Raw genomic sequence first — 269,148 nt, 5'->3', positions numbered from 1 at the left:
AAAAAAAAAAACACCTACATTTATGGTAAATTGGTTTTGAGAAGGGTGGCAAGTCACTTAAATGGGGAAAGAATAGTCTTCTTCAACAAATGATGCTGAGTCAACTGGACAACCAGATGGAAAAGAATGAAGTTAAACATCTGTCTCAGATCATGTACAAAAAAGAAAAAAAACCTCAAAATAGAGCTAAAACTATAAAACTCTTAGAAAAAAAACATAGGCCTAAATCTCTGTGACTTTACATTAGGCAACGATATCTAAGGTATGACACCCAAAGCACAAGCAACAGTAGAAAAAATAGACAAATTATACTTTATCAAAAGTACTTGTATTGAAAATATATAAAGAACTCTTAATTCAACAATAAAAAGATAAAAACCCCAATTTTAAAGTGGGCTAAGAATTTGGATAGACATTTCTCCAAAGACCTAATAGCCAATAGCACATGAAAAGATGCTCAATGTCATCAGTCATTATGGAAATGCTAATCAAAACCACAATGAGAGGGACTTCCCTAGTGGCACAGTGATAAAGAATCTGCCTGACAATTCAGGGGACATGGGTTCAAGTCCTGGTCCAGGAAGATTCCACATGCCACGGAGCAACTAAGCCTGTGCGCTGCAACTACTGAGCAAGCGCTCTAGAGCCCGTGAGTCACAACTACTGAGCCTGTGTGCCACAACTACTGAAGCCCGCACGCCTAGAGCCTGTGCTCTGCAACAAGAGAAGCGACATCAATGAGAAGCCCACGCACTGCAATGAAGAGTAGCCCACGCACTGCAATGAAGAGTAGCCCCTGCTCACCACAACTAGAGAAAGCCCGCGTGCAGCAACGAAGACCCAACACAGCCAAAAATAAATAAAATAAAATAAATTAATTAAAAAGAAAAAACCACAGTGAGATACTATTTCACACCCACTAGGGTAGCTATAATAAAAAAGACAAATAGTAAGTGTTGGCGAGGATGCAGAGAAATTAGAACCCTCCTATATTGTTGGTAGGGAGGTAAAATGGTGTAGCCCCCTTGGAAAACACTTTGGCAGTTTCTCAAAAAGTTAAACAGAGTTACCATACGCATGCTCATATTCCTTGGGGTGTCTCTGAGGCCTAGGTTTAAAGTGCATTTTTCCAGAGAGTATTTGAATTTGCTCTGCAAGGTACTTCTGCCAGGTGGAGAAGTAGCAATCCAAGCCCACTTTAAACTACATTTTTAGTTGGAATCTTTTGTTTATTTTGTTTTTTGCATAGCTCAGAAATTTCGCCAAAGTCATGTTTTTTCTCCAACAAAACTTAAGTTGAGACAGACAAGAGTCACTGATAAATCCTTCTGTTCGGTATTTTTTTCCTTGTTTATAAGCTGAAGTAAAGTACTGTATCTCCTTGGGGTTCTTAGATCCGTGTAGGGATTTCCATCCAATCTTCCACCATAAGGGGACAAGTCTTTAGTTTTCTCTCCTGCTCACTGCACCTGTTAGAAGTCAAGCTTTAGGCCATCCATGTAGACAGATGCCTCCAGAGCAAACACCAACATTTGATTATATATATATGTATATATATACATTTTTAGGTGTTCTCTACCAGGAGAGTTTCTCTAGACACCTAATCCTCCATAATGCCCGAAATGAAAAATCTGACAAAGCATATTTGTGCAGAAGTTCACATTCCCCATCCACCCCCATCTCTAAGAAAAAGTCTTTAAGTAAATACTAGTCTCTGGGAAAATGTACCATGTTCATTCTGTGACTTTTTACCCTCTGGACATTCTCACATCAACCATGGTTTCAGGAACACAGTGGAGAAGGGAAAGATTAGATTGAGAAGTTAAGTTGCAGTCACATTAAAACAGTCTTAAATGCAATGATAGGAATATTCGGATTTCCAAATTATCACTTTTTGATTCAATAGGTTGAAATTCCATGACAGACATACTTCCACTGACAATATATATATTTTTTTCAAATAGATTCTTTCATTCAAACTATTGATGGAAGAGATTTTTACATACTAAGGTATGGGGAAATCTTTCTAGCTTATACACAAATTAACTTGAATTTTATGCTAACTAAAACAGCCTGTTTGTGGCCTATCAAACATACATTGTACATCTGCTTTAATTATTAAAGAAAAGGGTGCATTGACCATAAGTAAAGAATGCGCATGTTAAAAATAAAAATTAAATGCCTCCCTTCCTGGGACACCGATGCTGGTATTCTTTCAATGATAAAGACTCCCTTCCTAGGTGCCAAGGCCACACTGACTCACTGTGTACATGGTGATCTGGTTTTTTTGAAACTTTGAAAGAATGTATCCCTTGTTTGATGTTCTTTGTTCTTATAAGATATAATACTGCTGAAAACCATGCTTCTCTGGAACAATTCCTCAGAGTTATCTGAGAGTCTGTCTCCTTGGCTATAGTCCTCAGTTTGGCTCAAATAAAACTCTTTTCTATTCCTATTACAGATTGTTTATTGATTATTTCCATCAACATTGCTTGGCATAGTTGGCAGGATATCAGAAAAACCCATCTGAGGTTACCTGGAGTCCATGCTGGACCAGCGCCTTGGTACCAAGCACAGCCCCTTGAGTCCCCCTGGCTTCACAGAACCCTTCAGGTGCTTTGGTGAGTTTTTCCTGATATCTAGATCTCCTTGTATTAAGTGACAGTCTATGACTTTTATTTGAGCTGTTATCTTAAGACTTGGAGTCTTAAAGGGGTACTGTTACATTTCCTAGGTGAACAGGACCTAGGGAAAGATCCTAGGCAGAGGGTCTAGAGTATAAACTTTAAAAATTGTGAATCACTATACTGTACACCCGTAACATATAATGTTGTATATCAACTATACTTCAATTTTAAAAAAAGAATGATTATATTTTATGGTCTGTCTACCTAAAAATAGTTTCTCCAATTTTTGGTAACTTGAAACTTCAGAGTTTTGCTAAGTTAAATTGAATGATGAGAATTCATTGAATATCCAGATCATTTCTCATTATGATAAAATACTGAAACATTAATTGCTAAGCAAGTCTAAGTTTACCTACTTTTCTTACTAAAGAAAAACTAAAGATGTTTGGATTTATTAGACCTATGTCTTATACCACATTGAGGGAAGAATGTTATAAGAAAATGTACGTTTCTAGAGGTTATAAAATGTGTTCACAGATTTACCAATCAGGAAGTGCTGATATGACAGTTTACAATAGCCTGCTTCTCAAGAGATTAAGGTTTTTTAAGGGTTAAAAATTATAACATAGGTGTAATTAAAGCTACTAGAAGTAATAAGGGAAGCATTTCAGTATACAAGGAAAATAAGATGTGTGTTTTCAGTAAAAGGAGATAAGAAGAATGGAAATGTATTTTGTTAAGGGAAAAGAAAGTGATTTTGTCCTGAAGCACCTCAAAGAGAGATATTAAACTAATTAGGCTTATTTTGTATATTAAATTACATGGGAAGCATTGTCAAATAAAAGGTAACATTAAGGGCTTCCCTGGTGGCGCAGTGGTTGAGAATCTGCCTGCCAATGCAGGGGACACGGGTTCGAGCCCTGGTCTGGGAAGATCCCACATGCCGCGGAGCAACTAGGCCCGTGAGCCACAACTACTGAGCCTGCGTGTCTGGAGCCTGTGCTCCGCAACAAGAGAGGCCGCAATAGTGAGAGGCCCGCGCACCGCGATGAAGAGTGGCCCCACTTGCCGCAACTAGAGAAAGCCCTCGCACAGAAATGAAGACCCAACACAGCCAAAAATAAATAAATAAATAAATAAATAAATAAATAATAAAAATAAAGTAATTCCTTAAAAAAAAAAAAGGTAACATTAAGCCTTCTTTATGTTGTGTTTATATATAAGTATTTGAGAAATTATATGAAATTCATAGAAATCTTATATGTCCTAACATAAAATGTTATTTGTCATCAAAATTTAGGCTCACATGAAAGGGACTGAACCTGAGTATCAGGGAAATGCCCTAGTTGACTTTCATACAAAGACAACAGCAACAGGGACTTCCCTGGTGGTCCAGTGGTTAAGATTCCACGCTCCCAATGCAGGGGGCCCCGGGTTAGGGAACTAGATCCCACGTGCCGCAACGAAGATCCCACAGGCAACAATGAAGATACTGCATGCCACAACTAAGACCTGGTGCAGCCAAATAAATAAATAAATACTAAAAAAAAAAAACAAAGACAACACCAACAGAATCTGTAAAGATTATGGCACGTGTAGATAAAGTCCATTCTGTTTTTGCAAAAATTTACCCCTCATTGTCAGACTTTTGCCATCCTGATGTCCTGGTAACATGGCAAGAGTCTGCTCCTAGATCAGAGAAATTAAGATGGGTAAACAATATCTGTGAATTAAACAGTCAGGGCTATGGGAAACCCAAAACAGCTTGGCTCTTTTTGGCTCCCTGGCCAACCCCATCTTTTTGTTTGAAGGTTAAAGCCTCCGCTTGCTGCAAGCTGATGCCCTCACAATGAAAAAGAAACTTAGAAAATGTGTTTTCCACTTGGGGTATAGTTCTACAGTCTCCAGTGATCAAGGCACCCACTTACTGGGCAAATCAACAAAAACCTCACAAACTTCTTGAAATTATCACTGTCAATACTATCACCCTCAGTCATCAGGCAATGTGGACAGAACTAATGGAAAAAACTGGACTCAAGTAGAACAAAAATTAATTACATGGCTTTGAATGAACTGATAAATATGATTATAATTTTACAACTTTTTGTCTGAAATATTACTAGCTTTTAATCTTTGTTGTCCAGATGCAAGGGAAATTTTCGCCTTAAGCTAATTATGACTTACAGCAATTTAGTAAATTATACCCTTGTTAAGAGAATTGAAGCATTTATCTTTTCTCTCTACCTGATCCCTCCAGAATTTGGAAACTCTTAGGTTCCCAACAGGAGCTTTCCAGGAAGGAAGGAAGGCCACTTCCTGGCAGGTGCAGGAACCTCAAGATATTTTGGACCTCAAGAAGAGAGATATCCACCTAAATCTGTAGCTATTGCAGATGGGATCTGATGACAAGTCCTTGGCATGGCTCTCCTGGCCTTGAGAGGTCTTTTAAAAGTTCAGTTTGAGATTCCTTATGAAAAGTTCCAGCAAAGCAAAATTTAAAAGAGCCTATACGATCAATTATACTTATGTAAATAATCAGGCCAAATTTATTGAAACCAGACTTATTTAGCAAACAAACTGGTTTTAATTTAACTATATTTGATAGAAATAGGATAATTTTTTTTTAAAAGGTCATCTTTTTTTTTTTTAATTAATTAATTTATTTATTTAATTTATTTATTTATGGCTGTGTTGGGTCTTCGCTTCTGTGCGAGGGCTCTCCCCAGCTGCGGCAAGTGGGGGCCACTCCTCATCACAGTGCGCGGGCCTCTCACTATTGCGGCCTCTCTTGTTGCGGAGCACAGGCTCCAGATGCGCAGGCTCAGTAGTTGTGGCTCATGGGCCTAGTTGCTCCGCGGCATGTGGGATCCTCCCAGACCAGGGCTCGAACCCGTGCCCCCTGCATTGGCAGGCAGATTCTCAACCACTGCGCCACCAGGGAAGCCCAGAAATAGGATAATTTTAAAGATAAAAAATTATATTTCAACAATATACCTTTATGGATATTAAGTTTTACGTGTTACTGTCTTTGAGGTTTGGTATTTTTTGCCTTCGACTCACTTCCTAGTTGGCTTCTTGTTACTATGTTACATTATAATAAAATTTAATTGAATTATTAAAAGGATACTCTAAGCTTGTTTCTGAAGCTAATCACAGTAATCTATCTTTGGATGAAGATCAGATGCCCCATGACCCACAACCAGGGGATTATACATACTGGAGAAAGACATCAGTTAAAGGACTCTCTCTCCAACCTAGATGAAAGTGCCCTTATCAGGTAGCATATGCACAATAAAACTGAAGGGCGTTGACTCTTGAATTTATATTTTCCACTTAAGAAGGGCCTCTGTACTGGACTGGTCTATGGAAAGAACTGCTGACCTCAAACAACACTCACACCAGGATAAGAAAAAGATGACAACAGTAGTAAACAGCTTACCCAAGAACTCAGACCAGGACTGTGAGACCCATTCTACTAGTTCAATTGAAAGCTTACCAAATGTTTGTCACCCTATCAAAATCTAAAGTTACTGTTTTACTTCTAGCTATACTTTTGACCCTGTATTCAGGATGGCAAAAAAAATTCTTAGTAAATTTATCACAAAGTATACTTCTGGGGCAATGTAACCAATTGTTGGATCTATCATCAAATTCCTCAGTCAACATAAGACCAATATAGGCCCCTCTTAATACCTATCACTGACTTTCAGATGTACTTAATATTGCCATCCCTCTAGACCAATCCCCCTCTGGCCTAACCTTTCACGTTCAAATTCTTCAACATACTAGATGGACACATTAGTATGTGTCCATCTAGTATCCTCAGATACTATTCTCAGTCCTCAGAGACTGAGCACAACTTACCCCAGGATCCCTTCACTCTGTCTCTTACTCTATTGAAAAATGTCTTAAAGAGAAAAATGCAAATAAATTATGCCAGCAACTCCCATATGTTAAATACCATGCAAATGACTTTTGGAAAGCCTGCAAGAGAAATGACCCATAGTTTAATATTGTGTTGACAAAACTTCCAGTTAATAAGGCAATCAATGAGAGCACTCTGGGAGGGATCACTTGTGCTCCCCCAGGTTTTGTCTTCGTATGTGGTACTGGAACTGATCCACTTTCCCAAGGATGGGCATATAAACGTCTTAATAGCTGGTAAATAGAAAGTTTATATTTATAAGGACATTATGTTACCCCATTTTCTGTACATAAGGAAACAGATGAACTTCCTTCCTTTCTTCATTACAGAGTCAAAAGATTCATGTTAGCAAGAAACCAAGATACCTGGTGGCAAAATCTTTTGGGAATCCTGGTTCCTAATGCAAGAGTACATGTAAACAAAGAGATGATCAGAAATCTATCAGCCACTATTGGTCAAATAGCCAAAAGACTGTAAAAAGCATTTTAGCACAATAGACACCCCTAAATTCCTTAGCCCAAGTAATATTAGATAACAAGGTTGCCTTAGATTTTCTTTCTTTTTTTTAAAAGATTAATTAATTTAGCCCAAGTAATATTAGATAACAGGGTTGCCTTAGATTTTCTTTCTTTTTCTTTTTAAATTAATTAATTTATTTTTGGCTGTGTTGGGTCTTCGTTGTTGCGTGTGGGCTTTTTCTAGCTGCGGCGAGTGGGGGCTACTCTTCGTAGCTGTGTGCGGACTTCTCATTGTTGTGGCTTCTCTTGTTGTGGAGCACAGGCTCTAAGCGTGCGGGCTTCAGTAGTTGTGGTGCGCGGGCTCAGTAGTTGTGGCACGTGGGCTTAGTTGCTCCGCAGCATGTGGGATCTTCCTGGACCAGGGCTTGAACCCGTGTCCGCTGCATTGGCAGGTGGATTCTTAACCACTGCGCTACCAGGGAAGTCCCTGCCTTAGATTTTCTACGGGCTAAACAAGGAGGTATTTGTGCTATTACTCATACTACTTGTTACACTTATATCAATACCTCTGGAGAAGTTGACACACCCAGAAAAAACTTCCCCAAAAGCAAAATGGTTACAAGATGTAAGAAAAACTAACCCTTTAAATGATCTGTTCAGTAGACTTCCCTCAGGAATAGACATTTTTTTTCTGTTTTGCTTTACAGATGATTATCATTGTCATAGAGTGTATTATTATTCTTTTCCTAGTTATAAATCTATGCATGACATGTATCACTGCTTGCTTTAAGCCTACTGCTAAAAGCATGTGTACAATGTTTGTGTGACAATTCAATGCAATTGCTAAAGTGTACAGTCTCTAAAATATTTTCCCATTCGCATACCTGTGTGCTTGTTCACTATATCTGATTAGTTTACCCTCAATGTGGATAACTAGGCAAATCTCTATACACATATAAACAACAAAAAAAAGAGGCCTAGCCCTGAGGGACATGATGGACCCAGGGCAAGCAGCAATCTCTGGCATCAAGGGACAAATATTTTGATCATCAATGCTTTCTGTTGAAAGATTTACAATCTAAAGGCGGGAAGTGATGAAAGAAATTTTCACATACTGAGGTATGGGGAAGTCATTCTGGCTTAAATGTGAGTTAACTTTGAATTTTGTACTAACTAAAACAGCCTGGTTTTAGCTTACCAAACATACATTATGCATCTGCTTTATTTTATTTTATTTTTTTATTGAAGTGTAGTTGATTTACAATGTTGTGTTAATATATCTGCTTAAATTATTAAAGAAAAGTATGCACTGACCAGAAGTAAAGAATGTCCATGTTAAAAATAAAGATTAGGGAATTCCCTGGTGGTCCAGTGGTTAGTACTCCATGCTGTCACTGCTGAGGGCCTGGGTTCAATCCCTGACCGGGGAACTAAGATCCCACAAGACACGCGGCGTGGCCATAAAATAAAATAAAATAAAATAAGATTAAATGGCTCCCCTCCTTGAATGCCAATGCTGGTATTCCTTCAATGGTAATACTCCCATCCCAGACACCAAGGTGATACAACTCATTGGGAACAGGGTGATCTCTTTTTTTTGAAACGTTGCAGGAATGTATCCCTGACTTGTTTGATGTTCTTTGTTCCAACAATATATAAAACCATGCTGACAACCGTGCTTCTCCAAAGCAGTTCCTCACAGTTATCTGAGAGGCTGTCTCTGGGGCTATAGTCTTCAATTTGGCTCAAATAAAACTCTTTTCTATTCCTATTATAGATTGTTTATTGATTATTTCCATCAACACAGCTAACTGGTTCATGTGTGCCTGACACTGGTTTCATGCTGTATGGAGTAAAAGAAATCATTAAAGACAAGTTCTGTCCTTAAGTAGTTTATAAGGAAATGTTTATCTGGGAAACATTTCTTGTATACAAATAATTACCACATAAAGCAAAAGAAGCGCTAAATTAATGGTGAGAGTTCAGACAGCTAAAGAAGTTCAAAGTAGGGAGTAGTACTTCCAATGTGGACTTGGGGGAGGGTGACCAATGATCCTGGTTTGCTGGGGACTGAAGGGCTTCCTGGGACACAGAACCTTCAGAGAGAAATGCAAGATAGTCCTGGGCAAATAGGCCAGTTTAGTACCTTAATAAAGGCAGTGTTGTAGGCAGAGTCAGAGAAGGCCTTGTGGAGGACAGGAGATGGAAATTGAAAAGAACCCTGTAGAATTAGTTGGATTGGATTGGCTACCTTCATTAATACCTTTGACATATATACAAACTAACGCCCTTCACCACTCTTACCAATAGCAGTCCTAGCAATTGTGCAGTGATTCCATTTTCGTGAGTGCTTTCTTTTGATTGTCATGTGGGTTGAAATCTTTTATCAGCCATTGGCTTCTGCTTTCACTATTGTACCAGTGTATCCTACATAGTTTTCTAATTTACAGTTGCTCTACTTCCCTTCAATACTGTGTTAAATGAGAGCTTTTTGTAATGCCTCCTCCTCTCCAAATGTATTAAATTACAATGGAGTCTGTATTGGTGGGTCAAAAATTAGAAGGAAGGCTGCTTAGAAGCAAAAATGGGTCTTCATTTGAATACAGATTCTCATAAGCAAGAGTTAGCTGACCTTAAACCAGAGAGGGGAAGTGTCCACCTATGTGAAATACTGTAAACCAAAGCTTCTCAAACTTTAATGTGTAAAGAAACTACCATCTCCTCCTCCTATCTTGTAAAAATTGCAGATTTTGACTAGTAGGGCTGGGAGGGCCTAGGATTCTGAATTTCTAATAAGCCCCCAGGTGATTCCATTGCTACTGGTCCTAGTACCATACTTGGGGTAACAAGGCTGTAAAGCAGAAAGGCCCTTTCTGGCACTTGTACTTGCCCAAATTTCCTTCCACTCCCTAAAATTCTTTTACTTTGCTGCTGAGTATGAAAGTCCACCAATTATACTTTCTGAAACAAGGTGCAGATATATTCACTACTTAACATTAACTTGTTTAATCAGATAATTTTCCTCATTATACCCACTGAATTAGGAACTTTAAGAATGGACATTGATTGTTGTGGGTAAGTAATAAAGAATTTAGTAATGAGGCACTGTATTAAAGAGTGAACATAGAGGTGGAACATGAAAAGGTTAGTAAGAAAGGTGGGTATTGGGCACCTGCAGAGTTCTGTGAAAGCAGGGGCACTTGGGGTTCTGCCAAAGGCCATATTAGCAAATAGGAGGAAGTGAAGAGGTGAGAGGCTACTTATAATGAACCTCATAGTTTCATAGCCTTGCCTTGGGCCAGTCTGAGGAAACCTGATCCTAATAAAAATAGCAAGTCTAGTCCTTGTTTTTTATAGAAAGATAATATGACGCCTGTATATATCAGTAAAGATTCACTGTTTTTTCTCAATTTGCTTATGCAGTTGTGAAATTCAAGAAGTTAGTTTGGTAAATGCACATGCTAGTTGAAACTGTAGGAAATGTCTTCTAATAAATATGTGAGATTTCAAGATAGGATTTAGAGCTAAAATTATGACCAGTGACTGACAATACAGAATGATAGCACTTAAATGAGTCAGAGATCACCGAGCCTTTTTATCCTATGGATGCAGAAACTGAAAACAAGCAGGTTTAAATGGATTTCTCAACTTCATTCAGGTAGTTAATGTAATAGTGTGGACTTGACTACCATGACTGTTGACTTTTAACCAAGGGCTTTCTATAATACTATGTACAAGTTAAAAAACCCAGGTTAACATTTCCCAAAAGGTTTCACATTTTAATGTCAGTAAGTTTTTTTTTTTGTTTTTTTTTTTAATGTATAGAAGTTTTTTTTTAAAATTTTTGGCCACAAAGCATGTGGGAATCTTAGTTCCCCAAGCAGGGATCAAACCCATGCCCCCTGCATTAGGAGCACAGAGTCTTAACCACTAGACCACCAGGGAGGTCCTATATAGAAGCATTTTTGTGCTTAGTGATCTTGTACTTAATGGTTCAATTACTTTTGACAAATTTCCAATATTTTGAAACTTTTCTTTTCTTTCTTTCATTCTTTCTTTCTTATAAATCCTTGTGTCACGAGCTCCATTTTTAAAAAATTTCTAGGAGACCTATGCAATTTATTATAAATGAGATCAACACCAAGATAAACCCATTTATTTTCTGAACATATTCCAGGTGTCACCAAGAACCCTCCGTTTTTTTTTTTAACATCTTTATTGGACTATAATTGCTTTATGATGTTGTGTTAGTTTCTGCTTTATAACAAAGTGAATCAGCTATACATATACATATATCCCCATATCCCTTCCCTCTTGCATCTCCCTCCCACCCTCCCTATCCCACCCCTCTAGGTGGTCACAAAGCACCGAGCTGATCTCCCTGTGCTATGCAGCTGCTTCCCACTAACTATCTATTTTACATTTGGTAGTGTATATATGTCAATGCTACTCTCTCACTTCGTCCCAGCTTACCCTTCCCGCTCCCCGTGTCAAGAGCCCTCCTTTTGATAAAACAGTAAAATCTACTCTCTTATCCTGAAAGTAAGCCTGGTTTTCTTCTGAAATTCCTCCACCTACTATACACATATTTCCATGTCTGAATTTGGATAGCTAAAGGCAGATGCGAAGTAGAAGTTAGAGTCAAATGAGATATATATGTAGTCCTGACCTCTGATGTTACCCCACCTGTCAGCTTAGCCTGCTTGGTCAGGACACACCTTGAAGCAGTTGGAAGGTAAATATTAAACAAATAAAGGTTAGTATGTACTACTTCACAATGGAGATTGTAAAGCAGTGAAATTTCTCACCAGGAAGGTCACAGACTAATATGTTACTTTCCCAGGCTCCACCTTCCCCCTTATCAAAAATGTATTATGATATCAGACTTTCATACTCTAATGTGAGTTTTAACTCAACTTATTGCATTTTCTAAAACAATTTGGATCTTATACCTCTGTGCTACTCTAAGTAAGAGTGACAAAAATGTGAGGTCTCCAATCTTATCTGTTACTGACATTGGTAGAGGACAAGAAAGCATTGTTTTAGTGGAGAAGGTTTTCAGAACCCCTGAAATCTCACTCAGTAGAGAACAGACTATTCTGGCATTATTGTTCTGGCGCCTGCAGGTTAATTCATTAGGTTATAAAGCACAGAATTCACTATAGTTAGCCTAAAAGGTGAATGCAAAATTTTGGATTCAATGTCTCTGAAAACAAAAACACACCTTTTTAGAGGAGTTCTTCAAATACAAGAGAACTGAATTTATGTTATGCCAGCAGGACTTTCTTTTTAGTGCCCCATTCAGTGGAATTTTATTTGGAATACTTATGGATGTTAATTTATAATGTCTTCAGGATTTATGTTTAAACAACATGTTTTTAAATAGATTACTTTAGAGGCTGATGAATCAGAATAATAAAAATAAGAAATATGTACATTCATTTCTCAGAGGAAAGGCATTAGATAAACCCAGAGTAATGTTGTTATTGTCTTAAGATTGCTCTTTCTTTTCCTAGCTCAAGAAAATGTACTTAATAATTTTCTGAATGTCTCTAAAAGTCTGGATGTCATTTCTCTATGTTGAAATTTTGTCTGTTTTAATGAGATTTAACTTATATACAGCAAAACTCACCTGTCAGAGATATTTAATTGTCCTGTAAATCGATCTGATGAACTAATCACTGCTAATGTTTTAACAGGTATGGACTTATCAGTGTGTTCTCTAATAGAATTACACTCTGGGAACTTTTTGAAATAGAATCTTACCCAAAGTCGAGATTCTTCTGGAATGATTCCAAGGATACTTGCAAATCTGTGGTCAGAGTATTTTGGAACAGACAGTTCTCAAAACAATCTCACCACATAGACCCTTAACTAGCAGCCCAATCCTTTATACCAGTATGACTGGACTGCCCCTATAAAAATTTTCCCTATAATTACAGAGCTAAATGAGAATTCCCCTTTCTGATGTGTAAAACCTTTTTACAGGTCAAGGATGAGATAGTATAAAGTAAATCCCTTCAGTATGAGAGACAGAACATAGCATGTAGAAATCTGTGCTTTCCTTTTTAAAAAAAAGTAAATAAATAACTAGCACACATCCCTCTAATACCTTTTTTACCAGAATACCTTCAAATACAATCATATGGCAAATGAATAAATATTTACTGAGCACCTACTATGTGTCAGACGCTATGCTGTGTGGTTTTAAACGTGCACATTTCATTATTCTTACTATACCCATTCCTCCCTTTTATAAAGCAAATCCAGTGTTTACAATGCTTACAATCAAGGCTCTAAATTTCACATATGTAAATATAAATAAAATGGTTGTATGATTTATATATCCATTAGACCATATTCCTTGAGGTGAAAGACTACCTGTTCACTTTTCTACCTCTGAGCCTGAGCCTAGTCCAATGCCTGACACTTAGTACATAGGATCTCATTAGATCTTTTTTGAATAATTCTTTTTTTAGGGGGGGCTGGTCCTGTGGCTTGCTGGATCTTAGTTCCCTGATCAGGGATCAAACCCAGGCCATAGCAGTGAAAGAGCCAAGTCCTAACCACTGGACAGCCAGGGAATTCCCTGGAATAATTCTTAAAGAAATTGTGGAATGGTTTGTTGGACAGATCATTGTGATTAGTTCTTCATAAGTGTATTACTGATATAAATGGTGTTTCAAGTTACTAGGTAAAGGGGAGTAATATGTGAACTTGACCTTCCTCAACAGTGCTTTGTACGTAATGAGTACTCAATAAAGATTTAATTAAATGGGGAATTTTAAAAAGCATTGTGAGGGGTACAAAGCTCTATATGACATGGTTTTATAAAAATATATGTAATCAGAGACTCCACTTCCGTAGTCCCCAGGCTCGGGGTTTACTCATGCCCTAGTTTTTCCTCAGAGTGTGAATACTGGATCCTTGTAGTCTAGTATGCTTGGAGAATCCAGGGTAACCAGTGCACAGAATTTCTTGCTGCTATCATGAAATGGAATGCTGATAGCAAATGGCAGCTGGCCTCTACAGAGTGCTGGCTGGTCCTCTGTTCTGACTGCTGCCAAGGCACTGGCAGGATACTTGTTCATAACAATATCCTCTATCCACATGCACTGCTGCCTTATGGGCCATAATCTGGTCCTGGACCCAGAATCAGGATGTGCTCAAGTATTTGCTACTTTATGGACCCAAGACTCTGGCTAATTTTTCTCTTTTCCTCTTTGGAAGCCGGGTAAATTACTGCTAAATTTAGCTCCAAACAGAAAGATACATTGTTTTTCTAGCCTGAAGTTCCAGCCAAGCCTTCATCCTCAGAGTTATGACCACCTTCTAAGTCCCTGGGCCCCACAGAAGAGAAGAAATAGCTCTTTATTTGTACTTATGGGCCCTCCTTCCTGTACGTTCCTTGGTTCCTGCCATGGGATTCAAAGAATGGACAGTAACTACCTTTTAGGCAGCCAAGTAGGAGGTGGTCTTGCTTGGATGCGGCCAGCCCCCGTACTGCCTATTTTCTGTTGTTTTGTGAGCATTCCAGCCTCTTCTCTCCATCTTGGATCCTTTGCTACCTATGAAAGGAGAAAGCGCTTCTATCAGCCTTGGGATCCTCTTTTCTCTGGGTTCACCTTTGTTTCTTGAAAACTCCAAAACATGCCTTAGCTTTTATGGTTCTCCTTTGTGCAGCCTTCTATACATACCCATCTTTTCCAGAGCAAATAAAAGCAAGGACATAGCTGGGCAGTTCCTTCTGGCCTTAAGAGTCTTTGATGATTACTCCCAAACAAAGCTCAGAGCTGCTAACATTCCCAATTGACTGTAGGGACCTTAGAGTGGGTCTTGATGGCTCTTTCAAAAGGATTACGTCTTCTTTTCCTCTTTCAGAATTAACCTCCTTAATTCTAGAAATCTTGGAGGCAGTTTCACAGCTTTAGCCTACGTCTCTGCCCTTCATTAAAAGCAGTGTCTCTGATAACTTGATTTCTCTATGGCATCCATTGGAGATAAGTTTTTGGAGCAAAGCCCCTAAATGTGTATGATGTCTTAATAGTTTTGAATTTGGAGCTTCCCCTTTCTCTGAGTCTAGTCTTAAAACTTGTGACCAGAGAGATCCAACGATTCTCTATATTCTCAAAAAAAATTTTTGTTTAAGTCTTTTTTTTTTTTAATTAATTGATTAATTTATTTATTTATGGCTGTGTTGGGTCTTTGTTTCTGTGCGAGGGCTTTCTCTAGTTGCGGCAAGTGGGGACCACTCTTCATCGCGGTGCGCGGGCCTCTCACTATCGCGGTCCTCTCACTATCGCGGCCTCTCTTGTTGCGGAGCACAGGCTCCAGACGCGCAGGCTCAGTAATTGTGGCTCACGGGCCTAGGTGCTCCGCGGCATGTGGGATCCTCCCAGACCAGGGCTCGAACCCATGTCCCCTGCACTGGCAGGCAGATTCTCAACCACTGCGCCACCAGGGAAGCCCTTGTTTAAGTCTTAAGGTCCTAAATCCTAATACATGCAACAACATGGATGGATCTCAAAAGCATTATCCTAAGTGAAACAAGACAGACTCACAAAGTTACATACTATATGATTCCATTTATATTATATTCTAGAAAAAGCAGAGGTCATAGGGACAGAAGACACATCAGTGGATGCCAGGGACTGGCAGGGTTTGGGGGAGGGGTTGATTACAAAGAGGGCAGTTTTTTAGAAGATAGAAGAACTGTTCCATATCTTGATTTTGGTGGTAGTTAAATGACTCAAAACTCACAGAAATGTACTAGGGTACAGTGTTAGTAAAGAGTGAGTTTTACCATATATAATCATAATTTTTAAAAATGGAAAAAACTGTTTCACCCAGATACTTTTTTTTTTTTTTTTTTTCACCCAGATACTTTTAAGAACCTACAAACACTTGGGGGTGGGGTGGGTGATGGTGGTGGGATGACTTGGGAGATTGGGATTGACATGTATACACTAATATGTATAAAATAGATAACTAATAAGAACCTGCTGTATAAAATAAAATAAAATTAAATTAAAAAAAAAAAGAACCTACAACCACTTAACCACATTTATAAAGATATTTTCTACACGGGGTCATCAATAACTTTTAGGGCACCATCATTGGAACACTATATTGATATCTAGTCCCCTTCTAATATCTGCTTCTTTTGTAGGACTTCAGCAATTTGTCCTAAAATTTTATTTCTTTCTTTCCCAGGGGTGGAAAGGTCATTCCAGATAATACCCTCAGATTCTGGAAATCATTACTTCTATCACAGGCTGAATGCCCTTTCCCACAGACTATTGCAACATAACGCGTTGGGCATGTCTCTGATGGCTTATCTAGGCTTGGGGTAATTTGCGTTTTCTTGAACACCAAGACTTGCCACAGTCCTTGCTTCAAGAAGAGTGCTGTTATTTTTTAGAAATTTTTGGAGTCTGAGTTAGAAGCTTTAGAAACTACCTTCTATATGTCTACATTACACAAAACTCTCCAGGGATGGGGATCACAAAGAAGAAATTAATATCATCATGTCCTCTCTCCTGCATATTCTGCCAACCACTCTATATCTGCCTGGTTTTGAAGCATAGTTTAGAATCCTTTCAAGCTCAGACTCACCACAGACTCTAGTCTCTGTCTACCACATTAGCAGGGACTTTAAGTATCTCATCCATCCATGTGCCCTAGCCTGTCTGTAGCATCATAGCCATTGTCTAAAAAATATTCAATACTTCCCACTTTGGGAGTTTCAATTAGTCCATACTATAAGTATGTGCTAGATGGGAATTCATAAATATCCTGGATAAGGCCCCTGGTAATGTAACTTATTGTCTCCATGAACACATGATACAAATATTGTCCCACCTTTTCATCTTCCCAAATAAATTGCACTAGTCCCAAATCCACTTATCAGGAAGTCTAGAATTGCTGTCTCTTCAGGCTCCTTCCTCCCACTGAATTTTCAATTAACTCAAGGCCTTAAGCAGTTCAAAAGTTCAGTCTGACATCCTGCCTGTGACGAAGACTGTCAGCTGATCACCAAAGCTAGGATTGTTAGATTTAGCATGTAAACATACAAGATGCCCAAATATTATATGGAATATAACTTATACTAAAAAAATTATTTGTTATTTATCTGAAATTTAAATTTATCTAGGTGTCGTATATTTTATCTGGCCCCTACACCAACCATTTCTTCTCTCTGGACATACAGCTCTACTATATTTCCCAGCTTCTCTTGCAGTTAGGTGGGGTCATGTCACTGAGTTCTAGCCCTTAACCTCTCAAGCACAATCCTCCTTTCTCTCTTTCTTTCTAGCTGGATGGGGAATCCATCTGGTAAAGATGATGGGGCCACAAGATGGAGGGATTCTGGGTACCTACATCATCTCTTGAGTGGGAGCTGCCCAGGAGAATCACCCAGGACAGTCATGTGCTGTGACCCATGAACACTGCATTAAATGTTATTTTTATTGTTAAGCCACTGAGATTGAGCATTTATTTATTATAGCAGATAGTTTTACCTTAACCAATACAGGACATTAGTATCTTGAAGTGGACGGAGTGCTGTTATCTTAGTCTGTTCAGCTGCTGTAACAGAATACCATACACTGAGTGGCTTATAAACAACAGAAATTTATTTCTCACAGCTCTGGAGGCTGGGAAGTCCAAGATCAAGGTGCTGCCAGATTCTGTGCCTGGTGAGGCCCTGCTTCCTTGTTCATAGATGGCCATCTTTTCGCTGTGTCTTCACATAGCAGAAAGGAGAATGGATTTCTCTGTGGTCTCTTTTAAAAGGGCAAAATCTCATTCATAGAGCTCTGCAGCTAACATATACAAAACCCTAAAATCTGTGACATCAGCTTAGTGGATCAGCAGTGGGAAGTAAGGAAACAGATATCCAAACTTAGAAAAATGGTGACGCATATTATGCGCTAAAAAAAGATTTGATAAGACGTCACTTGAAATAACTTAGAAGGATGACTGTGTGCCTAAATGCATTTGTAATTCTAGGGCAGAGAGGTTAATCTTTTCATCTCTTCTCTTTCTTTTTTCCCTTCCTTCCTTCCTTTCCTTTTTTCGTTTTGGTGCCATGTACCCCTATGGCAGTTTGGTGAAGCTGACAGACCCCATTTCAAAGTAATATTTTTAAATGTATGAAATAAAATGTGTACCAGAAAACCAACTGTATTGACAAATGCTTAGGAAAATACTTTTAAAAAGCAAAGATGTGATACAGTAACATATCTGCATCTTTATTAATCCATTAAATAACAAGATCTAGGAATGTGTGATGGTTAATTTTATGTGTTAACTTGACTGGGCACTGGGTGCCCAAGTATTTGGTCAAACGTTCCTGGTGTGTCTGTGAGTGTGTTTCTGGATGAGATTAGTATTTGAATTAGTAGACAAGCAAAGCAGATTGCCCACCCCAATGTAGGTGGGCCTCATCCAATCCATTGCAGGCCTGAATAGAATAAAAATGCTGAGTAAGGGAGAATTCATTCACTCTTTGCCTGACTGTCTTCAAGCTGGGACACTGGTATTCTGTCTTGAGACTCAGACTTGGACTAGAACTTACATCATTGGCTCTTCTGGGTCTCAGGCCTCCAGACTCAGACTAGAACTATACCGTCAGCTCTCCTGGGTCTCCAGCCTGCCAACTGCAAATCTTGGGACTATCATAATTTCAAAGTAGCAATGAGTATATGAGTGTAAACAATATCTTGAGGTATGTTACAACATGTATGCAACAACTATAATATTATATGAATATACCTGGGACATAATTCACAGGAGCTGCTAATACTACTGTGATTTGTTGCCTACATTCATAACTGAATAAAGGAAATGTTAACTTTCAGTTGGGGTTAGTGAAAATAAAGATGTAATTTGTTTCCCATGTTGGTGGACACTGTTGGTTCTCTGCCTGATCTCCTCAGATCCTTTGTAGGGGTTCCATCTGCTAATCCCACAGTTTCTATTACATTTGCTTTACCAGCTTTCACCTGAGACATTTCAGAGCACTGTCCTTGGGCTATGGGAGCCCTTTGTCTACAGATGTAGAAATTTGGAAATGCATGGGTGTTTAAGTCCAGAGGGCAGCCATGGCCAGTAAGTGACTGGTGAGGATGTATGACAACCCAGCTTCTTTGCTCTGAGGTATAACATATGCTCCAGAGTTCCCCTGTTGGATCAAGCTGAGGTTGGAACTTTGCCTAAAATTGCATCCTATCGTTATTCTGTTTTTCCCTCATTCCTGGTTAATCCTTAATAAATCACTTGCACATGAATCCTCATTTCAGTGTCTGCTTCCAGAGAACTTGACTTAATGTACCATCCAAGTTACAAATCCTTAGGTCTAGAATCCCTGCTCTAGGGAAGTGGTTGGAAAGAGTTTGAATGCTAGTGTATTTGAATTTTAACTTTCTGCTCTCAGCAAGTTATTCTTGAAAGAGATGAGTGTAGGCTAGAATTGAGCTGGACTCAATTCAGGCAGAGATCAAAGAGGATGAGGAAAATCCAGAGATCATGAGCTTTATAGGGCTGGGAAATCCTATGGCTTCTAGATTCCAAATATTAAAGGATAAGATAAAAAAAGCCTTGAGAGAAAAAGGCTCAGCAAGACTACTGAGTAAACAAAATGACAGCTGTGTGGCAATTAGGCAATTAGGGATGTTCTCTTCTCTGCCAACCCTTAAGGTAACCACTTTTTAGGTGAAAGAGCAAATCATGAGGTAAAGAAGCAAAGAATTAAGATGACCCTGAGAAATGGATCTAGATATGGTTGCCAAATTTAGCAAATAAAAATACAGGATACCCAATATTTTATCTGGCAACCCTAGGTCTAGTAAATAACTTCGGGAGTAGTTACTGGCACCTGAGTCTCAAAGCAAATAGATCAGAATAGCCAAGTTCTGGAACTTGGAATTGTATTGATAAAGAACCCACAAGCCTAGTCTATAAAGCTTTTGCCTATCCAGGAAATTTTAAAACAGCTCTCAAGCCTCCACATTTGCGTGGGCAGGGAACACACTGTGAAAGTCCCCAAAGATGACGCACTCTCTGACATTGGCTTCAGATGTGGCCATGAAGGATAACGGAAAAGGAAGAGCCTCTTAGAAGATGGAGCCAGGGACTGCAGAGAAAATTGGGAAGAGGAATTCTTCCCAAAGAGCAGGACCATGGTCTAATCAAGGAAATTCTTCCACCCCAAGACAGAGGTCTTCACAGTGCCTGCGCAGCTGGTTTTCACAATTGCAAAGGACTGGCAACTGTGTGTTACCTCCTCTTCTTCTTTTTCCTGAATGGGGGTTTGTTTGTTTGTTTGTTTGTTTTACTGTGGATAGTATGTCCTAGCTCTGCCATTGAATGTAGGGGAGGGGAGAGGACAATTTACAGAAAACTTGTTTCCCTAATTCTAAAGTCATCAGACCATGAGGAGCTATTTCCAGACCTAGAAAATACTGACACAGAAAATACTGTGTCACCCAGAGATCCTGGATTTTGAGCTTGATGTAATGACTGGAAGAGATTTTGAGTTGTTTCCCTTGGTGGAGAAAGAGGATTGTGTTCTGTATATGATAAAAAGGGATGAAATGGATATTTGATGGCCAGGAGAGAAGACTGTGGCAGAGACCAAACCCATGTTCTCTTCTTCCTGGGCACATAGTTTGACAACAGTTCCTAGTCTTTCTTGCAGTTAGGTGTTGGCCATTTGTCTGAAAAGTATAGTAACTTCTAGGCCGGATCCATAAAAACTTCCCAGGATTGGGGAATTCCCTGGCGGTCCAGTGGCTAGGGCTGGGTGCTTTCACTGCCAGGGCCCAGGTTCAATCCCTGGTCAGGGAACTAAGATCCCGCCAGCCGTGCAGCATGGCCAAAAACAAACAAAAAACAAACAAACAAAAAGCTTCCCAGGAGTGATCCTTCATGCTTGTCCCTTATCCCCACGTTTGATCCCTGGAAGGTAATGATCCCCAGAGCAACCTTGGGAACACAATATTGAAGTTGGCAGAACCACACGGAGGAACTTGGGTACTTGAGTCACCATTCAGAGGAGAGCTGCCTAAGAGAACCACCTAAACAGAAACACACACTTTGGACTGTTGGGTGAATGAAGATTATGCTAAACTACTGAGATTTTTGCCAACTCATCTAATATTAAGATTAAGCGGCTCTCAAAATATGGCCCCAGACCAGCAGCGTCAGTATCACCTGGCAACTTGTTAGAAATCCAAATTTTCAGTCTCTTATCCAGATCAGAACTCCGGAGATGGGGCCCAGCAAGTCTCCTGTTGATCCTGATGCACACTGAAGTTTGAGAACGACTGACTAAGGAAACAACTGATGTTATTAACTAATACAGTATCCAAGTGGGCAGTCCCTAAAGTGGACCAGTCTATTGTTCCTATTGTTTCACAGTGATGCTACTGACCACTGGTCTAACTCTACTGACAGAAGATACTGGTACCCTTCTGACCCTGATCGCAGCACAGGCCATGATAGAACCTTGAGGGAGGATGGTCCTTTTCATTCAGTGATAAGCTCATCTAAGGTTGATTTTCAAAGGGGTTTCATTGGTGCTCGTTTTTCTCAGACCCATCACCTCATAGACCAGGCACCACAAGAGCACTGTGTCAGTTAGGATGATCGACTTGTCCTGGTTTGCCTGGGACTTTCCTGGTTTTAACAATGAAAGTTTCTTGTCCTAGGAAACGATCCCCTGTCTCAGACCATCTGGGACTGTAATAGGGAAGAACCTTTGTATTCTATTACAAGTTAATCACTAAAGGCATGCTGCCTATAAGCTTAAATTATACAAAATGGCCCATCTCTGGGAACCCTGCCTTCCAGGTAATAAGCATTAAGCTAAAATACCTTTGTTTAGCTCACAGGAATCATCCTGACCAGGCCCACCTGTGAATGACTGCAAGCAGGAAGAAATGAACACATCCCCTCTGGAGGCTGACCAGAACCAGAAAATGTTTGACTTTACTCCCTTCCCTTTTAGTATAAAAGAACCCTGAATTCTGACTCAGGCAAGATGGTTCTTTGGAACACGGGTCCACCATCTTCTCGGTCTGCCAGCTTTCCAAATAAAGTCTCTAATCCTTGCTCCAACGACTGTCTCTTGATCTGTGGGCCTGTCACGCAGCAAGCAGTGTGAGCTTGGACTTGGTAACAGGATGTTTGGTCACCTTAGTCAATGTGGGTTGAAATGTTCACCATTTGTGACCCAGAGCCTGTTCTCTCACAAGGGTGATCCATAACTCAACGAGTCAGGAAACTTTTTACTTTCAACTCCCAAACACAAAAGTCCTAATTACACTATCTTTCCCAGATAATTGACCTACTCATCTTTGAAGCCAGATATGCTGACTGTCTTATAGTTCTCTGCACACCTGCTTTTGTGGATGTGTGATTGCCGGGGTGGGGGTGGAGGGTCTCTTTCATGGTCAGTGGATAAAAGTGACCAAGGTAACTTTCGAGTGCTTACCTCACTAAAGGGAGGGAGGAGGGGTAGGTACATTGATGTGTACCCCAACTTTATTTTTTATTAAAAAAATTTTTTTTGCATTTTATTTTATTTTATTTTTTTTTGAGGTATAGTTGATTTACAATATTATGTAAGTTTCAGGTGTACAACATAGTGAGTTACAATTTTTAAAGATTACACTCCATTTATAGTTATTAAAAAATATTGGCTGTATTTCCTTTGCTGTACAATACATCCTGTAGCTTATTTATTTTATACTGTATCCCAACTTTATAATGCAAGGTAGGATGTTAACTTTGCTGTGAATAATACACAAGATAAGGATTTCTTGGGGTTTCCCTGGTGGCACAGTGGTTAAGAATCTGCCTGCCAATACAGGGGACAACGGGTTCAATCCCTGGCCCGGGAGTACCCCACATGCTGCGGAATAACTAAGCCCGTGCGCCACAACTATTGAGCCTGCGCTCTAGAGCCCACGAGCCACAACTACTGAGCCCGCGTGCCACAACTACTTAAGCCTGCACGCCTAGAGCTCGTGCTCCGCAACAAGAGAAGCCTCTGCAGTGAGAAGACCATGCACTGCATTGAAGAGTAGCCTCCACTCACCGCAACTAGAGAAAGCCTGCGCGCAGCAATGAAGACCCAACCCAGCCAAAAATAAAAATAAAGAAATAAAGAAATGCACATCCTCTATTAAAAAAAAAAAGATAAGGATTTCTTCTTTCCTTAATTTCTTTAGGACTCGTTCAGAGCACTGGTTTTCAATGGTGGGTGTGGGGTTCATATCTAAATTAAGTGGGGGAGATATTTTTTGAAGTACAAATCCTCCACTGATATGGAGTGCTGACTGGCCCTTAAATCCTGCCTGCTTCAAACTCATTAAAAACCTGGGGTTGGTTCCAGGACCATCTTCGGATTTGGGGTCCAATTCCATTTTAAATAAGAACCTTAATGTTCAGGCTTATGTACAATTACATGAAGTTTTAGCAACTTAGGAAGGGAAATTCTAAAATGCATTCAAATGGTTTGGACTGATCCAGCACATGAAGATTAAGTGACCTCTCACACTGTTTTAATCCTACCTTATGACCTTGTGGCAGTAACTATCTATGAAGAAAAAGAATGATGACACATGAAGACGAACTCATTATTTTGTAATGGCTTGATAGCATCATTACAGGACGAAGTCCATGGACTTTGGAGCCAAACTACCTAAGTTTGAATCATAGCTCTGCTACTTATTAGGTATGTGACCTTTGGGCAAGTAATTTCATCTCTGTGTCTCAATGTCCTCATCTGCCCATTTAACTGAGCAGTTATAACAAAGGCACAATATTGAGCAATAAAAAAATCCTTTTAGAAAGGGATGGAAGTGGGGGAAACAAGTCTGAATACTTAACGCTGGTTTATTTTTGTCCTGTGACTTTATTATCCTCACATCTCCCAGTTTGCAACCTAGTTCATGTGTGCCAAATGTTTGTAGAATCATATAAATTGAGCTTATTTATGTTCTGTTTAGAATTCTGAGGCATTATTAGACTCTTTGATGTATGCTGACCAAAGAAAAATGTATGTCTTCAAATAATGACTGCTCTGGAAAAGTCCTCGGTAGCAAATAGCTACAGATTTCTTCTATCCAAGGAGGACACCTAGAGGTCACTTTTGTAATGTGGCTGCCTATCCTGAAATGCTTTCCAAATTGTGTTCTTCACAGATCCAATCATAAATCATTCATCACAGATCCAATAAGTCCAAGTAGAATAAATGTTAATGTGTAGCTAATCTTTAAGGAGAGGAAATAGACCAAAAGAGGTTACATTTGTTTTCCAGGCACAGCAGAAGTACATTACAAGGTACAGAAGAGCTTTCAAATGTGATAGGTGGGGGGAACAGTTATGAAGGAATGTTTGGGGGACATTTGGGGAAATTTGAGTATTGACTGAATGTTGGGTGACGTTACTGAGTTCATGATGATATTCTTAGGTGTAGTTAGGGCATTGTGCTCTTGTAGGAGAATGTTTCTGTTCTAGGAGATGCAGGCTGACATATTCAAGGGTAATGTACAGATGTCTGAAACCTAGTTTCAGATGTTTTGGCAAAAGGGAAGTGTCCACATATGGAGAGAGATGAAGCAGGTGTAACAAGATGTCAACAGTTGGTGAATCTAGGTGGGGAGGAATATGAAGCTTCATTATACTGTTCTTCCAGCTTTTCTGCACATTCAATTTTTTTTCAAAAGTTTCAAATTATAATGTAAAAGCATTGAGCTAAATCACTTAAAATGTTAACTGAATTTGTATCTTAACTTGTGACATCTCTTGTGCTGTTTTGTTCCTGTGTTGATATTTAACTTTTTAAGTCTTATATTCCCACTGTATTGTAATCACTCACATGATTATCCACTGTTCTTTGTATCTCTCATAGGAGACACAGCAAACACTCACAAATATTTGCTGATGCTTGAAAAAAACCTGATAGAAAACTTCATAGCTCCCCACTTGTGCCCTGCTCTCACTGACCTTATTTAGGGCCCAGAGGATGCTTCTTTCTGCCCTTTCTCCAACCCCCAGCTTCCCCTGGCTGACTCATGTTCATCTTCCAGATTCCCACTCTAGTGGAAGCCTTCCTTGCCCTGCCTCTGTGCTCTTAGGTCATTTCCTCTCTCTTAGCACTTCAATATATTATAGTGTCTGTTATCTCAGCTGAATACCCCATTAGACTATAGTTTTCTTGAGAAGGGATTTTTTTTTTTTTTTTTTTTTTTTTTTTGCCTTTTTACAGCTGTAACCTTAGACCCTGACACAGTATCTGGCACATAGTAAGAACTTAATAAATAATTAGTGACTGAATGGCCAATGCTAGAGTGGCCAACTTTTTAGAGAGCCAGACTGGAATACTGCCCTACCAGACTGCCCCCCTTCCCAAATATATGTGTGTGTGTGTAAACTATACACATATGTGTTATTAATTTCATATAAAACATTTTAAAATAAGTGTTTATTTTATATCAAAGTGTTTAGGAAAAGATACAATAATGCATGTTAATCCATGTTAACTTGTTTGGTATGGCCTAACTAATTCAGTTCAGTCTATTTTAGACAGTATTGATGTCTTTGGGGGAGAGGAGAAAACTTTTGATTGATTTAGAAGTACTTGCCTTTCTCACTCTGGATTTGTGAGATTCTCAGAGTCAGAGCTTTCACTTCCCCTTCACAATGTTCAATTCCAAATTCTTTTCTGCAAATTGCGTAGTATGCTCTGTTTTGGTTATTTACTTTCTTAATCATGCTGTATGGCTCCTTCCATCTACCTCTCATTAAAATAACACAGTTGTCTAACTTTCTTTTTCATGTTTAGATCATGCGGGTGTAGGTGTTGTAATTGTTCTTTTTCATTACCTGAGTTCTTAGAAAATTCACAGTATTCCCAGTGTTAAAAGTTAAACTAGTACTATCTGGATACAAAGCATAATAGTTAATCCACAGGCAAAGCCAAAAATGGATTGTTACAAGGCATTTAAATTGCCCACTTAAATTGTATCACTCCTAGCAAGGCAACAATGGATGATTCATTATTGTGAACTGGTAATTAAGGTTGCCAACATCAGCTTCAGGAGTAAAAACAGCAACCAGTTACTACACAGGTGGGGTAGTTTGTGTTGGAGCCATTTGACCCTAAAAACAGTGTTGCTTTCAGACTCTATTTTTGTGGGCTGCCACAAGGCTTCTGCAGGTTTCCCCCAAGCTGTTGCACCAGTGTGGAAACTTTGTGTCCTGTGGAGGGGTTTCCCATTAAGTGGGACTTTTCAGTGCTACAACCCTGGCAAACTAGGACCATTGATCACACTAGTACTGGCAGCAATCCCTAAAATGTCAGAAAGACACAAGCAAAGAGAATGTCAATAATCAATTTTCAGAAATATGTTCCTTTGAGACTGTAAAATCAATTCTTAACCAAAAGCTAATTAATAGATACCTTGTCAGCATATATCAAAAAAAGCAGTAACCACTGAAGACAGCCATTGTTCATTAAGAACAATTCTAATGTACTGTTGTTCATTTTAAAGTACCCTTGTTTCAGGACCTACTGTATAGCACAGGGAACTCTACTCAATATTCTGTGCTAACCTATATGAGAGGAGAATCTAAAAAAGAATGAATATATGTGTATGTATAACTGAATCACTTTGCTGTACACCTGAAACTAACACAACATTGTAAACCAACTATATGCAATAAAATTAAAATACGAAAAAAATAAAGTACCATTGTTTCTTTTCTCGATAAGGTTATTAGATTAGTCAATGAGGGTAAATTCATAGACCCATATATGTTGATTTTTTTTTTTTTTTTTTTTTGGTAAGGCATTTAAACTGTCAACTGAAAAAAAATGCACAGCCTAAAAGTTGAGAATTATGTTTTATTCGAGGACATTACCGAGGACTATAGCCCGGGAAGATGCCTCTCAGACAGCTCTGACGACTGTTCCAAAGAGGTAAGGGAGGAGCCAGGATACATAGAAATTTTTGCTGAAAAAAAAATGTAGTCGAACATCAAAAGATTACTGCTAATCACACACGAAAAACAAACATCTCAAGTTAATGACTTTAGTGTTTTTCTATGTATGGGAAGATGCAAGAGTCTGGGCTTGTTAAATGTATTCCCTTGATATGCATCTTAACTATCTAGGGCCAGTATCCTGTTTTTCTGCATCCCAAATTCCCCTCAGGGTGCACATCGGGGGTGGCTGCAGCAGTGGCTGATGGCTTTATGGCCACAATATGCTTTGCTTACTGAAAAGGCAGGTGACATTCTTTGTCTACAGAACTATTTGAGAGTACGTTGCTGATGCGATGTGCCATTATTCCTTAGTACATTAGTGTGTATTTCCTATAAGCATTCTCTTGTATAATCACAATACAACTATCAAAATCAGAAAATTAACATGCATACATAGGTACCTTGTACTTCAGACCCTATTCAAGTTTTGCGAAATGTTTCTTAGAATAAACAGACCAATCCAGGATGATGTTGTCTTTAGATTGTGGTGCCTCTTTAGTCTCTCTCATTCTGAAATAGTTCCCCAGTCTTCCCTTGACTTTCATGATGCACTTTTGCAGATTACAGAATGTAGAATATCTCTCATTTTGGGGTTTCAGTATTTCCTGATGATTAGATCCAGACTCATTTTTGGTAGGAATATCCATGTTCTCTCCTTGCAACCTATCAGCGGGAGCATGATTTTGATTAGTCATGGTGATGTTATTTATTTTGATCACTTAATTAAGATGGTATCTGCCAGTCTTCTCCATTGTAGTGTCTCTTGATTAATAATTACTTATTAATAAGTATTTTGTAGGGAGGTTCTTGAAACATGTACATAACTCGTGACTTATCAAACTTTCAAATTATTTATATATTAATTTATATAAGTATGGACTCATGGCTTCCTATTTTATTCAATAGTTTTCTCCCTTTCCATATCTCTAACATCCTTCTCAAATAGTGAGAAAACTGGATTCCATTATCCTGACTATATTTACTTTTTTCCTAATTATTTATTTTGATGCTCGTATTTTCCAGATTTGTAAATGAGAGCCCATTCAAGCTAGCCTTTGCATTCTTTTGACATGCCCCACCTTCTCTGAGCATTGCCTTCTGGCATAGCTCTAGAGTCAGCTATTTTCCTGCCCCAGACCTGTTTCAGACCATTTCTCTAAGATGTTCTGGTTCCTTTTAGTAGAGAATTGTATCTAGAAGCCAAGATCTAGGCACTAGATGTGCTATTGCTATTGGGGTGTTTCTGATCTCAAATCTTTTCGTGGATAGAGTAGGGAATATTATATATTTTAAATTCCATATCATATTTCATAATTAGTAATAAAAACAGATGTACATTTCCATCTATGTACATGAATACACCCAGGGCTGGCATCGTGGGCGTGAGACCTGTGTGGTTGCACAGGGTCCCCCACTTAGAAAGACAGCTGCACTTGGTTTAATGCTCTGCTCTCACCATCTTGAAATTCTTAATTTTGAACAATGGACCCCACATTTCCATTTTGCACAGAGCTCTATAAGTTAAATAGTCAGTTCTGAATACACCGTAGGGTTCCTTTTAGTTTTTTCTCTTTTTATATCTGTAACTCCTTTCTCTGATAGTGAGAAACCTGGCTGACATTATGAATAAATTTACTTATTTGATTATGCCCCTTGTAGGTAACGAATCTCCCATAACTACTGCTTCCTCCCTGATGTGGATACTCTCCTCATGGCATCTAGGCTCTGACACTCCATGCTGAGCCACCACTTCCACATGGTGGCACTTCCCACAATATTCAGGTTCTGACAGTTCATGCAAGACTGCTTCTCCATGGAGATGCCCTGCTCACCCCACTTGGACTCTGACACTCTCTCTCCCCACTGGCTGGCTGTCCTCCCCACACGAATTCTCCTTTACCTTGCTGGGGCTCTGACAACCCATTCCAACCTGCCCCTCCGTAGGTATAGTGTTTATACAAACGAGGAAACAAATGGATATAGACTAGCCTAGAATAGAGAATATGAGTATATCACAAGAGTAAGCACTGTTTCCTGAAACTTTAAAGTTCAGTCATATATCAATGTATGTGTGTGTATGTGTGCGAACATATATGCATGTATGTGTGTGTATAACTGAACTGTAATGTAAAATATACTTTTTTACTATGGAGCAGGGTAAAATAAAATTCAAAAACCACTGGTACATACAGTATGATCCCAATTTTGCTTGAAAAAAGCGGACCCCGCCTCTATACACAAAGTAACAATATGAGGTGATGGATGTGTTAACTAACCTTATTGTGGTAATCATTTCACATTGTATACCTTAACCTTATACGATGCTATATGTCGATTATACCTCAATAAAGCTGCAGAAAAAAAGTGAACCAACTTTTAACAACTGAGGGGAGGCTTAAAGGACAACTTTCATTTCTTAATCTATGTTCTCTATTACTTTAATTCTTAGGACAGAGGAAGTTGTGTATTATTTATTTTAAAGATAAAATTAACAAAAATGTGTATGTGTGTGTATATATATACACAAACAAAAGAAAAAAACTGAAAGGAAAAACACCAAAAATATTTATATCTGAATGGTGGTATTATAGACAACATTTGCATTCTTCTTTATAATTTTATACATTTTCTAAGTCTCCTGAAATGAGAATTTATTACTCTGGTAGTTTTCCATTTATGTTTTCAAAAGAAATATATCTGACAAATTATTTGTAGAAAAGATAGAAAGTAGAGATTTCTAATGTTCTATTAATAAATACTTAATGGCCACTTTGTGTATACCAGGCACTGTACTAAGTTGTTGGGAATACACTGGTAAATGAGATCAACCCACTTCCTGCCCTCTTGGACTTAGAATCTAGTGAGGAAGACAGCTCTTAAACAGGTAATTACAATAATGTGGGATAAGTGTTGGTAGCAGGTAATGAATTGCTTTGAAAGTGCGTAGCAGCGTTAAGGTGAGGTAATCCAACCTAGACTAGGGTTTGGGAAGTCTTCCTAGGGGAAGACTTAGGCTAAGAGCTAAGAGATAAGTAGGAGTTAGCCAGGCAACCTGAAAAAAGGACTGCATTTTAGGCAGAGGGAACATTGAGAAGTAAGTTCAGCTTGCTTCTTTTGCTGAAAGCAGACTCACAAGAGATATAGTTGTGGAGCTGGAGAGGAAACAAGGAAGCTGAGGAAGGTCTGGCAAACTCTCTTAAGGGAAACATGCGAAAATGTCTTTGCAGCTTCTTCCATCTGCACTTGCAGCTTTTCTAGATAGCTCAACGGAAAATATAGTAGTTCTTGAAGCCACTAAACTAGTCACTTATTCACTAAAGGAAGACACTTGTGTGTACAATAAAGGACGGCACTTCTATGAGATTTTCAGCTTTTTTTTGGTCTTCATTTATTGCTAAAGGTTTCTCTTCAATTGTGAGAAAGTTTATTACTGATCACTTCAAAACATTAACATGCTGGGAAAGATCCTAATGGAGTAGCACAACTTACGTGCTCTACAGATATCATTCCCCAATTTACCATTTATGGATGAGTAATATGCATTAAATAAACATGGTATTTTATGGCATTTGTATTCACTGTATTGGTTGTATTGATTAGGATTATAACAGAAAAACAGCTCAAACTAGCTTAAGAAAAAAAATGGATTATAAATATAAATGCTTGCTTTTTCTCCCTGCATATCAATTCCCTCCTCTTCTCTGCTCCAAATGAGAGGAAACATGGCTGCCAAAATATCTTGCACTTTACATCTCACAGTCCGAGTTCTCAAAGAGGGTCTGGCCTCTCTCAATTCCAATTCCAAAATGTCCAGGGGAGGACTGTAATTGGCCAAGCTTGGGTCAGCTGACCATCCCTAGACCAATCACTATGGCTGGGGGTTTGAGAGTGAGGCAATTTTGTGTTGTTCTGAGAGCTTCACATATATTAACTCCTCATAAAACCCTTGAAGGTATACATTATTATTAACCTCATATTATAGGTAAGGAAATTCAGAGAGGAGTTTTCAGAAGGAAGGCATAAACATTGTAGCAAATGCTGAAGTTTGCCCAAACAAAATGGTAGCACTTCTGGTATTCCCCGTCCCCCCTTTTCTGGTAACTCTTCCCCATTACCCCATCCAGAGAAGTTTTCATGTTCTTCTGTGACTTGCTATTTTTTTTTTTTCAGTAAACTTTGGAGATCTTTTTAAGCCCTATATACCTATTTCATTCTTTTTTTTTCAACCAGTGCTTAGTATTACATTAACTATTCCTATGTTGATGAACAGTTACTTTGGGTTCAATTTTTCACTATTAGAAACAATACTGTGGGATGAATTGGGAGATTGGGATTGACAGATATACACTAAAATGTATAAAATAGATAACTAGTAAGAACCTGCTGTATAAAAAAATAAATAAAATAAAATTCAAAAATTCAAAAAAAAAGTAGAATTAGGAATAAAAAAATAAAAAAAAAAAGAAACAATACTGTGTGGGACTTCCCTGGTGGTCCAGTGGTAAGGAATCCACCTTACAATGCAGGGGACGTGGGTTAGATCCCTGGTCAGGGAACTAGGATCCCACACGGTGCGGGGCAATTAAGCCCGTGCACCACAACTACTGAGCTGGTGTGCCTCAACTAGAGAGCCTGTGTGCTGCAAACTACAGAGCCCACCCGCCCTGGAGCCTGTGCGCCACACCTAGAGAAGAGAAAACCTGCACACTGCAACTAGAGAGAAGCCTGCGTGCTGCAACAAAACATCCCTCATGCCTCAACAAAGATCCTGCATGCCGCAACTAAGACCTGACACAGCCAAAAATAAATAAAATAAATATGTCTTAAAAAACAAACAAACAAAGAAAACAATACTGTGGGAATTCCCTGGCAGTCCAGTGGCTAGGACTCCAGGCTTCCACTGCAGGGGGGCACGGGTTAGATCCCTGGTTGGGGAACTAAGATCCTGCAAGCCATGTGGTGCAGCCAAAACAAAACAAAAAACAAACCAAAACAAACAAAACCAATACTGTGACCATACTTGAACATGTATCTTTGTGTAAATGTAAAAGTAATTTTTAGGAATTACTAGGTAAAAGAATATATGAATTGTACACATAGTGTGTATATTGTGTTTATGAACTGAGTATATGTATTGATAGATACTGCTACAAAGACCGGTTTCAATTTACACATGGGCCAGTTTGTCCTTCATACTAACCTCAACAACTCTAAACAGGTAACTTCTAAAGCCTGGGGCACAGATACAGGTTAATGTGGGCCCAGAGAAGGGACATCTAATCCAGCATGTCAGTTAAGCCTTCTTGGAGGAGGTGACTCCTAAGCTGAGTCTTAAAAAGACAAATAGGAGTTAGACAGTAAAAGAAGTGTGAAATGGATTAAAAAGTTAAAGGATGGAAAATATCTAGTGTTAGTGAGGATTTAGAGCAACCAAAACTCTCCTACATTACTTGTGAGAGTAAAATTGGTGAAGCCACTTTGGAAAACCATTAGATAGTATCTACTAAAGCTAAACATCACATATTCTTTGTTCCAGAAAAATACCTAACAAAATGCATATCTATGGTCACCAGAAGACATGTACTAGGATATTCATATGAAAACTATGCTCATCAGCAATAGAATGGATAAGTAAAGTAGACTATAATGTCATACAATGAAATACTATACAGCAATGAAAAATAAATGATCTGCAACTATAAATGAAAATATGAATGAATCTCAAACACATAATATTGGGTGAAAGAAGTCAGACACAATGATTACATACTGTCTGATTCCATTATATAAAGTACAAAAATATGCAAAAATCAATGTATGCTATTAAAGTCAGTATAGTGTTACCTTTGTGGAGTTGGGCGGAAATGCATAGAGACTGAAAGGGAGCATGGAGAAGGCTTCTAAGGTATTGGTAACGTTCTGCTTTTGGACCGAGATGCTGATGACATGGGTGCGTTTAGTTTGTGAAATTCATCAAGCAGTACACACACACATGCTTTTCTATATGAACATTATGCTTCAATAAAAAGATGGAAATAAAAGAAAGGGGTATTTGCTTTCAAGACAGAGGAAACAGCATAAGTACAGACACAGAGGCTTGATGAGTTCACCTAGGAGCAGCCCTTAGAATGGAAAGAGAAGGAGACCTTGGGAGTGGGAAGGAGGCAGAGGAAATTTATTCAGTAGTGAGAGTAAGATTGGCCTGGGTCCCTTCTGATTCTAAGAATCTAAGCTTTTATGATTAGCCCAAGGCCATATAGCTAGTTAATTGTCAAAAAGGATAAGACCCTATGGAAGACTGAAAACATGACCATAATATTTTGCTGGTCCTCTTATTAAGAGGTGGAGCCTATTTCCCCATCCTTTAAAACTGGGCTGGCCTGTGACTTGCTTTCATTAATAGAATGTGGTGGGAGTGATGTTGTGAGAGTTTTGGAGACTAGGACTCGAGAGATGTTACACCTTCCGCTCTTGCTCTCTTAGAATACTGAGACCACCATGCTTTAAGGAAGCTCAGTGTTATGGCTTGAATTTGTTCCCCGAAATTCATATGTTGAAATCTTAGCTCTTTTTTTTTTTAACATCTTTATCAGAGTATAGTTGCTTTACAATGAAATCTTAACTCTTAGTACCTCACCATATGACATTAAGAAATAGGGTCTTTACAGTACACACACACACACACACACACACACACACACACACACACACACGGAGAATGCCATGTGAAGATGAAGGCAGAGATGGGGTGATGCTATGCACCAAGGAACACCAAAGATTACCAGGAAACCACCCGAAGCCAGGAGGGAGGCAGAGAACAGATTCTCCCTCACAGCCCTCAGAACGAACCAACCCTGCTGACACCTTGATCTTGGACTTCTAGCCTCCAGAACTATGAGAAAATAAATTTCTGTTGTTTAAGTCACCCTGTGGTACTTTGTTACAGCAGTCCTAGCAAACTAATATACCTCTTGTTCTCCAGTAGGTTAGACTGTTTACATTAGCTTGCTAGGGCTGCCATAACAAAGTACCACAGATTGGGTGAGTTAACAGAAATTTATTTTCTCAATGTTCTGGAGACTGTAAATCTGAGATCAAGGTGTCAGCAGGGTTGGTTTCTTCTGAGACATCTCCTTGGTTTGTAGATGGCTGTCTTCTCCCTTTGTCTTCACATGGTCGTCCATCTGTGTGTCTGTGTCCAAACTTCCACTTCTTATAAGGACATCAGTCATACTGTATTAGGACCCACCCTTAGGGCCTCATTTTAACTTATTTACCTCTTTAAAGACCCTATCCTCAAATATAGTCACTTTGTGAGGTACTGGGGGTTAGGGCTTTAACATATGAATAGGGAGGTGGGTATAATTCAGCCCACAAGAGGCCAATGGAGGAGAACTGAGTCAGCAGCACCAAATGCCAGATATGTGAATTGCCAACCTTCCATCTCAGCTGAGCCTCCAGCTGAAAGCTGTTACATGAGTGAGCCTAGGTGAAATCAGCAGAAGAACTATTCAGACAATCCACACAATTGCAAGAAGTGATAAATCGCTGTTGTTTTAAGCCACTAGGTTTTGGAATTGTTTCTTATTCAGCAATAAATAACTGAAAGAAAAACCCATTTCACATAAATTCTAAAGCAGGCTCAGTTCCACTACACTAATTAGTGGTAGGCTACATGTTAAATGGATTGTTTAGTCAGCTATTTCATTATTACCATAGAAAAGGAGTGGTACTAATTTATTAATTTAAAATGAATAGATATTATTGCTACTAGTAACATTTATATAGCACTTTGCCAATTGTTTGAAATAGTCTCTTAATAATTTATAAAGTTTTTTAGTCAAAGAAGTATCGAATCATAGACCCTTGGGGCTAAAGGGAACAACAAGAGGTCATTTAATCCATCTCCTTATCTTCAAAGATAATGACTTATTCTATGCCAGCCAGATAAGAATCCTCCTCCTCACTGTCATCCAAAAAACCTTTAAAAATGTCGATCTGTAAATGGAACTGTATTTGGCACTCTATAGGCCTTTAAAGATTTAATGCAACAACAATGCAGAGACAAACCATACATAAAACCCAAAGTACTGCATGTGCAAACAGCTTAAAAAGAATGGATAAAAAGGATATGGTATGTACAGGCAATACTTGCACATACTATGGCTTCATTTCCATACCATTGCAATAAAGCAAATATTACAATAAAGTGAGCCAAACAAATATTTTGGTTTCCCAGTTTACGTGAAAAGTTATGTTTACACTCTACTGGAGTCTATTAACCGTGCAATAGCATTGCATCTAAAAAAACACCACAATATACAGACTTCAATTAAAAAATACTTTATTACTAAAAATGCTACTCATCATCTAAGCTTTCAGTGAGTCAGAGTAGTAACATCAAGGATCACTAACCACAGTGGCACAGTGGTTAAGAATCCGCCTGCAGGGGACACAGGTTCAAGCCCCGGTCAGGAAAGATCCCACATGCCGCGGAGCGACTAGGCCTGAGCGCCACAACTACTGAGCCCACGCGCCACAACTTCTGAAGCCTGTGCATCTAGAGCCTGTGCTCTGCAACAAGAGAAGCCACCACAGAGAAGCCCGTGCACTGCAACAAAGAGTAGCCCCTGCTCGCCACAACTAGAGAAAGCCCGCATGCAGCAGCGAAGACCCAAAGCAGCCAAAAATAATAAAATAAATAAATTTATTAAAAAAAGATCACTAACCAGAGATCACCATAACAAATATAATAATGATGAAAATAATAATGAAAAAGATTGAAATGTTGCCAGAATTACCAAAATGTGCTACAGAGACATAAAGTGAGCAAACGCTGTTGGAAAAATTGTGCCAACAGACTTGTGTGATGTAGGGTTGCCACAAACCTTCGATTTGTTAAAAAATGCAAAATCTGTGAAGCTCAATAAAGCAAAGTGCAATAAAATGAGGTTTGCCTGTATATACAACAGAATTTTATTCATGAGAAAGAAGGGAATCTTGCCATTTGTAACAACATTTGTGTTAAGTGAAATAAATCAGACAGAGAAAGAAGACTACTTGTATGATATCGTTTATATGTGGAATCTTAAAAAGCCGAACTCATAAAAACGTAGACTAGGGCTTCCCTGGTGGTGCAGTGGTTGAGGGTCTGCCTGCCAATGCAGGGGACACGGGTTCGAGCCCTGGTCTGGGAAGATCCCACATGCCGCGGAGCAACTGGGCCCGTGAGCCACAACTACTGAGCCTGCGCGTCTGGAGCCTGTGCTCCGCAACGAGAGAGGCCGCGATGGTGAGAGGCCCGCGCACCGTGATGAGGACTGGCCCCCGCTTGCCACAGCTAGAGAAAGCCCTCGCAGAGAAACGAAGACCCAACACAGTCAAAAATAAATAAATAAATAAATTAATTAAAAAAAAAAGAAAAAAACGTAGACTAGAAAGATGGTTAGTAGGGGCTGGGGGGAGCAGGGAGGGGGAGGAGGATTGGTATTGGTCAAATGGTACAAACTTCCAGTTACAAGATGAATAAATTCTGGGGCTCTCATGTACAGCATAGTGATTATAGTTAATAATACTGTATTACATACTTGAAAGCTGCTAAGAGAGTAGATCTTAAATGTTCTTACCATAAAAAGAAATGGTAATTATGCGCCTGCTAGAGGTATTCGCTAACTCTATGGCAGTAATAATTTTGCAGTATATAAGTGTATCAAATCAAGGCACTGTACACCTTAAACAATGTTATATGTCAGTTAAATCTCAATAAAGCTAGAAAAAGGGTTGGTTGGCCTGGGGTGACCCAGTACTGGAGCCGACGGGCCCTTTGGTGGGGTTGATGGCAGACTCTGGGAGGGCTCACGCCAGGGAGTGCCTCCCAGGGCTTCTGCTGCCAGTGTCCTTGTCCCTGCAGTGAGCCACGGCCACCCCCGCTTCTGCGGGAGACCCTCCAACACTGGCAGAATAGCACAAATGATTGCAAAATGTGGTAAGCTTCATGTCATTGGTCTTGGCAATGATTTCATGGATATGACGCCCAAAGCACAGGCAACAAGAACAAAAATAAACAAGTGCAACTACATCAAACTAAAAAGCTTCCGCACAGCAAAGGAAACAATCATCACAGTGAAAAGGGAATGAGTGTCGCTATACTGGGACCCACGTTTCAAGATTTGGCAACAAATGTGAATCGCAATATCAGCAGTCTTTCTCTGATTTTTGTGGGCCGTGCCTTTGGATATCTGGGTGGCTCTGTGATTGGTGGAGTTCTTTCTGACAATATGAATCATTTTCTTCTTTTGGGGGTGTCAATGTTCGCTACCACAATTGGTCTTTATCTTGTTTGATTTTGTGAGACTGCGGTGTTACTGATTGTCATGATGTCCATCTTTGGTGTTTCAATTGGCATTCTGGATACAGGTAATCCTATTGCTGGGAATAAACCTAACAAGGAGAAGACAAGCATACAAAGCCCAGGGACATTACTGGATATGTGCTGGCCCATAAAATGGTATAAGTTGTGTGAAAATTGTGAAACCACAAAGCAGTCTCAATAACTGATGACTAGTTTAAAAGTTTCTCTGTTTTATATAAATATTTAAAATGGAAAGGATAATAAGGACAAAATAAAGATTAACAGGTATAGAATTCAATGCATTCCTCCCTCAGTAAAAAATTTCTGTACTTGTACCATAGAATAAAATGTTGAGTTAAAAATAAATAAATAAATAAAAATAAAGCTAAAAAAAGAAGAAAAATGCTACATATGAAAATACATTTTTCTTCCAATTTATCTACACAAATATTTTGAGCCCATGTAGATAATATAGACAGAGATTAACATAACTATACAAGCATATGTATTTTACAGGTAAAAGAAAAGATTTTGAGAAACATGACAGCTCCCAAATATTTGAAGGGCTGTTGTGTAGAAGAAAAGTGAAATTTATTCTATGTAGCTACTGGGTAGAACTAGGACCAAGGGTGAAACAGATGGAAGTTTCAGGGTGGCATGTGTCAGTTTACCTCTAGGAAGAACTTTTTGACAATTAGAACTCTTCAAAATAAATGGGCTCCCTCATTGGAGTTATTGTACAGGGAATTCCAGAAGATTATCCTAGATGACCTCTAAGGTTCTTTCTAACCCTATGACATTGAGCCATATGTCAAAAATTAAACACATTTGGGGATGTAGAGGGAGGTAATTGAATTTTATAGGCAAATAATTGTTAACCAGCTGTGGTTGTTTTAGGTATGGATCAAGTAGAGTACAGGGAAACTATTATGTCTCTATGGATAAGTCTGAGATTTTCCTAAGAAGGAGGCAGGATCTGAGTAGAACCCTGAATACTGTAAAGGGAGTCATTTGGGCACCATATTGGGGAGAATCTGAGTATTGCAAAAGTCAGAGTTAAAAGGAAGACATCCTAGAAATAGGCCTATTGGATAAAACATATATGCCTGCTATAGAAGGGGTGGGGATTTGAGGAACAGGAGCTGATGAACATTAGGCAATTATAATCCAGTGTATCCTGGAAAATAATTTTGAAACATCAGGTGAAAAATTTAGACATTGTACATGATGAAGGGGAGGGGAAGCACAGTCAAAGCAATGAGAGGAAGAAGTATTTTTGTTTTAGTGAATTGCTTGGTGAGGAACCTAGAAAGAAAAGGCTAGCAGCAGGAGAATCCAGCAGAGAGATGATCTGAGTCTAAATGAACACTGTATCCATATAGACATAGAGAAAGAAATATTGACTAATATGGGAGAAAGTGTAAGGATGTGGCAATAACCTGGAAATCCAGATGGGTAAAGACAGGGATCAGTGAAGCATTGCTTACCAGTTCCCTGCTTCTGGAAATAGTGGTATTACTCCGATTATAGGGAAGGTAAAGATGATGAGCATCTATGTCTTCATTGTGCCTTGTTGGTGTTGATGATGGGTTTGATTTTTGGGGCCATCCCCCGGCCACTGCTCAGGTGAGGCTGTCCCTGTGCTACTGTGCACCATCCCTGCTCCTTTTTTTCATCTGGTTTCTGCATCTGCCTGGAGTTCACAGCTGCCCTCATTTCAGCTTGAGCTAGTACTACTTGGGATTGTTTTAAATGTTTTAATCGTTTTAAATGTTTAATTGTAATTCTCAGGTGAGTCACTTGGGCTTGGTTATATTGAGATGAAATAGTGTCCCACACCTAAGTAAGTAGGTTCTCCCTGGTCTATCAACCACCGCCCCCCCCATTCTGAAAATTCCCATTTCACTTTGAAAAACATCTTCACTTACAAGATATTTGCTTTAGTCTAGGCAGGATCTTAAGACTCTATGGTAGAGGAATCTTCATATGCTAAGCAAAGGTAATATTTCACATGCAATAGTTCACATGTGCAGGTAACTGGTGATGACCAGGTGGGAATGACTAACAAAGTGATATATGATTCCACCTGTTTTTATTGGTTGATTGGTGTTTTTGTTTTTAGTTAAATAAAGGTGGCAGGTGGTGGATGGGGGCTCACATGAATAAATACCGTAGAATTTGTTCTATTATCTAAGTATATACCACTTGAAAAAATTAGCCTGGAAAAGTTGATGGATTTCTGAAAACATTACATTTTTTGTACTAATAGTGAGTGCTTGTATGATGCTTTTTATATGCCAAATACTGTTTTAAGTGCTTTATGTATATTACCCAATTTAATTCTCACAACAGCCCTGTGAGGTAGGTACTGTTGCTATCATCATCAGTTCACAGATGAGGAACTGATGCACAAAGAGGTTAAATATTTGTCTAAGAGCAAACAAATATTGAGCCCAGTTTTGACCTCAAGCACTTAAGTGCCTCCCTTAACCACTGCACTATACTACACTTACCCATTACATACTATGAAAGAAGTAGAGAAGCCAGACCATTATCCCCCAGATTAAATTCTCTCAGATAATAAAAATCAACAACAAACCAAATCATGGCTCTATGACCACCTTTATCCCTTGTCAATGATTTTTTTTTCCAGTAGTTGCAACACTTCAGGAATTAAAAGAAAAAAACAAAGTATTTTAAACACAGGAAAACTTTGATCCAAATGGAAAATTCATATTGTATCCAGTGCTAAAGCATAGTGTCTCTGTTCCCATTTGCTGGGCAATTTCAGTTATTTCTGGTCATACCCTGGATGGCAACGGAATAATTTCAGAGCACTTTTATAGTAGTGAGTATTAATGGTTCATCTAAGGTCAGCCCAGTTCTATGAAAGACATGTAAAGGAGAGCTGTATCCACCTTTTTCCCTGAAAATTATCTTCCGAATGGTTGTTTTGTTGCTTCTTTGCAATGGCTCCCACATCCTCTGCTTTAAAGCAAATTTTCAGTGTGGTACCTCCAATAGTTGATACTTTTTATAAAGGAAATAGGGAAGCTAAATGAATAGCTAAAGAACAATTATCAAGTTCTTTGAGAATGTAAAAAACTGGATCAATATTAACATGCAAGAATGATCAGTAGGGGGGAGATGATAAATGAATATTTATACATATATATGTATGTGTGCGCGCATTAAAAACATTTCTCTTCTGCCTGAGTCACTGTCTTTAGATAACATAAGTTAAAGATAAGTTCTCACTCAGAAACAGGGTCAAAGGTAGTTTTATTTTTCTCCTTTGTCATCAAAGGAGACCTGACCACGTGCACTATATATAAAGCATGCCGGTAGGAAGATTAGCTTTACTGTCAAGCAATGTAAGGGTAACCGAAACACACGTGGTTACACGGTAAAGGAGTTAAAGAGGAATTCATGGTAATATAATATGAGGAACCGGATCATAACTGCTTCTCCAATGAGACTGTAGAGTGCAGGCAACCGAGGCGAGTACAACTTAACATTATGAAATAGTTTCAAAAAATTACAGTGAAATAATGTACCTTTTTATTATCTTCATGTAAATTTGATATCATTTACTTTTGACTGTAGGTCGGCTTGGTGACGAGGGTATTTAAAGGAATTCTCCGGGGCATTTTAGGGAGCCTCACCTGGATGGCAAGCACCAAACGCCTTGTGCTTTTCTGTCCCAACTGTGCCTGCTAAAGAGCGAGCTGTGCACCTGGGGCGCTCAGCGCGACTGATTGATTTGACAGGTGGAGGTGGGACAGGGAAGGCTTTAGACCGACCAACCCTAAAAAAGGCGGTAGCATGTAGAACCGAACGTGGGAGGGGTTGGGTAAGGCGGATTCGGATGTGGGAGGCTGAGGTGCTGCGAACGAACCGAAGGGCCGAAAGACTTGAAGCAGCGTTAGACGTGCCAGTGAGGTACGTACGGGGGATGCGGGGGGCGGGGACGAACCCACCCTCGGAAGAGAAGGGGGCGCACGGTCGGGCCGGGGCCGGGGCGGGGCGGGGCGGGGCGGGGCCGCCGGGAAGCCCTCCCTCCGAGTAGCGGAGGTGACTGGTCGGGTGGGGGGCGGGAGACGCTCTGTCCCACGCTCTGCCAGTGCTCGGTGGTTTAAAGATGGCGGCGGCGGCGGCGGCAGCGTTGAGGGCGCGGAGCCGCGGGATGGGGAGGGAAAAGGAGAATCTGTGAGGCGTCGAGAGGCAGCGCGGCGGCTGCTGTGAGGAGTCGGGTGCGGAGACGCCGGTGGCCGGACCGCTCAGGGCCGGGGCCTCGACTGGGAAGGAGAGGCCGGAGCAAGCGCCTGGAGCCCGAGGCCGGAGCCGAGGAGGAATGTGACCAGGGGTCGGCGGGGGCGCGGGAGTACGCAAGTGCAGGGATGGGGCAGCAGGTGGGCCGCGTCGGGGAGGCTCCGGGGCTTCAGCAGTCGCAACCCCGCGGGATCCGGGGCAGCAGCGCAGCCAGGCCCTCCAGCCGCAGGCGGGACCTGGCGGGGCGCACCGCAGAGGCCGGCTTCAATATCTTCACCCAGCATGGTGAGTGTGTCCGGGAGCCGGCGTGAGGGCGTGGGGGAGGCCGGAGGTGGGGTTGGGGCGGGGTGGGAGGCAGACAGGCAGCCCTAGGGGCTCGAGGGGTGGAGGGGTGCCCAAGAGTGGGGGCGGAATCTGCTGCCATCTGGGCCAGTCACGGGAGGCGAGTCACACCCCTCCCCCCCTCCCGTCTCCAGCCTGGCTGGCAGCTCCCGGGGGCGGAGGAGGAAAGAGAAGTGGTCTTAGGGATCTTGGATGGACAGTCTTCTGCACTGGGTGGGACACGACTGTGCGGCTCGGGGAAGACGGTGGATAGTGTCCTCAGGGGAGAGAAGGATGAAGGGAGGTGTGAGCTCAGTCCAGGTGTTAGTATAAATTGGTTGTTAGCGAAGGGAGCATGAGTTGTGCCTCGAGGGATTGGGAAATAGGAACTGAATCTCAGCAGGTAGTGGCCTAGGAAGTATCTACGTATAACTCAGGCATTGAGCAGTGTCAGGATAGTGAACAGTGCCCTGAAGTACCCTTCTATGGGAAAGATAAGGGTAGTATCTTAGCACTTTGAATTTTTTTTTTTTTTCAAACTGGAAATGAAGGACTTTGCCAAACCATCCTCTGTTCTGCTCTTTTGAGTAGGACACATTTCTGAGATGGCTGGCAGGGGTTAGAGGTTGGTGGGCATCGTTAGGACTTTGGATACGAACAAGAGTTTTTCTTCCTACCAGGTGTGCATATATATATATATATATATATATATATATATATATATATATATACACACACACACATACATACTTACATTCTCTACATGGTCTGGAACCTATTACTTTGGCCTCATTATCAGGGTGTTTTTAAAACAGTTGTCTCCAGACTCGTGATCACGTACCCCAAGAATTTATGTATCTTTATTACTGTATTAATGTGTAACTTAGAAATGTACACAGAAACAGAATTTAAGAAAGGATGAGATGAAAAAATAAATACAACAAGAGTTCTAATAAATTTTTTCCTGGAGCCCAGTGGATCCTTTTGCACTTCCTCTGAGCTGCACCCACACCACTTTTGAGGCCACTTGTCTAGAGGAAGGAGGAATGGAGAAGGGGGGAAAAAACCAAAATTAACCTTCATGGAGTTGAGAATACCCTAAGACCTGAGAGAGGCTGAAGAGATAGATGTGACTTCTGTATAAAGGACTGGATAGTTGAGGTTGGATGAGAGGTAGCAAACTGGACTTTAACTGAAGAGGCATGTGGAAAATAATAAAAGATAAAAGAGGGTATTCTGTACTGCATAGTGTAGGGAAGACAAGGAAGGAAAAGAAGTGTGAACTATTCCTTAGAAATGGAGTTCTGGAGGAAGTTAAGACAAATGATAGTATGCAGAGAAAGAGATGAACCTTAGAAGCTGTGGCTGCTAGGTGAGTTGTATCAGAGTTCTGGGTTTGGACTTTGTGAACAACCTGAGTTTCGTAATGGAAGAGATATAGGTGATTTGGGCCATTCAGGAGTTACGTGTCTACTCTTAAAGATGTGAGTGAGATTCTCTTCCAGGTATATAAACATTTTATGAAGGTGCCATATAAGTTAGTCTGTATCGAAATCACTTCCTGAAACATAGGAGCAAAGAATGGGTAGTTTTCAGGGAAGAAATGATCCAAGTAGCTTTGCTTTGTGGGAAGTGTTAGTTATGTATTAAACTTGGCCCAGTAGGTAATAGTGATCCTCTTCCTCTAGCATCTATTCAGGACGTAAGATTTTCTGAGAAGGAGGAGGTCATGAAGAATGGAATAGGAGGAGATTTTGAAGGATGAATAGGATTTGGATCTATGGAGCAAGAAAAAGAGGGCAGGCTGTGCAGGAGAAACAACTTAAGTGTGAACAATTGAAATGAACGTAATTTGTTGATGGAATAGTGAGGAGAGACATCTGTCATGAGTGAAGCAAATCCTCTAGGAGTGAATCCTAGAGCAAAAATTGCAAGAATCAAGTTCTGGTCTTGGCTCCACCTGGCTGGGTGATCTAGTCACTTACCATCTTTGGGTTTCTTTATCTGTTAAATGTTGGATTGGATGATCTCTAAGGTACCATCTGACTCTAAGATGTTATGATTCTACTGATAATTGAGAAGCAGTGGGAAGAAAACTTTGAATACGTTGGGTTATGGGCTGGGTTATTGAAAATATGGCAGAGGAGTTTATATCCATTTACCTGATTGGTTAGTTTATAGGCTATGTAAAGAAACCCAGGTGTGAGGTGCTGAAAGACTTGGCCTTGAGTGGAGGCAGTGGAAACAGGTGGGGTGAGTTTGAGGGATATTTCATGCATTCAACAAAGAAAAGTTTTTTGAGCACCTATTATGTACTGGGCCCTGGGGATGTTGCTGTGAGTATAACAAGGCCCCTGTCCTTGTGGAACTTAAGGATTTTATGATTTGGTTTAGAGGATGAAAGAAGAGAGGATGACTTTGGAATACTTAGGAGCCATTCTGCCTGGATTTGAAACCTGGCTTGACTGCTTATTATCTTTGTGACCCTGGATAAGTTATTTAACCTTTTTGTGCCTTGGATTCTTCATTTGTAAAATGGGGATAATAAGAATACCTGGTAATAATAGTACCTAGATTAATGAGTTAATATGTACAAGGCACTTAGAATAGTGCCTGGCATGTAGTAAGGGCTAAATATGTGTTGGCCCTGGCCATTACTACTACTACCACTACTACTACTATTATCAAAAATAGAGATGAGTCAAAGATAATAAGTTTTGAAATTGGCTGTGTTGACAAGTTTGGAAGTTAGAAGCTGATTGAAAGGATGGGAATAGGGTAAGTTTGTTGCCAAAGACTAGTATGTAAAGAATAGAATTGGCAAATAATATAGGAAACAAAGGTTAAGTGAGTACTGTTTTTAGACAGATGGGTGTTTATAAACTTCTATAGCTCAGATTTTCTCAACCTTGGCAGTTATTGACATTTTGGGGTGAGTCGTTCTTTGTTGTGGGGGTCTGTCCTATACTTTTTAAGATGTTTAGCAGCATCCTTGGCCTCTGCTCACTAGATGCCAGTAGCACCCCTTTCTGGCAAACTACCCCCCCCCCCAGTTGTAACAACCAGAAATATTTTCAGACATTGCTAGATTGCCCCTAGGTGAGAACCACTGCTTAGAAACACATGATAAATTCTGGTTTGAATGAATAAATTCAGTTAGGTTCAGAAGCTTCTCAGTGGACCTGTTGTTTGACATTTACACAAAAAACCTGGCAACTAGTGTACAAGTCACTGTCTTGAGTTTCAGTATTGAGGTATTAGCACATAATTTCATATACGAAAGTTAGGTTTGACTGTTGAGTTTACATGTAAGTTTATTTTTTTTAATATTTATTTATTTATTTATTTATTTTTAAATTTTTATTTATTTTTTAATATTTATTTATTTTTTAAAATATTTCTTTATTTCTTTATTTATTTATGGCTGTGTTGGGTCTTCGTTTCTGTGCCAGGGCTTTCTCCAGTTGCGGCAAGTGGGGGCCACTCTTCATCGCGGTGCGCGGGCCTCTCACTATCGCGGCCTCTCTTGTTGCGGAGCACAGGCTCCAGACGCGCAGGCTCAGTAGTTGTGGCTCACGGGCCTAGTTGCTCCGCGGCATGTGGGATCTTCCCAGACCAGGGCTCGAACCCGTGTCCCCTGCATTAGCAGGCAGATTCTCAACCACTGCGCCACCAGGGAAGCCCTACATGTAGGTTTAAATATAGATTAAATATTGTACGTAGTCAGTAAAAATGTATGTACGTTACAGAAATGGGTTTATCAGAGTCCATGATTTTTCTTCTGTAGATAAAAGAAATGGTGTTTTCTCATTGAAAATGAGAATTTTTTTTATTAATATGTAAGTTGTTATAATAATTTGCTTTGCCAAAAATGCCTTTTGTGAATGTAATTTAGAAGGAATAAAAATAATTGGGCTGTGTTTTGGTATGAAAAAGGTGAGTGCTGTGTGATTTTTCTGAAATCTGCTATTGAACCTTTTTGGTGAGCTGATGTTTTGTGACTAGTAATCTAGGGTTGAATACCTCGTCTTTTTAATATCTGACATACATTACAACAGTTGAGTGATTTCACTTCAACTTTATTTCATTCTCTCACTTATTTGCTGTAAATGCTATTAAAAATTAACCTTAAATTGTGAAGTTTTGAGTAATAAAACTTTTCCCTTAAACTCATCAGTTTAAGTGGTCTGATTTCTTTATTTAGGATTTGTAGTTCGTGTTTTAGTCTTTGCAGAATGAAAGATGTCGGCACCACAGGTTGAAAATGATACTGTAGAAAAGAACAGGAAGGCTGTTGCAAGGGAATTTTAATTATGGTGACCTAGTATAGTGGCTACTGATTCTTATGAGAACCAGACTTTTAAAAAGAAATCAGCTGTTAGGTTTTTGTTAACCTCCAAATCTGCATGAGTTACAGGTATCTGGGTGTGTCTGTATTTTTAGAAAAGTGACAAAATAATTTGTGGTACAGATTCTTTTATCACAGCCCAATTGACAGTAAGATCCCAGGTAAGTTTTGAAGTCTGAAGTTTCTCCTTAAGGGTCTTGAGCTTGCTTTAAAAAGAAAAACCAGCATCTTTCCCCCTTGCAATTACTATACTATATCTTTTTTTTTTTTCTCTTCACTCCCTCTGTCAAAATCAGTAATGATGATGGTAATACTAATTTATATTTGTGTAGTTTTTTTTGAGTTTATGAACACCTTTTATGTCCTTTATCTTATTTGATCTTTACAGTTACAGTTGGCCCTTGAACAACATGGGTTTGAACTTTCAGGGTCCACTTACAGGCAGATTTTTTTCAATAAATATGTACTATAGTTTTATCGCGGTTGGTTGAATCCACAGATGCCAAACCCGGATATGGAGGACCACCTGTAAAGTTATAAGAGGATTTTTGACTTCGTGGAGCGTCGGTGCCCCAACCTCCGAGTTGTTCAAGGGTCAGCTGTACTCTGAAATAGGTGGGGACAGATATTAATCTTCCCATCTTATAGATGAAGAGTTGAGAATTAAGTGACTTCCCAAGGGCAGATGGCTGTTAAGTTACGGGACTGAAACTCAAGCCTTTGTCTCCAAATCTTGCCATAGTGTAGAGATTTAGAGAACATGGGTTTTATTTTATTTTTTTAAATGCATTTTAAAAAAATATTTTTATTTGGTTGCATTGGGTCTTAGTTGTGGCAGGTGGGCTCCTTAGTTGTGGCATGTGAACTCTCAGTTGTGGCATGCACGTGGGATCTAGTTCTCTGACCAAGGCTCGAACCCAGGGCCCCTGCACTGGGAGCGTGGAGTCTTAACCACTGTGCCACCAGGGAAGTCCCAAGAAGATGAGTTTTAAAATGAGATAGAATTGGGTTCAGATCCTGCCTTGTGTCTGACATTGGTAAGTGGTTTACACCTCCAACCTCAGCAGGTTGTTGAATTAAATGATAAAATTTTGTAAGGCTCTAAGTGCTCAATAAATAGTAGTTTTGTTGTTGTCATTGTTATTTACCTCAAGATGGTTGTGAAGATTACATGAGTCTTATGTGAAAATGTTTTGTAAACTATCTCAAACGCTGCTATTGTCTTCACGATAGCATGCTAAAGTGTAGAATTGTCTTAGCATTTATATTTTAAGTCTCTGTTTTGTCTAAGTCTCTATTTTTCTCTGAAGTGACTCTTGATTATTAAAGGACTTTCAGAAAGCAGCAAAAAGATAGGGAAATTTTGGGGATCTGAAATCACCTTAGACCTGCCTTCCTTGAGGGTAAATGTTATCTTCTTAGGATTATTTGTCTTATGGGTCTTTCTTACTCTTTTCATACTGGTGTTTTTCTTCCTTCAGAGAAGTTGAACAAGAAACACAGGCCAAGGCATATGTAAAGTTTAGGTTGAGACCTCATTCTAAGCTGGCACATTTGTTTGCTAGTTAATATTTAATGATTTTTTATATTGTAATCTCCTTCATCTGACATCCTTTAAGAACTTTTTGTGCCTTCTTATATTATTTTTACCTCTGGTTATAAAGTTTCTTGTTAAAAGCATGTTTTAGTAGAACTTTTATATTCTTAATTTTGTGAGTCAAATTGGGCTTTTTCTCATATACTATGCGTATAAGATTTCAAAATACATAATGTTAACCTCATCAATCTTAACAGATTTCTTCTGGAATAGATAAATTTGGAGTGTCACTGTTGATACTTCACCAGATCATATAGAACCATTCTCAAACTTTAGTGTGGAAACCCAGATTGCTGGGTCCCACCCCCAGAGTTTCTTATTTAGGTCTGAGGTGGGATTAGGGAATTTGCATTTTTGACAAATTTTCAGGTGTTGCTGAATGCTGCTGGTTGGGGCCACACTTTGAGAACTGTTGGTAATGTGAGATTAAGAAGAGTGGTGGATCAAAAGTAATTCAAAGATTGTCAGTTGTCAGAAAACATAGTGTATTGACTCTTCTACTTAAAACTGGTTCAAAAGTCCATTTGTTGCAAGTCTAGTGTCCACATGCAGGTGTCCACTGTCTTATGCCACTTTTTTTGTGGCAGGAAGAGATGCTTTGGCCTCAACTTTTTTTTTTTTTTTTTTTTTTATCTCTAAAAGTTCATATGTTGAAGGTGTGTTGAGAGGTGCGCTTTTGAAAGAATCTTGTGTCAGGGAAAAGGGAGGTAAGACACACAGAGTTCTGCTGACAGACTTAGAGTGGGCCTTAGTCACTGGAAGAAGCTGTGAAGAAATAATTGCCACTTATTGAGTGCTGTGTGCCAGGAATGTTCTAAGTACTTAATTGCAGGGTTTTTTTCACTTAAACCCCATAAAACCTTGCTTGCTCAAATTGAAAAAGATAAGAGACCAAAGAAATTGGGATACCTATTTGTGATTCTGTAGTTATGTGGGATGATGCCTAGCTACCTTTTGGGGTTTGTGTATATGTACATATGTATATGTATGTGTGTGTATATAGGAAGATTTTTAGTCTTTTTTTACCCTATCTCTCTTGAGACCAATGATGAGGGTTTCAGAATGGTAGACCAGGGTTAGATCTATATACTTACTCTGTGGCTATGGATTGAGACTTAGATATTATGGCCTAACAAACGGAGCAGTAGGCGCTCACAGTGCAATTTGAAATCTCATGGTAATGTTGAACTATTGGCTTAACCTCTAGACTTAGTATTACTAATATTTCTTATTTAAAGACTTTTATATCCCCCACTCCCTGTTGATAGATTACAACTCTCCTTTTCTCCTTGTATTGGAATCTATGTAGCCACTTAAAGTGATCTATTTAGTTTATTATTGTAATATGCAACTTATAAAGACATTTCTTTTTCCTTTTTAGGTAATATGATAGAATTAAAAAAAAAACTAGCATAACACTCTAGAGTATTTCCTATGTTTCTTTATTCAGTTATTTTACAGTAATTGCCTATGTTAATATCTCAGAGAGTTTTTAGGTATAATTTAGACAGAATTGCTGTCCAAAAGAATGATGCTGCTTAAGTAGATATTGATGAACACTCTCATGAAACAGTTAATAAACTAGTCTTGTTTTGTGTGTCTGTGTGGGAAGTGTGATATTTTGTATAATAACTGTTGGTTACTAATCTCTGCCTTTTTGGGTTGAGGGCATAATTTCAGTATGTAAATTTGTGGTCATTGTACTAATTAGAATGATTTCTCAGTTCAATTCTTTTCTTTTTTTTAAATAAATAAATTTATCTATCTATTTATTTATTTATTTTTGGCTGCATTGCGTCTTTGTTGCTGTGCACGGGCTTTCTGTAGTTGCGGCGAGCGGGGGCTACTCTTTGTTGCTGTGCGCGGGCTTCTCATTGCGGTGGCTTCTCTTGTTGTGGAGCACGGGCTCTAGGCGCACGGGCTTCAGTAGCTGTGGCTCGCGGGTTGTAGGGCACAGGCTCGGTAGTTGTGGTGCACGGGCTTTGTTGCTCCGCGGCATGTGGGATCTTCCCGGACCAGGGATCAAACCGTGTCTCCTGCGCTGGCAGGCGGATTCTTAACCACTGCGCCACCAAGGAAGTCCCAGGTCAATTATTTTCCATTGAACTTTCACTCATATAAATGCACAGATTAATGCACATTAAATATAATACTGTGACAAATTTAATTTTGGTTGCTTAAAAAAATGAGACCTATATTGAGCTTCTTCTCTGTCTTTGCTTTGTGCTGTAAATGTGCAGAGTCTATGGTGATGGTACTGCGGGCTCCTCTGTAGTGAACTCTGCCAGTATTGGCTTTTGATCCAGCAGAACACAAAGCTCAGCAGGCCCAGGCAATTTATATTCCCTGGTTTGCTTTTCCAAGGAGAGGGAGGGTTTAGAAAACCTTTCACTTGATGTGGTCAAGGTCAAAGAAAATGTTCTGTGGCTTAATATAATATACAATATGTACATATACAATTTTGTTAACATGTTTCTTTCTCTATGCTAATTCCAGCAAATTAAAATAACAATACTGAGTTAGTATTAAAGATTGCCACTTAGCATTTTGTGGTTCCAGATAATTACTAAGAAAACTTGGTAATTTTCTTAGGAAAACTTAAAAATTTTCCTAAGACTAGCAGTACTAACAGGCATAATTCGTATCACCGATCTGTTTCTTACAGGAAAGAAAGGTTGACACTTGAAAGTTTTTGTTATAGTAGCTTTCTTTTATTAATGTTGAAATTTGCATTTTTTAATTGTGTAAAAATATATAAAGAGGTATCTCGATGTAAAAAAAAAAAAAATCAGTACAGAAGCATGTAGATTAGACATGAAAGTTCTCTTTGATATTCCGACCCATGATCCATATTCCCTTGTTAGAGGAAACTACTGTTCATGGTTTGATATGTTATCTTCCCAGAACTTTTAATGTATTTACATTTATGTGAGTGCACATATTAGTACTTCTCTTGCCATTTCATAAATGCAAGTAAATGCATTATACTGTATGAATTTTTTCCTCCCAGATTTGTTTTTTTGCATTTAATATGTCTGGAAGACCTTTCTATGCCAGGATGTGTACATTTCTCATTCTTTTCAATAGCTTTATAGTGTTCTGTGCTCTTGATATATATTTTAACCATTTTGTTTAGATTTTAACCATTTTCTTATTGACGAATATTTGTTTACAAGATTATTAAAGATCTCCTGTTTTCCTCATATTTTTTCTTGTTACCAGTTTGAACCTTTCTGAAATTTATATATACATGTTTGAGGTTGGAACCAACTTAATGTTTTTCCATTGTACTAATAATTGAATAGTTCATCAATTTCCACTGCTTTGAAGAGCTGTATTTCTTATATATTTAATTTTCAAATGTCCACGGATCTTTTTAAAACTCTTTCCATTGTTCCATTCATCTTTATTTCTTCCTGCATGTTGTTAACATATTTTAATTATGATAACTGTATTATAAGCTTAAAGTGTGTATGTTTACCTGGGTAGCTCCCTATTATTGTGTTATTTTTCAAAGTTTATTTGGATGTTATTGCATATTATATCTTCTAAAGATTCTTAGGACCAGATTGTTAAGATTTAGAAATCTTGATGGGATTTTGTTTTTTGTTTTTTTTTTTTTTTTTAATTTTCTATTTTTTTAATGCTATTCTTGTCTGCTTACATTCTTTTTATGTATGTATGTATGTATGTATGTATGGCTTTGTTGGGTCTTCGTTTCTGTGCGAGGGCTTTCTCTAGTTGCGGCAAGCGGGGGCCACTCTTCATCGCGGTGCGCGGGCCTCTCACTGTCGCGGCCTCTCGTTGCTGAGCACAGGCTCCAGACGCGCAGGCTCAGTTATTGTGGCTCACGGGCCGAGTTGCTCCGCGGCATGTGGGATCTTCCCAGACCAGGGCTCGAACCCGCGTCCCCTGAATTGGCAGGCAGATTCTCAACCACTGCGCCACCAGGGAAGCCCCTGGATGGGATTTTGATAGTGATTGTATTGAATTATAGGTTAATTTGAGGGTGAATTGACATTGTTGCATTATTGTGTCCTTACATCTAAGAATATGGTGTCCCTTTGCCAGTCTAGGTCATCTTTGTGTCCTTAAGTAGAAGATTTTCCATTGCTTTCCCATTGTTTTTGGACATTTCTTGTTAAGCTTATTGGTGGGCTTCTTAAAATTTTTGTTGTGATCATAAGTGTAATTCTTCTGCATTACATTTCCTAATTGCTTATTGCTAGTATGTGAGTAGTGATTTTTGTTTGTCAGTCTTGGGTCTGGTTGCCTTACTGTATTCGTATTGCATCTAATCATTTTCCCTTTAATTCTCTTTCTAGGAAGGCAACCAGATTTTCTGTAGTAGTAACTTTCTACCAACATTTTTATTTTCTTAAAACTGATATTCCTAGAGGCCCTTTTTTAAAAATAAGGATTATTTTGGAAGAGTTTTAAGCTGTTATTACTATTCATTCTTTATCACACTTCTGTACTGTAAGGTGTTTGGTTGGAGGAGGCATGGTGGAAGTAGGAGTGGGTTGCAGGGAGAGAGAGACCGTCTATCCTTTTTCTTAATGAATTCTGGATACTATTATTGGTGGTAACAATACATGTTTTGTCCATTTATTTTCTACAAAATAGCTACGGTATATATAGTACATATATCTAAAGTATATATATAATAAATGTGTATATATACACATAAATATCATATATATGTTATTAAGTGTACCTTCAGAGAAATTGCCTGGTATATAATACGGCAACTAGAGAAATTGTTTCTCTACATTTTGCATTAAGAAGTGTCATTATTGGTGACTAGCATCTAGAATAAAGCATGCAATTTATGTTTTTGCACTGAGGGGAATATTAAGTTTGGTAAATACATTCCTAATGTTGACAATTCATAGTCACAGTGCTACATCAGTAGTTGAGACCTGTGAACACTGATTTTTGGTAAACGTAAACCTTTTAGCTATGAAAAAAGATGTATTCTGTGGATACTATAGAGGAGTTCCGGATTCTCTCCAGATAGCATCTGGACTTGTGTTTAGCTTCTGAATCAATATATATATTTTTAACTATGCTGATAATCCATTAGCTAACTCTAAGACCAGATTCAGTGCGGAATGATTAATTCTGTGAAACTGAGAATTAACTTTAAGGAGGTATGAAGAAAGAATATTTTCTTTTATAAAAATGTATATTTATCAGAAGTTAAGTTCCTGATACCAGTAAACTCTGGTCTATTCTTCAGAAATAGAAATAAAATGTGAAGAAAGCATTTTTTTAAAAAAGGAAGTATTTCAAACTTACAGAAAAGTAGAGCACATAACAGAATGTCCAGGTACCCGCCACCCAGATTTAACAAATGTTCATGTTATGTCACATTTTTAAAAAAAGAAAGAAAACACTATAGAGACAGTTGAATACCCTTTGCAGACCTTCTCAAACCCATTCTTCTCCCTTCCTATCCTGAGTATAACGCTACCCTGATGGTGTTTATCCTTCCCTTCTGCGTAGTTGCATTTTATTCCACTTGTAATTATCTGTAGAGGGTGTGTGTGGGGCAGGCGCCAGTTTGTAGCTTTGTATGTTTGAAAGATTTACATAAATTCTATGCCAGATGTATCATCTTGCAACTTTCTCTTTCTATTCTGTGTGTTTCTGAGATATATCCATTTGAAATAATATAGTTCAGTATTCCACTGTGTAACTATACCACAGTTTATTCAGAATTTTTCATATTGATGGTGGGTTGTTTCCAGTTTTTCATAAAATAGGTGCTTGGAGTTGCTATTTGTTCTGACCAGAAAACTCTTTATAGTTATTTTTATCAGAGATATATGTGGAGAGTTTATAAATAGTCAAAGAATATGACAAGATTTGAAATGGGAAAAAAAAGAAAGCAGCCCTGTCCCTCTTCCTAGGTTGGCACTGTCCAGTATGGCACCTTCTAGCCACATGTGACTATTCAGCAAATGTCCTTTGTCCTCATTGAGAAGAGCTGTGTTAAAATACACACTACATTTCAAAAACCCAGTATGAAAAAAGAATGTAAAATGTCACATTCATGTTTTTATGTTGATTACATGTTGACACGATAATGTTTTAGATATGTCAGATTAAATAGATTAAAAAAAAAATAAATGTATGTATTTATTTATTTATTTTTGGCTGTGTTGGGTCTTTGCTGCGCATGGGCTTTCTCTAGTTGCTGCGAGCGGGGGCTACTTTTTGTTGCTGTGCGTGGGCTTCTCACTGCGGTGGCTTCTCTTGTTGCGGAGCACGGGCTCTAGACCTGCGGGCTTCAGTAGTTGTGGCTCGCAGGCTCTAGAGCGCAGGCTCAGTAGTTGTGGCTCACGGGGTTAGTTGCCCCATGGCATGTGAGATCTTCCCGGACCAGGGATCGAACCCGTGTCCCTTGCATTGGCAGGTGATTCTTAACCACTGCGCCACCAGGGAAGTCCCTAGAATAGATTGTTAAAATTAATTTTACGGATTAAAAAATTTAACCTAGCATCCAGAATATGTAAAATGACATATTTTTGCTCATATTTGTGGCTTGCATTTCTGTTGGACAGTTCTGCTTTAAATGGTATGGTAAGCTCTATGAGAGCAGGAACTTGATCTTGTTCACCACCGGAGTCCCTGTACCTTTAACAGTGACAGGCACAAAGTTGACCCTCAATAAATTTAAATTAATTGATACATTCAACAAGAGAAGGTATTTTTTGCATTGTTCACTTAGGAATATTATACCTGGCATGTTACAGAGCAGAGTTTATTCCATAGAGGTGCTTTGAGTTTTCTTTGCAGTTACTGATTGGAAAAAAGTTACTTTAAATTTGGCTTTATTATCCACTGTATGTTTTTCCTTTTACTACCCTATTTTTAGCTTAACTGCACTTTTAAGTCTTAGGATTTCATAATGTTTTCATTCTGTCTTTATCATTATATTTTTCATTTTCTATTTTATTCTGTTATTAATGCTGCTGTTTGGGAAAATTCTAATGGATTTGTAAGTTCTTTGATCTAATTATTTCAAGTTATCTGTTTCTTGAAATTACTAGCTGTCTTCAAAGAGAAAAGTCATCTTGGCCATGGGCTGTGTCAAGATGGCTTTAGCTCTGGCAAATTTTCTACCATACTCTTACTTTTTCAAGTCTGAGGTCATGCTTATCCTTTTATGTTTACCTGTTTATTCTTTTTTCTTGGCATCATATAAAATCTTTTTATTTTAAAAGTTCTTCCTCTTTTTTTGTCTTCCAGTTTATTGGGATATAATTAACATATAACCTTATATAAGTTTAAGGTATACAACTGTTGATTTGACACATTTATGTATTGCAGTGTGATTACCATCATAGCAATTAACTGACACTTCCATCAAGTCACATAATTACCATTTCTTTTTTGTGGTGAAAACATGTAATATCTACTCTTTTAGCAACTTTCAAATACACAGTATTGGTATTATTAGTTATAATCACCATGCACTATATTAGATCTTCAAAACTTGTTAATCTTATAACTGGAAGTTTGTACCCTTTGACCAGTGTCTCCCCATTTCCGCCACTTCTTAGGCCCTGTTAACCACCACTCTCCTCTCTTGCTTCTCTGAGTTTAGCTTTTTTAGATTCTACATATAAGTGATATCATACAGTATTTGCCTTTTTTCTGTCAGACTTATTTCACTTAGCATAATGCTCTCCAGGTTCATCCAAGTTGTTGCAAATGGCAGGATTTCTTCTTTCTCATGGCTGAATAATATTCCAGTGTGTGTGTGTGTGTGTGTGTGTGTGTGTGTATGTGTATCTCTCCCATCTTCTTTATCCATTCATCTCTTGATGGACACTTAGGTTGTGTCCTATCTTGGCTATTGTGAATAATGCTTAGTGAACGTGGGAATGCAGATATTCCTTCAAGATGCTGTTTTCATTTCCTTTGGGTATAAACCCAGAAGTCGGATCACTGTTCATATGGTAGTTCTATTTTTAGGTTTTTGAGGAACGTTCATACTGTTTTCTGTGGTGGCTGCACCAGTTTACATTCCCACCAACAGTGCAGGAGGGTTCCCTTCTCTCCACACCCTTGCCTGCCAACCCTATCTCTTTTTTAAAAAATGATAGCCATTCTAACCAGCATGGGGTGATATCTCTTCGTAGTTTTGATTTGCATTTCCCTTGTGGTTAGTGATGTTGAGCACCTTTTCATGTACCTGTTGGTCATTTGTGTGTCTTCTTTGGAAAAATGTCTATTCAGATTCTCTGCCCATTTTTAACTTATTTATTTTTCTTTTTGTCTTTCTTAAATTTTTGGCCACACCGCGCGGCTTGCGGGATCTTAGTTCCCCGACCAGGGATTGAACTGGAGTCCTCAGCGGTGAAAGCGCGAAGTTCTAACCAGTGGACCGCCAGGGAATTCCCTGCCCATTTTTTAACTGAATTGTTTTTGTGTTATTGAGTTGTATAAAATTCTTCCTCTTAAAGCTTAAGAGCTTGGTAGGTAGATGTTTGAGGAGGAGTCTGTCTTAAGTGATTATTTCTCAGTCTTTATATCATATACCAACTGTCTTTGGTTTTTGCTTTTCCTTCTAGTTCAGGAAATTTTGACTATTTTCCTGGTTTCCACATTATTTACCTTTTCTATTTCCTCTGTTGTCCTTATATTTATAGATTAATTCTCATTGATCTTTTTTCTATAGCTCACCATTGGTTTCTTACTATTATAAAGTTTCATCACATTTATTTTTGATTTACTTGTGTTGAACTATTACTCTGCTGTAGTCGATTCTTCTGTCTTAGCAGTTTTCTGTGGGTAATATGTGTGAGTAGGGCTCTTGGTTACAAGTAGGAGAGACCAACTCCAGATTATTTAATACCTAGAAAATTTATATGGAGATAGTGGAGGCTCAAGAACAGGAATGCAGCTAGGCTGGCCCAGAAACAGGATGTGGAAGGCTGCTAAAAACTCAGGCAATATTTATCTTCTGTCTCTTGTTTTGGCTTCTGTTTGCTCACTTTATTCTTCTCTCTTAGACATTCAAACCATACTTTACTTTTTTTTTTTTTTGGTAATCTCTTCTCTGACCAAAAGGATGGTCTATATTAAACTTTAATTTCTTAGTCTCAGTTCCAGATTCCCAGGAGAGTAGCTGTGATTGGTGGTCAGATCACCTCCGTAATATTGACATTTTGGGTTGAATGGCTCTTTGTGTGAGTTGTCCTGTGCATTGTAGGGTGTTTAGCAGGATTGTTGGCCCCTGTCAACTAAATGCCAGTAGCGCTCACCTTCTAACTGTAACAACCAAAAAATGTCTCTAGATATTGCTAAAATCCCCTTGGAGATAAAATCACCCCTGGTTGAGAACCACTGATCTAGAATGTATTTAGCTGCTCTGGGCCTACCACTGTGTGAAACTGATGTTTCAGGAGAGTCTTTGCGAGCTAGGCAGGTACTCAAAATGCTTTAAGTATTTTCAGTTTTTTGTAGCAACTATAAGTTAACACTGTTTTTCATTATTTTTAGGTGTTCCTTTTTAAAATAATTTTTTCTTATTTAAAGTATTTGACATTAACATGTTTCTTATTAAAATATTCAACTGGAGGGACTTCCCTGGTGGCACAATGGTTAAGAATCTGCCTGTCAGTGCAGGGGACACGGGTTCAATCCCTGGTCCGGGACGATCCCACATGCTGCGGAGCAACTAAGCCCGCGAGCCACAACTACAGAGCCTGCGCTCTAGAGCCCGAGAACCACAACTACTGAGCCCATGCTCCACAACTACTGAAGCCCGTGCACCTAGAGCCCATGCTCTGCAGCAAGAGAAGCCACCACAATGAGAAGCCCGTGCACCGCAACGAAGATTAGCCCCCGCTCGACGCAACTAGAGAAAGCCTGTGTGCAGCAACAAAGACCCAATGCAGCCAAAAATAAATAAATTTTAAAAATAAATAAATAAAAAAATAAAATCTTCAACTGGAGTTGTAGTGCTTACCATTTTTGGCCATCTCCCTGAATCTCTAAATTTTTCAATCTGCTACAGGTTTATATTTTTTTTCCTTGAGGGTGAGTGTATGTATATGTGACGGTATTGGTTGTTTTAAGATAAAATTTATGACTTCGGTAGGCAGACAGACAGAGGTATAAAAATTTAGAACTGGAAGAGACCTTAGAAATTATGTATTCTGGGACTTCACTGGTGGGCCACTGGTTAAGACTTCACCTTCCAATGCAGGGCGTGCTGGTTGCATCCCTGGTCGGGGAGCTGAGATCCCACATGCCTCGTGGCCAAAAAACCAAAACGTGAAACAGAAGCAATATTATAACAAATTCAATAAAGACTTTAAAAATGGTCCACATCAAAAAAACTCTTAAAAAAGAAATTATGTATTCTGATACACTTTTTTTTTTGTTTTTTTTGGCTGTGCTGCACGGCTTGCCGGATCTTAGTTCCCTGACCAGGGATTGAACCCCAGGTGCTTGGCAGTGAAAGCGCGGAGTCCTAAGCACTGGACTGCCAGGGAATTCCCAGTATTCTGGTACCCTTGATTTACAGATGAATAAACTAATGCTTAGGCAGATGAAACAAGTTGATCACGGACACATAGCTTAGTAGTAGAGCACAGAAAGATTAGAGTCTAACTTTTATTATTTTTCTAGGTTTAGTTTCTAGTTACCTTTGGTGCCCAATTTTTGCTTTTGGTAGTATTACTTATGTAGTAATACTTATTCAGCATTTATATGTTAAAGTCTACTTCAGGTGTTATCTCATTTAGTCCTTGGCAAATAAATGATGAAAACGGTCTCACGATAAGACATGTCTAACTCTAAACATTTTGCTCTTAACCATTGTGCTTTAGCAGTATAATAGCATTGGGAAAGGATTGGATGCTGTGTCCTGGACACTTTATTCTACCCTATCACTTAATCCTCAACACAACCCCAGAAGCTATATATATTTCCTGGTTTTACAGATGAAGATGTTTAGCTAAGAGAGAGTAAGTCTCCTACCTTAAGGCCACATAACTAGTAGGAAGCAGAGCTTGACTTAAGTTTTGTGGTTTTCCCATTTGTGCTGCACCTAGGGGGAGATGTTCTGCAGTGATGCTCCACTGTCTTCCCAAAGCTTTCATGGTAATAAAATAGAAGGAAAAATACAATATAACATATACAATTCACTTAAGGATTAATAAATATTACCATTTTATTTTGAGACTAGCCTTCATGTACTTGTTTTGTGCCTTCTTAGATATTTGTTATTTTATTTATTCTTTGGCCACGCCGTGCGGCATGTGAGATCTTAGTTCCCTGACCAGGGATCAAACCCCCACCCCCTGCATTGGGAGTATGGGGTCTTAGTCAGTGGACCACCAGGGAAGTCCCCTTAGATATTTTTTAGAATTGAATTTAAAAGAAATACTAATAAAAGATAGCTAGATAATTACTATTAACAGGAAAATATTTCTTTAAAAAAATATATTTAAGAGATTACTGATCTACCAGGAATGACTTTGTGTTTGTTCCCTAATCTTGATGTAAACAGATTTTTCACACTTGCAATTCTTGAAGCTTTTGGGTTTTCTTTGAGTGCTTTTAATTATAACATCAGTCAGTGCCATTTATAAGCATGCTGTTAATAGCTATGGACTCTGGTGTTAGACTGTGTGGATTTAGATCCTGGATTAAATTTATGATTTAGTATATCAATATCTTGACATAGGTAGAAAATAAATAATTTGCATGGGAATACATAATTTCTAAGGTCTCTTAGGGTTCTGAATTTTTTATATGTGTCTGTTTCCTCATCTGTAAAATAGTCATGCTAATAGTACCTGCCTCATAGAGCTGTGAGAATTAAATAAATATTACATGTAAAATTCCCAGAGGGTGCGTGGTGAATGGTAAGTACTCAAAAAGTGATAGCTATTAATGTTTTTTTAAAGTTGCCTTTCTAACATTTTTATTGGTTAATGTACTTAACAATTACGGTAGCATTAAGGCTGAGATAATTTTGAGACCTTAATACAAGATAGTATATTGTATTTAGGCTTCTTCTGTCCCTTGGTTTAATTGCCAGATTTCAGTGCTTCTGGATATATAGGTAAGTATAATGTATAGTTTTATTTTATTTTGGTACAGTTATCAGCATTTTGATTGGATATTTCTAGCACTTCACTTAGGTAGATCAAAGTCTTTCTTTTCCCTCTCACAAAGGGCACTTTGAAATCATCCTGAAATACCTTGCCATTCATATGAATAGAAAAGTTAGTTGTAGGGGCCTTAAGAAAAAAAAGGAGGGGGCGGGGAATGGTGAACCAGTGGAGCTAACTCCAGTGGAAGCGTGTGTTGTATGTGTGTACACTGGAGATCATGACACTCTGTCGGTAGGAGTCATGGTATGTCTGGGCCTCATGGAAACTGGAGCTAGTAAGCCATTAGAAATTAAGACTGCATGCTCCATCTTTCTCTTTTAGGGGCTGCAAGGTTTTGGCATCGTTTTTTGCTCTGTATATCTGTTCAGTTTTCCTTTCTTCCAGCTGGCTTTCTCGGTTTCAGCTTGTAGTACATGGAGTGTAATGGCTGCTCAGTTTCTTTATCATGATAACTCTCAGTGTATTCTTTTGGCATTTATCTCTGCTGCTAAATGGCTCAGTCTTTTTCTCTTGTAAAATTTAAATCATTTATTTATTTATTGAATGCTCAGTACCTTTGAATAGTTCAAAAATCAAATGGTATAGGGACTTCCCTGGTGGCACAGTGGTTAAGAATCCGCCTGCTGATGCAGGGGACACAGGTCCGATCCCTGGTCCAGGAAGATCCCACATACTGTGGAGCAGCAAAGCCCGTGCACCACAACTACTGAGCCTGCGCTCTAGAGCCCGCAAGCCACAACTACTGAGCCCGCGTGCCACAACTACTGAAGCCTGCACGCCTAGAGCCCGTGCTCTGCAACAAGAGAAGCCACCACAGTGAGAAGCCCGCGCACCGCAACGAACAGTAGCCCCCACTCGCCACAACTAGAGAAAGCCCGCGCACAGCAACGAAGACCCAATGCAGCCAAAAATAAATAAATTAAAAAAGAAAAATTTCTTAAAAAAAAAAAAATCAATGGTACAGAAGTGTTTCTGCCATCCCCTTTCCCTGGCCACTCAAATTTTGGCAATCCAAATCACCAGTGTCTTATGTATACTTCCAGATAAGTGTGTGTGTGTGTATATGTACACATATATATATACATATATATATATACACATACATACATATATGCATGTGTATCCCCCCAGTCTTTTTTTTTTTTGGAGAACAGTGGAAGCATATATACTGTTCTGCACCTCGCTTTTTTTTTTTTTTCCACTTAATTTATCTTGGAGATTCTTCCATGTTAGTAAGTAAAGAACTTGCTTTTCTTTTTTTTAATGCATGACATTTCATTGTATGGATGAATTATATAATTAGGTTGTTTCAAACAGTGCTGTAGTGAAAAATCTTATGTATCATTTGAAACATGTGCTAGGTATAGCTGTAGAATAAATGCCTTGAATTGGAATTGCTGACAGAAAGGATATAAGGATTTCAAAATAGCCATTTATTGAATAAACTATGTTTATTCACCTTTTTGTATAGTAAAATCCTGTGTGCATTTGATTCTGTTTCTGGATTTTCTGTTCTTTCTGTTGATTTGCCTAATTATGTGGCAGTATCACACTGTTTTAATGTATTTTTATAATGTGTGGTATAAATAAGAATATATAGACTTCTGTGCTAAAGAATGGTGGTTAAGAATATATAGGCTTTGTGCTAAACTGCCTTGCTTCAAATCTTCACTTCCTTAGCTGTGTGATCTTGGGCAAGTTACTTAACATCCCTATAATTCAGTGTCCTTATTTGTAAAATGGAGATGATAATACCTATCTAATAAGGTTGTTATTAGGAGTAAATGAATAAATTTATATAAAGTGCTTAGAAATAGTGTTTGACGTGTAATTAGTGCTTTATAGATATTAGCTCTTTGTTGTTGCTGCCATCCAGTAGGACTAGTTCATTTCCATTTATTTTCAGAATATTCCTGGCTATGCCTGCTTGCTTATTTTTTTATATTAACTTTAGAATCAGTTGGTTTGTCTAGTTAGGTTATAGGTTGATAACAACAGCTCCCCACCCCAATCTTAGTGGATTAACACATCAAAAGTTTGTCACTCACACTACCTGTTCAGTGTAGATCAGTGTGTGTTGGAGGAGGGGGTTTTGGCAGAGGTGGGAGAGGGATTCTGCCTATCTTTTGTCACCCAGAGACCCAGGCTGTTAGTCTTACACCGTCATTCTAGAATGCTGGCGGTTGCGTTGCAGAGGGAAAGAGAGAATGGTGAATCAAGTACTAGTGGAAACTTTAAAAACCAGAAGAGATGTTTGGCATCACATCATGTCAAGGGGATGGGGAAGGTGCAGTTTTGCTATGAGCCTGGGAGGGCAGCTAGAAATATTTGATGGAGAGCAGTAATGACTACCTTAAGTTTGCTCTGCTGGTTGCTAAATATTGGGTCATTCTTTGTGTTGTATGCAACACACTAACCCCCTCCCTTAGAGAGAAGACCCAAATTTCTATCTAGTAACTATGTTGAGCTCAAACTCTAGAATCTCTGAATCTGTCAGATTCAGAGGAGGTTCCTTTAGGCCCAGAGAGCTGTGAATGAAACAGATGTTATCAGCTGGACTATTAGAAGAACATCCTATTAGTATCTTCTCAGGCTTCTTGGTGGTTGTGGGAGTAGAGATATGAAAGGAACTTCCACTTTCAACTCTACATATGTCTATATTATTTGAAAAAAAATTTTTTTTTACAGTTAGCAGGTGTTGTGTAAAGAGAAATATCTTAAGACAACCTACCACAAAAGAATCCTCTTATCTCCTATTTACACTAAATTAAATAATGTATAATAAGTGGCACAGCCAGAGCTGGACTGTAATGTAAGACTTACTTTAGCCCACTGTGCTTTCCAGTATACCAAGCTGCCTCTCTTAATTCATGAGCTTCTGTGTTATAGCTTTCTTTTTTTAAAGACTATTTTAATACTTTATTTATTTATTTATTTTCTTATATTTTTTTGGCTGCATCGGGTCTTAGTTGCAGCATGCGGGATCTTCGTTGAGGCGTGTGGGATCTTTCGTTGCGTGCGCGTTTCTCTCTAGTTGTGGCCTGCGGGTTTTCTCTCTTTAGTTGTGGCGCGTGGGCTCCAGGGCGTGTGGACTCTGTAGTTTTACGGCACGCGGGCTCTCTCGTTGAGGCGCGGGAGCTCAGTAGTTGTGGTGCGGCATGTGGGATCTTAGTTCCCCAACTAGGGATCGAACCCGTGTCCTCTGCATTGGAAGGCAGATTCTTTACCACTGGACCACCAGAGAAGTCCCTAGCTTTCTAACAATAATATAAATGTAGGGTTTTTTGTTACTTGCAATGAATATAGAAAGAGAAAAAGCAGTTTACTTTGAGGAGGATAATTTTTGAGAAAATAATGGAAGTGAAGAATGATCTAAGGTCTAAGGAGGACCTCAGTGAGAGGACAGTCTGTACTAATATGGAGGGTGATGGTGCATGTTAACTGGCTTCTAACTTGAAGATCTTTCCTGGAGTATTTTGTTTTATTTTATTTATTTTTGATCACTGAGTTTTGAGGGGACAGCTTGCAAAGCTAACAGAAGAATGGCCGGCCAAGTGTGAAATGTTTGTTTTTTGTATTATTTGTACAAGTATAAAATGTTTATTACAAAGATCTTGCTTCATCTTTAAACTAGAAAAAGGGGGAAAAAAGCCGTATATTTACTACTCGTTTCTTTCATTTCTTTAAGGGGAAAGGGAAAGAATTAATTTTTTCTTATTACAAAAGTGGTATATTTCATCATAGAAAAAAAAGAACATAAGCAAAAAGTAAAACAAACCCCAAACCCATCTTCCTGTTTGGGGACAACAATCATTAAAGTTCTCGTGTGTAACCTTTTAAACCCTCTTTTCATAGTTTGTGTTGTTAATCAAAAAGTATATAAAACATACATGCAATTTTCGTTAACTATCTTTTTTTCACTTCATATATTTTGAAACTTTGTAAATCTTAAAGGAGAAAGGGGTTTTTTTTTTTGGTCCTCTTAGAACTTCTTTTGCATTTATTCCTCCTCACATTATTTAACACCCATACTTTTGTCTTACACTTTTGTTATTCCTGTTTCCTCAGTTAGATAAGTTCTTCATTGAAGGCTTCTGTAGTCTTCATTCTTCTGAGCTCATTATTAAGTTTATTTAAGGACAGGATACATTAATGGGAGAGATTGTAGGGAAGAAAGCAGAAGACATTTCAGCAATTATTTCAGGGTACAGATCAGTCACTAATTCAGTCCAGCATTGCTTAATTTGCTGATATAACCCAAAAACTAAGAAAGTACAACCTTGTATATGTATATATAAAAACCTTTCCTTTTTTTAAGCTAAAGTAAAGTATTCCTATGATGTTAATTTTTTAATATGACCCTTTGAGCAGAGCATACTTAGTCTGAGGCATTAACTCAGAAATAAAAATGTGGAGGAGGACAGCAAGGTTGTGGTCTATTCCTTTTAAAATGTCATGAGTTGTTTAACTTCTTTCAAGAAGAAGGAAGCGTGGGTTTACTGTCTAGTGTTTTTTTTTTTTTTAAATAAATTTATTTATTTATTTTTGGCTGCATTGGGTCTTCGTTGCTGTGCGCAGGCTTTCTCTAGTTGTGGCGAGCGGGGCCTACTCTTCGTTGCGGTGCACGGGCTTCTCATTGCAGTGGCCTCTCGTGTTGTGGGGCACGGGCTCTAGGTGCGTGGGTTTCTGTAGTTGTGGCACGCAGGCTCAGTAGTTGTGGCTCACGGGCTGTAGAGCGCAGGCTCAGTAGTTGTGGCGTACAGGCTTAGTTGCTCCGCGGCATGTGGGATCTTCCTGGACCAGGGTTTGAACCCATGTCCCCTGCATTGGTAGGCGGATTCTTAATCACTGCGCCACCAGGGAAGTCCTACTGTCTAGTTTTTAGGTGGCGATTTATAAAAGGATAGCACTCCAACAATGTTAACAGCTAATTTGTGAATGTACATATTAACTAGAAATGTGTAGAAATGTAATGGAAGTGAGGCCCCCTTTTTTCCTTTTCCTTCTTAAAAGAAGCATTATAGTTATTGAGTCTGTTGCAGTATAAATGATCAATAATATCTATTAAATTGCATCAAATGATTTTATCCCAGTGTGCTAAGATTTTTTACTGTCTTTAAATCTTAAAAGGATTTTTTTCTCACAGGTATTCTTCTTAAGGTTAGATACAGAATTTAATCATAAAATTGTGTATGTAGTGTATTTGTGGCTTGTAAAAGAGTTTTAAAAGTTGGGCATAAGCAGCTGATAAGTTATAAAAGACATATAAATCTCAGGAAAGGAAACTTTAGTTAAAATGATAGGAAATGGAGACACTTTTTTTTTTTTTTTTAATGTTTGGCTGCGTTGGGCCTTCATTGCTGCGTGCGGGCTTTCTCTAGTTGTGGCGAGTGGGGGCTACTCTTTGTTGTGGTGTGTGGGTTTCTCATTGCGGTGGCCTCTCTTGTCGCGGAGCATGGGCTCTAGGTGCACGGGCTTCAGTAGTTGTGGCATGCGGGCTCAGTAGTTGTGGCTCTCTGGCTCTAGAGCGCAGGCTCAGTAGTTGTGGCGCACGGGCTTAGTTGCTCCGCGGCATGTGGGATCTTCCTGGACCAGGGCTTGAACCCATATCCCCTGCATTGGCAGGCGGATTCTTAACCACTGCGCCACCAGTGAAGTCCCTGGAGACACATTTTGGATAGAAAACAGGGATCACCAAAAACAAAACAGCAGCAGTACGTTGTTTCCAAAGAGACCATCTCAGCGGTGCAGAAAAGACTGAACATAGCAGGCTTGAGACCGATAATCCTTAGAACCCACTGCTTACAAGGTTGGCCCTTGGCTGGTGTCTAGGGACTTGGATTTTGGGAGGGTTTCCACCATTCCCAGAACTGTGAAGAGTGGCTCACTGTGTCTAAACTGTTAGTACAAACAATGTGGTTTATGCTCAACACCTACTTTCCTTCTGGGAGTCTGGAATTTTGCTACGTGGTAGGTAGAGGGTGCCTACGTGACCAGCCCCTAAGAAAAACCTTGGGTACTGAACCTCTAAGGAGCTTACCCTGTAGACAGCATTTTACACATGTTGCTAAAACTCATTGCTGGAGGAGTTGTGTCTTTTGTGACTCCCCTGGGAGAAGTCTCTTGGAAGCTTGTACCTGATTTCCTGCAGACTTTACCCCATCTGACTTTTCCCTTTGCTGATTCTGCTTTGTATCCTTTAGCTTCAATAAATCATTACTATAAGTACAACTGTGTGCTAAGTCGTCGTAGTGAATCATTGAACCTGGGAGTGACCTTGGGGAAGCCCCCCAACACAACAGTGGATCAGATAAAATTATAACTGGAATCTACCATGCTCATGGAAAAAGCCTCTACATGGAAGTATCCAATAGGTAGATGTCATTTTTTTGGTTTAAGTTATGTCTAGGATAGTAGATAGAATAAATGAAACTAAAAGTAATTTTGGGGTCTATAGGAGAGGGAAGAAAGCTCTTAATCTGTGACTGAGAAACTTCTGTTCAAGGTTCCATTTTTGTGAAGCTGGATCTTGGTGTCAGGCTATCTGCTAAGGTTCTGTACTTTATAAAAATGTTATTCTAAGAGGAGAACTTAAAGTGAGACAACAAATGTGACTCAAAGCACTAAGATGTAGAAAGTACAGGGGTTTTGGAGCTAGACAGATTTGGGTTAGAATTGTGGTTTATTAACTATGTGAATTGTTTGAACTTATTTCCTCATTATAAAATGAGGATAATACCTGCTGTATGGCTGGCTTGATTATTAAACAAGATAATGTATACAAAGCTTCTCCCACTGTCTTGCACATAATTGTCTTAAAAACTGTTAGTATACTTTTTCTGCTCTTCAAGATATAGAGAGATTGGAGAAATTTAAAGGGGAAAAAGGAGAGAACGTGAAGCGTGTGTTTCTCTTCTCCTTATTGGTTTGATGTGAGGTTGGGTATGAAGGTTAGTGAGGAGAGAAGAATCATTAAGTTTTAGAAAATGGAATTTTAAATTTATCTCCAAAATCACCCAGGGGAACTTTTCATAGTTTAAGAACTAAGAATATCATTAAGTACAAAGTCAAGAAGGGGCTAGGGGAAGCATAGAAACTTGATGAATGTTTTTCTGTACCTTTATGGTGAGGTTGTCATGAATTAGTTGACACCTGTGTGTTATCAAGTTTCAGTAACTGATTAAATACATCCAACTTCTATTCTCTCATGATGCATGCTCCCAGGTAATAATGGGACAATTTGGACTAATTTATAGGCATGATTTCCTATTAGAATTTTTAGAATCAGTGTTTAGAAATAGTGGCATCTTAAAACAGAATTGTATAATTCTGATGTATGTATGTGTTTTTATTCTTTTTATAACTTTATTTTGAAAGTTAACATTATAGAATAGGTGCAAGAAAAAATTAAGAACTCTTTTACTATTTGCCCTGTTTTCCCAGTTGTTAATATTTTGTTTTGTTTATTATGTTCCCTCCCTCCCTTTCTACCTTTTCCTCCTTTGCCTACTCTGCTTAACCAGGAGTATGTATCAAAATCACCTGTAGAATATTAAAAAGAAAAAAAGTGCGTTTCTACTGAACCAAGCAGGTGCATTTACTAGGCTAAATCCCACAGCCTTGAAGTATATCTGCTTTAGTGTTCACTTTTCTCAGTATATTATTTTATTATCCCCTGGGTTCCATTATTGCTGTTGAGAAGTTACTTGTCATTATAATTATCCTTCCTGGAGTCAGTCTATCATTTCTTTTTGGTGGTTTTGTAAATCTTTTTGTCTTTAGTATTTAGCATTTTCACTACAAAGTAACTACTAGGTATAGATTTCTTATTATTTATCCTGCTGGTAATCCTTTGTGCTTTTTTTTTTTTTTGGCCATGCTGCATAGGTTGCAGGATCTTAGTGCCCCAACCAGGGATTGAACCCTGGAGCCCTTGGCAGTCAAAGCGCCGAGTCCCAACCATCGGACGGCCAGGGAATTCCCTCTCTACTTTTTTCTTTTTGAACATTGTTTAGACATATGTTGGACCTTTTGTTCTATTCTCATGTTGCTTAACCTCTGTTCCGTATTTTCAGTTGTTGTATCACTGTGCTACATTTTGTGTATTTCTTCAGAGTGCTCTTTACCTGATCTAATCAGCTATTTAATCCATCGAACTTCTAATTTCAGTAATTATATTTTCCATTTCTGCAAGTTCTATATGATCCTCTTTAAACTGTCTTTTTAAAAACTGTGGTAAAATACACATAATATAAAATTTACCATTTTAACAGTTTAAGTGTACAGTTCAGTGGCATTAAGTACATTCGCATTGTGTAACCATCACCATATCCATCTTCAGAGATCTTTTCATCCTGCGAAACTGAAACTCTGTACCTATTAAACAATAACTCCTCATTTACCCTTCCTCCAGTCCCTGGCAACCACCATTCTACATTTTCTCTATGACTTTGGCTACTCTAAGTACCTCATATAAGTGGAATCATACAGTATTTGTCCTTTTGTGATTAGCTTATTTCATTTAACATAATGTCCTTAAGGTTCATCCATGTTGTAGCATGTGTCAGATGATATTTCATTGTATGCATGTTCCACATTTTGTTTATCTATTCATCTGTTGATGGACCACTTGGGTTGCCTCCACCTTTTGACTACTGTGAGTAATACTGCTATGAACATCGGTGTACAAATATGTCTTTGAGACTGCTTTAATTTCTTTGGGGTGTATATCCAGAAGTGGAATTGTTGGATTATATGGTAAATCTATATTTAATTTTTTGAGGAAGTGCCATACTGTTTTCCCTAGCGGCTGCACCACTTTATGTTTCCCCCAGTGGTACACAGGGGTTCCAATATTACCACATAGTCATCAACATTTATTATTATTATTATTATTTTTTTTTTGGTGGTAACTATCCTAATGGGTGTGAGGTGGTATATCATTGTGGTTTCAGTTTGTACTTAACTAGTGATTAGTGATGTTGAGCATCTTTGCATGTGCTTATTGGTCATTTATATATCTTCTTTGGAGAAATGTCTATTCAAGTCTTTTGCCCAAAAATAAATCAGGTTTATTTATTTTTTTGTTGAGTTGTTGGTCTTCTTTGACGGTGTCTTTTGTTTCTTCATTTACTATCATCATCCTCTTTTTCTTTAAACATATACAGTACTTTATATATATTGCTGAGTAACCAGTTATTCCAGAGTTTAGCAGTTTAAAACTACCAATATTGATGATCTCATGATTCTCAGTGTCAGATATCCAGAAGTTTCTTAGCTTGGTGGTTCTGGCTCAGGGTGTCTTGTGAAGTTTCAGTCAAGCTGCCGGCTGGAGCTGCAATTATCTGAAGGCTTTTCTGGGGCTGGAGGATCTGTTTCCAAGATGGCTTATGCATGTGGCTGCTGGTGGGAGGCTTCAGTTCCTTGCCCCATGGGCCCCTCTGCATGGCTGTCTGAATGTCCTCCTAGTATGGCAGCTGGCTTTCCCCAGAGCAAGTAATCTTAAAGAGAGAGAACAGAATGTCATAATTCCTTTTATGGCCTAGTCCCCAAGTCACACAACTTTACATCCATCTTACTCTATTTGTTAGAAGCGAGTCCCTAATTCAACTCAAAGGGTAGGGAATTAAGCTCTGCCTCTTGAGGAGAGGAGTATCAAACACTTTGACAAGGAATAGATGAGAACAACTCTAGTACTGTGTTAATGCTAGTAATGAAGTAGTTTTTAACAACAAACTAAAACTCTAGAGAATAATCTTAGATGACAGAAGCAAAGTTTACCTCTTACAGGTTTAATGGGGCCAATACTAATAGTATTTACATGTGACTGGCATTGTTCTAGGTGGTTTACACATGTATCGCTTAATTTTCACAGCAACCTAATAATAGAACTAATAATAGAACTCTCTAAGTAACCTAATAAAATGAGCAGCCATTATTTAAATAAGTCAGTAAAAGGTGAGATACATAGTGCTATGAGAAGCAATAATAGTGAAATTTTACCTAGTCAGGGAGGTTAGTGCTGATTTCGTTGAGATTTGAAGGATGGGCAGTTATTAAATATATTAGTAGATAGGAGTGGGGAAGAGTGTTTCAGATAGCGGGAACAATGTATAAAGACCATGTGGATGGAGAAAGCATGGTAGCATTATTTTCAATGTGTTAAGTATAATTGAAAAGGCTTTGTATACTTGTATTCTTCATTAGATTTTGCTCGATTACTTGCAAAAATATGAAATAGTCATTGTTTAGTTTTATGTATATAGAGTGTCTTAAAATTTTGTTTTTAAGTCGTTCTTCTTATTCTACATATTATCAGAAATTATGTGGTATGTAAAAACATTATTTTCAAGCCTTTGTCAGTAGTTTCTCAAATTCATTTTTTGTAACCATTAGCTCTTTAAAAGTATTCTGCTTAATATTCATAGTTCGATTGTTCACATTTAGATCAGTGAGGTAATTTGAGTAATTTTCTTTTAATATTCTCCCTTTATCTTTTAATTTTTGTCATATTGATTGTAGTGTGTCTTGGTGTGTTCCTCTGTGGGTTAATCCTGTATGGGACTCTCTGTGCTTCCTGGACTTGTGACTGTTTCCTTTCCCAGGTTAGGGATATTTTCAGCTATTATCTCTTCACATATTTTCTCAGGCCCTTTCTCTCTCTCTCTTCTCCTTCTGGGACCCCTATAATGAGAATATTAGTTCACTTGATGTTGTCGCAGAGGTCTCTTAAACTGTCCTCATTTCTTTTCATTCTTTTTTTTGCGGCAGTGATTTCCACTCTGTCTTCTAGTTCACTGATCCATCTTGGCTGCTCTCCTTTTTATGGTATTTTGAGTTACATTTGTCATATGTTGAAATGCCCCAGGAACACTTTGGCCATATCCTGGGTTACTCCCATGGAATCACTGCAACACCTGCAGACACACAAAGCCTGAGGCTTCGGACACCCCTGCCTGGCCACACGGGCTTGGCAATCTCCTTCTTCCAAGTAATTTTCCTAGTAAACTTCTTTTGCTTTAAATTATATTATTAGGAAACTGTTAAAGAAGATTGATTTTACATTTCTAAATTCATGCTCAGTTTATATAACAATTCTTGGAAGAGATTATATTCGTAACATTGGAAACAGTATTTTTTCAAGAAACAGATTTGGTTCTGTCTTGCAGGGCCCCTACTGACTTCAAAATTATGAAATTAAAAAAAAAATGTTAACATTGCTTTGGCCATGGAAAAAATCTGCTTTTCAGGTAAGATTTTTAGTGAATTTGTCATACTCAAATACTTAAAAGTTCAATTTAATAACCAAAAAAACTGTTCCTCACCAGTCCACTAGGGGAGACTCCAGTACTTAGGAAGAAAATTCTTAGGAAGAAAATACAGTTGCTACTATAGTTTAAAAATTATCTCTTGCTTAATAAAATTATTACTTTTCTGCTTGCTTACATTAAAAAAAAAGTATACTTTTTAGGACTGGTTTGGGTTATTAATTTGACAATATTCATCTGTGGAAGAATTTACAGCATTTTTTTCAGCTTTATTAAGGTATAATTGACAAATGGTAATTGTGCATATTTAATTAAGGCATCAAGTTGTATGTTTGTTCTGTTTTGATATATGTTGATGATACAACAGGCATGATGTTTTGATGTGTATACATTGTGAAATGAACACCACAGTCAAGCGAATTAACATATCCATCACCTCACAAAGTTATCATTTTCTTTTTTTTAATGGTGAGAACATTTAAGACCTACTGTCTCAGCAAATTTCAAGTATACAAATACATTATTATTATTATTATTTTTTTTTTTAGCTTTGAGGCATTTTATTATAAAAAGCTGGCACTCATATACATAAATGAGTAAGAACTTAAAATTCATCATACATTTACTTCATTTTTTAGCTTGACCTTCTAGTAAATCTTTAGCTTCTTTGATTTTGGCTGCTATATAAGGAGATCCTCCCTTGTCTGGGTGATTTAAAAGCATAATTCGTTGATGAGCAGTAAGGCTCACATCTAGTATTTTTTCCCCTTATTGGCAGTAAGGCTTACATCTAGTATTAATGCTGCTTCCCATTTTGTCATTTTGGGCTCAAACCCACCTCTGTAATAGCCACCACTGAAGGCAGATTTCAGTAGACTTTGAAAAACTTGTTTTACTTGAGGCTCCATATGCTTCATCCTTGCAAAGTGTAACGGCCTGCAAATCCTGCAGCAGCAATGGTCAGTCCAACTGCTACCACTATACTGGCCATGGTTCCTGCTCGGCTCCTCTGCTTCCACCGGGAGCACGGTTCATCCCACCCCACCAACTCTATGCCTCTACCACAAAGCGACGCGGCCACCACCAGCACGTACAAAACCCCAGATACATTATTTTTAACTCCAGTCACCATGCTGTACATTAGACCTCCAGAATTTATTCACCTTGCATAACTGAAACTTTGTACCCTTTGACCAACATCTCCCAGATTCAAGAAAGCAGTTTAGGCTCTTGTGCTTACTAGGAAAAGGTTATCACACTTAATGTTTCAGAAAATACTTCAGTTAGCCAAAAATTTATTCTTTATTTATTTTTCCTAAGCCCTTTTTTGATTTTGTCTATGATATGATTGTATGAGTTTTCTACATATCCATATCATGGATTTCATTCCTGTATGCCTTGAACATAGATTCTTAGTGACTTTGTCAGATTTAACTCATCAATTCATCTGATTTCTGCTATTTGTAAGTACAACAGGTGGGTGAAATCATGTACCATCATGATAGCATGCTTTGAAAAATGTTTCCATTTTTCAGACAGTCTGGGATAAGAGCAAGTATATATATTTGTCCATTGAAAATAAAGGTGGTATAGGAATTACTGAGAGTTTGTTTTAATTTGAGCTTGGGTGATGATTTTATAGGATATTATGGTGATAACAGTGTTGGGTAGAAGGACTGTGTTTGACTTTCTCATATTGTGTGTGTGTGTTTTTTTTTTTTAATCTCTATTTCCCTAGCAAAATGGGGAAAGAGCTATAGAGAGTGTTGGGATAATCAGGCCTTTTAGTTATGCATCTGGTTAGGTTGACTAGCATGACCTAGATACCAGCTGTGTATACCTATGGTAGAATGAGAGCCAGAGTATTCTTATGAACCATTTTTCATAACTAGTTCTGTAACTGCTGAGTATGGTTAAGTTCCCTGCTATGTACAATGATTAATCAATAAATGAAATGTGACTGGTTCATGTTTTGTTGTATTTGGACTAGAGGAAAGGCAAAATGTCACAGTGTCACTGTTAGACTCTCTTGCTTTTAATACTTTTTTGTTTGTTTGCAATGTGTGTTTTTTTTTAAAGTAAACAAAAGAAAGACCATTGATAGTGTTTTTGCTTAGGTCCAAACTTAATTTTTATATGACAGGTTCCAACTGATTGTCATTTTTTTCTCTGACTTCAATTGAGGGAGTAATTAATTGTTCCATCTTTCATATAACACTATATAAACTGTTTCTTAGTAGTTTTGGGAAAACTCTTGGGTTTTTAAAAACATTTTATTAAGTAGAGATTACTTAAATGATGTGGGAATATGTGTATATAGTTAAAATGATTTCATACAGGAAGATTGTCATATCATGTAACACCTAATATTTTAATATACAAGAGTTGGAAAAGTATTCAGCATTATCTGAATCTGAAAATTAAGTGCAGTGGTCTCTTATGTTATAGCTGGCAGAAATCAGTGTTTATTCTTTCAAGTTATGGTTTTATAATTCTGATCCTTCATGATATAATACAAGTATAAAGTCCTGGGAAGGTCCTTAGGTCTAGTGTTGATCTGTGAAAGATTTCATTACTATCGTCATGCTGGGTTTTCTCTTCTGAAGATGACCTTCACATGGCCTTCATGTCAGTTGAGAGGAGCAATGTTTTCAAGAGAACTGGGAGTAACTTCCTGTCTAATTTGGGGATTAGCTGTGGTTAGAGTAGATAACAGGAAGTGACTGAACAGCTGCTTCCACTTTTCCCTTCCCAAGCTTCTCACCAACCCCATTACCAGGGCTAGGACTTTAAATTCTGGCTATACTGGAGCATATCTTAGACTATTCTTTGTAATTGCTGTCTTTGGTGACAAAATTTCTGATAACAATGTCCTTGGCAAACAACCTCATAATTAGTTAGTAAAGGTATTACCACACTTGGCTGTTTGATGGCTGTTTTACCCTACCTGAGTGAACTAGTGAATGTAGCTAACAACTTGCTAGTGATACAGGAGTAAGAGAACTAGTTAATATGATTCAACAGTAAGGGAACATTTAGGAAGGGAACATAAAAGTTCTTGTGCGTTGAGAAATTCCTGAAAAACCTTATTAAACTATCCCAGGACATGAATAATGTCGTATTTTTACCACTAGTGTTCCACATCTTGAAAATGCAGAATTGAACTGGGAAGTTTATGTAATTCCAGCATCAATATTACTATCAAATTTTAAAGTGTTATTAAAATTAATAGAAAGTTAACAGATTAATATAATTCAAGATTGAAGTTAACACATTAATATAATAAATGAAAAGTTAACACACTAATATAGTGTTAACACATCAAATAGTTCAAGATTTAAGAGGTATACATTTAATTGTCCCCTATTTCTCTCCCTTTAGCCATCTGGTTCTCTTCTCCAGAGGCAATATTTCCAGTTTAAATACACTTTGAACATTTATTATTTAAAGGACTTCTTTGGTATGTGTGAATAATTAAAGTTGATAGCATGGATTTTAGAGTCAGGTGTTTAAATTTTTCATTTACAGTTGTCCCTCAGTATCTGCAGCATACTGATTCTAGGGCCCTCTGCGGATGCCAAAATCTGAGGATGTTCAAGTCTCATATAAAATGGTGTAATATTTGCGTATAACCTACGCATGTCCTCTGTATACTTTTAATCATCTTGTGATTACTTACAATGCCTAATACAATGTAGATGCTATGTAAATAGTTGTAAATACTGTGTACAGTATTTTCGCCCTAAGAATCTGTGCTGCAAAAAATTATGCTGGAAGCAGTTTCACTGCACAACTACTTGACCATAAGACAATTTTGCCTTAAAAGATAAAATAACAAAAGTAAAAGAGAGACATTAAAAAGGACCTAATGAAACATGAAAAATTGAAAACAAAAATTTAAAAAGACGCTATTATGAAAAATGAAAATACAAAAAATACTTGAATGTATTTAAAGTGTTTGGAGATTCATGGTTATAGTTGTATTCGGCTGTATTGGGAATAAAGCGATACTCCTTTCTCAAAGTCGAACGTTGAGGATTCAGGATCTAATGCTGGATGTCAGTTCTTTACAGTATAAAAAAATTTGCTGTTAAGTGTCTTCAGCTCTCCCTAGAAGTAAAATGGAAAAGGGATGCTGCTATTTCTTATCAATATATGTAATGTATATAACTGGTAGTACACATCTGGACTACATTTAAGTGTTCCATCACATGCCCAGCCCTTATATTTCATCATATCATCTACACCAGATTCAGTGCTAAATACCAAAATTCTGTCTACATCACGTTCTTCACTATTGAATAGCAAAAAATTTTCACCATTTTCAAGAACTTATACTCATCAAGAATCACGTGGACTTCCCTGGTGGCGCAGTGGTTAAGAATCCACCTGCCGGGGGGGATTAACCAAGATGGCGGAGTAGAAGGACGTGCTCTCACTCCCTCTTGCGAGAGCACCAGAATCACAACTGGCTGCTGGACAATCATTGACAGGAAGACCCTGGACTTCACCAAGGAGGATACCCCACGTCCAAGGACAGAGGAGAAGCCACAGTGAGACGGTAGGAGGGGCGCAATCAGAGCAAAATCAAATCCCATAACTGCTAGGTGGGTGGCTCACAGACTGGCGAACACTTATACCACAGAAGTCCACCCACTGGAGTGAAGGTTCTGAGCCCCACGTCAGGCTTCCCAACCTGGGGGTCCGGCTACGGGAGGAGGAATTCCTAGAGGATCAGACTTTGAAGCCTAGTGGGAATTGATTGCAGGACTTTGACAGGACTGGGGGAAACAGAGACCCCACTCTTGGAGGGCACACACAAAGTAATGTGTGCATCGGGACCCAGGGGAAGGAGCAGTGACCCTGGGGGAGACTGAACCAGACCTACCTGCTGGTGTTGGGGGGTCCCCTGCAGAGGCGAGTGGTGGCTCTGTTTCACCGTGGGGATAAGGACACTGGCAGCAGAGGTTCTGGGAAGTTCTCCTTGGCCTGAGCCCTCCCAGAGTCTGCCATTAACCCCACCAAAGAGCACAGGTAGGCTCCAGTGTTGGGTTGCCTCAGGCAAAACAACCAACAGGGAGGGAACCCAGCCCCACCCATCAACAGTCAAGTGGATTAAGGTTTTACTGAGCTCTGACCGCCACAGCAACAGTCAGCTCTACCCACCACCAGAGCCTCCCATCAAGCCTCTTAAATAGCCTCAACCACCAGAGGGCAGACAACAGAAGCAAGAAAAACTACAATCCTGCAGCCTGTGGACCAAAAACCACAGTTACAGAAAGATAGAGAAGATGAAAAGGCAGAGAGGGCTATGTACCAGATGAAGGAACAAGAAAAAACCCCAGAAAAACAACTAAATGAAGTGGAGATAGGCAACCTTCCAGAAAAAGAATTCAGAATAATGATAGTGAAGATGATCCAGGACCTCGGAATAAGAATGAAGGCAAAGATTGAGAAGATGCAAGAAATGATTAACAAAGACCTAGAAGAATTAAAGAACAAACAAACAGAGATGACCAATACAATAACTGAAATGAAAACTACACTAGAAGGAATCAATAGCAGAATAACTGAGGCAGAAGAACGGATAAGTGACCTGGAAGACAGAATGGTGGAATTCACTGCTGCGGAACAGAATAAAGAAAAAAGAATGAAAAGAAATGAAGCCAGCCTAAGAGACCTCTGGGACAACATTAAACGCAACAACATTCGCATTATAGGGGTCCCAGAAGGAGAAGAGAGAGAGAAAGGACCAGAGAAAATATTTGAAGAGATTATAGTCGAAAACTTCCCTAACATGGGAAAGGAAATAGCCACCCAAGTCCAGGAAGCGCAGAGAGTCCCATACAGAATAAACCCAAGGAGAAACACGCTGAGACACATAGTAATCAAAGTGGCAAAAATTAAAGACAAAGAAAAATTATTGAAAGCAGCAAGGGAAAAACGACAAATAACATACAAGGGAACTCCCATAAGGTTAACAGCTGATTTCTCAGCAGAAACTCTGCAAGCCAGAAGGGAGTGGCATGATATACTTAAAGTGATGAAAGGGAAGAACCTACAGCCAAGATTACTCTACCCGGCAAGGATCTCATTTAGATTTGATGGAGAAATCAAAAGCTTTACAGACAAGCAAAAGCTACGAGAATTCAGCACCACCAAACCAGCTCTACAACAAATGCTAAAGGAACTTCTCTAAGTGGGAAACACAAGAGAAGAAAAGGACCTACAAAAACAAACCCAAAACAATTAAGAAAATGGTCATAGGAACATCCATATCGATAATTACCTTAAACGTGAATGGATTAAATGCCCCAACCAAAAGACATAGACTGGCTGAATGGATACAACAACAAGACCCATATATATGCTGTCTACAAGAGACCCACTTTAGACCTAGGGACACATACAGACTGAAAGTGAGGGGATGGAAAAAGATATTCCATGCAAATGGAAATCAAAAGAAAGCTGGAGTAGCTATACTCATATCAGATAAAATAGACTTTAAAATAAAGAATGTTACCAGAGACAAGGAAGGACACTACATAATGATCAAGGGATCAATCCAAGAAGAAGATATAACAATTATAAATATATATGCACCCAACATAGGAGCACCTCAATACATAAGGCAACTGCTAACAGCTATAAAAGAGGAAATCGACAGTAACACAGTAATAGTGGGGGACTTTAACACTTCACTTACACCAATGGACAGATCATCCAAAATGAAAATAAATAAGGAAACAGAAGCTTTAAATGACACAATAGACCAGATAGATTTAATTGATATATATAGGACATTCCATCCAAAAACAGCAGATTACACGTTCTTCTCAAGTGCGCACGGAACATTCTCCAGGATAGATCACATCTTGGGTCACAAATCAAGCTTCAGTAAATTTAAGAAAATTGAAATCATATCAAGCATCTTTTCTGACCACAACGCTATGAGATTAGAAATGAATTACAGGGAAAAAAACGTAAAAAAGACAAACACATGGAGGCTAAACAGTACGTTACTAAATAACCAAGAGATCACTGAAGAAATCAAACAGGAAATAAAAAAATACCTAGAGACAAATGACAGTGAAAACATGACGACCCAAAACCTATGGGATGCAGCAAAAGCGGTTCTAAGAGGGAAGTTTATAGCTATACAAGCCTACCTAAAGAAACAAGAAAAAGCTCAAGTAAACAATCTAACCTTACACCTAAAGAAACTAGAGAAAGAAGAACAAACAAAACCCAAAGTTAGCAGAAGGAAAGAAATCATAAAGATCAGAGCAGAAATAAATGAAATAGAAACAAAGAAAACAATAGCAAAGATCAATAAAACTAAAAGTTGGTTCTTTGAGAAGATAAACAAAATTGATAAGCCATTAGCCAGACTCATCAAGAAAAAGAGGGAGAGGACTCAAATCAATAAAATCAGAAATGAAAAAGGAGAAGTTACAACAGACACCGCAGAAATACAAAGCATCCTAAGAGACTACTACAAGCAACTTTATGCCAATAAAATGGACAACCTGGAAGAAATGGACAAATTCTTAGAAAGGTATAACCTTCCAAGACTGAATCAGGAAGAAACAGAAAATATGAACAGACCAATCACAAGTAATGAAATTGAAACTGTGATTAAAAATCTTCCAACAAACAAAAGTCCAGGACCAGATGGCGTCACAGGTGAATTCTATCAAACATTTAGAGAAGAGCTAACACCCATCCTTCTCAAACGCTTCCAAAAAATTGCAGAGGAAGGAACACTCCCAAACTCATTCTATGAGGCCACCATCACCCTGATACCAAAACCAGACAAAGACACTACAAAAAAAGAAAATTACAGACCAATATCACTGATGAATATAGATGCAAAAATCCTCAACAAAATACTAGCAAACAGAATCCAACAACACATTAAAAGGATCATACACCACGATCAAGTGGGATTTATCCCAGGGATGCAAGGATTCTTCAATATACGCAAATCAATCAATGTGATACACCATATTAACAAATTGAAGAATAAAAACCATATGATCATCTCAATAGATGCAGAAAAAGCTTTTGACAAAATTCAACACCCATTTCTGATAAAAACTCTCCAGAAAGTGGGCATAGAGGGAACCTACCTCAACATAATAAAGGCCATATATGACAAACCCACAGCAAACATCATTCTCAATGGTGAAAAACTGAAAGCATTTCCTCTAAGATCAGGAACGAGACAAGGATGTCCACTCTCACCACTATTATTCAACATAGTTCTGGAAGTCCTAGCCACGGCAATCAGAGAAGAAAAAGAAATAAAAGGAATACAAATTGGAAAAGAAGAAGTAAAACTGTCACTGTTTGCGGATGACATGATACTATACATAGAGAATCCTAAAACTGCCACCAGAAAACTGCTAGAGCTAATTAATGAATATGGTAAAGTTGCAGGATACAAAATTAATGCACAGAAATCTCTTGCATTCCTATACACTAATGATGAAAAATCTGAAAGAGAAATTTTGGAAACACTCCCATTTACCGTTGCAACAAAAAGAATAAAATACCTAGGAATAAACCTACCTAGGGAGACAAAAGACCTGTATGCAGAAAACTATAAGACACTGATGAAAGAAATTAAAGATGATACCAACAGATGGAGAGATATACCATGTTCTTGGATTGGAAGAATCAACATTGTGAAAATGACTATACTACCCAAAGCAATCTACAGATTCAATGCAATCCCTATCAAATTACCAATGGCATTTTTTATGGAGCTAGAACAAATCATCTTAAAATTTGTATGGAGACAGAAAAGACCCCGAATAGCCAAAGCAGTCTTGAGGCAAAAAAATGGAGCTGGAGGAATCAGACTCCCTGACTTCAGACTATACTACAAAGCTACAGTAATCAAGACAATATGGTACTGGCACAAAAACAGAAACATAGATCAATGGAACAAGATAGAAAGCCCAGAGATTAACCCACGCACCTATGGTCAACTAATCTATGACAAAGGAGGCAAAGATATACAATGGAGAAAAAACAGTCTCTTCAATAAGTGGTGCTGGGAAAACTGGACAGCTACATGTAAAAGAATGAAATTAGAATACTCCCTAACACCACACACAAAAATAAACTCAAAATGGATTCGAGACCTAAATATAAGACTGGACACTATAAAACTCTTAGAGGAAAACATAGGAAGAACACTCTTTGACATAAATCACAGCAAGATCTTTTTTGATCCACCTCCTAGAGTAATGGAAATAAAAACAAAAATAAACAAGTGGGACCTAATGAAACTTCAAAGCTTTTGCACAGCAAAGGAAACCATAAACAAGACGAATAGACAACCCTCAGAATGGGAGAAAATATTTGCAAATGAATCAACGGACAAAGGATTAATCTCCAAAATATATAAACAGCTCATTCAGCTCAATATCAAAGAAACAAACACCCCAATCCAAAAATGGGCAGAAGACCTAAATAGACATTTCTCCAAAGAAGACATACAGACGGCCATGAAGCACATGAAAAGATGCTCAACATCACTAATTATTAGAGAAATACAAATCAAAACTACAATGAGGTATCACCTCACTCCTGTTAGAATGGGCATCATCAGAAAATCTACAAACAACAAATGCTGGAGAGGGTGTGGAGAAAAGGGAACCCTCTTGCACTGTTGGTGGGAATGTAAATTGATACAGCCACTATGGAGAACAATATGGAGGTTCCTTAAAAAACTAAAAATAGAATTACCATATGACCCAGCAATCCCACTACTGGGCATATACCCAGAGAAAACCGTAATTCAAAAAGACACATGCACCCGAATGTTCATTGCAGCACTATTTACAATAGCCAGGTCATGGAAGCAACCTAAATGCCCATCAACAGACGAATGGATAAAGAAGTTGTGGTACATATATACAATGGAATATTACTCAGCCATAAAAAGGAACGAAATTGAGTCATTTGTTGAGACGTGGATGGATCTAGAGAATGTCATACAGAATGAAGTAAGTCAGAAAGAGAGAAACAAATATCGTATATTAATGCATGTATGTGGAACCTAAAAAAATGGTACAGATGAGCCAGTTTGCAGGGCAGAAGTTGAGACACAGATGTAGAGAATGGACATATGGACACCAAGGGGGGAAAACTGCGGTGAGGTGGGGATGGTGGTGTGCTGAATTGGGCGATTGGGATTGACATGTATACACTGATGTGTATAAAATTGATGCCTAATAAGAACCTGCAGTATAAAAAAACAAACAAAACAACTAATACTAAACTTTCATTGGGTTATTTGTATGGAAATATGTTAATATAAATGTTTCAGACATAAAAAAAAAAAAAAAGAATCCGCCTGCCAATGCAGGGGACATGGGTTCGATCCCTGGTCCGGGAAGATCCCACATGCTGCGGAGCAACTAAGCCCATGCGCCACAACTACTGAGCTTGCGTGCCTAGAGCCCTTGCTCCACAACAAGAGAGGCCACTGCAAAGAGAAGCCTGTGCACTGCAAGGAAGAGTAGCCCACGCACTGCAAGGAAGAGTAGCCCCTGCTCGCTGCACATAATTGGTAAAGATGGCATTAGAGAACAAGGTGTTGAATCTAAATTAGCTAAAGAATCAATAATTAATGCTCTTGAAGGCTTGTGAATTATTAACTGCCTCTTTTGTATTTTCTATAGCTTGGTAAACTTTTGGTTTTGTTGGGTAGGAAGGATGACTGTGCCCCCCAAAAGATTTGCAAAAACTGATTATCATTTTCTAGTGTAATGAAACCTAAACTGTTGATCAGTTATTTTATCTTTTATGCAAAATGGTCTTATGGCCAATTAGTTGTTTGGCAAAACTTTTTATGGCTAAGTGTCTCATGGTGAAAATACCTAGATCCTGTAAATACAGTATAAATGCTATGTAGATAGATGCTGGTGTGCTGCAAATTCAAGTTTTGCTTTTTTGGAACTGTCTGGGTTTTTTTTTTCTTCCCCTGATTATTTTCCGTCTGTGGTTGGTTGAATCTGCCAGTGTGGAACCCATGGATATGGTGGGCCAACTACATTTAATAGTTGCACTTTCTTGGTACTGGGAATATAGCATTGAACAAATGAAACCACCTGCCTTCATGGAGATTATATTGTAGTGGGTAGAGACAGGCTCTATTTTTAAATTTACTATATCATGTGGTGATGAGTTCTGAGAGTAATATAAAGCTGGGTAAATTAGAGTGATAGGGGAAATGCTGTTTTGGATTGGGTGGTCAGAGAAAGCCTCTGGTAGGGTGACATTTCAATAGAGAATTGAATGATCTGAAGGAGTGAGACTTAAGACTTTCAGGAGAAAAATATTCCAGGAAGAGAACCATCAAAGGCAAAATTCTGGAGAATATTTGTAAAGCAGAGGTTTTTATCCTTCCAGAATGGTGGAGGAGGCTGGACTGGATAGAGAGGACTGGCTCAGGCGGAGAATGCTAGGAGATAATACATAGAGGGAGAAAGAAGGTAAAAGTTGTGTGTAGGATGGGGATCTATTGGTGTAGGGGGGTTATATTTTAAAAGGTTCAGTCTGTGCACTTTGTGGAAAATAAACTCTTGGGGGCAGAGGTGAAAGCAGAGAAACTAGTTATGAGTCTAAAATAGCCATAGAATATGCAGCAGTGTACTGGATACAAAGAGCTTTATCAAATTTAGTTTGGTGTCACTTCTCTCTAGGATTTGACTTTTACTGTTGAATAATGGGGTAAGAAATGACAGTGAATTCATAATGAATATTCATTTTTAAATGGTAACTTTAGAAATTATAGTTAAACTCTGTAATGATTTAAATTTGTTTGTATAGATCCCCCAAGCATTACTTGCATCTTAAAGAAATATGGTAAGATTCCCCAAAGAACTTCCAATACCTTTTATAGTTATATTACAGTATGTAGTAAATTTTTTTCTTAGGCCTTCCAAAAAAAGGCTATGTTGCAGATTTTTGACAAATATTGGGTGCTATGTTTTCCTCTCCAGTTTGACTAGGTGACTTTTCGAATTTGAAATGCTTTGGTTTCTCCAGCGTGTATCGATATGCTAAAAAGTATTTAAAAGTCAAAATTCTTAGACTTCAAGCAAGTAGGTTGCTAGTGGTGAAAATAAATGGAATATAAAAATGTCAACATGTAAAATTTAAACTTTTGAGTCACTGAGTAATATATCTGAATTTGCTAGCAAACTTCCTATGTTTGATATTGTGGAAAAGAATTGCATCAAAGGAAATAAATCTCAGGACTCTTAATATCTAAATGGGTGAATAAAGGCATTTTGAATCAAAGATGAAATCATGGATAAGGGAGACATAAAGATCAGACATGGTAAAGATGTAGGAAATAGAAAAGCGAAACAGACACTGTGAAGCATACTTAAATATAGTTAGTGTTGGAAGGAGAAGAGGAATAGAAAATGAAAGTTAAAGGGAAAGCCTAGTATATTGAGAGTTTATGAAATCTTTTAAATAAGGAATTGCTGGATCCAGTCAAGTTTAGGGACTACATTGAAATGACTAGCATAGTCATACACCCACTCAAGAAAGAACTCTGAAAGTGAATTCCAAAAATATTATATTACACATTATGTAGTTATAGCCTACAAGGGCATTGATAATTTTCTCTATTCTTAATTTCTATTAATTTCATCTGCTTGTATAATGTTCCTGTGACTTATAAAGTAGCTATTAAAAGTTTCACATTGATGGTATAGAAGATAACTTCAGATTTTTTCAAATGTTTACAGAAGGAACTTTATCCAGAGAGGTAGTATGTATTTTTTTTTTTAATAAATTTTATTTATTTGTTTATTTATTTTTGGCTGCGTTGGGTCTTCGTTGCTGCACGCAGGCCCTCTCCAGTTGCGGCGAGCGGGGGCCACTCTTCCTTGTGGTGGGCGTGCTTCTCATTGTGGTGGCTTCTCCCGTTGCAGAGCATGGGCTCTAGGTGCGTGGGCTTCAGTAGTTGTGGCACAAGGGCTCAGCAGCTGTGGCTCGCAGGCTTTAGAGCGCAGGCTCAGCAGTTGTGGTGCACAGGCTTAGCTGCTCTGCGGCATGTGGGATCTTCCCGGACCAGGGCTTGAACCTGTGTCCCCTGCATTGGCAGGCAGATTCCTAACCACTGCACCACCAGGGAAGTCCAGTATGTATTTTTATTAATATATTTTCATACCTTTTCTTGGATTTTTATTTTTGCCATAGTCTTTATCTACAACAATCTTTTAGATAGTATAAGGCTACCTTTAACCCCAATTATGTAATAATTTATTTTTATTTCTATTTAAGATAAGAAAATAAGATATAACCTCAGTTTGGTTCATGGAATCATAAGATTTGAGCTGCAAATAACCTTAGGATGATCTCTTCCCCTGCCCCTTAATTCTGTAGATGGGGAAATGGAAATACAGTAAATTTTCATATCTCTGAGGGAGAAAAGATTATAACTTAGGTCTTCTGATTTCCGATTCAGTGCTCTTCTATAACATTTTGCCTTACGTTTGTTTTGTATTATGATTTTTTGACTGTTTCAGTTGTACACTAATAAAGACAGGAGTTATCCTTTTTTGTTGTTTAATTGCTGCTTTATGATTATCTTGAGTGCTTTGTGCATACATATAAAGATGCTCTCTTTATATTGAGAAGATGACAGCCTTGATTATCTTCCTCCAAGTGAAAGTCAACTTGGAATTTCTAGGAATACAGTATCTAAACCTTTTAATCTTAATTGCCAGCTTTCTGGTTGTGTTTATTGCTTTCTTATTTATTTTGATTTGAATTAAGTTTTGCATAGTTAATTTTATTTAGAAGAGTTAAGTATGCAAAGTATAAGTGGAAATTTTTCTGTTAAAAGCTTAAAGGCCTTACTAATTTTAATAAGAAGAACCAGTTTGGCTTTATAGGTTGTCTGATTTATGGAATATTTTAGGACATTCATTATTTTTTTGAGGTATAAGTAACTGCAAGTAGATTGAATGGTTTTGCTTATAAGAATCATTGGGGCACTTGATTTAACAAATAGCTAAGGATGTTAGTAGCATTTTAACATGCTTAATAGTTTAAAAAATTAAACAGAGAAAGTATCTTTAATTAATTTTTAAATTTTAAATAATGTTATCCTTAAATTTTTATTGACATTATTATTTAGCAAGCCAAATATTTACAGATATATAGAAACAAACTTTGTTAACTCCTAACAAAATAGTTACAGTTTCCAAAACTTTGAGGTAATGAGGCTGTTACAACACCCATAAATATTGAACTCTGAAGCACCCTGTTGGCATGTAAATTGGTATATCTAGTGATTCTAGCCAAAGTAGAGGAAAAAATGAAAGCTGCTTATAACTGAAATGTGCTCTTTGTGGAAGAGTTGTGAAAGAAATTGCTTTCTTGAGCAATGTTTGATACTAATCACAGGCAGACATAGCCAGCTATACTGACAATTGGTTATAAAAATAATAATTGGCAGGAAAAGTCACAACTATCAGTGGCAAAGGAAATAACACCTCACTCCTTAATCACCCAGCATCTGTCTTGAAGGTGATGCACACACAGTGTTTTCCTTGATTGTGAATTTTAACCAGTAGCATTCTATGCAGTATAAATTGTGTTCCTTTAGTCATATCCAATTTGAGTTTTGAAAACTTACTGCAGGAGGAACACCTGTGCCTACCCCATTTACTTGAAAGATTTTAACTGGAAAGCACACTACAAAAATAAGTTGCAGTTATTAATAGATACAGTAAAATACTGCCCTGTAGATAGTTTCCAGTAAAAATAACACAAAACAAATATGCAGTCAAAAAATTTCTCAAACTAAAAACAGGGTTGTTCGTTATACAGTAAAATTTAGTGGAAGAGTGGTTATATTTAGCATTAGTGTGTATTATTAGACTCAAGTCAGTAGTTTTAATGGTTTAAGAATATAGTCATTCTTGGGACTTCCCTGGTGGCTCAGTGGTTAAGAATCTGCCTGCCAATGCAGGGGACACGGGTTCGACCTCTGGTCTGGGGAAGATCCCACATGCTGTGGAGCAACTAAGCCTGTGCACCACAACTACTGAGCCTGTGCTCTACAGCCTGCAGGCTACAACTACTGAAGCCTGCGTGCCCTAGAGCCCACGAGCCGCAACTATTGAGCCCGCATGCTACAGCTACTGAAGTGTGCACGCCTAGAGCCCATGCTCTGCAACAAGACAAGCCATTGCAATGAGAAGCCCACGCACCGCAACGAAGAGTAGCCCCCACTCTAAAAACAGGGTTGTTCGTTATACAGTAAAATTTAGTGGAAGAGTGGTTATATTTAGCATTAGTGTGTATTATTAGACTCAAGTCAGTAGTTTTAATGGTTTAAGAATATAGTCATTCTTGGGACTTCCCTGGTGGCTCAGTGGTTAAGAATCTGCCTGCCAATGCAGGGGACACGGGTTCGACCTCTGGTCTGGGGAAGATCCCACATGCTGTGGAGCAACTAAGCCTGTGCACCACAACTACTGAGCCTGTGCTCTACAGCCTGCAGGCTACAACTACTGAAGCCTGCGTGCCCTAGAGCCCACGAGCCGCAACTATTGAGCCCGCATGCTACAGCTACTGAAGTGTGCACGCCTAGAGCCCATGCTCTGCAACAAGACAAGCCATTGCAATGAGAAGCCCACGCACCGCAACGAAGAGTAGCCCCCACTCGCCACAACTAGGGAAAGCCTGTGCGCAGCAACAAAGACCCAATACAGCCAAAAATAAATAAAATTAAAAAAAAAGAATATAGTCATTTTATTATTTTTGAGACATCTTTCTTGTCCCTTACTTAAACATTTCGATGCAGTAATTTTCTTGTAAGAGAATACTTTGGAAACTGACTGTTAAATGTAATACATATCTTGTTTATCTTTTTGGTTTGTAAGTTTTATCTCAATTCTGAATATAATGTAGATGTTTAAAAAGTAGTTTTTTTGGAAAATGTGTTTTAAGTTACTGAATCTAGCTAAGCTTCGGTTTCTGCATTTTTAAAATGGGGATAATTTTAGCACTTTTCTACTCATAGGGTTGTAAAGATTTAATGAGATGTCCACTCTCGCCACTCTTATTCAACATAGTTTTGGAAGTCCTAGCTACGACAGTCAGAGAAGAAAAAGAAATAAAAAGAATCCAAATTGAAAAAGAAGTTAAACTGTCACTGTTTGCAGATGACATGATACTATACATAGAAAATCCTAAGGACACTACCAGAAAACTGCTAGAGCTCATCAATGAATTTGGTAAAGTTGCAGGTTACAAAATTAATACACTAATCTGTTGCATTTCTATACACTGACAATGAAACATCAGAAAGAGAAATTAAAGAAACAATCCCATTTACCATTGCATCAAAAAGGATAAAATACCTAGGAATAAACCTACCTAAAGAGACGAGACCTGTACTCCGAAAATTATAAGATGCTGATGAAAGAAATGGAAGACAACACAAACAGATGGAAAGATGTGCCATGTTCTTGTATTAGAAGAATCAATATTGTCAAAGTGACTGTACTACCCAAGGAAATCTACGGATTCAATGCAATCCCTATCAAATTACCAGTGGTATTTTCCACAAAACTAGAACAAAACATTTTAAAATTTGTGTGGAGACACAAAGGACCCCCAATAGCCAAAGCAATCTTGAGAAAGAAAAATGGAGCTGGAGGAATCAGGCTCCCTGACTTCAGACTATACTACAAAGGTATAGTCATCAAAACTGTATGGTACTGGCACAAAAATAGAAATATAGATCAACGGAACAGGATAGAATGCCCAGAAATAAACCCATACATCCATGGCCAATTAATCTATGACAAAGGAGGCAAGACTGTACAATGGTGGAAAGACAGTCTCTTCAACAAATGATGCTGGGAAAACTGTACAGCTACATGTAAAAAAATGAAATTAGAATATTCTTTAACACCAGACACAAAAATAACTCAAAATGGATTAAAGACCTAAGTGTGAGACTGGACACTCTAAAACTCTTAGAGGAAAACATAGGCAGAACACTCTGACGTAAATTGCAGCAAGATCTTTTTCGATCCATCTCCCAGAGTAATGGAAATAAAAAGAAAAATAAAATGCGACCTAATTAAATTCAAAAGCTTTTGCACAGCAAAGGAAACCGTAAACAAAGCGAAAAGACAACCCACAGAATGGGAGAAAATATTTGCAAATGATGTGACCGACGAGGGATTAGTCTCCAAAATTTACAAACAGCTCATGCAGCTTAATATCATCAAAACAAACAACCCAGTCAAAAAATGGGCAGAACTAAATAGACATTTCTCCAAAGAAGACATACAGATAGCCAAGAGGCACATGAAAAGATTCTCAGCATCGCTAATGATTGGAGAAATGCACATCAAAACTACAATGAGGTAGCACTTCACGCCAGTCAGAATGGCTATCATCAAAAAATCCATAGCCAATAAATGCTGGAGAGGGTGTGGAGAGAAGGAAACCCTCCTACACTGTTGGTGGGAATGTAAACTGGTACAGCCACTGTGGAGAGCAGTATGGAGGTTCCTTAAAAAATTAAAAATAGAACTACCATACGACCGTGCAATCCCACTACTGGGCATATACCCAGAGAAAACCATAATTCAAAAGGACACATGCATCCCAATGTTCATAGCAGCACTATTTACAATAGCCAGGACATGGAAGCAACCTAAATGTCCATCAACAGAGGAATGGGTAAAGAAGATGTGGTATATATATACAATGTAATTTTACTCAGCCATAAAAACGACCGAAATTGGGTCATTTGTAGAGACGTGGATGGACCTAGAGAGTGTCATACAGAGTGAAGTAAGTCAGAAAGAGAAAAACAAATATTGTATATTAATGCATGTATATGGAATCTAGAAAAATGGTATAGATGATCTTATTTGCAAAGCAGAAATAGACACACAGACATAGAGAACAAATATATGGATACCAAGGGGGAAAGGGGTGGGTTGGGAGGAACTGGGAGATTGGGATGACACATATACATTATTGATACTATGTATAAAATAGACAACTGAGGGGAAAACACTCTATAGCACAGGGAACTCTACATAATGCATTGTGGTGTCCTAAATGGGAGGGAAATCCAAAAGGGAGGGGATATATGTATATGTATGGCTGTTGCATTTTCCTGTGCAGTAGAAGCTAACACAACATTGTAAAGCAGCTGTACTCCAATAAAAATTAATTAAAAAAAGCAAACAAACTAAAAACAGAGCTACTATATGATCCTGCAATCCCACTCCTGGGCATATATCTGGATAAAAACATGGTCAGAAAGGATACATGCACCCCAATGTTCATTGCAACACTGTTTACAATAGCCAAGACATGGAAGCAACCTAAATGTCCATTGACAGAAGAATGGATAAAGAAGATGTGGTATATATACACCATGGAATATTACTCAGCCATTAAAAAGAATGAAATAATACCGTTTGAGAAATATCGTCTGATATTGCTTATATGCAGCATCTAAAAAAAAAGTACAAAAAAGATACAAAACAGAAACAGACTCACAGACTTACAGAATGAATTATGGTTACCAGGGGGGAAGGGTGGGATTGACAGGTACACACTGCTATATTTAAAATGGATAACAGACAAGAACCTACTGTATAGCACAGGGAACTCTGCTCAATATTATGTAACAACCTAAATGGGAAAAGAATTTGAAAAAGAATAGATACATGTGTATGTGTAACTGAATCACTTTGCTGTACACCTGAAACTAACACAACATTGTTAATCAACTATGCTCCAATATAAAATAAAAAGTTAAAAAGATTCAGTGAGATATGTGTATTTTGGTTGGCACATAATAGGTATATTGGTTAAGAATGTAGACTTTCTGTGTTAAATCCCACGTCTGCTACTTATTTAGTTGCATGACCTTGTAAAAGTTATGTCACCCTTCTTAATCTCTTTGTCCCGTCCCCTTGGGTCTTCCTTTTCCATAAAATACAGCCTGTGTTTGCAGATGAGTCATTTTCTCAGCCTGTTTCCTCCTCATAGAAATGTGGGGAATCCAAAGGCCTGTTTTCATTTTATACTGTCTGTTCTCTTTATTTCAACCTGGCAGTGTTTCTGCTAGTACAGTTTTTATGATAGGAGAAGTTACAGCATTTTCGTATATGCTTCATATGCTCATGGAAGTGATCTAGTAGAAAGGAGGAGAGGGAGATATTGATGATATAGAAGAGAGCAGAAGAATTGCTGGAGCTGATATTGAAAAGAGAACAGATAGTTGTTCATTTATTATAACAAGAAGGAAGGCAGAGCATTTAGGTGCAGATAGATGCTGATACTGTGGGTGGATATGGTGGTAATTCCTGGAAATTCTAATCCCTTTAATTTTCTGAGCAAAGTTATCGGCTGAGGGCAAAAAAGGGGATGGAAGAAGGCATTAGAAGTTTGAGAAGAGAGGAGAGCGCATATAATTGTCATTTAGAGAAATGCGAGAGTGAAATGGCCTAGGAAAATACAGTACTATTCCCAGGCAGAATTAAGGGCTTACTTGAAGTTAAAGGTCATGAGTTAAAAGTGTCACCAGTCAGCTTGGTTGTGTGTGTGTGTGTGTGTGTTTTTCCTCCATCCATATTGATTTTAGGAGTAGGAGAATAGAGAATTTAATTTAATCAAGCTTGTGATTTTGCAAAGTGAGTGTATCCAAGTGAGAGGGGAGCGAGTGATTATGTTTATGGATCATGGAACTTAAACTGGATAAAGAGAGAAGAGGGGACTTCAAGGGGTGAGGGACAATGAAAAAATAGTTGAGTCGGTAGATTTGAGGTCCTGATGGGATCAAATTATGATAAGAGTTCATGTACTGGAAGGAATGAGTTAGTAAGCTAGAATACGTATTCAAAATGGGTTGTGTTAAATTTAGATTATTGAGAAGGGTGCATTGCAGCGTGTGGCTGAGGTAAGGTTACATTTAGTTCTTTGATCACAGCAACTCTATAATGTAGGTAGTGTAAGCATCATTGTTCATGTTTTATAGATGAACAGACTGTAGCTCAAAGAGGTTGGACAATTTCCCCAAGGTCACAAAGCTAGTAAGATGGCTACCTAGGACTCAAACTCCATTACTCTGACTCTCAGTACTCACTCCTCTACCGTACTATATCAAGTTTCTGAAAGATGGTGACTTGTTATCCTCTCTTTGAACCTAAATGGCAGTCTCAAGTCAAGACGTTTGAGAAATACACATGAAAAAAATTATTTTCCTCTTCAGGAATCTTCAGAGACTAACATAGCGATAAGGGTGATGTTAGAGGGGTTCATTGCTACTGTTATTACCTAACTGATCTTACTGAACACACACACACACACACACACATATACATATTAGATGCTTAAATAAGACAGTTTTTTGTTTAAACTCCCTTTTGTAAGGGGGCTTAGGGTGGGTGGGGGACAGGACAAGTAGGAATGTACTATTGTTTCAGCAGCATGCCTGGACAGACAGCTGTGCTGTTAGAATGTGTCTGCCCAAATTCATGTGCATTCTTTATGGTGGCAGTTTGCACCATGGCAAGTCTCTAGGAAAGGATAGTGGGCTACTGGATGGTGTCCATTTGGGATATGATTCTCCTCTCTCCCCTAGTAAGATAGTAATTATCATACTTTTTCTTTGTGGTCTTAAACATTTTGCTTTGTGGTAGGAGGCAGACTTTGAAGAGTTCTTTAATTGTGAAGGAAGAATGAGGGAATTATAATTAAGTATAGTATGAACTAATGTGTTTACATTTTTGTAAAATGTTTGCCAGAGTAGAAAAAATAGGGTGCCTAAATTGCAGTTGTTTTTTCTTCTCTTTTTTTAAAAATTATTTTTAATTGTGGTAAAATACATACAACATAGAATTTACCATCTTATCAGGTAATGTTTTAATATGCTCTAGTTTTATTTTGTTAATATAATATTCTGTTTAAAATTAGTAGTTCCCTGTGGATGGCCCTTATGAATTTTGGCCAGAGGAATTCCTCTACATTACCACTCTTCTATCTTCTACCTGCTGCTGGTATGGAAGCTTTGTACCCCATTAGAGTGGAGTCTGGTGACAGAACAAGAGAAGTAGTAGACTTTAGCTGCTGATGTTCATACAGTATCTTTGAAACATGGGTCATATCAGCTCCTTCCTTCTTTTCCCTTTGAAGTCTTCATGCCAGCTCCTCAGAGAGATTGTATAGGAAAGCCTGAATCAGAGTGTATTGATCTTGATCAGAGTGTATCTGATCTTGTCATTTCCTTAATAGCTTTCATTGATTTCTTACCATCTTCAGGATGAGGTCTAAACTCCTTAGCAGAGCATCCAAGGCTTTCATAATATGGTGCCTGCCTAGTCTCATACATGCTCTCTAGGCTTCAGCCATACTAAAATACATGTTGTTCTCTAAACATGGTCTGTGCCTGGCAAGTAGTAGGTAGTCTAGAAATATTTCTTGAAAGAATGAAAAAAAAATACATATATGTATGTATGACAGTTGTACTTTTTTACATGCTAACATGCTGACTTTTATTCCACGGCTAACTCTTGGCTTTCCTTTAAGACTCAGACCAAGAATCCTCTTTTAAGAGGCCTTCTCTGCTTTTGGCTATACTAGTTGACACTCCTGCTCTATGATACCAAAACATTCAGGCCACATCTCTGTATGTAACCATGATAATTACTTTTTTATTTCTCCCACTAGTATGTGAGGTTCTTGAGGGCCAGGGATCATGTCTTATTTACCTCGGTACTCCCTAGCTCTTGGCTTATTCTTCACAGATACTTTCTATTACAGAAAGCTTTTAAGATAGCTGTTGCTCTTGTTTCCTAATATTTACATTATGTAGCATTATATATTGAATATTCCTGGCTTTTAAATTTCACTTCTTCGCCTTCCCAAACCGAAAATTGCTTCGACACTTGACTTATGAAATAATCAGTATTCCAGTGAGTATGTGTCATAAATCAAAATCAGTATAATATGATTGCTTATTATGGGATTGGGATGTTAGGTAGGAAGATTAGAATTGCAGACTTCATCTTCACGTGGAGGAATTATCCGAGCTCTTTAAATAATTGAACAAGATTATGTGTCTTACCCTTCTAGATCAGTACATCTGAGTTTGCACATTTTAAATTGGTGATTCATTATATTGTTCCTACTTAAGATGTAACTATTGTTAATGCATTTGTGTTTCCTAATTTCCACTCTCTTTTTGTCAATCTTGCTTTCCTTCCTATTCTTGACGTCAAAAGTTGTCATCTGGGTGTTCCTTAGAAATAATGACTTAGTCAGTGGGTGATACATGTTTGTTTTTACAAGAAGGCTTTATGATAGATGTTCTTCCTTTTTAGAGTCCAGAATCTTAATCATTTTACTGTAAGTTTTTACTCTTTCTGTTACTAAATTTAGTTGTGAAATCATTAGGTGAAACAATATTCAAGGAGAGTATAAGCATACTAAAAATGTCTTGGATTTTTTGGCATGAATCTAGGTACCATAAATATTTATTATATAAACAGCAACTGTGTGAAAACCGGAATTTATTTAGATTTATTTAAATTTATTTATTTATTTTTGACTGCATTGGGTCTTTATTGCTGCACGCAGGTTTTCTCTAGTTGCGGGGTCTACTCTTCGTTGTGGTGCACGGGCTTCTCATTGTGGTGGCTCCTCTTGTTTCGCAGCATGGGCTCTAGGCGCACGGGCTTCAGTAGTTGTGGCTCGCGGGCTCTAGAGTGCAGGCTCAGTAGTTGTGGTGCACAGGCTTAGTTGCTCTGTGGCATGTGGGATCTTCCTGGACCAGGGCTCAAACCCGTGTCCCCTACATTGGCAGGTGGATTTTTAACCACTGCGCCACCAAGGAAGTCCCTAGATTTATTTAAAATAATTTAAAAAAATTAAAGTGTGGGATTGAAGACATCTCTGTTGTGTTTTTTCCTGGGGTAGACCAGCTCTTCCATGCCAGAACTACCTGACTCCAGCACATCAGCTTTTATGGGATTTACTCTTAAAATTTTTTTGTAGTGCTATAAAATATATATAACATAAAGTTTGCCGTTATAACCATTTTGAGTGTACAGCTCAGTGGCATTTATTACATTCACAATGTATTGCAACTATCACCACTATTTCCAAACCTTTTCTAACAACCCAAGCAGAAAATATCACCAATAAGCAATAACTCCATTCTTCCCTCCTCACAGCCCCTAGTAACCTCTAATCTACATTCTGTCTCATGAATTTGCCTAGTCTAGATATTTCATGTAAGTTGAATCATACAATATTTGTCTTTTTGTATCTAGTTTATTTCAATTAGCATAATGTTTTCAAAGTTCACCACGTTGTAGCATGTATCAGAACTTCATTCCTTTTTATGGCTGAATAATATTCTATTGTATGTATATACTACTTCTGTTTATCCATTCATTTTTTTCTTTCTTTTTTTAATATTCATTTATTTTGGCTCTGCTGGGTCTTAGTTGCGGCATGCGGATTCTTAGTTGCGGCATGTGGATTCTTAGTAGAGGCATGCATCCGGGATCTAGTTCCCCGACCAGGGATTGAACGTGGGTCCCCTGCATTGGGAACGAGGAGTCTTATCCACTGGACCACCAGAGAAGTCCCTCCATTCATTTCTTGCTAGGCACTTGGGTTGTTTCTACCTTTTGACTATTGGGAATAATGCTTCAATGAACATTGGCGTGTTAAGTATCTGTTTGAATCCTTATTTTCAGTTCGTTTGAGTATATACCTGGGAGGGGAATTGCTGGGACATGTGATAATTCAGTGTTAAGCTTTTTGAGGAACCACCAAAATGTTTTCCACTGAACTCACCATTTTACATCCTTACCTGCCATGTACTGGGATTCATTCTTAGGAGATAATTCTACCTATAAGGCCTTTAACTAGTTATATATTACCTCAGATGAGTCTGTTAATTTCTCTTTCTATTTCAGTTACTTCATCCTTAAAAATGGGGCTTGAATTAGATAATCTATAAAGTTTCTCCTATCTCTTAAATTCCATGGCTGACATTACGATGAATTTCCATGATGTTTACATTCCCAGTTCTTTTGTCCTCTCCTCCCCTTTTACAAAAAAAAGAGTAGTTTGTACAGTGCGAGACAGAACCTCTGTATGCCGGGTGGTACAAGTATATTCAAGTCTCCAAATACTTTCTAATTCTTATTTGTTAGATATTTTCATAGTTCAAAGTTAGTTTATTGAAGACTTTTCAAGCACATCTACATTGAAATATCATAAACTTTTATTAAATTGTATTCTGTGGCTATGAAAATCATAACTTGGGCAGAACTTTACTTTTTGCACAATTTATGTCAAAAAAGGTTCTGCTACGCACCATTCTACATTAGTGATATATATATTGTATTTACATATTACATGTCGTATATATTGTATATTGAATCACATAGTAAAATACTTAGCACTTATAAGAAAGTAGGTTACTTTTAAGAGTGTAGCACCATTTGCATATGGATAATTATCTCTAGATACTTAATGAAAACTTGAAATAAAGGGGAGAAATGCATCAAGGATAACTGCAAACTTAAAACACACACAAGTATATTTACACATAGCACTTCAATTACATACCAGAATGTATTACACATATAATGAGTAGAGAGACCAGAAGCCTTGGATCTTGTTATGGGCATTCTGTTAGAAGGCCATGACACTCCAATAGGCCATAATGTGTTAAGGTAAAGAAGTTTTAGTAAGAATTTTTTCCTTGGCTACTGATGACTGAACAGGGAGAACAGTATGAGTAGCTCTTATTCCCGGACCAAAAACTCACTTTTAAACTGGTTATATAACTTGTTAATATACAGTTGACCTCAGCTTTGCAGGAGAAGGGCCATCTTTTATTCTTAAGTATTTTAAAAGTTGATTTTAGCACCTATTGTTTTCCAGGTAGCCCCAGAAAACAAGATTTTTGAAAGAGATAACAGTTTTAGTCTAGTCTTGCTGTCCCCAATGAATTACATAAAGTAATTGCCATTAAATTAAATGAATTGGGAATTCCCTGGCGGTTCAGTGGTTAGGACTCTGCGCTTTCATTGCAGGGGGCATGGGTTCAATCCCTGGTCGGGGAAGTCAGATCCTGCAAGCTTCGCAGTGTGGCCGTAAAAGTAAATAAATAAATAAATGAAATGAAATGAATTAATTGCTATTAAATCCAAGGTTCCTTATTTTCCTGTTTATTTGGGTTTCAGTGGATAAAGAAGGAAGCAGTGATAACAACTCATTGACCTTCTGATAGTGCCTTTAGACCCAGGGCAAGATACTCCCGAAGACCGACAGTCTCCCTGAGGATGACTGTAGTTGGAAGGGGATGGTATGTCATGACTATTCTTGGAACTTGGCTGTTTCTATGCTTCTTTGGCGGAAGCCAGAAGGGTTGGGTTGGATCTCAGGGCATCTTTGGAATAATCAAGATGCTTAGTGTAGCAGCCTAGCTTGCAACCAGTTTTTGTTTTATTTTGTTTTACAGTGTTTTTGTTTGTTTGTTTTTTAATCTCTTACAATGGTTTTAATCCTTGTTCTTCTTGCCAGTAACAGAAACCTGTGCCTCACTAGTCCCTCCCTTTCCCCTAGGCTAATGTGTTGAGTTAAAGTTGATTTTTTTCTATTGATATACTCACTCCTAAGTTTGGCTCATCAAATCTAGAGTTTTACTTTGGAAAAATGATCAACTACTTGTATTTTTTTTACCATAGGAAAATGTAACAACATTAAAAACTAGCTGCTGTTACCCCATAGCACAGGGAGATCAGCTCGGTGCTTTGTGACCACCTAGAGGGGTGGGATAGGGAGGGTGGGAGGGAGACGCGAGAGAGAGGAGATATGGGGATATATGTATATGTATAGCTGATTCACTTTGTTATAAAGCAGAAACTAACACACTATTGTAAAGCAATTATACTCCAATGAAGATGTTAAAAAAAAAGGCTGACAGCACCAACAGTATATCAACTGGATGTGGAAAAATGGAACTCACAAATGTTGCTGATTGTAGGGCAAATGGTATAACAACTTTGAGCAACTGTTTAGCACTTAAGCTTTTACTGTTAAGAATACACCTATCCCATGACCACCATTTCATTTCTAAGTATTTACTGAAAAGAAATGAAAGCAAGAAAAAAAAAGCAAAAAAAAGGATGTTCATAGCAGTTTTATTCTTAATAGCGAGAAACTGAAAACAGCAAAAATGCCCATCAGTAGGTTAATGTATAAACAATCTGTGGTATATTCATATAATGGAATATTAGTAACAATAAAAACATTTCTGATATACAAAAAAACCCCAAAACTAGCTGCTGTTAATAATGGCCTAATAAGGCTTCTGTTTTCTTGAATAGCACTTGACTATCCCAGATATTTGCCTTCATCTCCCAAGTGAGAGACTTTTAGAACTTTAAGAACTCTTTTATGCGTATAGTTAAAAAGGAGTGATAATTGATTTCTATCAATTTCTTACAACCTCTTTTGATTGTGGAGAGAGTGGTAAGAATTTTTCTAACCAGTAATCTCCTTTATTAATTTGCTTCATCATCCCTTTCATCAGCCTTTATGTCTTACTGGCTAGGGCATGAGCTCACATTCTCATTTATTAGACTTACAAGACAGCATGCCAGACAGTAGTAAAACTTCCTAGGATATTTGTCTGCTGAGAGATTAAAATTAAGAGCTAGATGTTTATTCCTTTTTAAAAAATAATTTTATTTATTTTTGGCTGCATTGGGTCTTTGTTGCTGTGTGCGGGCTTTTCTCTAGTTGCGGCGAGTGGGGGCTGCTCTCCGTTGCGGTGCGTGGGCTTCTCATTGCGGTGGCTTCTCGTTGCGGAGCACGGGCTCTAGGTGCTCGGGTTTCAGTAGTTGTGGCACGCAGCCTCAGTAGTTGTGGCTCACGGGCTCTAGAGCGCAGGCTCAGTAGTTGTGGCACACGGGCTTAGTCTCTCCGCGGCATGTGGGATCTTCCCGGACCAGAGCTAAAACCTGTGTTCCCTGCACTGGCAGGCGGATTCTCAACCACTGCGTCACCAGGGGAGCCCTAGATGTTTATTCCTTAAGGACATCTATTTAAGGAGAGTAGCTTCCCCCTCCCATCCTACTCCTCAGATAGCTAATTTATTTCCTTTAGGTAGCTTCAGACTAGTCTGTTCTAATATTCTAAATAAGCCACCAAATACTTGGTAAACTTTTACTATTGTGAAGTATTCTTGACTGTGGAAGTCTAGTCTTCACCAGCTCCAAGTGACTGGTGGTGGCTTTTCTTTTTTGAGGCTGGCCAGGGAACAGAGGGCCAATTCAAGTGGTAAAGGGAATAGGGTAAAGGAGCTAGCTCAACATCTAATATCAGCCTGGTCTAATATTCTGCCCCTCTTTATTTTCTTTCTGGTTTTGGCATCCCTAATTTCCTATTCCTTCTCTGGCCATGTACATTTTCCACCTTGCCTATTTGTGCCCAAACCCAAAAACAAACAAAAACCCCCAAAACCCCCTATCTTATATATTTTCTCCTGTTTTTGAAATAAAAAGTGCTCTAAGAAATTTCACAGGCAGTAGCAAAAGGTAAAGGCACTAAGAGGAGGCCAGGGGATAATCACTCTTTTATCTTTCTCTACCTTCTCCTTTTTTGCTTAGAATCAATAGAAAAGTTGAGGGATATTAAAAAAAGTTGTAGAAGGTTTTAAGACTATACTGTGGACTGAATAAAGTGTAATATTCATATATATTTCAAAATATTTCAAACTAATTCTCAGGTGTATGTACAGGTGCAGGGGATTTCAGCGAGGAATATCAAAGAAGAATGAACTATAGTACTGGAACGGCTTTGGGTGTTCTGCAAGTAGTAGGGATGGGGTAAGCTTCTTATTCTTTGATCCAAGGTGAGGAGGTAGGAGTAGGGGAGTAATATGTTCCCAGGGCATGCAGGGGAGGGGAGGGAAAGTCAGAGACAAAGGAAGAGAACATGTTATGAGTGAAGAGGTGCTCCACAGCTGCTTTTAAGGCATATACATACATAGGTCAGAATACAAAAAAGTGGGAATTTTTTTCTTCTTTACCTGAAATTTGATATGAATACACACATGCACACACACGAATAGTTAATAAGGGGAAACCGTAATAAAAATGGTGGTTTACCAATATATTTGAAGCTTTTTTTTTTTCCCCTTGCAAGCATGAAGTATCATGCTTCAGGGTTTTTTTGAGTGTTATTGTAATTTATTCTTTTAAAAAACATTTATTTGTTTTGCTTCTGTATAGTCATATATCCAGTTAGGTTCAAAAGTCATTCTCTTCTGAATTAGTATCCAGATAAGACCTATTTATCACAATGACATTTTAAATAATTGATATAACATTTGATATCATATCTAATGGAATTGTTATGTATCTTAAATCTTGTCTTCACCTTTAGGTTCTCTCCCTTCACTCTTTTTTTTTTGGGGCTGCGTTGGGTCTTCGCTGCTGTGTGTGGGCTTTCTGTAGTTGCCGCGAGTGGGGGCTACTCTTCGTTGCGGTGCGCGGGTTTCTCATCGTGGTGGCTCCTCTTGTTGCGGAGCATGGGCTCTAGGCACGTGGGCTTCAGTAGTTGTGGCATGCGGGCTCTAGAGCGCAGGCTCAGAAGTTGTGGCGCATGGGCTTAGTTGCTCTGTGGCATGTGGGATCTTCCCAGACGAGGGTTCGAGGGAACCCATTTCCCCTGCATTGGCAGGTGGATTCTTAACCACTGAGCCACTAGGGAAGTCCTTCCCTTCACTCTTAATATTGTTTTGTGCAAAGGAAAAGGTTATTATTTCTAAAAAGACAGTGAAGGCCTTTGTAGCTTTAAAATTTGTTACTGCGTTATTCTAATTATATCAGCTATTTCCTAGAAAATGCTTCAAAATATTTCTTGATGGTTTTGGAAGAATGTGTATGGAAGTTTTTTTTTTTTTTAAACTAAAACTTTATAATTTATGATTTTTTAAAAAATTTATTTATTTATTTATTTGGTTGTGCTGGGTCTTAGTTGCAGCAGGCCAGCTCCTTAGTTGGGGCTTGTGGGCTCCTTTAGTTGCGGCTTGTGGACTCCTTAGTTGTGTCACACGAACTCTTGTTTGCGACATGCATGTGGGATCTAGTTCCCTAACCAGGGATCAAACCCAGGCCTCCTGCATTGGGAGCATGGAATCTTAACCACTGCACACCAGGGACACATCTTGAAGTCCCTAATTTATGATTTTTAATACAAGTTTCTGAATGTCCAGATGAGGTTTGTTATATACGTGTTTTACAGTGCAGAGTTCCCCATAATATTCTGGGTAGACATTTGTCTGACCATTTTAATTTAGTATTTTCAGAAGAGATTTGCTTGCTTTTTGGCCAAAGTTAAAACAGAGCTAGTCCATGTGTATTTTTTAATAGGGATAGAAGAATAGGCTTTATGGCATGATTTTAGGAACACCAGCAGTGTCTCTCTGTCTGCTAGTTAATGGCTAAAATTCTTTTAAAAATGGATTTCTTTCAGTTTTCACTGTGTAACCTATTAAGATGTAGATATCATTATAGTTAGGGAGGTGGTGGGATTCAGTGCCATTATATGTGCATTAACGTCTTAGTAGGGACTTCCCTGGTGGTCCAGTGGTTAAGATGCTGCGCTTCTAATGCAGGGGGCACAGGTTCGAACCCTGGTCTGGGAACTAAAATCCCACATGCCGCATGGCCAAAAACAACAACAACAACAACAACAAAATCTTAGTAGAAGTTACTTATTATATTATCCTTAAATTCTAAGGCTCTAGAGCACAATTTTTCTAGAGACCTTGCCTGGAGGAGTAAACACCCTTAGCTCTTGTGTAGTGAAAATAAATGGAGTCCCTTCTCTTCCCCCTAATACCACTCTCCAATCAAAGATAAAATCACTTCAGTCCTTCAGATAGAAAGAGATAGACCTGGGACAGTTTGTATGTGCATTCATGTATGTGTGCATGTAGAGGGTAGTAGGAGTATCGTGAGGGGTGAAAGTCCTTGGGAAGTAAGGAGACAAATTCATAAGAGAGGTCAGGAAAGGAGGGTACCTGTCCATCAAGGCCTACTTTATGATCTTCCTTAGAACGAGACCTGATTAAGGAGTTACTTTTTCTTGAAGTGCAGCATATTCAACTTTTAATTCTAGTCTTTGCTATTTGAAAATGCTGATAACCTATTATTATTTTTAAGATGATTTAATTTGCTTTTTACTTTGCCATGAAATTATTTTAAGCTCTTGCTCTGTGATCAGCTTTAGTGAGGAGAAAGGTAGTTATATGTGGTCTCTGTTGGGATTTCCCCCACTGTGGGATTGTTTCATAGCATCAATAAGGAACATTTGTGACCAGTAGTTAGGTTTGATGATTTTATTGTTCTTTTTCTGGGTACATGAAAACTCATTCTGTGAAGTTTGACAGAGTTCCTTACAGAATTTTATGTCCATTTCCTTGTATTTAAGTGTAGCATTATTAAGTACATGTTGTACTTTTATTTCATAGCAGTGTAGAATGAACCTATTCTAACCAAACCTCTAACTTAGATGTTAAGCTCTTTGAGAGCAGTCTCTGTATCTTTCATCTTTGTATCCCCCTTAGTATCTCGCTAACAGTAAAACCCTGCTGTAAGTGGGTTCAAAATGTGGTGTGTTATGAAGAGGTTAGTAGAATTATCAATGAGCTTCTGCACAAATGGCCCATCACCAGTCATGTTATATCACAATTATAGTCCCTTGAACAGAGTAGTAGTTCAAAAATTTTTGAGTGAATGAGGATTTCTGTGTGTATTAATTAATGCTAACACAGATTACTGAAGTTTACACTTTCCATTTAATTCTTTTTTATTCTCAGATACAACTGTGTTGGGGATTTGTATTGTGTATTTTTTTTTAGAGAGAGGTATTATTTAATGTTTGGTCTTAATGACTAAAATAACCTACCTTGTTAGCAGGTTTTTCTTTAGAGTTGGATAGAATGAAAGCAGTGTTCTTAATTCAGCAAGAGCTACTTTAGGTTATTTCCTATATTTGACTTTCCCTGCTTATATTTTACATAATTGTTTAAAGTCCCTTGGTTTTGACTTTCAGTGCTTCTCCTGGTATGCTTGGTGTTTTGAGAGACTGGTTAGATTCCTTTTGTGTGCAAAAGGGCTTATTCTTGTTTGTATTATACTTTGATGATTTTATCTGGAATTGCTCTTTAGAAGTGATATTTATCTAAATCTCAACTTTCTGAAAAATTAAGGCAAGCAGAAAATGGGAGGAAATTCTAACTCAGAGAGGTCTTTTAATACTTAATCAGTATAACCAAGCAAACCTGTTTAAAGATAAGAATAGTTTCCAGATTAAGTTCATCTATATCATCCTCTGTGAGTATTGTGGAGAAACTTACGTTTTGACTGTAATGAACTCTGAGTCAGTAAGTATATTAACCAACTCAGTTTTGACTGACTTGAATATATTATTTGGCCCCCAGAGTAGATTTTACCACTACTTATTGGATATTTTTGGCATTATTAATATTACTAAATGAACTGGAATTTGGCTAAAAATTTGAAGCCTCAGTAACTGGACAAGTAAGTCATGCTAGTTAGTGTCATACAGCAGTGTTTTTCATACTTTTTTGTTCACGTATTTCCTAAAAGGACTTCTGGAAGATCTAGGTTAGAAGAGGATGTAACTGTAAAGGGGTAGCCTGAGGGAGATGTATGTACCTATTCTGTATCTTGTACAAACAGGTGGTGATTACATGAATCTATACATGTATTAAATTCATAGAACTGTACACCAAAAGAAAGAAAATAGATGTGTACTCTCTTGCACATTTTTGGTGACATCTAAAAACTTTTTTCATCATAAGTTTAAATAATCGCGAATTATATAATTTTTGATATGTTATAAATAATGATATTTTAAAATAAAGCTCTTACATCATTTTAAAAGAAAAAGTATCCAGGAATCTAAATACCGCAGTGATTTATCACTTACCATTACCATTTAACAGCTGAAAGTTGTAAATTATTCTTGTTTTCTTTGGATTTGTATTTCTGTCCTACTTCCCTCATAGAATTTTATCCTAATGTCGCATTATATTGACTCCCCAAATACCATATCATAGTTCTCTGCACCTAAGATAGGTATATAAATTGAAATTGGATATTTTTTAGTTTCTCTGTGTTTAAAAATTTTATGATTGATTTAGTATTTAAACCTGTTAGTACATAATCAAAACAATAGGAATATATTTTTGATGGTTAAAAGTAAGATTTTATTGGAAATGCATTATATCAGCTATTGCTGCAAAAATGCTATGTAGTAAATAATCTGAAATTTCCAGTGGTTTAAAACAACGTTTTTTCCCTCTCCCTCATGAGTCTCTGGGTCAGCTGGGTTTTGGTTGCTCTCAGCTGAGTTTGACTGGATTCAGCTGGATTTGACTCCCAAACTCATAGGTCTGCTCTGCATCTCTCATAATCTTCCTGTGGAGAAAGTGGAAACACAAGAAGGGTGAGAAACAAACACACATGAAAGCTGTTAAGGCTCTAATTCAAAATCGGGGGACTTCCCTGGTGGTCCAGTGGGTAGTACTCTGCGTTCCCAATGAAGGGGGCCTGGGTTCGATCCCTGGTCGGGGAACTAGATCCCGCATGCATGTCACAACTAAGAGTTCACATGGCGCAACTAAGAAGTCTGCCCGCCGCAAGATCCCATATGCCACAACAAAGATCCCGTGTGCTGCAACTAAGACCCGGCGCAACCAAAATAAATAAATAAATATTAAAAAACAAAACAAAACCAAAATTGGCATACTGCCCACACTGTTGGGCAGAGAAAGTCATACGACCACGCCCAACATCAGTGAGGCCAGGAAACATACTTTCTCTATTCTAGTGGTAGGTAACTGCAGAGTCTTCTGGCCAAAGATTTGGATGTATAATTCTATAACAGGGAGGAACTGAAAAACTGGGAACAAGAGTCCAACCTATTTTGTGCATCTTTTAATGAGATGCTTTCTCTCATGTCCATGGATATTATTTACTAGAATGAGATACCTAAATTGAGATCTGAAGCAGTAGGAGTTAGCCAGGAAAAATCCAGGTAGGGGCAGTGGGACACAAAGTATTTGGGGGTGAGGGAACAATATTTGCTAAAAAAAAAGAGAGTTTGGGGAATTATTGAGTATGTGCAAAGCATAAGATGAGAGACCAGGTGTTTACCAAAAGGAGAATGGGTAGGAGAGTAAGGGCGAGGTCCCTGCAAAAGAACCTTTTATGCCATGTGAGGGAGATTAGACTTTAACTTGAATGCAGTGGGGAAATCATTGGAAGATTTTAAACAGAGTAGTGATGTAATCAGATTTTCCTGTGAGCTAGAAGAAAAAAATCATCTTTGGCTGTTTATGCATATTAGATTGATGTTAGGTAAGACCAGAGGCTGAGAGACCAGTGAGGAGACCGACCATTGCAAAAACCCAGGTGAAGAATGAAGGTGGCCTAAACTAAGGTTGTGGAATTAGGGCCAGAAAGAGGTATTGTTGAGCCACAGAGAACTAATTTGATCTGTTTTTAGCCAGCGAGTACATTGGTCACATTCTCTCATTTATATGTAATTTGAACGTTAGAACAAGGGCAGTTTTTCAATTAACATATGTCCTCAATCTTTAATTTTATAAAATGGGGTGAATGTTAGCAATATCTGTTAAAAATGATTTTACTATTTATTTACTATTTGTAAATAGTAAAGTTTAATACAAATGTCAATTATTAATATTATGCAGGATGTTCTTCATTTTAATTCCTTGGGAAAAGAGTTAATAAGTGAATATGTTGTTCTATTGAGGCAAAGAGAAATACTATTTAACTATTAGCTCAGTGACGTAGTGTGTATTGTGTGTATTTTCTATTTCCTTGGTTTAACTATTTGTCCCCTCCTCCATAATCCAGAATATTCAAAATACATATTTGTCTGAAAGAAAAACTATTGAAATTGTTACTGCTATTAATGGCTTCTAATTGCCAACAAGATAAATCTGAAATTCTTGGTGTGGCATTCAAGGTTCTCCAAGATTTGGTCCTTGCTTACCTCTCCTACTTTAATTTTCTTAGCACTTCATTTCATGCACATACCTGCCTCCGCACAAAGAACAAACAGAAATCCTGGGGCCATACTAAGTTTTTTTCAGTTTCCGTCATGTGCTATGCAGTTTGCTGTCATTGATCTCACTTTACTTCAGATGGTTGATATAAAAATGACTTGTATGTCTTTAAATTGGAGGTGATGGATGAGGGCCAGATTTCATCTTTCCAGTTTACAGTTATATCCCAAGTGCTTGTTATAGTGTTTGGTACAAAGTGGATGTTTGATAAATATTTGAATAGTTAATAAATTGATGAATTAATACTGAGAGTTAGGCATTTTAGAATTTCCTATGGATTGAGTTATATTGTTTCTTTATGGGCACAGACACATCATATACATTCCATGCAGAAATGTGTGTGTGAATGTGTATGTGAGTATATGTAAGCAGTTGTTGCATGCTTCCCTAGTCTCAGTGAAACAGCTGACTGCTTGGATTACAGAGGATTGTATTGTAGATCTTTAGGAATGATCTAGGTTTATTTGTGAGTCCCTTCCTAGGAATGTCAGCTCTGAGCTTGCATTGAAGTCATTGTACCAGGTGCTAGTTACATTGACTTTGAGAATTCCATGAGGGAAAGAGGATTGGCACATTCCTTTCATCCCTTAGATATTTCATTATCTTTTGCCTAAACAACATAGGCAATGATGTGTTTCTGCTAAGATGCAAAGATCTTGGAATGCTGAATTCCACACATTTTATGTGTTTAGGAGGGCTATTACTTTCCTCTAAACTTTTGTCACAATTCTGAACAGAAGGGTATTTATATCTAAAATAAGTGTGGAAATTTTAGATTGTCAAGTTAAGCTGTAAATTCTCATCTGTAGGTATTACTAAAATTTAGTGTTCTGTGATATGACATTTATGGCATGACTTTTTATTATTTTCATGTAACTGGTGTGAAAATGTACTTTCAGCCCCATTTTTTGCCTTTTTTCTCTTTATTTTTAAAATTATCATACAGTAAAATTGATTTTTCTGTTTGTTTTACAGTTCTTTGGATTTTAACCCCTGCAGATCTGTGTAATCCCATAATCAGAGCAGTTACATCATTCCAAAAAACTTTCATGTGCAATCCCTTCGTAGTCACATCTTTCTTCTACCCCTAACCCCTGGCAACCACTGGTCTGTTCACTGTCACTACACAATTGACCCTTGAATAACGTGGGGGTTAGGGGTGTCAGCCCTCTGAGCAGTGGAAAATCTGGATATAACTTCACAGTTGGCCCTGGTATCTACGGTTCCACATTCATGGATTCAACCAACCACAGTTTGTTGTAGCACTGTAGTATGTATTTAGGGAAAACTTATGTATAAGTGAACTTGCACAGTTCAAACCCATGTTGTTCAAGGGTGAACTGTAGTTTTGTCTCTTTAAGAATGGCATATAAATAGAAGCATACAATGTGCTTGTGAGACTGGCTTCTGTTGTAAATTTAGCAAAATGCCTTTGAGATTCAAGTTGTTGTGTATATCAATAGGTCATTCCTTTTTTATTGCTGAGTAGTATTCCATTGTATGGATATACCACAATTTATTTGTAAATCTGTTGAAGGACATTTAGGTTATTTCCTGTTTGGGGCAGTTATGACTAGAGCTGCCATAAATGTTTCTGTACAGGTTTTTGTGAATACAAGTTTTCATTTCACTAGGGTAAATACCTGTGAGTGGAATTGCTGAGTCATATGGTAAGTGTTTGTTTTACTTTATAAGAAACAGCCAGGCTGTTTTTCAGAGTGGTTGTATCACTTTGCATTCTCCCTAGCAGTGTTTGAGAGTTCCAGTTGGTCAGCATCCTCAGCACTTGGTATTGTCAGTGTTTTTCATATTAGCCATTCTAATAGGCATGTAGTGGTATCATTGTGGTTTTAATTTGCATTTTCTTAGTGGCTGCTGATGTTCAACATCTTTTCATATGCTTATTCACCATTTATATAACCTCTTCGGTGAAGTGTCTGTTCAAGTCATTTGCCATGTTTTTTTTTAATGTGTTGTTTTCTTAGTGTCTTAACCCATTTTTGTTTGGCCTTTGTAAATCATGAGTAAGTAATGTTTCTTGTTCTTATCACTTTTCTTATTAAAAGAGTGTCACAGGACTTCAGAGAAAGACCAGCAGCCAGGTTTTAAAAGTGGGTTACTCTAGGGACTTCCCTGGTGGTCCAGTGGTTAAGAATCTGCCTTCCAACACAGGGGACGTGGGTTCGAACCCTGCTTGGGGAACTAAGATCCCACATGCAGCGGGGCAACTAAGCCCGCGTGCCACAACTAGAGAGCCCGCGTGCCACAACTGCTGAGCCCGCATGCTCTGGAGCCCGTGTGCCACAACTAGAGAGATGCCCATGCGCTGCAACAGAGCCCGCTCGCCACAACAAAAGATCCCACGTGCCGCAGCGAAGATCCTGCATGCTGAAACTAAGACCCAACGCAGCCAAATAAATAAATAAATTAATTAATTAAAAAAAAAAAGTGGGTTACTCTGTAAGTCATCCTGTGATTTTGGCTACATTATTTACCTGATAAGATTATTATAAAAATTAGATAATTTTAATTCATGTGTATGAAGTGCTTGACATAAAGGTGTGTCCAAACCTTTCTCATCCCCTCAGTTCATATTTCAGAGTGCCTTCCCTGGAATACTAGTTGTTTGTTTGTTTTTTAATATCTTTATTGGAGTATAATTGCTTTACAATGTTGTGTTAGTTTCTGCTGTACAACGGAATACTAGTTTTTTGAGATGCTCAAAAATAGCAGACTGAGAAAAGAAATCTGAGATATGCTACATGCTGTAGCTGCCTTTTGGATGGCTGCTATAAACATGAGTATATTAATGACTCTAATAAGTTAGACATTTCTTTGTTGTAAGACTTGTTTTATTCAGTATTGTCCTGTGACATGTACTCAATCTACTTTCATGGAACATACTTTGGGAAATAATGACTTATTAGTATGTTACCCCAAATAGTGTGGCACATGATAAGCACTCATTATTTGTTAAATATATAGATACATGATTTCATTTAGTTTTAAGTCTTGAAACAAGCATTTAAAGAATCATATGCTTTTTTTTTAAACATCTTTATTGAAGTATAATTGCCTTACAATGGTGTGTTAGCTTCTGCTTTATAACAAAGTGAATCAGTTATACATATACATGTTCCCATTTCTCTTCCCTCTTGCATCTCCCTCCCACCCTCCCCGACTTTTTTTTTTTTTTTTAATCTCTTTTTATGACTCATTTATTCCATTTCTAAGGCAGTTTTAGGCAGTAGTTTGAACGTTTGATTCCTATACCAGTACCATCAATTTCACCTCTGGGTGATAGTAGAAATGCAGATTCTCAGGTCCCACCCTAGGCCAACTGAATCAGAAACTCAGAGTGTTTTCTCAGAGGAAAACCTGTGTTTTCCAACAGGTTCTTCAGGTAATTCTTGTGTGTGCTAAGGCTGAAGAACCCACTCTAGGGAATCACTCAGTTTGGGGTTTTGTTAGCAGAGGAACAACAACTGAGAAGAGAAGATTCAGATCACCTAGGTCTGACTAGGATTAACCAGAATGTCTTTTTGTACTATCTACTGATGTTGAAAAACTTTATAAAACACATTAGAATACTCATACAACAGATTGACTCGTTTTATTGCCTTAGACAGTAGTTTTCCAATTATGGGTTGTGAAATCAGTCCAGTGGGGAGCCACACTAGCAGTTGAGATGGTAGAGAGGAAAAGAAAAGGGAACATAAGAATGAGTCACATGTAGTAAAAATGTTTTATGACCGTTTCATTTGTACATGTTTGTAAGCAAGGTCACACTATCACATATTTTCCTTGGATTACGGGTTGGGAGCATATAAGGTAGAGCAGAAATGCTGCAGAGGGAAGAGCACTGGATTCAAAGTCTGAAAACTTGGGCTTGAGTACCACTCAGTTAGGATTTTTGTCAAAGCCCTATATATTGTAGGATCGTTATAAAGATTAACAGTGGGGCAATTTGCCATCCAAGGGACATTTGACAACCTTTTGAGGCATTTTTGGTTTTCACAGCTGGGGATGGGGTGCTATTGGCATTTAGTGGGTAGAAGCTAGGGATGCTGCTAAACATCCTACAATGCACAGGACACCTCCCCAGAACAGAATTATCTGGCCCAAATGTCAGTAGTGTCATGGCTGAGAAGCTCAGAATTAAATGATTCCATTTAAAAAATTGTAAATTGTCATAAAAGGTACATACTATTTTATTAATAATTTAAGTATTTTAAAAACACTTATGTTTCAGTATTATCTTTCAAAGGTGAATTTTTATCATAAAGTATAACATGTAAGGAAGATGAAGGAAATTGGAGCAAATCTGTATGATCTTGGATAAGTTATTTACCTGACAGGATTATTATGAGAATTAGATAGTTAGATGTGCACTAATTAGATACATACTAATATGATAATTAGATATATATTTATACATGTTCCAAAAGGTTGGTATTCAATTTAAATAGTGTTTTATTAAGTTGAATTTTATTTTATTTTATTTTTTTTATGTCTAGAAAGACAGTAAACAAAGCAATATTTCATTTTTAAACCATACGACCTCTTTATTTTATTCTAAAAAATATATTTATTTATTTATTTTGGCTGCGCCAGGTCTTAGTTGCGGCACGTGGGATCTTTAGTTGCCATATGCGGACTTCTTAGTTGTGGCATGTGGGCTCTTAGTTGCGGCATGCATGTGGGATCTAGTTCCCTGACCAGGGATTGAACCCTGGCCCCCTGCATTGAGAATGTGGAGTCTTACCCACTGGACCACCAGGGATGTCCCTTAAACAGTGTTTTTTAAAAAAATTTTTAACATCTCTATTGGAGTATAATTGCTTTACAATGGTGTACTAGTTTCTGCTTTATAACAAAGTGAATCAGCTATACATATACATATATCCCCACATCTCCTCCGTCTTGCGTCTCCCTCCCACCCTCCTTATCCCACTCCTCTAGGTGGTCACAAAGCACCGAGTTGATCTCCCTGTGCTATGCGGCTGCTTCCCACTACCTAGCTATTTTGGTAGTATATATAAGTCCATGCCACTCTCTCATTTCGTCCCAGCTTACCCTTCCCCCTCCCCGTGTCCTCAAGTCCATTCTCTACATCTGCGTCTTTATTCCTGTCCTGCCCCTAGGTTCTTAAGAACCATTTTTTTTCTTTAGATTCCATATATATATGTTAGCATACGGTATTTGTTTTTCTCTTTCTGACTTACTTCACTCTGTATGACAGTCTCTAGGTCCATCCACCTCACTACAAATAAGTCAATTTCATTTCTTTTTATGGCTGAGTAATATTCCATTGTATATATGTGCCACATCTTCTTTATCCATTCATCTGTCAATGGACACAGGTTGCTTCCATGCCCTGATGATTGTAAATAGAGCTGCAATGAACATTGTGGTACATGACTCTTTTAGAATTATGGGTTTCTCAAGGTATATGCCCAGTAGTGGGATTGCTGGGTCGTATGGTAGTTCTATTTTTAGTTTTTTAAGGAACCTCCATACTGTTCTCCATAGTGGCTGTATCAATTTACATTCCCATCAACAGTGCAAGAGGGTTCCCTTTTCTCCACACCCTCTCCAGCATTTATTTATAGATTTTTTGATGATGGCCATTCTGACTGGTGTGAGGTGATACCTCATTGTAGTTGTGATTTGCATTTCTCTAATGATTAGTGATGTTGAGCATTCTTTCATGTGTTTGTTGGCAATCTGTATATCTTAGGAGAAATGTCTATTTAGGTCTTCTGCCCATTTTTTGATCGGGTTGTTTGTTTTTTGGATACTGAGCTGCATGAGCTGCTTGTAAATTTTGGAGATTGGTCCTTTGTCAGTTGCTTCATTTTGCAAATATTTTCTCCCATTCTGAGGGTTGTCTTTTCGTCTTGTTTATGGTTTCCTTTGCTGTGCAAAAGCTTTTAAGTTTCATTAGGTCCCATTTGTTTATTTTTGTTTTTATTTCCATTTCTCTAGGAGGTGGGTCAAAAAGGATCTTGCTGTGATTTATGTCATAGAGTGTTCTGCCTATGTTTTTCTCTAAGAGTTTGATAGTGTCTGGCCTTACATTTCGGTCTTTAATCCATTTTGAGTTTATTTTTGTGTATGGTGTTAGGGAGTGTTCTAATTTCATTCTTTTACATGTAGCTGTCCAGTTTTCCCAGCACCACTTACTGAGGAGGCTGTCTTTTCTCCATTGTATATTCTTGCCTCCTTTATCAAAAATAAGGTGACCATATGTGCGTGGGTTTATCTCTGGGCTTTCTATCCTGTTCCATTGATCTATATTTCTGTTTTTATGCCAGTACCATACTGTCTTGATTACTGTAGCTTTGTAGTATAGTCTGAAGTCAAGGAGCCTGATTTCCTCCAGCTCCATTAAACAGTGTTTTGATAGGTAGGAATGGTGCAGAAGATAGAGTAGTTGTATAAAAAAATGATTCTGTATCAATACAAGCAGCTTCAGAGAAGCTTATATTTAAACACATTACACTAATCCAGTTCAGGTTATTTGAGAGATTAATATAATTCTATGTTAGCCAAGTATAAGAAAGTGTAGCTACCCATGATTTTTAATCAGAATTCCAGGAAGGCTGCAAGGTAATGATATTCAGAAAAACAACCCAAAATGGCAAATTTTGAAGGGATAGGCAGAGTTCCCACCACATTCTCCAGCCTCTTTCTTTTTTATTGAAATATAGTTGATTTACAATGTTGTGTTAATTTCTGGTATACATCAAAGTGATTCTGTTTTTTGTATATATATGTACATACACGTGTGTGTGTATATCTATATATTCATATATATTCTTTTTAGATTCTTTTCCATTATAGGTTATTACAAGATATTGAATATAGTTCTGTATGCTATACAATAGAACTTTGTTGTTTATCTATTTTATATATAGTAGTGTGTATCTGTTAATCCCATGCTCCTAATGTATCTTCCCCTGCTTTCCCTGTTGGTAACTATAACTTAGTTTTCTAAAGCTGTTTCTATTTTGTAAATAAGTTCATGTGTATCAATTTTTTAGATTCCACATGTGATATCATATGGTATTTGTCTTTCTCTGTCTGACTTCACTTAGTATGATAATCTCTAGGTCCATCCATATTGCTGCAAATGGCATTATTTCACTTTTTTTATGGCTGAGTAATATTCCATTGTATATATATATATATATATATATATATATATATATATATACCACATCTTCTTTATCCATTCATCTGTTGATGGACAGTTAGGTTGCTTCCATGTCTTGGCGGTTGTAAATATTGCTGCTGTGAACATTGGGGTGCCTGCATCTTTTGGAATTAGAGTCTTCTCCAGATATATGCCCAGGAATGGCATTGCTAGATCATGTGGTAGCTCAATTTTTAGTTTTTTAAGGAACCTCCATACTGTTCTCCATAGTGGCTACACCACTTTACATTCACACCACCATTGTAGGAGGGTTCCCTTTTCTCCACACCCTCTCCAGCATTTATTATTTGTAGACTTTTAATGATGGCCATTCTGACTGGTGTGAGGTGATACCTCATTGTAGTTTTCATTTGCATTTCTCTAATAATCAGCAATGTTGAGCAACTTTTTATGTGCCTATTGGCCATCAGTATGTCTTCTTTGGAGAATATCTATTTAGATCTTTTGCCCATCTTTTGATTGTTTTATTTTAATATTTATTTGTTTTTTTTACTTATTTGGCTGCATTGGGTCTTAGTTGTGTCATGTGGGATCCCTCGTTGTGCTGGGCGGGCTCTTTGTTGAGGCACATGGGCTTCTCCTTAGTTGTGGTGCATGGGCCCCAGAGTGCACAGGCTCAGTAGTTGTGGCACACGGGCTCTCTTGTTGTGGCACATGGGCTCTAGAGCACTCAAGCTCAGTAGTTGTGGTGTGTAGGCTTAGTTGCCCGGCGGCATTTGGTATCTTAGTTCCCTGACCAGGGAACGAACGCGCGTCCCCTGCATTGGAAGGCAGATTCTTAACCACTGGACCACCAGGGAAGTCCTGGGTTGTTTGTTTATTGATATTGAGCTATATGAGCTGTTTGTGTATTTTGGAAATTAATCCCTTGTCGGTTGCATTGTTTGCAAATATTTTCTCCCAGTGCATAGGTTGTCTTTTTGTTTTGTTTATGGTTTCCTTTTGCTGTGCAAAAGCTTATAAGTTTGATTGGGTCCCATTGGTTTATTTTTGCTTTTACTTCTCTTGCCTTGGGAGACTGACCTATGAAACATCACTACGATTTATGTCAGATAACGTTTACCTATGTTCTATGAGTTTTATGGTGTCATGTCTTATATTTAAGTCTTCAAGCCATTTTGAGTTTATTTTTGTGTATGGTGTGAGTGAGAGTTCTAGCTTCACTGATTTACATGTGCCTGTTCAGTTTTCCCAACACCACTTGCTGAAGAGACCATCTTTTCTCCATTGTATATTCTTGCCTCCTTTGTCAAAGATTAATTGACCATAGGTGTGTGGGTTTATTTCTGGGCTCTCTATTCTGTTCCGTTGATCCATGTGTCTGTTTTTGTGCCAGTATCATGCTGTTTTGATTACTGTAGCTTTGTAGTATTGTCTGAAGTCTGGGAGGGTTATGCCTTCAGGTTTGTTTTTTTTCCTCAGGATTGCTTTGGCAATTCTGGGTCTTTTGTGGTTCCATGTAAATTTTAGTATTATTTGTCCTAGTTCTGTGAAAAATGTCATGGGCAAGTTGATAGGGATCGCATTAAATCTATAGATTGCTTTGGATAGTATGGCCATTTTAACAATATTAATTCTTACAATCTAAGAGCATGGGATATCTTTCCATTTCTTTGAATCATCTTCATTTTCCTTTATCAGTGTTTTTTTTTTTTAATTAATTAATTTATTTATATATATTTTTGGCTGTGTTGGGTCTTAGTTTCTGCGCGAGGGCTTTCTCCAGCTGCGGCAAGCGGGGGCCACTCTTCATCGTGGTGCGCGGGCCTCTCACTATCGCGGCCTCTCTTGTTGCGGAGCACAGGCTCCAGACGCGCAGGCTCAGTAGTTGTGGCTCACGGGCCCAGTTGCTCCGTGGCATGTGGGATCTTCCCAGACCAGGGCTCGAACCCGTGTCCCCCGCATTGGCAGGCAGACTCTCAACCACTGTGCCACCAGGGAAGCCCCTATCAGTGTTTTATATTTCTCAACATATAAGTCTTTCACCACCTTGGTCGGGTTTATTCCTGGGTATTTAATTTTTTTGATGTGATTTTAAAAGGGATTGTGTTTTTACTTTTTCTTTCTGATATTTCACTGTGAGTGTAAGGAAATGCAACTGATTTCCGTATGTTAATCTTGTACCCTGCTACCTTGCTGAATTCGTTTATCAGTTGTAGTAGTTTTTGTGTGGAGTCTTCAGGGTTTTCTATATATAGTATCATGTCATCTGCATATAGTGACAATTCTACCTCTTTCCTTCCAATCTGGATACTTTTTATTTCTTGTCTGATTGCTGTGGCTAGGACTACCAATACTACATTGAATAGAAGTGGTGAGAGTGGGCATCCTTGCCTTCTTCCAGATGTTAGCAGGAAATCTAGCCTTTTTCTTAAATAGATTAATCTCTTAAATCCATAGGCAGAAAATCAAGAAATCACCTGAACCAGAAATCCCATCATAAACAGCTGTTGCTGATAATTTATGAAACAATCTGTCAGTACATTTGAGGCACTATCTTGTCTAGGACTACTTACCACTCCTTCACCAGCAAGATGTGAAAGTCTTCATGTGCTCTGTGACTATTACACCGTCTGTTACCTTAGTTGTAAGAAGAAAAGAGTTAGCACAGATCCCCTCTGTGAACTGGAAAATTAATTGATCTTGGACATCATGTTCTAAGGATTCCAGATTAAAGAGATTATCTGTCCTTAGAGTATGCATCTTACCCACGTTAAAGTTGGATGAAACCAGCTTTCATCTGATCATCCAGTACAGTCTGATAGAAAAGGCAGAAACTTCATTGCTAAGGTATGAAGATAGGGCTTGGTGTACATTCCTTCTAATTAGCCTTTTCATCTTCACCAACCAAATAACTAACTTTTTATACAGCTCTTATTTTGTATCAGACACTGTTTTAACATCTTTACATACAATAACATTTAATTCTTATGCCTCTTCTCTAAGAGTAGGTACTATCATACTGTCCATTTTTGGTTGTGGAAACTGAGGCACAGAAATGTTAACTTGATGAAGGTCACACAGTTACTAAGTGTAGAACTAGGATTCAGACACAGGGAATCTGGCTTCAGAGTCTATGCTCTTAACTACTATGCTCTACTGCCTATTTATACTCATAACAGCTGTCTTGAAGGGCAGTTTTAATTAAATCAAATTTCATGTGCTTAACACTTCACATGTGTTAGGTACTCATTAAATCAGTCATGGTATTATCATATATTCTTGTTAAACACAACTAGAAAGAATTCTGCAAAGCATGACTTCAAAATGCCTCTTTTTATTTTTTTAATAACAATTGTCTTTTTTTTTTTATTTTGGCTGCGCTGGGTCTTCAGTGTGTTGCTTGCAGCGCATGGGCTCTTTGTTGCAGCGCACAGGCTTCTCTGGTTGTGGTGCACGGGCTTCTGTAGTTGTGGCGTGTGGGCTTAGTTGCCCCGCGGCACGTTGGATCTTAGTTCCCCGACCAGGGATCAAACCTGTGTCCCCTGCATTGGAAGGCGGATTCTTAACCACTGGACCACAAGGGAAGTCCCTAAAACATCTCTTTTTAAAAGCTAGAAATTATATATCTAAATAGGAATGCTTTAGAAAAATTTTCCCACGTAATAATAGGAGTTATTTTGAGATGATCATATGTTTTTTTCCCTTTAGTCTATTAACTTGGTGTATTGCATTGATTGAATTTTTAAAAATTTATGTATTTATTTATTTTTGGCTGCGTAGGGTCTTTGTTGCTGTGTGCAGGCCGTCTAATTGCGCGAGCGGGGGCTACTCTTCGTTGTGGTGTGCGGGCTTCTCATTGCAGTGGCTTCTCTTGTTGTGGAGCATGGGCTCTAGGCTAGGCATGCGTGCTTCAGTAGTTGTGGCTCGCGGGCTCTAGAGTGCAGGCTCAGTGGTTGTGGCACACGGGCTTAGTTGCTCCATGGCATGTGGGATCTTTGTGGACCAGGGCTCGAACTCGTGTCCCCTGCATTGGCAGGTGGATTCTTAAACACTGCACCACTAGGGAAGTCCCGCATTGATTGATTTTTGTATGTCAGATCAACCTTACATTCCTGGGATAATTCCCACTTGGTATGGTGTATAGTCCTTTTAATATGCTCCTACATTTGGTTGGCTAGTAATTTATTGGGGATTTCTGCATCTGTATTTATAAGATGTATTGATCTGTAGTTTTCTTGTGGTATCTTTTTCTGGCTTTATCTTTTCTTTTCTCCTCCCTCATCATGGAAAAGACCTTGTCTTACTCACCCATTTCCACCTTAGGTCAGAGGTCAGTTTTACTGCATAAGTGCAGAAAGCCAAACAATCAGGTGATTGTGGAGGTCCATAAAACATTCTGGTTTTGGCAGTTCAGGGCATGTGATCCTTGGCATAGGAGGATATTTAATAAAATGCATATGATTTTGTAATACTATCATGGTTCTGTTGTACCATGCTGTAAATAGGGTGGGTTTATTTGTTTTCAGAGTTATTTATTTATTTTTATTGTCTTATTTATTTATTTATTTATGTTTTCAGAGTTATTAAGTGCCCACAATTTCAAGGCTTATAAATGTTAAAGGCAGAATTTCAAATCTTACTCCAAAATTGTCTCTCTGGTTATAGTCATAAATTAAAATAAAAAATACATATAGTTTGCATTATGTGGTCTGTCTATCTGAGAAAAGGGATAATATATTTCTATCATTGTTCAGATGAGGATTAGTGGTAATAGATATAAGTGCTTGGCTTAGGTCAGCAAGTACTCAGCAACTGTTAGATGTTAATTTTCTCCCATTCTCTGTCTTCTAAATTGCTCCTAAATGATATGGTGCTCAAAAGTCCAGAATTTAAGTTTTGCTCCTGTGGGGTTAATATAACATTGCTTTTTTCAACCTCTTAACTTATTCTTCCCTGTCCCTTATTTCTTTTCCTCACAGTCTGGCTTAGCATTTAGGAAGAGTTTTGATATCTGATTTACATTCTTCCTCAGTCTGTCCTGTAAATGTTACTAGTGAGCACAGTATTCTGCCCTTCCATCATCAAGATAGAATCAGTGGAAATATAGCAAAACTGAAAAGGGAAATTGAAATTAGTAACACTTTTGGGTTAATTTAAATGCACAAAGCCACTACTCTCTTGATCTGGGCCCAGCTGTCCTGGTGAAGAAATTCTACTAGCTCCTGCTCTTAAGGATTCTGTATTTTTATCTTTTGGATACCTCTAAAGTATTCTTTTTTCCTCCTTTCCTCCCTCCTCCCTTCTTTTCCTCCCTTTTCTTCCCTTTTCACCTACAACTCTCACCTGGATATTTGAACTAGTGACCTGGAAAGACATTATTGGCAGTGGTGGTGGTGTTAAAGCAGAGTTTTTTTGCTGCCCTGTATGATTTTACCCCACATCATAAATTAACCGAGTGATAATAGTGAACTTTGAGTAATAGTACACAGTTACATAATACATAGTATTTATGTAGTACTTATAGTACTGTGTATTCTCAGACAGATCTTTTAGTAAAAATAACTTTGAGAGCTTTATTAACTAAGATGTATCTTTAAAATTTTTCAGTAATTTCGTAATTTCACTGGTAGTCTTGTTTTAAGCTGGAGAGAAGTACAGAGTTTAGCAATGAAATCATATGGATTGAATCCTGAGCATGTTTTTATAGATTATTTGAACAAATATATATATATTATTTTGAGCCCTAAACCAAAAGAATTTTGTAATTTGAAGTATGTTTTTTTTTCTTCTTACCTCTAACACTCGTGCTGTAGGGAGGGTTCTATTGCTTTGGACAGCCATTGCTGCTGAAATAAGGGTAATGAATCAGGTCTTTGTTTCTTTCAGTTAAGGCCATTGGAAATATCTGAATTCAGCCAGCAGGAAATAGCTTGCAGCCAGGACCCAAGTATAGAGAGTGTAGTATATACACATACACATGCCTCTTCATAGACATTGGAAAACTAGCTCCACCAGTTGGAAACAGGAAAGACCAGCTTTTTTGATTTTTAGCATCACATGAAAGGATTATGTTACTAAGTTATCTGCAGGGCAGTGACAGGTGTCCTAGAGGGTAAGGTTAGAGGACCTTTAGAACTATAAGAAATATTTCCTAACGAATGCCCACATATACAGTATTTTTTTTGTTTGAGATGTTTGTGAGATAAACCGTACATTAAGGGAAGCCTTTTGTTCAGCTCATTCTTTCATATTTGAGGACAAATCAAAAGTAAAGACACAGTATTTTGTTTTGGTCTAAATAAGATTTTTCAAAGAAGAGATGAAAGTTGTCAGTTAAAGAAAGGTTATATTTCTGGATGCATTCTGAGTTCGGGCATGACCTACACAAATTTTTAAAACTCTTCTGAGTCATTGTGCCTTAACTCTGGAAAAATTTGTAATTACTCTGCTGCTGGGAGTAAATTCCAGCAGTTTCCAGTTTCCTTTGATGGAATCCATTGGTTGGTGAGCACATGTATATCATTCTGATTAGTCTCTTAGGTTTGACTCTTAAATGTCATCCTGTGTATGGACAGATGAATCAAGGTCATTCCACTTGGGCAGTCTGGCTGTCTTAAAATTCTTCTCTAGAAGGTAAGAAGAAAACATTTCCCAGTAGTTGTTTTTGTACCACTCTCTATTGAGGCAGCCTTGAATAGCGAAAGGAGCATAGGCTTTGGAGTTATACATGACCTAACGGTTTTGAATCCTGGCTTCACCAACTAGCTCTGGAGCTTGAATAAGATACTTAGCATTTCTGAGCATTTGTACATTGGTGATAATAAAGCCTGTCCTTCAGGGCTATAGTTAATAATACTATAATTTGTAATATATCAATTAAAGTGTGTGAAGTGCCTGGTTTATAATACGTGCTCCATAAATGGTAGCTATTATTATAATCAAAGTGTAGAGAGAGCTAGAATTGCTTTGAGTCATTTTTAATTTGCATGGAAAACTCATGCTGGCAGAGTTTTGTGAATACTAATTAAAAAATACTGAGTGCCTACTACGTGCAAGGTACAGTGATTAGTATAGAGGAAAATTAGTGATCACATTGTTGAATGCAAACAGCTATCTGTTTAAATAATCTTATCTGCAAATGGCTGGGTGACTCTTTCCAAAATGCAAATATTTTAATACTATCTCACGACAACTATACCTTCAAAAACAGGGCAAATGATAGTGTGAGAAATAATGAGAAGGGGGTGCTATTAGGGGATGATATTAAAGAATTCTCTTAGAGACAGCACAATCCCTAAGTTCCCCCTGTATCACTCCTTTAAACAGGATTCTCTTTCAAGAATGACATCTGCACATGGAACTAAGCAAGGCAGGATACACTTTCTGTTATTAGAAGGAGTTTTTGCTTCAAGCCTATTGAAGAAATATAGTTAGCTAGGACCAAGTTATAGATCTTACCTCTTTTGTTGCATGAAAAGACCATACCTTCTAAAAAGAAACAGGAGAAAAACACAGTAGACAGAGAAAATGTGGCCCAGTCAACATCTCTGAATATAATAAATTATAGCAAGTTCTCCATTTCCTTGAGGGTGGAGTTGAAAGTCAAGATTCTAATTCAGTTTTGTGAGGAGAATAAAGATCTGCGAATGGCGAGGAGATATCAACTTCTCTTTTCATGGAAACCAGTACGTAATTAAGTATGGCATTTGAAAATAATCAAAATTGTAGGCTCATTAGAATAAATTTCTGAAATATTCAGACTTTGAAAACTTTGCTATTTGATTTTGGGAACACGTGAGGACTATTTTTACTTTTGGGCAGTTGATATTTTGACCACAAAATGGGTAAAATACTTTAGGAATAGATTATAACATATGTTTCATTTTAAATTTTGTTCATCCTTGAAAATTAAAATTGTTTATGCTTTATAAAGATATAAAAACTACTTACCTATTGATAAAGTTGCTTTGAATTTCTTTCTAAAAAGCATACTGCTTTTATAAATTTTGGATCTTAGGAATCTGAATATGTAGAACAAAAATCTAAATGAAATAAATCAAATTTGCACATGTCCCAAACAAATCTATGAACTAAATTCTTTCTGTTGCCAAGTTCCAAATCTTAAGTTATAGGAATTGGTAGATTATATGTTAATTTTAATCTCAAGGCTAAAAATTGATGTAAGAGTATGTGTTAGAGAACATATTTAAGAACAAGATAAGAAAGAGACTGGATATAAATGTATGAAAAATATTATCAGTAGTTATTTCTGGGTGATGGGATCCTGATTGCTTTTAATTGTCTTCCTTCCTGTGTGTTTTGGATTCTAGAAAATGGGCAAGTATTGCTTCTATAATTAGGAAAAAATGATATGTCAACATATTAAATACATATTCTAGGAAAATTAATGAGTAAGGCATATAATTTGCAAATATTTTCTCCCATTTATAGCTTATCTTTTCATGCTCCTAACAGTATCTTTCAGACAACAAAAGTCTGGTTTTGCTTGTTTTTTTCACCTTTTATGCCTTATTAAAAACTTTATTGGGACTTCCCTGGTGGTGCAGTGGTTAAGAATCCACCTGTCAGTGCAGGGGACACGGGTTTGATACCTGGTCTGAGAAGATCCCACATGTTGTGGAGCAGCTAAGCCCGTGTGCCACAACTACTGAGCCTGCACTCTAGAGCCCGTGAGCCACAACTACTGAAGCCCGCTCACCTAGAGCCAGAGCTCCGCAACAAGAGAAGTCACCTCAGTGAGAAGCCTGCACGCTGCAATGAAGAGTAGCCCCTGCTCTCTGCAACTAGAGAAAGTCCATGGGCAGCAACAAAGACCCAATGCAGCCAAAAATAAATAAATAAATAAATTTATTTTAAAAAAAGATCAACTTTATTGACTTCTTTTTCTTTTTTTTTTCCTTTGTGTAAATGAGAGTTTATTGACGAAGACAAAGTCAAGCTTCCCCAACTGCCACCCTACCCAAGAACAGATCCCAACAATAAAAGAACAGTAAGCATTCTTAGGGCAATACTTGCCCCCCCCTCCCCAACTCCAGAGTTCCAAGGTTCACAACACAGGCACACGAAACTCAGGCAAGGACAGACGCTTAGGGAATCTCTGACCAGCAAGAGTTCTGGGTGTGTGCGGGCTTCCCTTGCCCTTTGTAAGACATTAGCTGACGTTATAAAGACATATTGAGGCAGAGGAAAGGGGAATGCAGGGCAGTCTCCACTCTGTTCCCCAGTTCGTCCAAGCTTGAAATGAGCCCAAAGGGAAGCTGTGATGGAGGCAACAGGCTCTGTCTCTTTAGGAGAGAGGTCCTTTTCCATGGAGCAGAATCCCTCCCTAACTGATCAGGGGCAAACTGGGATGCAGCCTCTTCAAGGAGCGAAGAGTTCATGACTGGCTCAAAAACTTCATTGACTTATGATTTACATTCTATAAAACTTATATTTTAAAAGATGTACAATTCAGTGATTTTTAAAAAATGTACATAGTTATGCAACCCTCACTACAATATAGCTGTTAGAACATTTCCATCACTCAGAATTTCCCTTGTACTAGTTTGTAGTCAGTCAACATTCCTAACCCAGTCCCAGGTAACCACTAATCTCCTTTTCTCTACATATGCTCTTTTTGGAGATTTCATATGAATGGAGTCATGCAATATGTAGATTTTTAATCTGGCTTCTTTCATATAGCATAATGTCTTTAATGTTCTATGGAGATATAGATCCACATATCATAAAATTCACCCATTTAAAGTGTATAATTCAGTGGTTTTTAGTATATCCACAGAGTTCATCAACCATCAGTACAATCTGATCTTAGAACATTTTTATAACCCCCCCAAAGAAACCTTGTAGCCATTAGCAGTCATTCCATATTCCTCCCCACACCCCCAGTCCTAGGTTACCACTAATCTACTTTCTGTCTCTATGGATTTACCAATTCTAGACATTTCATCTGAATGGAATCACAGAATATATGTTCATTTTGACTGTCTTCTCTCACTTGGCTTAATGTTTTCAAGGTTCATCTATGTTATAGCATGTATCAGTACTTCATTCCTTTTTATTGCTGAGTAACTTTATCCATTCATTAATTGATGGACATTTTGTTTGTTTCCACTTTTGGGTGTTATGAATAATGCTGGGAACGTTCATGTACACGTTTTTGTGTGGACATACGTTTTCATCCTTTTATTTTTAACCTATTTATGTGATTATATTTGAAATGAGTTTCTGTTAGATAGCCTATAGTTGGATCATATATCTGCCATATGTCTGTGTTTAGGCCATTGTCCTTTAATGTAATTATAAATATGTGGATTCAGGTCTACCATTTTATTTTTTTATGTTCCTGTTTCCCTTTTCCTGCTCTTTCTTGGGTTCACTTTTTTTTTTTTTTTTGGAAGTATTGCATTGTAATTTATCTGTTGTGTTTTGGGCTATATCTCTTTGTATAGGTTTTCTAGTGGCTGCTCTAGGGATTGCAATATACATATTGAACTTTTCACATTCTACTTAGACTCAACATTTTACCACCTCAAGTGAAATATGGAAACCTTACTGTTATGTAATTTTCTTTCCCCTCTTTATGTTGTAGTTGTTACATATTATATCTATATACATTGAAGAGTCCCTACAGATGGTGTTATACTTTTTGCTTCCAATCATCAAGCATATTTTAAAGAACTCGAGAAGAGTAGTCTATTCTATTTCCTATTTTTGTTTCTCTTTCTTTATTCCTAATGAATAAAGTTTCCTTCTGGTATTTCCATTCTGTCTGGAGAATTTCCTTTAACAATTCTTTTAGAGCAGGTCGGCTGTCAATGAGTTCTTTCCTTCAACTGAGAATGTCTTTATTTCACCTTCATTTCTGAAGGATGTTTTCTGTGATTATGGAATTTTGGGATGACAGTTTTTTCTCTGAGCACTTAAGATAATGCTTTTTCATTTCTTTCTAGCCTCCAAGGTTTCAAATGCAAAATCTGCAATATTCCAGTCATTGTTCTCTTGTAAGTGTGATCCTGCAGTGAGGTAGTGAAACTCCCCACCTTACCTCAACCTGTTACGTTTCTCTCTTATGGACTTTATTTCTCGCCTAGCACTTGATATATCCTGCCTAGCAAAATGCTTTGCACATAGTATCCACCCAATAAATAATTGGCTGAATGAATGAAATATGATGCAGATTAAAAGGGCCAATATTTTAATAATTTAGTAAGTGGGGGTGTAGAAGTGGGTAGTGTGTCATCTATTTATATATAGTTCCCAGATTTTCTATAATGAGTATATATTGCTTTTATAAACTGAAAACAATTTAAAAAGAAAACATGTCATACTAATACTTTTATTGCATTTAATCTTAGGCTTTCATTTATCATTTTTTGGTGGTTAGTTTTTCATGTGCACTTTTTCATTTTATTTTTTTCTCTAAAATGTTAAAGGTGGTATTAGATGGTTTAGATAATTAAAAGCAGCATAGAATGACAAAAGTATCTTTTCATATTTTACTTTTAGAGTATCTTTTTAAAAATATCTTTATTGGAGTATAATTGCTTTACAATGTTGTGTTAGTTTCTGCTGTATAACACAGTGAGTCAGCTATATGTATAAATATATCCCCATATTCCCTCCCTCTTGAACCTCCCTCCCACCCTCCCTATCCCACCCCTCTAGGTTGTTACAAAGCATTGAGCTGATCTCCCTGTGCTATGCAGCAGCTTCCCACTAGCCATCCATTTTACATTTGGTAGTGTATACATGTCAGTGCTACACTCTCACTTTGTCCCAGCTTCCCCTTCCCCCTGCCGTGTCCTCAAGTAGAATGTCTTTTCTTAATTTTTGTAGTTTTCTAACTTAGATGCTGTCATTTCCCACAGAGCTGTTTGCACATCCTTTGTATGTCTTTAATGACTTTGACTTTTCTGAACCTTGCCTAATTTTTATTGGGAGTTGCGTAGGTTTTTTTCCTTCTACTTTTTTCTTTGACCAGTATTTAATGTAAGGGTGCTCCTGAATGTCCCATCATTATTGTAACTATTCTTTTCTTACCCAAGAATTATAAATAGAAATGTACTTATTGTCTGAACTTGGTTTTGTAGAGAAATGTTGAATTATTGAGAATTTTTTTAGGGGTCCCTTATTCAGTTCTGTACAGTGCAATTCAGAGGGAGGTCAATATGCTTTAGCAAAAAGTATATATTGATTTGTGTTTGTGTGCGTAAGTTGATAACAAATGGAGATGTCTAGTTGCCTAAATCGGAGTTGAATAACATAAACAGCACTGATTAGTTCTTCTCCAACTTCATGAAGGAACCATTTAAATGTAACTGGCATTTTTTCACATTCATGATCCAGAATAAAGAAACCTTACTATTTATTCTAAATTGTCCTCATTTAAGAGTGTGGTAATTGGCATGAAATATTATGCAGCTGTACATAGGAAGAGAACTATTTCTGTGTGCTACTGTGGAGTGATCTTATAGTTAAGTGAGAAGAGCAAAGTGGAGAAAAAGTGTGAAATATCCTACTGTTTAAGAAGAAGGAAGGGTTTGTGAATATGTATCCATTTACATTAAAACAGTGTGAGAATAAAACACTTAAATTTAGGTTACCTCTAAGGAAGGAGTGAATAGGGTAGAGGTGGGAGGGTGCCTCATTCTGTAGATTCAACTTTGGAACCATGTAAATATTTTATGTAATGAAATGAACTTTAAAAAGCAGGGCTTAAAAATTGAAAATAAAGTGAAACATTAACTCAGGTGGATATCCTAGAGGCAGCAATTCTCAGAATCTGATTGTGGGGCTTCCCTGGTGGTGCAGTGGTTAAGAATCTGCCTGCCAATGCAGGGGACATGGGTTGGAGCCCTGGTCCAGGAAGATCCCACATGCCACAGAGCAACTAAGCCCATGCGCCACAACTACTGAGCCTGTGTGCCACAACTACTGAAGCCCGTGCGCCTAGAGCCTGTGCTTCGCAACAAGAGAAGCCACCGCAATGAGAAGCCTGCGCACCGCAACGAAGAGAGCCCCCGCTCACTGCAACTAGTGAAAACCTGCACGCAGCAATTGAGACCCAGTGCAGTCATAAATAAATAAATAAATGAATGAATGAATAAATAATCTGATTGTGTTCAACAAATCTCTGTGCTGACATTTGCACTAATGGTGCCAAAGCATTATAGGTAAAGCTGTTTATGCCCTTAATAGAAATCAAAGTAGTGGGCTTCCCTGGTGGCGCAGTGGTTGAGAATCTGCCTGCTAATGCAGGGGACACGGGTTCGAGCCCCGGTCTGGGAAGATCCCACATGCCGCGGAGCAACTAGGCCCGTGAGCCACAACTACTGAGCCTGCGCGTCTGGAGCCTGTGTTCCACAACAAGAGAGGCCACGATAATGAGAGGCCCGCGCACCGCGATGAAGAGTGGCCCCCGCTTGCCGCAACTGGAGAAAGCCCTCACACAGAAACGAAGACCCAACACAGCCAAAAATAATTAAATAAATTAATTTAAAATAATAATAATAAATTAAAAAAAAAAAGAAATCAAAGTAGTGACATTAAACAGTACCTAATAGTCATTGCATTGTCACTGCCACGTTCTTTCAGTTAAAAGTCAGTTTTCAGATTGGTTCAAGATGGCAGAGTAGAAGAAAGTGTGCTCACTCCTTCTTGTGAGAGCACTGGAATCACAACTAACTGCTGAACAACCATCCACAGGCAGATGCTGGAACCCACCAAAAAAGATACCCCACATCCAAAGACAAGGGAGAAACTGCAGTGAGATGGTATGAGGGGCGCAATCATGATAAAATCAAATCCCATAACTGACAGGTGGGTGACTCACAAACCGGAGAATAATTATACAGAAGTTTTCCCACTGGAGTGAAGGTTCTGAGCCCCACGTCAGGCTTCCCAACCTGGGGGTCCGGCAACAGGAGGAGGAATCCCCAGAGAACTGGACTTTGAAGACAGCAAGATTTGATTACAGGACTTCCACAAGACGGGGGGAAACAGAGGCTCCATTCTTGGAGGGCACACACACAGTCTTGTGCACACCAATACCCAGGGGAAAGGAGCGGTGACCCCATAGGATACTGAACTAGACCTACCTGCTAGTGTTGGAGGGTCTCCTCCAGAGCTGGGGGGCAGCTGTGGCTCACCACAGGGACAAGGACACTGGCAGCATCAGTTCTGGGAATTACTCATTGGCATGAGCCCTCCTGGGGGCCGCAGTTAACCCCACCAAACAGCCTTTAGGCTCCAGTGCTGGGTCGCCTCTGGCCAAACAACAAACGGGGAGGGAAGACAGCCCCACCCATCAGCAGACAAGCTGATTAAAGTTTTACTGAGCACGGTCCTGCCCACCAGAGCAAGACCCAGCTCTACCCACCACCAGTCCCTCCCATCAGGAAGATTGCACAAGCCTCTTAGATGGCTTCATCCACCAGAGGGCAGACAGCAGAAGCAAGAAGAACTACAATCCTGTAGCATGCGGAACGAAACCACAATCACAGAAAGTTAGACAAAATGAAAAGGCAGATGATTATGTCCCCGTTAAAGGAACAAGATAAAACTCCAGAAAAACAACTAAATGAAGTGAGGATAGGCAATCTACCTGAAAAAGAATTCAGAATAATGATAGTGAAGATGATCCAGGATCTCAGAAAAAGAATGGAGGCACAGATTTAGAAGATGCAAGAAATGTTTAACAAAGACCTAGAAGAACTAAAGAACAAACAGAGATGAAGGATACAATAACTGAAATGAAAAATACACTGGAAGGAATCAATAGTAGAATAACTGAGGCAGAAGAACAGATAAGTGACCTGGAAGACAGAATGGTGGAATTCACTGCCACGGAAACAGAATAAATAAAAAAGAATGAAAAGAAATGAAGACAGCCTAAGAGACCTCTGAGACAACATTAAGCGCACCAACATTCGCAATATAGGGGTCCCAGAAGGAGAAGAGAGAGAGAAAGGACCAGAGAAAATATTTGAAGAGATAATAGCTGAAAAATTCCCTAACATGGGAAAGGAAACAGTAAACCAAGTCCAGGAACACAGAGAGTCCCAGGCAGGATAAACCCAAGGAGGAACATGCTGAGACACATAATAATCAAATTGACAAAATTAAAGGCAAAGAAAAAATATTAAAAGCAACAAGGGAAATACAACAAATAACATACAAGGGAACTCCCATAAGGTTATCAGCTGATTTCTGAGTAGAAACTCTGCAAGCCAGAAGGGAGTGGCATGATATATTTAAAGTGATGAAAGGGAAGAATTGACAACCCAGAATACTCTACACAGCAAGGCTCTCATTCAGATTTGACAGAGAAATCAAAAACTTTACAGACAAGCAAAAGCTAAGAGGATTCAGCAACACTACACCAACTTTGCAACAAATGCTAAAGGGACTCCTCTAGGCAGGAAAGAGACTAGCAACTTAAAACAACCTTGTACCTGTATAGAGTGCTATATCAAAACCTCATGGGAGCAGCAAAACCCAAAACTACAATAGATACACACACAAAAAAGGAAGAGCAGCCCAAACAGTACTAAAGAGGGTCATCAAACCACAAGAGAAGAGAACAGAAGAGGAAGGGAAGAAGAAAGACCTACAGAAACAATTAAGAAAATGGCAATAGGAACACACATATCGATAATTACCTTGAATGTAAATGGATTAAATGTGCCAACCAAAAGACATAGACTGGCTGATACAGAAACAAGACCTGTATGTATGCTGTCTACAAGAGACCCACCTCAGACCTAGGGACACATACAGACTGGAAGTGAAGGGATGGAAGAATGTATTCCACGCAAATGGAAATCAAAAGAAAGCTGGAGTAGCAATACTCATATCAGAGGAAATAGACTTTAAAATAAAAACTGTTATAAGAGACAAAGAAGGACACTACATAATTATCAAGGGATCAATCCAAGAAGAAGATATAACAGTTGTAAATATATATGCACCCAACATAGGAGCACCTCAATATATAAGGCAAATACTAACAGCCGTAAGGGGAGAAATAGACAGTAACACAATAATACCGGGGACTTGAACACCTCACTGATCATCCAGACAGAAAATCAATAAGGAAACACAGGCCGTAAATGACACATTAGAACAGATGGACTTAATTGATATTTATAGGGCATTCCATCTAAAAGCAACAGAATACACATTCTTAAGTGCACAGGGAACCTTCTCTAGGGTTGGCCACGTGCTGGGCCACAAAGCAAGCCTTGGTAAATTTAAGAAAATCGAAATCATATCAAGCATTTTTTCTGACCACAATGCTATGAGATTAGAAATAAACTACAAGAAAAAAACTATAAAAAACACTAACATGTGGAGGCTAAACAATATGCTACTGAACAACCAATGGTTCACTGAAGAAATCAAAGAGGAAATCAAAAAAATACTTAGAGACAAATGAAAATGAAAGCACAACAATCCAAAACCTATGGGATGCAGCAAAAGCAGTTCTAAGAGGAAAGTTTATAACAATACAATCTTACCCAAGGAGCCAAGAAAAATCTCAAATAAGCAACCTAACCTTTCACCTAAAGCAACTAGAGAAAGAAGAACAAACAAAACCTAAAGTTAGCAGAAGGAAAGAAATCATAAAGATCAGAGCAGAAATAAACAAAATAGAGACAAAGAAGACAGTAGCAAATCAATGAAACTAAAAGCTGGTTCTTTGAAAAGATAAACAAAATTAATAAACCTTTAGCCAGACTCATCAAGAAAAAAAGGGAGAGGACTCATCAATAAGATTAGAAATGAAAAAGGAGAAGTTACAACTGTCACCACAGAAATACAAAGGATCATAAGGGACGACTATAAGCAACTGTATGCCAATAAAATGGACAACCTGGAAGAAATGGACAAATTCTTAGAAAGGTACAGTCTCCCAAGACTGAACCAGGAAGACATAGAAAATATGAACAGACCAATCACAAACACTGAAATTGAAACTGTGATTTAAAAACTCCCATCAAACAAAAGCCCAGGACCTGATGGCTTCACAGGCAAACTCTATCAAACATTTAGAGAAGAGCTAACACCTATCCTTCTGAAACTGTTCCAAAAAATTGCAGAGGAAGGAAAACTCTGAAACTCATTTCTACAAAGCCACAGTAACCCGATACCAAAACCAGACAGATACCACAAAAAAAGAAAATTACAGGCCAGTAATTCACTGATGAACATAGATGCTAAAATTCTCAACAAAATGCTAGCACTCCAAATCCAACAATGCATTAAAAGGATCATACACCATGATCAAGTGGGATTTATCCCAGGGATGCAAGGATTATTCAGTATCCACAGATCAATCAGTGTGATACACTACATCAAGAAATTGAAGAATAAAAACCATACGATCATCTCAATAGATGCAGAAAAAGCTTTCAACAAAATTCAACACCCATTTATGATAAAAACTCTCCAGAAAGTGGGATAGAGGGAATATACCTCAACATAATAAAAGCCATTACAACAAACCTACAGCTAACATCATACTCAACGGTGTAAAGCTGAAAGTATTTCCTCTAAGATGAGGAATAAGACAGGGATGTCCACTTGCCGCTTTTATTTAACATAGTTTTGAAAGTCCTAGCTCTAGCAATCAGAGAAGAAAAAGAAATAAAAGGAATCCAAATTGGGAAAGAAGAAGTTAAGCTGTCACTGTTTGCAGATTACATGATACTATACATAGAAAATCCTAAAGACACTCACTACCAGAAAACTACTAGAGCTCATCAGTGAATTTGGTAAAGTGGCAGGTTACAAAATTAATACACAGAAAGCTGTTGCATTTCTATACACTAACAACAAAAGATCAGAAAGACAAATTCAAGAAATAATCCATTTACCATCACATCAAAAAGAATGAAATACTGGGCTTCCCTGGTGGCGCAGTGGTTGAGAATCTGCCTGCTAATGCAGGGGACACGGGTTCGAGCCCTGGTCTGGGAAGATCCCACATGCTGCGGAGCAACTAGGCCCGTGAGCCACAATTACTGAGCCTGCGTGTCTGGAGTCTGTGCTCCGCAACAAGAGAGGCCGCGATAATGAGAGGCCCGCGCACCGCGATGAAGAGTGGCCCCCACTTGCTGCAACTAGACAAAGCCCTCACACAGAAACGAAGACCCAACACAGCCATAAATAAATAAATAAATAAATAAATAAAAATTAAAAAAAAAAAAGAACAAAGCTGTTAATCTGAGATCACAAAACGATCTTTAAGAAAAAAAACAATATAGGAGTCTTAAAAAATGTAACTATAAATTATTGGTAATTTAAATAGATTTACTGATTAAATAGTAAATCATATGGTATAGAATATAGATATGTATAAAATATGAATTATGGAGCTCCTTTGCCTTTTATTTTGTGTAATTTAGGGAAGGAGAAATTCAACCCAGTATTTGAAATTCTGAGTCATTAATTTGAGGTAACCCATTAGTCGTTTAACTCTTGCTTTCCTCATGATGTTAACAGTACTGGCTTCATAAAAGTTAATTTCTTTGAGTGCATAAGGTTTGTTTTTTTTACACTGTTAATAATTACCTACATCAAAGTCATTCTTTAAGTTTACATTATAATTTTGTAACATCTTTACTGAAGGCTATTTCAGTTCTACTATCTATAATTTTACCGTTAACCTTTATTGACCTGGAACCAAGCACAGTGGCTGGTACATAGTAGGTACTTAACAAATATTTATTGAATCAATGAGTGTTCTTAGGTGTACAGTAACACATTCTTGTATTATTTTTGTAGATTATACCACTAAAGTCATCCATCATTTGTAGATTTTACTAATTTCCTATAAGGTTCTTAAGTTTTATTTAACTTTGTTCCTATGTATTAACAAAGATTAGGCTTTCACTTTTAAAAGTTTTAATACTCAAAAGTTTTCAGCACTATCATGCCATGTTTTTAACCTTTATTAAGCTATAATAGAGCCAAAATTTTAGTGAAGGCTGTCATTTCCTGGCTTCTGTGCTTATGAATCAGATTGTAACTATTTCTTTGACTTTGGATTTGTGGTTTCGTGAACTAATTTAAGTGATGCAAAAGATGAGTCTTGTTAGGCGTTTCCTCTCTTTTAAAAGTGTAAACACTTATTGTAAATGCGTTTTCTTCAAGGAAACTTTTCTCTACAGTCTCACTTCATTATCACTTAGGAATGAAACCCCATCTATATGTACTAATCCCTACGTATTTTATTATTTGTTACTCATGTGTGTCAGTTTTTACTTATTTTTTCAAAATGTTCCAGAGGTTTTGAAGTATCTCCATTCTGACTCAATGTTTTGCTAATTACTAGACATTTTCCTTTATGTAACTCTTCACCCACTTTGGACTTGTAAATGCTTACCCTTCCATTGGTTCCTTCTGGTTACTGAGTACATGAATGAGTGTCACATGCATATGGTATTGCTTGTCAGAGAGTGGAATTCCAAGACTTCCTCTGTACATACATCAGTTAAACTTTTGTGCTTCTGGGCAGAGGAATGGTCTTTGGGACAGCTCTGCTTCTACCTAATTGTTATGGCAGAGATCAGGACACATCGCTTTGCTACCTGTGCAGTGAGGCCTCAGAAACTGCTCTACCCAACTTGACAGGTATGATATAAGGGTGATAGTTTAGGGAGGGTACATAATCACAGTAATCAAGCATGAATGGAGATTTCAAAAAATTGATATTATCTACTATTGTTATCATCTTTATTCTTGGCCAGTGAAGCTTCATGTGTTTTTTTTTCCTGGTATTTCATAGTAGGACCTTAGTAAGTACCTATTGAATGAAAGAAGAAATGAATAACATATGATATTTTGTAGTATTAAGATACATATGGCTTGATTTTGAGAACAATTGATTTATCTAACCACCTTACACAGTTTTTAAAAGAGGTGTTAAAAAGTATTAGTTTCTTAGGGACTTCCCAGGTGGTCCAGGGGTTAGGACTCTGTGCTTTCACTGCTGTGGGCCTGGGTTTGACCCCTGGTTGGGGAACTGAAATCCTGCAAGCTGCGCGGCACAACCAAAAAGAAAAAAAAAAAATGTATTAGCTTCTTAGAGAATATGGAATCAGACAAAGTAGAATTCTAGCAAGATAAGTGTTTGTAAAAATGCTTGGAAATGCCTAAACTGCAATTTTTGAATATTAATTTCTCCAATTACTACCTGACAAATTTCTACCTAGAAATTTCTTAAACTTAGAAATTTCTGCTAAAAGTTATTGAATGACTAATTGGTAAAAAGTGTTTTAAGTAAAATTAAACATTAATTTAAATTAAACATTAGACATTATTTAAACAGTAATTAAACATTAAACGTTAAATTTAGGAATTATCTCTGAATTTGAGTTTTATTTTGGATTTTAACTTGTTTAATCCTGATAATTTACTTTGTACAAGCTGCTACTTCTATGTTTTACCTTATTTTTGTTGTTTCCTACAAGTGTATGAGTAGAAAAAAGTAATAAAATTACCTTTTCTTAATAGTCACAATGTATTTCTGCTACCTGGGTCCTATATTCCATAAGTAAAAATTAGAGTCTTCTGTTGTGTCATCTTAAGTCCATGATATACCTCAACAATAGTGAGTAATGACAGATAACTCACTATCTAAGTTACCTCATGTATAGTAGTCACTTGACGTTGTTCAAAAATAAAACATTCCCAGCCTACACACTTGTATTTGGGCGGGTGCAGTACATCTGAATCATCCAGATTTGACTGTCTTAAGCCGATGAGGAAAGTAGCATAGACTAGACCTACTGGATAACACGGTGGCATTTACTTCCTTATAGGTCCTCCCCCCTCTTTTTGTCTTCATTCCTTAGCTTGCTCTCCCCCATTTAGTTCTTTAACTCTTTATGATTTAAAACATGTTCATTCCTGGCCTCAGGAAAATGTTAGGTTATTTCTTGTCTTTGGAAAATTTCCCCTTTTGTTTGGTGCTAGTGGGTAGGATGGTGTTTAAGTGGATATCCTGTGCAGGCGGATTGTACAGGAAATAGAGCCTTAGTACTGTGAGAACAAAAGAGTAGGAAGAAAGAAGAAACGAAGGAAATAAGATCTTTTGACTTGACCAAAAAGACTGTAAAACCAGAGATGGGAAGAAGGGGATTGGGGAATAAAAAGGATTGTTTTCCAAGTTGTGGTTCTTCTAGTGCTTTGGTCTCAGAAATGACTGTTTTCCTGTATTTATTATTTTGTATATATTACAGAAATGTACAGTATTTTTTGGCCTGTATATATGTTTTAAGTTTTCATAAAATTGTGCCATAGGTCTCATTCTCCTTTCTCCTTTTGTCAAATAACATGGTTTTAAGAAGCTGACTTGCCTTTAAAAATCCTCCTTTGAGCTTGATGGAGTTCCTCTCCAGTACAGATGAATCACATGTCATAGACATGTCCTTGCACTTTGACAGTCTGTCATTCTACTATCATCAGAGCAGAATTCCTGCTCATCCAATTTAAATGCTTTCTCTTCTCTGAAACCTTTTCTGACTGCAGAGTTTTGTTTTCTTATTCTGTCCTCTCATAGCACCCTCTGTGAGTATAGCAGTATGCATGATTCATTTATTCAACAAATTGTTTTCAAGAGCCTCTTGTATGCATTCACTGTTCGGGGTGCTTGGAATTTATTAGTGAACAAAGCAGGCAAAAATGTCTGTCCTCCTGAAACTAATATTCTTGTGGGATGAGGTAATAGTTGATGTGAATGTGATGATAAATAAATTACATATTTTGTGGTAGTAAGAGTGATGGAGGGACTTCCCTGGTGGTGCAGTGGTTAAGAATCCGCCTGCCAATGCAGGGAACACGGGTTCAAGCTCTGGGCCGGGAAGATCCCACATGCTGCAGAGCAGCTAAGCCCGTGTGCCACAACTACTGAGCCCACTCTCCGCAACTAGAGAAAACCCACGCATGGCAACGAAGACCCAACACAGCCAAAAAAATAATAATAAATTTATAAAAAAAAAAGTGATGGAGAGAAATACATTCGGAAAGGAGGCGTGGGGGATGTGGAAGTGTTATCAGGAGTAGATGCATTTTAAAATAGGATGGTCAGAGAATGCCGTACCAAGAGGGTAACATTTGAGTGAAGTGTCATGTGGATGTCTTGGGGAAGAATGTTTTAGGCGGATGGAAAAGCCAGTACAAAGGTCCTGAGGTAGGAGTGTGCCTGTCTTGTTCAGGCAACAGCAGGGATGCCAGTAGTCAGAATGAGGTAAAATCGGAGAGGAATAGTAGGAAGATGAATTGGGCAAGGTAAGTTGCAAAGGGCCTTGCAGGCCCCTTGTAAGGACTTTAGCTTTTATTCCAAGATAAGGAGCCATCAAAGAGGTTCGAGCAGAGGAGTAAAGCAATCTGATTTATGCTTTAAAAGCTGGTTGGTGTGTTGAGAATAGACAGTAGAGAGCTAGGATAAGAAGCATGGAGATCAGTTAGAAGTCTAGTGAAATAATCTAGCTGAGAGATGATGGTGGTGACAGGGCAGTAGTAGTGGAGGCGGTGAGAAATGGATAGATTCCAGATATATTCTTGGAGGCAGTGCCAATAGGATTTCCTGATGGATTGGATGTTGTATTGGAGAGCAAAAAAGGAGTCATGAATGATTCCAAGGTTTTTTGTTTTTCTTTCCTCACCTTTATTGATATAATTGACATATAACATTGTGTAAGTGTAAGGTATAATAATACATAAGTGTTGATTTGGTACACTTTGATAATGCAAGATGATTACCATCATAGCATTAGCTAATACCTGCATCATGTCACATAATTACCATTTCTTTTTTGTGGTAAGAACAATTTCAATCTAGTCTCTTAGCAATTTTAAAATTTATAATACAGTATTATTAGCTATAATTACTATGTTATACACTAGATCCCCAGAGCTTATTTATCTTACAGTTTGTACTCAAACTTCCAAGGTTTTTGGCCTGAGGAACTGAAAAGATGGACTTGCCATTAACTGAGGTGGAAAATTCTGTGAGAGCAGCACATTTGGGGGAAAGAATGGATGCTAGTTTTTTATAGTAAGTCAAAATAATGTTATTAGTGATTTTTAATCTTTATATTCTGAGGCCCAGCATGGTGCCTACTGTATAGTAGATGTTCACTAAAATCATTAGTTTTGTAAATCTTAGATTTTTAATATACTGGGTTTCACAAAGTAAGGTATAAATATACATACAGTATTTGTTGTTTCTGGCCTGATAGGATTTAAGAGTTGGCTTCAGTGTCTACTTGATTACTGTTTCTGACTTGGTAGTACAGAAGTTCTTGTTACCCTTGATTTTTGTTCCTCTTATAATGTCAAACAAGGGGGACTTTCTTTTATCTAAAAAGAAGGAAATATACTTGAACTGTTTGACAATCATTAAACCAAATAATAATCATAAAACATTGTAATGTGTTACCACTATCACTGGCAAGAAACATTTATCATTGTGGATGGAACATGTGATATTCAGTATAGAACCTAAAAAATATTAGAATATTCTCTGTACTTCTTTTTGGCAGTTCTTTTCATTTTAATAAAGTAGCCCAATGGAAATTCCATTAGAGTAGATAATATTTCATTAGAATGAAGAAAAACATAGTACCTGAGACCAGTTTGAAGCATGTTTTATATGATATAGTATTTTGTTTGTTTGGTAATCCTAATTTGTTATCTTAGTATATATATAATACAGCTGTTCCTATTCACTATAATTCTGCATTTAAACAAGAAGCAAGGTAATTTGTTTCAAATTAACTTTTCAGGACATATGGACATATCTTCAGGTTTGTTGTTAACATTCTTAATGTAAAACAATTTAATTAGCTGTGAAATTTAAAAAATATATTCTTTTTAAGAGGAGGAAGGAATGTGAAGAAGTGAAATAAACTGTTAGAAGAACATCCAACCTATAAGAGGAATTTCTGTCTATCTGATACAGACAGTTATGAAGCCATTTTAAAAACATTGGTTAATGCTATTTGAAGTTTAAAAGACATCTCACTGTTTCCTATCACTTATATTTTTGTGTAATTTGGTTATTCATTCAGTCAACAGTTACTGAACACATATTATGTGACTCTTGCTAGAAAAAAGATACAGTTCTTATGCCAAGGAGCACATTGTGAAGTTGGGGAAATGAACATAAATTGAGGATAAAGATAGGAGGTGTTACTGCAGCAAGGGTAATGCTTTTGTGAGCACAGGGAGGAGGAACATGTGAGGCTTCCACGGGGAGGTTATATTGGAGTTGAGTGTTATATCAATAAAATGAGTAGAAGCCAGCCAGTCAAAAAAAAGGGTGGAATGAGTGCACATTCTAGGTAGATAGGACTATGTGAACAAAGGCAAAAAGGTAGGAAGCATCATGGTGTATGTTCAGATGTAAAATTTGAGGTGTGGAATGGGGGAGAGGTGAAGCTGGAGGAATAGGTAGAGATCTGATAATAAGAGACCTTGTAGGCCATGTTAAAGAGATTTTAGCTTGATGGTGAACTATTAAAGAATCTTAAGAAGAGTGACATGGTCAAATTTTTGTTTTAAATAGATCACTTTGCCAGCTGTGTGGAGGATGGATTTGAGGGAGACAAGACTGGAGGCAGTAGTCCAGGTGAGAGATGATGGGAATCTGAACTAAGACGTTGGCAGTACAGAAGGAGAGGAGGGAATGGATTGGAAAAAAAAGAAAATCACGGATTCAAGGGTTTTTCTTCATGTATGATAAAACCAAGTTTAAATTAAAAATGAGTGGAAGGAGAGGGAGAGAGAGACATACTAGAAAAGTGTTGTTTTATGACAGAGGCAGCTGGATAGTGGCAGATTGCCACAAAAACCAGTTTTTAGTGATTAAGAACATTGCTACTGAAAGATGAGTGTATTTTTTGTATAATCATCCTGAACTGTGAGAAGCAGGTGATCTTTAACTAAGATGGTATAGGGATCACCTGTTTGTGTAGTATAACTAAATCTAAGAACCACAATGCCTTGAGGAAGAAACCAGGTCTTACAAGGCTTTAACCAGTACACATGATAGAAACTCAATAAATCATGTCCACTGCTGGCAGTATTTTCTAGAGCCCTAAGTTAGTTATTTTATAAAAATGTACCACTTAGGAAAAGAAAATAGGGTAAAAATTTTTTTTTCATTAAAACAATTAACAATTGAAAGCTGTTATGTTATAGACAGTGCATGGTAACACAAAGGTATTTTGGGATGCCAAAAATATTTTGTATTAAACCAAAATATTTTTCTGTTATTTAATAGATAATTTTAGGATTTTTTTCTAAAAGCACTTTCTGTAATTTTCTATATGTAAATGGAAGGTCTGGATTAATACAGTCTGTACATATTTCTTAAAATCTCTATTATCTTTTCCACAATTTGTTTTATATGGAGAGAGTAAGGGGAGAAAGGTACTTTGGGAGGACTTATAAAACATAACTATTCCTTCTTAAAACCACCGTCACCTAGACAAAATATCTTGTGTGTTTTATAAAATGAACTGCCATTTCTTTTTGAGATTTCTTTTTTTATTTTGAGGAAACTGCGCCTTTCCTATTCATTTAGTTCTGATTTTGGTTAAGGCATATAACAGCTAAATGCTCGTTTTGTGTTCTTTTCTCTATCTTGTTGTATTTTCAACAAGTAGACTTCTCTCCTGCTTAGGAGATGGTGCTGTCTTGCTCATTCTTCATGACTCCACAACTATGTGTACAGTTTTGTTCCACCCTGGAGCCATCAGTATAATGCCAGCAGCTAAAATATTGTGTATGTACTGAATTCAAATGAATTTCCATCTCTTGGACTTACTGTGAACTCCTTTCTCTTTATGTCTTTCAGAAGCCTTGCACCGCCCCTATGGTTGTGATGTTGAACCCCAGGCCCTGAATGAAGCCATCAGGTGGAGCTCCAAGGAGAACTTGCTTGGAGCCACTGAGAGTGACCCTAATCTCTTTGTTGCACTTTATGATTTCGTAGCAAGTGGTGATAACACACTGAGTATTACGAAAGGTGAGCTTCTATGTAACATCCTCTCACTTTTCAGTTGTTTTTTTTTTTAAATTTTATTTATTTATTTATTTATTATTTTTGGCTGTGTTGGGTCTGCATTTCTGTGCGAGGGCTTTCTCTAGTTGCGATGAGTGGGGGCCACTCTTCATCGCGGTGCGCGGGCCTCTCACCGTCGCGGCCTCTCTTGTTGCGGAGCACAGGCTCCAGACGCGCAGGCTCAGTAGTTGTGACGCACGGGCCTAGTTGCTCTGTGGCATGTGGGATCTTCCCAGACCAGGGCTCGAACCCGTGTCCCCTGCATTGGCAGGCAGACTCTCAACCACTGCGCCACCAGGGAAGCCCCACTTTTCAGTTTTTATTAGTGGTTAAGAAATAAAGGGGTGTATTCTAGATTCTGCCTCTGACTAAAATTAGCTAGGCAATTTGGGCCCAGATACCTTTGGTTCATTCTTTTTTTTTAAACCTGTGTAGGGGATAATGCCACTTTATCTACTTTATAGGATTTTTATTAAGGCTAAAATGAGACGAAGTACTTTAGAAAAAACACCACACGATATATACATAAACTTTACTCATTCTCAGAATTCTGTACTATACATAATATGCCAGTATTCACCTGCCACAAAGGTAAGGTTTACCGTACACCTCTTCTCACTGAACTGTGGCTAAGATGTCATGTTGCCAGACCCCAGTGCTACTCTAAGTGTTGTTCGTGGACTGACTGCCTATTTGAGAACCATTCGTTACCAGTCTGCACTGAGATTAAGAACTTTCACTCAAAATGTAAAACAACTACATTGCTAAGTACACTATTTATTATTTAGTTCAGCTGACATTTTCCTTTTTTGGAACAAGACTTTCAGCAGGAAGAAAGTAATCCAGTGATTCACATTCTGGCACAAGCATCTTGTTGTGGACCTGCTTTGAGTAGCACTGGCCTAGACAACTTATCTCTCATTTGTGTTTATATGCGTTAGTGAAAGGACTAGTAGGAAGGGTTTCTATTGTACTAACACTCTCAACAGAGTAGTAGTTTATTTTCAGTAGTAAATTCTTATCAAAGGGAACATCGAGAACATGTCCAGGTAAAACCAACCATTACTGGTTTTTTGAACAAGGACAGAAAACGTGAAACTTTTTTGAGAAAGAAATAGTATAGGACATTCTCACTGTGTACGTGAGTTGGATTGCTAATCTGCTTAAGCTTTTCTTGTCTTTTGCATTTATGAAAGCTTCCTACTGGGAAAAAATAAGATTCAGGATAATTTTTAGCTAAATGAAAATGTAACTTAAATGATTATTTGTCAAACATATTCTTTTTATTTGTAAGGGTTCAGAATGAGGTATTAAATGGGAGCGCATATACCAAATTAAGAAGACAGGTCTCCACTCAAGGAATGTTACTGTTAAATAAAATTTTTATATACATCAATTTTTAAAATCCAGCCAGATTCTTCAAAAGCAGAAATCCTTAAAACTGAGTTTCTCAAACTGGGGTGTAGGTATGTCCCAGAGTGGGCATGATTGTATGTGTACATGTGCAAGGAGGTTTCAAAAGTACAGGAAAAGTAAAGTGCATTATTATCTCCTAACATCAATTTACTTAAAGATTTTGGGTAGTTTTGGGGGTGGTAGGTTGGTGATGGTATTTGTACATGTGTGGGGGGCTGTGTTTTATGATGGGAGGAAAATTTTACACAGAGGTTTAGGATAAAACAAAGGACTTCAAAAGCATTATATACTGTGTGGTAGGTAGTCTCTTTGGGCTACAACACGCTCTTTTACCTTAAGATGCTTCAGTGGAGAAGTTGGTAAAGTGAAGACTCAGAACATTCTTTCCTAGATATAATTTTCATGTCAGTTATTTTCCAAGATAGCTCAGTCAGTCACCAAGGAAACATTGATAAAGAAAGCCTGTTGATTCATCTGTTATCAGTAATGGCAACTACTAGTGTGCAGCCCAAGAAGTGGGATTCCCGTTTTCTTATGACCAACAGTGATTTCTTTTAAAACCTTCGAAATGCCAGGTTTTTATCCAGGTTCTTATTAATATAAAACAGTGTCATGCTAAAGCTAATTTATTATTTTAAAAGACAAGAAAATATTTAAAAAATAAAATAGCAATACTTATTTTAGTTCCTTCTTCAAAGATGATATTTTGCTTGAATTAAAAAACAAAGTTCTTGGGGCTTCCCTGGTGGCGCAGTGGTTGAGAATCTGCCTGCCAGTGCAGGGGACACGGGTTCGAGCCCTGGTCTGGGAAGATCCCACATGCCGCGGAGCAACTAGGCCCGTGAGCCACAGTTACTGAGCCTGCGCGTCTGGAGCCTGTGCTCCGCAACAAGAGAGGCCGCGATAATGAGAGGCCCGCGCACCGCGATGAAGAGTGGCCCCCACTTGCCGCAACTAGAGAAAGCCCTCGCACAGAAACGAAGACCCAACACAGCCATAAACAAACAAACAAACAAAAACAAAGTTTTCCCAGGATTCCTCTGGCAATAGGGCCAATGTTTGTATCCATTGTCAATTTCCATGGTATTCAAAACTTCCAGAGTGGAAAATTCTCCTCCTAACTGCCAAAAAGGGAAAAACAAACAACCAAAAACCTAGGGAGTTTGACTGTATCCTGATTATGATGACATGTCATTATCAGTTCTTTGTAAGGAAGCAACAGTAATATACTTGGTAAAGAACTTAGTCTTTAATTCTCATTCTCTTAGAGTAGTGGAGAAAAGCTACAGACTGACAAGTCTTATTTAGCTTTTCTGGCAGCAGTAAGATTTTTTTTCCCTGTAGATATGGTTGGGGAGTATTTATCAGTACACATGCATTTCCACCACCACATGCACGTACACTACTATATACCTATACGTATATATATTTTTTGTATGTGTGTGTGTGCGTGTGCACGTGCATAAACTCATGTTTTTTCTCATTGAATGTCTCACATCCTAGGGTCTTGGGTGAGGTGGTAGGGGCTAATAGAAAGTTATCCTATGGTAAACATTTCTGTAGCCTGCTGAAAAAAGTTAGATGGCTGCCAGAATAGTAATTTTGAGTTTTTCCTCAACAGCCTTTGCCTGATAACTGCTGAGCCATGTGCTTTTGATTGCTCTGGCTTTCTTTTGTTTTCTGACACTGTGAAGTCAATGTGAACTCTATAGGAAGGCTTGCATCTCTCAGATATGGGAGCCTAAGGCCTTATAAGGATTCTTTAAGTTATCATTTATCACTAATGATACCTCTTTCACCTTCCGTGTTTTGCCTGTGCTGCAAGTACAGGGACAGGGTGTATGTTTGGGGAGTCTAAAGTTGATGTTCACGGCTTTATTAGAGAAATCAAGGACATTGAAGTTGATAGCAAAGATAACTCCGAGTAACTTGTGTCTTGGGTTCCAACTTCAGACTCAGCTTCCCTTTGCCACACACTAATTTGAGAGGAGCAGATAGGGGTGATTAATTCATCATGGGGAATGGGAGGGAAATTGGGAAATTCTAACTGTTTTAAAACTTGAGCCCTGGAAAAGATTGTGCTTCGGGAGTCCTCACTGCCCACCTCCACCTCCAAGTACTTTTCTTTCTGAAAATGTTGCTGAAAGCTCTGTGGTCAGTTCTTTTTTGTTTTGTTCTTTGTTTTTTTACATTGATGGTTTTTGTAGCCTTTGTGCCAACTGAAATTTAGAAGTAACTTTGTATTTTACATGTCTTATCCCTAGTCCTTGATTGTGGTTAACACTGAACCATATATAAGATACATTCCCTGACAGACTGTTTTGAGGAAAAAATTAATTTCATTTTTTTGAAGAGTGAGACTATGTCATTTTCCAGACATTTGAGTAACCTTTTTATCTTTGTATGCTACCTTAGTTGCATACATGGAGTTTCTGGTTAAAAACCTTTAAAACTCTGTAGGTAGTGTCAGAAAACCATCTCTTAACTATGCTGCTTTTTTTTGTTTAAGCTACGAGCTAAAGATATCAATCAGGCTATGATGACAGCCAACTTTTCATTATTTTTAAAAATTTTGTTGGCTTAAAAGTTCTTGATTCATTTTTCAGTGAGTTTTAAGTTTGACAGTAGACTGCTTCCATTTGAGATAGTCTTAACATCTTTTCTTTCATTCTGTGACGACCTCCTGGCCAGGTGAAAAGCTACGAGTCCTTGGTTACAACCAGAATGGTGAGTGGAGTGAAGTTCGCTCTAAGAATGGCCAAGGCTGGGTGCCAAGCAACTACATCACCCCAGTGAACAGCCTGGAAAAACACTCCTGGTACCATGGACCTGTGTCTCGCAGTGCAGCAGAGTACCTACTCAGCAGTCTAATCAATGGCAGCTTCCTGGTGCGAGAAAGTGAGAGCAGCCCTGGGCAGCTGTCAATCTCGGTCAGATATGAGGGGCGTGTGTATCACTACAGGATCAATACCACCACAGATGGCAAGGTAAGACTGGCTGGCAGCCACCTCTAGGTGTGGACTGGCTGCTCTTTAGAAACAATACTCAGAACGACCAAAGAGTATAGTTTTTATGTCTGACATGAAATAAACTAATCACTGACGTGAGTTTGAGCTATTTGGCATGTGAGAGAGAGCTTACTCTTTTCAAAAGAATGTGGTAATGGAAATTAAAAGCAGTGTTATGTTAATAGTTTAATGATGAGCTAGATTTGAAGGTGAAGAATGAAGAGAACAGCTGTATAAGTTAACTGTTCTCATCATCATCAGTATACAAGTATGCATATATGCATCCAATACATTATGTAGAATATAAATTAAACCTTGTCTCTATGAAAATTATAATAATCTCTACCAGAAAGTTTACCGAATAAGAATTTAGGCTTCTGAGACTGATGTTGATCATTAATGTATGGTAATATAAATAGTTCAGTCAGTCATTTAGCAGTTTATATGTTAGAAAGACCAACCATATAGCAATGGCCATATTAGAATGGGACTGTTTTACTTTATAAATGGTAAAGTATAGGCTTATGTCAATTCTTCTGTTGAACAGTAAATTTAGATTGAATTGTTTCTTCCACTCTTTCTCTCTTTGTGATATGCATAGTAGGGGAAAAGCACACAGGCTTTAAAGCAAGCAGATCTGGTTTGCTGGGTAACTCCATCATTTATTAACGTTGTGACCTTACTTAAGCCTCAGTTTCCCATCCCATATTGTTGGATTCTTGTGAGGATTCAGTGAGATAATTTCCGTAAAACATAATGGCTGGTAAAAAGTAGGAGATAGTAAATTATTAATTTTCTTTCTCTTTTGCATCACCTTACAGACATATTTTTTCTTGATGAAACCAAATAGAATCAGATGAGTGATGATATGAGAGAGACTCAACAGATCTACTTCTGGTTGTATACCCAATAGAAATGAGTAATTTGTGTACAGAAGACATGTACAAGAATATTCACAGCAGCATTATTTATAGTAGTCAGAAACTAGAAACACCCAACTGTCTAACCACAGTAGAATGAATTAATACATTGTGGTATATCCGTAAAATGGAATCTCATACAACAGCAAAATTAACATAGTACTGGTACACACACTCTCAGGAAAAACTGTGACCCACCAGCTGCCTACTTTTGTAAATAAAATTTTATTGGAATACAGATACACCCATTTGTTTATGTATTGTCTACGGCTGCTTTCTCAATATTACGGCAGATTTGAGTAATGACAGAGACGCTATGGCCACAAGCCTAAAATATCTACTATCTGGTCCTCTAGAAAAGTTTGCTGACCCCTGTCATAGATGACTCTCATACACATAAAGCTGAGCGGAAGGGGTTAGTGATTGCCAGGGGATGGGGATGAGGGGAGTGGGAATGACTGCTAATGGGTATGGGGTTTTTCTGTAGGGTGATGAAAATGTTCGGGAATTAGATGGTGGTAGTGGTTGGACAACCAGTGAATATATTGAAAACCACTGCATTGTACACTTGAAATCATGAATTTTATGGTGTGATATATGAATTATATCACAAAAAAAAAGTTGAGTGAAAGAAAGCAGGCACAAAACAGTACTTATTGTGCGATTCCATTTGTATAGGTATAGTTCACAAGCAGGCAAAGCTAATCTAAGGTGTTAGAAGTCAGCAGAGTGGTTACCTTTGCAGGGGTAAATAGCTGGCAGGGCACGCGGGAGGCTTCTGGGTGCTGGTAATATTGTAATTCTCCATGTGGGAGATGTTTACATGGGTGAGTTCACTTTATAGAAATCATCAATTCTCCATTTATTGTATACTCTTCTGTATACACTAGAAATTTCTTTTTTAAAAAATAAGCAAGCTCCCTTGGGAGATAAGGCCCAAAGGCTGCTATCTTACTTTATACTTCTTACTGCTTATCACAAATTAACTACAATTTTGTTAACAACTCTCTGAAATAAAATTGTGGCTTTTTGTAAAATGACCTAGACACTCAAAAGCACATCTTAATGAAATAAAAATTATAAGATATTTGAATACTCTCTCCCTACCAAAAAAACTGAAGTCAGTGTTTTTCAAATTATGTTCTGTGCAAGATTCTGAGGTGGTATTTCATAAACTTTTACAGGAAGCCAATCCCCTCTTACCTACTTTAATCAGCGTTTCTCTTCCTTTATCTTATATATTTGGGTTCCGTAGTCTTTTTGCATAAAAATATTTGAAGACCAGTGGTCTTGATGATCCAGAGAGAGATTTTGGAAGCTTTTCCCCCTCAAGACTAGAGCTACTTTAGGAACCATAGGAAGAGTGGTTTAAATGAGATTAAACTGAAGTTCTGTTTCCCCCTGCCATCATGGTTTAATTCTTCCATTTACCTCAATAAGATAATTCCTTATTTTCATATTTTTTAATCAATATTTTTTAAACTGAAGTATAATTGGTATACAATGTGTTAATTTCTGCTGTACAGCAAAGTGATTCAGTTATACATATATCGACATTCTGTTTTTATATTCTTTTCCATTATGTTTTATCATAAGATATTGAATATAGTTCTCTGTGCTATACAATAGGACCTTGTTGTTTATCCATTCTATATATAAATCTTACATCTGCTAACCTCAACCTCCCACTCCATCCCTCCCCCAACCCCCTCCACTTGGCAACCACCAGTCTGTTCTCTATGTCCATGATTCTGTTTCTGTTTCAGAGATAAGTTCATTTATGTCATATTTTAGATTCCACATATAAGTGATATCATATGGTATTTGTCTTTCTCTTTCTGACTTACTTCACTTAGTATGATAATCTCTAGTCACATCCATGTTGCTGGAAATGGCATTATTTCGTTCTTTTTTATGGCCAAATAGTATTCCATTGTATATAGGTACCACATTTTCTTTATCCATTCATCTGTCAATGGACATTTAGGTCGTTTCCATGTCTTGGCTATTGTGAATAGTGCTGCTTATTTTCATATCTTAAGACTAGTGAAATAATGACCTCTTTTAGGTTGGTTTAGCTGTTCTCCACTCTCCTCACCAGGTGTATGTAACTGCTGAGAGCCGCTTTAGCACCTTGGCCGAGCTTGTTCACCATCACTCCACGGTGGCTGATGGACTGGTAACAACACTACACTACCCAGCACCCAAGTGTAATAAGCCTACAGTCTACGGTGTGTCCCCTATCCATGACAAATGGGAAATGGAACGAACAGATATTACCATGAAGCACAAACTTGGGGGTGGTCAGTATGGAGAGGTTTACGTTGGCGTCTGGAAGAAATATAGCCTTACGGTTGCTGTGAAAACATTGAAGGTGGGTTGCTGAGAATTACAGTTTTCAGGCATCTTTTTCTTTTGTGCTGAATCACTTGGAAATATCAGCTTGCCCTTCTTTAACTTTGGAATGCTTTCCACCCACTGGTGCCAAGCACATCAGCAAATTGTGATGATTAACCCTGGTGCCGTTGCTGACAATGCAGGGGCAGATTATTCACTGAGATGCAGTGAAATCCACATGGGGGGAAGGTTTGTCTCTGGAGGCTGTTGATATAGATCTTGGTGGGAGGTTAGAAGCAAATTATTACTTGTAAAAGCAAAGCAAGCTGCTTTCCTTCCTCAGAACAAGCCCTGCTGGACAGAATTCTTCATGCATTGTTGGAGATTCATGGGCACTCTCTTTTCTTGTTCTGTCCTTTATCTCCCTGCTGCTTGCTCTTCCCATCTCCATGAGATTAGATCACTTTTTCTTGATCTTCATATTCACAGAAATCTTTTTCCTGATGCCACCCTCTTTCTCCTTTAAGCATCCTGGTATCAAATTACAAGTTTTGTCACTCATTCCATTCTCTGAAGATTTTCTCATATGCCTCAGTAGCTCTGGCATGTCACTCAAAAGGACTGCTCTTCACCTATGAGTAGTAGTCAGTTCTTTTGCAAGCACTTATTAAGTGCTTGTTCTGAGTGTGAAACAATATGTACAGCCTTGCAGATATGCATTGCTCCTTAAGGAATTTGTCAGGAAGACAAATGTGTAAACAGCTAACTGTTCTGTCTCCTCTTTCAGAGGCTTGAGGTACCTAGGGAAGTAAACTAGCAGAGAACTGAGTTATCTATCCAAGTCTTTTGTGTTTCAGTTGTGATAGGACATGATTGCTGAATTTTACTCACCCTACTAAATTTTACTCCAGTTTCAAATATTGAATAAATTCAGGGAGACATTTTTCTTTCTCAATTGGACTTGTATAGAGCATATTATTTTGTGATAAAATTTCTTGAAGTAAGTGCTAAAATATTCACAAGATACCACCTTTTAAAGCTGAAGTTTTAGGATTGTGAGTTGACTCAAATGATTAAGATGGGGGCTTGTCCCTTTCCTCTTTTTCTTTCTTATCTTCCCCCCTTTCCAGGAAGATACTATGGAGGTGGAGGAATTCCTAAAAGAAGCTGCAGTGATGAAGGAAATCAAGCATCCTAATCTGGTACAACTATTAGGTGAGGACGCTTGCCTGAACCATAGGTTTCTTCAAAGATACTTGTCCCCCAGTCCCCTGTTATCTCCAAATCCTCCTTTTGAATCACCATGGTGGAAGCTCCTAGTACAAATCTATTTCAATAAATGGTTGTTGTTTTAATCAGCAGTCTCTGTGTTTAAAAATTACCCAACAAACAGTGACCTGGTTTGATTGCAATGTATAAAACCGCCCAGCTTATGGTTATTGCCCCAGACCAAAGTTCAGAATCATTCAAAATGATACTAAACCAAAAACTGTCCCAAATTTTTTTGCAAAATAAAGAAGCATTAAGCAAAGGACTATGATTAAAGTCCTTCTTTTATCATAGTCATAAAGAGGCATTAAGCAAAGGAGTAAGATTAAAAATTATGACCACCCATCAGTTTACCTTTATAAGCAGAAAGTGCTGTGCTGTGATAGATTGGCTTCTCACCTCTTCAGATCACAGAGAAACCTTTGACTGAAACCATTGCCTTTTTAAAAATAGGGCCAGTTTCTTCGCGTGTTCATTGCACCAAACTATCCCAAAGGAAGTAGTTTCTTTTGGTTTTTTACAAGGAGTCTGCCATGTATTAGTGAAATCCTTAACTATGGAAACAGCTATAATCTTTTTAAAAAGCATTATTACAGTCTGGGCTCACATAGCCTTCAACATATGCACAATTGCTGTTACTTTTAAATAAACATTGTTAGCATGCAGTTGAGGATGGGAATTGTGGGCATGTACAGAACTCTAGAAGTATCGGTAGTCCTGACCCCTTATGGAATTAATACAAGTAACTCTGCTTTTGCTCAAACAGGCACATACTCAAAATGCATGTGAATTTCCAGAGTGTGATATCAATGGAAGTAGAGACTTCCTATCAGCCAGCTTCTTAACTTTGCTGCATTATTTTCAGAGAATGACATGGCAAGAAAGGAAAAGATTACTGCTGAACTAGACTTTAAAAATTGTCCATTATTCTTGCCAAAGTGGTTTGGAGTGTTTGAATATATACTAATAAAGCAAGCTCTATTTGAACTATCAGGTGTATGTACTTTGGAGCCACCATTTTACATTGTGACTGAATACATGCCTTATGGGAACTTGCTTGATTATCTCCGAGAATGCAACCGAGAAGAGGTGACTGCAGTTGTACTGCTTTACATGGCCACTCAGATCTCTTCTGCAATGGAGTATTTAGAGAAGAAGAATTTCATCCATAGGTGTGTAAAACCTGATTATCGCCTATGATTAACCATGAAGCTGCCTTGCCTGACATGCAAATAAAGGAAAGAATATGAGAACCTTCCCAGAAATTTTCAGATAACTCAGGAAAGTAATTTTCTCTTTCACAGGGACCATTGTAATGTCATTTCCTATAAACCTACTGTGTATTCTGATTCAAGTATTAATGCAGGGCTTTTGCTGTTCTCAGAACAGAAAGCTGTTTATTTTGCCCAAGACTATATCCAAGATCTTTTTGCTCCATCTAGCGGCTTAAGTTTAAAAATAGCTTTTTGTCTTAGTAAAGAACTTGAAACCTTGTAGAAGAGCATCTGTTACTCACCTCTGAAACCTATCCCACTGTACTTACAAATAGGAACCCGTTTTCTGAAGCCTGCTTTATTGTGGCATCACATAACCGCCTCTTGATGAGTACTCTACAAGTGATGTATAATTAGTGGCTTTCTACCATGTCAGCGATTTTCATAAAATACCATATCTGTCAACAGTTACTTATCAACTCTGCTTGTAGCACAAAGAACCGATAATAGAGCATTCATGACCATTTTCCAGAACCATCTGATTGGAATCACATTTGGCTTCTCTTTCCCACAGAGATCTTGCAGCTCGTAATTGCTTGGTGGGAGAAAACCATGTGGTAAAAGTGGCTGACTTTGGCTTAAGTAGATTGATGACTGGAGACACCTATACTGCTCATGCTGGAGCCAAATTTCCTATTAAATGGACAGCACCAGAGAGTCTTGCCTACAATACATTCTCAATTAAATCTGACGTCTGGGGTAAGGTTGAAAGGGACGTTTTTCTGTGTTTTGTCATTTTCTTTTTAAGTAAATGCTTAATTCTTTAGAGGTTCTCTTTTATATGATCCGTATCCTTTGCCTTTACACCCGTCCTTTTTCAGTCATTCAGCAAGCATTTATTAAATATTTACTATCTGCCAGGCATTACTATCTGCGAGGCACTTACCGTAGAAAGAAGTTGTAAAGAAAAAAGTAAAAAACGTCCCTGCCTTCAGAGCACTCACAGTCTAGGTATTATATTGCACTGAAGTTCTAATGATCCTCTCTGTGAAGCTCCCTGTTTTCCACATTAGGCTTTATTGCTTGTTTCTAGAGCACTGTGACACAGAGTAGCAACCTCTTTTCAAGGAAGGCATGATGAAGTTTCATCTAGAATTTGTCCTTGTAACTGATCTTGTTTCTACTGCCCTGAAAAGAAATATGATTTAGTAGAGACTCAGGGGACAGAACAAGTCTAGAAGTTTGGATTGTAGGCCAGTAGAAATAGTTGAGGATTCTAGGTCATATTTTACCAGAAATCTCAAACTCAGGAATAACCTCTGAGAAAATCAAGCAAACTCTTTTTTCACATGCGAATTTTATCTGATTTTAAATGAGTCTATTTTTATATTATTCCTCTAGTATTAGCTGACTTAAAAATTGTGAAATTCATTAAATAGATCATAAATTGCTCTTAGAATAGTTTGCTTATGCCCCAGACTTCTTGTATGGTCATAGTTTATTTTCCCTCATTGAAGTAAAGGAAATCCAAATAAAAATTGGGAAATTTAAAGAAAACTGTCTTTAAAGTGAAGTGTTCCTTCAGTGAAGTGTTCCTGTGGAAGATATCTTCGAAGAACAAGTCATGTTGTAAGAATTATAAGAGTATACTAATGTTGTAATAGTGTGAATGTTACCCACAGTTTGAAAGAGAAGTTACCTAATGGTATAAAATAAATAATAAATCAGAAGAAATATAAAGCTCTTTTTTGTTCATCCCTTTTGCAGCTTTTGGGGTGCTCCTGTGGGAAATTGCTACATATGGAATGTCACCATATCCAGGTATTGACCTGTCTCAGGTATATGATCTACTGGAAAAAGGGTATCGAATGGAACAGCCTGAAGGATGTCCCCCTAAGGTGTATGAACTTATGAGAGCATGTGAGTATTTTTGCATATTTTAATTTTGAAGGTTAAAGTGAGCAATTCAGGATGATTAACAAAATTGAAAACATTTTTCCTCTCAATGTTGTAAGATTGTGTCCAGCCTCATGACACAGAGTTGGTCATTGATCAGCCAATTGGGATATCGTATGCTCTACCAGTGAGTCTTATTGGAATCCGAAGAGCCATTGTCTGTGGCCCAAATATTCACCCAATTTTCCACACACATTTGCATATATAATAGGATAATAAGAAATTGGGTTTGGAGATTAGGTAGGGGAGGGCTGCTTTCAGCTACACAAAATGATTGTTAAAGACTATGGAGAATGCATGAAATTGACTTCTGTGATGAATAAACAAAATCATCTGACTTCTTAAAGATGAGAAAGTAGGAAGGTGAGTAGTGAATTAAACTGCAGTGTGTTTGAATATGTCTTGTTATTTTCCCATTGAGCATTGGTGTTGCCTACTGCCCTGTCTTTGTCAAATGTGAATTCCAAGCTCCGTCTTTCTGATGTACTGTTATGTTTCCAAATGTGTACAACTGATTATTTGTAAGAGTGAGTTTAAAGACAGGTTTTACTACTTTTCATTTTTCCAGTGGAAGAAAACTTGTCATTTTCTAAACCATCTCCCCACCCTTCTGCATCCCTATAGTAGAGGGAATAGGAGCTGAGGCTACATAGAAGGACTGGCCCTAGGAAGTGGGTTCATCACACCTCTGAGTCTGGAACTGAGAAACAGCTGCCTCACTATCATTGCGAACTTGCTGTAACTCTGCTTTAACAAGCATGTGTCCTAATGCATGGAACTCACCATCAGGGTGCCCCTGGATATTTAATTCCTGCAAGAAGCTTTTAATACTGTTCTTTTGTTACATAGGCTGGAAGTGGAGCCCTGCTGACAGGCCCTCTTTTGCTGAAACACATCAAGCTTTTGAAACCATGTTCCATGACTCCAGCATTTCTGAAGGTGAGAATCTGGTGATTTACTGTCGGTGGTGGCTAGTTCTAAGTGCTGGGGATGATAAAAACATTTCAAAAATGATAGATTCTTATAATTTGGGACTCCATTTCAAGATATTGAATTAATTCTTGGCCTTTATTATTCTTGTTTTGCTTTTTTTTTCTATTTTAAGGTGTATCTTTGTGTCTCTAGCTCATATTAATTAGAAATTAGTTCAGTCTTTTCAGGAAGAGAATAAGTTCAAGTTCAGTGGTTAAGCATTAACACGATGCAGGAAAGAGAAGAGGAAAAAATGAGAATGAAAAATATTTCAACTCTCTAAACCACACCTATAAAGGCAGAACCAAGTCATAAAAGCAATATCCAGAAATTCCATTTCTGGAAATAGATCTTAAGGAAATAATTAAGAGTATGAACAAAGATTTAGCTGTAAGGATGTTACATCAGAGTGTAGTTTATAATATTGAAAAATTAAGAACAATTTAAATATTTAGTGTGCTAATTATTATGTCCATGTAATTGAGTAGTTAAAATGATATTCTTAAATATATTGACATAGAAAGTTTAGAATGAGAATGTTAAGCTATGAATAGTGAGAATCTTTTTCTTATCTAACAAACAAACAAGTATATGGACACATACAGGAAGTTTTCTACTTCTGTGTTTAATGTCTCTTTAAAATTATCTGCAAAAGTGAAACAATAAACTTACTTGTTATAAAGAGAGGGAGACTATTCTTAGAGAGCTAAAAACAAACAATTCTTAGTTATACTTGCCTGTTAGACATTTTGGTGTAGTTCCAGAATTGTATACATATTTTAAAAATTTTTCTTTTCCTGCATAATTGAACAGAGGACTTACTGTTTAAGTTCAAGTTAAGAATGTTAGAAGAGGAAATCAGCTAAGTTGATTTTTGTCTGCTTCCCTTAGTGATTTATCATGTCTAGGTAAGAAGAAAGGAAGAAGTACAACACCAAAGTTTAATGAAAAGTATTTCCATCCTCGTCCTTTGATGTATGGAACTTCTGCAGCTTGGGGAGGGCACAGCTCGCCCTTTGGGCCAGATTGAGCAGCTGCCTATCACAGCACTCTTCTTTCCTCTGTCGCTTTGTATCCTGTGCAGTCAAAGTGGTAGAAATCGTAAATATTGGTCAAAGACTTGGTTGCTTCTGTGTAAACGTTTAACTTCTGTTGAATCCTTAGCTAAATATTTCTGCTTCTCTTGAAAATGTTATTGCCTTTTAGAAAAGCAACCGTATCAATTTTCAAAGCTAATTTCAATTAAAAATTGCTAAGCAAAAAATTTAACATTATTTAACCCACATTTTATTAAGTATTTAATCTGTCGTAAGCACTATACTAGGTCTGAAAACATAGAGATAAGACACAGTTCTTACCTTAAAAGGATGTATATCAGTTGTAAGTGAAAGAAACTTAGCTCAAACTTTTCTTAAGCAACAAGAGGAGGATTTATTGCCTCATAACCAAACCATGGAAAAGCAGGGATGGCGCTAACCTCAGGGTCACTTGAAGCCGTGGACTCAAATAGCTTCAGGTCTCCTTCCCTCTTCTCTTTCCTTCCTTCCCACACCTTCTCCCACCCAATATCTCTTTACGTTTGTTTCTACGTTAATCTCATCCTCCAAATCCTCCAGGTGGCACAGAACACAGTTGTCAGCATCCTCATGTCTGTCTCGCAGCTGCTCTGTAGGAAAGGAATCTCATTGGCACGGCTTGGGTTATGTGCCATGTACCCACGCTTGTGGGGGGGTCAGTTTTGAAAAATAATTACCAAAAGAAGGTGTAAATTAATTACAAAAATTCACAATTTAATTGATCCATACTTCATTTTTGTTCAGGAATGAATAGCAAAGTATGTCTGCCTTATTAGTAAAAGCCACAAAACCCATGACCGCTTTTAATCAGCTGAGGCTTACTAATGGGGTGAACACATTTTCAGGAGCCTCATTTGCTTCACTGGCATGAAATGGAATGGATTGTATCTACCTTCCTTTTTATGCAAGGTGCAACCTGAAAATAAAAATATGTGCAAACATCTGTTTGCTTTGTTCAACCTCTGAACAAGCGCTTAGTAAACATGGATATCCAAATGACCAATGAGCACACAAAATCACCCATCATCAGAGAAGTACAAAATAAAACAGTGAGATGGCCACTACACATCTATCCCAGAATGGCTAAAATTAAAATCAAACAAAAGAAACTAACATCAAACTTTGGCAAGCATGCATGGTAACCAGAACTTTCATACAAGTTAGTGGGGATGTAGATTGGTCCAGCCAGTTTGGGGAGGTTTGGCAAGACCCAACAAAGCTGAATTTATGTGCTCCCTGTGACCTACCTGCTCCTGTACCCAGCAGACGTGCATACCACTGTGAAGCCAAGGACACATAGTACAATAGGATGTCCCTAGCAGTATATTCATAATAGCCAAAAACTAGAAACAACTTAAATATTTATCAAGAAGAGAATGGATGAATTTTGGTGTATTCATGCATTTGAACAGTACACAGCAACAAGAAAAACCCCTGCCTCATGCAGTAACAGGGATGAATCTACAGATAGAATGCTGAGCAAAAGAAGCCAGACACAAAGAGTACATAGTCTGTGATTCCACTTACATATTTTATACTCCATTCTTCAGTTCTTCTCAGTTGTATGCCTTTCTGAAACGAGAAACTCCCATTTTTTGGTCATGAAATTGTTCTTTTTATCATTCCCCTTGCCTTCCTCACAGAGGTAGCTGAGGAGCTTGGGAGAGCTGCCTCCTCCTCATCTGTTGTTCCATATCTGCCCCGATTACCTATACTTCCTTCTAAGACCCGGACGCTGAAGAAACAGGGGGAGAACAAGGAGAATATTGAAGGGCCACAAGATGCCACAGAAAATTCTGCTTCCAGTTCAGCACCAGGTATGAATGAGTCCCTAGGCAGGTAGAGCCAAACTGCCTTGTTTAAAGAGCTGCGGGGTATGATGCTTTTATTTCCACTTTCCTGCCCATCTTCCCTGAGGAAAGTGTGGCTGGCATCTGTTTCATTTGCCACTCTAGCCCTCGGCTCTGCATTGCCAGTGTGAGTAGTCCTGATCTGTCCGTCCAGCATACAGCTCTGCCTCCCACTCCATCTCCTAAACTCCTGATCCCCAAATAGTTACTGTCTTTACAGTTCTGGCAAAAAGTTCTTCATTGAGTCTGATAGATGAAGCCAGGTTGTGCTGTAGTTTCTAGAGAAAAGGTGAATGCTGAGGTAAAAACCAGCTGATTGTTTCTTTCCATTTATATCCCATATTGCATTTGGAACAATAGCGTGAAATGATAATGTATTTATTAGTTTCCTCTGAGTCCTGCTAACGCTTGACATTTAATAGATGCCAACAGCACTCTTACAGTTCAGCCTTAGTAACTCAAATGAGTCACTTCTTATTTTTCACATTACTGATTGGCCGTTTTTTATCAGGGTTCATTAGAAGTGCACAGGCCCCCAGTGGGTCCCCAGCACTGCCTCGAAAGCAAAGAGACAAGTCCCCCAGCAGCCTCTTGGAAGATGCCAAAGAGACATGCTTCACCAGAGATAGGAAGGGAGGCTTCTTCAGTTCCTTCATGAAAAAGAGAAATGCTCCCACACCCCCCAAACGCAGCAGCTCCTTCCGAGAAATGGAGAATCAGCCCCACAAGAAATATGAACTCACGGGTAACTTCTCATCTATTGCTTCTCTACAGCATGCTGATGGGTTCTCTTTCACTGCTGCCCAGCAAGAGGCGAATCTGGTGCCACCCAAGTGCTATGGGGGTAGCTTTGCACAGAGGAACCTCTGTAATGACGACAGTGGCGGGGGTGGGGGCAGTGGCGCTGCTGGGGGTGGGTGGTCTGGCATCACAGGCTTCTTCACACCACGCTTAATCAAAAAGACGCTGGGCTTACGAGCAGGTAAACCCACAGCCAGTGATGACACTTCCAAGCCTTTTCCAAGGTCAAACTCTACATCTTCCATGTCCTCAGGGCTTCCAGAGCAGGATAGGATGGCAATGACCCTTCCCAGGAACTGCCAGAGGTCCAAACTCCAGCTGGAAAGGACAGTGTCCACCTCTTCTCAGCCAGAAGAGAATGTGGATAGGGCCAATGACATGCTTCCCAAAAAATCAGAGGAAGGTGCCACTCCGACCAGGGAGAGACCAAAAGCCAAACTTTTGCCCAGAGGAGCCACCGCTCTTCCTCTCAGAACCCCCTCTGGGGATCCAGCCATAACAGAGAAGGACTCTCCAGGACTGGGGGTGGCTGGAGTGGCAGCTGCCCCCAAGAGCAGAGAGAGGAATGGTGGGGCACGACTTGGCATGGCTGGAGTCCCAGAGGATGGCGAGCAGACAGGCTGGGCTGCCCCAGCCAAGGCTGCGGCGGTCCTCCCAACCACTCACAACCACAAAGTGCCAGTCCTTATCTCACCCACTCTGAAGCACACTCCAGCTGACGTGCAGCTCATTGGCACAGACTCTCAGGGGAATAAGTTCAAGCTCTTATCTGAGCATCAGGTCACTTCCTCCGGAGACAAGGACCGACCCCGCCGGGTAAAACCAAAGTGTGCCCCACCCCCGCCGCCAGGGGTGAGACTACTGCAGCATCCGGCCGTGTGCTCAGACTCCACGGAAGAGCCCACGTCAGAGACACAGGAGGGAGGGAAGAAGGCGGCTCCAGGGGCAGTGCCCATCAGTGGGAAAGCTGGGAGGCCTGTAATGCCCCCACCTCAAGTGCCTCTGCCCACATCTTCCATCTCGCCAGCGAAAATGGCCAATGGCACAGCAGGTACTAAAGTGGCTCTGAGAAAAACCAGACAGGTGGCTGAGAAAATCTCAGCTGACAAAATCAGTAAGGAGGCCCTGCTGGAATGTGCTGACCTACTGTCCAGTGCAATCACGGAACCTGTGCCCAACAGCCAGCTGGTGGACACTGGACACCAGCTGCTCGACTACTGCTCAGGCTATGTGGACTGCATCCCCCAAACTCGCAACAAATTTGCCTTCCGCGAGGCTGTGAGCAAACTGGAACTCAGCCTGCAGGAGCTGCAGGTGTCTTCGGCAGCTGCTGGTGTGCCCGGGGCAAACCCTGTCCTTAACAACTTACTGTCATGTGTACAGGAAATCAGTGATGTGGTGCAGAGGTAGCCACCGTTAGCCGGGTGGAAAGATGCCCACATTTCTGAGGGGAGAGGAAAAGGGACTTGTTTTCCTGTGTTCTCGTTTCAAAAAATGGAAGACTGATACTTGAGTGTGTTTCTGTGAAGTACCTCAGATCTCTGAGTTCTCACGTTTACAGGTTCATCTCAAAAATAACAAAAAGCAAAACCCATAGGAGAGGGAAAATAGATGGGGGCAGGGCAGTTGTGGACCGGATTGGAAGCTGCGCTGGAACATCAGGGAACGTGCATATGTCGTGCCATGAAGAACCAAATCCAGCCCGTTCTTACCTGGAGTGATGTGAGCTGGTTAGGGCTGCTCCAGCAGGACCGCAGGGACTGTGCCCAGACAGCGCGTTGGCTGTGGCGCTCATTCTGCACCACACGGAAGGGAATTGACTTGGGGCCCCAGTAGGTACTAATGGTGATTGTGCTCCAACTCGTCTAACTTACTGGGTGGGACAGAAGAAAGCTGGGAATGTGCCAAGAGAAGTTTTGTTCAAGGCTGTTGGAAGCTGCTGTTAGCCTCGCTTCCACAGGTCACTGCTGCAGTAAGAACTGCAGATCAGATGGCTGGATGCAAAACTGGGAAATGTGGCCCTGTCAGTATGCTCCTGTCCTGTTTGCCATTGGTGTATTAATTGGTACAGGAGATAAAGAATACTAGGAAGTATATTTAGGGAGATTGAAACCTTCTCCTAAAATCTTGTATTACTTAGCAGAAGCCACTTCTCCCAGGCTAGTATATTGTTTCCTAATGGGTCAGGATTGGCTTTTTGCTTGTTGGTGCCTATCTTGTAAACCATAGGCATAGGAGTCTCTTTGGTGATTCTTTTCTGCCCCTTGCTGGGCAGGCTGTCTTCCTTTATTCCTGGCAGCATTCAGGGCATTAACCAACACTGAACATTATTGAAAACAATGGTCATGTACAGGTCTCACAGGGGAATCCTTTTCTGTTACAGTGCCCCTGCATACTGACATACTGGCAAAGGACTTGAGCAGCTATATGTTTCTTTATCAACTAAAATGCCAGGGGAAGGGTGTCTTCTTGAAACCCAGTGGTCAGCCCAGAGGTCTGTGACTGAGAGGAGAAGCTGGCTTGGTCCTAATGGCAGTTTCCCCTCCCTCCCTTATCACCTTAGACCCAATCTAGGTAGAGAATACGGAGAAGCATTCTCTCACTCTGTACGATTTCAAATGAATCACCCTAAATTATCCTCACATGCTTTTCTACTCTCACATACTCCCCCTGCCAATTGTTGTGCTTGTTTGTAAAGATCATATTGGGAATATTCTTTGATATTTATTTTATCATTTCACCTCTATTTTAAGAATGCGTAGTTGAAGGAGCAGGTCATTTTCGGGGGATACCAATTAGATCCCAGAAACCTAATGATTCCTTTTCCTACCCTATTCAGTTATTGTTATGGAAGTTAATTAGGATCGCTTCTTAATTTAGAACCAAGTCTAATTGGTTAGATATTATTAATACTCTCGATTTCAGGTCTAATTCCAGTGACCACTTCATCCTCTTTTTAAAACTTTATGCCCCCTCCATTCCTGCCTCCAAGGAGAACGCAATATAAAAAAAATAATTTTTTTTTCCTCCCAAAGGAATATTAACTTAGGAAGATAGGAATTCAACATTGATGAACAGTGAGTTTTCTTCCTGGCTCTGTCATCGATCCACTGTCAGGCCATAGCCCCGTCTCTTCATCTATTAAATGGAGGTAATGATACATGTTCTCAAGGGTGTTTTGCAAATAAGTGTATAGTTATCCCTTTGAGAGCCTCTCTGGAAAGCTCTTCGGTGCAGTATTGTTATATATGAATACAAGTTTTTCATCCTCTTCTTTGCTCAGTAGCAGATAATGAAATTTAAAACTGCTGAGATTATACTAGTTGGGCTAGAATACTAAGGGAGAAAAAGCATTTTGGATAGAGTTTGGCATCTTTGACCAAGGAGGAAATTTAGTTTTCATTAGAAAGAAAGGAACTGATTCTTACCGTGGGTGTTCCAGAGGAGTCCCAGGCCAAGAGAAGGGTAAGAAGGGAGGAGACAACGCCGGGCATTCCTTTCAGGGGCTGGGTGACCCCTGTCTGTCTGTCACCTACAGGTGAAGCACAGGCAACTAGTGATCTGGCTAATCTTGTAATGGTTGGAAGAGCTCCCTTTAACTTGGATTTAAAAACCAACAGTCCTCCTACCTTCTTCTTTGCCACTCTCCTTCATCATATGTTTCCGTAAACTTGAAATCGTTTTAGCAATTAGCCTTTTAAGGGTGGGGCAGGGAAAGCTAAAACTTTGGAATATTGTTATGCTGCTTTTTAAGTTTATCCCTGTCATTGTGGATGCAACTTGAGGGATTCTAATTGTTTTTCAGGGGATTTTTTTTTTTTTTTTTTTTTTTAAAGCAAGGGATCTTTCCTTGAGAGCTCTGAAAATAAGCCTTGGAGGAACACTACTGAGTGTATTTAAGCTTCCTGGTTTTCTCATCGAAGAACAGTCTTTGAGGGTGGGGGCTGGGTCTTTCTCAGGGGCCGCACCTGGCTCTGCCTCGTCCGCAGTAGGTGCTCAGTACGTTTATGAATAGAATGGATTTTTTTCTCATCACTGTCAAGAGTAGCATTGACTGTTGTAGCACACCCAGCCACGTGATGCTTTAACTGTGTACCTTCAGGAGTTGAGGGCTCAGGGTTCAGGTTAAAGAGGCACTGTCAACTTACTATAAAAGTGTAACTTAGGTTTTTTCCATTATCTACTTGAAAAGGACCAGATTTTTAAAATAACCATAGGTAAATTTAAAAGTTTGAATTCAAAACAGAGAAAACTGCTTTTAGAATCTAAAAATGTAGTTTAATTCTATCTAGTTTGAAAACAAAGCAGATAGCAAAAGCCCTTCTACAAGGTGTTGAAAACTTTCTAAAGTGGTTATACGTATGTATACCTTTGGGGTTACCACAGCTTCAATCTTTTCATGCACAGATAATATGATTCCAGTTTAGATTTACAACCTTAAAATGCAGTGTTGAGAATACATCTTGATTGTGCTTTACATGAAGTATTTTCTTAAAAGGCTTTGTGTAAAATTAAAATGTGTATATTTTCCTACAGCTCTCCATCATGATTTTCAGAGATATAGCCTTAAAAAAAAATTGGCCCTGAGAAATTTATTCAGTGTTTCTTCAGATGACATTGAGGTTCTTAGAGTGGAGACCCTTTCTCAGCTGAATTATGGGGTTTAAGTTAGAATTTTCTTACAATTCAGTTGCAAGTTAGCTAGTAAAATAGTGCCCAGTTAATGCTGACTTTGCTAAGGCACCACCCATATTTATTTAACAAAATCATGGAGATTTTGAGCTTCAAGGATACAGTTTAGATAGTGATTAAGAGTTCAGACGCTAAAGCCAGTCTAGAAGGCAAGTCACTTAACCTTCCTGGGCCTTAGTTTCCTCATTGGAAAACAGGGATAATAATAGTAACTACCTCAGGGTTGTTGTAAGGATTAAATGAGATAATGTGTGTAGGATAGTTAGCTTGAGTGCCTGGCATGTAATGAGTACTCCATAAATGTTAACTACTACTACTATTATTATTAACGCTTATTCCAGTGAGTCTTAGCCAAGGATGTGCAACAAAATTTCCTGGGGTTTAAAAAAGGAAAAACAACAAAAAACCTGATGTGTCGGCCTCACCCCAGATCAAGAATTCCCTGTGGGGTTGGGTCTCAGCCAGTGTGTTTTCCAAGAATCTCTCCGGGTGTTTCAGACACCCAGCACTGTGTGAACACTAGCAATACCCCAACTCTTTTTTTTTTTTTAACAGCTTAAGAAATTGGAAGAGAGGATGGTTAAGTTACTGGCCCATATTCTCAGAGCAGTTAATTAGTGGCAGAGCCAAGGCTAGAGTTGGGTCTTATTCACTTTCTCATTGTGGGGTCTTTCCACCATTCCTGTTGCCTTGTGAGACACTGCCAAAAAAAAAAAAAAAAAGTGGCTCAGATAGACAATCAGTCTGCACAGCGCTGCACACTTTCTAAAGCACACGTTCCTGGCACTCCCTGACCTTAAGGGACTTGAATGTTGAGTAATGGCAACACTAGCAAAGCAGGCATTCAGTAGAACTCAGTAATTTCAAAAAATTATATGGGGTCATTCTTTTGGACAGACCTTAGCGACACAGCAATCTGCACTTTGTAATAAAGAAATAACAACTTAAGTTTTAAAAAACCTAGTCCTACATTCCTTTTTCTTAAAAAACAACAACAACAACAACAAAACTTTATTGTTCCGTATCATTTTGATAACTATGAGGTAATGTATATGAAAGCACTTTGAGAAAAGTATCAAGTGTAATATAACTATAAAGTTGTATTATTAATGTCTATTGAGAAGTTAAAACAGTTAATTAGATGTTGATTGACTTATAAGCTTTTGCCTGTGGGGGACCTGAAAATGCAGATATATGAACAATCAGCTCTGTAATTTATCACATTTATAAATATGAAACTGCTAAATGAATATGTGCAGGTATAGTAAGTGTTTTGCTAAAATTGTAGCTCAGTGCTGAATAACTTCAGAAAACTAGGGACCAACTTTCTGGTTTAATTATAATCTTTAAAAAATAGTAACATGTACTCACTCCAGAACAAAGAAGCTCTTCTAGGGACCTTGACTCAAGAAGAGTGAGGCCCTCTCATCCTTGAACGTTTGTCCACCACATGCTCAGCCATTTAGTACCCTAAATATGGTGGGAGCAGACGCGTTACCTGTTCATGTTGACAGTGTCTTTTTTAACCTATGTCCTGCATAGTTTTGTTGTTTTTTGGGGGGGGGGGCAGAGATAGGATGGCTGTAGAACCAGTGCACTTTGGGAATTACTTTTCTAGGATTTCCTACCAGATATAGATGAGCTTGATATTCATCATCCCTGTTTGTTTGTTTTTTTCCCCCCTAAGAGAAGTAGCTGAATATAACTCACCTATTAAATTATTAAATATACTCAAGAGTAAATTGCATTGGTGGCCACACCTGAGTTGTAGCTCTACTGCATTCTGACCTCTCCCACTCCCTTCCATTTTTGCTACCGATGTCATTGTTACTATCAGGCTATGCCTCCACAGGAGTCCATATTGAGCTGACAGGTTTGTCTACATTTTTATTCTTGATGATTTTGGGGTTTCATCATCTTGCTTACATTAACTTGTTCTACCTGGATTTGGGGGCCATCTCTGTGCTCCAAGCATCTGTTATGACCAGTCACCTTTAGGTAAGTTTCTCTGGACATAAGTTTCTTCATATGTATTAATGGACTTAAGCTATCTATATCTCTGTCTTAGCTTCTGTCAAGCCAGTAGCTCAGTTCTTTTGTAAATTCCTGCTTCAGTCTGGGATATGTGGGAGCAGGAGAGAAATAGGGAAAGGCAGCCCTAAGGTTGCCTGTACCTTCCACGTGACAACACAGGGAAATTGCTGTAGGCCTCACTGGTCAGAGAGGAGAGGCCTTGGGCTTGTTCTGAAACTTGTCCCACTCTTAACAGGGTAGAGTTCCAGTTTTCCAGCTATCAGACTTTTAAAAATATAATACAAGGCTAGCTTTTTTTGGCAAGCCAACAGTGCCTGGAGTAACAATTACTGTTACCTGCTTTGTTGCAGCTCTGTTACAGCCAGAACTTCACTGCCATCCTCTGCCCTCCTGTATTACTTGGCGGGGGCGGGGGGTGGATTTCAGGGCTGCGGAATGTGCTGCACCCTGCCCCAGAGCATCTACCCAAGTGACTCTCTTAGCTCCAGCCTGTCTTTTGTGAAGTTTACTGCAATGTCCCAAAAGATGAGTTTCTGCTCTGGGGCTGCTGGTTTTCATGCCACCCACCTGAGGTGTATATGTTCTATTGTATCTTGAGATAACAAGTGTGTAAGATGATATTTCCTTCACTTCTGACTCAGTATCCTAGATCCAAAGGACAGGAAATTAGGGAAGATTCCACCCTGTGATAATCAGGGTAAGAAGAGCCAATGTTTCTCTCCGGGTGAGAAGGCCTGGGCAGGTCATCTTGATTCTGGGCTGACTTGGAGTGGTAGAGATCATTCCTAGAGGATTGTGCCTTCAAAGATGGATTTCATGTGTTTTGCAGAGGAAAAGATTGTCAGTTAGGTTGATGTTGCACAATTATCAAACTAAAACTGGTGGAAATGAACTTTTTGGTAGCAGTGGCTCAAAGCCCCCGTCAGTGAGATATTCTCTCCACATGGGGTGCTGATTTGGTAGATTGCTGCACTTTTCTCCATCCCCTTGGTGAGCTGGGGGGAGGACGCTCTAACTGGACCCTTCCCACCCTCCAAGTGCACTATGTACAATTATGAATTTGATATTGTTTACCTCTCCTAGAAAAATTATATCCTTTACCCTCTCCATTGCTCTGTGACGTGAACACAGTAGCAAGGCCCTGTTACCTCAGCCTGAGGTCACAGATGGCGTGTGAACAGATCTTCAAACCTGCAGACCATCTAAGGGAAGGGATGTCTCCTTGTAAGTTGAAAGGCCAGGCCCCCACACACGTACACACCGACTATGTCTGTTCTTTGAGATTTTTTGTTCATCATTGTACTCGAAGCAGCAAGTTTCTGGATCCTGCATGTCATTCCAAAGTGCTGAGCTATACACGCAGGGCTTGAGGTCTTGGATCATTCTAATTAACTCTTTAGAACACGGTGGAGGTGGACTGACAAATGCCAGCAAGCATTAAGAAAGGAAATACCAAGAGTTTGTATGGTTGGAGCTTGCTTAGATTTGCTTCTGAGCCTCAGGATAGGAGTTTTAAATCATGTAATTAAGCACCATAAACTTTAGTTGCAGAATGGGACTTCTGGTTAGTAAAATTTTCACATATAAAGGCAATTAATCTTCAGCAGTTCTAACACAATAATAACACAGATACGCCAAATAAATTTATTCTTGATTTGGAAGATACTGCAGGATCCTGCAATGCTTTAGGGTCATTGGTGGAGAATCCAAATTCTGTTCTGTACAATTCTGAAGTACCGTACCATGTGTTGTAAGTGGCAAGAATGCCAAGAGGCAGATGTTTCCGGTGGATGAGGGCCAGATAACCAGCCTTCCTCCATTTTGACAAACCAGTTTTCACTGTGGCCACTCTTCTTGGGACTTCATCATGAGGGAAATTTGCTGAGGTCTTGAGAAATCACCCTGATTAGGCTGATTGTCCTTCAGAGAAATGAGTATTCAGCAGCTAGAAGGAACAATGAGGTACTCATCTTATAGTTCTTTAGGGTGTATGTTTGAAAACCCTCATATCTCGGCTCTGTGTAGAGGGTACATGCGATTCCACATTACGTACATACACTGTTGTCGTGCTCACTAAGAAAGGAGGGGAGTGAGAGAGGAGTTAATCAGATCTTTCCCTGTGGTGAATGGAAGCTGTGCCCTGGTTAGTGTGTTTGCCATGAACAGGCCGACTGAGCTGTTAATGCATGCTCAGAACCCCCTGTCTCCTGGGTAGACCCCACGCTTTTCCTTCTTTGCAGTCTGATTCTGTCATGACTATCAGTGGAGAAACCCCAGTTTTGTGCTTGCTTGGCAAAAATAAGTTTGAACATTTCAAGGTTGTTGATGGAAGTTTGTCCTTAAAACATATGATTCAGATTCTTTAAAACTTGTTTATACCAAAGGTCACGCTCTGCAGGTGTATGTGAGGTGGGTGCACAGAGGGGGAAGTCTGGAGGGCCTACCCCTGTGTGCATTGCTAAGGGGACACAGTGAGACAATATGGGATTTAATTGAAAACACATCAATCATGGGTCACACTACCAGTGTTGTCAGGTATTTGTTCTTAATTGTTATTGTAATATATTTTCAGGTGTTTTGTTTTTCTAATTTAATACTTTCACCCTGTTGTCTGACTGTGAACTGCTAACAGTGTTAAACTTGATGTAAATAATGAGGCCCTTGAAAGGGGAATGCTGTCTGCCTGTTGTCTCACAAGGCTTGCCAACTTGTGTTTTATTTTAAATAAAGGTTGCAATATTTTATTGGCAATGTGGGCTTGTGATTGGAGTGTTTCTCCTATAATTTTAACTGATGGGTAATCTAAGCGTAATTTCTCTCTCTCTCTACGTAAAATAGATATCTTTAAGGTAAAGAAGCTGATTTTAGCAAGCATCCCTCTGGCATATTCTTTAGAATGGTCCTCTTTGGGGGTGGCTACTCACCCTTTGATGGATTACAGTTTTGGAAATGGCCAAAGGCATCATCTGGAGCCCAGCTGACACATAAGGTGGGTGATGTGTGTGTGGGTCTGTCCATCCATCCAGCATGAGGTGACTGTAAAATGAGACTTAATTCTCTCAAAGTTCATTCTGAGGACAGCTCCAAATAAGTTGTAAAAATGTTTTGAGCCAAAGCAGCATTAATGGAGTAAGTGTGGAACCTCACAGGGAACATTCTAGTCTTGCTTGACTTGGTCTTCAATTAAAAAAGAAATGAATGACTCATTGCTTTTAGAAGTAACATTTTAATTCAGGATGAGTAGGATATACTCAAGCGATGCACACATATGGTCCAGTTAGAATGCCTGTTGTAGGGGAGCAGAATTTGCCACCCCAAAATATGCCTCTTTGGCATAAGCGTTATTTTAAGCTGGTTATCTTTAAGAAACTGCAGACACAGGCGAAACCTGAGTAACTAAGTTACCCTTTTGTAAGAGAGATTTACAGTTGTGAGGGAAATCTCCATTTGTAAGGGTGTCTCCCTTGCTCTACCAAGAAGAGGAGGATGACCAAATCTCTAGAAACTTATCAGTGGAGAAGGTGAGGACTTAAATTTGCATAACAACCTCACAATTGTTTACTGTGCTTTTCCTGGTAACCATCCATAACTGACCTCCCAGCCCCAATGTCTGCTTTTGTCTTTAGCTGAAAACAGTATTTAAGGTGATAGGTTCTGCCATTTTGGAGTTAGTTTTCCTGGGTCTCTCCCATGTGTACATTTTACTAAACTTTTGTTTTTCTCCTGTTAATCTTATGTCAGTTTAATTATTAGGCCAGCCAAAGACGCTAGAAGGGGAAAAGGAAAAATTCTCTTCCCTGACCCTGTTAAGCATCAGTTTATACACCTCCTTACACGCCACTTTCAGTCCTTTTCTCCCATGCATTTTTGGTTTAGTTTAGGAAGTCTTGTTTCAGAGTCATTCAAGGAGAACCTCCCATTGTTTCCACACACTTTCCAACCTCCCATTGTTCCATACACTTTCCACACCTGAGGCTATGGCTTTTGCCAAGAAAATCATTTTAGAAGCATTAAGTCATTAATGCATAGGAATTGGAGTTGGACTGCCTGGGTTGAATCCCACTTCTTCATTGACTAGCTCTGTGACTTAACCCAAGTTATTTAACCTCTCAGAGCCCCAATTTTCTCAGTCATTAAATGGTGATTAAATTGGTCCCTAAGTGTTAAGTATTACATGAGGTATCGACTAGGCTATAGAGCACTTAGCACGCAGTATGACACGTGGTATGTTTGCAAATGTTAGTTACCTAAAACAAAACTCGCAGGGTTCCAAGAATTAGAATGGAGGGAAAGGCCCAGCCTGGGCTTTGAGTATGGTGCCAAAACTGACAGCAGTTTTACTAGGTTTTATTATTCTTAAAACACCTAAAGCTCTGTGTCCTGAGTACTTGATAAATATTAATTCATTTAATTCTCACAGCCCTGTGAGGTGGGTACAGTTATGCTCACTTTTACAGAAGTGGAAACCAAGGTTAAACTGAAGCCAGTAGCTTTCCCCGTGGTCTCAACAGCAAGCGGTAAGTGGCGGAGCCGCTGAGCAGAGAAGTCTGGCTCCAGAGGAGTGTTCGGAACCACTGCAGTCTGCTGCTTGTTTTGGTTCCCGAGCTGTAAGAGATTCAGACCCAATGTTTATGACATCAAACATGGCTGGCCAGTGCTAAAAGCATGTCAGCTGCTCTGTGGCTCTGAGACCTGAAGCTATAGAACATACCTTTTAAAGTGTGTATTTACAGAGTTTAGATCTGGGTATGTTACAGGATTGGGTGGCTGCATACTGTTCCTGAAATGCTCTAGAATGAGACAGGGAGCCAGCACCTAAAACCGGCCCCCATTTGATTGTGCAGTTAGGCCAGGTTTACGTCTGTCCCATGGGTGGTGTAAAACTAAAAGTTCCTTTAATTTATGTGAGTATTGATTGGGTATCATCTAACGTTGCTCAGGCTAGGTACTGCCTAACCTAGAGGTAGCTGTTCAAGTAAACGAATGTAATAAAGTGTTAAACAGGAGAGGAGCAGAAGTGTTCCATTTTACCAGGACTAAAGGTGAGAGGGTTGGGAGGACTGTAAAGAAGAGGGCCACTTGAGGTGATGACACATATAAAAGAGCCGTGTGTAATTCCAGAAGTGTGGTAGAAGGGAAGAATCAAGGGAAGGGGAAAAACATACAATGAGCACCTCCTGTGTATAGAGGCACAATGTACACATTTACACATGGCCATTCAATCCTCAACGATGACTGTTTTTCTTTTTAAAGCTGGGAGCACAGGAGTGCTGTTTTCATATATATATAAGGGCAATATGCTGTGGATGGCTCTTCAGTAAGAGGTTGAAATAGCCTGGCTCAGCTGATGTGGTCCCAAAGCAAACTGAAGTAAACTGGCAGAGCAGGCAGTCATCCTGTCAGCTCTGTGAGTGCCAGTATATGTCCCCCGTCTCCACCAGTCCCCATCAGTATTAGCTGGCATGTGGAATTTTGCTGAGTGAGCACGATTACTAGGGCTCAGTAAGAAGGTAAGTAAGCCGAGGGTTTTAGAAAAATACAAAATTTTAATATCTTTACATATGATACAATCATGTCAAGGTCCATAACTTAAAAAAAAATTCTTTAATTGATTTAAATCTGCAGAGCAGAACAAGTCTTAGCCTACACATACCTGATTTAAAAAAAAAAAATCTTCCTCTGTGCACTTTTTCCTTCAGCCTGAGGCTCTTTCCTGATCTCACAGATAGAAGCTGATCAGCTTCCCTCTGGGAATAACAACTTGAAAGCTAACCCACCCAGTTCCTGCCACTGGTAAGCAGAAGTTCATTTTTCCCTTCTCTGTCACTGAGGATACTGCAGCCTAAGGCCCAACACCCAAGTCCAGGCATCTGCAGGCAGGAGCTGATATGCTAATAAATCCTTGGGATTTATCTCCCACATGACCTTCTCCAACCAGCTGGCCCACATTTTGGAATGTGGCTCTGTAAGGCACCAAGTGATTTTAAGAATTGGCTCTGTCTCTGATTTAAGGCCTCCCTTTTACACACCACTTGTGCTCGTGGCTGCTGGTGCTAGCCTGCCCCTCCAACCCGTTACATCCTGGACAGTGTGCTGACAGGCCCCAGGATCCTATTAGTGGAAGGAAGGCAGCTTTGGAAGTTTTCTTCTAGCCCTCAAGGCAGGAAATAGTTAATTCTCTGGGAAATAGATTTGCATCCCTGAGAAGAGAAGAGTTGTTCCTCCTTGGGGACATACACCATCATCTTGGCGACTTCATCTAGTGCCTCTTCCGTATACAGGAGCTCCTGGCTCAGGAAAGCATCACGTGCACACAGCCTCACGTGACGGTACTCCAGTGGCAGGAAGGGGATGAAGAAGTCAATCAGGTTTTCCTTCACAAGACAGCTGTGTCCAAAGCCACTGTCTAAAATCAAGAACAAAGTTACATGGAGTCTGATTTGGGGCTGAACCCAACTGGAATTGTGAGGTGTCCCCTACCCTTAGGCCTGGGCAAGGTTTGTTCTTATATGCCAACTCCAGGAGGGCTGTCTGAACTTTATGTCAAGAACTATGCAACTGTGTCTTCCTTTAGGGAAACAGGGCTGTGATTAACTGGATGTGTGAGAAGGGGAGAGGGGCTATGCCTGCCAGGTTATGGTTTCATTGGATGGCAGAAAGCAGAAGGTGGAGTGACCCTACCTATCTGACTGGAGGCTGAGCCACTGAGGCTCTCGCAGTGAGACTTTCTTCCTCAGTGTCTGCATACTCCATGGACCACTGCCTGTGTGGCCACGGCCAACTATTCCCTTACAAAGGACTTTCAGAAAAGGACTTCAGCTTTCTTGGCACTTTCCTAGTGCCTATCTGAAGCTGACAACGAGATAATTATATGGCGCATCCTCTGTGATCCTGAATACCCTACCTCATGAGTACACCTTCTAGTACATACACATTACCCCCCTCCTCCCCTCTCAACAGAGGCTTATTTTCTGCAAGGCTGGGAGTCACTTACCTGTGGATTCCACAATCTCAGCCTGGAGTTGGGGCTCCAAGTGCTCCATCCCAATTTCTTCCCGGGACCACCCAGCCTTAAGCAGGTTCAGGACTACCTCATTGATGATGTTGCCCCCAAGGTTACTGAAAGAGACAAGCCCGGTTAACAGATTCTGTTGTTGGTATTTTTAAATTGAAGTAGAGTTGATTTACAATGTTGGGTTAGTTTCAGATGAACAACAAAGTGATTTAGTTTTATATATATATATTTTTTTCAGATTATTTTCCATTATAGGTGATTACAATATTGTTGGGAAAATTTTCCATTATAGGTGATTATAATATTATTGGGAATATCATTCCCTGTTATACAGTAAATCCTTGTTGCTTATCTATTTTATATAGTGTCTGTAAATCCCGTACCCCTAATTTATCACCCCCCCCCTTTCCCCTTTGGTAACCAGAACTTTGTTTTCTACGTCTGTGGATCTATTTCTGTTTTGTATATAGATTCATTTGTATTATTTTTTTAGATTCCACATATAAGTGATAGCACACAATATTTGTCTTTTTCTGACTGACTTCACTTAGTATGATATTCTCTAGGTCCATCCAGCAAAGGCAATATTTCTTTATTATGGCCGGTTAACATTCCATATGGTGTGTGTGTGTGTGTATACCACATCTTCTTAAATGAATCGTCTGTTGATAGGCATTTGGGTTGTTTCCATGTCTTGGCTATTGTAGAGTGCTGCTGTGAACACTGGGGTGCATGTATCTTTTCAAATTAGAATTCTTATCATTTCTGGATATATGCTTAGGAGTGGGATTGCTGGATTACATGGTAGCTCTATTTTTAGTTTTCTGAGGAACCTCAACACTGGTTTCCATAGTGGCTGCACAAATTTACATTCCCACCAACAGTGTAGGAAGGTTCCCTTTTCTCTACACCCTCTCCAGTATTTGTAGACTTTTAGATGATAGCCATTCTGACCAGTGTGAGGTGACACCTCATTGTGGGTTTTTTTTTTTAAATTTATTTAATTAAATAATTTATTTTTGGCTGCGTTGGGTCTTCGTTGCTGCAGGTGGGCTTTCTCTAGTTGTGGCGAGTGGGGGCTACTCTTCATTGTGGTGTGCAGGCTTCTCATTGCAGTGGCTTCTCTTGTTGTGGAGCATGGGCTCTAGGGCCGCGGGCTGATCAGTAGCTGTGGCTCGCAGGCTCTAGAGTGCAGGCTCAGTAGTTGTGGCGCATGGGCTTAGTTGCTCCGCAGCATGTGGGATCTTCCCTGACCAGGGATCGAACCTGTGTCCCCTGCATTGGCAGGCGGATTCTTAACCACTGCACCACCTCATTGCTTGGGTACTATGAGGGACCAGGGAAGTCCCCTCATTGTGGTTATGATTTGCATTTCTCTAATAATTAGCGATGTTGAGCATCTTTGGATGTGCCTGTTGGCCATCTGTATGTCTTTGGAGAAATGTCTATTTAGGTCTTCTGACCATTTTTTGATTTTTTTTTTTTTTTGATATTGAGTTGTATGAGCTGTTTGTATCTTTCGGAAATTAAGCCCTTGTTGGTTGCATTACAAATATTTTCTCCCATTCCGTAGCAGGTTGTCTTTTCGTTTTGTTGATGGGTTCCTTTGCTATGCAAAAGCTTTTAAGTTTGATTAGGTCCTATTTGTTTATTTTTGCTTCTATTTCTTTTGCCTTGGGAGACCGATCCAAGAAAATATTGCCACAATTTATGTCAGAAAATGTTTTGCCTATGTTCTCTTCAAGGAGTTTTATGGTGTCATGTCTTAGATTTCATTATTTTTATATTTGGCTTCCAAATGAATAAGCTGACCACCGAAGCCATTGCATTGGTGACTGGAAGAATGGAGGCTGAGGGGCCTGGGCCTCCCCTCCTCCAGGAAATCTTATCGCAACACACCCTCCTGCTTTGTCACCCATTCTCCCTGCCTCACTCGCTTGTGACAAACACTGAGACGGTACTAGGTGCAGAGTGCACAAAGATGGTATGATGTAGATTTTTCCCTTGACTTCTGTGTGGAAGGAGAGGCACATGTGTGTGTGATTCCAGGACAGTGTGGCAAGGGCTAATGTAGGAGCAACTAGGGCCCAGGGAGAAGACTTCAGAGGGAAGAAGAGAATTCTGGGCAAATGTAGACTGAGTAGTGATCATCAGACACAAGGCAGGGAAGGGCACGTGTCCAGGCACGACAGAGGGCTTGTGGGGTTCAGGGGCTGCAAGTAGCTTGGAGAGGCTGGAGGAGCATAGGCATGAAAGGTAGGCTGAGCCTGGCGTGAGGTCTTTGTGAGCCATGCACTTGGATTTTAGCTTATGGGCCATGGAGAGCTGTTGTTGAAGGGTTTTGAACTTGAGAGTATACGGTAGTAGGGTAGTCTGATCAACTTTACTTCCTAAGAAAGAAAATCATTCTTGGGCCACAGTGGTTGGATTGAAGAGAAAGCTAGTCAGGGAGCTTTTTGCAGTAGTCCATGTTTAGAGGTGATGTAGGGAATGGAGAAGGGTTTAGAATTAGTGTAGGAGGCACAATTGACAGGACCTTGTAAGTGATGGATGTGAGAAGTGAGAGAAAGGAGGTCAACAAAGAAATCAAGTGTCTGCCTTGAGTGGCCTGCAGCCCCCTCAGCGAAAGTGGAATATAGGAGAAGGGTGGAGATGCCAGCTTGGATTTACACACGTTTGAGTGTTGTGCACTTGCCTGTGACCTCGCCAGGGGTTGTGATTTCATTGGGCAACTGGAATTGTGGGTCTAAAATACAGGAAAGAGGAGTGAGAGATGAAGGGGAGAAGAAATCTTAGAGCTGGGAAGGAGGAAGTGGAGGCTGGGACTGGCAGCACGTCGTCCTCCCCACCCCTGATTGATATACTTCTCTCCACCCCACTGCACTCATCTCCCCTCCCAGGCCTTCTGCCAGCTCCTTAAACAAACCGAGCTCTGCCCTGCTTTTTCCTCAGGCCCAGCAGAGTGAGGGAATATAATGAGTGAAGGAAACAGGGAGACAGGTGGCAAGTGAAGGGGTGGGGATCCAGTATTTCCATTCTGTTCTCATCAAGCTCTGACAGACACTCAGGTATGTTAGCTCATTTGTCTTCTCATTTAGCATTTGAGTGTATCCTAGGGGCCAGGCTTGGGACACAGAGGAGGAGCTGGGTGGTTCTCTCCCTGCCTGCCTCCATGGACAGGCAAGGAGAGAGAGGCTGGGGCAGGCATCCTTTCCTGCCAAGTGATCCAATCTTCCTTCTTGTAGGGGCCAGTGTGCCCCTCACGGCTAGATTTTACCTGAGGCCATGAGCCCCCAGCTAGAGAGCCTGGGGGCTCCCTGCTCAAGTTCAGCTGCTCAGCCAGACTTCCCCTGACATCTGCAGCTGGGGAAGCTGCTTATGACGACACTCTTCTACTTCCTGAAGCTGTGGCCCTACTCCTCCTCCTGCAGGAAGGCCTGCCAGGCAGGTTGTCTGTCTGAGGCAAGATCTGCCCACTGCCAAGGGATTGCCCAATCCTGCATTCCTCACAGGAGGCAAAGGAGGGTTTACCTTTCCATGGGCTGCAGGACAAGCATCCAGGGTGAAAGGGAGAGGAACAGGATTCACTTCCTCAGCCCCAGGGGCACAGACTCCAGTGCCTTCCCCATTTCTACCCAGAAAGCCACCTGAGACTAAGTTTCTTGAGAGCATAAGCTTAGCCTCTTTGTGGTTACCCAGTGCCTAGCACCTATCAGGCACTCAATATTTATTAAATGTTTATTGAATAAATGGACATCCCTGCATGTTTGTCTACACTATCTGTCTCCACCTCCCTTCTGAATTTCTCCCCTTCTCCCACAGCCGATGTCTCTCTTCTTCCTCCACGTTACAGGCTTTATCTCACCCACCAATACATAACCTGGGCCCCTTTTCTATTCCAACCCCACCCCTAGTCTTCAGCTCCTCAGGCACCAACAATTACACCTTTAAACAGATGTTGCCTTCCCGGAACACTTCAATTCCCTTGCACATCCTCCCAGGTTGCCTGCTGACTGGGAGGTCTTAAGGGATCAAGGGACAGAAGGCACCTCTAGAGATGAACTCTCTCCCCTGGCTCTGGGACAGGACGACATGAAATCTCACCACAGAGGAAGGAGACTCAAAGGCCCCTCCAGAACTGTGATAACAAAACCCAGCCTTAACTGCTAAGTCTTCCCTGAAGAACAGATACAAACTTGACTCAATCATAATCTCTCTGAACCTTAGTTTCCTAATTTGTAAAATGAGAGACTTGAAGCAGACAACTTAAGAAGCCCTCCTTAGGTCACCTTGGATTCAATGGTCAGTCAACAAATAGACACTTCTGTGAGCACCTGCTATGTGCTGGGGTACAAGGCCTTTGATTCCATGAATAACTGACATTTGTATAGTTCTTTTCATTTTTCAAAGCCCTTTCTATCCATTCTTTTCCTGACAGCAGCCCAAAGAGAACAGGCATTAATTACCCTCTTCACTTTACAGCTTCAACGGAAGAGGCCAGTAGCTCTCATCCCCAGAGTTCCACTGTGCCTGTCCTGCCCTGTGACTCCATTCCCAGAGCCTTCTGTACTTGGTAGAAATGGGCAAAAGCAGTCAATGTTAGTTTTCTGGTACTTGGCCAGGGCCCCCAAATTCCTCAGGCCCAGATGAAGGACTGGCTGAGTGCTGGGGCAACAACTCTAGCCACAGCCCCGCTCCCCACTCCACCCCCTGCTTCAGCTGCCACCTCCTCCTTTCTGCCATCTGACACCACCACTTTGCAGGGGGGCCAGCAAAGCCGCTAGCACTTCACTTCGAATAGCAGGTTTAGGATTTTTTTCAGGATTAAACAACTGGCCTTACACTAGTGATTTGTTTACACCATCAATTTGAATCAGCTGTGCTTTTCTTTCAAATATAAGAGTCCTCACCACACAGGTAAGGTTATCGTAGAAATCAAGTCCAGAGACACCATCTTCCCCCACCTATCACTAGACTAGCTGGAAACCTTGGGGTTTAGAGGTGCTGCTTTCTGGCTGCCCGAGGCAGGGGTGCGAGGTGCTGCACCGCACTGACAGCCTGGCTGGCCCACGGGCTCCATTCAGTCCACCCAGGCCTGTTGGGGACCACTGGCTCTCACAGGCCGGGCCCACACCAGGGCCACTGGAACTGGAAGCCATGTCCTCGCCTCTCTCTCACCAGTGTGCATCCTCCTCCCTAGGGGCTCAAAGGCTCCTTCAGGGCCAGTGCAGCCTCTGCATCCCCTGCCACACTAGGCCCACAGGGCAGCTTGTCCGCAGTGGCTCTCTTCCTGGCCCTGCCTCCACTCTGCCAATGTCTGCTCATCAGGACCCCGTGGCCTCAGACAGTGCACAGACGCTGGGTCACTAGGGGGAAAGGGCAGGTGGGGGGACAGGGGCACTGCCAGCGGGTCGATGACCAAAATACTACAAACGCAAACATTTGCCTAGAGATAGCAGGGTCACCTGGGTCGCATTAGGAAATCCTGGCAACAGCAAGGGTGAAGTTTTCCAAGCTGAGAACTGGTGGGGAAGTCAGTGCCCTGGCACCTCGAGCCAAGCTGGGGAAAGGTCGGCCACAGCCACAAGGCAGAAGTGGGCTTGGCCTGGTAGGAGGGAGGAAGGAACCAGGCAGTGGAGGGGGAAAGAAGCCACGCGCGAAGTCAAAGGATCCCTGCAATAGAAAGGGCGTCCTGAGGTAGCTGGGCACTAGGCTTCCTTCCGTTCTGAGGGAAGGACTCTGCCTGCAGGAATGGTTCCAGGGGTCCCCTGCCCCGACCCCCTGCCAGGGCTTGGGTGGAGAAGCCTTGGGGAACCAAGGTGATTCCTTATTTCGCCTCCTCTGCATTTTGGAGCCCCTACCTAATTCACTGCAACAGGAAGAGATCTGCACTTCTGGGCTACCTCAGAAGGTGATAAGTAGTATCACAGAGTTTACTGTCGTTGCCTCCTAATTCTGATCACTCAAGTCATATTAGAAAAGCTTTCTCTACTTTTCTCTTAAAATCACCTTTGGGGGCTCCCAAAGGCCCTGCTTTGCAATGCACTGTAGTGTCCTGTCAGCCTTACTTATAGACCAGGAAGGACTTGCCACTAACACACCAAAATCCCAACCCAGCAACAGTTTAAACCAGTTCCACCTTGTCTTGTGGGTCCACAATGAAACAAGATCTGCCCTCCACAGCTCACTCCTTCACACACACCAAGCCTGGATGAAAAACCAGATCCCTTACTTCTCCCCACAAGGGTGTACCCTAAAGCTGGGGGAAATCCCCTAGCAAGCATGTACTGGCCTGCGGGAGGTGGGTGACCGTGGGGAGGAGTGCTTTGGCTTCCACTGAGTGCAAGAAGCTGCATGTGAAGCATTCAAGTTGGGCCAACAGGGACCCAAACTTGACTGCTAACAGACCTTGGGCAGGACTTTCTGTTGGAGCTGCCATAAAAAGATAGGATTGGACAGCTTGATTTCAAAATTAACTTTTTGCAAGCCATTTCTAGAGCCTGTGGCACACAGTAAGAGGGAACTCCTAGTGTGTACATTTCCAACTATATTACAAAGCTTTAGCAATCAAAGCAGTGTGGTATTGGCATATAAACACACACACAGATAAATGGAACAGAATAGAGCCTGGAAATAAATCCACACATATATGGTTAATTAATTTACAACAGAGGAGCTACGAATATGCAATGGGGAAAGGACAGTCTCTTCAATAAATGGTACCAGGAAGCTACGTGCAAAAGAATGAACTCGACCACAAAAAAATGCTGGAACCGACCAAACAAGATATCCTACAACCAAAGACGAAGAAGAAGCCACAATGAGACGGTAGGAGGGGCATAATTGCAATAAAATCAAATCCCATACCCGCTGGGTGGGCAACCCACAAACTAGAAAATAATTCTATCACAGAAGTTCTCCCACAGGAGTGAAAGTTCTGAGCCTGACGTTAGGCTCCCCAACCTGGGGGTCTGGCAACAGGAGGAAGAGCCCCAAGAGAATCTGGCTTTGAAGGCCAGTGGGGTGTGAGCACAGGAATTTCACAGGACTAGGGGAAACAGAAACTCCACTCTTGGAGGGTGCACACAACGTCTCGTGTGCACCAGGACCCAGGGAAAAAAGCAGTGACCTCATAAGAGCCTAGACAAGACCTACTTGCTGGTACTGGAGGCTCTCCTGTGGAGGCAGGGGGCAGCTGTGGCTCATTGTGGAGACAAAGACAATGGTGGCGGTAGTTCTGGGGAGTGCTCATTGGCATGAGCCCTGCTGGAGGCTGCTATTTTCTCACCAAGACCTGGACCCACAACAGCCTTCAGGCTCCAGTGCTGGGACCTCAGGCCGAACAGGGCAGGAACACAGCCACACCCCTCAGCAGACAGGGTGCTTAAAGTCTTCCTGAGCATACAGCTACCTGCTAAACACACCCCTTGACATGGCCCTGCCCACCAGAGGGACAAGACCCAGCTCAACTGCAATCACAGAAAGTTATACAAAATGAAAAGGCAGAGGAATGTGTCCCAGATGAAGAAACAAGATAAAACCCCAGAAGAACAACTAAATGAAGTGGAGATAGGCAATCTACCTGAAAAAGAATTCAGAGTAATGACAGTAAAGATGATCCAAGATCTCGGAAAAAGAATGGAAGCACAGATCTAGAAGATAAATGTTTAACAAAGACCTAGAAGAACTAAAGAATAAGCAGACAGAGATGAACAATACAATAACTGAAATAGAAAATACACTAGAAGGAATCAATAGCAGAATAACTGAGGCAGAAGAACAGATAAGTGAGCTGGAAGACAGAATGGTAGGAATCACTGCCGTGGAACAGAATAAAGAAAAAAGAATGAAAAGAAAAGAGGACAGTCTAGGAGACCTCTGGGACAACATTAAATGCAACAACATTCGCATTATAGGAGTCCCAGAAGGAGAAGAGAGAGAGAGAGAGGACCTGAGAAAATATTTGAAGAGATAATAGTTGAAAAATTCCCTAACATGGGAAAGAAAACAGTCACCCAAGTCCAGGAAGCACAGAGAGTCCCAGGCAGGATAAGTGCAAGGAGGAACGTGCTGAAACACATAGTAATCAAACTGACAAAAATTAAAGACAAAGAAAAATTACTAAAAGCAACAAATGACACATGAGGGAATTCCCATAAGGTTATCAGCTGATTTCTCAGCAGAAACTCTGCAGGCCAGAAGGGAGTAGCATGATATATTTAAAGTGAAGAAAGGGAAGAACCTAAAACCAAGAATACTCTACCCAGCAAGGCTCTCATTCAGATTCAATAGAGAAATCAAAAGTTTTACAGACGAGCAAAAGCTAAGAGAATTCAGCACCACCAGACCAGCTCCGCGGCTTCTCTGGGCAGAAAAGAAAAGGCCACAACTAGAAACAAGAAAATTATGAATGGAAAAGCTGACTGGTGAAAGCGAACATACAGTAAAGGTAGGAAATCACCCACACACAAATATGATATCGAAACCAGCGATCATGAGAAAAGGTGAGTACAAATGCAGGATATTGGAAATGCATTTGAAATTAAAAGACCAGCAACTTAAAACAATCTTGTTTATATACAGACTGTTATATCAAAACCTCATGGTAACCGCAAACTGAAAATCTACAATACATACACACACAAAAGAAAAAGGAATCCAAAAACAACACTAATGTTAGTCATCAAATCACAAGAGAAGAGAACAAAAGAGGAAAGGAAAGAAAAAAGACCTACAAAACGAATCCAGAACAATTAACAAAATGGCAATAAGAACATACATATCAATAATTACCATAGTACTTCCCTGGTGGCGAAGTGGTTAAGAATCCGCCTGCCAATGCAGGGGACATGGGTTCGAACCCTGGTCTGGGAAGATCCCACACGCCATGGAGCAACTAAGCCTGTGTGCCACAACTGCTGAGCCTGCGCTCTAGAGCCTGTGAGCCACAACTACGGAGTCCACGTGCTACAACTACTGAAGCCTGTGCGCCTAGAGCCTGTGCTCCACAACAAGAGAAGCCACCACAATGAGAAGCCTGTGCACCGCAATGAAGAGTAGCCCCCACTCGCCGCAGCTAGAGAAAGCCTGAACACAGCAACGAAAACCCAACATAGCCAAAAATAAATAAAAAATAAATAAATTTATTAAAAAAGATTACCTTAAATGTAAATGGATTAAATGCTCCAACCAAAGGACACAGACTGGCTGAATGGATACAAAAACAAGACCTGTATATACGCTGTCTATAAGAGACCCACTTCAGACCTAGAGACACATGCAGACTGAAAGTGACGGGATGGAAAAAGGTATTTCATGCAAATGTAAATCAAAAGAAAGCTGGAGGAGCAATACTCATATCAGATAAAATAGATTTTAAAATAAAGAATGTTACAAGAGACAAGGAAGGACACTGCATAATGATCAAGGGATCAATCCAAGAAGAAGATACAACAATTATAAATATATATGCAACTAACATAGGAGCCCCTCAATATATAAAGCAAATACTAAGAGCCATAAGAGGAGAAACTGACAGTAACACAAGAAGAGTGGGGGACTCTAACACCCCATTTTCATCAATGGACAGATCATCCAGACAGAAGATCAATAAAGAAACATAGGCCTTAAGTGATACATTAGACCAGATGGACTTACTCGATATTTATAGAGCAATCCATCCAAAAGCAGCAGAATAAACATTTTTCTCAAGTGCACATGGAACATTCTCCAGGATCACATGCTGGGCCACAAAGCAACCCTCGGTAAATTTAAGAAAACTGAAATAATATCAAGCATCTTTTCCAACCACAACACTGAGATTAGAACTCAACTACAAGAAAAAAACTAAAAACACAAACACGTGGAGGCCAAACAGTATGCTACTAAGCAACCAGTGGATCACTGAAGAAATCAAAGAGGAAATAAAAAAATACCTAGAGAAAAATGAAAATTAAAGCACGATGATCCAAAACCTAGGGGATGCAGAAAAAGCAGTTCTAAGAGGGAAGTTTATAGCAATACTATCTTACCTCAGGAAACAAGAAAAATCTCAAACAACCTAACTTTATTCCTAAAGCACTAGAGAAAGAAGAACAAAACCCAAAGTTAGTAGAACAAAATAAATCATAAAGATCAGAGCAGAAGTAAATGAAATAAAGACGAAGAAAATAGAAAAGATCAATGAAACTAAAAGCTGGTTCTTTGAAAAGATAAACAAAGTTGATAAACCTTTAGCTAGACTCATCAAGAAAAAAAGGGAGAGGGCTCAAATCAATGAAATTAGAAATGAAAAAGAGAAGTTACAACAGACAACACAGAAATACAAAGGATCATAAGAAACTACTACAAATAACTATATACCAATAAAATGGACAACCTAGAAGAAATAGACAAATTCTTAGAAAGGTACAATTTCCCAAGACTGACCCAGTAAGAAACAGAAAATATGAACAGACCAATCACAAGTACTGAAATTGAAACTGTGATTAAAAAACTCCCAACAAAAGTCCAAAACCAGATGGCTTCACAGACGATTCTATCAAACATTTAGAGAAGAGTTAACACCTATCTTTCTGAAACTATTCCAAAAGAATTGCAGAGGAAGGAACACTCCTAAATTCATTCTGAGGCCCCATCACTCTGATAGCAAAACCAGACAAAGATACCACAAAAGAAGAAAATTACAGGCCAATATCACTGTTGAACATAGACACAAAAATCCTCAACAAAATACTAGTAAACCGAACCCAACTGTATGTTAAGAGGATCATATACCATGATCAAGTGGGATTTATCCCAGGTATGCAAGGATTTTTCAATATCTGCAAATCAAAAAATTCTTCAAGAAATTGAATTATAAAAACCATATGATCATCTCAGAGATGGCAGAGTAGGACGTGCGCTCACTCCCTCTTGCAAGAGCACCAGAATCACAACTAAATGCTGAACAATCATCAACAGGAAGACACTGGAACTCACCAAAAAAGATATCCCATATGCAAAGACAAAGAAGAAGGCGCAATGAGACGGTAGGAGGGGTGCAATCACGATAAAATCAAATCCCTTAACCGCTGGGTGGGTGACTCACAAACGGGAGAACAATTATACCACAGAAGTCCACTCACTGGAGTGAAGGTTCTGAGCCCCACGTCACGCTTTTCAACCTGGGGGTCCGGCAACAGGAGGAGGAATTCCCAGAGAATCAGACTTTCAAAGCTAGCAAGATTTGATTGCAGGAGTTTCAAAGGACTGGGGGAAACAGAGACTCCATTCTTGGAGGGCACACACAAAGCAGTGTGCACATCAGGATGCAGGGGAAGGAGCAGTGACCCCATAGGAAATTGAACCAGACATACCTGCGTGCTGGAGGGTCTCCTGCAGAGGCGGGGGCCGGCTGTGGCTCACCGCAGGGACAAGGACATTGGCAGCAGAAGTTCTGGGAAGTACTCCTTGGAGTCCACCAAAGAGTCCACCATTAGCCCCACCAAAGAGGCCATAGGCTCCAGTGCTGGGTTGCCTCGGCCCAAACAACCAACAGGGAGGGAACTCAGCCCCACCCATCAGCACACAGATTAAACTTTTGCTGAGCTCTGCCCACGAGAGCAACACCCAGCTCTACCCATCACCGGTCCCTCCCATCAGGAAGCTTGCACAAGCCTCTTAGATAGCCTCATCTACCAGACAGCACACAGCAGAGGCAAGAAGAACTACAATCCTGCAGCCTGTAGAACGAAAACCACATTCACAGAAAGACAGACAAAATGAAAAGGCAGAGGACTATGTACCAGAAGAAGGAACAAGATAAAACCCCAGAAAAACAACTAAATGAAGTGGAGATAGGCAACCTTCCAGAAAAACAATTCAGAATAATGATAGTGAAGATGATCCAGGACTTTGGAAAAAGAATGGAGGCAAAGATCGAAAAGATGCAAGATATGTTTAACAAAGACCTAGAAGAATTAAAGAACAAACAAACAGAGATGAACAATACAATAACTGAAATGAAAAATACACTAGAAGGAATCAACAGCAGAATACCTGAGGCAGAAGAACAGATAAGTCACCTGGAAGACAGAATAGTGGAAATCACTGCTGTGGAACAGAAGAAAGAAAAAGAATGAAAAGAAATGAAGACAGCCTAAGAGACCTCTGGGAGAACATTAAATGCAACAACATTCGCATTATAGGGATCCCAGAAGGAGAAGAGAGAGAAAGGACCAGAGAAAATATTTGAAGAGATTATAGTCGAAAACTTCCCTAACATGGGAAAGCAAACAGTAAACCAAGTCCAGGAACACAGAGAGTCCCAGGCAGGATAAACCCAAGGAGAAACACGCCGAGATACATAGTAATCAAATTGACAAAAATTAAAGACAAAGAAAAATTATTAAAAGCAACAAGGGAAAAACGACAAATAACGTACAAGGGAACTCCCATAAGGTTAACAGCTGACTCCTCAGCAGAAACTCTACAAGCCAGAAGGGAGTGGCACGATATATTTAAAGTGATGAAAGGGAAGAACCTACAACCAAGATTACTCTACCCAGCAAGGATCTCAATCAGATTCAATGGAGAAATCAGAAGTTTTACAGACAAGCAAAAGCTAAGAGAATTCAGCACCTCCAAACCAGCTCTACAACAAATGCTAGAGAAACTTCTCGAAGTGGGAAACACAAGAGAAGGAAAGGACCTACAAAAACAAACCCAAAACAATTAAGAAAATGGTCATAGGAACATACATATTGATAATTACCTTAAATGTGAATGGATTAAATATTCCAACCAAAACACACAGGCTCACTGAATGGATACAAAAACAAGACCCATATATATGCTGTCTACAAGACACCTACTTCAGACCTAGGGACACATACAGACTGAAAGTGAGGGGATGGAAAAAGATATTCCATGCAAATGGAAATCTAAAGAAAGGAGTAGCAATACTCATATCAAATAAAATGACTTTAAAATAATGTTACAAGGAAGACAAGGAAGGACACTACATAATGATCAAGGGATCAATGCAAGAAGATAGAACAATTATAAATATATATGCACCCAACATAGGAGCACCTCAATACATAAGGCAACTGCTGACAGCTATAAAAGAAGAAATCGACAGTAACACAATAATAATGGGGGAGTTTAATGCCTCACTTACACCAATGGACAGATCATCCAGACAGAAAATTAATAAGGAAACACAAGCTTTAAATGGCACAACAGACCAGAGAGATTTAATTGATATTTATAGGACATTCCATCAGAAAACAGCAGATTACACTTTTTTCTCAAGTGCACATGGAACATTCTCCTGGATCATGTCTTGGGTCACAAATCAAGCCTCAGTAAATTTAAGAAAATTAAAATCATATCAAGTGTCTTTTTTGATCATAACGCTATGAGATTACAAATAAATTACAGGGAAAAAAACGTAAAAAACAGAAACACATGGAGGCTAAACAATACGTTACTAAATAACCAAGAGATCACTGAACAAATCAAAGAGGAAATAAAAAAATACCTAGAGACAAATGACAATGAAAACACAATGATCCAAAACCTATGGATGCAGCAAAAGCAGTTCTAAGAGGGAAGTTTACAGCAATACAAGCCTACCTCAAGAAATAAGAAAAATCTCAAATAAACAATCTAACCTTACACCTAAAGGACCTAGAGAAAGAAGAACAAACAAAACCCAAAGTTAGTAGAAGGAAAGAAATCATAAATATCGGAGCAGAAATAAATGAAATAGAAACAATAAATGAAAGGAATAGCAAAGATCAATAAAACTAAAAGCTGGTTCTTTGAGAAGATAAACAAAATTGATAAACCTTTAACCAGACTCCAAGAAAAAGAGGGAGAGGACTCAAATCAATAAAATTAGAAATGAAAAAGGAGACGTTACAATGGACACCGCAGAAATACAAAGCATCCTAAGAGACTACTACAAGCAACTCTATGCCAATAAAGTGGACAACCTGGAAGAAATGGACAAATTCTTAGAAAGTTATAACCTTCCAAGACTGAACCAGGAAGAAATAGAAAATATGAACAGACCAATCACAAGTAATGAAATTGAAACTGAGATTAAAAATCTTCCAACAAACAGAAGTCCAGGACCAGATGGCTTCACAGGTGATTTCTATCAAACATTTAGAAAAGACCTAACACCCATCCTTCTCAAACTCTTCCAAAAATTGCAGAGGAAGGAACAGTCCCAAACTCATTCTACGAGGCCACCGTCATCCTGATACCAAAACCAGACAAAGATACTACAAAAAAAGAAAATTACAGACCAATATCACTGATGAATATAGATGCAAAAATCCTCAACAAAATACTAGCAAACGGAATCCAACAACACATTAAAAGGATCCTACACCATGATCAAGTGGGATTTAACCATATTAACAAATTGAAGAATAAAAGCCGTATGATCATCTCAATAGAGCAGAAAAAGCTTTTGACAAAATTCAACACCCATTTATGATAAAAACTCTCCAGAAAGTGGGCATAGAGGGAACTTACCTCAACATAATAGAGGCCATATACGACAAACCCAAGGCAAACATCATTCTTAGGTGAAAAACTGAAAGCATTTCCTCTATTATCAGGAAAAAGACAAGATTGTCCACTCTTGCCACTATTATTCAACATAGTTTTGGAAGTCCTAGCCACAGCAATCAGAGAAGAAAAAGAAATAAAAGGAATCCAAACTGGAAAAGAAGAAGCAAAACTGTCACTGTTTGCAGATGACATGATACTATACATAGATAATCCTAAAGATGCCACCAGAAAACTACTAGAGCTAATCAATGAATTTGGTAAAGTTGAAGGATACAAAATGCACAGAAATAGCTTGCACACCTATACACTAACAAAGAAAGATCAGAAAGAGAAATTAAGGAAACAGTCCCATTCAACACTGCAACAAAAAGAATAAAATACCTAGGAATAAACCAACCTAAGGAGGTAAAAGACCTGTCCTCAGAAAACTATAAGACACTGATGAAAGAAATCAAAGATGACACAAACAGGTGGAAAAATATATCATGTTCTTGGATTGGAAGACTCAATATTGTGAAAATGACTATCTTACCCAAAACAATCTACAGATTCAATGCAATCCCTATCAAATTACCAATGGCATTTTTTACAGAACTAGAACAAAATGTCTTAAAATTTGCATGGAGACACAAAAGACCCCAAATAGTCAAAGCAATCTTGAGGAAAAAAAACGGAGCTGGAGGAATCAAACTCTGACTTCAGACTATACGACGAAGCTACAGTAATCAAGACAATATGATACTGGCACAAAAACAAATATAGATCAATGGAACAGGACAGAAAGCCCAGAGATAAACCCACGCACCTATGGTCCACTAATCTATGACAAAGGAGGCAAGGATATACAATGGAGAAAACACAGTCTCTTCAATAAGTGGTGCTGGGAAAACTGGACAGGTACATGTAAAAGAATGAAATTAGAACACTCCCTAACACCATACAAAAAAATAAACTCAAAATGGATTAAAGACCTAAATGTAAGACCGGACTCCATAAAACTCTTAGAGGACAACATAGGAATAACACTCTTTGACATAACTCACAGCAAGATCTTTTTTGACCCACCTCCTAGAGTAATGGAAATAAAAACAAAAATAAACAAATGGGACCTAATGAAACTTCAAAGCTTTTGCACAGCAAAGGAAACCATAAACAAGACGAAAAGGCAACCCTCAGGATGGGAGAAAATATTTGCACACGAATCAGCAGACAAAGGATTAATCTCCAAAATATATAAACAGCTCATGCAGCTCAATATTAAAAAAACAAAAAATCCAAAAATGGGCAGAAGACCTAAATAGACATTTTTCCAAAGAAGACATACAGATGGCCAAGAGGCACATGAAAAGCTGCTCAACAGCACTAATTATTAGAGAAATGCAAATCAAAACTACAATGAGGTATCACCTCACACCAGTTAGAATGGGCATCATCAGAAAAGCTACAAACAACAAATGCTGGAGAGGGTGTGGAGAAAAGGAACCCTCTTGCACTGCTGGTGGGAATGTAAATTGATACAGCCACTATGGAGAACAGTATGGAGGTTCCTTAAAAAACTAAAAATAGAATTACCATATGACCCAGCAATCCCACTACTGGGCATATACCCAGAGAAAACCATAATTCAAAAAGACACATGCACCCCAATGTTCATTGCAGCACTATTTACAATAGCCAGGTCATGGAAGCAACCTAAATGCCCATCAGCAGATGAATGGATAAAGAAGATGTGGTACATATATACAGTGGAATATTACTCAGCCATAAAAAGGAACGAAATTGGGTCATTTATAGAGATGTGGATGGACCTAGAGACTGTCATACAGAGTGAAGTAAGTCAGAAAGAGAAAAACAAATATCATATATTAATGCATATATATGGAATCTAGAAAAATGGTACAGATGAACCGGTTTGCAAGGCAGAAACAGAGACACAGAAGTAGAGAACAAACGTACAGACACCAAGGGGGGAAAGCGGTGGGGGGGGTGGGGGGGTGGGATGAATTGGGAGATTGAGATTGACATATATACACTAATATGTATAGATAACACGGGGTCTACTCTTCGTTGCAGTGTGCGGTCTTCTCATTGCGGTGGCTTGTCTTGTTGTGGAGCACGGGCTCTAGGTGCACGGGCTTCAGTAGCTGTGGCACATGGGCTCAGCAGTTGTGGCTCGCGGGCTCTAGAGTGCAGGCTCAGTAGTTGTGGCGCATGGGCTTAGTTGCTCCGCGGCATATGGGATCTTCCCAGACCAGGGCTCGAACCCGTGTCCCCTGCATTGTCAGGCAGATTCTTAACCACTGCACCACCAGGGAAGCCCCCTCATTTTTGCCACTTTTATTCAACATAAGTTTTGGAAGTCCTAACCATGGCAATCAGAGAAGAAAAAGATATAAAAAGAAAAGGAATTCAAATTGGAAAAGAAGTAAAACCATCACTGTTTGCAGATTACATGATACAATACACAGAAAATCCTAAAGACGCTACCAGAAAACTACTAGAGCTCATCAATGAATTTGGTAAAGTGACAGGATACAAAATTAATACACAGAAATCTGTTGCATTTCTATACACTAACAACAAAAGATCAGAAAGGGAAATTAAAGAAACAATCCCATTTACCATTGCATCAAAAAGAATAAAATACCTAGGAATAAACCTACTTAAGGAGCCAAAAGACCTGTACTCCAAAAACTGTAAGACGCTGATAAAGAAATCAAAGATGACACAAACAGATGTAAAGATATACCATGTTCTTATATTAGAAGGATCAATACTGTCAAAATGACTATACTACCCACGGCAATCTACAGATTCAATGCAATCCCTATCAAGTTATTGTACCAATGGCATTTTTTTCACAGAAATAGAACAAAAAATTTTATAATTTGTATGGAGACACAGAAGACCCCAAATAGCTAAAGCAATCTTAAGAAAGAATAACAGAGCTGGAGGAATCAGGCTCCCTGCCTTCAGAGTATACTACAAAGCTACAGGCATCAAAACAGTATGGTACTGGCACAAAAACAAATATAGATCAATGGAACAGGATAGAAAGCCCAGAGATAAACCCATGCACCTAAATGTCCATTAACAGAGGAACGGATAAAGAAGATGTGGTACATATATACAGTGGAATATTACTCATCCATTAAAGAATGAAATAATGGATGGATCTGGAGATTATAATACTAAGTGAAGTAAGTCAGACAGAGAAAGACAAATATCATATGATATCACTTATATGTGGAGTCTAAAAAAAAAATGATGCAAATGAACTTATTACAAACCAGAAACAGATTCACAAACTTAGAAAATAAACTTATGGTTACCAAAGGAGAAAGGTGGGGGGGAGGGATAAACTGGGAGTTTGGGATTGATATATACACACTACTATATTTAAAATGGATAACCAACAAGGACCTATTGTATAGCACAAGGTGCTATGCTCAATATTCTGTAATAACCTAAAGGGAAAAGAATTTGAAAAAGAATAGATACATGTATATGTATAACTGAATCACTTTGCTGTACACCTGCAACTAACACAACATTGTTAATCAACTATACTCCAATAGAAAATAAAAAAATTTTAAAAATGGATTAAAGACTCGAACTTAAGACCTGAAACCATGAAATTCCTAACAGAAAACATAGGCAGTAAGTTACTTGACATTGGTCTTAGCAAATATTTTTTGGATTTGACACCAAAAGCTAAGGCAACAAAAATAAACAAGTGGGACTACATCAAACCAAAAAGCTCCTGCACAGCAAAGGAAACCATCAACAAAACAAAAAGGCAGGGACTTCACTGAGGTCCAGTGGTTAAGACTCTGCGCTCCCAATGTAGGGGGCCCAGGTTTGATCCCTGGTCAGGGAACTAGATCCCACATGCTGCAACTAACAGGCCACGTGCTGCAAGTAAAAGAGCCCGCATGCCACACCTAAAGATCCCGCACGCAGCAACGAAGATCCTGTGTGGCACAACTAAGACCCGGCGTGGCCAAATAAATAAATAAATAATAAAACAAAACAAAACAGCAACCTACTGAATGGGAGAAAATATTTGCAAATCATATATCTGATAAGGGGTTAGTATCCAAAATATATAAAGAACTCATACAACTCAATAGCAAAAAAAATCCAATTAAAAAATGGGCAGATCTGAATTGACATTTTTCCAAAGAAGACATACAAGTGGCCAACAGGTAGACAAAAAGGTGCTCAACATCACTAATCACGGGGGATATTACGCAAATCATAACAGGTATGAGATACCACCTCATACCTCTTAGAATCGCTATCATTAAAAAGACAAGAAATAACCAGTGTTGGTAAGGCTGTGGAGAAAAGGGAACACTTGTGTATCGTTGGTGGGAATATAAATTGGTGCAACCACTACGGAAAACAGTATGGAGGTTCCTCAAAAAATTAAAAATACAACTACCATATGATCCAGCAATTCCACTTCTGGGCATTTATCCAAAGATAATGAAAACACTAACTTGAGAAGATATCTGCACTCCCATGTTCACTGCAGCATTATTCACAATAGCCAAGGTAAGAAATAACCTGTGTCCATCAACAGATGAATGGATATAGAAAAAAATGTGTGTGTGTGTGTGTGTGTATACATATACATACATATATATATAATGGAATATTATTCAGCCATAAAAAAGAAGGAAATCTTGCTATTTGCAACAACATGGATGGACCTTGAAGGCATTATGCTGAGTGAAATAGGTCAGACAGAGAAAGACAAATAAGACAAATACTGTACGAACTTCAAGTAATAAATAAGTCATGGGGATGTAATGTACAACATGGTGGCTTTAGTAAATAATACTGTAGTGCATATTTGGAAGTTGCTAAGAGAGTACATATTAAAAGTTCTCATCACAAGAACAAAAAGGTTTTGTAACTAGTATGGTGACAGATGTTAACTAGACTTATTGTGATCACCTCACAATATAAACAAATAGCTAATCACGCTGTCCACCTGAAACTAATATGTCAATTATACCTCAATTAAAAAAGAACACTTAATGTCCTTCTAAGAGGGGACTCCCAGTGTCCTTCCCTCAGGAGGCTATGTACTAACTGGGGTGTCTGAGGGGAGCCTCCCCATCCTAAGAGAACCATGGAGGAGGTCAGATGAGGGACAGCTTGTCCTCCCCAGGCTGGTCCTGGGAGTTAGTTAGCTGGCCTGTGCTGGGGGAGGGGATGTCAGAGTCCTTCAGAAGTGCTTGGCAGAATCAAGGCAGAAGCAGGGAGACCTAAGGCTCCCCGTCCCTGCTGCCACCCAGTCAGCTGGGCTTCTGTTTTCTCTCCCGGAGTTTGTGTTGGTCTCCCTTTTGGAAAAGAGTGGGCAGCCTAGGACAGCGTGGAAGCCCTCCACCGCCGGCTTACAGGCCAAGTAACAGCTCCCAGGCCTGGCACACACAGCGCCTGGACAGGGTTCTTCCTCTCCTCACCCAGTCCTCCTGACTTTTGTTCCCCAGACCTCACCTGAGAAAAAGAAAGATGGTTCTCGGGGACTTGGCCCTCGGGTTCTCGGGGGCCTGGCGTTCCAGGTGTGGCCTGAGGGCCTCCAGCAGTCCTGGGTGCAGCTTCTCAGCCTCATCTAAAATGAACAGGGTCTGGTGGCAGTGCTCCTGCGTCTTCCTGATCTGGCTTGCCAGCTGCTCCTGCACAGAATACAGGGAGCTGCTGAGGTGCAGTGGGAGGCACCTTCTAGCCCCGAGGGCCCTGGTGAGGCACTGGTTTCCCCAGGGCACCTGCAATGGATCACCTGGAGCTGGGTTCCACCGCAGAACCACCAATCCAAACCTCTGGGGGTGGAGCTAGGGCATCTGCCTCTAATGAGCTTCCCAGGTGATTCTCCTGTGCCCTGAGGTTTGAAAGCCAACTAGGTGGAGCCAGCCTGGGGAAAGGGAGAGGGTCCTTGGGAAATGGCCCCAGCCATGCTCCCTCCCCTTCAGGATGAGGTTCCCTCCCAGAACTAACCCTAACTCACCCTCCCCAAGGATAGGAGTCAGGCTCTCACACGGGGGTGACAGGCAGAGATAGGCTCGAATGCCCACAGGTGCCGTCTTGAATTCCCACAAGCAGAGCATCCACTGGCACCAGGCTGGGCTCTCAGGGAAGAACCCAGGGGAGGACCTGTCTGGGACCCAGCCAACTCAAAACTGGGGTTCCCCACCCCAGGCAGGATAGTAAGTGCTCTAGTGAAAAGATGCTGCTCTACAGGGTTCAGGAGAACAGGGCCAGCTCCTGCCCCAGGGTTGGGTGTTTTAGCAGAGCCCACACTCACCATCCACCTCTAGCCTTCCTGGATTCTGACTTCAGCCCCCTGTCTCCCCAGAGTGTGTGTGAGAGGATGGGCAGGGTATGAGAGAGAGAGTGCACACGTCGGTTTTCACAGTGGGGAAGCTGAGATTCACAGCTGTTTTACTGCAAAGCCAGCCAGTTCTTTCTGGGAAGGCCCGGCTGACCAGCTGCCTGCCCTTAGAACACGTTAGCCTACCCCTGCCCTCCCGGGCCGCACTGAAACTGCCAGGCAATCTGTCCTCAAAGGCTTACATAATCTTCCCAGGTTAACACACTCCAAATATTGGAACTAAAAGCCAAAGGTAGACACAGTCACCTCTGTCATGCTGCAGTGGGGTTTGGTCATCGTATGGCTAACATGTCTGAATGAATGAAACCCAAAATAGCAGAGCAGCAGAGACACTTTCTGCCCTCCACTTGTTGACATATAATGAGTAGTTTTGGGAAGACATGGAAAAATTACTTACGATAAGCCTGTTTAAAAAAACAGTGGGATATGCAACTTTCTGTCCAATATAATTACAGTGACATAAAAGAGCGCAGGGGAATGGCCTGAAGGAAGTACACCAAAATGCCAACTGTGGTGGTGTCCGTGTGGGGAGATTATGATAAAGTTTTTGCTTTCTCTGTTCCACACTTCCTGAGGCACTTCCACTATTTCCGTGACAGAAAAATTTAACACACGAAGTGTCTGGTTAAGCTCAGTGTCTGGCCTCTCCTGTATGGCCGGGAGGGCGACAGCTTGGCACGAATAGTGTTCGGGACATCACTCTTTCCTCCACGTGTTCAGGGCCTCATCTGTGTGCAGTGGATGCCTCTGTGGGTTACAGGTTCCCTCGCCAACGGCGGCCCCGTCCTCCAACCGCCACACCCAGGGCTGGCTTCAGCCCCCCTCCCAGCACAGGGGCCTGCGCCTCAGCTGCCGGAGCCTCAGCCGGACCCAGCCCTGCTGGCCCAGCTCCCCGGCACAGCCGGCCTCACCTGGTACAGGTCCACATACTTGTGGTGAGGGAAGTGCAACGTGGCGATGAACACCTTGACACAGTCGCTCCTCAGCCCGTCCCGGTACAGGTTCTCCGCCAGCATCCGCGCCACGAAGTTCTTGCCTGTGCCAGACCAGCCGTGGAACGACAGAGCCAGGGCCTTGTCTGGCCGGGGCAGCTCCAAGTAGCCCCTGGCTGCTGTCAGGACCAGCTCCCGGGCCAGGTGCTGGCCGTGCAGGCGCACGCGCAGGTCCGCCTCTAGGCCTAGGGCCAGGAAAGAGCCATGCTGAGAGGTGCGCACAGGCGCGTCCCCACCAGGCTCGGCGACAGCCGAGAGACTGAGCACCTCTGAACGTCTATGAGGTGGGAGCCATCCTGTTTGGTGGTCTCAGGACAAGAAGCCACTGGGCAGACCTTGCAGCGGAAGAGATTCAGGGCTATTTTCTGAAGAGTTTGAGAAATCAAGGTTGACTTGACCCTTTCTGAAGGCCCTGAAGACACCCCAGAAGGGTTGGCAGAATCCTATCCAGAGGAGGAAGTTGCTCCCACCCAGAAGTTTCAGGACCCCCTAAATACTTTATGGAGACACCCTCATTTTATTCATTCTAATTCAACTCAGCAAACACCTACTGAAGGCAGCTAATGTGTGCAAAGCCCTCCTCCAAGGCCTTCCTTCCTCTCAGCCATGAGGTTGCAGGGTTTCGATCAGGAGCCGTGGTGGACACAGGGAGGGTGTGCTGCCAGCTGTGCGCAGGCTGAGGTTGGGTCCCTTCACCCTAGCATTTTCCTAAATTGCCTCCCCTCCCCACAGATTCCTGGGCCTTAGGGCCATGTAAGGTCCAACCTGTGAAGTTATTGATGATCCTGCAGTCCCCACTGTCACAACAGTCCTGGAAGCTGCAGTACCAGGTGGTCAGGATATCCAGGTACTGCTGGCCCAACAGGGGAAGGCTCCAGCCTGGAAAAGGAGGAGCTGTGAGACAGGGACGGAGCCCAGGCCCCAGGGAGAGCTGAGCACTGCATCCCTTCTCCCGTCCTCTCTCCAGAGCCACTCCCCGCTGCTCTGCCCTGGGCCTTCCTTGTGCCGCACTAGGGAATGGGCACAAGTGGGCACCTCCGGCTATGAGGAAGTAGATGGCCTTGCTATATACAGATGCAGCTCCAGCTGCAGCAAAAGCTCAGTTTACTCAACAAATAAGCCTTAAGCATTTGTGCCAGACGTGTAAGAAACCCAGGCCCTGCCTGCAAGGAGTTTGGAGCCTAGGAGGGAGACGCACAGTAACTGGTGATTATCATTCTTTCTACTTGCTTTGGATTGCAGAATCATCTGATCACGGCCAACCCCAAGTATCTCAATTCTTTTATCAAATGTCAATTTGAATATGCCCAGCATTAGCAAAAACGAAACAAAAACCATTCACTGGAATTTAGAACTCTCGATTTAAATGGAAGATGTTTCTAGCACCATTGCAGCATTACCATTACAGTACTATTACAGGACCTAGAATTAACGACATCGACTGCAAGGAGCCTTAGAAATCACTAGGGTCCACGACGGTGACGTGACAACCCTGCCTCACAATTTGTCAGTGACAGAGAATAAATCAGAACTCAGGTCCGGTGGACTCATAGCCCAGCCTCCGCCGCCAGAAGCAGCAAAGGGGAAGGAGAAGGTACTTGGGGGTGTATCCAACCGGGGACTTTCCTTAAAGCCATCAAGAAGGTGGGCAAGAGCAGCTCCTTGGAATAATGCCAGGGCAGGTTCGGAGACAGCAAGGAAGTGTGAGCCGTCTGGAGGAGTCAAGAACGGGCGACGGGGGGGAGCGCAGCCAGGCCCACTCGTACGCACAAAGGCGCTGCGCCAGGGCTGGGAACGAGGGCAGTGACGGGCCTTCCTGGTCCCGCAGAGGCTCCCTGCCCTCCGCCTGGCCCAAAGGCTGGGCGGAATAGCAAAGCCGGCGGCTAAGGCGCCCGCCTGGTGACCCCGATCACAATGGCCCAGGGCAGGCGCGAGGCTCTGACCTCCGTGCCCGGACTCCATCGTGCCTCGCGCATCCAGCCCGCGCGCTCCCGCCCTCCTGAGCCGGCGGGTCTTACCCAGGGGCCGCGCCGGCGCCTCCTCATCCTGCCTACAGCCGTCGGGCCACACGCGGCAGCTGAAGAGAGCCCAGTAGCGTCTGCAGAGGGCGCCGGCCGCCCTCAGCCGCTCCCGCAGGCCCTGGAAGGCCGGACAGGACCCGGCCGAGCCCGCCTCCTCGGCCCCCTCCCTCGGCCTCGCGCGGCTGCCGTGTCCCCACGTGCCCGGGGGCGGCAGCAGCAGGAGCAGGAGCAGGAGCAGCAGCAGGGGCCAGAGCGGACTCCGCAGGCCGCGAAGCATGGCCAGGTCGGCAGCCGGTCCCTCCGCCGCCCGCCCTCCACGGCCCTTTCCAGCCCACAGTGGGCGGGCAGGCGGGCGCCGGCACTTCCGAGGCCCGGATTGGCCGGGGATTGGCGTTGCCACGGGAACCGCAGGCGGGCAGAGCTCGCCTCCCATGTGACCCAGGGCGAGCCAGACGCTGGCCGGGAACCGAAACCCGGATGGTGTTCCGGAGGGCGTCCCGAGGCCGCTTGCAGGCGCCGCCCACCCACCGGGGACTCGCTGCCAGGCAGCAAGCAGTCTCTTCTGGGTGATTGTGGTTGCAAAGAAGTTGAAGTCAGGCCTTAAGATGGCCACTGTCAGTAATCACCCAGATACTTTCGGGCAGCTCTGGTGGCCCATCTGAGGCCTACTTAACACGGGCACCCACTTGTGCCCTGTCCCGTGTCTGCAGATCAACTTTTTGCCAACCTGTTAGACGAAACCGGGCAACCATCTCACCCAGGAGCTTGAGTTGGCCAGGGCAGTCAGCCCTGGGCGTGGCTCCTCTACAAAGGGAACTGAAACAGAGCAGCAAATAATCAGCAGGTTTCCACAGCTGGAGTCCACCAAAAGCAAGAGGAAGCTGGTGGGCTCCAGTCTGGAGATATTTGGGTTTTGGAAACTCCCAGAGCCATGGGAAAATCACGAGGTCTCATATCAATGTTATCATAGCCCATTAAAAACAAGTTAGGCCGAGTACTGGGTGCACTTTCTTGGCTTTAAGTTTGCAACTTTCAAATGCTTGTGACTGTGAGCAGCTTCTCAGACACCACTGGCAAAAGACCTACGAGCCTCTTTCCTGGGACTCTGTTCTCATAACCTGAGCAGGTAACAAGGTCGCTAGATTTTGGAAGAGCTTAATGCATTTTTCAAAATCACCTGAGTTATTGAAGCCACTGGCCTAAGAGCCATCTTGTCCTAGGAAGAAACTGCTGTCTCGAAATCATGGGACTTGACTAATTTCATAGGCTCAGTGGCTTTGAGGCTGGCCTCCCCATACAATAAGGTGAATCCTAGCACCAGATCTGTCACAGCCAAATTGATTCATATGTTCATTCCAGTCTCTTAGATAACACTCAATGCCAGGTCTGTTCCTTCCTCAAGAGCTCACCAAATGTGCTCCTGCCTTTAATTCAAACAGCAATAGAGAAAGAAAAAGACTTACAAAAACAAATCCAAAACAATTAACAAAATGGCAATAAGAATATACATATTGATAATTTACGAAAGAGGAAAGAAAAAAAAAAAAGGCAAGACAAACAGCTGCATAAGTCAGATAAGCACCTGTGTGAGAATACCAAGAAAGTTAAATTGAAAAGCTACATTATGTATGCATATTGTATGTTTTAGTCATTCAGAGTGATGTCAGAGCTGAACTCAAACCTTCCACAGAGCAGTCGCTAGTACACCAGTGCTGAGTTATCTGCAATCAAGCTCGTGAAACCCTTGGAAGGACAGTTAACAAGGAACACACCATTATGCTTATTTGGAAATTGAAAACATTAACTCATTCAATAAATGTTGTTTGAGCATGAATGGCAATCTAGTATAGTGATTAACTGAATGGCCCCTTTTCTGATATGTCACTTTGGGTGTTACTTAACTGTTCTATGCCTCAGTTTCCCCACCTCTAAGATGGGGATAATAAAATGGTCACTTCATAGGCATGCTGTGAGGGCTAATGAGCTTATTCAGTTCTGCATTAACCTTTATTATTGTAAATGCCCCCGCCTTGGAGGAGACTGGATGGTCTACACAGGAGGCTTTGGAAGACTTTATTTACACTTGTGAACTTCACAGGTGAATTTATGGTGATAAAATTACTAGTATTTACCCTGGCTTCTTTTTAAAAACAATCCATGTTTGAAGACTGTGGAAATAATTCTCAACTGGTAACTTTCATGTAGGTCTAACTGATAATTTTTGAGATTGGATTTTTATTTGGATTTCACATTTCATGGTAAATAAAGCAGGTAGCTTGGAAGTTCTTGGACAATTTGATTTCAAGACATCTTTTTCCTTAAAGAGTAAACTTTTTTTTTTTTTTTACCAGAGTCAGTTCCACATAGAAACAATGAATCCAAACACCAGTTTTTAGCTAAGCCTCTATTTCAAGTAAATTGCTCATATTTCATTCTCAGTGCTTGGAAGCTACTGGCTGTAACTCCAGGAGCAAGATCTCATAGATGATGGGGACATCTAGAGGCTTTTGTGAAAACTACGGGTAGCTTGATTCCTTAGCAAGCAAACTCAGTGCTACTCATGAATGGCCCAAGGACCAGTGGCACTGGCGTTGCCCTGGAGCTTGTTAGAAATGCAAACTCAGGCCCCAAACCTACTCAATCAAAATATGCATTTTAGCACAGTCTTTCAAAGAGAAAATGGGCACACAGCACCTTTATTGAGGTCATCTGAATGGGACCTAGCTTAGCAATTAGACAACTTCCCTACCCCGCTGAAGGCCGTCAGAACACCATCCGCCTTGAAAACAACCTTTGGGTAAAAATCAAGTCTTTATCTCCAAATAAATTTGGCATGTAAAAAGCAAACTCTGAAAAGATAAAATGAATGTTTCACAGCTAATCTATAAGCCAATGGCTCCTTTAACATCTATGAAGTAGAGCAACTGAAGCATCACAGTGGACTGAGACTTCCTCTCAAGAGGCAGGGCACACCTGATGAGAACCAAAGGAAACCCCTGAAGGGTTATTTCTGGTGACCCAGGTACTGAAAACAGAGTACAGGCCCAGGAAGCTCTGTATCTTACACACATACGGCTTTGCATTTCTGGAGTCAGGGGTTCTATACACACCACATGTCAAGCCTGGATTGATCTCCCCTTCTTCCCCAAGGTAGGTCTGCCTACCTCTCACTCTCAACCTCCTGTGATTCTTTCCTGCTCCTTATTTCCACTCTAATTCACACGATTCCTGAGGCATTTGGTACTTCACAAGTAGTCTCTTCTGCTAGGACTATGGGCTCCTTGAAGGAAGGGACAGTCATTATCATCTTGATGGCCTCCAGCACAAGGCCCAAATGTCTACTGAAGACCAATACTTTACACACTGTGACTTCATTCTCTAATTCCCTCGGATTCATAAAGCCGCTTATCTTACAGAATTCACCCACGCTAAACCAGTGGTTACGACCATTCTTGTCTATTTTACAAAATGAGGGCTGCTAAAAATCAGTTTTTATAGGCAAATACAGTGGGTAAAATGAGCCCATAACAGAACCTCTCCCTCCCTACTCCCAGCTGCCTTTTCAGGCTTTAATACTGGTCTTGCTGGTATGCTTGAGAAGAAAATGAAGCCTGAAATCTCGCCTGGAAAATGATCGTATGAGGTGAGTCAGCGAGGAACCCGTTAACTAGGCTTTAGCCTCCCTTTAGTTTTCAAGTACAAGTGACAAAAACTGGCACAAACAAAAACGCTACAAATCAAGTAAAAATCTTGAGAACTCTGCTCAGTTGTCTGGTTGAGGTTTATGACGCTGCATTTCCATTTCAAAATTTAAAAGTCTGGGTGTCCTAAGAATTATAATCAGGGCAGCTGGTCTTTTCTTCCAGGCCTCTATGATACTGTGCTGACAAGTTCTTTGGGATTCATAATTCTTTATCTCTAAAGAAGCTGCAAGAAAGGAGTTAACAATTAAATAAACAAAAGGCACCTAAGAATATCCTACTGAAATTCTCAGTTCAGTCACAACCTGATATGGGCCTTCTGAAGACTAGTGAGAAGTGTAAAGGTCTTATCCGTCGATTCTGTGAAACAATCCCTGTGGAAGTTTATGTGTATGCAGAAGATGTAATCTTCTGTCCCCTAACAAAACAGGAAATCGGAATTGAAAACAATGGAAGTATCCCGAACCGGGGTGGGGAGGTGGGGAAAGAATGAGGAAAAGATGGTACATCAGTACTTACTAAAATCTTTATTCATTTTCTTTCTTTCAGAATTGAAACCCATAGAACACATTAGAAATTTAGGTGCAAGGTCTTGTTTGGTATCTTACCAAGCACAACCTCTATTTGTGCAACAGCTCTGAGAGGAAATCCTTGGCAGATCAAAACAGAGGGTAGTGGTTCCTACACCTCTCTTTGAAGCAAATAAATTAATTTCCCAGTAAGTTATTCCCAGTTCCCCCCCAGACATTTTGTATTTGTGAGTAACACCTTAGTTCCTTAAAAACCTGTGGCAGTATAGTATCCAGCCCTCACCTTTTCAACCCAGACTTGAGGCGTCGAAGGGGGAAAGCTGGCCTTCCCCTGTACAACCATCTCATGAGGCTGGTCTATGCGCCTCGGGCGTCGGCCCTGGCTAGCACAGGAGGTGTTTGCTGAATGGATATCTTTATGTCACTTAGATTTACTCTCAGAGACTAAGAGAACCTTCTCCTAGCTTCAGGTTCTTCAGCAACAGTGTTTCCCTGTGTCAAAATAAATACATTTTTTTCTTGTTAGAATACATATATGACTATATATATACATATACCTTGACTCATGTTTCCTGAAGCCCAAGCTCACAAGACGACTCACATAAGACAGCTCACTGATAGATGCTGTTTACCATTATTTGAGGTGTGGTCAGGTAATGGTCAAACAAGAATACAGAAGCTGTGGAGAAGGGAGGGTGAAGGAACGTGGTGGATGGAAGGGGAAGGCCAAAAGCCTTTTTTTTTTTTTTTTTAAAGAAAGGAAAGGTTGGATTTCTTTGGAAGAACATGTTGCCTTCAGGTGACATGGAATTTTTGCCATGTATAGGATTCATCTTTCCCAAAATAATAGGATGTACCTGAATTCTCCCATTTCCTTATTAAATTTCATTTGACTTATTAATCCTGAGTGCAAATAGGGAGAAATGCCTTATTAATAAATTATTGAGCAATACTCTGAGTAAATCAGATCCTATTAATGTTTTGCACAGAAAATTATTTACCCCCAAAACCCATAATACAGCTTCATATTAAATAACAATTCTAGAATGAAACCTCTATACCCATATTCGCCCAAACTATGGAATATATATATTGGATTGGCCAAAAATTTCATTCAGGTTTTCTGTAAGATGGTGTGGAAAACCAGAATGAACTTTTTGGCCAACCTAATATTTAAGAAGTGGAAGAAGGGGGGCAGGAAATGGTACTCAGTTCTGATTTTCTTAGTTTTATAATATTAACATGTACCCACATCTACCTTTAGATGTTAGCTAGGCACGCCCAGCTTAGGACTGATCAAAAACCCTTCCAATGACCTGTTTGATTATAATAGTCCTTGATTCTAAAAGATAAACCATCAAGAGGATAGCATTACAAAACTTAAAAAAAAAAGATATCTACCTCTTTTTTGAAACAGAATTTAGTGTTTATGAATTTTAGGGCTATAAGCTTATGGTTGGTTTGTTTCCAAGATTCTAACCGTACTTTTGCAGCTTAATCCGATCTGACTTAGAACATAAATTTATATTCTAAGCATCAGTTCACACCACTCTATTAGCATAATTCTAACTTTAACCACTATACATCTGAACACCTTTTAAGATCATGAATTTTAAAATAGGGAAAGAGAATGAGATTATACATTTTCTGCAATGTTTGGAAAAAAGAATGAGGCATTTTTCAAAGCAGCTTTTCCTCCTGCTTTTTTCCTTAGCAGAATCTTCTGCCTTCAACATCATGAATAAAGTTCCCAGTTTGAGAACAGCTCTTATTCATTTCACTGGGGCATACTGAAGGTATCACATGTTTGAAAGAAATTTAGTTCAGCTAACATTTACCAAGGAGAGCAGCGCTGACCTCCTTCCCACTGTCCCTCCAGCTGGCTCCCTGATGCTCTGAGGTAAGCACCATCCAAGGTATTCTCAAGCTCAAATGTGAACTTCCCTGGATGCATATAGTAAATGAGTTTAAAATTGGAATTAATGCTTCCTTCTGTTAACACTAGCTCAGTGTTTTGTGCTACTACCTGTCTTCTTAAATTCAATACCTTTTTAAAAATAACTCAGCCCATTCTGTGTACATCGCCAAATGTACATACTAAGTACAAAAGCGTCCTAATTTCATGTTACTTTAAAGTAGTTATGGGGTACTCAGTTATCTTTCAATTTGAGAAAATTGGGGCATAAATTCTTAACTGTTTTGAAAGGGTGGTTACCTAAAACTGGTCTCCAATGGCTGGCAGTAAATTTGTTCAACCACACTGTTTAAATATTAGTGTCTGCTTCACAGAAGTCAAAACTGGAACAGTCCCCAGACAAAATGCAGGAGAGAAGCACCCACCTCTGAGGACACGTTGAGTGTGCACACACCAGGCCTAGTTTCCTCTGCCCTGTATTTTAATGCAAGTGCTTATATGTCAAATCGCTTTGGCAGAACACAAAACTAAGCCTGTTTTAGCAACTTGAAATTTGAAAGTGCTAATAGGAGACGGAAGGACAATACTACATTGTGGGTTCAGAACTCCAAACAAGATTAAATGATGAAATCAGGGTTTGACATAAATCAAAATCTTAAGGCTCTTCCTGGTAACCACCTTAATTTTAAGGCTAAGAAGGCTTAAAATCTTTGTTTCCAGCCTTCCACATGGCCCAAATCACAAGATAGGTCCAGCCACCAGCAGGATCTGAACTATATTATCCGTAGGAGCGAGCTGGCTTTTCTCACAAGAAAGGCACAAATAGGATCGCCAATCTCTTGGGAACAGCAGCTTTAATGACCAAATGCCTTGAAGACAGAAGTGGAAATTCATTTTAAAAATCAGGATGGCAGAGAAGACAGGCAACCTAACTCTTATTCAAGCTGTTATTTCAGTTTGCTTTGATAATTTGCAAAGGATTTGCCTGCTTTGGGCAAAAGGAAAAAAACGTCTCCATAACAGAATTGTGCTTGGGCTGTAATGGTAGGTTCTCCAGGGACACTTTTTTGGATTAATTTGGACACAATTATGAGAATGCAAATCTTACTTAGGTACAAGTCATGCTTGCTTTTATATACGTTAAGAACTTAAATACAGGGGAACCTGTTTTTTCACTAATTCAATCACCGCCTTGATTCTGGTTCTACCAAGCAGGTCTCTCTCTCTTCTTCTCTCCTTTAAGAATCATCAAAAGCACCACCTACTCACTTAAAAGCCCAAACATCTTTCCTGCTTTTGTCCTTCCTCTAATTCTATCTTAAAAACATAGTCCCTCCAACAGAGCATGCTACTTTGGCTTAATAGAATGCTGGGTTACTTGCTGCCACTCCTTAGGAAGCAGTAAAATTCCCAATTTGACTAGTCCTGGTAAAAAAGGACTCGAGAGATTACAAAGTGTTTTCGGAAAATCCACAAGTGTGGAGAAAGGATTATAAGGATGGACTCAAAACACACACTTCAGAACCAACCCCAACATTAACCTATTCAAATGTCACACCTCTAATTTGTCCTTTGGCATGAGAATTAATACTGACCAACTGTGATGCCCACTGCTAGAATGGGCATACGCCGAGGAAGTCAGAAGGTGGTTCAGCAGGTACAGCTCCGTGGTCTGAAACTTGTAGTCTTTGCTTCAACTTCTACTACAGCAAACACCAAAGAAATCCAAGGCCACCCTGTCCCCTGTCACCAGAACGTGCTGCTGGCCATTTCCAATCCACCTCATACCATTCGGAATTGATTGTGCTGTTTCTCTATCTTTGTAAAAAGAAGTTTCACTTATTTTGTGGAGAATTACAAGTGGGAGAGAGGCATCCTGTCTTCCACCAGCACTGCGTCCATCCCAAACTGGTCAGTGCACTGCTTCACGGTGGCCAGGACACTCAGGAGCCGCTGGTCCACAGCGTCTAGGTGAGGATCAGAGAGCACTGGGGAGATGGGGTCATGGGCCATGGCAGATTTTAAGGCAGACTTCAGCACACCATTCTTCAGGGAGTTCAGTCTGTTCCAGGTAGAAACCCGAATGCTGGGAGAAAAAAAGTTTTAGGACAGGTTACATAAAACCTCTCACTATCAAATGGAGATTAAAGCCCGCATGGCAGACAAAAGTAAAGAAATAATTACGTAAACTATCTCAACTAGAAAAATCATTTCTGTTTTAGAAGTAGCTCTACATTATGAGTAAGTAACATTACCACATTTTGATATTTCTTTCTCGGTAATTAATGAGAAATATATACAATATTTATACATGTTCATTGCAGTGCTATTTGTAACAGGAAAAATGTGAAACAATCTGAAATGTCCAACAACTGAGAAATAGTTAAATAAATTATGGCTTATCCATTCAAGGGAATACCATGCAGCCATTAAAAGCAGTTGTGAAAATTCAGTGGCATGGGGAAATGCCCATGATATAATATTGAGTCAGGGAAAATAGTTGGAGGGAAAACACTCTTTTACTCCAAATCTGTGGGGAAAGAAAATGTGTGTGTAAGCATACACACAAACATACACACGATTACAATGAAATCACTAGAGTGTTAACAGGAGTTATCCTTACATCTTAAAAAGTAATTTAATTTCCTTCTTTTTATGTTTCTGAATTAAAAATTCTAGCATTAATATTATAAATAGAAAAAGTTTAAGGATACCTATTTTTCTCAATTATTTTACCAACTAAAGAGGATCTTTTATTTATCTTAGAAAAAAAAGTATTTACCTCCCTGTGGGTAATGTGAGAATTACTAGGTATGCATTAAAGTCTGACTCTGCATGAGGCAGGCAACTTGTTCTGCAACCATTTGAAAAGTAAGAAAGTAAGGATCTTCGGATAAAGCATGGCAGGGATGGACAAGCACAGAGGCAGTGTGGTTTTACTCTTCTGAAAAATACTACAAGTGCCTAGAGCATTAGAGTTCCCCCTGTGTGACGAAGGTATCACTTGACTGCCTCTCACAGCTCCAAATTCACTCTTCATATATGCCCTGCTATAATGGACAGAGATCCTTTAAGCATCTCTCCTCTTACGCTTTCTCGGTAGAGGACACTGGAAGGAGACTGCAGAAGGAAGAGGTTCTCCACAGACACTTCTGGCTGCTGTACAGTGAGTGGGTCAGTAGTGTGCGGGAAAGGTCATCAAATGAAACTCTGCCTTGGCCACATTCCCAGAACAGGCAGGCCCTCCATGATGTTGCAGCCTTGGCCTGGCTTGGTGATAACTTTCCTAAGGCCCTCCTGACATGGAAACCAGAGCCCCCAAAGCCACCCACCCATGCTGGTGCCCCAATTCCCTGTGCAGGCCCACAAATAAGCCTTGCCTGTAGCCTGGAGGGTTTCTACTGCGTTGTTGCTCTCTCGGTATGCCATGCTACCACCTGCTGATTGCCTGTATCCTGCCTGCATTCTGGAGGGCTGCTTCCTGCACTCCCAGCACCTGCAAACTAACACACTTCTCTGCTATTCAGTGGGCTGAACTACACCTTCTCCACTGAGGTCCAAACCCCAGCCTTGGGGAGGGGGATCCCCTTCCAAGTTTGTTCTTCCTTGGGTACTCTCCCTCAGCTCTAGTTTTCTTTTATAGTCACTCTTGTATCAAAGAGTTTAATAATGCTTATACTAAACTGTCCTGTCTAACCCACCATGTCTTTTCTATCTCCTGACTGGACCAGACTGATAGCACTATTAATACAAAATCATCTTCCTTCACAGATACAGGTTCTGACTGGATGTATCACTGCTTCCCAATATTAATGAAGATAATTAAGGGTTGCCTAGGTAAACACTTTCTGCAGAATACTGTTGTTATTAAAAAGAGAAAGAAAAGAAAAGTAAAACAGACCAGTTGCCAGAAGAGGCAGTCTTACATGATCAGTGTGTTTCTGGGAGCTGAGCAGTAGGAAGTGGTACTCCTGGACCTGCACTTCTGTGTAGCCAAGCAAGGTGGATCCCAGCTGATTCTTAGTGCCCATGCTTTAAAATCATACTGGCAATGAAGATCTGAAAAGGAGCTCCTTAGAGCCCAGTCTTTATCTCATTTTCTTGATTTACTTTTTAATTTCTTTGTTATCTAATATAGACTTCTAAAAAATCAATTACTAAATACCTATGGAGAAAGCTACTTTTGGTTTACACAATTTCAAACTGAGATAAGCAAACCACAGGTGGGTTGTGCTGTTGAGTGAGAGGACTTGAAACCACAAGGTAAACATAGTACAGCAACTAGGGGCATGGGTTGCACTAGATTTTGGGTGGGGGGGGGAGTGAGGACTATATTCTGATATTAAAACAAAATGGATATACATTATTGGATAAAGTGAAAATTTCTACTCATACAAAACTCAAAATGCATTCTGAGCTTTGGGCTACACTGCTGTGGAAACCTTTCCCTGATCCCCTACAGCTCAGGATCTCCAGGGGGTTCAGGGTTAGAAAAGCATGAAAAGCGCTGCTCAGGTATTAGGAAGTTTTAAAGCCAAGAAAACTGATGTACTGTTACCTGAGCCTGGAAAGGAAGGCAATGCAGGCAAATGTACTTGACTGCGTAACTTACATGCAACACTGATAGAGAGGGGCAAGAATGCTTCTCTCATCCAGCGAGGGGTTCCCAAAGCTGAAAATTAAATGAAAACTTAGTGAATTAGGTGGAAGCACCCGTCCCCTTCTTAGCATCAAAGCAAGAACAAATTCTGTAAGAAACCTGAATGTGATCCTGGATAATTTCATGCTCCCACAGCTCAAATCACTTAAATTAAAAATAAACAGGGCAGAGGATTAACCAAGATGGCGGAGTAGAAGGACGTGCTCTCACTCCCTCTTGCGAGAGCACCAGAATCACAACTGGCTGCTGGACAATCATTGACAGGAAGACCCTGGACTTCACCAAGGAGGATACCCCACGTCCAAGGACAGAGGAGAAGCCACAGTGAGACGGTAGGAGGGGCGCAATCAGAGTAAAATCAAATCCCATAATGCTGGGTGGGTGACTCACAGACTGGCGAACACTTACACCACAGAAGTCCACCCACTGGAGTGAAGGTTCTGAGCCCCACGTCAGGCTTCCCAACCTGGGGGTCCGGCAACGGGAGGAGGAATTCCTAGAGAATCAGACTTTGAAGCCTAGTGGGAATTGATTGCAGGACTTCTACAGGACTGGGGGAAACAGAGACCCCACTCTTGGAGGGCACACACAAAGTAGTGTGTGCATCGGGACCCAGGGGAAGGAGCAGTGACCCTGGGGGAGACTGAACCAGACCTACCTGCTGGTGCTGGGGGGGTCTCCTGCAGAGGTGGGGGGTGGCTCTGTTTCACCGTGGGGACAAGGACACTGGCAGCGGAGGTTCTGGGAAGTGCTCCTTGGCGTGAGCCCTCCCAGAGTCTGCCATTAACCCCACCAAAGAGCCCAGGTAGGCTCCAGTGTTGGGTTGCCTCAGGCAAAACAACCAACAGGGAGGGAACCCAGCCCCATCCATCAACAGTCAAGTGGATTAAAGTATTACTGAGCTCTGACCGCCACAGCAACAGTCAGCTCTACCCACCACCAGAGCCTCCCATCAAGCCTCTTAGATAGCCTCAACCACCAGAGGGCAGACAGCAGAAGCAAGAAAAACTACAATCCTGCAGCCTGTGGACCAAAAACCACAGTTACAGAAAGATAGAGAAGATGAAAAGGCAGAGGGCTATGTACCAGATGAAGGAACAAGAAAAAACCCCAGAAAAACAACTAAATGAAGTGGAGATAGGCAACCTTCCAGAAAAAGAATTCAGAATAATGATAGTGAAGATGATCCAGGACCTCGGAATAAGAATGGAGGGAAAGATTGAGAAGATGCAAGAAATGATTAACAAAGACCTAGAAGAATTAAAGAACAAACAAACAGAGATGAACAATACAATAACTGAAATGAAAACTACACTAGAAGGAATCAATAGCAGAATAACTGAGGCAGAAGAACGGATAAGTGACCTGGAAGACAGAATGGTGGAATTCACTGCTGCGGAACAGAATAAAGAAAAAAGAATGAAAAGAAATGAAGCCAGCCTAAGAGACCTCTGGGACAACATTAAACGCAACAACATTCGCATTATAGGGGTCCCAGAAGGAGAAGAGAGAGAGAAAGGACCAGAGAAAATATTTGAAGAGATTATAGTCGAAAACTTCCCTAACATGGGAAAGGAAATAGCCACCCAAGTCCAGGAAGCGCAGAGAGTCCCATACAGGATAAACCCAAGGAGAAACACACCGAGACACATAGTAATCAAAGTGGCAAAAATTAAAGACAAAGAAAAATTATTGAAAGCAGCAAGGGAAAAACGACAAATAACATACAAGGGAACTCCCATAAGGTTAACAGCTGATTTCTCAGCAGAAACTCTACAAGCCAGAAGGGAGTGGCATGATATACTTAAAGTGATGAAAGGGAAGAACCTACAACCAAGATTACTCTACCCGGCAAGGATCTCATTTAGATTTGATGGAGAAATCAAAAGCTTTACAGACAAGCAAAAGCTAAGAGAATTCAGCACCACCAAACCACCTCTACAACAAATGCTAAAGGAACTTCTCTAAGTGGGAAACACAAGAGAAGAAAAGGACCTACAAAAACAAACCCAAAACAATTAAGAAAATGGTCATAGGAACATCCATATCGATAATTACCTTAAACGTGAATGGATTAAATGCCCCAACCAAAAGACATAGACTGGCTGAATGGATACAAAAACAAGACCCATATATATGCTGTCTACAAGAGACCCACTTTAGACCTAGGGACACATACAGACTGAAAGTGAGGGGATGGAAAAAGATATTCCATGCAAATGGAAATCAAAAGAAAGCTGGAGTAGCTATACTCATATCAGATAAAATAGACTTTAAAACAAAGAATGTTACAAGAGACAAGGAAGGACACTACATAATGATCAAGGGATCAATCCAAGAAGAAGATATAACAATTATAAATATATACGCACCCAACATAGGAGCACCTCAATACATAAGGCAACTGCTAACAGCTATAAAAGAGGAAATCGACAGTAACACAATAATAGTGGGGGACTTTAACACCTCACTTACACCGATGGACAGATCATCCAAAATGAAAATAAATAAGGAAAAAGAAGCTTTAAATGACACAATAGACCAGTTAGATTTAATTGATATATATAGGACATTCCATCCAAAAACAGCAGGTTACACGTTCTTCTCAAGTGCGCACGGAACATTCTCCAGGATAGATCACATCTTGGGTCACAAATCAAGCCTCAGTAAATTTAAGAAAATTGAAATCATATCAAGCATCTTTTCTGACCACAACGCTATGAGATTAGAAATGAATTACTGGGAAAAAAACGTAAAAAAGACAAACACATGGAGGCTAAACAATACGTTACTAAATAACCAAGAGATCACTGAAGAAATCAAAGAGGAAATCAAAAAATACCTAGAGACAAATGACAATGAAAACACGACGACCCAAAACCTATGGGATGCAGCAAAAGCAGTTCTAAGAGGGAAGTTTATAGCTATACAAGCCTACCTAAAGAAACAAGAAAAATCTCAAGTAAACAATCTAACCTTACACCTAAAGAAACTAGAGAGAGAAGAACAAACAAAACCCAAAGTTAGTAGAAGGAAAGAAATCATAAAGATCAGAGCAGAAATAAATGAAATAGAAACAAAGAAAACAATAGCAAAGATCAATAAAACTAAAAGCTGGTTCTTTGAGAAGATAAACAAAATTGATAAGCCATTAGCCAGACTCATCAAGAAAAAGAGGGAGAGGACTCAAATCAATAAAATCAGAAATGAAAAAGGAGAAGTTACAACAGACACCGCAGAAATACAAAGCATCCTAAGAGACTACTACAAGCAACTTTATGCCAATAAAATGGACAACCTGGAAGAAATGGACAAATTTTTAGAAAGGTATAACCTTCCAAGACTGTACCAGGAAGAAACAGAAAATATGAACAGACCAATCACAAGTAATGAAATTGAAACTGTGATTAAAAATCTTCCAACAAACAAAAGTCCAGGACCAGATGGCTTCACAGGTGAATTCTATCAAACATTTAGAGAAGAGCTAACACCTATCCTTTTCAAACTCTTCCAAAAAATTGCAGAGGAAGGAACACTCCCAAACTCATTCTATGAGGCCACCATCACCCTGATACCAAAACCAGACAAAGACACTACAAAAAAAGAAAATTACAGACCAATATCACTGATGAATATAGATGCAAAAATCCTCAACAAAATACTAGCAAACAGAATCCAACAACACATTAAAAGGATCATACACCACGATCAAGTGGGATTTATCCCAGGGATGCAAGGATTCTTCAATATACGCAAATCAATCAATGTGATACACCATATTAACAAATTGAAGAATAAAAACCATATGATCATCTCAATAGATGCAGAAAAAGCTTTTGACAAAATTCAACACCCATTTCTGATAAAAACTCTCCAGAAAGTGGGCATAGAGGGAACCTACCTCAACATAATAAAGGCCATATATGACAAACCCACAGCAAACATCATTCTCAATGGTGAAAAACTGAAAGCATTTCCTCTAAGATCAGGAACGAGACAAGGATGTCCACTCTCACCACTATTATTCAACATAGTTCTGGAAGTCCTAGCCACGGCAATCAGAGAAGAAAAAGAAATAAAAGGAATACAAATTGGAAAAGAAGAAGTAAAACTGTCATTGTTTGCGGATGACATGATACTATACATAGAGAATCCTAAAACTGCCACCAGAAAACTGCTAGAGCTAATGAATGAATATGGTAAAGTTGCAGGATACAAAATTAATGCACAGAAATCTCTTGCATTCCTATACACTAATGATGAAAAATCTGAAAGAGAAATTATGGAAACACTCCCATTTACCATTGCAACAAAAAGAATAAAATACCTAGGAATAAACCTATCTAGGGAGACAAAAGACCTGTATGCAGAAAACTATAAGACACTGATGAAAGAAATTAAAGATGATACCAACAGATGGAGAGATATACCATGTTCTTGGATTGGAAGAATCAACATTGTGAAAATGACTATACTACCCAAAGCAATCTACAGATTCAATGCAATCCCTATCAAATTACCAATGGCATTTTTTACGGAGCTAGAACAAATCATCTTAAAATTTGTATGGAGACACAAAAGACCCCGAATAGCCAAAGCAGTCTTGAGGGAAAAAAATGGAGCTGGAGGAATCAGACTCCCTGACTTCAGACTATACTACAAAGCTACAGTAATCAAGACAATATGGTACTGGCACAAAAACAGAAACATAGATCAATGGAACAAGATAGAAAGCCCAGAGATTAACCCACACACCTATGGTCAACTAATCTATGACAAAGGAGGCAAAGATATACAATGGAGAAAAGACAGTCTCTTCAATAAGTGGTGCTGGGAAAACTGGACAGCTACATGTAAAAGAATGAAATTAGAATACTCCCTAACACCATACACAAAAATAAACTCAAAATGGATTAGAGACCTAAATATAAGACTGGACACTATAAAACTCTTAGAGGAAAACATAGGAAGAACACTCTTTGACATAAATCACAGCAAGATCTTTTTTGATCCACCTCCTAGAGTAATGGAAATAAAAACAAAAATAAACAAATGGGACCTAATGAAACTTCAAAGCTTTTGCACAGCAAAGGAAACCATAAACAAGACGAAAAGACAACCCTCAGAATGGGGGAAAATATTTGCAAACGAATCAACGGACAAAGGATTAATCTCCAAAATATACAAACAGCTCATTCAGCTCAATATTAAAGAAACAAACACCCCAATCCAAAAATGGGCAGAAGACCTAAATAGACATTTCTCCAAAGAAGACATACAGACGGCCACGAAGCACATGAAAAGATGCTCAACATCACTAATTATTAGAGAATTGCAAATCAAAACTACAGTGAGGTATCACCTCACTCCTGTTAGAATGGGCATCATCAGAAAATCTACAAACAACAAATGCTGGAGAGGGTGTGGAGAAAAGGGAACCCTCTTGCACTGTTGGTGGGAATGTAAATTGATACAGTCACTATGGAGAACAATATGGAGGTTCCTTAAAAAACTAAAAGTAGAATTACCATATGACCCAGCAATCCCACTACTGGGCATATACCCAGAGAAAACCGTAATTCAAAAAGACACATGCACACGAATGTTCATTGCAGCACTATTTACAATAGCCAGGTCATGGAAGCAACCTAAATGCCCATCAACAGACGAATGGATAAAGAAGTTGTGGTACATATATACAATGGAATATTACTCAGCCATAAAAAGGAACGAAATTGAGTCATTTGTTGAGAAGTGGATGGATCTAGAGACTGTCATACAGAGTTAAGTAAGTCAGAAAGAGAAAAACAAATATCGTATATTAATGCACGTATGTGGAACCTAGAAAAATGGTACAGATGAGCCGGTTTGCAGGGCAGAAGTTGAGACACAGATATAGAGAATGGACATATGGACACCAAGGGGGGAAAACTGTGGTGGTGTGGGGATGGTGGTGTGCTGAATTGGGCGATTGGGATTGACATGTATACACTGATGTGTATAAAATTGATGACTAATAAGAACCTGCAGTATAAAAAAACAAACAAACAAAACAACTAATACTAAACTTTCATTGGGTTATTTGTATGGAAATATGTTAATATAAATGTTTCAGACATTACATGAAATTTCTAAAAATCTTATATTTGTATTTGTATGGAAATATGTATGGAAATATGTTAATATAAATGTTTCAGACATTACATGAAATTTCTAAAAATCTTATATGTTCTGGTATAATGTTATAAGTAATAATCCTAGTTATTACTTTAAAATGTATATCTCAGAAATAACTAATTTTCTTGTCAACTGCATTATTATGAACTTTCATCAAATCTTTAACTGTGGTCATTTTTAAGTCTTTTCTCATTTACAGACAGTTCTGGGTGTACTCTGATGCTTTTGCAAATATGTTCCTATAAAAGGGTTTCATCTTCAAGAAATTCATGGAAAAGACTCTGACAAGTACAGGTTTCTGGTAACTGACTGTACTGCTGAACTGAATGAATAAGCATTTTCAGAACTCTAATGAAAAACTGATGAACTCATAAAAGTGCTAACAAAAGATCAAGATGAAAAAAAAAATTTAATTACATGGGACTGAGTGAACTGATGAGGATGAGTATAATTTTTGTGACTTTCTGTCTGAATTAAAAAAAAAAAAATCCCACAAGGACTCAGAGGCAAAGAATATACAAATCAATTTTCACTGCAAAGTAAAGGAGCTGTTACAGTGGAGGATTACTGGACTGAATGTCAATATTATGACATAGTATGAGTGTGTTTCAGGTTTGGTAATTGCAATCATTGTTGCTTTTGTTGTGGTCATCCATGTACAATGCTTGGTGTCAGTCTATTTATCTCTTGTAAAAATAAAATACAGTGTGTGTGTGTGAAAAAAAAAATAAAAATAAAAATAAACAGGGCATGACCAATCAGACACAGGATTCCTAACAGCTTGTACTGCAGCATCAAACAACAAATATACTCCTTTACAAGGATCCTTTCTCCTGCCAGGATATTGCAAGGTGTTGAAGCGTAACCATCGTAACACGGTATGGGGTCCACAGACCAAGGGAGAACCTGAAGACCCCCAAACCTGAGAAGGTTTTAAGGGTATGCAGAGAAATAAAGGCTACTGATAACAGGTTCTCTCAAACAAGCAGAAGGTCATTACCTGTAAAAAGAAGTTATACTTGTTCTACTCTAATATTACCAATCAGAAAAAGACTTAGATTATCGTATTCCCTACAAGAAAGTATATGGTCAGATTCAAACTGGAAAAACTGCTCACAGAGGCTGAGAAAACAGTGATTCAAAGCAGATGTAAAAATGCTCTTAGTAATTCCGAGTTAGAAAAGGAGAACTGATTCTGGAAAAACTTTCAACCTTCCACTCTTTTCCTGGATGCTCACCTTAATAGCTGGAGGGTCTGGTAGCCCTCAGCACAGTGCAGGCCCTCAAATAATAAAAGGCGAAGGCGGGCTTCCCTGGTGGCGCAGTGGTTGAGAATCTGCCTGCCAATGCAGGGGACATGGGTTCGAGCCCTGGTCTGGGAAGATCCCACATGCCACGGAGCAACTAGGCCCGTGAGCCACAACTACTGAGCCTGCGCGTCTGGAGCCTGTGCTCTGCAACAAGAGAGGCCGCTATAGTGAGATGCCCGCGCACCGCGATGAAGAGTGGCCCCTGCTCGCTGCAACTGGAGAAAGCCCTCACACAGAAACGAAGACCCAACACAGCCATAAGTAAATAAATAAATAAATAAAATAATAATAATAATAATTAAAAAAAAAAAAAAGGCGAAGGCAATTACTTCAACGTGTATTTCCACAGCACACGATCATTTTTACAAGTAACGATAAAGATATTCAGGAACTGAAAATACAGTATAAATGAAAATGAAATACATAGCACCGGCCACTACCTGCTTTGCTGGGAATGGGAGAGGCAATGTTTGCAGGCCTCTCACTCTCTGTAGCTGCCACCCCCTTTCATGGAGTATGAGGCACCTGGTGCTCAGTATGAGGTGATGGCCTCCTTAGCAAATGCTGTCCAAGCATTCTTCACCGAGTATCCATGTCTCAGCTTATTCTCAGCAACCAACATTAATAGTGACTCATCTTCTTTATCCATTCGAAAGAAGATGTGGTACATATATACAATGGAATATTACTCAGCCATAAAAAGGAATGTGGATGGATCTAGAGACTGTCATACAGAGTGAAGTAAGTTAGGAAGAAAAAAACAAATATCGTATATTAACACATATATGTGGAACCTAGAAGAATGGTACAGAGGAACCGGTTTGCAGGGCAGAAATAGAGACACAGATGTAGAGAACAAACGTATGGACATCAAGGGGGGAAAGTGGCGGGGGTGGTGGTGATGGTGCGATGAATTGGGAGATTGGTACTGACATATATACACTGATGTGTATAAAATGGATAACTAATAAGAACCTGCTGTATAAAAAATAAATAAAATAAAATTCAAAAATACAAAAAAACAAACAAACAAAAACCAATAGTGACTCAGAGCCTGGACAATTCCAGCTCCAAGGAAGTATTCTATTTAGCAAACATTTATTATGTGTAACTAAAAGTGTGGCACTTAACTGGGTACCATGGAGAATGCAGAGTGCAAACTGAAAATACAATGTGCTCTTCAAATAGCTCAGACCTAAATGAGGACATTCCATTTATTCAAAATTAATAAAATTGTCTTATTCAAGATAAAAGTAACTTGTCTTTATATACAATCACTAAGCAACTAACTGCTCTCCTACTCATAATAGAAAAAATCTGGGCCTAGACTGCCATAAAAATAGCAAAAACATCCTATCAAATAAACTAATTTTTTAAACTGTATGAACCTTTGGATAGAATAATTTAACAACAACTAAATTTCATGTTCCGTTAACTATGTATTTCTCAAGATTCTAAACATCCTAGTCAAGAAAGAACGATGTAAGTAGCAATAAATAGAAGACCTGATTTCCAGTTGTCTGTGAAGAGAATCATACTCTTTGACTCTTTGAAAAAAGTGAGTTTTCCACTTTTTTAAAGTCCTCAGATCCCTGAAGGTGAAAGGAGTACAAACTCTGAACAAGTTGGAAGGATGGGTGCCAATGGCAAAGACTCCGAGTGGAAACAAGAAGGATGCCTTCTGTTGAGCCTGCTCTGGAGGTTTTCCAGGGTACCCTAGAAAGCATTCTTCTTGTCTACACAGGACCCCTAACTGACAAGGAGAGTCCTGCTGGTCCTACCTTTTGGCATTATCGAGAAGGATGAGCATACTAGCGCCTTCATCGTCTTGAAAACTCTCGTAGTGATGGCGGTCAGCATTGCCAATCAGGTAATCAAAGACAGCTGTATCAATGATGTCCAAGAGGCGAGGGCCGGAGTCATAAGGGGATGTTTTCTTCACAGCGTCACAGTAGCTCTCATCATACTCCCACCTGGAGGGAAGCAGCAACACCAGGGTTGTTTACTGAGTGCCAGCACCACACATAACAATGTTTAAAACACAGAGAAGAGAGAGTCCCTGACTAGCAGGTTTCCCCCTGAACCCCCCATAGTCCTTTTTAGTCTTGGACAGAACCCTGGCTCCTACACAGGGTTGGCACCTGACCAGGCGCAGGAGAGAATGAAGTAGTGGCTCACAGGAGCATTTACCTGGCTAATTTGCCCTCTCGGTAAGTCCTGCCCCATGGGTGTCGGTGTTTCTGTAGAGGCCACACATCTGGAAGCCAAAGCGTGACAGACCCCTCCATCGTGTCGCCATCAGCACAGGCTGGCTCTGTTTCTCGGCAATAATAACATTTCCCATAGAAACAAGTATTATTTCCTAAAGGAGAGAATGGAACCAAATACACTTACAGAAAAAGGATGACTCCAAATTCTCCCCAAACAATGCAGAAGAGAGCAGCTCTGTGTGAAAACAAAGATCCTGAGCTTATTTTTAAATCTTTATTTATTTTCTGTATAGGAAATAAAAGCACATGGTGTAAAAAAATTCAAAAGGTACAAAAGGATATATACGAAAAAGTTAAGTCCCCCTTTCCCTCTCTGTCCCTTCTACCCAATCTCTCCCAGAAGTCAACTACTGTCACAAGTATCTTTCTGAACTCACTTTAAGTAATGTCCTCTTCTCCTTCAGCAGGACTGACATTTTGGCCAGAATGCCCAGGGGAGGGAGAGAGGGAATGTACAAGGCCAAACCATGGACCAGGACTTTGGTTACATACGGAGTGGGGAGTGGGGTCTAGAGCAAATGAGTAAACAGACTGAGGATAATGGGAACCAGGTTTCTGATAGATGGAGAAGGGAGTTTAACATATAAAAAGAGAGAAGGCCAGAGTAAATCCTGCAGTGTTGAATTAGAATTGGAGATACTGGTTTGAGTTGATGGTTTTAAAACACAGAGATATAAAAGAAAGTACAAATGTTTGTGTGTGTATATGTATGCATATATATACATACACATGTATATATATACATATTTTGCCCCTCTAGAAAACCTGGAAACAATAACACTCAGGTAGTAATGAACACACTCACATATCAGTTTCTAAATGTCATTTTAATACTGTATTAAAAGGAACCAGGGCTCCTTGGAGAAACAGATGACCCCTAGAGCAGGAGCAGGGAAAGTACAAGATGAGCCTGGGTCATATTGCTATGCCAGCTGTAAGGAGGCACTCAGAGAATGACGGGGACATTCCAAATGACACAAGAGACAGTTTGTAGGGGCTCCCACTGGCCAAATCTGGGATAGTTTGAGCATCAAATAATAACAGTAACAAATTGTAACTGAGTAAATTAAGAGTCTATGTGTTCATAGTGATATAAATAAATAAATAAGTAAACAAAAGTGGGGCAGGGCCGGGAGTTCTACTCATCAAAAGAATGGCAACCAGTAAGTCTAGAAGAAATGACAGAATTAGCAAATCACCATTTGGCAACTATCACAGTAGTAACTGATTCGGGTAAGAATTATCAATGAATTCTAAAACTGGCGGACAAAAGTTTGATGAGGATAGAATATTTATATAGTTTTGAGTTTCTCCCTACAAAGTACTCAGTAATTACTTATTAGTAAGTATAAAATACTGGAGAAACCTCGCAGACACTCACCATCTTAATCAAGTGATGAGTTAACATCACCAGCAATGGGACCAACATCACGTGCCTCCGGATATGATGCACTGAGAAGTGAACAATAGCACTTTGCTAGCATTTCCACCAAAGTTTTTAAATCATGAAGAAACATCAGACAAACGTAAACTAAGAAATATTCTAGAAAGTAACTGGCCTGCACTCTTCAAAAATGTCAAGGTCTTGAAAAACAAGACGAGTGAGGAATTGTTTCAGCCTGATGGAGGCTAAAAAGACATGACAAGTGAATGCAACTGAATACAGTACCCTAGATTGAATCCTGGATGTACACAGGCCATTACACGGACAAGTGGCAAAATCTGAATAGGATCTATGGATTAGACAGTGATATTGGATCAATGTTCACCTCTTGATTTGCTGAATGTTGTTGTGTAGGAGAGTGTTGTGGTAGTTGGGATATACTCACTGAAGTCTTAAGGGAGCATATAATGCTGTAATGGATATTCATGTCTGCAACCTGTTCTCAAATGATTCAGAAGTGTTAACAATTGAGGAATCTGGGGGATTCTGGATCATTTCTGCAACTTTCATGTACATCTAAAATTATTTCAAAATAAAAAGTTAAGGTAAGTAATGCTTTCTTTGCCCTCCACCTCTACGAAATAATAGCCATCAAATGAGCTAATTCCCTACACCCAGAAAACCTCACATACTCCTTTAATGATCGTTTATGTTCTCATGTATATGTGTCCTTGAAGAGACAAACAGCACTCAAACTTTTTAGTATTTCCAACCTCTGGCATAGTACACACTAAATAGAAACTAATCCACTATATACCCACTCACAAAGCTGATTCTATCACTCTCCATTACTTTACAAACTTTTCTAGGTAAAGAAGATTTGAACACTAATTGGAAGATATACCACATTTATTTTTTAATTATAAAAATATAAACTTGTAAGTTTAACTTGATCCATCAGAAATACCAACGGATCTTTTAGAGGGTAACTAGGTATGACAATTTTAAAGGTCATAAGAAAAAATAAATAAGAACTGCTAGAAAATTGTTAAAATAACTGCAAAGAGAGGGGACTAGACCTACCAGATATCAAAACATAGTATAATGCCTCAATAATTAAAACATTATAGGAGACTTCCCTGGTGGTCCAGTAGGTAAGACTCCGCACTCCCAATGCAGGGGCCGTGGGTTCAATCCCTGGTCGGGGAACCAGATCCCACATGCATGCTGCAACTAAGAGTCTGCATGCCGCAACTGAGAGTCCGCATGCCGCAACTGAGAGTCCGCATGCCGCCAGAAAGATCCTGAGTGCCGCAACGAAGACCCAGAGCAGCCAAAATAAATAAATAAAATAAATATTAAACAACAACAACAACATTATAGACCAGCTCATAAACAGATTCAATGTCCAATGGAGCAGAACAAAAAGTCCAGAAACTAAAGCTAAATAAAGAAACTAAATAAAGAAAATTTACTACAGGGAAAAACAAGAGACTCTTTAACAAATGCTATTGGGACAAATGATAGCCATCTGGGAAAAAAAACCCAACAACAGTGGAGCCATACTTCATTACATATACCAGAATAAATTCCAACAATATCAAAAACTTAAATGCAAAAAATAAAACTATAAAGGTACTAAAAGAAAAGAAAAAAAGCAGAATTCCTCCATTATGTTGGAGTGAGCAAGGCTAACTATGATTCAAAATCAGAAAATCTATCAGAAAAGATGGACTGATTACATTAAAAACAAAAAGTTTCTGTAAGGCAAAAAAAAAACCCCAAAAACAAAACAAAACAAAACAAAAAACTATAAGCAAAGTCAAAAGAAATTAAAGAATTGGGGAAAATATTTATATCTCATATCACAAAGGGCTATTATCCTTCTTATGTATGAGCTCCTGTAAATCGACAGGACCAATGACAAAGCTAAAAATGAGCAAAGGGGACTTCCCGGGTGGTGCGGTGGTTAAGAATCCACCTGCCAATGCAGGGGACATGGGTTCGAGCCCTGGTCCGGGAAGATCCCACATCCCATGGAGCAACTAAGCCCATGCGCCACAACTACTCTAGAGCTGGTGCTCTAGAGCCTGTGCTCCACAACAAGAGAAGCTGCCACAATGAGAAGCCTGCGCACCCCAACAAAGAGTGGTCCCCGTTCGCTGCAGCTAGAGGAAGCCCGCTCATAGCAACAAAGACCCAATGCAGCCAAAAATAAATAAATAAATACATAAATTTATTTAAAAAAAATGAGCAAAGGATATGCAAAGACAAAATACAAATGGCTCTTAAACAAATAAAAAGATGCTACATGTGAAACAAACAAAACCCGAAGTTTGATAATACGTTGTTGTTGAGGCTAGGGGGGAAGAGGCATTCTCATACATCACTGCTGAGAATGTAAACTGATTAAACATCTATGTAAAAATGTATGTGCCCTTTGACCCAGCACTTCCACTTCTGGATATATTTGATCATGTATGAAATAAAATATGTACAGGGTAATTTTGGGCAACAGTGGTTGTAAAAACAAAATACTGGAACTTTTATGTCCAACAAGGGCCTGGTTAAGTGAATTATGGTAGATCCATGCAATGGAGCATGCTGTAGCTGGTTAAAATAAAAAAAAAAAGAAGAAACTCTTTACATGAGATAATAGAAAGATTTCCAAGATGTATTACATAAAAGAATAAGATGCAGTAGTATGTACAGTATGACATATGTTGTATAAAATAGTAGAGTTAAATAAAAATATATATTCATATTTCATACAAAAAGGACATAAAGAAATTACTAATAGAGATTACCACTAGGAGGAGGGAGAAGGAATGGTCGGATGAGAGGAAAGCTTTTCACTGTAGTCCTTTCGGTATTTTTTAAAAATTGTGAGTTGTGGGAATGTATTACTGATTCAAAAAACATAAAAAAACAAAACAAAACAAAACATTGCTTGGTGTAGGAAACCTGTTGCCTATGTGACAAAATCCAAACTTCTGAGTTTGGTAAATAAGACCCTTTATAACCGAATGGAGTCAGGTGTACTGGCTAAAAGTGCAATCTAAGGTCAGGTTTGTGGGATCAAAATATAGACTCTAAATAGTCATTAGACTGCAAGACGTTGGGCATGTAATTTCACCTATCTAAGCTCCCTCTGTAAAACGGAGATAATATAACAGTTCTTCCGCCCTTGGGTTGTGAAGAGTGAAAGAGACAATCCCCAGTAATGCTCAGCACAGTGCCTGACACATTGTCAGAGACCAATCAATGCCAGCTATTAATTATGAATAATCTGGTTCCAATCTACCTTTCCAGACCTCAATATTCCGGTTTTATAGCCATGAACCTGAGGCTCTGAATCTTTCACTATTTCCTGGATGCGCCAAACTTTTAAAACTGGTTTTCTGATGACCTCGATCTCCATGCTGTCCTTGGATGAACTACCACATATGATAATAAAATCTATAGCTCCAGCCCACACGTCTTGCCTAAGCTACAGATTTTAGCTCCGAAATAACTAGTCAACATTTACTCCTGGATGTTCCTGTCAAGATGAGATTCTGCACCCAGTTTCACTGTGTGTGGGTTTTCCCCCACCACCAAGCAATTGTTGGACACCAGCTGGGTGTCCTAAAATTTAACTTAATTCTGACACTATCTACCCGGAGATAGCATCAGACTCCACAGGTTAAGGGCTCAGTCCCATAGGACTGCCCTCCACTTCAGATGCCAATTGCAAGTACAGGTTGTCACCTGTGCTTCTGACCAGCTGGCTATAAATTAGAGGTTCCTATGAGCCCCTGTTTGGGTTTGATTAATTTGCTAGGGTAAAGAATATACAACAGGGAGAGGACAGTCTCTTCAATAAATGGTGTTGGGAAAACTGGGCAGTCACATGTAAAAGAATGAAACTGGACAACTATTTTATAACATATACAAAAATTAACTCAAAATGGATTAAAGACTTGAACTTAAGACCTGACACCATAAAACTCCTAGAAGAAAACATATGCGGTGAGTTCCTTGACATTGGTCTTGGCAATTATTTTTTGGATTTAACACCAAAAGCAAAGGCAACAAAAGCAAAAATAAACAAGTGGGACTACATCAAACCAAAAAGCTTCTGCACAGCAAAGGAAACCATCAACAAAACAAGACAACCTACTGAATGGGAGAAAATATTTACAAATCATATATCTGATAAGCAGTTAGTATCCAAAATATATAAAGAACTCATACAACTCAATGGCAAAAAAATAATCCTATTAAAAAATGAGCAGAAGACCTGAATAGACATTTTTCCAAAGAAGACATACAAGTGGCCAACAGATACATGAAAAGGTGCTCAACATCACTAATCACAAGGGAAATGTAAATCAAACCACAATGAGACATCACCTCATACCTGTTAGAATGGCTATCATCAAAGAGACAAGAAATAACCAGTGTTGGTAAGGCTGCGGAGAAAAGGGAACCCTTGTGCATCACTGGTGGGAACGTAAATTGGTGCAGCCACTGTGGAAAACAGTATGGAGGTTCCTCAAAAAATTAAAAATAGAACTGCCATATGATCCAGCAATTCTACTTCTAGGTATTTATCTGAAGAAAACAAAAACACTAAATCAAAAAGATATCTGCACCCCCATATTCACTGCAGTACTATTTACAATATCCAAGGTACGGAAACAACCTAAGTACTCATCAATGTATGAATGGATAACGAAAAAAAAATGTGGTATATATACAATGGAATATTACTCAGCCATAAAAAAGAATAAAATCTTGCCATTTGCAACAACACTGATGGCCCTTGAGGGCATTACACTAAGTGAAATAAGTCAGAGAAAGATAACTACTGTATGATCTCACTTACAGAATCTAAAACAAAACGAAACAAAACAAACCCAAGCTCACAGATACTGAGAACAGATGGGTGGTTGCCAGAGGCTGGGGGGTCGGGGGGTGGGAGAAATGGGTGAAGGGAGTCAAAAGGTACAAACGTCCAGTTATAAAATAAGTCATCAGGATGGTGACTATGGTAAATAATACTGTACTGCATATTTGAAAGTTGCTAAGTGAACAAATCTCAAAAGTTCTCCTCACGAGAAAAAAAAAAATTCTGTACCTATATATGGTGATGTTTGTTAACTAGACTTATTGTGGTGATCATTTCACAATATGTACAAACACTGAATCATTATGCTGTACATCTGAAACTAACATAATGTTGTACAATTATACCTCAATAAAAAAAAAATTTGCTAGGGTGGCTCACAGGTCTCGGGAAACCAGTTTACTCCCTAGATTACTGGTTTATTACAAAGGACATCAACCAAGAGCCGATGAAGAGATACATAGGTCGAGGTCCTGAACAAAGAAGCTTCTGTCTTTGCGGAGTTTGGGGCCTGGCATGGTGGCACGTGGAAACTTTTGGTTCACCAACCAGTAAAGTTCCTCGAACCCCGTACTATCGGAATTTTTATAGAGGCTTCCTTACGTAGGCAAGATCAATTAGTAACTCCAGCCATGATCAGTTATTTCCAGCTCCTCTCCGCTCTCTGGAGAAGGGGCAAGGGTACGGGGCTGAAAATTCCAAGCTTCTAATTATGGCTTGGTCTTTCTGGTGAACAGCTTCCATCCAGGAGGCACCCAGGAACCAACCCAGAATCACCTCAATAGAATAAGATATGCTCCTAGTGTTCCTATCACTTAGGAATTTACAAGGGTTTTAGGAGCTGTGTGTCAGGAACTGGGGACAGAAACCAATATATCTATTTATTATTTTACACAAGGAAACAAAATATCCAAAATTAAATTCATTATCTTCCTCTGCTCCATCTCCCTAAGTCTGCTCCTTTCTATATATTCCTAAGATAGCTAACAGCTTCATTATACACTTAGTCATCCAATCCAGAAATTTAGGAGTCATTTTTAACTTTTTCCTCTCTCTCAATTGTCTCACTCAGCCCAAATGTTCACCAAATTCCTTCCATTCCAATTCTTGAGTATCCCCTAGATGTCCAGGTTTTAGTTTGGACTCACTGCATGTGCATTTACTACAACAGCCCCCAAGGGCTCTCATCTCAGCTTGCCCTTCCCAATTCATCCTCCACAACGCTGCTACAATTAGTTTTCTAAAACTCAAATCTGATCTTTCCACATTCAAACTCTTTTCCATGGCCTCCCAGTGCCTAAGGAGAAAATCTTTACTTCAGCTCAACTACACAGTCTCCTGAGCTTGCCATGCTCTTCTCTCACTTCTTGTCACTGTTGTCTCTGCTCTGTCCTCCACCTAGAACAGGGTTAACTCAGGGAGCCTGTGAACTGGATGGAAACAAAATTACATTTTTATTTTCACTAACTTCTACCTGAAACTTAGCATTTCCTTCAGTTATGATGGTAGGCAGCAAACCATAGTATTAGCGTTACCTGTAACTTTCTCAACAGAAGAAATCAATAAAATTTTCATATATTAGCACTGTTGCAGATACTGCAAAGTATCATTTATATTTATGGTCCGAAATTATGGTAGTTACTAGATCACTCTAAATCTTGTTATTTAATGTGTAAATAACGAAGCACATGTTACTCTATCACAAATTAGCTTTTTGTAATTTTAGGTTAAAAAATATATACTTCAATATTATTAGTTTTGTTTATAAGTCTATGTATTTTAATTTATGTATTTAAAAACATTATTTTGAGAAAGGATCCAGAAACTTCTCTAGACTGCCAAAGGAGTCACTTGCACAAAAAAAGGTTAAAGAGTCCTTTTCCAAACCTAGGGTGTTCTTTCCCACTGTATCTTCCTGCAGGATTGCTATTCTCCCTCTAAGACTTGGTTGAAACTATCACCCCAGCCCTAACTTCTAGACCCCCTCCTCTTCCCCTTCACATTCCCACAGGCCCTCTGTATATGTCTGGCTCCCCCACTAGATAAAGCTCCTTGAAGGCAGGAAGGTGTCATTCATTTTTGTATATTCAACACCTAGTTCAGAGCCTGCCACACAGAGTGAAACAAAATTTTGTTCAATAAATAAATGAATGAATGTAGAAGAATATAAACAGATCAAATATTTTAGTCTCAAAATCTGGCTTTGAATCCTGGCTAACAGTTAGTAGCTTTGTGACTTTGGGAAAGTCATTTAACTCTTTTAAACCTCTTTCTCAGGTCTGAAATGTGGATAAATCTCCCCTACTTATTGCACTCTTTTGTCAAGAGGATTAAATAAGGTAACTGTGTGAAAGTGCTTTGTCAAGTTGCAAGGGCTATACAAAATTTAGTTATCATTATACCAAGTTATCTAGTAATACATTTTAAAAATTGTGCTAAGGTCAGCTCATTATTTAAAACCTATCTCCAGCCAATCCCTCTACCTGCCTGCTATGGACTGAATGTTCATGACTCCCTAGAATTCACACGGTGAAGCCCCCATATGGTGGTATTTGGAGGTGGGATTTTGGGGAGGAGTCCTCATGATGGGATTAGTGCCTTTATAAGAAGAGACATGACAGAGATGATCCCTCTTTCATTCTTTCTCTGCAATGTGAGGATACAGGAAGAAGACTGCTGCCTGTGAATCACAAAGAGGGCTTTCACCAGAACCCAACCATGGTGGCACCCTGATCTTGGACTTCCAGTATCCAGAACTGTGAAAAATAAATCCCCATTGTTTAAGCCACACAGTCCACGATATCTTGTTATAGCAGCCAAACTAAGACACTGCCCTACGCTGTAGAGTGTATCCAGAAGCTTTTCTCTAAATGTACCAGTCCTTTGTACTTTCAGGTCTTTGTGCCCTCATTTCCATTATACTTCCTGTTATTTTGCCCAATGCCCTTCCCTCTTTGCTGCCTGGGTAGCGTCTACGGATTCTTCAATACTCAGCCCAAGTGTTAATAACCTCCTCTACAAACCTTTTTCTGGCCTCTCCCTTCCCCCGCACCTTGCACAATATATGAGAGTTAACCTTCTATGAGTCTCTAGATAGCGGGCCTATTCTTCTCATCCATCAGGAATGCATGTTTGCCTAAGCATAAAATTGGACAAGCAGAAGTGATTAGAAAATATATGAAACAAATCAGTGACACTGTATGCTTTTGGTTATTTGTAAGAACAGCAGAGCCCTAGCCTGACAAGTTTAAATTCTGAATGGTGAATCTGTCAAAAGTGCTTTAAATATTCAGTTTCACCTCATTATAAATGTAAATCCATTCGCTCTGGCAAAGCAAGTTGAAGTTCATCTTGCAATGTCTATTTCAACAGTCATATCAACGCAGAGTACTGTGTCATTGAAAATGGCACCCTGAAGAGGCTCAGACAAGAGACCACAGCACCTCTGAATTCCTCCCATTCTCACTATGTCTGCAAGGAGAACAGGAGTGAGAATTCTAGCCCAGACCCCTTACCTCAGAGTGTGACAATGGAGAACAGAGGCCAGAGGGATGGCAGTCAGTTCCACACACAAAGAGTTACATAGGCTAACCTTTGCAGAGTAGGAGGAGGCAGTGGTGATCTTCCAGGCCCAAGGGCAACCCTACAAGGGAATTTCTGACCCTCTTATAGAGTTGCCTTAAGGTTTGCTCAATTCTCAGGAGACAGGAAACAGTTCCCAAGAAAGTACAGGAGTATGAAAAAAACCACCAAGGCAATGATACACAGACAATAACTGATTTAGACCAAATTTTGAGTTTGAGATTTAGTTTAAGATCAAGCAGAAGGAATAAAGTTATCCCCTAATTACACTATCGTAAATGATCTCACTTCCTACTTCACAGACACACAAAGCGTGCATTAGGGAAAACTTTCAATTTCCTGCCATCCACCTTTAGATCTATTTCCCCCAGTAATCTGAGAACAAGTTGCCTGATTTGCTTTTGTAGTCCCCTGAGTTCTTCAGTTCCTAAAAGTCATGAGCCAGCTTGCTCAATGATGCCCCATTTAATTTATTAACTATTCCCTTACCTAAACGTCCTCTATAACCTCCTTACCTATGGTTAGGAAGGTGCTCAAGAGCTGCTCCGTGGCAACAGGCTTGATCTCTGTCCGCAGATTAACAAATCTGCCAACCACCAAGGGGGCTCGGCGGAAACCCAGAATCCTGGTTTGGAAGGTTGAACAGAAGAGAAAAATCTTTGGGGATATATTTTAAACGGTAGTCTTTTTTTTTTTTTTTTTTTTTTGGCTGCGTTGTGCAGCTTGCGGGATATTAGTTCCCCAACCAGGGATCGAACTGGGCCCCTGGCAGTGAGAGCGTGGAGTCTTAACCACTAAGCACAGGACTGCCGGGGAATTCCCTAAACAGTAGTCTTAAAAATCATGGTTAATCATGTTAGGTGTGTAAAGGTATTGCTGATTGCTGGTAAGTATTTTTTAGCGTACATATATTTATGAATTTAATATCAAGATGTAAATAATTTATGTAAGACAAATCTAGCAAAACGTGAGCAATTGTTAAACCTAGGGAGTGGGTATATGGGTTCACTATACTATTTTTTCTACGTCTGTTAGAAATTTTTCATAATAAAATTTTAAAATTTAACAAAGCATTAAAAAACAATTGGGCTTAAACCCATACAGGGCTTCAAACCTTTACATAAAACACTGACAGAAAACTATACAGATTAATCTAAAAGGATAAACTCATAGGACAACTTAAATATAGATACATTTGAAGATACTTCTAATGGTCTAGAAGTCCAACCTTATCGTTGAGCACCATCATTTTTTTTAAAAAAGGAAATTTTCTGGCTAAAAAATACACACTCGCTGAAGAAAAGTTGGAGGGGCAGGATTTGGAACACACAGAAATTTATGGAAGAAAATTAAAATCATCCATAATTCCACAACTGAGAAGTAACTACTACCATTTCGGCATAAGACCATTTTTTCCTTCACATGTATATATAAACACATACTCACTCTTTGTGTGTATATACACAATTGAGATTATGCTATATGCACTTCTGTCTCCTGCTTTTCACTCACCATTGTATCATGAGCCTTTTCTCATGTTATTAAAAAAGCCTTTAAAAATGACTGTGCATATGGGGCATATGTATATGTATAACTGATTCATTTTGTTATAAAGCAGAAACTAACACACCATTGTAAAGCAATTATACTCCAATAAAGATGTTAAAAAAAAAAAATGACTGTGCAATAAATAATCCATTGTTCAGGGCTGCTGACTGACTCTGTCCTAAACTCATTTTTAGAAAAGCCACAAAAGGAGATCAATAGATGTCAAAATAACATAAAAAATGAGAGAACTTCCTGAGGCCAGAGGAGGTGGTTAAATCCTAATGTAATGGAGAAATAGCAACCCAGAGCAGAAAAGTATAAGGTGGGAAAAAAAGTGGGGAAGTATTTTTTTCTCCCCATTGACTGTTGTCAGACCTTCAAAGAACAGCAGCCACTTAGTGCTGGGAAGCCATGTCCAGTGGCACCTGAGCTTGGATGGGGCAGTTAACAAAAGGGGTAGGGGGACTGGCCAGAGAATATCTTTCAGACTTTGAGGGAGGGAAGGGCTTTAAAATACAAGACCCCCAAAGCACAGGTGATAAATTGAAACATTATAGGGACTTCCCTGGCAGTCCAGTGGTTAATACTTGGTGCTTCCACTGCAAGGGGCACAGGTTAGATCGCTGGTCAGGGAACTAGGATCCCGCATGCTGTGTGGCGAGGCCACAAAAATAAATAAATAAATAAATAGAAACATGATTATATTTAATTAACATCAAAAGTAATAATTTCTATACAAAGACCACTTCACTCTAAGTTAACAAACAGGTGTTGTGCTGTGAAAAGGAGGTACTAATCTCTGCCCATAATTGGGGGAATATAAAATAATAATGAGATACCACTCTACATATATTAGATTAACTAAAATTAGTATGTTGGATAATATAAAATATTGGTATGGATATGGGAAAAAGATCTTCATGAACTGCTGGTGTCCATCAACAGGGAAACAGGAAGGGGTTTAGGGATGAAGAAAATAAGGAAACAAATGAGGTCTTGGAAAGACTGATTCTAATGTGCAATTAAGTGATGAGTAGGATTTATCCAACTCTTTCCCACTAGGCCTTAGAAGAGGCAGTGAAAATTCATGGTATTGTGAACAAACATTTATTTAATTCTTCCCTTTCAATCGATGTTTAGATTGCTTCCATATTTTCACTACTGAAAATGCTACTAGCTAAGATCTTGGTATATATATCTTTGAATTTCTGATTCTCTAGGGTACTTCCTAGAAGTATCTGGGATGTTTGCATAAAAAGGTAGTTACTCATTCAAAGGGTATGAACATTAAGGTTTTTGATACATAATGCCGAGTTCTTAAAAGAATGACTGAACCAATTAACAATGACAGAAGCAGTATACGAATGTCAATGTATTCCTGCCAATAAAGTATTATCTTTTTTCTAATCTTTGCTATTTTCAGTAGGAGAAAATAGTATACCATTGTTTCAATTGGATTTTTTTGTTTGTTTTGCCCGCGCTGCGTGGCTTGTGGGATCTTAGTTCCCTGACCAGGGACTGAACCCTGGCCCACAGCAGTGAAAGTGCGGAGTCCGAACCACTGGACCACAAGGGAATTCCCTGGATTTTTTTTTTTATTACTGGTGAAGATGAACTCCCTCTGTCATATTTATTAGCAATCAATAATTTCTATTCAACCAACTGTGTTCTTAGACCATTTTCTACTAGCGTTTTAGAGCATGTATAAGATTTTCTAAACATTTATATATTAAGGCTATTAATGCTTAGATTATATTAGATTCAAGTATTTTCCTCCTAAGTTTGTTTGCTTTTAAATTTTGTTTGATGTTTCTTGACATATGAGTTAATTTTTTTTTAATTTAGTTGAATCTATTGAGTTTTTTCTTTGTGATTTTTAAATTATTGCTTTTATGCTTAGAAAATCCTTCCTAATCCAGAAAAAAAGACAAAAATTCATCTTTATTTTCTTCTGGTTTCCTTATAGATTCACTTCAAAAATATTGTGAATAATTTCTTTTAAAGTCTACCAATATGCCCTGATTAAACAGCTGATCAGAGGAGCAACTGGGGTACTAGACAATTCAGTTACAAGGATCCTGACTAGTAACTTGCTAAAAAAGTATTAATTTTCCTAGTTAACTTATACATTTAGAATTCCCATCTATTTTTCTCTTAGAATTATCCTGGTTATTGAAGCTGTGCATATTTTGTATGAAGGACAATAAAATTCACATATATGTCATGCTATATGTTTCTAGCATATGAGGATAAGTGAGTATTATTTAAAACAAGATCAAAACAAAACAAAAATCAGGACTGCCAGGCCCAATTAATGACCAGTTCAATTTAGGGACTTGAATTCAAACTCTGGCCTTCTTCCTGCCATTTTATTTACCAAGAACATCTTCACATGCTAATGAGAGAGGGCATAACAGAATGAAATGACCTAAAAAAGCCTGGAGTTAAGACATTTACTTTGGTATTCCTAGTACCACCCAAATAATGAGGAACTCATACAAATTTAATGGAATTAATCAGTTATCTAAAGTAGGTAACAAGTTAAAGTTATTAGATTTCATTTTTTTATTACATTCCTTTGAAAGGAGTCCACAAGTCCTCTCCAAGATATTTCCAAAAGGAAACAAAACGAATGTAACCCACTGTGATTACACATACCTGTCCAAATGAAAGGCTGCTACCTCTGCATTGTGTCTATCATAACCAGCATATGGTTCCCCTTCTACCACATAGTCTCGGTTATACCTGCAGAGTGAATGGGAAGCACAGATGCAGACATGAATTACGTCAGTACCAGAGGCGACAGCACAAGAGGCAGAATAGAAATTTGCAAGCCTGATTTTGCTCTAGAAAACTTCTCTGTCAATCCTGAGAACAGTCATGGATTAGCATAGATCACTGGTTGATGTGGTGAAGATGAAGTGGAGAAGAAAACTAGAATTATACATCTACCTCTGCAATCATTCTATGAATAAAACACAGATGTTATTTTTACCCCTCTAAAAGACTTTCAATGTAGCTTAAGTAAAACTATAAGGTACTTCTCTGGAAGGTGAGGACCATCTTTGTATCTTCAGCACAGTGTTAAGCCTACAGTTGGTGCTTAATAAATGTCTACTGAAATGTTTATTAGACTAAGCTGAAGTAAAAGGAAAATATGGCAAGGCTTACCAGAATGGCTATGGCAAGGCTTATTAGAGAAGTTTAAATTTCTTGGGGAAAAAAATGGTCCAGATATGCCTCTGTTTTTGTTAACAAGGAGGCAAAGGTACATTTGCCTTCCCTGTTAATGGGAAGAACTAGACACAATTCACCTATGACCTCTACTGTTCACCTGCATTTCCTGAATCAAAAGGAGACCTATCAGGCTTTTCAAGACAGAAATAAGTTGAGAATGACGTGAAGAGGAGCCACCCCACTAAGGACACTTGGATCTCCAATGCTGAAAAGGCCATGGGGAAGTGAGAAACGGTACTATACAAGGCAGTGACCTTCAACATAAATGACCACAGAATACAAAGTAAAACCATGTCCACCAAACACATTTTCAAATCAAAGTGATGAAACATTTATGTTAGAAGACAGTCATGCAAAACCACCTGGTTGGACACCAGTTTCTTCTTAGCATGGTCAATATACTCAAACGTATTTTTTTGTTTCTATTGTCAAAGCATCATTTAGGCTGCCAAGGATTACACCTGTTATCTCCAAATTAAAAGTCTCAGTTTTTAAACAGGACTGCAGCAAAAGCTGACACTATTCAAGCACTTCTCTCTCCACTACAGCTGCAGGCTGTCCATAAAGCTGGGTGACAGTCCTTGAATACCTTATTTCTCAGGACTCCAGAGGAGCCACAGGAAGATTTGTAGAGATGTGCAGTCCACTCCTTTAGTGAAACATTAGAAAACTTTCCAGTACATGGAAAGGCTGCTTCGAGTGAAATGTAAAACCCTAGAAAAATCCAGGAACTTTGGGAGTAGGCTGGAGAAACAGGGAGGGAAGGAAAAGGGAAAGGAAGAAGAATCAAACTGAAAGAACTGCATTGGAGTCCAAAGGTCTGAATCCTTAGTTCATGCTTTGGTTATGAGAAATACGGAAAGTCAGAACTCTGGATCTCATTTTCCCCAGCTGTAAAATGAGTAGTTGGACTAGCTGATCTCCAAGGTCCCTTTCAGCACTTCCTAAGATCAGTCACTGACTTCTACCCACCCCAGGCCCTTGCCGTCTTGTTCCTTTCCCACGGTAACTGCAGTTTTTGCCTGTGAAAATCAATTTACTTCCAGAAAGAATACAGCTATTGGGTTGGCCAAAAAGTTCGTTCAGTTAGTGAACACGTTGTTCAATAAAGATCTTCGTGAAAGTGAAAAATGTCTTTTCTTACTTAAAGCCCCATTAACTTTTTGGCCAACCCAATATACTGAAAAAAATCACTTTTATAATAATGTAATAAGGAAAAATGTGCAAATAAAGGCATCACTGTATTCCTATATATTTCATATACTATACAAATCTTCCATCTCTGGCAGGAGGACATGGACAACCAGGCTCCAGAAATGCTGAACCACAAGCGGCTGTTAAAGAAAGGTGCACGTCTCGACTTAGCAGAAAGGTCTTAGATCCTCCTCTCAACACAGCAATCCATCTTAAGTCACTGACAGAGCAGCAAAATTCATACAGTAACTGCCAATAAATCACTCCTATCCTTCTGGTGAAGGACATCAGAATGTGACCAAGAACATTAATTTGCACTTACACTGGGACTATATAGTCTCAGAGGCCCGCAGGGTCAGAATAGCAATTTGCTGGGTGTCTGGGGGCTGGAGTCAATTTCTACAAGCACTTAAACGTGCACCCACTTTCCCCACCCCAGGAAAGTGCCAGGTGTAATCAGCCCAGGTCAGTGTGTGCGGTGACTAGAGCGCTATCACCTACTGCAGGGGCTTGACAGCTTGCGGGAGGTGGGGCATGAGCATCTGTGGAGCTGGGCGTAGACAAGGGCTCTTCAGAAGGTGATGGGGGAGGAAGGGGCTGCACTGACAGGAATAAAGAGCTGGGTGTAGAGAGGAGGACCAGGCTGTGAGGGGCTGGCCACTAGGCTGTGCAGGCTGGGTTTTGTCTGGTGAGCAATGGGAATCCCTGGATGTTTTAAAGTTGGGGAGCACAGTGATTATATGGGTATTTGGGAGAAGAATGAAAGTGGATTTCAGGATGGTCTGGAAGAGGAAAGTAATGGGAAGGCTGCAGTGGTAGTAAGAGATATGAGATAAAGCAACAGTGACTAAGGTTAGCTTATGCATTTATCTGCTGCCACGTCCACTAGTCACCAGTCTGGCCTCTTCCTCCCTCCAGTTATGCTTTGTCTGAATACCCCAGTCCTATCTGCAAAGCACCTGGACTAATACTAATGTTGCACACCATCAGTAATATCTGCCTTCTAACACTTCCTGCTGTCCCATCTCACCTTCAATTCTTAGTGTACAAATAGTGGGTGTGGAGAGGGTATCCTTTTATTTAAACACAAAATGCCTGCAACTCATCTCTTTTTACATGAATTTAATTTTTGTTTTTAGTTTGTCTTCTTTCCATCACTCTGCTTATGCTGCAATCTCTCAGGCTACAAATCAAGGGGTCAAAGATCATATTTCAAAAGGAAAGTAGCAAATTTTTGATGATGGGTGATCCATGTTATCTCTCTTACAGGAAGGCAAACAAATTTAAGAGAATCACACGTGTGTGGCAGAACACAAGCTGCTCACACTCTGACAGCTCCATTAGTTACTGCAGGGTGATCTTGTCAAGTTATTCTTTCTCAAGTTATTCTTTCTAAGTCTCAGTTTCTTACTCTGGAAATAAGAACTGTAACTGCCCACAGTTGTGATGAAGGTTAAAAGCATTAACAGAAAAAAACAAAAAACAAAAAACAAAAAACAAACAAACAAACAAAAAAAAAGCATTAACAGATACAAAAGTACTTAGTGTAATGCCTGGCAAATGGTGTGTATGCAACAGAAATTAGATCCAAGGCCCACATAACTATGCTTTTTCCTCATTACCTGACAATCAGACTTTCTATTCTCCAAAAGTGTACTGCATTTTAAAACTTTCCTAATTTCCACATCTTCCACACACCATACTTCCCAGTTCCAGGCAAATGCAGATCCCTTCCACTTCTGGAATTCCAATAATATTAGCTCTCTGCTTGCCTATTATCTACTGATATTTGGGTCATGAAGGGAGCTAAGCCAACTACTCTGGTCACAGTTGGTTTTTGCACCCCTTCACCCCATATTTCTTCTCCCACTCCAGCAAGAGACCCAAAGTTATGCGTTATAATTTTCTCAAAAGCTCTACTGAGGAATGAAAAAAATGTTTAGTACACAGAAAATTTTAGACATTAAAAATTTTGAGAAAACCCACTAGTAACTAATTCCTGTCAAAAGAATATAAATCACCATCATGTTAACCTATTTCAAATTCATATACAAACAGAAAACTTTAAAAAAATTAATTATACTATAGAATGGCCACACGAATTATCTCTGTAGATCCTTAGAAAAGTCCAAAGGGATCACTGTCTAACAACATATGATCTAGCCCTCTCTAGTTCAAATTTGGACTGAGGCAACTAAAATGGCCCAGTTCTCTGCTTAAAACAGGTAAAAGAAACAACAACGAGATATCACTACACACATATTAGAATGACCAAAATCCAAAACACTGACAACACCAAATGCTGTTGAGGATGTGGAATAACAAGAACTCTCATTCGCTGCTGATGGGAATGTAAAACGGTACAGCTACTTTGGAAGACAGACTGGCAGTTTCCTACAAAATTAAACATTCTCTTACCATATGATCCAGCAATTGTGCTCCTTGGTATTTACCCAAATGAACTAAGAACTTACATCTACACAAATCCTGCACATGAATGTTTATAGCAGCTTTATTCATAACTGCCAAAACTTGGAAGCAACCAAGATGACCTTGAGTAGGTGAATGGATAAACAAACTGTGATACAGCTATACAATGGAATATTATTTAGCAAAAAAAAAAAAAAAAAGCTATCAAGCCACAAAAAGACATGGAGGAACCTTAAGACACAGAGAGAAGCCAATCTGAAAAGGTTACAAAAGGTATGATTCCGACTATATGGCGTTCTGGAAAAGGCAAAACCATGGAGACAGTAGAAAGATTAGGGGTTGCCAGGGGTTCAGGGGGAGGAAGGGAAGGATGAATAGATAGAACACAGGGGATGCTGAGGCCAGGGAAGCTATTCTGTATGATACTGTAATGGTGAATACTTGTCATTATAAGTTTATTAAAACTCTCACAGAATGTACAGCATGAAGAGTGAACTTAATGTAAATTATGGACTTTAGTTAATAAATTAATATTGGCTCATCAACTGTAACAAATGTACTAATTTGATGGAAGATGTTAATAACTGGAGAGACTGGGGAAGAGAGGGGAGGGGGTACACAGGAACTTTCTGTACTTTCCCCTTGATTTTTCTGTAAACCTAAAATTGCTTAAAAAATAAAATAAAGCCTATTAATTAAAACAAAACCAAAGCTCAAGTGAAAGAATCACGGCTTTAGTGCTAAAAAGGACTTAAGTCACCCATCCAAAACCTACTCCAACTCTGGGCAACTCCTACTCCACAGTGTCCCTGACATGTGGTTGCCCAGTCTTTAATTGTACACTTATGGTGGCAAGTTGCTTATTTCCTATCCAATTCATTTTGTATCTCTAACATCTGGCACATAGTAGATACCTGACAAATTTCAGAATCAAGGATAGCTCTAATTGTAAAATGTGCACTCTAATATTGAACCAAAACATATTCCTATAAATTTCCCTTACTCAAAGAATCATGGAACATTAAGACTTCAGAGATCTTCTAGTCTCTCCTTCCCATTTTACTGAAGAGAATACCAAGAGAGGGAGATGAGCACTCATATAAATCCCAAGTTACAACTAAATAGCACAGATAACTTCAAGATGAAGACTTACCGCTTAGGTTTGAAGACAACTTTCTGTCCTCCTTCAAGTATCAGTAAGGTTTTCAGTTGTGTCCCTTTATAACCTACATCAGCTTTAATGATTTTCTTGGTGGCCATGGCATGCATGATTGCCCCCAGCTCTGGTGTCTCTTCAGGGTACACTTCCCGGGGAACCACCCACTGGGCTGCAATCTCCCAGGGAGACTGCAAGGTGTGGTCCAGCTTGGACACCAGCTCTACCCGCAAGCCAGCCATCATTCGGTGAAAGGCCCTCTGGTCCTCCCGGTTGGCAGCTGACGTATCTAAGTTGTCAATCAGGAAAACTTTGGTGAAGATAAAGATGACAAGGAGAATTGCTAACAGCACGACTCGCTGCTTTAGCTTCATGTTGACCTCTTTTCCTTCTCCCCTGACTACTCTCTCTCACTTATCAAGGAGAGCAGGTGGTGATTGTCAGCAAGGAGATTCCATGATTATACACACTGGTCCATTTCTTCACTGAGGTGCCTCCCACAATTCCTGCAAGCCCAAGTATAAAGCACAATTCAATCAGAAATTCTGTCCTTCCACCCCTGAATCTTTTGCAAGCCTCAAATATATTACTCACCATTTTAGCCTTGCTAATCCTATGCCCGAGAAGACCCAATAATTTAAAATGAACTGGTCCAAGGAAGGACCTAATAGTTAAGAACCAGGTACACTGAAAATTTAAAAGCAAATACTACCGTTTTAATAGGGTGCAGAGCCATCTAGGAGCCATTTGGATGGCTACCAATTCCTAGAAACCAAAACAATAGGAAAAAGCACAAAAAAGTAAAACATTAAGATAGGCATAACTCCTTAACTTTCATTTTTAGCTTTCAAAATCCATAAAGGACTTTTGAATATCCAAAACCACCAGTATTTGGTAACTTTTCAGTTATCTCCTCCAAATATAAGTTTTATGACACATTATAAGACAGGAACTCCTAAAAATGCCAAAGAGTGTACAGAGGAGAGTAATAATTCCCTCTCCAAATTCAAATACCTAGCAATCCTGGACATGTCATATCTGCTATTCATGTATTTAAATACAACAAACACCCAGATATGTATCTCTACTTAATCAGTCTTCTACTAATTATTTTTCAAAATTAAAAACCCTGTAAAATATGGATAATCAAATCTGGATAAATTAAGTAAAGGAAAAACATATCCCTACACCATCTGGCTATTAGTAGAACATGACCAGAAAACTAATGAAACCTGATACTAGAGCAACACTACGAAATCTGGACTGGTCAGGCATGTAACAAAGATACTGATGCTACAGACATAAAGAAGTGCTGCTTCCGGTGTGGGGCGCACCACCCTCTGGTCAATTCTGAAGCTAAAAGATTCCAAATACAAGATTTTTGCAAGGGTGTCAAGAACATACAATTCAGCCTCATTTGCATGCTGACAGGTTGCTTTCCACTCCACAGGGCCATTTAAAAACATGCACAAGCTTACTTTGCTACATGCCTACAGGCAGCACTGCACTGGGCTAAGACAAAGATGACAAGAGGATAACAGGGTGTTGCTTCACTCTCCAATTCATTTAACAACTCAAACCATTAATTGAAGAAATAAAACCAATACAAAAGATAGGACAAACGATTCAGGCTGAGACATTCCCACTCAAACTGGAGACTGCTCCCCTAATAACAGCTGGAAACACATCCAAGAACAGTCTACTAGAGCAACAGTGTGTTCTAAGGGCAGCACCTTGCTCAGAGCTTGCTGACATGCAGTTTATTCGTGGTGATTAACCTCTCTTCCCATTCATTTTCATAAAGATGGGAAAGCGAGAGTCACATTCAAATTCTAATTATCTCCAGCCACCTGTTTTGTTGCATTATCATCTCCCAGGGAGTACATAACACTATTAGCTGAAACACAGGCAACTCAAGTACATCCAAAATGTAATTGTGATGGTATCAAGTTTGGTGTGAAACTCAGTAAAACAGTTCCCTGCGATTACTGATAACAGCAATGCTAGTAGAGCAGATTTCAGAGATTTTTGCTAGTTCCAACATGACCTAAACCACACAACTTCTTCAATTATTTGTTCAGCAGTACACATCTCTGGCTGCAGTGGTAAAAGGTAACATGGAAATCTCCCTGTGTCAGCAATCATTTCCTCGGCACCTCCAGCTGCAACTACCTCCTGCTGAGGTACAATTTTGGCACAAAGGGGTCAGCTGAACAGATTTTCACTTCCTACAAAACCCTCCTCAGGACTAAAGTCGGGTTAACCCGTGAACTTCTAATGATGCTGCTCATTTCATTTAGAATGAAGAAATTCCTCCCTTATGCTATATAAACAAATTATATCTAAACATTTAGCACAAAGGTTAGGGAGAGTGAGGGCTTTTTTTTTTTTAAATCACCAATGCAATAGGAAGTTCTAGCAGCTCCAAAATTCAGACAAAACAAACTGAGTCTGTATGCTTTTCAATTTTGAAATCTCATTACCTTCTGATGGGCCTCAGAAGAGCACATTCATCAGTTTAGGGCTGCAGATAATTCATCCACTCAACTAGGACAGAAATTTCTACTAACTGAACTGAAGAGTTCAACTGTTACCTCACTTCACTATTTACCGCTGCAGATTAGTAGCGAGGGCAGGTTGAACGAAGGGGCTGAACAAGTTTTCTTGTTTGTGATTAGTCACCACATCCTGGTAGAACAAGTAAGGTTGCAATTTGACACTGTTCTCTACAACTGCCCGTCATGCCCACAGGCATCGACTTCATTTAGTGCTCAGCACCTTCTACTGGATCCCTAAAAGAACTGCCTCTGGGCCTCCACGTCCTCCAATCCAGACTAGATAATGCAGCAAAATCATATTTCTAATCACACACCATTTTTGAATTCTATAAATCCCCTAGCAAGGCATTAAAGCCCTACCCTAAATGACTTCGGCCAATCTACAATGCTAGGCATCTCTCTCATTCTCTTCACTCATCACTTGTCAGCTCCCACCACAAACATGGTCCCCTAAGTCACTCCTCACTGCAACTCTTGTCAAAATTCCTCTAGCTCTTATCTTTTCTTCCCATCTTCTCCTGTTTAAAGCCTAACTGAGCTTTGAAGGGCCATCTCCAAAGCCATTTCTGGTCTCTCCTCACACTCTATAGTAACTAACCTCTCTCATCTTTAGACCAGTACTTACGTACATTCTGCCTTATCCAGTGTCTTCTTGTATGTAGTTCTCAATCCCCCTCTCAGAATCCTGGCTCCTTAGTGATCTTAATTACCTTTGCACTCCCTGCAGTACGTAGCATAGTAAGGGTAGATGCATTGTTCACCTAAACTGAACAAACCACTGCAAATGAGGCTATGCAAGTATCTTAGGACTCTGCTGTTAATTTCCTCGGTGGTATTTGGTATCAAATGAGTGTGTATTAACTGGCACCTTAATGTTGGCTGTCCTTAATTAGCTCTCCTTTTTTTGGGAATCTACTTCTCTACCAACACTCTACTCAATTTAGTTGGTAGTTTCAGAGTACAGTCTCTTTTTCTGAGTAAGTACTGACAGTTCAGAAAGAGGTATTCCTTTAGCTGGAAAGCTGCTACTCCTTCAGCCTACAGGGCAAGAACAATGATATTCAAGAAATCGACAATGTAGAGGTTTCAGTGGAATTTTTACAAAAAGTCTATGAGTTTGCAAGACTCCTATTCCAGAAAAATATATTAGATGCACGATACAGAATAATTCCATCCTCTAATAATGGCAGACTCTTTTACTCTTTACAATGATCCCCTTCTCTCCTGTATGCTTGAGAGGGGAGGGTACCCAAGACAGAGCTTCCATGCTGTATTATCTTCTTTTCTTACTGGAGACAGCAGCATACTACGCACACTCTGCAAACTGGGTTTCTAAGAGGATCCCTCTTTTCAGATACTAAGAAAATGAAAGCAAGATCACTGGGTATATCCCAAGTTATTCATGAAAACTTCTCTTGCATTCCCAGGAGCCTGCCTGCTATATTTCATGCCCTCACCTCCTGCATAAATGCCTCCAACAGTGTAACATTGTCCAGTTATATTATGGTCATTTATTTTAATGTTTCAGTTATGTGAAACAGAGCCTACCTCAAAGAACAATCTCAAGGTAATAACATAACTCAAAAAATGTTAAATATAAAAACGCAGGGCAAATGTAAGTCTTCACACTAAAAGCTGGTATAAATTCCCAGACTGGAGTTCTGGAAGGTAGAAGCTTATTAAGGAATTTTCATACTGAACTCTGGTTTCACACTCAGCTCCATCAGTGAAATGAGGCTTGATATGGAAGCTAATATTTCATTCCTCTCTCTCTCTCTCACACACACACACACACACACACACACTATCCTACACATTTGATAAGTGTTTTATAAGGATAAACTTATGACTAAAAATTGTTTTGGGAGAAACAGGTTCACACAGAAAAAGGTGAAGTCTTAGTATAAAGACTAGAATCCTCTGTTCAAGAATCTGGCTGATGTCTGGAGGAACACATACAGAAATACACATCAGTGCAGAGATCTGTTAGTCATCAGCTGATAAAATTCAATACATGTGGCTGCTGAGAACATGCAAAGACCTCACCCCAACACTCCCACAAGCCACCAGTGAGGTTCCAAGCCTTATCAGTAGCAGTGCCACGTTGAATCGCCCTCTGATCAAGTGACAACCTCACGCTACTTCTCCGAACGTCACGGAGAAGAAATCCCAACTTCTGCTCACAGCAACTAAAGTGAAGGCTTCAGTAATACTCTTTTTTTGTGCTTCCAATTCAGCGGTCAAATCAAGTTCTTACCACATGAAGGGAATGTAACATGCTTTGTGAGTGTTAAATACCGGAAGAAAACATTCTGTATGAACATTTTATGCAGAGGGCTATTAACAAAGGAGATGGTGAAGGGGGTAGGATTTATTATATAACTAGTAAAATATCTTATCATGTTTACTCACACAATCTCCTCACCCTTGATCCTGAGTAGAAATTACAAGGACACTTTCACAAACTTCTTCTTTGGTCACTGTTGGTCTCAGCAAACCTCTGAAGGTTTGGTTAGTATAAAAGGTAAGACCTGAATTTAATTAAGAGTTTTTGGTTGACTGTCTACAAAGACAGACACCAACAATTCCTCCCATCGGGAGGTGGAATCTATTTTTCCTTCCCCTGAATCTGGGCTATCTTTGTAACTTGCTTTGATCAACAGAATGCTGTGGAAGTGGCTGTGTGCTAGGTGTCTTAAAAGACCTAGCAGCTTCCATTTGGGGCCAAGCTACTATGTAAAGCAGCTCAGGCTAGGCTACTGAATGACGGGAGACCTGGCCAGCCCCTAGTTATTCTGGCCACTCCAGCTAAATGCCAGACACAGAAGTGAAGCCATTAAGGGCATTCCAGTTCCAGCTGAGGCCCCAGCTAAATACAGCCGCCCATCTGACTCCAGCCTATATCATGTGGGCAGAAGAACCAGTCAGCTGGGCACAGTTGACCTATATAGTCATGAGAAACAAATCATTTAGTCTTAAGCCACTACATTTGGGGGTAATTTCTAAAACCCAGCATTCTCACATCTATTCTGTCCATATCAACTCTTTGGGAGACATTAAATTAACCATTAATACAAATAAAGATTGGATTAATAAATAATTAAGGTCTCTTAAAGGTAACACAAGAAAAAGACAGAATCTCAAACGGATCATTTACTGAAGTCCCTTTACATACTTTAGAGCAATCAAGGCTAACCTTACACACTCACAGACTCACACAACTATACACACCCAGTTTATAAAGCTTAACTTTTAAACTTCAGCCAAAATTACAACCCTTTAGTACAAAAAAAAAAAAAAAATTAAAAACACACATACTTTCACCTTGGGGTAAGTCTGATATACTGCCTTCTTGTTAACTGGTGGTGACATTAGAGCACTGTGCTACATTCTTACTAGCTGCCCCCTAGAAATAAATGCAGTCTCTCCTGATGGTTAGTGACAATTATTATAAGTAAAATAAAGAGCATTCAGAAATCTCTCCACTTATCATTGTGTGTTTCTAGCTAGGAAGTCTAAACCTCTAATACCAAATGGCATCCAGTTTTTATTACATGAATAAATCCCTATTATCCTCAGAAAACCAGCCTACTCCTGCACTGCCACCACTGCCCACAACAGCATAATATTGTTCTTTTTCACGTTCAATTGGGAGTCCTCAACTAAGACAAAATCTAACAACAAGTAATATCATTAATCAGTATCTACATACAGTTTTCCTTTCCTTTCCTTGCTAATTCTCCACTTAAGAAACAGCTACTTAATTCACCTTCTTTCTAAATATAAACTCTTCTGTAGCAGAGGGGTTAAGAATATGTGCTCTGGATTCAGAATGCCTGGGTCTGAATGCCTGCTAACCTCTCTGGGCCTCAGTTTCCTCATATGGAAAATGAAATAAGAACACTATTACCTGACTCACAGAATTGTTAAAAATGAATGTCATTACCATGTGTACTGTGCTAAAATTAGTGCTTGGACAACCTATAGTAATTCTTGTTGGTCATTATTACCGTATCAAAAACCCAAAGATGACTTCCTGAGGAGAAAGAATGACAAAGAAAATAACCCTCATTGCTTATGTTGTCTTCTGGGTTACACAGTCAGGGGCTGGATACCTATGTTGCATTACCAAGAGTTCTAGTAATCTTATATTCCTGAACTAAATCCTTTCCTAAATTTGAGGAGTAGCTAAGGCTGTAAGCAAGTAGGTTTCTTCAGCGTGGGTACCAAGTGAAGCAGAAGACTGGGAGGTTATGTCACTAATTTGACCAACCTGTTTCTCTTCTCTACAAAGTTCAATTCTACCACATTCAATGTAAGTGAAACAGATGGGAAGCATGAACTTTTTCTATTTCACAAAAACAGCCGAATAGAATGCCCTTCACAATTTTCTTCAGTTTGGAAAATTAAATCTGTGTTTTAAAGATGACAGCTTTGCAGGTCCTAAAGCTTTTAAGATAAGCTCTGAAGTAACCTAAGTTACAGGTATAGAAAATCAAATCTCCATATAGTCTGAATTGATTCAAGTGTTATATATTCCTCACAGTTTTCATTTCCACTTATTCACATATGTAAACTTTTTTTGTGTGTGTGAAATCCTCTAACAGTTCCCTGTGAAGGAAGGAACGAAAATGATCACCAAGCATTAATGAAGCATAAAGTAGCCTTTCTTCCTGGGTGTGAGAGTAAAACTGAAACAGGCTATGGAGTGTTTGTTCCCTCTTTGAAAAAAATTCAATTCCTGCAACCTGTCCCATTTAAATCTTGATTTAGGGCAACCCTCTAATGCTCTTCCTTGAAAAATGAAAAGAAAAAACCTTCAGCTCATACTGCTAGTGAGATTTGTTCTAAAAAACCAACACGTGCAGTGTTCACTGATCTAGAAACTCTATGGAAATGCCTAAGAATCTGCATTCTGTTTCAAATGGGCCAGGTATAATGAACTTTTCTAAGTTCCAGGTATTTCACTGCTCAATTATCAGTATCTAACAACCATTTAAGGCTATATAGAATATAATTACTATATAGCATAGAAATATGGACTTTCAAATCATATAACATTTACTTCAGATTTTCATGTTTTCCATCTTTATTGTTCAGTTCACTACAGTTCTTGAAAAGGTATGTAAGCTTTATTCAAGAGTGACACCTCACACTTTTAACTTTATGTTCTAGGGTATGTCAAGCTGACAGGCCACAGATCACTTTAGAAATAGGAACCCCAAGCAGGTCTGTGCTGAGTTATGGCTGAGTGGCTCCAGGCACGATCCCTTGTTATATATGAATATAAATGCACACACACACATACATACACACATATATTTTTTGGCATGCCTGTCTCCTCTACCCTATTGTAAGTTCCTCAAGGACAGAGGATATATTTTACTCTCTTTGTAGTTCCAAGTAACCTAGCACAGTGCAGGGCACATGAGAGGTACTGGATAAATGCTTATTGAATAAAAGGAGTGAAGAGCAAGGAAGAGAGACCTTTATGGTTATAAGAATTTCTTCAGCTCTTTGGTTTAAATATGGCCTCTTTTTTTTTTTTAAACAGACATAGGGAAACTAAGTCATGTAATGAATTCAGATATACAGTACAGTAAGAATGTTGAAATGTCAAATATGTATACCAACTTGATATACTCAATTTTAAATTGCTGCCTTCTGTATACCTTGCTTCCATCTTTCAAGGCAACTGCTATTGCCAAGCTGGTGTCTGGTGTTGGTTGGGACTGGGAGTAAAGATGATCTGGAAATGCTAAGAGGAAGATTGGAGATGGTCCAACATTGCCCAAGAATGATACAAGACAGGGCTGGAACCAAATTTTCAAGTATTATTGGCAATGCTTTCTGAAACGAGAACCAACACTGGTATTTCCATATCATTTTCTTTTTTCTACAGAAAGAACTACAGGGACATAAATGCACCTATACAGAGTGCAAATTCACTATCTAAACCAAGGATAAGAAACAAGAAATGAACAAAAGGTCTTTGGGCAGCCAAAATAATGGTCACAAAGTTCATCCACTAATACAGAACAGGCAGGCAGACCCTCACTAAGCCTATTTAGCTGTTTTGCATTCAGTTTCAGGAAGCAGTGTTATCTGGGTTGCTACTCCACAGAAGATCAGAAGCTGCAAAAATTTTAAAAAGGGCAGCAGGGATGCTAACAACAGCAAAAGTACAGCTTTTTCGCCTCTGAAAGAAGAGACAGATTGACTACTGAAAGCAAATTCAAGAATTCAAAAAGCAGAGGGGACAAACAACTTACATATTTCAATCACCTCAAAGCCCTACAGGATTACTGTCTGTAACTATAACCTCAAGTCAATAAAGGTTACACTATATTGCTTAAAAAGCAAATAAAACATATAATACATTGTAAAAAATTCTTCACAAAAATATAGCTAAAATAAGAATTTTTGCACCCAATATCTTATTCCCACACTGCTATATAGATAAAGCAGAAAGTTAGCATTTAAGAGCATGGAATGATCGACTTCACTGCCTCATCCTGTACTTGGTTGTGTTTCACATTCATAATTTCATATTCCTTGACCTCCTTTTAAAATGTACCCAAATTAACACCTTCCCCTCCATTGGGTAGTTACCTTGCCAGAAAGTAGTCTGCTAAACACACACCAAAGCTCAATATCTCTTTTCTGCATCAGCCTTCATTTCTTATCTCATACTGGGATGACAGATGCAACCCCCCAAACTCACCAGGTCCAGAGCTAGGGCTTCCCTCTTCTGATTTTGGATATGAATGACAAAAGTCACAAGTGAGAGCTTTGCATTAAATTCTTTCCTAGATGGCTCTAGCAGTCATGCTGACATTATAAGTTGGTCAAAAGCTAGCTTCAGTTGCAAAGTAAGGTCTTCTGTTCTGTACCCCAGGTCTGTGCCAATGAATTCATTACTCCCTGAGTGTTACAGAGGCAGCTCAAGGAAGGAAAAGAGGGAGAGATTTACAAGTGTGGAATGAGGAGCACTTCGGGGAGGGATAACTCCCCTCTCCCACCCCCAATATGAAGGACCAGAAGATGGACAGTCAGGGTCAATGATACTGGCATGGCCAATACCAAGAGCTCTAGTTCTTCTATTAGTGCAAAAATATTGTCTACCAATCCAACTGCTTGGTGAACCTAGCCAGAGAAGGCTGCAGGAGCAGGTCTGTGAAGCTGCACTCAGGCTGCAGGTGGCTAGAACACCACCCAATCACAAAATTAGATCTCAAGGCAGCTCCAGCAAGTAACACCCTTTACAGATACCCATCTCAACAGAACTATTTTCAACAGGAATCAGAAACACACTTTCTTGGCTTTTATTTTCCTGTAAAGAGGAGCTAAACAATTTATCATCTGCACTAGAATATTTCCTCCTCCCGCATACTGTTTTCCATTCATTCATTCAACCACCAAACATTTACTGCACACCTACTATGCACTATGCACTGTTAGGTGCAAAAAGAAAAGTACATCAATCATCATCATGACTACACCACGCTGTAGTGCCTCATTGTAACTGTGCTTCTCACCCCAAAACTACCTGGCCCTTAGTCCCAGAGTGGGCTGACATCACCTTCAGAAGACAGTCTCCTTTTTACTGTTTCCAACTATGGCCACAGAATACAAAGAGCAGCCTCCTGTTTCTATTATGAGATTGTAGCAGTCACCGAGAGACAACCACTGTGGTTGCTATTTTAAAAAGTTGTCAATTCAAGAGCTGAAGTATCTGGCTTCAGGGTTTATACCATTAAAATGATGGTCACACAAAGTGTAGGAAGCTGAAGTCTGCCCTGCAAGTAGAGGAAACAGAAAATTTCATTTAGAAATTCAAAATTCAGAAAAGATAAAAAGCAGAGGCTTTAACGCTGTGTGAAAGAACTGGAGTCTACAAATGGAAATCAAGAGAATGGACTAAAAGTCAAGGAATTATCAACTCAATGTAAAGAAATTCTATGACATAAAGGATTAGATGATAGAAACAATGATCTGTTTGTTCCCTATTCAAAGAACCCAGGGTGTGTGTTTTCCAATTTTCATTCTTTAACTAAATTATGGCTATTTTCTTACTAGCTCCAGAGAAACAAACCGAACAAATCAATCTCACATTTTTACCAGTCACACTGAAGAAAAGCTATGAGCTCCAAGATTTCCTGATCATCTTTTACCACCATTCATTTCTATCATTGCACTTTAATGTAAGTGACGCTGACTCTGAATTGCTTGCTTGTGCCTCTTAATTCTCTTTTGACAAGCACTTCCAAAGGTGGAAGGCCCTCCTGTTGATTGATTCCACTGAACAGTTCTAGGGGCCAAAGTCCAACATCTTCACAAACTTCAGAAGTTATTAATTTAACACAAAACATTAATTTTTAAATCTACCTTAGACTGGCTCTAAGTCTAGGCAAATAACTTAGCATCTTTAACATCTGTATCTCAGTTTCTCAAGGACATGTCTTGATGATAAATAACAATATATGTGGAAGAGCTCTAAGGCTTAGCTCAAAGGTCCTGCATAAATTCCAGGACTGCAATACGTAGAGCACACTGAGGTCTCTAACCCAATTTAAAATAATCAACCCCACGGGACTTCCCTGGTGGTCTAGTGGTTAAGACTGCGCTCCCAACGCAGGGGACCCCGGTTCGATCCCCGGTCAGAGAACTAGATCAACTAAAAAGATCTCACACCCAGCAAGGAAAATCCTACCTGCCGCAACTAAGACCCGGCACAGCCAGATAAATAAATAATAAAAAATAATCAACCCCAATGAAATTTATGCATTAATTTACAACACAAGGAGGATAGGAATAGTTAGTAAACGGTAATCATAGTTATCGTTTTACATAAAGTCCTGCAATTTAAAAGCTAAAAGACCCACATTCCTGTTCCTTCTTTTCAAGGTGAGAAATCAAACCTCTGAAGGGAAACTAGCTGGGTGGGGATGATACTGATACTTGGTGACTCAAGTCACTGTACCCAGCATCCCTCATTTTCCCAAATTATAAACTCCTCACCCTTCCAACTGACGATATGGCCATTTAAAGGACTAATAATTCCCTAACAACCAATCACGTCTTGTCCCCTCCACTTTCACTCCAACATCTTTCTACCCCTTCTCTTCCTACCGGGACACTTGCAGGTAACAGAAGCCTGATTAGAATGAAACTCTTATCAGATCCCACAATCAAGGACGCAACTTGACAACTGCTCACGCTCATCATTAATGGCAACGTTTCGGTTCGCTTTTAATTGCGGGACCACAGCACCCGGAAATGAAATCTCAAGCGCAACCCACTTGGGACAACCGTATCATTTCCTTAAGTTGTGCCCGACTGCGAGCGCGGGGTGCACGACCCCGAGGAGACCGCGGACCCCTAGGCACGGTTACCCTGCCTCCCGCCTCAGGCCTGGAAGTCACTCGCGCTTCTCGGCCACGAGCTGGGCCCGCGAGCGCGCGATACCCCCCCACCCCGGGCCGCCGCAACGAGCACTCGGCGGGACACGAGGGCGGCACCAGAGCCAGTCGCCTCTGGGGACCGCGTCCGGGCGCGAGGGTGGGTCACTGGACGGATCCCGGGCGGCCCGAGGCGCCCCCAAGTAAGGCCCGCGCCTCAGGCGGGCCGAGGAGGCGACGGCCTCGGCCGCGTCCCTCCAGCCACGACGGCCGGTAGGAACCCTCTCGGGGCCAGCGAAGCGGGGCGCGCGGCCCGGGCCGGTCTCTGAGGCAGCCGCCGCTCGTGGACCGCTCTGGGCACTGGTGCCCGGCCCCTCAGGGAGGCGCCCCGCCCCCAGACGGCCCCAGCCCGGCGCGCGCCACGCACCACGCCCCGCCCGCGGGTGGGCCTGCACTTTCCCGCCCGGCCCCCCGCCCCCCCGCCCCCCCGCCCCCAAACCGCTCACCTGCGGCGCCCTAGGCTCGCTCCATGGCCGCCCGCGCGGTGCGGTGCGGCGCGGCCCCGGCCGCCCCCGCCGCCTCAGGGAAGGGGCAGCCCCACGCCGCGCTCACCGCCCCCAGCCGCCGCTACTGCGGCTCCCGCCCACCCCCGGCCCGGCCATTCCCTGGCCACCTCACCCCGCGGTCCCACACCCACCCCCCCCGCCTCCGCGGCTCGCGACTGTTGGTACCTTCCTAGCGTAACGCCTTCCCCGCGGCCAATCCAAGGGCTTCTTCCGCGAGGTCCCACCTCCGCCCTCCGGTGGGCGGGCCTACCGGACCTGATCCGGACCGCCCGCCTTAACCTTTTGCGTCCCGGGCCGGTCAGCTTAACTCTCTCGACGCCGGCTCACGCCTCTCCTGCTTCTCCCTGCCGCCCCGCCCCGCTTACGTAAATTGACCTCTAACTTCTCTCTAGCCTTAGCTTTTTCTTTCCTGGTTTTCGTGAGCAGCTAGGCAGCCAGTCAGCGGGACTGGAAGTAGGGGTCCCTTAGGTCAAGTTCTGTTTGTGAGAAGCAATTTCCCTCCTCCTTTTGCCCTTTTCATTTGCCTCATTGGTACTTCTGCTTCTGCCTATATAAGTGTATCCCCTTGCCCAAAAGAGGCCAGCCTTACCATAGTGAGCGCTCTTACTTCGGACCAGAGCAAAGCTCCCTGCTACATTTTGTAGCATTTAATAAAAGTGTGACTAATTTATTGTAATAGTTTCTTAACGTCTGTCTTTTGCTATGGACTGTAAGGCCCATGAGGACAGGGCAGTCGTGTCTGGGTCTCCAATGCCTGACACTCAGTAGACTCCCTATAAATAGTTTTGTTTTGTTTTGGCCTCGCCGCGGGGCTTGTGCAATCTTAGTTCCCTGAGGAGGAATCCAACCGTGCCCACGACAGTGAAAGCACCAAGTCTTAACCACTGGACCCCCAGGGAGTTCCCTCCTTATAAATAGTTTGAATTAAAGATTCTTCCTTCTCTTAAACTATCTCCTTTCCACTGACTCCCTACGGTGGATCCGCTGTATAACGCATCCATTCATTTATTCATCATATACTAAGCTTGGACTTAGTGTGCCTGTCCCTGAAATATTATAATGCACACTGATCCATGCGATAAGATGTGTGACGGGAGAGACGGGGCTGACACTTTTTTCAGGCTCCATAGTTCATTTAAGCAAAGGAAAGAACTCCTTACTGGCTGTATGATACAGGGTGTGCCACTTAATCTTTCAGAGTATCAGTTTCCTTACCTGGCAAATGGGAGTTTATCATAGTACATACCTCACAGAGTTGTTGTGAGGACTAAAATAGGAAATGTGTGGGGAGAGTACTTGCAGATTATTGTATAATGTTAGTTATTATTCATTTGTGTATTTTTTGAACAGTTAGTATCAGATGATCCTAGAGAAATAATTGGTCTTGATATCTGCCCCAGACAATCTAGTTAGGGAGGCAGCCCCTTTGCAGAAAACATTACATCATTGCAAGAAGGAGTACACAGTCAAATGCAGGAGGAGTTGTATCAGCCTTTTACTGGATGTATTTGAAAATGCTTGGGGGTCGTTTTCTGACCATGGAACACATAATTCTTGGGGAAATGAGCTGGATAGTAATGAGAGTCCACCTTATTTCTCTACACAGGAACATTGGTCTGCCTGCAGTCAGCTAATCCTCCTAAACCTTGTTCGTTACATCTGGAGATCATAAAGCAAAAGGGCAAATCAACATTTCCTCTAAGATGCTTTACCCCCAAAGGACTCTTTCTTACCTGTAACTCTGATAAAGACAGCAAGGATGGACTGTCCAACTGGTACTCCTCAGGAGACCAGTCAGTGCATCCTGCAGCCTCAGTTTCCTGGTGATCCCTTTGTCTTTAGGGACATTCAGAGAGAAGGGTTCATGACCTCTCTAGGCAACCCACTCCAGCGCTTAATTTCACATCCATCAAATCCTTCCATCCACCCCACATGCTGCAGGACAGACACACTTTCTCTTCTTCTGTCCTCAGAGAAGGAGAATTATGGATTTGGGGCCTCTGTGTCAGAGGCTTTCAGATAGCAAAACTGTTCGGTGCCTCAGTTTTCTCTCCACTAGGCCCCATTATCCAGGCTCTTTGTGCCTGTATGCACAGCACTAGCACCGTGCCTGCCACCCCAGGATGTGAGTTTCTGCCCCTCCCTCCTGTAATGGGCCTTATTTCCCAACCAATCAACAGTCAATATATTCTAGGTATTATGGGGGATGCAGTCATTTAAGAAGGGGACTCTGCCTTCAAAGAGTTTACACGACTAGCACACAGGAGGCAGCTGCAAGGAATACAGAGTACTTAAATGATTCAGCACAGACTGTGATCATTGAAGGAATCGAGGTCCAGGAAGATAGTGTGGGCTGGTATTGTCAGCCCACACTAACAATAAGGGAGGGAGGATTGAGGTGAGCAAAATATGGGTGGGAGCAGAGAGGGACAATAAGAACCAAAGTTAGGCAGTGCTATGTGAATTCAAAGTCAGACTTCCTCAGCAAATGATGGGAGAATTGTTCCTTCCTTCCTTCCTCCCATCCTCCCTCCCTCCCTCCCTTTCTCCCTTCCACCTTCTTTCCTTCAACGAATGTCTATCAAGTGCCAGACACTGAGCTAGATCCAGGGCATGCAAAGACAAAGAAGTCCTGGTCCTCATCCTTGAGAATTTTACAGTCTAGTATTGAGAAACAGAATGGCAGGTCAGGCAGAGCCCCCGTTAGTTAGGTCGGAGCACTTTGCCAAGGCTTCTGTGATGCTTCTTTTCACAACGCATGTGATATCTTGTGGTACTAGGTATCTTTGTCTAATCTCTCCCTTTGCCTCTCTCTTCCCTGTCCTTGAATTGCAAGGCTTTTGAAGACACAGACTGACTTTATTTCACCTTTATCTCCACCTGTGGACTGCCTCACGCAGGGTAGTGTCTCTGCACTGATGTGTTGAAGTGCATTGAGTTGAAATCAGAGCAGGGATCTGGCTGTCCCCCTCCAGCCAAGGGCAGTGCACTTCCTGCGGGACTCCCACCTCACCCCACCCCGACCTTCATCTGTGAAAATGTTACATATCTCTCTAAAATCATTTGCTCAGGAAGGCTCTCCTGACCTTTCTAACTGCACGTGTTTTCCTGGGCTTCTGAGACTCAGTACTTTGTACCTCTCTCGCGGTACAGTTTGTATTGATGTCTTTGGGGATATGTCTGGCCTCTTCCCCTGAACAGTAAACCCTTTGAAGCCAAGGACAGTGTTTTATTCACATCTGTCTCTCCCATAGCACTAACCCTGTACATGGCGCATGGTAGACCCTCAACACTTGAAAGAGCTTTTAGGAGAGCAGGTCCTGCAGACCTGGGGAATCGGGATCACTGGAGGTTTCTTTCTTGGCCCATCTCTGTAAGCATTTTCCTTCCACTCTTTCAGAATTTCTAAGTCTCTGACAATCTGTCAAGCCCTAGGTATAAGGGGAACCTAACAGTCCAGCAATCCCAAGATATGAGGGGAGTACGGTCTCAAGGTGCCTGCACACACGAACACAGCACGCACACTCCTTCTTTTCAGAGAATACACCCACAGTGATGGATCCTAATGAAACTAATTAAGTCAATTCTGCATCAAGAAAATTGAAGGGAGCTGTAGGAGAGCTCACGCTGGTCCAAGGTGCTCGAGCCTGGGAGGAGGTGGCGGGAGGTTTAGTAAGTGAAGGAGTACTCGTGTCCTTCTGTTCCCTGCTAGGAGGTGTGCTGTGTCTCGTTGCCTCCGGGGCAGGTTTGTTCCCTGCACGGGGCTCTCTGTGCATGCTGCTTCTGCATTTCTTTTCCAACTGGGCAAACTCCTTTCTCTCATTTTGCCATGGGCTCTGCAGAGCTACTCCTAGCCCACCCCTTGCTTACAGCATCGGGACTGCCCACTTAACCCTTCCTGTGGCACCTCTGTCAGTGCCTTCTGAGGGAACCTGTCATGTCCCAAGGACAGCATCTCTCATACACACACACACACACACACACACACAGCTTCTTTGCCAGGAAATTCAGAATTTATATTAACTGTTTTCAGTTATTTTTTTCAACCCTAGTATTATGGTTGTTGTTTTTTTAAAGAGCAGCTTTATTGAGCTATAGCTTACATATCATAAAACTCACCTGTTTAAAGTGTACAATTGAATGGTTTTTATTATATTTAGAGTTGAGCAACCATCACGTAATCTAATTTTAGAACATTGTCATCACCCCAAAAGTAATATATGCTATTTTCTCTTTTATTCTAAATATATATTTATCTATTTATTTAGGTTTTTTTTACTCTGCTCATTAAAAGAAAAAAAAAAGACATTAAGGGGAAAGTGAAACTCCTAGAATTACTAAGAATGCAAAGGCGTTATAACTCACAAAGAGTGTTTCACTAAACTGCCATGTATGGCTGAAATGATTTAATTAGCCCGGCCAAAAGGCACACTTTGTTGTGGTGTATGCTCTTGAGTGCATGTCCAGGGCCACATCTTTGAACGTTTTCCAGTTTGTTGTGTCTTTCTCTAATGCCACTGGGTTCTTCAGTGGGTTTGGCAGAGACAATATTGCAAATTCCAGATTGCTAATTCCCACAAGGCAGTCATTTTGTAATGTGCTTAGGATGGTACCACATGCACATGTGTATTTAATACACATTTTTTTTTTTTTTTTGCTGTGATGGAAATTCTTTAATTTTTATTAACCCAATTTAATGCATGAAGTAATTGCGTTAATCGCTGCATGAGGTAATTGCAGCCACATGGAAGCTCTGGGCTCCTCAAACTCAGCTCCCATCGCCCACAGGTAATATGCTAAGGAGTTAAGCTGAAGACTCTTGGAGCCTCTCTCATGACTGACCCAGTGATGTGCTAAAGCTGCAGTCCTTAATCTGGCTGCACAGGAACTTTAAAAATATCCCTGTGCCTGCCCCCATCCGCAAACATTTGAATTTAATTGTCTTAGGGGGAGGTCCTAGCAAGGGTAGTTTTAAAAAGCTCCCAGCTTATTCTAATTTGCAACCCAGGCTGAGAACCACTGTTCTACTAGTGACTAAGTCAGGATCATGTTAATCAGTTGAACCATGTGAAATTGCCATCTTCAGGGGGCAAAACCAGTTCAATATCGGCAATTTCATACAATTCGGTCTAATATATGGGCAATTGGTTTTACTTTTGAGGGGGAGGTAAGATTGTCCTTCCAAAGGCATTCTACAGAAAACCCCTGTCCGGTGACAGGGAAGCCAATGACCTATTCTGTCAAGATGCTGCCCCTTGATGGACCAGACCCCCTGCATCTCCCCTTCCAGTGGAGCTTAGTTCAGAAGCCTGCAGCTGCCAGGCATGAAGGGAAATGAGCAAAGCAGGCCAAGGGAGAGACAACCAGAGGTTTCCAGGGACCATGACAAAGAGAGAACCTTGGTCCCTCCTTCAAAGGCATTTACATTTAATATATATATTTTAAATACAGGGCAGGCCAAATAAAACACATGGTTGGGGGAAATCTGGTGCTCAGGCCTGCAGTTTGTGACCTTGTCCTGAAAGGTAGATGTTCATGGAAGAGGGAGGTGGCCCAGAACAAGAGAGGACAGGATACTCAACACAGCAGGCCTAGGAGCCCAGGGAAGAAAGCAGCCAACAGCTCACTGCCATGCCTGGTGTGCCCCGGGGAACCCTGTGCGAGAAACAGGGAGGCAAGACACGTTGGCACGGGGCCCTTTGGGGAAGGGAGTGCAGGGGACCCCTGAGGGGGTTGTGTAAGCGTTTCGAGAGAGGTTAGCACATCCCTGGCAAGAATGGTGCTACCAGGATAGCATTTCCTCCAAGACAATGCACAAGAAAAGGGGGAAAAGAAAAACAGTTTAAGAAAATGCCCAGACACACTCTGACCTGTTTCTCCTCTGGCATTCTGGTTTTCATTCACTGTGGCGAGCACTCACCCAAACCCAAAACTCTGGGTGTCCTAGACGCATCGTCCTCACCCACCTCCAATCAGTACCAACTTCCACCAACCCTGGCTCCTAAAGACTCCTCGAATCCAGCTCCTTCCCTCCAGCCTTACCACCACTGCTCCTGTTCAGGTTCAGGCTCTGTTTTCTCCCCCTGGATTATGGCAGTGATCCTTTTTCCAGCCTCTCTGTCTCCAGTCTTTCCACCTTGACTCCTTGCAATCTGTTCCAGAGTATCTACATAGACAACTCCATCTGGAAAGATCTTTCCAAAAGGAAATCTGAACCACATTATATGCCTGCTTATAACCTTTCAGTGACCCAAAGAATAAAGCCGAAGGTTCTCAGCAGAGCATATAAAACCCCCAGGGTTGGGACCCACTTGCCCCTGTAGCCTTCTCAGCCTTCTTTGCCACACACTTTACATTCTGGAAATACTGAACTGTGTAAAGCTCTCCTTCATACCCCATGCTAGTTCATGCCTGTGTGCTTTTGCTCAAGTTGTTCTCTGTATGGAATTCCCTTCCCACGTTCCTCCAGCCTTACTCATCCTTTAAAATGTCATCTTTATGGAAAAGCTAAGTACCCCATCTCTCAGCTCCCCTAAGCCTCTGCATATCCCTCTATCTTACAGTGATTTAAGATCTTTCTTCTGTTTAAAATATAGGCATTTACTATATGTTTCCCTCTAAACTTTAGATACATCCTGTAAATTTTGGTATCTTGCATTTTGTTTTCATTTTCTAATTTCCCTTGTGATTACTTCTTTGATCCATTGGTTTTTTAGGAGTATGTTGTTTAATTTCCACATGTTTGTGAATTTCCCAAATTTCCTTCTGTTATTGATTTCTAATTTCATTCCATCATGGTTATAAAACATACTTTGTATGACTTTAGTCTTTTTAAATCTATTGAGGCCTGTATTATAGCCTAACACATGAGCTATCCTGGAATGTTTGTACTACACTCAAGAAGAATGCACATCCTGTTTTTGTTGGGTGGCGTGTTCTATAGATCTCTAGGTCTAGTTGGTTTATAGTGTTGTTCAAGTCTCCTATTTCCTTGTTGATTGATATTCTGTATAGTTGTTCTTTCCATTACTGAAAGTGGGTATGTATTAAAGTCACCAACTATTATTGTTGAATTGTCTGTTTTCCCTTCAGTTCTGTCAGTTTTTGCTTCATGTATCTTGCAGCACCATTATTAGGTGCATATGTGTTTATAATAGTTATGTCTTCTGGATGGATTCTGACCCTTTATCGTTATAAAATGTCCTTCTTTGGGACTTCCCTGGCCGTCCAGTGGTTAAGAGTCTGCATTTCCATTGCAGGGAGCATGGGTTCGTTCCCTGGTCGGGGAACTAAGGTCCCACATGCTGCACGGTGCAGCCAAATTAAAAAAATGTTTTTAAAAAATAAAATGTCCTTCTGGGGCTTCCCTGGTGGCGCAGTGGTTGAGAGTCTGCCTGCCGATGCGGAGGACATGGGTTCGAGCCCTGGTCTGGGAGGATCCCGCATGCCGCAGAGCGACTGGGCCCGTGAGCCACAACTACTGAGCCTGCGCGTCTGGAGCCTGTGCTCCGCAACAAGAGAGGCCCGCGCACCGCGGTGAGGAGTGGCCCCCGCTTGCCGCAACTGGAGAGGGCCCTTGCACAGAAACGAGGACCTAGCGCAGCCATGAATAAATAAATAAATTAATTAATTAAAAAAAAATGTCCTTCTTTGTCTTTAGCAACATTTTTTTAAAAGTCTATTTTGTCTGATATTAGTATAACCACCCGAACTCTTTTTGGTTACTCTTTGCATGGAATATCATTCTCCACTCTTTTTCTTTCAATCTAAAGTATATCTAAAGTATATCTCTTGTACTTATCATACAGTTGATTGTGTTTTTTAATCCATTCTGGCAGTATCTGCCTTTTAATTGGAATGTTTAATCCAATTAATGTAATTACAGATAAAGTAGGATTTGTTTGCCATTTTAATATTTGTTATCTCAATGTCTTATGACTTTTTGTTCCTTTATTCCTCCATTAATGCTTTCTTTTGTGTTAAATCAGTATTTTCCAGTATACCATTTAATTCCCTTGTTTCTTTTACTATATAGTTTCTGAATTATTTTCTTAGTGATTTCCCTGGTGATTACAATAAACATCTTAATTTATCAGTGTAGTTCAAATTAATGCCAACTTTATTTTAATAGTACATAAAGATTTGCTTCTGTATAGCTTCATTCCTTCTCCTCTCCTTTGTGCTGCTATTGTCATATAAATTAAATGTTTATGCATTGTTTGTCCATCAGTACAGATTTATAATCATTATTTTCCTCTTAGTATTGTGAAATCATCTGTTTCTCACAGTGACTGAAAGCTCTTTGAAGGTATGAACTATGTCTTACTCATATATGTATACCTAGAATCTGGAAGTGTCTGGTACACAGTAAGTTGCTCAATAAATATTTGTTGACCAAAAATAAAATGAATTGAACACTGAACTGGTAAACTGAGACTATAGAACTTTTGCCAGATCACTGAATAAGGATGCACTGGTGGTTGAACTTAATTCGCATCATCGTTAATTGTGATGCTTATTTACCTATTTAGGGGAAGTCAGTTAGTGAGTTATTATTAAGTTATTCTGAGGCAAATCCATTTGTTTAGTTCCAGGAAAGTATTGGTTATATAAAAAAATTTGATTCAGGTTGGTACTCATGTGGTATGTTGGGAGGGTAGTGGAGATGGATTACTCCCTGGTTAGGTCTAACAGATGAGAGAGAGAGAGAGAGAGAGAGAGAGAGAGAGAGAAGAGACGATGTCAGAGGGATGGAGAATTGTTGTGAGAATGGTGCTTCAAAAAAGTGTTTACAGAAGGAAGCAAACCAACCTCAAAAACACCAAAAGGGAAAACCTTTCATAATAACAGTTGGGCAACATTATCTAATGTCAGCAACAAAAGCAGTTCAATGTCGTCCTTTCAAGGACCTTGAAGTAATGAAGTTTCATGCAAGATGTACTGACTTTGGATTTGGTCCAGTCTCCTCATGTTACTGATGTAGAAACAGGTCTAGAGTTGAAGTAAGTTGCCCACAGTAACACAGCTGGTTAGAGTGGAGTGGGAACTAGAGATGGGATTCCAAGTCCCGTTTTCCTTCCTAGTACCTACTTGATGGGGCTCTCTGATATCCTAGGACCACCTTCTTACCTCACTTAGCCCTCCCTATCAGAAAGGAGCTATATCTCTCTGGATCTGGCTAGTGATTAAGTGTTTCAGCAACACGTATGACTCTTACTATATGGGGTGGACACTATTGGTTTCCCATCCTATAATCGTTCCTTCACCCTTCCCTCTCCTTTCAGCCTCTGGTAGGGGGCTGGACATGCCAAAAGTTGTTTTTTCAGCTTCCCATGATGCTAGAACAGGGGCGTATGACCAATCCCAATTGATGGGACCTGAGGGGAAATCACCTGGAGGGTTTCTGGAGAAGGTTGTCCTCCTTACTAAAAGGAGAATGACAAGGAGAAATGCCCAACTTCCTGCCTGTGGATGCATCCCTGTAAAGAGTTTATGTGTGCAGTCTGGCAGCAACTTTACAACTATGAGGGGAGAAGCCTGAAAATAGGGCCAGCCATCTGAAGAAGGCAGAAAGGAAAAATAGAAAGTACCAGACACTTTTTTTCTCCTATTTTAAAACTTCTGAAGTATAACATATATGTAGAAGATTATAAGCATACAGCTCCATGAAATTTCACCCATTGAACACACCTGTGTAACCAGCATCTTCTAATCACTACCTTCCCCCAAGGGTAGACACTATCCTGACAGCTAACATCATAGACAAGTTTGTTCTGCTTTTGTACCTCATATAGACGGAAACTGATTGGATCCTGACAAGTCCTTATCTGAATGCACAGTATTCTTCTGCGTCTGGTGTCTTTCACTTAACATTACATTTGTGAGATTTATCCATGTTGTATGTAGTTACAGATCATTCATTCTCATTGCTGAATAGAATTCCACTGGGAGAATATGTTACAATTTATTTATCCATTTTTATTCTTGATGGACATGGGGATAGTTTCCAGATTTTCGCTGTTACAAATATTGCTGCTATGAGCATTCTTCTGCCATGAAGAGTGTTTTGGTCACCTATGAGTGGAGCTGCTCGGTAATCGGGTATGTTTATGTTCAGACTTAGTAGATAGTGCCAGTTTTCCAAAGGGATGGTACCAATTTACACTCACACCAGCTGTGCATGAATGGCAGTAGCTGCACATTCATGCCACCTGGATCCTTTCTGAGCCACTGAATTGACCTGACCTGGAATGGTCTACTTCCAACTGTATGACTGTTCAAGCAATGGCTAGCCAGACTCTCTATTACCTGCAGCCCAGAGCTTTCCAACTAAGGCACTCTACAAGGGTAGATCCTGTGCTTTGCTCTGAAGACATCTTTCCTTAAAGACCAACCACTTTCTGACCTGGTGGGTCACCCACTGCCATGGCTGAGGCCTTAGTGTTTCTTTAGGGAGTGGCACCACCCACCCAGACCCTCCTCATTTCTTTCCTAGGCTATTGCAATTCTCTGCTAATAGATTTTCTCATCGATCTCCCCACTCCAGTATATCCTCATATATTATCACATATACCTCACAGTTGAACTCCTGAGGTCTCGTGGATAATCTAAAATGAACTGAGGGCTTCCCTCGTGGCACAGTGGTTAAGAATCCACCTGCCAATGCAGGGGACACGGGTTTGAGCCCTGGTCCGGGAAGATCCCACATGCCACGAAGCAACTAAGCCTGTGCACCACAACTACTGAGCCTGTGCTCTAGAGCCTGTGAGCCACAACTACTGAAGCCTGTGCACCTAGAGCCCGTGCTCCACAACAAGAGAAGCCACCACAATGAGAAGGCTGCACACCGCAGTGAAGAGTAGCCCCTGCTCGCCGCAACTAGAGAAAGCCCGCGCACAGCAACAAAGACCCAACACAGCCAAAAATAAATAAAATAAATAAATTTGTAAAAAAAGCTTTAAAAAGAACTGAAATTGTTTTCTTTGATAATCCATTTAGCTACCCAAGAATACACTGAAAGTGTTCTTTGCTAACAGCCAACTAATCGCCCAGTAGAGTAACTACCATTAACTGAGAACTCATTTTATTTGCCAAGCCCTGTGCTAAGAGCATCACATATCTTATTTTATTCTCACAATAAACTTAAAAAAGATCTTTGTGCCAGTTATCAATTTATGGCCTCTCAGCTCCAATCTACCCTTCATTGCCTGCTCTGTGAAAATCATATTGGACCTTTTAAATATTTTTCCTTTGCTGGGTGGCACCATGTTAAGCCCTGTCAGTAGCAGGTGCCGGAGAGACACTGCAAGAAGGTGTCCATCTTCATGGACAAGACTGTTCCATCTCGGGGCTTCCCTGGTGGTGCAGTGGTTGAGAATCTGCCTGCCAATGCAGGGGACACGGGTTCGGGCCCTGGTCTGGGAAGATCCCACATGCCGCGGAGCAACTAGGCCCGTGAGTCACAACTACTGAGCCTGCGCGTCTGGAGCCTGTGCTCTGCAACAAGAGAGGCCGCGACAGTGAGAGGCCCGCGCACCGCAATGAAGAGTGGCCCCCACTTGCCGCAACTAGAGAAAGCCCTCGCACAGAAACGAAGACCCAACACAGCCAAAAATAAATAAATAAATAAATAAATTAAAAAAAAAAAAAAAAAAAAAAGAATGTTCCATCTCCATTCTACTGTGCCCCTCTCGGATGGCCAGGCTCCTGTAGTGCACAACAGCCAGGGGCTTCCCTAATTCCCCTTCTGGTGTCTCTAGTGAGACCCCTCTCCATAAATGGCTTTTTCTAGAACCCTAGAGGGTGGGTTTTAAGCGAGTTTAGAGATTTCCAGCAAGTCCCTCTGTCCCGGCTCCAGGGAGACTTCTCTGCTGCTCAGTGAGCCGGATCTTAGTCCTGGGAAGGGAGGGGCCTCCTTGGTGCTTTATCTCAGCTGGAGGGGCTGGTGGCTGCCCCTTGGGTCTGCTGTTTTTGAACTCTATAGTTTTCTTCACTTTTTACCAGCCGATCCCTCCTTACTCCAATCCACTATTATAGTTAATAACTCTTTCAAATTACTGTATAATTTCTATTTCCTGCTTGGATCTTGATGGATATAGTCCTTGTCTGATTGCCTTTTTTTTTTTTTTTTTGAGTTAATGATTGTTTTTCCTTTTTATTTGTTTAGTTGTCCTTATTATTATTATTTCAATCCCCAAATCTCTGCCAGTTGCCTATATCTCCTCTCTGTAAAGTCAAACATATTAGTTATTCCAACAATTTCACCTTCCTTAAGAAATCTTTCCTTGGAGCCTTCTGATTCACTCTTGCACAGACTTTCTGCCCTTTTTCCTTGGTCTCCCTGCAACATCAGGTTGGGAATCTCCTTGGTCTCTCCTGTGTGGATCACTCATCCATGTGCTTCCAAATTTTGTCACTTTCTTTTTCCTTCCCTATCTTTGCAAGTGTATGCCTTTAAAAATACCCTTTGAGGCCATAGTTACAGGCCCAGGTTTATGTTCCTTTAGTCTTGCTTTAAAGCAAATTTTCGTTGTTTGCTATCTGTTTTAGAGAATCTGTGTTTGTTAATATCACTGCTAAGTTTCTAACAAAGAGCTTATTTCATTTAGGAAAAAAATATCATTTTACTGTTGTTTTAGCAGGGTTTGGGGAGGAGCCAAAAAAATACACGTGTGTTTATTCTGTCATCTTTACCCAGAATTCCCTGTATATATTCCTTTGAAATCTACCTTTTATTTTTAACTTAACAGTATATCATTAACAACTTCCCACACTATTACATATTCTTTTATTACATTTTCTTAAATTACTAAAACATTTAAAAATATCTTTGGTAACCTCTGCTGAAGATATACTATAGTTTACTTAGCAGTTTTCCCTTTGTTGGACATTTAGGTTGATTGCATTTGTTTGCTCCTGAGAAATTTTTATAAGGGTTGTGGGGTAGACCAGCACAACAGAGACGGCGGTGCTCACCCAGGACCCTGGCAGACATGACACAGAGACCACTTGTCACATTCACAGCCCAGCTATACTCCCAGGGGCTCTGGAGAATCCATAAATGACTAGATTTATCTTCTTTGATGACCCATCCAGCTGCCAAGGGCAGAACATCCTGACCTCCGTCTTAGCTAGCTGCCTGCTAATCAACAGCTTACCCAAGAAGAGGCAAAGTTCATTATTTCCAACTTGTCTTCAGTTTTTCCTTCTCCCTTTTCTCCTCTATTTTGCATTTAACCCCTAATTTTGCCTTCAATATATGAAATAGATCTGCTATTGGCTTCCCTTGAACACAAGTACATAGTGTGCTCTTAATTAATTTTCTGTCTTTGAGTTAATATCTGACACTATAACCTACAATGTTTCTGTGCTCATTCTCCTGGATAAATCAGTGTGTTCATCCAGGACCATCTTCCGTGGATAAGTGAGGCCCCGTCTAACTTCTGGGTGGGTCTGGATTCTGTGGCGCCATCTTGGCTCATCTGACTTCAGCACATAAGTGGGATAGAACGGTTTTAGCATCTCTGGTTATAAAATGCACCAAATAATGGCATAATTACACAGAAATAAATATAGGATGCTCAATGAAAAGCTAAGTTGTGGAGAAATTTACAGGGAAACTGAAAATAATTTTGACCCTTCAAGTCTTTACCCTCCTCTATACATAAACACAGACTGGCAATTCACAAGTAAATGCAAGGTTTTCAACATCCAGCAGTTTGGAGTCATGAAAAAAAAAGGTCAGAAGTAAAACACTTTACACAGTGCCTTTCCTTGTCCTTTTTAAAACTCGAAAGAGGCTCAAGCAACAACATTCTCCTTCTGAGTTGAAACCCACAGGGGCTGAGGCTGCCCTGGGACAGTGCTCCTTTCATGAACTATGAGTGAAGACTGGGCTTATTCATAGAACTTGTTGGGCAGTTAGACCACACCCTTCCTGGGCTGCTGCTTTTGACCCAGTCTGTGGTGTAGGCTGGGCCATGATGGCCTCACTGACCTCCAGAGGGCAAAGCGGGACCCGCTTCTGAAGTGGCCTTCTTTGGGGAAGCGTGCTGAGGGGGGAGCTTTAAGGTCAGGTATGATCTGTTGCTCTTGGTAGTCAGGCTTTCAACCTGCCTTTCCTGAGCTGCTGCCACGTGCAAGGGCCGGGAACAATACAGAGCGCCAGTCTGGTAGGGAGACAGACTCGTACAGCTAGAATCACAAGACGGTCTTTTGACACTCCTTGCTCAAATAACAAACTCCTACCCACCAGCTGTGTGTGCCAGCTCCACAATTTCAATAGAGGAGAAGTTTAGGGGAGCCTGTCTGGTTGGAAGGGCATAGCCAGGGAACTGGATGGAACAATTTCTTCTTAGATTGTATACTGCACACCAATACATATGGCAAAGTTTTCCAAAGATGCTTTTATTTGTGTATATAAGATTGAGAAAATGTCAGTTTTCCATATTACATATTTCACCACATTTTAAAATGTTTTTCTTATTTTGTTATTATGCAAGGAGGTAGGGGAGCCATGGGTAGAGAGGGTAGGAGGGCAGCTAAAGCCCCCAAACCCCCCTTGTGCTGCCTCTAGCCAGGCCCTGCATTAGGCACAAAGGACGTTATCCAGCACTGTCCCCACTGCAGAGGTTACTGTGTCCGGGAGACTCTCTATGCAAATAAAAAAGGCCATAGAGGGTAATAAGTGCTGTTGATCATTCTTCCACTGTTTATTGAGTACCTACTACAAGCCGGCCACAGGGCTGGGCCCTGAGGGTACGAGAGTCCTCGTTCCCTGATCTCATGGGGCAGGGAGACCCTAGGAGTGGGGTTGTCTGATTTAGTACAGGACAGCCAGTTAAATTGGAATTTCAGAGAAACAAAGCACAATTTTTTAGTACAAGTTATGTTCCATGCAATGTTCTGATTTGCTAAGTCAGACAGCAGATAGGAGAGCCCATAAAGAACACAAAGTGCTCAGGAACCCAGAGGGAGAAGGACCTCCTTCAGGTCCCTGCCTACGTGGCATCTCCTCAGCGAGGCCACCGTGACTGGCCCTGCACCTTCATGGCTCTAAAATTACAGTACATGTGGGTGTGTTTATCATCAGTCTCGCCCGGGAGAATGGGAGCTCCCCCAGGGCAGCGTCCTTATCCATCCTACTCACCGTTCTGATTTCCAGCAAGCAGGTGTTCAGGAAATACTTATTGAATCGATGAATGTCCCTGGGGAGATGGAAGGAGGGCATGGTGCTCAGGGGAAGTGGCATTGGAGTAGGGTCTTTCCTAAATAGACAGAGGGGTAGGAAGGACCTTCCAGGTAGGGGGACCAGTGTGAGCAGGGATGTGCAGGAGCCGAAGAGCGGGTGGCTATGTTTTACGGGCGTGTAGGGGATGCGTCTGGGAAGGAGGTGGGAATGAGAAAAGTAGCAGGGGTCTGGCTGGGGCAGGTTCTCGTGTGCCTACCCCACTGAGGGGGAACCATGGGAGGTTTTAAGGTTTAAGGGAGAATCGGAGAAGTGTGAGGTCAGAGCAGAGAAGGTGGCCTGGAGGCTATCTCAGCCTCACGAAGGTCTGAGTGAGAGGGTCTGAACTGAGGCCAGGATGGTGCTGGTGGAGAAGAGGGGACCATTGGTGGGTATTTAGGGGACGAATCAGCAGGACTTGAGTATGCAAAGCGCTAGAAGACAAGGTAACGGATTCTGCCTTGGGTGGGGTGAGAGAGGGTGACATTTCAGCAGGGTCCTGAACACTCCAGGGGGACAGAGGCAAGGTCTTGGGTTGGGAGGAAGGAATTCTAAGCAGAGCCAACCATCACAAGTACATGTGCCAAGGAGCGATGGGACACGACCTTGTGGGGAACAGTGGGCACTCTGTATAAATAACCAAGAACAACTGACCTGCAATTCTCTCCACATGGATAAATAACAGCTCACGCCCTGGCCCCACCAGCTGAGAGGAACCCTGGGTTATGGCTACGACGAGTCTAGTGCGTGATAAGTTTTCCCCCAAAGGGACTCTGCACTGGCCCTGGCCTCAGAGAACAAATTCTCCCTTGGAGAGTCATGTGGGTAGCTCAGCTGTTTCTGAGTGGTGAAGTCTAAGGATTAAAAAGCAAACACGCAGAGTTGGACAGTGAGCTAATGGCGTTTCACAGGAAAGTGATGATTCTAAAGCCATGTGAATGGTTGGATAGGAAATTAAGATCATGAATATCTGCTCCGAGCCAGGCCCAGCCCTAGTCCTTGAGGTCTCTGCCATCTGCCCTTCCTGCTTGAGCTTAGAGTGAAGGTCAGGATTGGTGAAGAGAGGACAGAGTTTTATCGTGGATCTTTGTTTTTACGTATAATTTTATCTTATTATTTTTATTATTTATTTATTTATTATTTATTTATATTTTGGCCATGCCGCGTGGCTTGTGGCATCTCTGTTCCCCGACCAGGGATTGAACCCAGGCCATGGCAGTGAAAGCCCGGAATTCTAACTACTAGGCCACCAGGGAACTCCCTTGTTGTTTTTTGCTTTTACTAAATTGTTTTTTATTTGCATACAGTGAAAGTCACTTTTTTTTGGTGTATAATGTATGCATTTTTACACACCTATAGATTGTGACCTCAGACGGGATATAGAACAATTCCAACACCCCAAAGATTTCTCTAGTGATGCCCCTTTTGCATTCAGACATTTTCTCCCGTCTCTAAACTCTGGCAACTACTACTCTGTTCTCTGTTCCTGTATTTTTGTCTTGTCCAGAATGTCATAGAAATGGAATCATGTAGTAGGTACCTTCTTGAGATTGGGTTTTTACTCAGCACAATGCATCTGAGATCCAACCATGCTGATGCAAATGTCATAGTCTATTCCTTTTCACTGCCCAGTAGTTTTCCGTGTATACATGTAACAGTTTATCCACTCACTGTTGAAAGACATCAGGTTATTTCCAGTTTGGGGACATCATCAATGATGCTGGTATAAACATTCATATACAGGTTTTTGTGTGAAATACATTTTCATTTCTTTAGGATAAATACCAAAAAGTGGATTGTTGGCTCCCATGGAGATGAAGGTTTAACTTTTTAAGAAATTGCCTGTTTTCCAGAATGACTGTACCATTTTGCCTATGAGAGGGCCAAGTTTTGTTGTTGATTTTTCTTTCATTTGTCTCTTCCTTTTTTTGTTTCTTCTTTCTTTCTTCTAAATTTTTATCAAAGTAGAGCTTACATGCCTTCTTTTTTTTTTTTTTTGGCCATGCCATGGAGCTTGCGGGATCTTAGTTCCCTGACCAGGGATCGAACCCCGGCCCCCTGCAATGGAAGCATGGAGTCCTAACCATTGGACCACCAGGGAATTCCCTTACATGCCATCTTAAGTGCAACATGTGTAAAACTAGATGAACTTTTATTTATACACACACCCATGTAACTACCACCCAGATCAAGACATAGAACCTTCCCAGCACCTCCTCCCAGTAAATACCCCACAATCCAGCAGGGGAATTGCTATTCTGACTTCTATCACCGTAGATCAGTGTTGCCTGTTTTAGAGCTGCATTTATATGGAATCATACTGTATGTAATCTTGTGTCTGCCTCCTCTTTGCTCAACGTCACGTGAAGCCCATCCAGGTTGATGTGCGCAGCAGAGTGTCTGTCTTTTTTGTATTGCTGAGTAGTGTTGCAGTGTATGACTATGCCTCAATATTCACTCTCCTCTGATGAACATTTGGGTTGGATCCAGTTTTGTGGTTGTTAGGAATAAAGCTGCTCTGAATATTCTTGGGTGTTTCTGTATGTTTTGGGTAGCCACAAGCACTCATTTCTGTTGCGTGCACACCCAGGAATAGAATTACTGGGTATGTTTAGCACTAGTAGAAACTGCCCAAGAGTTTTCCGAGAGGGGGACCAATTTACAGTCCCACCAGCAAGGTAGACATTTGCCCTGCAACCGGACACTTGGTGTTGTCAGGTCTTTTCATTGTAGCCATTCCAAGTGGAAGTATAGTCGTATCTCATTGTGCTTTTAATTCTCATTTCCCTGATAACTAATGATACTGAGCATCTTTTGTCCGTTTTTAAGGTTGGGTTATCTTGTTGACCCGTCTTTGCAGGAGAAGGGAGGCCGTATGAAGTATCTAAACTCAGCCAGTGATCACCTCAGAGAGAAAACTGACATTGGCCTGGGGGCAAAGGATGTTTTTTGTGGCGTGAGTGGGAAGAAGGGAGAGGGGAGCTGTCTCCTCTGAAATCCTGCACAGCCTGGGGGGGTTCTATGTAGTTGGCCCACCGGCCTCAAAGATCTGGAAAGCCCCTTTCCCACTCCTGGTCTTCCTCACAAGCCCCTTTGGTAAATATTGGGAGATTGGGGTCTGGGGAGGGACCAGCCTCTCCTCCCAGGTCACAGTGCTGACTGCTCTGCACAACAAGCCGGGCCCTTGATTGAGCGAGGACCATTCTGGAGGGCAGAGTGAGACAGGGTGCTGTCTAGTGCTCCTCTAACGCAGTGAGACACCCTGAGGGAGGTGTCACCCTGGGCCCCTGGCAGTGTGTCCAGCGGGGCTTACGGGACAGCCGGAAGGCTTCCCCTACCACACCCCTGAGCCTGTGACTGCATCTGACTGTGTAAGTTATACCTACATCACTTGTCTTTTGGAGAACATAGTCTAATCACTGAAACATTTTTTTTTTTTATTGAAGTGAAATGTGTTTACAGAAAAGTTTAAAAATCAGAAGCTAACAGATAAATGATCACAGAAGGAACACACCCATGTAACAACCACCTAGGTCAAGAAATAGAACATTTCCAGCATCCCAGGAGCCCCACCTACCTTCTCCCAATTGCTGTCTTGTTTGTCTTTCTCGAAGGTAACCACTATCCTGGCTTTTAACAGCAGAGATAAGTTTTGCCTGGTTCTGAACAGACGCTGTCTCTGGATAGAGAGAGGGGTGTCGGAGCAAACCTCTCTTAGGGATGCCCCTCTCGGTGCATACTGTTTCAGAAAGTGCTGGGCGTGCTCATTTGTTTAGCAATAGTATAGCATTCCCTCACTGAATTATAAACCACATGAGGTCAGGAATTTTGCCTACCTTGTTTACTGCTATATTCCCAATGCCTAGAACAGTGCTTGATACATACTGGGAGCTCCATAGATATTTGCTGAATGAATGAGCGTTGTTGAGAGGGCATCAGTGTGTCACTGCTCACACATATGAAGTCCATAGACCTGGATGTGGAGAGGAAGGAACATGGCTGGGGGCTAGAGAAGCAGCAAAGTCCAGAGAAGAAAGGGAACAAGCGGAACCAGAGACTTGGGAGGGAGCGGGAATGGAGAATGGCGCAACTGGCCAGGCAGACTCATGCCCATGTCTGATAGGTCCCAGACAGCTGAGGTCTCCAAGGTGAAGTTCAAACCTAATGCCCTCTCCTCCTCCTAGCCCCAGGGTCTCCCCTCACTTTGAAAAAAGCCTAACCCCAACATCAGAAACCTCTCTCTTCTCTGCTTATTTTGCTAAAGTCTGCTCTGCCCACCTAAAATCAGGCCCTAACCAGACAGAGTCTAGATGAGACTAAACTTCCTCTTAATGGAAAGACAGGGGGGTCTTTTTCTCTAAGGTCTGGATCTAGCAGGCCGAAGGAAAACACAAAATCCCTTCAGCAATGAGGACGTCATAGAGACCACCAGATGTTAGCTAAGGTTGACTTCCCACAGAAAACAATCAAGTGGAACCTTACCTCATTACCGAAGCTTCAATTTCCCTGAAGTTTGGGAGAAGAAGGGAGTTATAAAATGCTGTATAAACACAGTGACCAAGATAATAATAACAACATGGAGTGTGAGTGAGCTAGATTAATCATTCCAGCTTGGGGGCAGAGCAAAAATCAACACCATTCCAAGCACATTCATTTCGTTCATTGATTTTTCAAACATTGGCTCAGCACCTACTTTGAGTTAGACATTATTCTAGGGCTCGTTGTACAGAAATGAACAAGATGTTGGGTCTGTCCCCAGATTTTATGGTTTAGTGGAAGTCAGCCAACTTCTGTACCTGAGATCATACGTGCGTAAGTTTTGCCACTCTGGGTCAAAGACGTGCCGTCAGAGAACTCCGTTGCCTTTCTTGTTGTTAACCTCAGAAGTTTTGAACTTGCCGTGATGCATCCTAGTTCCCCTATGCTCTGTCTCTCCTAACTCTCGGACCCACCTGCCTTTTGTGATTCTGGCTGTAGTTCCAGCCTCTGATCCTGCCTCTTAGGGTAATGAGTCCTGGAATCCTGTTCCCTGTTGGGGGAACTGGGTGAACCCCTCTTTTGGTTTTCATAAGCCTATCTCTCACACTTTAAGGGGGATCCTCTAGTGAACAGTTTCCATGTGTGAACTCACCATGTTTCCTTCAAGCTTGCTCTTCCCACTGTATTTCTCACGCCTTTGAAGGGCATCACCGTTCACTCCATTCTCCAAGTCAGAAAACTGAGATGACGCTCTCTTCTCCCGTCCCCCATTGCTCATGGCCACCATGCGACATCAGAGTGTTAAAGCAGCACTGGGTCTGAGCAGATGGGGGGAGGAAATGGAGTGGGGAAGTGGTTCATTGGCTGTGTTGATGCCTAGGGTCCTACAAAGACTGCTCTCTAACCTCTGGCCCTAACTTAGTCCTTTAGTTCAACTAGGATGGGACCCAGAGATCTCATCATCCCACCTCTGCCTCATTCTCTCCTCCTTCTTTTTAGGTTCTCCTGTCTAAAACAAAACACTCTGTCTCCTTCATTTGGCCAACCAACACAAGCTTCTGTTAAAAACAAGACAACAGACCCAAAATGGAGTTACTTATGCTAAGCCCATATCACCAACCTGAGACTTAATTGTGCTTTTGGCTCTCCCAGAAATGGAATCTTAAACCAGTCAAGCAGGAATTGCCTAATCAGCATTAGTTAGGTAATCTGCCTGATAGGCCCTGCCATCCACTAAAGGAAAGTAACTTTGCAATAACAAACCCACTGTTTTCTGCCTAGTATAACTTCCTCGTTCCTGCTCTCTTTTCCCTATAAAACTCTCTTATTTTGTAAACTCCTTGGAGTTCCTTTCTATCTGCTAGATTGGATGCTATCTGACTCATAAATCATTGAATAAAGCCAATAAGATCTTTAGTATTTACTCAGTTGAACTTTGGTTTTTTAGAACTTCTATTCATATAAGCTCATGCAAGTAGCTACTTTGGAGAAGAGGTGTCTCTAACATGGCAGACAAACCTTATGTTCAGACACTGATCTGATATTTGGTAACTGAATGAATGAATCTATACTATTTATGTTCCAACAGCTTTGAATCACATACGTTTTCACTCTTCTCCCTTATACACTGAAGAGGTCCAGGGTCTTAATTTTCTTTCTTCTTCGCCATTTAAATTGATTCTCCCGAGACACAGTGGCCTTCAGAGGATTCCAGGAGCAGACACAGCACAGCTCTACATAAGGCAGAACAATATGCATTGTTTTGTTTCAACATATATTTTCAACAATTTGCTTCTTTTCTGTCAACTAACACAATCTGGCAGGATTTTCATTCAATCATTCAATAATAATATGTTGAGAATTTACTCTGTGCCAATGAGTGCGCTAGAGGCCAGGGTACAAAAGTGAACCAAACACAGTACAATCTCAGCCCTTAAAAAAATTCACAGCTCACAGTGCAGTAGAGTCAGTGCTACAGTGGGGACAGGCCGGGACAGGGGTTGGGGACAGGCCGGGACAGGAAGAGGCACATGGGAGAGGATCCTAACCCAGGCTTTGGTTTTTTAACCATTTTCTTTTGGAAACTTCCGAACATATACAAATGTTGCGAGCACAATGAACCCTCATGTAGCATCCATCATCCAGCTTCAACAGTTACCAATATCCTGCCATTCTTATTTCATCTATCTCCCGATCCCACATTTTTTCTTGAGTATGTTAAAAACCAACCCCAGATATTATATCGTTTCTCCCATTTTGATTTTCTGTTTGCAGCTCTAACCGATGAGGCATGCCCTAACCAGTCTCAAAGGGGACAGGAAGGGTCCCTGGAGGCAGTGGCATCTAATCTGAGGTCTGGAGGAGTAGGATTGGCAGCCACGTGGGTAAAAGTGACAGGGCAGGAGGAGGAGGGCAGGAAGGGGCAAACGTTTCAGACCGAAGGAAGAGTTTGTGCAGAGGTCAAAGGTGAGGGCAATATGACGTGTTTAGCACTTTGTCACTCACCTGTGGTCTATGGACCAGCAGAATTGGCATTATCTGGGAGCTTGTTAGAACTCTAGAATCCAGAGCCCCACCCCAGGTCTAGGGAATCAGAATCTGAGTTTTTATCAAAGTCCCCAGGAAATTCATTTGCACATCAGGTCTGAGAGGTAGTGGGTTAGGGGACTGTCTAAGGATCAGTGCAGCTAGAAATTAGAACGGCATTGAGGTTGGAGCAAAAGGGGCAAGGTCGGGAAGGCCCCTAAAGCCAAGGCAAGGTCTTGCGTTTGCCCTGACACCAGAGGAGAGCTGCTGACAGGGTTGAACAGGGAGTGATGTGGTCAGATTTGCCTTTTAGGCGGCAACTCTGCTGCAATGGGGAGAGTGGATTGAGGTGGAGGAGGTGGGAGCCCCGGAAACTCGTCAGGCTTTTGTTCCCTTCGAAGCTACAGGGTGCAGGGGCTGGACAGGGACTCTGGAGCCCAACAGCCTTGCCTGTGTTGTATTTTCATTGTATTATTCAAACCTCAACCTGACTTCTTACAAACGGAATAGCTGTGGTTTGAGACAAAGCCACTTGACTTGTCTGAGCCTCTCTTTCCTCATCTGTCCCAAGCATGGCACTTTCTTTTTACGGAACCTTGATCGCAGCATCAAAGAAGAGTGAATGCTTAGAAATAGAGCCTGATTTTGATACATTTGGAATTCAAATAGCCACAGAAATGCTACAACTGCCTGGCTCTACACCCACCCCGCCTCTAGCCCAGACTGCAGCATTCGGCCCCTTCCCTTCCAGAAAGCCCTGTGGTCAGGGAAAGACCACAGAATTGGGGCTGGAGACTCAGCTTCTAGAGAAGCCCATTCAGAGCTCCACCTATCCTGGAACCTTTGCTTCTCGAGAGGCAGCGCCCCTGGCCAGCCCTCCCTGCCTGTTCCCACACCTGCCTGCCTGCCTGGGCTCAGGCCAATTCTCTCACCTGGAGCGCAGGTGTGTGGGCATCTGCTTATTCCTCACTATCAAGTAAGCCACTATGTTTGGGACAT

The 269,148-nt window shown here is 40.0% G+C and overlaps 3 protein-coding genes, 1 non-coding gene and 1 pseudogene across 14 annotated transcripts; 2 read left to right on the top strand and 3 right to left on the bottom strand.

The window, feature by feature from the left end:
* The first annotated feature begins 41,533 nt into the window (after window positions 1-41,533).
* On the top strand, window positions 41,534-160,624 carry ABL2 (ABL proto-oncogene 2, non-receptor tyrosine kinase). 6 transcript variants are annotated; one of them, XM_036846089.1, is made up of 13 exons: window positions 41,534-41,973; window positions 137,362-137,424; window positions 138,655-138,825; window positions 142,969-143,264; window positions 146,307-146,579; window positions 147,673-147,757; window positions 148,806-148,983; window positions 149,600-149,784; window positions 150,793-150,945; window positions 151,831-151,920; window positions 154,673-154,846; window positions 155,391-155,624; window positions 155,934-160,623. In XM_036846089.1, the coding sequence occupies exons 1-13, from the start codon at window positions 41,817-41,819 to the stop codon at window positions 157,088-157,090; spliced, it is 3,216 nt and encodes a 1,071-aa protein (XP_036701984.1). In that variant the 5' UTR covers window positions 41,534-41,816; the 3' UTR covers window positions 157,091-160,623. The 6 variants fall into 6 exon arrangements, with proteins under 6 accessions (XP_036701984.1, XP_036701994.1, XP_036701950.1 ...); XM_036846099.1 differs by lacking the exon at window positions 137,362-137,424; XM_036846055.1 differs by having other exon boundaries at window positions 155,391-160,623.
* LOC118892070 lies at window positions 71,916-72,443 on the bottom strand (annotated as a pseudogene).
* TRNAR-UCU lies at window positions 101,053-101,125 on the top strand. Its single transcript has one exon. It is a non-coding gene; the product is annotated as a tRNA-Arg (tRNA).
* A 4,786-nt stretch (window positions 160,625-165,410) lies between the features above and the next one.
* TOR3A (torsin family 3 member A) lies at window positions 165,411-193,878 on the bottom strand. 3 transcript variants are annotated; one of them, XM_036846115.1, is made up of 7 exons: window positions 193,406-193,878; window positions 192,153-192,266; window positions 191,307-191,572; window positions 189,504-189,682; window positions 169,401-169,525; window positions 168,644-168,812; window positions 165,411-167,011 (listed from the first exon to the last, which is right to left on the bottom strand). In XM_036846115.1, exons 1-7 carry the CDS (start codon window positions 193,839-193,841, stop codon window positions 166,879-166,881), a joined length of 1,422 nt encoding a protein of 473 aa, XP_036702010.1. In that variant the 5' UTR covers window positions 193,842-193,878; the 3' UTR covers window positions 165,411-166,878. The 3 variants fall into 3 exon arrangements, with proteins under 3 accessions (XP_036702010.1, XP_036702027.1, XP_036702018.1); XM_036846132.1 differs by lacking the exon at window positions 168,644-168,812; XM_036846123.1 differs by lacking the exon at window positions 165,411-167,011 and having other exon boundaries at window positions 167,878-168,812.
* Window positions 193,879-197,621: 3,743 nt separating this feature from the next.
* Window positions 197,622-245,963, bottom strand: FAM20B (FAM20B glycosaminoglycan xylosylkinase). 4 transcript variants are annotated; one of them, XM_036860652.1, is made up of 8 exons: window positions 245,859-245,963; window positions 233,391-233,899; window positions 228,035-228,121; window positions 224,344-224,453; window positions 213,892-214,063; window positions 213,483-213,674; window positions 204,167-204,226; window positions 197,622-201,640 (listed from the first exon to the last, which is right to left on the bottom strand). In XM_036860652.1, exons 2-8 carry the CDS (start codon window positions 233,765-233,767, stop codon window positions 201,409-201,411), a joined length of 1,230 nt encoding a protein of 409 aa, XP_036716547.1. In that variant the 5' UTR covers window positions 233,768-233,899; window positions 245,859-245,963; the 3' UTR covers window positions 197,622-201,408. The 4 variants fall into 4 exon arrangements, with proteins under 4 accessions (XP_036716547.1, XP_036716568.1, XP_036716557.1 ...); XM_036860673.1 differs by having other exon boundaries at window positions 213,892-214,015; XM_036860662.1 differs by lacking the exon at window positions 245,859-245,963 and adding an exon at window positions 235,877-236,529.
* Window positions 245,964-269,148: the final 23,185 nt, after the last annotated feature.

Source organism: Balaenoptera musculus, chromosome 1 (genome assembly GCF_009873245.2).
Source record: "Balaenoptera musculus isolate JJ_BM4_2016_0621 chromosome 1, mBalMus1.pri.v3, whole genome shotgun sequence".
Classification (NCBI taxonomy): domain Eukaryota; kingdom Metazoa; phylum Chordata; class Mammalia; order Artiodactyla; family Balaenopteridae; genus Balaenoptera; species Balaenoptera musculus.
This window is presented reverse-complemented; position numbering and strand designations above follow the sequence as displayed.

What these genes read in the sequence shown, in the direction of transcription:
- ABL2 (XM_036846055.1), top strand. Translation starts at nt 41,817, where the DNA reads ATGGGGCAGCAGGTGGGCCGCGTCGGGGAGGCTCCGGGGCTTCAGCAG. An exon ending in TTGCTGTGAAAACATTGAAG is followed by an intron (nt 146,580 to 147,672) that starts GTGGGTTGCTGA and finishes CCCCCTTTCCAG; the next exon opens with GAAGATACTATGGAGGTGGA. An exon ending in TGACTCCAGCATTTCTGAAG is followed by an intron (nt 151,921 to 154,672) that starts GTGAGAATCTGG and finishes CCTTCCTCACAG; the next exon opens with AGGTAGCTGAGGAGCTTGGG.
- TOR3A (XM_036846115.1), bottom strand. Translation starts at nt 193,841, where the DNA reads ATGGGAGGCGAGCTCTGCCCGCCTGCGGTTCCCGTGGCAACGCCAATC. An exon ending in AGTATGTGGACCTGTACCAG is followed by an intron (nt 189,683 to 191,306) that starts GTGAGGCCGGCT and finishes TATTCTGTGCAG; the next exon opens with GAGCAGCTGGCAAGCCAGAT. An exon ending in ACCATCTTTCTTTTTCTCAG is followed by an intron (nt 169,526 to 189,503) that starts GTGAGGTCTGGG and finishes TGTCTCTTTCAG; the next exon opens with TAACCTTGGGGGCAACATCA.
- FAM20B (XM_036860652.1), bottom strand. Translation starts at nt 233,767, where the DNA reads ATGAAGCTAAAGCAGCGAGTCGTGCTGTTAGCAATTCTCCTTGTCATC. An exon ending in GTTGTCTTCAAACCTAAGCG is followed by an intron (nt 228,122 to 233,390) that starts GTAAGTCTTCAT and finishes TTCACTCTGCAG; the next exon opens with GTATAACCGAGACTATGTGG. An exon ending in GAGCACCTTCCTAACCATAG is followed by an intron (nt 214,064 to 224,343) that starts GTAAGGAGGTTA and finishes TCTCTCCTTTAG; the next exon opens with GAAATAATACTTGTTTCTAT.